This window comes from Homo sapiens, chromosome X (assembly GCF_000001405.40).
Source record: "Homo sapiens chromosome X, GRCh38.p14 Primary Assembly".
Taxonomy (NCBI): Eukaryota; Metazoa; Chordata; class Mammalia; order Primates; family Hominidae; genus Homo; species Homo sapiens.
This window is the reverse complement of record NC_000023.11, coordinates 101,311,903-101,596,928: the sequence shown is the minus strand read 5'-3', so window position 1 is coordinate 101,596,928 and position 285,026 is coordinate 101,311,903. Positions and strand designations below refer to the sequence as shown.

General features: G+C 41.5%; 8 protein-coding genes and 5 pseudogenes across 25 annotated transcripts, besides 4 other annotated features; 6 read left to right on the top strand and 7 right to left on the bottom strand.

Annotated features, from left to right (window-relative positions):
• ARMCX1 (armadillo repeat containing X-linked 1) lies at positions 42,229-46,382 on the bottom strand. The gene is made up of 4 exons (NM_016608.2): positions 46,269-46,382; positions 45,905-45,958; positions 45,296-45,360; positions 42,229-44,120 (listed from the first exon to the last, which is right to left on the bottom strand). Exon 4 carries the CDS (start codon positions 43,996-43,998, stop codon positions 42,637-42,639), a length of 1,362 nt encoding a protein of 453 aa, NP_057692.1. The 5' UTR covers positions 43,999-44,120; positions 45,296-45,360; positions 45,905-45,958; positions 46,269-46,382; the 3' UTR covers positions 42,229-42,636.
• PRKCIP1 (PRKCI pseudogene 1) lies at positions 57,483-62,293 on the top strand (annotated as a pseudogene).
• Positions 60,941-178,651, bottom strand: ARMCX4 (armadillo repeat containing X-linked 4). Of its 6 annotated transcripts, NR_028407.3 has the most exons (16): positions 178,559-178,651; positions 177,929-178,019; positions 152,774-152,877; positions 150,885-150,931; positions 110,837-110,906; positions 109,657-109,736; positions 109,238-109,321; positions 108,830-108,921; positions 107,614-108,485; positions 97,563-98,784; positions 91,574-91,992; positions 87,502-87,570; positions 87,251-87,339; positions 85,874-85,904; positions 72,497-72,725; positions 60,941-65,285 (listed from the first exon to the last, which is right to left on the bottom strand). NR_028407.3 is itself a non-coding variant. In NM_001256155.3 (6 exons), exon 6 carries the CDS (start codon positions 108,337-108,339, stop codon positions 101,467-101,469), a length of 6,873 nt encoding a protein of 2,290 aa, NP_001243084.2. In that variant the 5' UTR covers positions 108,340-108,485; positions 108,830-108,885; positions 109,238-109,321; positions 109,657-109,736; positions 110,837-110,906; positions 111,399-111,473; the 3' UTR covers positions 101,122-101,466. The 6 variants fall into 6 exon arrangements, 1 of the variants encoding a protein (NP_001243084.2); NR_045864.2 differs by lacking the exons at positions 72,497-72,725; positions 150,885-150,931; positions 152,774-152,877; positions 177,929-178,019; positions 178,559-178,651 and adding an exon at positions 111,399-111,473 and having other exon boundaries at positions 60,941-63,845; positions 64,917-65,285; positions 87,502-87,565; positions 110,831-110,906; NR_045862.2 differs by lacking the exons at positions 107,614-108,485; positions 150,885-150,931; positions 152,774-152,877; positions 177,929-178,019; positions 178,559-178,651 and adding an exon at positions 111,399-111,473 and having other exon boundaries at positions 60,941-63,845; positions 64,917-65,285; positions 87,502-87,565; positions 108,830-108,885; positions 110,831-110,906.
• On the top strand, positions 152,826-153,222 carry PPIAP90 (peptidylprolyl isomerase A pseudogene 90; annotated as a pseudogene).
• On the bottom strand, positions 182,796-188,707 carry HNRNPH2 (heterogeneous nuclear ribonucleoprotein H2). Of its 2 annotated transcripts, none has more exons than NM_019597.5 (2): positions 188,610-188,707; positions 182,796-184,993 (listed from the first exon to the last, which is right to left on the bottom strand). In NM_019597.5, exon 2 carries the CDS (start codon positions 184,938-184,940, stop codon positions 183,591-183,593), a length of 1,350 nt encoding a protein of 449 aa, NP_062543.1. In that variant the 5' UTR covers positions 184,941-184,993; positions 188,610-188,707; the 3' UTR covers positions 182,796-183,590. The 2 variants fall into 2 exon arrangements, with proteins under 2 accessions (NP_062543.1, NP_001027565.1); NM_001032393.3 differs by having other exon boundaries at positions 188,622-188,707.
• RPL36A-HNRNPH2 (RPL36A-HNRNPH2 readthrough) lies at positions 182,796-205,918 on the bottom strand. Of its 2 annotated transcripts, NM_001199973.2 has the most exons (5): positions 205,883-205,918; positions 205,365-205,470; positions 205,107-205,174; positions 201,472-201,594; positions 182,796-184,993 (listed from the first exon to the last, which is right to left on the bottom strand). In NM_001199973.2, the coding sequence occupies exons 1-5, from the start codon at positions 205,883-205,885 to the stop codon at positions 184,937-184,939; spliced, it is 357 nt and encodes a 118-aa protein (NP_001186902.2). In that variant the 5' UTR covers positions 205,886-205,918; the 3' UTR covers positions 182,796-184,936. The 2 variants fall into 2 exon arrangements, with proteins under 2 accessions (NP_001186902.2, NP_001186903.2); NM_001199974.2 differs by lacking the exon at positions 201,472-201,594.
• GLA (galactosidase alpha) lies at positions 189,004-199,126 on the top strand. Of its 8 annotated transcripts, none has more exons than NR_164783.1 (8): positions 189,004-189,219; positions 192,944-193,118; positions 195,120-195,297; positions 196,172-196,263; positions 197,129-197,185; positions 197,983-198,144; positions 198,362-198,559; positions 198,830-199,126. NR_164783.1 is itself a non-coding variant. In NM_001406747.1 (8 exons), exons 1-8 carry the CDS (start codon positions 189,026-189,028, stop codon positions 199,118-199,120), a joined length of 1,413 nt encoding a protein of 470 aa, NP_001393676.1. In that variant the 5' UTR covers positions 189,004-189,025; the 3' UTR covers positions 199,121-199,126. The 8 variants fall into 8 exon arrangements, 5 of the variants coding, with proteins under 5 accessions (NP_001393676.1, NP_000160.1, NP_001393677.1 ...); NR_176253.1 differs by lacking the exon at positions 197,129-197,185 and adding an exon at positions 195,582-195,696; NM_001406747.1 differs by lacking the exon at positions 197,129-197,185 and adding an exon at positions 191,696-191,818.
• Positions 200,774-205,918, bottom strand: RPL36A (ribosomal protein L36a). Its single transcript, NM_021029.6, has 5 exons — positions 205,883-205,918; positions 205,365-205,470; positions 205,107-205,174; positions 201,472-201,594; positions 200,774-201,201 (listed from the first exon to the last, which is right to left on the bottom strand). Exons 1-5 carry the CDS (start codon positions 205,883-205,885, stop codon positions 201,181-201,183), a joined length of 321 nt encoding a protein of 106 aa, NP_066357.3. The 5' UTR covers positions 205,886-205,918; the 3' UTR covers positions 200,774-201,180.
• On the top strand, positions 206,133-247,479 carry BTK (Bruton tyrosine kinase). 3 transcript variants are annotated; one of them, NM_001287344.2, is made up of 19 exons: positions 206,133-206,451; positions 221,615-221,785; positions 222,295-222,393; positions 225,228-225,296; positions 226,850-226,931; positions 234,240-234,368; positions 234,689-234,756; positions 236,174-236,361; positions 236,779-236,841; positions 237,582-237,636; positions 238,233-238,312; positions 238,492-238,619; positions 239,346-239,420; positions 239,974-240,145; positions 240,661-240,877; positions 242,235-242,299; positions 242,941-243,059; positions 243,578-243,735; positions 246,973-247,479. In NM_001287344.2, the coding sequence occupies exons 1-19, from the start codon at positions 206,380-206,382 to the stop codon at positions 247,042-247,044; spliced, it is 2,082 nt and encodes a 693-aa protein (NP_001274273.1). In that variant the 5' UTR covers positions 206,133-206,379; the 3' UTR covers positions 247,045-247,479. The 3 variants fall into 3 exon arrangements, with proteins under 3 accessions (NP_001274273.1, NP_000052.1, NP_001274274.1); NM_000061.3 differs by lacking the exon at positions 206,133-206,451 and adding an exon at positions 210,738-210,867; NM_001287345.2 differs by lacking the exons at positions 206,133-206,451; positions 239,346-239,420; positions 239,974-240,145; positions 240,661-240,877 and adding exons at positions 210,738-210,867; positions 218,906-219,070 and having other exon boundaries at positions 238,492-238,555.
• Positions 206,222-206,381: an enhancer, noted in NCBI's record as "active region_29811". NCBI's record gives its function as "activates an Ori minimal core promoter by ATAC-STARR-seq in GM12878 lymphoblastoid cells {active_cell/tissue: GM12878}" and the evidence as "EXISTENCE:reporter gene assay evidence [ECO:0000049][PMID:35858748]".
• Positions 206,392-206,451: an enhancer, noted in NCBI's record as "active region_29810". NCBI's record gives its function as "activates an Ori minimal core promoter by ATAC-STARR-seq in GM12878 lymphoblastoid cells {active_cell/tissue: GM12878}" and the evidence as "EXISTENCE:reporter gene assay evidence [ECO:0000049][PMID:35858748]".
• Positions 211,252-211,471: an enhancer, noted in NCBI's record as "active region_29809". NCBI's record gives its function as "activates an Ori minimal core promoter by ATAC-STARR-seq in GM12878 lymphoblastoid cells {active_cell/tissue: GM12878}" and the evidence as "EXISTENCE:reporter gene assay evidence [ECO:0000049][PMID:35858748]".
• On the top strand, positions 248,187-251,268 carry TIMM8A (translocase of inner mitochondrial membrane 8A). Of its 2 annotated transcripts, none has more exons than NM_004085.4 (2): positions 248,187-248,396; positions 250,269-251,268. In NM_004085.4, exons 1-2 carry the CDS (start codon positions 248,265-248,267, stop codon positions 250,428-250,430), a joined length of 294 nt encoding a protein of 97 aa, NP_004076.1. In that variant the 5' UTR covers positions 248,187-248,264; the 3' UTR covers positions 250,431-251,268. The 2 variants fall into 2 exon arrangements, with proteins under 2 accessions (NP_004076.1, NP_001139423.1); NM_001145951.2 differs by having other exon boundaries at positions 248,528-251,268.
• Positions 248,216-248,265: an enhancer, noted in NCBI's record as "active region_29808". NCBI's record gives its function as "activates an Ori minimal core promoter by ATAC-STARR-seq in GM12878 lymphoblastoid cells {active_cell/tissue: GM12878}" and the evidence as "EXISTENCE:reporter gene assay evidence [ECO:0000049][PMID:35858748]".
• RPL21P132 (ribosomal protein L21 pseudogene 132) lies at positions 255,954-256,340 on the bottom strand (annotated as a pseudogene).
• NANOGNBP3 (NANOGNB pseudogene 3) lies at positions 258,722-259,617 on the top strand (annotated as a pseudogene).
• On the bottom strand, positions 271,419-271,525 carry RNU6-934P (RNA, U6 small nuclear 934, pseudogene; annotated as a pseudogene).

Genomic DNA, 285,026 nt, shown 5'->3' with positions numbered 1-285,026 from the left:
CCTCCCTCAAGCTCATTTCCACTATTTTCCCACAGGTGCAGCATTTATCTTTTTCCAGCACCAATATAAGAGGAGAAAAAAACAAAGGCTGTGAGAGGGAGAAGCTGAATTGCCTCTGGACTCTGTAGTCTGCCTCGGACGCCTCGTTTCCACCCCTTATCTCCAGCATATCACACTCTGTGGAGCAATTTCTTTCCTCCCTTACTTAGATTATTGTCTACAGGTAGACAGAGAAAAGAGGATAGAGATTGGTAAATGCATTGACACATAAGTTTCAGGTGCATCCACTCCAGAGTGAGGAATATAACTTTCCAGAGTCTCCCATTTAGGTCTCAGGCACACCCATCTTCCCCACCCTGGCCTCCTGCCACTTTATTCCTCGCCCTTCTCCTATGAATGCCCACTTTTCTGATCTACCTCACCTCACTCCCCTTTCTGTGCTATAGATTTTGACACTGCTTTCCCAGAGCCATAAAGGATTGGGATTAAGGGTTTTCCGAAAACAGGACAGGAGTAGAAGGGCAAGTTCTAGTTTAGCACTTGTGTGTACCACCCTCTTGTGACAGGTTCTGGCTCCACATATCCTTGAAGGAATACATTCTTTCTTCAGTCTCTGCCAGATAACCTGTAATTTTCTTCTTCCTTTTTCTTGGGTTGCACTGCCCCCTACAGACAGACAAACAAACCAATATCTATCAGTAGGGTGGGTGAACACAGTGCTGGGTGATAGGCCACAGTTCCTTTTACTGATTCTGGACTCTGTCAAACATTTCTCACCTCTCACTCTCGGTTCCGCAACACCAACTCTCCCCCGATCCTATGCACCATTTAGAGAACTAAAATAAGCTGGTGGGTGGGGCGAGAGTGTAGGGGAAGATGACTCTGTCCCAATCTTGACCCTAAGACTTCCCAGGCAATCCTCATTCTCACACCACCCTGCACATAACCAGAGCAGTTTCTTCTTTCTTCACTCATCTACAAACGTGCCTCTCTGAGGTCAACAGCAGAGAGCTGATGGCTGGATCAAAAAGATTTGACTTTCCCACAGATCTTGGTCACCTGAGATATATGTCACTAATGAGCCATGGTTGCCACCAGTAGTGATGCAAGAGTGTGCCTGCCTCTCTCTCTTCCCCCCAGCACACCAGACCTGTTACTCATTTTTTTTTCTTCACCAATCCTGGAATCCAAAAGAAAGTGCATTACCATTTTGTTGGAATTTGTTTTTCTCTGATTTCCAGAGACAAAACTTATTCTGATACTTTCTTATCTTCTCCTGGAGCAACTGTTTCTTTGTATTTATACTTCTTTATCTTCATCCTAGAATACTGGGCAACAGCACGTCTTTTTACTTCCCCTCCCCTCAGCAACTAATATCCATCATCTTGCTTAGACCCATGAAAAAAGCAGATTTCATAAAACAAGGCATGGAGAGATAAATATGTTTAATTACATTTTTCTTGCCTCTGCTCACTTTTCTTGGAAATAATGACTTTTTAAAAAGATTTTTTATGCCTTTTGTACGTATAAGGAGTTTTCTGGAGTGATACTTGCTAGAATGACACCACTGGTTATTTCTGAGAATAGTATTTAAGGCAATACACAGTCTAGCTGAAGTGTCAAGTGTTAAGTTCAGTGGGACATGGAAATTAACAGAGCGGTCTCTTGGACAAGACCACCTAGTTTTCCCAACAGGCCCCCATGAGATAGAATTTGCCTTGCTGAGTTCACTATACTCCAGGCTCTACCCCCTAATTTTGTTTTCAGAGTAAAACTGTGCACAATTTATGACATTACACCCAAGAGAAATGCATGCATATATTTACCAAACGACATGTATAAAAATGTTCATAGCAGCACTATTCATAATAGTCCCAAGCTGGAAACAATCTAAATATCCGTCATTAATAGAATGGATACATAAAATATAGTACATACATAAATAGCAATGAATACTCTACATGCAACAGTATGGATTACTCTCACAGATGTTAGCAAAAAATTAGACACAAAATAATATATACTGTATGATTCTGCTTACCTAAAGTTTTTTAAAATTCAAAACTATCTATGTTTTTAGAAGTCAGAATAGTGGTTACACTTAGGATGCATTAGTGACTAGATGGGGACTTGGAGGGAACTTCCAGTGTGTGGTTCATGTTTATTTCTTGCTCACTTTGTGAAAATGTATTGAGCTGATCACTTGTGCACTTTTCTGTATATACAGTATACTTCAACAAAAGTTTACTTAAAGATCTCAATGGTGAGTTAGAAAAATGAGAGGTGGAGTGGCCAAGATGGCCAATTAGAAGCAGCTAGGGTGGATGGCTCTCATGGAGAGGAACAGAAGGGGTGAGTAAATACAGCACCTTCAACTGAAATGTCCATGTACTTGCATTGGGACTAATCAAGGAAACAACTTGACTTACGAAGAACAAAGAAAAGCAAAGCGGGATGATGGCCCACCCAGGAGCGACACGAAGCCAAGGGAAGTTCCACCTCCTAGGGAAGCAGTGAGTGAATGTACAACCCCAGAAACCCACGCCTCTCCCACTGATCTTTGCGACCCTTGGGTCAGAAGATCCCCTCATGAAACCACTCCACCAAGGCCTTCAGTCTGACACACAGAGCTATGCAGGGTCTTGGCAGAGCAGCCATTCAGACACACGTGGAGACCAGGGAGCTTTAAATACTCTGGCTCTGGGCTTCCCAGCAAAAGTAACTGCAACTCCAGCAAAGTAGGTTAGAACTCCTACTACCCCTAGGAAAGAGGCTGAAACCAGGGGGCCAAGCAGGGATGGTCTGCAGGCCCCATGTCCACGGCACTTCACAGGATAAAACCCACTGGCTTGGAATTCCAGCCAGCCACCAGTAGCAGTGTGGCACCTACCTGGGATGGAGCACCCACGGGGAGGGGCGGGCCTCCATCTTTGTCATTTGGGTGACTTAGCCATTCCAGCCTGTGGGCTCTGGAGAGTCCAAACTGACCAGGGGCAGAAGGGATCCCCCAGCACAGCACAGCTGCTCTATCAAAACATGGCCAGACTGTTTCTTTTCCCCAATCCCTTCCTCCTCACTGTGGGGGGACCTCCCAACTGGGGCGTTCAGCAACCCCTGCTGGTGTTCTCTGGCCAAAAAAGATTTGAAAACTCCCTGGGACAAAACTCCCAAAGGGAGGGGTGGGCCACCATCTTTGTTGTTGGACATCTTAGCAGTTCTAGCCTTCAAGCTTTGGTGTGTCTGAGGCTACCAGGGGCAGAAGTGGTGCCCCAGCACAGCACAACAGCCCCCGAAAACATGGCCAGACTGCTTTTTTAAGTGAGTCCCCAAACTTGTTCTATATCACCAGGTAGAGCCACCCAACCAGGGTCTTCGGCTACACCCACCAGTGTTCTCTGTCTGACAGAGGTTTCAGGTCTCCCTGGGACAGAGCTCCCAAGACGAAAGGAAGGCCACCATCTTTGCTGTTCAGGTGACTCAGCCATTCCAGCCTTCAGCCTTAAGAGGTGACCAGGGGCTGAAGTGTGCCCCCAGCCCAGCACAGCTGCTCAACAAAAACATGGCCGGACTATATTTTTAAGCAGGTCCCCAATTCCATTCCTCCTGAATGGAAGAGACCGCCCATCCGGGGTCACCAGCCACCTCCTACAGGTGCATTTGGGCCAGCAACAGGTCTGTACCTCCCTGGGATGGAGCTCTCTGATAAAGGAGCAGGCTTCCACCTTTGCTGTTTCACAACCTTCACTGGTGATAGCTTCAGGTACTGGAAAATCTGAGGTGACTAGGGACTGGAGTGGGCCCCCAGCATACTGCAGCAGCCCTACAGAAAAGTGGCCAGACTGTTAAAAGAAAAAAAATCCAAAAGTCAGAAATCTCAAAGATTGAAGGCAGATAAGCCCACAAAGACAAGAAGGAATCAATGCAAGAAGGCTGAAAACTCAAAAAGCCAGCATGCCTTCTTTCCTCCAAATGACCACATCACCTATCCAGCAAGGGTGAGGAAACAGGTTGAGGCTGAGATGGCTGAAATGACAGAAGTAGAATTCAGAATATGGATAAGAATGAAGTTCACTGAGCTAAAGCTGTATGTTGTAACCCAATGCAAGGAAGCTAAAAATCATGGTAAAACATTGCAGGAGATGGCTGAGTGTGGTGGCTCATGCCTGTGATCCCAGCACTTTGGGAGGCTGAGGCAGGTGGATGACTTGAGGTCAGGAGTTAAGACCAGCCTGGCCAACACAGCAAAACCCTGTCTCTACTAAAAATACAAAAATTAGCTGGGCATGATGGTGTGCACCTGTAGTCCCAGCTACTCAGGAGGCTGAGGCAGGAGAATCACTTGAATCCAGGAAGTGGAGTTTGCAGTGAGCTGAGACCATGCCACTGCACTCCAGCCTTGGCAACAGAGCAAGACACTGTCTCAAAAAAAAAAAAAAAAAAAGGGCCAGGCACTGTTGCTCACGTCTGTAATCCCAGCACTTAGGGAGGCAGAGGCGGGTGGTTCACGTGAGGTCAGGAGTTCGTGACTAGCCTCACCAACATAGTGAAACCCTGTCTCAACTAAATACCAAAAATTATCTGGGTGTGGTGGCACATGCCTGCAATCCCAGCTACTTGGAAGGCTGAGGCAGGAGAATCTCTTGAACCTGGGAGGCAGAGGTTGCAGTGAGCTGAGATTTCACCATTGCCCTCCAGCCTGGGCAACAAGAGTGAAACTCCATCAAAAAACAAACAAAAAAAAATTGCAGAACCCGACAGAAAAAAAAAAATAGGCAGTATAGAAAAGAACATAACCAACCTGATAGCGGTGAAAAACACACTACAAGAATTTCATAATCCAATCACAAGTATTAATAGCAGAATAGACCAAGCAGAGGAAAGAATCTCAGAGCTTGAAGACTGCCTTGCAGAAATAAGACAGGCAGACAAGAATAGAGGAAAAAAAAGAATGAAAAAGAATGAACAAAACATCTGAGAAATATGGGATTACGTAAAGAGGCTGAATCTACAACTGATTGGCCTGCCTGAAAGAGGTGGGGAGAATAGAACCAACTTGGAAAAGATATTTCAGGATATCATCCATGAGAACATCCTCAACCTAGCTAGAAAGGCCAACGTTCAAATTCAGGAAATGCACAGAACCCCAGTAAGATACTCCATGAGAAGATCATCCACAAGACACATAATCATCTGATTCTCCAAGGTTGAAATGAAAGACAAAAATGTTAAAGGCAGCTGGTGAGAAAGGCCAGGTCACCTACAAAGAGAAGCCCATCATATTAACAGCAGACCTCTCAGCCAAAACCCTACAAGCCAGAAGAGATTGGGGGCCAATATTTAGAATTCTTAAAGAAAAGAAATTCCAACCCAAAATTTAACATACATCCAAACTAAGCTTCATAAGCAAAGGAGAAATAAGATCCTTTTCAGACAAGCAAATGCTGAGGGAATTTGTTACAACCAGACCTGCCTTACAAGAGCTCCTGAAGGAAGCACTAAATATGGAAAGGAAAGACCATTACCAGCAACTACAAAAACACAATGAAGCACACAGACTAGTGACACTATAAAGCAACCACATAAATAAGTCTGCAAAATAACCGTATAATAGCACAATGGCAGGATCAAATCCACACATATCACTAGTAACCTTGAAGGGAAATGGGCTGAATGCCCCACTTCACAGAGTGGCGAGCTGGATAAAAAAGCAAGACCCAACAGCATGCTGTCTTCAAGAGTCCCATCTCACATGTAATGACACTCATAAGCTCAAAATAAAGGAATAGAGGAAAATATACTAAGCAAATGGAAAACAGAAAAAGGCAGGGATTGCAATTCTAGTTTCTAGATTTTAAACCAACAAAGGTTAAGAAAAAAAAACAAAGAAGGGCAATACATAATGGTACAAGGTTCAAGTCAACAAGAGGATCTAACTATCGTAAATATATATGCACCCAACACAGGAGCACTCAGATTCATAAAGCAAGTTCTTAGAGACCTTCAAAGAGACAGACTCCCACACAATAATAATGGGAGACTCTAACACCCCATTGACAATATTAGATCATCAGGACAGAAAATTAACAAAGATATTCAGGACCTGAACTCAGCACTGGATCAAATGGACCTGATAGATATCTATAGAACTCTCTACCCAGAAACAATAGAATATACATTTTTCTCATCACCACATGGCACTTACTCTAAGATTGATCACATAGTTGTAAGTAAAACACTCCTCAACAAATGCAAAAGAACTGAAATTATAACAAACAGCCTCTTGGACCACAGCACAATCAAATTAGAAATCAAGCCTAAGAAATTCACTCAGAACTATACAATTACATGGAAACTGAATAACCTGCTCCTGAGTGACTTTTGGGTAAATCACGAAATTAAGGTAGAAATCAAGAAGTTCTTTGACACTAATGAGAACAAAAAGACAATGTACCAGAATCTCTGGGACACAGCTAAGGCAGTGTTAAGAAGGAAATTTATAGCACTAAATGCCCACATCAAAAAGATAGGAAGATCTCAAATTAACAACCTAACATCACAACTAAAAGAACTAGAGAACCAAGAGCAAACAAATCCCAAACCTAGCAAAAGACAAGAAATAACTAAAATCAGAACTGAACTGAAGGACATAGAGACACACACACAAAAAAAAATTCAAAAGATCAACAAATCCAGGAGCTGGTTTTTTGAAAAACTTAAAAAAATACATAGACTGCTAGCTAGACTAATAAAGAAGAAAAGAGAGAATATTCAAATAAACATAATCAGAAACAACAAAGAGGATATTACCATTGACCCCACAGAAATATAAACAATCATCAGAGAATACTATGAACACCTCTGTGCACAAAAACTAGAAAATATGGAAGAAATGGGAATATTTCTGGACACATACACCCTTCCAAGACTGAACCAGGAAGAAACTGAATCCCTGAACAGACCAATAATGAGCCTACCAACCAAAAAAGGCCCAGGACCAGACAGACTCACAGCTGAATTCTACAGTATGTACAAAGAAGAGCTGGTACCATTCCTACTAAAACTATTCCAAAAAATTAAGGAAGAGAGACTTCTCCCTAATTCATTCTGGGAGGCCACCATCATCCTGATACTGAAATCTGGCAGACACACACACACACAAAAAACACCCTTTTGCATTTTTTTTCTTTTTGGATGTTCAGGCCAATATCCTTGATAAACATTGATGCAAAACTCCTCAACAAAATACTGGCAAACTGAATCCAGCAGCACATCAAAAATCTATCCACCACAATCAAGTAGGCTTTATTCCTGGGATGTAATGTGGGTTCAGTATACACAAATTAGTAACTGTGATTCATCACATAAACAGAACTAAGGACAAGAAACAAATGATTATCTCAATACAGGCAGAAAAGCCTTTCAATAAAATCCAACATCCATTCAAGTTAAAAACCCTCAATAAACTAGGTATTGAAGGAACATACCTCAAAATAATTAGAGCCATCTATGACAAACCTATAGCCAATATCTATGGACAAAAGCTGGAAGCATTCCCCTTGAAAAGTGGCACAAGACTAGGATGCCCTCTCTCGCCCCTGCTATTCAACATAGTATCGAAAGCCCTGGCCAGAGAAACCAGGCAAGGGAAAGAAATAAAGGGCATGCAAATAGGAAGAGAGGAAGTCAAACTATCCCTGTTTGTAGATGACATGATTCTATATCTAGAAAACCCCATAGCTTCAGCCCAAAATCTCCTTGATCTGATAAACAACTTCAGCAAAATTTTAGGATACAAAATCAATGTGCAAAAATCAATAGCATTCGTATACACCAAAAACAGTCAAGCCAACAGCCAAATCAGGAATGAACTCCCATTCACAATTGCCATGAAAAGAATGAAATACCCAGGAATACAGCTAACTAGGGAGGTAAAAGATCTCTACAAGGAGAATGGAGAACTACAAACCACTGCTCAAAGAAATCAGAGATGACACAAACAAGTGGAAAACATTCCATGCTCATGAATAGGAAAAATCAATATTGTTAAAATGGCCATACTGCCCAAGCAATTTATAGATTCAATGCTATTCTTATTAAACTACCATTGATATTCTTCACAGAACTAGAGAAAACTATTTTAAAAATCATATGGAACCAAAAACCTGAAGAGTCAAGGCAATCCTGAGCAAAAAGAACAAAGCTACAGTCATCACGCTACCTGACTTCAAACTATACTACAAGGCTACAGTAACCAAAACAGCATGGTGCTGGTACAAAAACAGACACATAGACCAATGGAACAGAATAGAGAACCCAAAAATAAGAGCACACACCTACAACCATCTGATCTTTGACAAACCTGACAAGCAATGAAGAAAGGATTCCCTATCTGATAAGTGATGTTGGAATAACTGGCTAGCCATACGCAGAAGACTGAAACTGGATCCCTTCTTTACACCATATACAAAAGTTAATGCAAGATGCATTAAAGACTTAAATGTAAGACTCAAAACTACTAAAAACCCTGAAATACAACCTAGGCAATACCATTCAGGACATAGGTACGGGCAAAGATTTCATGATAAAGATGCCAAAAGCAATGACAACAAAAGCAAAAATTGACAAATGGGATCTAATTAAACTAAAGAGCTTCTGCACAGGAAAAGAAACTATCAAGAGAGTAAACAGACAACCTACAGAATGGGAGAAAATTTTTGCAATCTATCAATCCGACAAAGTTCTAATAAACAGAGACTACAAGGAACTTAAATTTACAACAACAACAACAACAACAAAATAACCCTGTAAAAAGTGGGCAAAGGACATGTACAGACACTTCTTAAAAGAAGACATACATGAAGACAACAAGCATATGAAAAAAACCTCAACATCACTGATCATTAGAGAAATGCAAATTAAAACCACAACGAGATGCCATCTCACACCAGTCAGAATGGCTATTATTAAAAAGTCAAAAAATAACAGATACTAGCAATGTTGTGGAGAAAAACGAACACTTATACACTGTTGGTGGGTGTGTAAATTAGTTCAGCCACTGTGGAAAACAGTGTGGTGATTTCTCAAAGACCTGAAGATAGAAATACCACCAATTCTGTTATTGTGTATATACCCAAAGGAATAGAAATCATTATATTATAAAGACACATGCATGCAATAATTTCTTGCAGCACTATTCACGATAGCAAAGACATGGAGTCAATCTAAACACCCATCAATGGTAGACTGAATAAAGAAAATGTGGTATAACCAAATACCGCATGTTCTCACTTATAAGTGGAGCTAAATTATGAGAACCTATGGACACATGGGGGAACAACATACTGGGGACATTCTGAGGGTGGAAGGTCAGAGGAAGGAGAGGATCAGGAAAAATAACTAACTGGTTTTGGGATTAATGCCTGGGTGATGAAATAATCTATACAACAAACCCCCATAACACAAGTTTACCTATGTAACAATCTGCACTTGCACACCTAAACTTAAAATAAAAGTTACAAAAAGAAAGGTAATGAAACCAATCCTCCTGATCTTCTAGGGAAACTAGACAAAGCATATTTTTTAAAGGTTTTCTGAAGGCATTGGAGGACTAACAAGATAGTGAAGAATAACTGGTTCAGAATAGGAGTGAGTGGGGCAAGTTGAGCCTAATGTCAGGGCCACCTTTCCCAGTAGAGCATATGCAGTTGTTAAGAGGAGTGTTGAGAGGCTATGCAGAAGTTTAGATAGCCTCTAGAGGCTAGGGAAGCAGAGATTGGAATTGAAATCTTGCCAAGAAGTGTGCCTGGTGAACTTGAATGTCCCTGGGTTGTGACACTGAAAGAGCTGCACCTCAGAGTCAGGGTGAACCAAAGGTAGACAGACTCTCACAAGTACTTCAGTTCAACTTTGAATAATTTCAATCATGGAACTTACTTCCAAAGTGCTAATGCTCCTACATGCCTAGCAGACACAAATACAAATCCTCTTTAGAGAGAGATAATATCAGCCTCAAATTATTTCTGAAGTTTTGCAAAATACAATATCTAGCACACACCAAGTGCAGAAGAAGATAAGACAAAATTAACAAAAGTCATCAGAAATGACAGACCATAGAAAAAGAACCACTGGGGCCTCAGATATTAGACTTATCCAACATAGAGTTAAAATAAATATACTTACTCTGCCTAAGGAAATAAAACACAATATCAAGAATTTCTGCAGATAAAGAAAACTATAAAAAACATAAAATGAAAATGCTAGAACTGAAAAAATAGAATAATCTAAATTAATAACTAAATGAATGGATGAATGGATTTAACAGCAGAGTATACATAGATGAAGAGAAAAGTATCGAACGGAAAGGTAGATTAGAAGAAACCACCCAGAATGAATCATAGAATTACAAAAGGATGAAAATTTAAGAGTAAGAGAATACAGAGAGAAGGTTTAACAAATATGTGTTGTTGAACTTCAGGAAGACTTGAGATTCTGTTGTTGAATCAGGCAGATGTAATACCTAAAGAAATAATGGCTGAGAACTTCATCAACTGTCTAAAACATAAAGTCACAGATTGAAGAAACCCTTCAAACGTCAACCAAGATACATTTTTTAAATCACACTTATGCACATTATAGAAAAGCTGCTAAAAAACAAAAACAAAGAGTATATGTTAAAATCAGCCATAGAAAAAGAATGGCCTGTTGGATAAAAATCTACAGGCTTTAAAAATAGGCACGAGGATGGAGTCAAGATGGCCGAATAGGAACAGCTCTGGTCTACAGCTCCCAGCGTGAGCAACGCAGAAGACGGGTGATTTCTGCATTTCCATCTGAGGTACCGGGTTCATCTCACTAGGGAGTGCCAGACAGTGGGTGCAGGACAGTGGGTGCAGTGCACCATGCGTGAGCCGAAGCAGGGCGAGGCATTGTCTCACTCAGGAAGCGCAAGGGGTCAGGGAGTTCCCTTTCCTAGTCAAAGAAAGGGGTGACAGATGGCACCTGGAAAATCGGGTCACTCCCACCCCAATACTGCACTTTTCCAATGGGCTTTAAAAATGGCACACCAGGAGATTATATCCCGCACCTGGCTCGGAGGGTCCTACGCCCACGGAGTCTCGCTGATTGCTAGCAGAGCAGTCTGAGATCAAACTGCAAGGCGGCAGCAAGGCTGGGGGAGGGGCGCCCACCATTGCCCAGACTTCCTTAGGTAAACAAAGCAGCCAAGAAGCTCGAACTGGGTGGAACCCACCACAGCTCAAGGAGGCCTGCCTGCCTCTGTAGGCTCCACCTCTGGGGGCAGGGCACAGACAAACAAAAAGACAGCGGTAACCTCTGCAGACTTAAATGTCCCTGTCTGACAGCTGTGAAGAGAGCAGTGGTTCTCCAAGCATGCAGCCGGAGATCTGAGAACGGGCAGACTGCCTCCTCAAGTGGGTTCCTGACCCGTGACCCCCGAGCAGCCTAACTGGGAGGCATCCCCCAGTAGGGCCAGACTGACACCTCACACAGCCGGGTACTCCTCTGAGACAAAACTTCCAGAGGAAAGATCAGACAGCAGCATTTGCGGTCCACGAAAATCCACTGTTCTGCAGCCACCGCTGCTGGTACCCAGGCAAACAGGGTCTGGAGTGGACCTCAAGCAAACTCCAACAGACCTGAAGCTCAGAGTCCTGTCTGTTAGAAGGAAAACTAACAAACAGAAAGGACATCCACACCAAAAACCCATCTGTACATCACCATCATCAAAGACCAAAAGTAGATAAAACCACAAAGATGGGGAAAAAACAGAGCAGAAAAACTGGAAACTCTAAAAAGCAGAGCGCCTCTCCTCCTCCAAAGGAACGCAGCTCCTCACCAGCAATGGAACAAAGCTGGACAGAGAATGACTTTGATGAGTTGAGAGAAGAAGGCTTCAGACGATCAAACTACTCCGAGCTATAGGAGGAAATTCAAACCAAAGGCAAAGAAGTTGAAAACTTTGAAAAAAAATTTAGACGAATGTATAACTAGAATAACCAATACAGAGCAGTGCTTAAAGGAGCTGATGGAGCTGAAAGCCAAGGCTCAAGAACTACGTGAAGAATGCAGAAGCCTCAGGAGCCGATGCGATCAACTGGAAGAAAGGGTATCAGTGATGGAGGATGAAATGAATGAAATGAAGTGAGAAGGGAAGTTTAGAGAAAAAAAAATAAAAAGAAATGAACAAAGCCTCCAAGAAATATGGGACTATGTGAAAAGACCAAATCTACGTCTGATTGGTGTACCTGAAAGTGATGGGGAGAATGGAACCAAGTTGGAAAACATTCTGCAGGATACTATCCAGGAGAACTTCCCCAATCTAGCAAGGTGGGCCAACATTCAGATTCAGGAAATACAGAGAACGCCACAAAGATACTCCTCGAGAAGAGCAACTCCAAGACACACAATTGTCAGATTCACCAAAGTTGAAATGAAGGAAAAAATATTAAGGGCAGCCAGAGAGAAAGGTCGGGTTACCCACAAAGGGAAGCCCATCAGACTAACAGCAGATCTCTCAGCAGAAACTCTACAAGCCAGAAGAGAGTGGAGGCCAATATTCAACATTCTTAAAGAAAAGAATTTTCAACCCAGAATGTCATATCCAGCCGAACTAAGCTTCAAAAGTGAAGGAGAAATAAAATACTTTACAGACAAGCAAATGCTGAGAGATTTTGTCACCACCAGGCCTGACCTAAAAGAGCTCCTGAAGGAAGCGCTAAACATGGAAAGGAACAACTGGTAACAGCCACTGCAAAATCATGCCAAATTGTAAAGACCATCAAGGCTAGGAAGAAACTGCATCAACTAACGAGCAAAATAATCAGCTAACATCATAATGACAGGATCAAATTCACACATAACAATATTAACTTTAAATGTAAATGGACTAAATGCTCCAATTAAAAGACACAGACTGGCAAATTGGATAAAGAGTCAAGACCCATCACTGTGCTGTATTCAGGAAACCCATCTCATGGGCAGAGACACACATAGGCTCAAAATAAAAGGATGCAGGAAGATCTACCAAGCAAATGGGAAACAAAAAAAGGCAGGGGTTGCAATCCTAGTCTCTGATAAAACAGACTTTAAACCAACAAAGATCAAAAGAGACAAAGAAGGCCATTACATAATGGTAAAGGGATCAATTCAACAAGAAGAGCTAACTATCCTGAATATATAAGCACCCATCACAGGAGCACCCAGATTCATAAAGCAAGTCCTTAGAGACCTACAAAGAGACTTAGACTCACACACAATAATAATGGGAGAATTTAACAGCCTACTGTCAACATTAGACAGATCAACGAGACAGAAAGTTAACAAGGATACCCAGGAATTGAACTCAGTTCTGCACCAAGTGGACCTAATAGACATCTACAGAACTCTCCACCCCAAATCAACAGGATATACATTCTTTTCAGCACCACACCACACATATTCCAAAATTGACCACATAGTTGGAAGCAAAGCTCTCCTCAGCAAATGTAAAAGAACAGAGATTATAACAAACTGTCTCTCAGACCACAGTGCAATCAAACTAGAACTCAGGATTAAGAAACTCACTCAAAACCGCTCAACTACATGGAAACTGAACAACCTGCTCCTGAATGACTACTGGGTACATAACGAAATGAAGGCAGAAATAAAGATGTTCTCTGAAACCAACGAGAACAAAGACACAACATACCAGAATCTCTGGGACACATTCAAAGCAGTGTGTACAGGGAAATTTATAGCACTAAATGCCCACAAGAGAAAGCAGGAAAGATCCAAAATTGACACCCTAACATCACAATTAAAAGAACTAGAAAAGCAAGAGCAAACACATTCAAAAGCTAGCAGAAGGCAAGAAATAACTAAAATCAGAGCAGAACTGAAGGAAACAGAGACAGAAAAAAACCCTTCAAAAAATTAATGAATCCAGGAGCTGGTTTTTTGAAAGGATCAACAAAATTGATAGACCGCTAGCAAGACTAATAAAGAAGAAAAGAGAGAAGAATCAAATAGATGCAATAAAAAATGATAAAGGGGATATCACCACCGATCCCACAGAAATACAAACTACCATCAGAGAATACTACAAACACCTCTACGCAAATAAACTAGAAAATCTAGAAGAAATGGATAAATTCCTCAACACATACACCCTCCCAAGACTAAACCAGGAAGAAGTTGAATCTCTGAATAGACCAATAACAGGAGCTGAAATTGTGGCAATAATCAATAGCTTACTAACCAAAAAAGGTCCTGGACCAGATGGATTCACAGCCGAATTCTACCAGAGGTAGAAGGAGGAACTAGTACCATTCCTTCTGAAACTATTTCAATCAATAGAAAAAGAGGGAATCCTCCCTAGCTCATTTTATGAGGACAGCATCATCCTGATACCAAAGCCTGGCAGAGACACAACCAAAAAAGAGAATTTTAGACCAATATCCTTGATGAACATTGATGCAAAAATCCTCAGTAAAATACTGGCAAACTGAATCCAGCAGCACATCAAAAAGCTTATCCACGATGATCAAGTGGGCTTCACCCCTGGGATGCAAGGCTGGTTCAATATACACAAATCAATAAATGTAATCCAGCATATAAACAGAACCAAAGACAAAAACCACATGATTATCTCAATAGATGCAGAAAAGTCCTTTGACAAAATTCAACAACGCTTCATGCTAAAAACTCTCAATAAATTAGGTATTGATGGGACATATCTCAAAATAATAAGAGCTATCTATGACAAACCCACAGTCAATATCATACTGAATGGGCAAAAACTGGAAGCATTCCCTTTGAAAACTGACACAGGACAGGGATGCCCTCTCTAACCACTCCTATTCAACATAGTGTTGGAAGATCTGGCCAGGGCAATCAGGCAGGAGAAGGAAATAAAGGGTATTCAATTGGGAAAAGAGGAAGTCAAATTGTCCCTGTTTGCAGATGACATGATTGTATATCTAGAAAACCCCATTGTCTCAGCCCAAAATCTCCTTAAGCTGAGAAGCAACTTCAGCAGTCTCAGGATACAAAATCAATGTGCAAAAATCACAAGCATTCTTATACACCAATAACAGACAGAGAGCCAAATCATGAGTGAACTCCCATTCACAATTGCTTCAAAGAGAATAAAATACCTAGGAATCCAACTTACAAGGGATGTGAAGGACCTCTTCAAGGAGAACTACAAACCACTGCTCAAGGAAATAAAAGAGGATACAAACAAATGGAAGAACATTCCATGCTCATGGGTAGGAAGAATCAATATTGTGAAAATGGCCATACTGCCCAAGGTAATTTATAGATTCAATGCCATCCCCATCAAGCTACCAATGACTTTCTTCACAGAATTGGAAAAAACTACTTTAAAGTTCATATGGAACCAAAAAAGAGCCTGCATTACCAAGTCAATCCTAAGCCAAAAGAACAAAGCTGGAGGCATCACACTACCTGACTTCAAACTATACTACAAGGCTACAGTAACGAAAACAGCATGGTACTGGTACCAAAACAGAGATATAGATCAATGGAACAGAACAGAGCCCTGAGAAATAACGCTGCATATCTACAACTATCTGATCTTTGACAAACCTGAGAAAAACAAGCAATGAGGAAAGGATTCCCTATTTAATAAATGGTGCTGGGAAAACTGGCTAGCCATATGTAGAAAGTGAAACTGGATCCCTTCCTTACACCTTGTACAAAAATTAATTCAAGATGGATTAAAGACTTAAACGTTAGACCTAAAACCACAAAAACCCCAGAAGAAAACCTAGGCATTACCATTCAGGACATAGGCATGGGCAAGGACTTCATGTCTAAAACACCAAAAGCAATGGCAACAAAAGCCAAAATTGACAAATGGGATCTAATTAAACTAAAGAGCTTCTGCACAGCAAAAGAAACTACCATGAGAGTGAACAGGCAACCTACAAAATGGGAGAACATTTTCACAACGTACTCATCTGACAGAGGGCTAATATCCAGAATCTACAATGAACTCAAACAAATGTACAAGAAAAAAACAAACAACCCCATCAAAAAGTGGGCAAAGGACATGAACGGACACTTCACAAAAGAAGACATTTATGCAGCCAAAAAACACATGAAAAAATGCTCATCATCACTGGCCATCAGAGAAATGTAAATCAAAACCACAATGAGATACCATCTCACACCAGTTAGAATGGCAATCATTAAAAAGTCAGGAAACAACAGGTGCTGGAGAGGATGTGGAGAAATAGGAACACTTTTACACTGTTGGTGGGACTGTAAACTAGTTCAACCATTGTGGAAGTCAGTGTGGCGATTCCTCAGGGATCTAGAACTAGAAATACCATTTGACCCAGCCATTCCATTACTGGGTATATACCCAAAGGACTATAAATCATGCTGCCATAAAGACACATGCACACGTATGTTTATCACGGCACTATTCACAATAGCAAAGACTTGGAACCAACCCAAATGTCCAACAATGATAGACTAGATTAAGAAAATGTGGCACATATACACCATGGAATACTATGCAGCCACAAAAAATGATGAGTTCATGTCCTTTGTAGGGACATGGATGAAATTGGAAATCATCATTCTCAGTAAACTATCGCAAGAACAAAAAACCAAACACCGCATGTTCTCACTCATAGGTGGGAATTGAACAATGAGAACACATGGACACAGGAAGGGGAACATCACACTCTTGGAACTGTTGTGGGGTTAGGGGAGGGGGGAGGGATAGCTTTATGAGATATACCTGATGCTAAATGACGAGTTAATGGGTGCAGCACACCAGCATGGCACATGTATACATATGTAACTAACCTGCACATTGGGCACATGTTCCCTAAAACTTAAAGTATAATAATAATAAAATAAAATTTAAAAAAAATCAGCCATAAAACAAAATCCTCAGATTAACTTCCAAAGAGCAACAATTGGACTTCTCTTCTTTGAGAGATGACTACTCAAACAAGAGAAAATGGAATCCATACAATGGAAGGATATCTTTAAAGAGGTGAAAGAAAATTACTGCCAACTTAGATTTATATGCTCATAGGCAATATCAACAGTGAATATAAAATAAAGACATTCTAAGGTAAAAAACAAAAACAAAAAATTATCACTAGCAAACTCATGAGAGAAGAAATACTAAATGTTGTTCTTCAGGCAGAATAAAAATTTATCTTCCTAGAAAATAGGAAGAAAAGTGCAAAGGAAAGGTAAATATTTATGCAGATGTAAACAATTTTTTACTATATAAAACAATAATAAAGTTAGATGAAACAGACATTAAATCAACAGCAGTCAAAAAGGACCAAAAACGGCATTATATAATGATAAAGGGTTCAATTCAACAAGAAGACTTAACTATCCTAAATATATGCGCATCCAACACTGACACGCCCAGATTCATAAAACAAGTAATTCTAGACTAACAAAAAGACAGGCTGTCACTCAATAATGGGGGAGACTTCAATACTCCACTGGCAGTGTTAGGCAGATCAAGACAGAAAACTAACAATGAAATCCTGGACTGAAATTTGACACTTGACCAAGTATATTTGATAGACATTCACAGAATACTCCACCCAACAATCATCAGATATACATTCTTCTCATCTGCATACAGAACATACTCTAAGATGGACCACCTGCTCCACCATAAAGCAAGTGTTAACAAATTCAAAAAAAATAAAAATCATATCAACTGTGCTCTCAGAACACATTGAAATAAAAATAGAAATCAATACTAGAAGATCTCTCAAAACCACACAATTACATGGAAAGTAAACAACTTGCTCCTGAATGATTTTTGGGTAAACAAGAAAATTAAGGCAGAAATCTAAAGTTTATTTAAAATTAATAAAAACAGAGACAAAACATACCAAAATCTTGGGAATATAGCAAAAGCCATGTTAAGAGAAAAGTTTATAACACTAAATATCTACATCAAAAAGCCAGAAACAATATCAAATTAATATTCTAACATCCCTCCTAGAGGAACTAGAAGAACAAGAACAAATCAACCCCAGAGCTAGCAGAAGAAAAGAATAACTAAAATCCGAGCAGAACTGAATGAAATTGAGATCCAAAAATCCATACAAAATATCAATGAAATCAAAAGTTTTTTGAAAGGATAAACAAGATTGATAGACTCCTAGCTACATTAACAGAGAAAAAAGAGAAGAACTAAATAAGCACAATCAGAAATGACATTACAACCAATCCCACCAAAAAAAAAACAAAACATCCTCAGAGACTATTATGAAAACCTCTATGCACACGAACTAGAAAATCCAGAGGGAATGGATACACTACTGGAAACACAACCCATCAAGTTTGAACCAGGAAGAAATTGAAACCCTGAACATATCAATAATGAGTTCTGAAATTGAATCAGTCATTAAAAAAAAAAACTACTGCCAAAAAAGTCCTGGACCAGATGGATTCACAGCCATATTCTATCAGATGTACAAGGAGGAACTAGTACCAATCCTACTAAAACTATTCCTGAAAATTAAGGAGGAGGGACTCCTCCATAACTCATTCTACAAAGCCAGTATCATCCTGGTACCAAAGCTGGCAAAGACAGAATGAAAAAAGAAAATGACAGGCTAATATCCCTGATGAACATAGATGAAAAAATCCTCAGCAAAATACTAGCAAACTGAATCTAGCAACACATCAAAAAGAAAATTAACCAGGATCAAGTAGGCTCAATTCCTGGGGTATAAGGTTTGTTCAACATACACAAATCAATAAATGTGATTCACCACATAAAGAGAATTAAAAACAAAAACCATATGATCATCTCAATAGATGTGGGAAAAGCTTTTAGTAAAATCCAACATCATTTTATGATAGAAGCCCTCAACAAACTAGGCATCAAAGGAACATACCTCAAAATAATAAAGGCCATTTATGACAAACCCACAGCCAACATCACATTGAATGGGCAAAAGTTGAAAGCACTCACCTTGAGAACTCGAACAAGACAAGGATGTCCACTCTCACCATTCTTATTTAACATAGTACTAGAAGTTCTAGAAGAACAATCAGGCAAGGAAAAGAAATAGAAGACATCCAAATAGGAAAAAAAAGAAGTGAAACTCTTCACTAATGATATGATTCTATAGCTAGAACACTCTAAAGACTCTGCCAAAAAAACTCCTAGAACTGAAAAAATGACTTCAGTAAAGTTTCAGCATACAAAATCAATGTATGAAATACCATTTGACCCAGCCATCCCATTACTGGGTATATACCCAAAGGATTATAAATCATGCTGCTATAAAGATACATGCACACGTGTGTTTACTGTGGCACTATTCACAATAGCAAAGACTTGGAACCAAGCCAAATGTCCAACAATGATAGACTGGATTAAGAAAATGTGGCACATATACACCATGGAATACTATGCAGCCATAAAAAAGGATGAGTTCATGTCCTTTGTGGGGACATGGATGAAGCTGGAAACCATCATTCTCAGCAAACTATCGCAAGAACAAAAAACCAAACACCGTATGTTCTCACTCATAGGTGGGAATTGAACAATGAGAACACATGGACACAGGAAGGGGAATATCACAAACCAGGGCCTGTTGTGGGGAGGGGGGAGGGGGGAAGGATAGCATCAGGAGATATACCTAATGTTAAATGACGAGTTAATGGGTGCAGCACACCAACATGGCACATGTATACATATGTAACAAACCTGCACATTGTGCACATGTACCCTAAAACTTAAAGTATAATAAAAATAAAAATAAATACATAAATAAATAAAAGGACATGATAAGAAACTATATTTTTAAAAAAACACAAAAAAAATCAGTAACATTTCTATACAACAACATTCGAGCTAAGAATCAAAGCAAGAATGTGTTACAATTTTCAATAGCCACAAAAAATAAAATACCTAGGGATACATCTAATCAAGGAGATGGAAGATCTCTACAAGGAGAACCACAAAAGACTATCAAAGGAAATCAGAAATGACACAAACGAATGAGGAAACATTCCACACTCATGAATTGAAACAATCAATATCGTTAAAATGGTCATACTGCCTAAAACAATCTATAAATTCAATGGTATTCCTATGAAACTATGTCATTTTATCACAGAATTAAAAAAAAAACTATTCTAAATTTCATATAAAACCAGAAAAGAGCCCAAATAGCCAAAAGCAATTCTAAGCAAAAAGAATAAAGCCAGAGGTATCACATTACCTAACTTCAAACTATACTACGATGCTACAGTAAGCAAACAGCATGGTATTGGTACACAAATAGACACATAGACTAATGGGACAGAATAGAGAACCCAGAAACAAAGCTGCACACCTACAGCCATCTGATCTTTGACAAAGTCAACAAAAGTAAGCAATGGAGAAAGGACTCCCTTTTCAATAAATAATGTTGAGATAGCTAGCCATATGCAGAAGAATGAAATTTGATCACTACCTATCGCCATATAAAAAATTAACTCAAGATGAATTACAGACTTAAATCTAAGGCCTCCAACTATAAAAATCCTAGGAGAAAATCTAAGAAATGCCCTTCTTGACATCAACCTTGGCAAAGAATTCATGGCTAAATCCTCAAAAGCAATTACACCAAAAACAAAAATTGACAAGGAGGACCTAATTAAACTAAGGAGCTTCTGTACAGCGAGAAAAACTGTCAACAGAATAAACAGACAATCTTCAGATTGGGAGAAAATATTTGCAAACTATGCTTCTGACAAAGGTCTAATATCCAGAATCTATAAGGAATTTAAATCATTAAGCAAAAAAAGAAAATATTTAAGAAGTGGACAAAGGACATGAACAGACACTTCTCAAAAGAAGACATGCAAGTAGCCAGTAAACATGAAAAATGCTCATCATCACTAATCATCAAAGAAATGCAAATTAAAACTACAATGAGATACCATCTCACACCCACCAGTCAGAATGGCTATCATTAAAAAGTAAAAAAATAACAGATGTTGGCAGGGCTGTGGAGAAAAGAGAGTGCTTATATGCTGTTGATGGGATTGTAAATTAGTTCAGCCATTCTAGAAAGCAGTTTGGAGATTTCACAAAGAACTGAAGATAGAACTACCATTCAACCCAGCAATCCCAATCTTTTGGGTAAATACCCAAAAGAAAATAAATAATCCTACCAAAAAGACACATGCATTCATATGTTCATCACAGCACTATTCACAACAGCAAAGACATGGAATCAACCCAGGTGCCCATCAACAGTGAATTGGATAAATAAAATGTGGCATGTATACACCATAGAATACTACACAGCCATGAAAAAGAATGAAATAATATTCTTTGCAGTAACATGGTTGCAGCTAGAGGCCATTATCCTAAGCAAACTAACACAGAACCAGAAAACCAAATACCACATGTTTTTACTTATAAGTGGTAGCTAATCTTTGGATACACATAGACATAAAGATGGGAACAATAAACTCCACAAACTAAAAGAGGGGAGAAGTAGGGAGAGGGGAAGGGTTGAAAAACTATCTATTGGGTACTATACTCACTACTTGGGTGACAGGTTCAATCATATCCCAAACTTGAGCATCACACAATATACCATTATAACAAACCTGCACATGTACCCCAAAATCTAAATTAAAACTTGAAAAACAAGTTTTATATAGAATTTTTTGCTAACTATGCAGCCTAATAACATTTTCTTTTTTCTTTTTTCTTTTCTTTTTTTTTTTCTTTTTTGAGATAGAATCTCGTTCTGTCGCCCAGGCTGGAGTACAGTGGCACGATCCCGGCTCACTGCAAGCTCCGTCTCCCGGGTTCCAGCGATTCTCTGGCCTCAGCCTCCCGAGTAGCTGAGACTACAGGCATGCGCCACGATGCCGGGCTAATTTTTGTATTTTTTAGTAAAGACGGGGTTTCACCATATTGGCCAGGCTTGTCTCAAACTCCTGACCTCGTGATCCACCCACCTCGGCCTCCAAAGTGCTGGGATTACAGGCGTGAGCCACCGCGCCCAGCAACATTTTCTTTTTAGCTTCTGAATTTTGTGTTTTGCCTGTAAAGACTCCTCCCAATCCAAAGTTATTTTTTTAAATATGTTTTCTTCTTAAGCAGCAAAGCTAAAATAAATAAATAAGTAAATAAATAACAACAAAAAGGAAAATCTACTTTCTATAGAAAATAGGCCTGTAACAAAAAAAGAGATTGAATCAGTAATAATATTTTTAAAAAGACACCCTAATAAATGTCATCAGGATGGCAGAATAAGCTTTTTCTATCCAACTATCCAAATGTGAAAATACTTTCACAAGCAATAACGAAACCAAGTGAGAGATTATAGCACCTTGGTGAAGCACTGAAATAAAAAATGCGCTAAAGTGGGTAGGAAGGATAGTTTTCAATTATTCATGCCACCTGTTTCCTAACCCCCAGGTAGCACAGCATGGAGACAGATACTCTTCATTTGGGCCTCAACACGGGGCCTTCTCTAGTAAAACTCAGCACCAGGCAGTCACCCACAGCCCATCTCCAGGCTTGCCTGACAGATTTGGTCTTTAGGCTGCCCCACCACCAGGCCAAACACAGTAGCCCTAGACTTTAGACCAGCCCCAGCTCTAGTTCAGCCTCAGAAGCCCTGGGCTTTGGGGCTGGCCCAGCGCAAGGCCAGCCCCCACAGACTCAGTCTCCATTCCTTCCCTAGGGCCATGCCAGCCCGAATGGCCCTGTGTCCCAGGCTACCCCCAGCACTGGGCTGGCCCCCACAGTTCCAGGCTTCAGGCCCACCCCAGCCATCAGGCCAGCCCCTGCAGTCTTAGCCATCAAGCCAAACTTTCTGTGCTTCAGGATCCAGGGCAGCCCAGAACCAGATTGGCCCACATAGCCCAAGGCTTCAGGCCTGCCCCAAGACCAAGTCAGCACCCCTGGCCTCAGACAGTAGGCTGACACTGGGAGACACAGGCTCCAGACCTGCCAATGCCAGGCCCTGTGACTATACCCCAGTAGACCCTGGTGCCAGTTTGGTCCCATCAGACTAATAATCCAAGACCACTCCTGAAGACCAGCCCCAGTGGACCCAGGACTTAGGCTCATCTCTGCAGAAGCAGGCTCCAGAACTGCCAGAGCATGAGGTGAGCCTCTATGAACCCAAGCTTCAGGCTGCATGGATACAGGTTTCATGCCCACCACAAAGGACACAATCAACAGGTCCAAGCCAGTGGATCCAGGCTCCAGATCCAACCCCATGGGTTCACACAGGCCAGCCTGCCTAATGACTCCAGCAGCAAGTCTGCTTAGAATCTCTGAACAGGCAGACTAGTGAAGAGCTCTACCAGACAAAGCAAGTCTCCAAAGACTGGAATGACTCCCTGTTTCTTTAAATGCACAGACACCAACACATGGTCATAGGGATCAAGAACAATCTTGCCACCAAGAAAAAGCACTAGTAACTGAACCTAAAGAAATAGGAGTTTATGAACTGCCTAACAAAGAACTCAAAATAATTGTTTTAAGGAAGCTCAGTATTTCAAGAAATTACAAAGAAACAATTCAACAAATTCAGGAAAACACTAAACAACCAAAACAATAAATTTAACAAAGAGAATGAAATTATTTAAAAAAAAAAAACAGATTCTGGAGCTGGAAAAATACAATGAGTGAAATGAAAAATGCAATGGTGAGCATTAACACAGGAATTGATTAAGGAAAAGAATAAATCTGTGAACTTGAAGACAAGTTATTTGAAAATATACAGTCATAAGAGAAATAATCTCTTTAAATGATAAGAAATGAAGAAAGCTTACAGGATTTATGAAACAGCATTGAAAAGATCATTCATCATGACTGAGTGGGATTTATCCCAAGGTTGAAAAGATGATTTAACATATACCAATCAATCAATGTAATACACCACATTAACAAAATGAAGGACAGAAACCACATATCATCTCAATAGGTGCAGAAAAATCATTTGACAAAATTTTGCATTCTTCCATGATAAAAGCTCTCAACAAATTAGGTATAGAAGGAATTACTTCAACATAACAAAGCTCACATATGACAAGCCCACAGCTAACATACTCAAGGATAAAAGTTGAAAGTTTGTCCTCTAAGATCGTGAACAACTCAAGCATGCCCACCCCAATATCTTTTTGACATAGTACTGGAAATCCTAGCCAGAGCAATTAGGCTACAGAAAGAAAGTTGATGTAGTCTGGAGGCAGAACTCACTCTTCCTTGGAGGACCTCTGTTTATTTTCTCTTAAGGCCTTCAATTGATTGAATGAAGTCCAGCCACATTATGGAGAATCTCCTTTACTCAATGTCTACTGATTTAAATTATAAGCTCATCTAAAATTTAACTTCACAGCCAGGCACAGTGGCTCACGCCTGTAATCCTAGCACTTTGGGAGGCCGACGCAGGTGGATCACTTGAGGTCAGGAGTTCGAGACCAGCCTGGCCAACATGGCAAAACCTCGTTTCTACCAAAAATACAAAAATTAGCCAGGCGTGGTGGCACACACTTGTAGTCCCACCTACTCTGGAGGCTGAGGTAGGAGAATCATTTGAATCTGGGAGGCAGAGTTGCAGCGAGCCAAGATCACACCACTGCACTGCAGCCTGGTTGAGAATGAGACTCCGTCTCAAAAAAAAATTAAAATAAAAAAATACAATACAATACAACTTCACAGCAATATCCAGACAGGTATTTGACCAACTATATGGGTACCACGGACTAGCCAGATTGACACATTAAAGGAACCATCACACCACCTACCTTGTTTTATGATCCCAGCATAGATATGATAATATTGAGAGCTTTCCAGTTAAGATCAGTAATAAGGAAAGAATGGCCACTGTCGTCACTTTTATTCATCACCATAAGGCATTTATTATGGTGATGTTAAACTGTGCAATAAGAGAAGAAAAAGAAATGCAAGATATATGAATTGGGAAGGGAAGAAAATAAAATTGCAGGCCAATCTCTCTTATGACTATAGATACAAAAATTTCAAACAAAATAAGAGCAAATAAAATCTATGATATACATCATAGATAATATATGATGATCAAGCTGAGTTTTTGTATAAAGGCAAGATTGGATTAACACTTGAAAATCAATCAATGTAATTTGCTACATTAGCATAATAGAGGAAAAAACAATATAATCATCTCAACAAATGCAGAAAAGGTATGTGATAAAACTCAATCTCCATTATGATTTAAAATTCTTAGCAAACCAGGAATAAAAGAGAGCTTCCTTAATATGATAAGCAATATAAAAACACTTATCATAGTTAATGTTGAAATATTGGGAACTTTCCAGTTAAGATCAGTAATAAGGAAAGAATGGCCACTGTCATCACTTTTATTCATCACCGTACTGGAGATGTTAAACTGTGCAATAAGAGAAGAAAAAGAAATGAAAGGTATATGAATTGGAAAGGGAAGAAAATCATAATTCATGCACAAAATGATTGCATATATAGAAAATCCAAAATAATCTATAAACTATTAAAATTAACAAATTACTTAAATGAGGACATTTAACGCAATGTCAATATATATTTTCAAAATTTAGTTTTTAATTTTTATTTATTATGATTATTTGTTTTGTAGAGACAAAGTCTTGTTATGTTGCCCAGGCTGGTCTCGAACTCCTGGGCTCAAGCAATCCTCTAGCCTCAGCTTTCTAAACTGCTGGGAGGATGAGGCACTGGTGTGAGCCACTCTGCCCAGCCTGTTGTTTATTTATTTATTATATATTTATTATATATTTATTATATATATATGAGTGTGTGTATATATGTGTGTGTGTGTGTATATACATATATATATGTATATGTATATATATTAAGTTCTGGGGTACATGTGCAGACCATGTAGTTTTGTTACATTGGTATACATATGCCATAGTGCTTTGCTGCACCCATCATTAGGTATTTCTCCTAATGCTATCCCTCCCCTAGCTCCCCAACCCCAACAGGCCCTGGTGTGTGATGTTCCCCTCCCTGGGTCCATGTGTTCTAATTGTTCAACTCCCACTTATGAGTGAGAACATGCGGTGTTTGGTTTTTGTTTCTTGTGTTAGTTTACTGAGAATGATGGTTCCTAGCTTCATTTTAGCACGAAGCGGTGTTGAATTTTGTCAAAGGCCTTTTCTGCATCTATTGAGATAATCATGTGGTTTTTGTCATTGGTTCTGTTTATGTGATGGATTACGTTTATTGAATTGCATATGTTGAACCAGGCTTGCATCCCAGGGATGAAGCCAACTTGATCGTGGTGGATAAGCTTTTTGATGTGCTGCTGGATTTGGTTTGCCAGTATTTTATTGAGGATTTTTGCATCAATGTTGATCAGGGATATTGGCCTGAAATTTTCTTTTTCTGTTTTGTCTCTGCCGGGTTTTGGTATCGGCATTATGCTGGCCTCATAAAATGAGTTAGGGAGGATTCCCTATTTTTCTATTGTTTGAAATAGTTTCAGAAGGAATGGTACCAGCTCCTCTTTGTACCTCTGGTAGAATTCGGGTGTAAATCCCTCTGGTCCTGGACTTTTTTTGGTTGGTAGACTATTAATTATCACCTCAACTTCAGAACGTTATCGGTCTATTCAGGGAATTGACATCTTCCTGGTTTAGTCTTGGGAGGGTGTATGTGTCCAGGAATGTATCCAATTCTTCTAGATTTTCTAGTTTATTTGCATAGAGGTGTTTATAGTATTCTTTGATGGTAGTTTGTATTTCTGTGGGATCAGTGGTGATATCCCCTATATCGTTTTTTATTTTGTCTATTTGATTCTTCTCTCTTTTTTCTTTATTAGTCTTGCTAGTGGTCTATTTTGTTGATCTTTTCAAAAATCCAGCTCCTGGATTCATTGATTTTTTGAAGGGTTTTTTGTGTCTCTATCTCCTTCGGTTCTGTTCTGATCTTAGTTATTTCTTGTCTTCTGCTAGCTTTTGAATTTGTTTGCTGTTGCTTCTCTAGTTCTTTTAATTTTGATGTTAGGGTGTCAGTTTTAGATCTTTCCTGCTTTCTCTTTTGGGCATTTAGTGCTATAAATTTCCCTCTACACACTGCTTTAAATGTGTCCCAGAGATTGTGGTACGTTGTGTCTTTGTTCTCATTGGTTTCAAAGAACATCTTTATTTCTGCCTTCATGTCGTTATTTACCCAGCAGTCATTCAGGAGCAGGTTGTTCAGTTTCTGTGTAGTCGTGCAGTTTTTAGTGAGTTTCTTAATCCTGAGTTCTAATTTGCTTGCACTGTGGTCTGGGAGACTGTTTGTTTTGATTTCCGTTCTTTTGCATTTGCTGAGGAGTGTTTTACTTCCAATTATGTTGTCAATTTTAGAATAAGTGTGATGACGTGCTGGGAAGAATGTATAGTCTGTTGATTTGGGGTGGAGAGTTCTGTAGATGTCTATTAGGTCTGCTTTGTCCAGAGCTGAGTTCAAGTCCTGAATATCCTAGTTAATTTTCTGTCTTGTTGATCTGTCTAATATTGAGAGTGGGGTGTTAAAGTCTCCCACTATTATTGTGTGGGAGTCTAAGTCTCTTTGTAGGTCTCTAAGAACTTGCTTTATGAATCTGGGTGCTCCTGTATTGGGTGCATATATATTTTAGATAGTTAGCTCTTCTTGTTGAATTGATCCTTTTACCATCATGTAATGCCCTTTTTGTCTCTTTTGATCTTTGTTTGTTTAAAGTCTGTTTTATCAGAGATTAGGATTGCAAGTCCTGCTTTTTTTCTTTCCATTTGCTTGGTAAATATTCCTCCATCCCTTTATTTTGAGCCTATGTGTGTCTTTGCACATGAGATAGGTCTGCTGAATACAGCACACTGCTGGGTCTTGACTCTATCCAATTTGCCAGTCTGTGCCTTTTAATTGAGGCATTTAGCCCTTTTACATTTAAGTTTAATATTGTTATGTGTGAATTTGATCCTGTCGTTATGATGCTAGCTGGTTATTTTGCCCATTAGTTGATGCAATTTCTTCATAATATAAATGGTCTTTACAATTTGGTATGTTTTTGCAGTGGCTGGTACCAGTTGTTCCTTTCCACGTTTAGTGCTTCCTTCAGGAGCTTGGTAAGGCAGGCTTGGTGGTGAGAAAATCTCTCAGCATTTGCTTGTCTGTAAAGTATTTTATTTCTCCTTTCCTTATGAAGCTTAGTTTGGCTGGATATCAAATTCTGGGTTGAAAATTATTTCCTTTAAGAATGTTGAATATTGGCCCCCACTCTCTTCTGGCTTGTAGGTTTTCTGCAGAGAGATCTGCTGTTAGTCTGATGGGCTCCCCTTTGTAGGTAACCTGGCCTTTCTCTCTGGCTGCCGTTAACCTTTTTTCCTTCATTTCAACCTTGGTGAATCTGACAATTGTGTGTCTTGGGGTTGCTCTTCTCAAGGAGTATCTTTGTGGTGTTCTCTGTATTTCCTGAATTTGAATGTTGGCCTGTCACTAGGTTGGGGAAGTTCCCCCAGATAATATCCTGAAGAGTGTTTTCCAACTTGGTTCCATTTTCCCCATCACTTTCAGGTACACCACCAATCAAACGTAGATTTTATCTTTTCACATAGTCCCATATTTCTTGGAGGCTTTGTTCGTTCCTTTTTATTCTCTTTTCTCTAATCTTGTCTTCTCACTTTATTTCATTAAGTTGATCTTCAATTTCTGATATCCTTTCCGCTTGATTGATTCAGATATTGGTACTGGTGTATACTTCACGAAGTTCCCATGCTGTGTTTTTCAGCTCCATCAGGTCATTTATGTTCTTCTCTAAACTGTTTATTCTAGTTAGCAATTCATCTAACCTTTTTTCAAGGTTCTTAGCTTCCTTGCATTGGGTTAGAACATGCTCCTTTAGCTCGGAGGAGTTTGTTATTACCCACATTTTGAAGCCTACTTCTGTCAATTCATCAAACTCATTCTCCATCCAGTTTTGTTCCCTTGCTGGCGAGGAGTTGTGATCCTTTGGAGGAAAAGAAGCATTCTTGTTTTTGGAATTTTCAGCCTTTTTGCGCTGGTTTCTCCCCATTTTTGTGGATTTATCTACCTTTGGTCTTTGATGTTTGTGACCTATGGATGGGGTCCCTGAGTGGGTGTGCTATTCCTTTCTGTTAGTTTTCCTTCTAACAATCAGGTCCCTCTGCTGCAGGTCTGCTGAAGTTTGCTGGAGGTCCACTCCAGATCCTGTTTGCCTGGGTATCACCAGCGGAAGCTGCAGAACAGCAAATATTGCTGCCTGTTCTTTCCTCTGGAAGCTTTGTCCCAGAGGGGCACCTACCAGATATCAGCCAGAGCTCTCCTGTATGAGGTCTGTCGGCCCCTACTGGGAGGTGTCTCCCAGTCAGGATACACGGGGATCAGGGACCCACTTGAGGAAGCAGTCTGACCCTTAGCAGAGCTCGAACGCTGTGCTGGGAGGTCCACTGCTCTCTTTAGAGCTGTCAGGCAGGGACGTTTAAGTCTGCTGAAGCTGCGCCTAACAGCTGCCCCTTCCCCCAGGTGCTCTGTCCCAGGGAGATGGGTTTTTATCTGTAAGTCCCTGACTGGGGCTGCTGCCTTTTATTTCGGAGATGCCCTGCCCAAAGAGGAGAAATCTGTCAGTCTGGCCACAGCAGCCTTGCTGAGCTGCAGTGAGCTCCGCCAAGTTTGAACTTCCTGGCGGCTTTGTATACACTGTGAGGGTAAAATCGCCTACTCAAGCCTCAGCAATGGCGGACTCCCCTCCCCCTACCGAGCTCAAGCACCCCAGGTCGATCCCAGACTGCTGCTGTGCTGGCAGCAAGAATTTCAAGCCAGTGGATCTTAGTTTGCTGGGCTCTATGGGGGTGGGACCCAACGAGCCATACCATTTGGCTCCCTGGCTTCAGCCCCCTTTCCAGGGGAGTGAACGGTTCTGACTTGCTGGTGTTCCAGGTGCCACTGGGGTATGGAAAAAAAAAAAACTCCTGCAGCTAGTTTGATGTCTGCCCAAACGGCTGCCCAGTTTTGTGCTTGAAACCCAGGGCCCTGGTGGGGTAGGCACTGGAGGAAATCTCCTGGTCTGTGGGTTGCGAAGACCATGAAAAAGGCACAGTATCTGGGCCGGAGTGCACGGTTCCTCAGTCACAGTCCCTCACAGCTTCCCTTGGGTAAGGGAGAAAATTCCCTGACCCCTTGTGCTTCCCACGTGAGGCAATGCCCCACCCTGCTTCAGCTCGCCTTCCATGGGCTGCACCCACTGTCCAACCAGTCCCAGTGAGATGAACCGGGTACCTCAGTTGGAAATACAGAAATCACCCACCTTCTGCATCGATCTTGCTGGGAGCTGCAGACCAGAACTGTTCCTATTCTGCCATCTTGCCAGCAATCCCTTGTGTCAATCTATTTTTTAAAATCAGTTGTAGTCCTATATACCAGTAGCAAACAATAGGAAAATGAACTTTTAAAATCCAGGCCATTTAGAATAGCATTGAGAAGCCACAAAATCTTAAGAATTATCCTAACAAAGTATATGCAAGTCTGAATCTGAAAACTACAATACATTATTGAAAGAAATTAAAGAACAAAAAAAGAGTAGTAAACTATATTAATGGAATGAGAAACTCAATATTATAAATGTGAAATATGTTAATTCTCACCAAATTGGTCTGTAGATTCAGTGCAGTTCCAAACAAAATCCCAAGAGTGTGTGTGTGTGTGTGTGTGTGTGTGTGTGTGTGTGTGTATGTCTGTGTAATTTGGCAAGCTTATTTTTTAAATCTATATATAAATGTAGAAATACCAAGAATAACCAAAATAATGTTGGAAAATAACAATAAAGAGGATTTATATTAGCAAATATCAAGTTTTACAATAAAGCTACAGTAATTATGACAAGGTACAAGAACACCAGTGCACGGATTAAAAAAAAGACCAATTGAAAGAATAGAAAGTCCCGAGATAGATTCATACATATATAGCAACATAACTTATTACAAAGGTGACACTGTAGTGTAGTGGAGGAAAGAACGGTCTTCTTGAGAAATGGTGCTGGGTCAATTGGATATCCATATGTGGGGAAATTGAATCTTGACCCTTACCTCACATCACATACAAAAATAAATTCTAGGTGAATTATAAATCTAAATGTGAAAGGCAAAATTATAAAGCTTCTAGAAGATAACGTAGATAATCTTCATGACGTTATAGTAGGAGAAAGTTTCTTTAAAAGAATAAAATAAAATGAAGGAAAATATTGATAAATTTCTCTTTATCAAAAGACACCATTACATAGTGAAAAATGAAGCCATACAACCTTAATATCAAAACTTCATGATGAGAAAGATACTTGATGATGGTACATTAATCCCACCAATGAATGTACATGAAAAATTTTAAATATAATAACAAATATAATCCAGAAGTATGGCAAAAAATTACAAATTAATCAATTGCTACAATGAGAATTAAATCATCTAATTCCAATGTCCTTCTTACACTTGTTTAATTTTTTTTTTTTTTTTTTGAGATGAGGTCTCACTCTGTTGCCCAGGCTGAAGTGCAGTGGTGCCATCACAGCAGCCCTGACCTCCCAAGTCTCAGGTGATCCTCCCACCTCAGTTTTTGTGGGGCTTTTTGGGTAGAGATGAGGTTTCATCATGTTCCCCAGGCTGGTCTCCAACTCCTGGGCTCAAGCAATTTACCTGCCTCAGACTCCCAAAGTACTGGGATTACAGGTGTGAGCCACTGTACCCAGCCTCACTTATTTCATTTTATCCCTTGTGTTATTTTCTCTATTTGTACTCAATACCTTTTTTAAAGTTATATTTATATCTTACCCACTTTGTCAGGTGGAATGTCACTTTCTCTTGCAAGTGCCTGCAAAGATGTCTTGATTAGTATTACTCATGTCTCTAAGATCTAATAGCATGTTTTGTGTTTCTGGGAAGTCTCATCCTTTGGCTGCAAGGCACAGATAATATGTAACTTGAAGAACAAGATTAGCCAGCAGACTGAAAAATGCTCAGACACACTGATTAGCTCATTCATTGTCATGTATCCAGAGACAGAAGATATTATGAGTACTTTAATTGCTGACTCAGAATTTTTTTGGTCCAGACCACCTTTTACAAATTGTAAAACTGAAGAATTTTAATAGCCCAAAGTATATTGTAGCCTACTCAATGGTGTTTTAGGGTCTTTCATAATGGACTTGTGACACAATTAGTGTCAAAACCTTTCCTAACTTATGTGCCATCCTAGACTCACTTGGCCCCAATTCCCTATCCTGAACCCTGATCAACTTCCTTACTTCCTGACCAGAGGAAGCAGCAATGATTCATGCTGTTTCTACATTCTTAGAGCCTAGGCCACTGCCACTGCCACTGGTGTTCCAGCCACAGCTTGAAGTCACCTAACATAGTGTCACCTAACAAGGAGAGAATATTACAGCTGCAAACTAGACAGACTAGATGCATAGAAATACAGGGGAATTAATGTCCCATGGAGCTAACTTTGATCAATGGAAATCTGGCTACTCAAAAGAGCTGACAGAAAAAATCTTTTTTATTTCTCCCACTTAGATAAACTGTTCTTAAATGCAGTAATTTTATATGTACTTACTGAAGACATCACATGAGGTAAAATAATCAGCTGTGTCTTTGTTGACAAGTTATGTCCAGATGAGTAACTCACCCCCTCATATTTGCTTTCTATCTTTCCTTGCCTCACTTCCCTTTTCCCCTCACTTGTATTGCACATCCCAGCAGTGTCACCAGGTAAACTTTTGCCCCAGGCTCTGTTTTCTAGTCCTGAGCTAAGAAACCACCCAGACCATTAATTCTATTTTTAATAAAACAAGTTCTGCAGTATAGGACTTCACCAATAGTAGCTAGTAACTCAGTGCACCATGCCTCCAAAGTAGCAACCATAAAAATAAAGATCCTATTTATAGAAAAGAATAATACTTTGTAAATAACCAAAGACTAATAGAATATAATATGTCTTCCAAGAAGTATGCTATCTATCTGGGAAAAGATAAGTGTTGAGAATAGATGTCTATTTGTAATATACATGATTGTGTATAATAGAAGAAAAATTTAAACAAAATGTTAAAATGTGTATATAAAATGCTTGAAGGGAATATCAGTCTATTTTATAACCTAGAGCTTCCTCAGCATGACCAAAAACCTAGAAGCCATAAAGGGAAAATATGTAAGATTTGATCACAAGTAGGTAATCACCTATAAAGGAAAAAACATGAACAAAGCTAAATGAATTAGAGAATCACAAGGTTCTCCAACTTTGACGCCAACCTCTAGTTAAGTTGGTTAAGTTTCCTGAGCATTAAATAAATAAGTAAATGATAGTGTGGTTTCTGATGTAGATTGTTCTTAGGGAGAGAATGTTCTGAGCAGCAAACACTAAGGATCTGGTCTGCTTGATAATTATATTTTTTTACAGTAATGTAAATTATCATTCTGAATTTTTTTTTTATTTTCAAAAGGGAATTCTACTCCATTTGACAGTATGTCATGTCCTCTGCAAACTTAAAAATCCTCAATAAATGAAGTGGCTTTATGCCAAAACTAAGATGCTAGTATCACACCTACTCTTTCACTTTTTAAAATATTGATGGTCAACAGGGCCAGAGACTGACACTTAGCCCATTCTTAATGGTGAAGTGAATTACATTTTCATGACCCTATCAGGATAAAAGTACCCCTCTGATAAGGCTTTCTTCACTCCTTCCTCCCTTCTCCCTCCTCTCCTGTCTATCCCCAAACACACACATTGCCCAGGCCCTTAGTACAATGCCTGAGAGGGCCCCAATGGAGAGGGTCAAGCATGAAGCTATGCTACTCTGATACGTAAATATTCCCTTTCCTGCTAATACCACAGCCTTAGGGCAGAGCAGACCAGGGCCCCCAGGATGGTGGTGAGACAGCTCTGGCTTAAAGGCGAGGAATGAAACCCCCTGTGCAAAAATTATGACTGAGAAAATTATGACAGCGAAAGAGATCTGACCTAATCGACTCCATCTTGCTTCTAACCTCCAAGCTGTCCTTGTTCATTCCTGGGTATAAGCTGAACTAACTTTGGGAGGAACTTAGTTTATAGCTTAACTTTGAAATAAAGATAATAACAGTCCTTTCCAAAAACAAACGCCCTTTCTTTATGTCGAGAAAGGGCTGTTTGAGGACCAGACTGCCTTTGTAAGACTAAGAAATTAGCCACAAGATTAGAAATTATGACTTAGGGCCAGGTGGGGTGGCTCGCACATGTAATCCCAGCACTTTGGGAGGCTAAGGCAGGTGATCACCTGAGGTCAACAGTTCGAGACCAGCCTGGCCAACATGTCAAAACCCCGTCTCTACTAAAAATACAAAACTTAGCTGGGCATGGTTGCACGCGTCTGTAGTCCCAGCTACTCAGGAAAGTGAGGAAGGAGAATTGCTTGAACCTGGGAGGCGGACGTACCAGTGAGCCAAGATCACGCCATTGCACTCCAGCCTGGGTGACAGAGCAAGACACCGTCTAAAAATATATATATATGGCTTAGGAGTCATGCAGCTAGAGGCCACAGGATTCTAAACCTCCCCAATTTTTCCTACAGATGACATCACTATTGTAAAACCAAGAATTGGTGCTCCAGATATTTTTCAGACCCTGCACTCAATGGATCAGCTGGCACCACCCAGATCAATAAACTGGCTCATCTGGTCTTGTGGCCCCCACCCAGGAACTGACTCAGCACAAGAGAACAGCTTTGACTCCAATGATTTCATCTCCAACCCGACCGATCAACATTCCCCACTCCTTGACCTTTTATCCACCAACTTATCCTTTAAAAACCCCAGTCTCTGAATTTGGGGGGAGATCGATTTAAGTAATAACTCTGTCTCCGGTGTGCCATGGCTGGCCTCGTGTCAATTAAACTCTTTTTACTGCAATGCCATGGATTCATTTTATTTGTACAGCCAGCAGGAAGAACTCGTCAGGTAGTTGCAGGAAGAGCCATGGCTTAAAGACAGAAACCAGAGAAAACCTTCATCCTAGGATGTGATGCAAAATTAATGTAAAAAGCTAGCATTGAAAACAGTATGAATCATTATTTAAAAAACCATTTTCAAGGGAACTTAGCAGAGAAATTAATGACGACAGCCATAAACATAAATTTTGCCCGAACCACATCAATTTGCTAAACATACACTTGGAATGTCTTCTGAAACAAGACAAGTAAAATGTGAATTAAAGAAAAAACACATTTCCTGAGCCTTGAAATATTATGTATATTGGTTGACAATTTTTAACAAGACAAATCTTGAAATATTATGTATATTGATTGACAATTTATAACAGGACAAATATCTACTTTTTTTTTTTTTTTGAGACAGGGTCTCACTCTGTTGCCCAAGCTGGAGCGCAGTGGCATGATCACAGCTCAGTGCAGCCTCAACCTTCCCAGGCACAAGTGATCCTCCCACCTCAGTCTCCTGGGGTGTTGGGACTACAGGCACATGCCAACACACCCAGCTAATTTTCGTATTTTTTGTAGAGAGGGGGCTTTCACCATGTTCCCCAGACTAGTCTCGAACTGCTGGGCTCAAGCGATCTTCCCGTCTCAGACTCCCAAGGTGCTGGGATTACAGGCTTGAGCCACCAAGCCCTGCCAAAAACTTGACTTTTGTAAAATCACCTTTGATCACATTTTAACTGGGATAGAGTCAGTTATAGTCCTAAAACTGTTAAATGAGAACAAAAGCAAAATAGCAGGACATCCTCTGAGTTTCTAGTTTCCTTGGTTTCCCAGGAGCTGCCATCCTCTCTAAAGTAGAGGACACTGCCTCCTCCCTGCCCCAATGGGCTGCCACGATTAGCCACAATCCTAGAACTCTGCCCTTCCCAAAAGGATTGAGAGTGACAGCCTCCCATGTGAAAACATTGGGACATCAACATGTGACCTGGCTGCCTATACCAGGCAGTCACACATCTATTACCACCTTTCCCAGACTCCGGGTTATTCAGTCTAAGACCAAATGCAGGACATCAAAAATTCATGCAGTGCACATGTGGCCATGCCAAGCTAAGACTAGTTCCTTCTCAGTCTCTGTTCTGTTCAACAAAGGTTCCAAAAATTCCTGGCTTCCAGTCACACCCAGAATCACCTTATGACCAAAGCAACAACAGTTGTTATTCTGAATTGAATGCCCACTGGTACATGGCATGGCGTCATGGGAATTGAAGGCTCAGAGAAGCCCAGAGAGGCTACCACCAATGACCTCCCAGAAGGAGGAAATAAAGACAAGTAGGAGGGAGGAAGTGGAAAAAAGAATGAGAAGGAACAAGGGAAAGGGGAAAGGAGCAGATGGATGCTAGTCAGGCCTGTAACTGCCTCACTGGGGTTTTTTACTGCTCAAGTTAGCCTCATTTTCACTTCAGGTGTAAAAGTCATTCCACATCTCAAGTTCAATGTATCAGTACAGAAATTATTATTTGCCCCATACCCAAACTGCTCATCCTGTCACACAGAAGCAGCAATATAAATAGTAGTTTATCTGTTCCTCAACCGAGTCTCACCTATTGGCAATTCCTGAGACTTTGCTGTTTCCTCTACATCTTGCTGTGTGGGTATCTATAAAGTTATGGGCTCAACAAGAAGAATCTCATATCCTTCTTCATCTTCATCAAGAGGTGGTTTTGTGTTGAGTACCTAAGGAGGCATTATACAGGTGTTTGTCTCCATATGAAGTGATTTTAAAGCAACCAATTACTCACGTTTGGAAGGCCATTAGCCCTGCATTTTACTAACTGAGTGATCTTGGAAATTTTACCTAACTTCTCCAAGTCTTATTTCTTCTGCAATAAAGGTATAATAGTACTTATTTGACAGGGCTGTTGAAGGAATTGAGTGGAGAGAAAAATTATGTGAAGCACCAAGCAGTGTCTGATAAATATTAGGTGCGACCCACCTCTTTTCTTCTATAATATGCATGTCTTTGACATAATTGCATTGCTTATAAAACTTGAGTAATATTATTCTAAAAAGGAGAAAACTCCTCAAAGGCCCCTATCATTGTTTGAAATTATTTTTATTATGATGTTACTTAAAAATTTACATACCTAAAACCAAAAACAAATGCTTCAAGAATTTTGTACACACATTTTAATGTTTTATTTAAAAATGTTTATATTATACACAATCAGGTATATTACAAGTAGACATCTATTGTGAACACTTATCTTTTCCAGACAGATAGCATACTTTTTGGAAAAAATTTTATATTCTATTAGTCTTTGTTTATTTACAGCTTTCACACAAAGTATAAAACAAAGCAACTTCACAAATTAAAAATAAGCCAAGCTATAAAGCCAAAGAAATGTAAATAACATATAATTTCATGAGATTGATAATGTTGCTTTGGCAGCCCTAAATCACAATCTGTAACATGAACATGGTACCGATGACAACACGAACTCTCTTAATTTCAACATTCCTTCATTAGGGAGAGCCCGATGATACAATCTCAACCCTCTGCCAGTTTCCTTACTCAAACTCCTGCAAAATCTCTGTAAGTACAAACTTATGTATTATAGAGCAAATACATCTGTTGCATATTAAGTACATCTTTACATTTTTCTCATTGACTAGAAAAAGAATTTCATTAATCTATGATGCCTCTGATTATTAAATACATAATTATTTTATTCTTATTTTATTTATTATTTATTTATTTATTTATTTTTGAGATGGAGTCTTACTCTGTCACCCAGGCTGGAGTGCAGTAGTGCAATCTCAGCTCACCACAACCTCCGTCTCCCAGGTTGAAGCAATTCTCCTGTCTCAGCCTCCCGAGTAGCTGGGATTACAGGCGCATGCCACCACACCCAGCTAATTTTTGTATTTTTAGTAGAGACGGGATTTCACCACGTTGGCCAGGCTGGTCTCGAACTCCTGACCTCAGGTGATCTGCCCACCTCGGCCTGCATAATTATTTTGTATACCACTAAGAAGGAAAAGTAGGCCAGGCACAGTGGCTCACGCCTGTAATCCCAGCACTTTGGGAGGCCAAGGCAGGCAGATCATCTGAGGTCAGGAGTTCAAGACCAGCCTGGCCAACATGATGAAACCCCATCTCTACTAAAAATACAAAAAATTAGCTGGGCATGATGGCGGGCGCCTGTAATCCCAGCTACTCAGGAGGCTGAGGCAGGAGAATTGCTTGAACCCGGGAGGCAGAGGTTGCAGTAAGCCAAGATCGCGCCATTGCACTCCAGCCTGGGCAACAAGAGCAAAACTCTGTCTCAAAAATAAATAAATAAATAAATAAATTATTAATTAATTAAATTAAAATTAAGAAAAATACTTCTAATTAAACTATGACACGATGCTAAGGTGTCATCAATTGTAAGTGCATCATAATTTTGGAGATACTAAACAAGTCTATCTTATGATCAATGAATACAATAGTGCTGCTTAATACCATGACAATAGTTAATATAAACCCAAAATTTGGCTCCAAAATCACTGGGTAACACGTTAAAATACAGAATATATTTATAATGAATTTCTTTAAATTATCAGTGACCTGCAAACAACATTTAAAAGACATTTCTAGGGAACTTGTGAAACCTAAAAACAGGTACACGCATTCCTGATATTCCACCAATACTACTTTGAGAAACATTGACTTAGGCTTCATGTCTAAACCACAGTAACATCACTGAGACATCAGAAATGTTGTAGAAATTGACAAGATCACTACAAGGAAGCATTCTCAATTCTTAAAAGAGAACAAAGACCCTACTCCTAAGAAAAATTATTTTAACAGTTTATTTATCAAATGCCACTTGTGTATGGTAGAATGACACCTTAGAAAAAAAAGGTAAACCAAAAATTTTCAACTCTGTCTTTTTGGAAACTAGGGGTGTTCACTTTCAGTAATTAACTGCTATGTTCCAACACTATTTTAGCATTTTACATACATTACTCCAATGTGACATTATCCACATCTTCACAATACATCTATCATTTTAATGCATCTCCCTTTTTGGTGTAAATATTTTCCACTCAGTATGTGTTCCAAAAATATCCATATAAACTCTGCCCATTCTATCATCTCCTTAATTTCCAACCTTACCTGAATTCGACATTTTTCTTTCCCAACAATTACACAACTCAACATCTATTATAGATAACAAAACATAGATAAGAAAAAAAGAATAAATATTAAATTAATACAGTATCATTTTACCAATAAATAACTACTTTTCTCATTTGGGTATATAGCCTTTCAGAAGTTTCAATGCATACAAAGCTTGACACTTCTCAAAAATGGGATATACTGTGTTTACAGTCATGTAACCACCTTTTCCATTTAAGATTATATGCTGCACTTTTTCCATGTAAATAAACGTAGATGTCAATCAATATTTTCAATGGCTGCAGAATATTTAAATATGCAGATATATCTTAATTTTATGAGTAAAAAGTCGATAAAATCACCCATAGAGAACTAATAACATTCTCGGAGTATGCAGCAGAGTTTATGCAGAGATAATTTAGATATGTTTTCTTCATAAAAAGTGTGGCATGTGATTTTACAGCCTACTTTTCCCACTTAAGATTATATGCTGATGTTCTCTCTTATTTGTGGGAGCTAAAAATTCAAACAATTGAACTCATAAGAGAGTAGAATGATGGTTACCAGAGGCTGGGAAGGGTAGTGGGGGACTGAGGGGAAGTGGGAATGCTTAATGGGTACAAAAAATGGTTAGACTACAGAATGGGAGAAAATTTTTGCAATCTACTCATCTGACAATGGTCTAATATCCAAAACCTACAAGGAACTTACACAAATTTACAAGAAAAAAACAAAGGACACCATCAAAAAGTGGGCAAAGTATATGAACAGACACTTCTCAAAAGGAGATATTTATGTGGCCAACAAACATGAAAAAAGGCTCAACATCACTGATCATTAGAGAAATGCAAATCAAAACCACAATGAGATACCACCTCACACTAGTCAGAATGGCTATTATTAAAAAGTCAAGAACCAATAGATTCTGGCAAGGCTGTGGAGAAATAGGAACACTTTTACACGGTTGGTGAGAATGTAAATTAGTTCAACCATTGTGGAAGACAGTGTGGTGATTCCTCAAGGATCTAGAACCAGAAATACCTTTTGACCCAGCAATCCTGTTACTGGGTACATACCCAAACGATTATAAATCATTCTACTATAAGGACACATGCATGCATGTTTATTGCAGCACTATTTACAATAGCAAAGACATGGAACCAACCCAAATGCCCATCAATGATAGACTGGATAAAGAAAATGTGGTACATATACACCATGGAATACTATGCAGCCATAAAAAGTAATGAGATCATGTCATTTGCAGGGACATGGATGAAGTTGGAATCCATCATCCTCAGCAAACTAACACAGGAACAAAAAACCAAACACCGTATGTTCTCACTCGTAAGTGGGAGTTGAACAATGAGGACACATGGACACAGAGAGGGGAACAACACATGCCAGGGCCTGTTGGGGGGTAGGGGGCGAGGAGAAGGAACCTAGATGACGGGTTAATAGGTGCAGCAAATCACCATGGCACACGTACACCTATGTAACAAACCTGCACGTTCTGCACATGTATCCCGGAACTTAAAGTAAAATAAAAATTAAAAATAAATAAATAAATAAAACTAAATAGTTAGAAATAATGAATAAGATCTAGTATTCGATAGCACAACAGGGTGACTATAGTCAATAATAATTTAATTGTACATTGTAAAAAAGCTAAAAGAGTACAACTGGATTGTTTGCAACACAAAGGATAAATGCTTGAGGTGATCGATACCCCATTAACCCTGATGTGATGATTACACATTGCATGCCTGTATCAGAATATCTCATGTAATTCATAAATATATACACCTATTATGTACCCACAAAAATTAAAAATTAATTTTTTAAAAAAAACTATATGCTGAATTTCTAATATAGGTAACTGTAGATGTCCACCAACATTTTCAATAGCTGCATAATATTTAAATGTGTGGACATACATTAATTTATTTAGCTAACTGCCTATCTTGAGATACTTGGGTCATTTACAACTTTTCACCCTTCAATCAGTTTAAAGATGCATAGCTTCCTACAAGCCAATTATGTGATTATTTCCTAAAGATACATTTCTATAAGTGGAATTACAGGGTTAAAGGATGTGCATATATTCCAATGGACCTTGTACCAGTGTATACTCCCACCAGCAGTTTGAGAGTGCTCCTCCCCTGACACCCTCACCCTCACTACGGCGTAGGAGCGAGGTAGATCTTCTATGTGTATCCCAACAACACTCTCTATGGTTCCATAAAGGCCCCACCTTAATCATTAATCAACCTTATAAAGGAAATCTGATACAAGCACTAAAACTTATGCTTTCTTGTTATTTCAAAGTTGTAAATGTTTACTTACATAGATACCAGAACTGGCTAAGAGGACATTTTCCTGTCAAATGCCCCAGGACCCAAAATAAAATTGGTCCTCTTTGTATGTCTCCAGAATACATTTAAGCACTTTTTGGTTCAAAAGATCTCTCATTTCCATCCTCTCTTTACCATTCCCATGGCCACCAGTAAAATTTCACACCTTTATTATCTCATGTCTGGACTAAGTTGTGTAGCTTCCTGTTTTTCCAATCTCCAGTCACCACTCCTATCCCCACCCCAGCTTGGACTCATGCTGCACATAAATCTACCATATCGTTTTCCTTTCATCTTGTCATTCCTCTGGTCACAAAAGGCCTTGATGTCTCCCAGGGGTGGATGCAATAATATTCAGACACCCCAGTTTAGCAGTTAGGGGTGCTCCACGAACAGGACTTACCTCTACTGCCTGACTCTCTCTCGTCACTCCCCTCCCTACATTTCCATTCCAGCAGGCCAGCACTTCTCTCTGGAGAAGGATTCCCACCTCCATGCCTTTCTTCTCATCCCTCCTCCCATCTTGAGTGCCCTTCTGACTTTTTGTATCCTATCCTTCACACCCAGCTTACTTAAGAGTTCTCCTCTGCAAAACTTTCCTTGAGCACTGTGGCCTGCAGCTGTTTCTGCTGCCTCTAAGCACTGATGGTCTCCCGGTTTTGTTAATATCTCTTTGTTTTAGTTTCCATATATCTTACCTTTCCAAACAGATCATAAACTCAAGGACAAGGACAAGGACAACGTCTTTTTTTTTTCTGCTGCTTAAAACACAACTTTATTGATGAAACACAAGTCTTAGAATAACAAATATAAACTAATATAAAAGTGTAGCTTATGCATGATGTATAACCAATTCATTGTCAGTTTAGGTAGAGGAAAGATTAAAAAATCTCAATCTAGGTAATAAGATCAAATCAATAAATTCTTTCTGTGTACAAATACTAATATTTCATTTGGCATCCTTAAAATGGTTCATCCTAAACCCAACCATTACAACCAACATCAGTCACTGTTATGATATATGATAGTCATTATTCCAAAATAGCAGCTGAAAAGATCTCTTTACCATATACGCACAATGAAAAACAAAGAATTTACAAATCACATCGTACCAACTGCAAATATCTCAATATTGTTTGGGACAGACTCCAAATTAGAGTTTGGTTAATACTTTCAGGACTTTTACTTTCACCACCAGATCATTGTGATTTGCTAGTGCTTTGATTTTCTTAACACAAACTCCAGACTCTTTGAATAAGAAAAAAAGTGAACTTCTGCTGAATTCTTTCCTGGATGATGCGAGCCCTTCATTTTTTATGTTGTCATTTATATTCTCAAATAGGGTAAGGATATTAAGAAGAATCTCTCTATCCCATTCTTTATTAAAGAGGGAAATCAATTCTGATGGTACTTTACAACTGACCAGCTCTCTTGTCATGGCTGGATTTTCAGTAAAGTTTATAATTAGTTTCATAATCTGTATCTTGGTGAAGTGATTTCCCAGGAATAACAAAGCAAAAAAGTCTGGAAAAGAATAGGAAAGCAAATGTTGGTAATGATTAGTCACAGTCATGTTGGTTAACAGTCTTAGCCCAGCCATCTGCACAGCTGAGTCCAAGCGACAGACCATGGTGTCATCACACACTTGACTGATGTACGTCTTAATCTTGCCCTGATTTTCTGCGTTCACACTCAAGTTATTAAGGGCATTGTAAGTCTTTTCCCTAATTATGGGGTCTTTTGTTTTTATCAGTTTTGCAATAATTGGGACACCACCCAATTCACGTATGGCATTCTGGTTAAATGAATATGCTGCATTGTTACCCAGAGTGACCAAGGCTACTTCTTGAATAAAAGGATCATTTGTTCGCTCCAGGATGTTGAGGACCTTTTGGAGGTCGGGAGCACTCAGAATATCATCAATTTTATAAGGAAAGTTGAACTTGCCTCTCCGGACAGGCCATGTTGTAGCTGGAGCCCTGGTGCTCTTACTTCGGGCCTTTCCCTTGGATTTTCCACTTGCCCTGCCCCCGGCCCTAGATCCACTCCTGGTGGGGTGGCAGCCTCCACCCCTGCCTCCTGGGCAGGGTAAACTCGGTGCAAGGGTCCTGTTCCCAGAGATGGTACCCACCCTAGCCCCTTTGCCTGCCTTTGCACTTGCCTGTTCCTTCAGCGTGTTGAAAAGGGCCTTGGCCTTGGCCTCTAGGCCACCTCCGCTGTGGGATCCTGAATGGGCCTTCTCTTTTACACCCGGACAATCCTCGAGTCCCAAACTCACCTCAGGCTTGACCTCTGAATCACCCTGAAGTTTGGCCCCAGACCCTGCCCCAGCGTTAGTTTTAGCTCCTTTCACAGTCTCAACCCCAATCTCTGAGGTGTCCGTAGACTCCTCGTCTTCGTCCCAGATTTTCTCGTTCTCGTCTCTTCCCCAAGCCAGTCTGTATACACAGTAGCAGGCACCAGCCCCGATAACCACACCAGCGGCCACGCAGCCAGCTTCCCGAGTGCGGCCCATGGTATAGCTGGGACAAATCTCTTAACCCGAGCACAAAACAGGCTCGCTCTGGCCCAGAGAAGCGCGCACACGTCGCGGGCGGAGTCTGCAGCTACTGCGGGCCGGCTCTGAGGCAGCTCGACCTAGGAATAAAGGATGCATTTCAGATTTCAGGCTCCTTTTTGTGTCTTTGAACGCAAACAGACTGAAACAACAACAAAACAAACAAACGTACAAAAATACAGAGATACTGGCAGAGACTCGGGGCTTGATATCTAGATCACTGATTCCTTTCTTCCACCCGGAAGCTAAGTTTGGAAATTTTCCCCGCTTAAAGACTCTCCAACCTCACGTTCCACCACCCCACCCTAGAACGTTAAAGTTCCCTGCCACCCCTGCCCTTCCAGATGTCCTGTGAACAGTGGCGCCCTCACATGCACCCACAGAGGTCCAGGCAGTTTTTTTTCCTTCTCTTTCTTGCTTCCAAGTGCACTGCTTCGTGCAAACCTGCAGACCAAGGGCGCGGGGAGAGGGGTACTGAGAGCTCTGGGTACATATAGATCTCACCCGGGACGGGGCACACATCCCTCTTCTGAATTCCTAGCCCTTTACAACTGCCTTGCCCAATGTTTCCCGCCTTCGGTTACCCTCCTCTCCTCACAGAGCTGCGGCTTTGGAATTCATTATCTCCCTCCCTCTTCCTCCTTCGATGATTCCTCTAACCCTCCATTCCACCTCCACCCCTACTCCCATCATTGGCATCCTCCGAAGATGTCGCCACACATTTTCATCGTTAACATTTTCCTTGTAACAAAATGAAGTGAGAATATCTAAAAGCCGTACTGGCGTGAAATGCCTAAAGGTCTCCAACTCCGCCCTTGCCTCCGCCAACTCCTCCATCTCAAATGTACCAGGACACCGCCGCCCCCCCCCCCCACCCCGTGTCATTATACCAACTACCTCTGCTCCGGAGCAATTTCTTACCTCCCTCACCTCGGTTTCCGCTTCCACTAAACCTTCAAGACTGACAAACTTCAGAAGTGAGTGCTTGGTCGACGGACCAACACCAAGGACCCTGTACCCCAAACAGTAATTTGGAGTAACGTCCTCCCAACCCCTGGACTCTCTTGACGCCCACCCCTTCTCAGCTATTTTCTTCCCTGTCTTGTACTTGCAGAACAATTTCTTTTGCAAGCTCCGAAATGGTGTAGATAAGAGGGAAGGAGGGGGATATGGAAGGGGTCCACGGGCCCATTCGAGTTGCAGTCGCCACCATGCTCCACCCCCAAATAATGCCATCACCCTTATTATGACCTACTTGGTTCTTGACAACTTTGCGTTTCTTCCTGCTCCAAGGGTTGGACTGGCCTCCGGCCCCAAGATCTGCAGACACAGGCAACAAGGCAGAAACTGAAGGCTCAGCGGACAGAAAAGCACTTCGGGGAGTCCCAATATCCACTTCTCCTAATTCAGGGTCCTGGCTGTCAATGGATTTTACCTTTTTGTTTCTCACCCTACCCTCACTTCTCTGGACTCCGCTGACACCAGCCCTGTCGCTTGGTAGTGTTCCCCTACCCCCGTCCCCGCCCCCGGCCCTCACTCCCTCCCGCAGCCCCAGCGGTCGGCCATTTTCCCAGCAAAACCACACCCCTTTCAAACCACTGGAAGCGGGGCGGGGCGAGGGGGGATATGGAAAATCCGAGGAGAAAAACAAAACCAACCGATCTCTTCTATTCCTCTCCCCAACGCACCCTACCCGCAATCACAAGCACTTTTCCTGCAGCCACTGTTACATCCTCTTTTACTGAAGAAAAAAAAAATGGCAGGAAGATTGCTTGAGAGTCGGTAAAGGGCCCAAGTTAAGGCAAGGACCTCAGTCATCCCAGTCCTTCTGGGCGCCGCGGGACAGCTCCAGCTTTACACTGACCTGCAGGGATTCCAGGCAGACTATTCCTTTGTTCCCAAATGGCACAGCGTCCTACTGAAAGAAAAGGGGTATGACTGTCAGACGCACAGCCCCAAGATTCTGGCTTGGTAGATGGGCCAGCACACAGGACATGAATCCGAATATCCGCCCTCCCTGATTCAAGGCCCTGGATGTTAAAGGTCCCACGACGCCCGAGTCTGGGGTCGCCCCTGGAATCCGGCCCCAAGGTCTACCATTTTTGTTCTAGAAAGGGCAAGGGATACTGCAAGGGTTTGGAGAAAGTGAACTGTGCTCCCCCTTCGGCCTCCACGGTTCACTGCCCGCGCCGCAGGGATCCCCTGGCAACGCCCATCCACACACAAACCTGCTGGGATCCAGGCAGAACCTCGTCCTCCTTCCCCCAGGCCACAGGCCCTCTCGCCCTCTGGGCTATAGGAAGAGTGCAACCGGACCAAACGAAGACTAGGATTAGAAGGACGTCTGCACGCGTCGGCTCCAGCTCACGTGAGGGCCACGTCAACCATGAGATCAGGACCCCAATTACCACTCCCATCAGCAGCGCCGCAGAAGCCGGCCCTCCCCTTCCTTCCCTGACACATCAGGTCCTGTCACTCATTTTCCTCTTTGCCAACCCCGGAGACTAGAAGTAGCTTCTCTTTGTGGTGAATTTGCCTTTCTTTGGTTTACAGGGAGAGGCTGTATCTGCTCCCGTGTCCGTTGGCCTTTTCTTCCTCTTCGAGGAATAATTTTTTATCTTCTCTAGTCCCAGTCCAACTGTCTCTCTCTATACCTCCCCCCATCACAAGTCATGAATGTCCTATTTCTTCTGCACCCCTGTAAAATGTGGAGCAAGATGTTAGAAAAGGAGATAGATCGTGGGAGTGTCTTATTTAAACTTTTCTGCTCATTTGTTTTTAAATCAGTAACGCATTACTTTTATATTGAGAAAATAAAATGATGCTATTTTCCTTTGAGTGGAGAGTTTAAACGGGAGAGAAAACCCAAAAGGCCTCATTAATTTCGTTATTTTATTTGTAACAGTAGGAAAATATTTCTACTGGTTACAGCCAATTAGTAGCTTTTAAAACAAAATAACTCATTTTAAAATTGAAAAGTGGGCTGAGGTGGGTGGATTGCTGGAGCCCAGGAGTTTAAGGCTGCAGTGAGCTATGATGTCACCACTGCACTCCAGCCTGGGTGACAGAGAGCAAGCCTCTATCTCTTAAAAAAAATGGATTTTTTTTACATGATCTATGAATTACTCCACAAAGAGACGACCAGTTGTCTAATCTTGGCCATTTTACACAAATAATTCCTTACTTTTTCTATTTTTGAATCAACTTGCAATTTGATAAGTTAAAGCAACACAACCCTGTCTTATTAAATTAAAGAAAAGCATGTATTTAACGTCCCAAAGTCTTGACCGACTGTTATATGAACCTCTTGTGATTTGATGGCTACTCTGATCACCTGCCTCTGAATTGAATTCCAGTCTACCAAGGCTGAGGCACCTGAGGGTGTGAGGGATGCAGCGATGTTCTAATCCTTCCTGCCCTGTCAAGAGCGGAAGAAGGTGCTGCCCTCCCACCCTTCCACATTCCATAGCCTCTCATCCCCTGTATTCAGGCACCCATCTATTGTTCACTCCAAAAATATATATAGATGAGTGACCAAGGTGGTAAATGCCACGTTTACTCAGGTGACCAATCAGAGTAAATACCTTTGGCTCCTTCCCTTCCTTCCCCAAATTCCCACAGAGGTAACAGCAATGCATCGAAGGGCTTTCTGTTCCTACCTACCCCTCTGCCCTTATTCATGGTGCCTGAGTGAGCATTGCTCCTAATACTGTGTGCTGCCACCACCTGACCTGAGAGGTGCAGCCCGCTGGGCTTCTTGCCTCTGGCTTCCTTAAAAAGAGAACCTAATCTTGTTGCAGAGTTACTGCCTGCCAGTCCATATCCACCTTGGTGCCCGCTCAGCCAAATGTATGCCTAAGGAACAATCCCCATGGATTAACCCAGAGTAGGCATTCTCACACGGACAACCTTGTGGACCACCTGCAATTGTGGTCATACGTATATTCATTTTCGTGGAGAAAGGAGCCATAGCTTTCATCAGATTCTCACAGGCATGTATGACTTTTAAAAAATAACTAAGAACTATTAATACTTTCCTGAAAAAAAGCTATATATCCCCTCAATAGAAAATCTACTCCTTCCCAGCACTGTGGGAGGCTGAAGCTGGCAGATCACTTGAGGTCAGGAGTTCGAGACCAGCCTGGCCAGCATGGTAAAACGCCATCTTTATTAAAAATACAAAAATTAGCCGGGAATGGTGGCACGAACCTGTAGTCCCAGCTACTTGGGAGGCTGAGGAAGGAGAATTGCTTGAACCCAGGAGGCATAGGTTGCAGTGAGTTGAGATTGTGCCATTGCACTCCAGCCTGGGCAACAGAGCAAGACTCCATCTCAAAAAAAAAAAGAAAAAGAAAAAGAAAGTCTATTCCTCTCCCCTCTTCTCTGTCTCTAGTTATATACTTATTTTTTTAAGTGCAGAAATCTGTAGAGTAGAATGCAAAACTGCCCTGCAATGCCTATTCTACCACCAAGCACTTTCAATGATATCGACCTTTCTTCCTGCAAATATACAGTATATGTATGTGGATGTGTCAAGTTCCAAGTTGAACAATATGCAAAACAAAACAATTGACATTTACTGCAGTACTTGCAATAAATCTGCACTTTAATTGGAGAATTTACATCTTTAAAAATGGAGTCTTTCTATCCATGCCAACTTTTGAGATTTTCAATAAATGTGATGTTTCTTTATACTCATTTCTTATTATGTTTGTGTTTTGTTTATATGAATGACATTCCCATTATGATTACACATTCTACCTGGTTATTGTTTGTCTCAGGTAAAGTAATTAATTATGATATATTTATCTTTAGTGACCATTCTTATTATTTCTAATAGTTTTTTCATCGATACTTTTGGTTTTTCCAGGTATGCATGCATAATATCTGCAAATGATGATTTTTCATTTCTTCTTTTCCAGTATTTATATTCTTTATTCTTTTATTTTCTGCATGTATTCCATTGACCAGAACCTGCAGAACTAGTTTGAATGATAATGGTGATTGAGGGCCTCCAGATCTTATTCTTGAAGAAAATGGGAGTGTCCTTAGTATTTCATTGTTTAGTGCAACCTGACATTTGCTGTTTGTTTTTCATGTGTTCTTCTTCATCTGTGTATGGATGATTTGGGGGATGCCTAAAGGTGCACTTTTATAACCCTTTATATAAGACTGAGGAAAATTAAATTGTCCATATCATAATACTGGGAAGGAGAGGAAATAGGGAGAGCGGCCACAAGTGCTGAGCTTATGGGGAATGTATTGGTGAGCAAAAACAACACAGACTCTTCTCTCGTGGTGGAAATAAGACCTTAATAAAATGAGCGCATACACACACACACACACACACACACACACACACACACACACACACAGAGAGAGAGAAAAATACTGTAAAGGAAAAAACCTCTGTTAATATCGTTTTTAAAAAAGGGGCATAGTCTGAGGATCAGGGAAAGTTTCCTTGCTGGGGCAGAGAGAGTGAAGTTTTCAGCTGAGATGAAGAAAAGCAGGTGGTAACTAGGAAAAGAGGGGAACAGAAAATAAAAAATCTCAACTTCCCCACCCCTCTGATAACTACTGTGATAACCAATCTACTTCAATCCTAGGATAAATCCTATGAAAACCACTGTTAATTTTTCAGGTGACTCTTTCCAGGTTTTGTTGTTGTTTCACATATATTACTAAAAAATATATGTAGATACATTATGTGTGTGTGTACACATATATCTTTCTAAAATAATTTGGGATTATACTATGCATATTATTCTGCATAACTATTTTTTTCACCTGATATATCATGTGAATCTTTTTAGCAGACACACTAATATTCTGAAGCGTGGATTTACCAGAATTTAACCAATCTTTTACTGATGGATACTTAGCCTCTTCCTAATCTTTATCTATTACAAAGATGCCACAGTGAAGACTTCTGTCTATATATATTTTGGCAACTATGATATTATTTCCTCAAGATAAATTCCTAAAAGTAAAATAATTGTGTCAAAATGGGTGTTCATTTTAAATTTTACCCATGCTGCCAACTTTCACCTCTTAAATTTATATATATATATAGGTCGATCGATAGATAGATATATATATATGCATTCTATGTTGTGCTCCAAATAATTAATTTATTTAATTATAAGTGAGATTAAACATCTTCTTAGAGGTTTGTTAAGCATCTGTATTTATCTTTCTGTGTACTGTCTTTCCTCATTTTTTTACTAAGTTGTTCATCTGTTTCTTACTAATACATAAGAACTTTCTGCAAATTAAGCAAATGAGTCTTTTGACTTCAATAAGTGTTATAAATATTTTCCCGATTTATAATTTTTTGGACTTCTATATAGAATTTTTTATATTTACAGTACAAAATTTACCAACTTTTTTTCTTTTTTTTATTATACTTTAAGTTCTAGGGTACATGTGCACAACGTGCAGGTTTGTTACATATGTATACATGCGCCATGTTGGTGTGCTGCACCTATTAACTCGTCATTTACATTAGGTATATCTCCTTTTTTTATTATTATTATACTTTAAGTTTTAAGGTACATGTGCACATTGTGCAGGTTAGTTACATATGTATACATGTGCCATGCTGGTGCGCTGCACCCACTAACTCGTCAACTAGCATTAGGTATATCTCCCAATACTATCCCTCCCCCCTCCCCCCACCCCACAACAGTCCCCAGAGTGTGATGTTCCCCTTCCTGTGTCCATGTGTTCTCATTGTTCAATTCCCACCTATGAGTGAGAATATGCGGTGTTTGGTTTTTTGTTCTTGCGATAGTTTACTGAGAATGATGATTTCCAATTTCATCCATGTCCCCACAAAGGACATGAACTCATCATTTTTTATGGCTGCATAGTATTCCATGGTATATATGTGCCACATTTTCTTAATCCAGTCTATAATTGTTGGACATTTGGATTGGTTCCAAGTCTTTGCTATTGTGAATAATGCTGCAATAAACATACGTGTGCATGTGTCTTTATAGCAGCATGATTTATAGTCCTTTGGGTATATACCCAGTAATGGGATGGCTGGGGCAAATGGTATTTCTAGTTCTAGATCCCTGAGGAATCGCAACACTGACTTCCACAATGGTTGAACTAGTTTACAGTCCCACCAACAGTGTAAAAGTGTTCCTATTTCTCCACATCCTCTCCAGCACCTGTTGTTTCCTGACTTTTTAATGATCACCATTCTAACTGGTGTGAGATGGTATCTCATTGTGGTTTTGATTTGCATTTCTCTGATGGCCAGTGATGGTGAGCATTTTTTCATGTGTTTTTTGGCTGCATAAATGTCTTCTTTTGAGAAGTGTCTGTTCATGTCCTTCACCCACTTTTTGGTGGGGTTGTTTGTTTTTTTCTTGTAAATTTATTTGAGTTCATTGTAGATTCTGGATATTAGCCCTTTGTCAGATGAGTACGTTGCGAAAATTTTCTCCCATTCTATAGGTTGCCTGTTCACTCTGATGGTAGTTTCCTTTGCTGTGCAGAAGCTCTTTAGTTTAATTAGATCCCATTTGTCAATTTTGGCTTTTGTTGCCATTGCTTTTGGTGTTTTAGACATGAAGTCCTTGCCCATGCCTATGTCCTGAATGGTAATGCCTAGGTTTTCTTCTAGGGTTTTTATGGTTTTAGGTCTAACGTTTAAGTCTTTAACCCATTTTGAATTGATTTTTGTATAAGGTGTAAGGAAGGGATCCAGTTTCAGCTTTCTACATATGGCTAGCCAGTTTTCCCAGCACCATTTATTAAATAGGGAATCCTTTCCCCATTGCTTGTTTTTCTCAGCTTTGTCAAAGATCAGATAGTTGTAGATATGCGGCATTATTTCTGAGGGCTCTGTTCTGTTCCATTGATCTATATCTCTGTTTTGGTACCAGTACCATGCTGTTTTCGTTACTGTAGCCTTGTAGTATAGTTTGAAGTCAGGTAGTGTGATGCCTCCAGCTTTGTTCTTTTGGCTTAGGATTGACTTGGCAATGCAGGCGCTTTTTTGGTTCCATGTGAACTTTAAAGTAGTTTTTTCCAATTCTATGAAGAAAGGCATTGGTAGCTTGATGGGGATGGCATTGAATCTGTAAATTACCTTGGGCAGTATGGCCATTTTCACAATATTGATTCTTCCTACCCATGAGCATGGAATGTTCTTCCATTTGTTTGTATCTTCTTTTATTTCCTTGAGCAGTGGTTTGTAGTTCTCCTTGAAGAGGTCCTTCACATCCCTTGTAAGTTGGATTCCCAGGTATTTTATTCTCTTTGAAGCAATTGTGAATGGGAGTTCACTCATGATTTGGCTCTCTGTTTGTCTGTTGTTGGTGTATAAGAATGCTTGTGATTTTTGTACATTGATTTTGTATCCTGAGACTTTGCTGAAGTTGCTTATTAGCTTAAGGAGATTTTGGGCTGAGACAATGGGGTTTTCTAGATATACAATCATGTCGTCTGCAAACAGGGACAATTTGACTTCCTCTTTTCCTAATTGAATACCTTTTATTTCCTTCTCCTGCCTAATTGCCCTGGCCAGAACTTCCAACACTATGTTGAGTAGGAGTGGTGAGAGAGGGCATCCCTGTCTTGTGCCAGTTTTCAAAGGGAATGCTTCCAGTTTTTGCCCATTCAGTATGATATTGGCTGTGGGTTCGTCATAGATAGCTCCTATTATTTTGAAATATGTCCCATCAATACCTAATTTATTGAGAGTTTTTAGCATGAAGGGTTGTTGAATTTTGTCAAAGGCCTTTTCTGCATCTATTGAGATAATCATGTGGTTTTTGTCTTTGGCTCTGTTTATATGCTGGATTACATTTATTGATTTGTGTATATTGAACCAGCCTTGCATCCCAGGGATGAAGCCCACTTGATCATGGTGGATAAGCTTTTTGATGTGCTGCTGGATTCGTTTTGCCAGTATTTTACTGAGGATTTTTGCATCAATGTTCATCAAGGATATTGGTCTAAAATTCTCTTTTTTGGTTGTGTCTCTGCCTGGCTTTGGTATCAGAATGATGCTGGCCTCATAAAATGAGTTAGGGAGGATTCCCTCTTTTTCTATTGATTGAAATAGTTTCAGAAGGAATGGTACCAGTTCCTCCTTGTACCTCTGGCAGAATTCGGCTGTGAATCCATCTGGTCCTGGACTCTTTTTGGTTGGTAAGCTATTGATTATTGCCACAAATTCAGATCCTGTTATTGGTCTATTCAGAGATTCCACTTCTTCCTGGTTTAGTCTTGGGAGAGTGTATGTGTCGAGGAATTTATCCATTTCTTCTAGATTTTCTAGTTTATTTGCGTAGAGGTGTTTGTAGTATTCTCTGATGGTAGTTTGTATTTCTGTGGGATCGGTGGTGATATCCCCTTTATCATTTTTTATTGCATCTATTTGATTCTTCTCTCTGTTTTTCTTTATTAGTCTTGCTAGCGGTCTATCTATTTTGTTGATCCTTTCAAAAAACCAGCTCCTGGATTCATTAATTTTTTGAAGGGTTTTTTGTGTCTCTATTTCCTTCAGTTCTGCTCTGATTTTAGTTATTTCTTGCCTTCTGCTAGCTTTTGAATGTGTTTGCTCTTGCTTTTCTAGTTCTTTTAATTGTGATGTTAAAGTGTCAATTTTGGATCTTTCCTGCTTTCTCTTGTGGGCATTTAGTGCTATAAATTTCCCTCTACACACTGCTTTGTATGTGTCCCAGAGATTCTGGTATGTTGTGCCTTTGTTCTCACTGGTTTCAAAGAACATCTTTATTTCTGCCTTCATTTCGTTATGTACCCAGTAGTCATCCAGGAGCAGGTTGTTCAGTTTCCATGTAGTTGAGCGGTTTTGAGTGAGATTCTTAATCCTGAGTTCTAGTTTGATTGCACTGTGGTCTGAGAGATAGTTTGTTATAATTTCTGTTCTTTTACATTTGCTGAGGAGTGCTTTACTTCCAAGTATGTGGTCAATTTTTGAATAGGTGTGGTGTGGTGCTGAAAAGAATGTATATTCTGTTGATTTGGGGTGGAGAGTTCTGTAGTTGTCTATTAGGTCCACTTTGTGCAGAGCTGAGTTCAATTCCTGGGTATCCTTGTTGACTTTCTGTCTCGTTGATCTGTCTAATGTTGACAGTAGGGTGTTAAAGTCTCCCATTATTAATGTGTGGGAGTCTAAGTCTCTTTGTAGGTCACTTAGGACTTGCTTTATGAATCTGGGTGCTCCTGAATTGGGTGCATATATATTTAGGATAGTTAGCTCTTCTTGTTGAATTGATCCCTTTACCATTAAGTAATGGCCTTCTTTGTCTCTTTTGATCTTTGTTGGTTTAAAGTCTGTTTTATCAGAGACTAGGATTGCAACCCCTGCCTTTTTTTGTTTCCCATTTGCTTGGTAGATCTTCCTCCATCCTTTTATTTTGAGCCTATGTGTGTCTCTGCATGTGAGATGGGTTTCCTGAATACAGCGCACTGATGGGTCTTGACTCTTTATCCAATTTGCCAGTCTGTGTCTTTTAATTGGAGCATTTAGTCCATTTACATTTAAAGTTAATATTGTTATGTGTGAATTTGATCCTGTCATTATGATGTTAGCTGGTGATTTTGCTCGTTAGTTGATGCAGTTTCTTCCTAGTCTCAATGGTCTTTACATTTTGGCATGATTTTGCAGCGGCTGGTACCGGATGTTCCTTTCCATGTTTAGCGCTTCCTTCAGGAGCTCTTTTAGGGCAGGCCTGGTGGTGACAAAATCTCTCAGCATTTGCTTGTCTGTAAAGTATTTTATTTCTCCTTAACTTATGAAGCTTAGTTTGGCTGGATATGAAATTCTGGGTTGAAAATTCTTTTCTTTAAGAATGTCGAATATTGGCCCCTACTCTCTTCTGGCTTGTAGGGTTTCTGCCGAGAGATTCGCTGTTAGTCTGATGGGCTTCCCTTTGAGGGTAACCCGACCTTTCTCTCTGGCTGCCCTTAACATTTTTTCCTTCATTTCAACTTTGGTGAATCTGACAATTATGTGTCTTGGAGTTGCTCTTCTCGAGGAGTATCTTTGTGGCGTTCTCTGTATTTCCTGAATCTGAATGTTGGCCTGCCTTGCTAGATTGGGGAAGTTCTCCTGGATAATATCCTGCAGAGTGTTTTCCAACTTGATTCCATTCTCCCCATCACTTTCAGGTACACCAATCAGACGTAGATTTGGTCTTTTCACATAGTCCCATATTTCTTGGAGGCTTTGCTCGTTTCTTTTTATTCTTTTTTCTCTAAACTTCCCTTCTCACTTCATTTCATTCATTTCATCTTCCATTGCTGATACCCTTTCTTCCAGTTGATTGCATCGGCTCCTGAGGCTTCTGCATTCTTCACGTAGTTCTCGAACCTTGGTTTTCAGCTCCATCAGCTCCTTTAAGCACTTCTCTGTATTGGTTATTCTAGTTATACATTCTTCTAAATTTTTTTCAAAGTTTTCAACTTCTTTGCCTTTGGTTTGAATGTCCTCCCGTAGCTCAGAGTAATTTGATCGTCCGAAGCCTTCTTCTCTCAGCTCGTCAAAGTCATTCTCCATCCAGCTTTGTTCTGTTGCTGGTGAGGAACTGCGTTCCTTTGGAGAAGGAGAGGCGCTCTGCTTTTTAGAGTTTCCAGTTTTTCTGTTCTGTTTCTTCCCCATCTTTGTGGTTTTATCTACTTTTGGTCTTTGATGATGGTGATGTACAGATGGGTTTTTGGTGTGGATGTCCTTTCTGTTTGTTAGTTTTCCTTCTAACAGACAGGAGCCTCAGCTGCAGGTCTGTTGGAGTACCCTGCCGTGTGAGGTGTCAGTGTGCCCCTGCTGGGGGGTGCCTCCCAGTTAGGCTGCTCAGGGGTCAGGGGTCAGGGACCCACTTGAGGAGGCAGTCTGCCCGTTCTCAGATCTCCAGCTGCGTACTGGGAGAACCACTGCTCTCTTCAAAGCTCAGATGGAAATGCAGAAATCACCCGTCTTCTGCATCGCTCACGCTGGGAGCTGTAGACCCGAGCTGTTCCTATTCGGCCATCTTGGCTCCTCCCTCCTACATTAGGTATATCTCCTAATGCTACCCCTCCCCCTCCCCCCACCCGACGACAGGCCCCTGTGTGTGATGTTCCCCTTCCAGTGTCCAAGTGTTCTCATTGTTCAATTCCCACCTATGAGTAAGAATATGCGGTGTTTGGTTTTCTGTCCTTGTGATAATTTGCTCAGAATGATGGTTTCCAGCTTCATCCATGTCCCCACAGAGGACATGAACTCATCATTTTTTATGGCTGCATAGTATTCCATGGTGTATATGTGCCACATTTTCTTAATCCAGTCTATCATTGATGGACATTTGGGTTGGTTCCAAGTCTTTGCTATTGTGAATAGTGCCGCAGTAAAAATACATGTGCATGTGTCTTTATAGCAGCATGATTTATAGTCCTTTGGGTATATACCCAGTAATGGGATGGCTGGGGCAAATGGTATTTCTAGTTCTAGATCCTTGAGGAATCGCCACACTGTCTTCCACAATGGTTGAACTAGTTTATAGTCCCACCAACAGTGTAAAAGTGTTCCTATTTCTCCACATCCTCTCTAGCACCTGTTGTTTCCTGACTTTTTAATGATCGCCATTCTAACTGGTGTGAGATGGTATCTCATTGTGCTTTTGATTTGCATTTCTCTGATGGCCAGTGATGATGAGCATTTTTTCATGTGTCTTTTGGCTGCATAAATGTCTTCTTTTGAGAAGTGTCTGTTCATATCCTTTGCCCACTTTTTGATGGGGTTGTTTGGTTTTTTCTTGTAAATTTGTTTAAGTTCTTTGTTGATTCTGGATATTAGCCCTTTGTCAGATAAGTAGATTGCAAAAATTTTCTCCCATTCTGTAGGTTGCCTCTTCACTCTGATGGTAGTTTCTTTTGCTGTGCGGAAGCCCTTTAGTTTAATGAGATCCCATTTGTCAATTTTGGCTTCTGTTACCATTGCTTTTGGCGTTTTAGACATGAAGTCCTTGCCCATGCCTATGTCCTGAATGGTATTGCCTAGGTTTTCTTCTAGGGTTTTCATGGTTTTAGATCTAACATGTAAGTCTTTAATCCATCTTGAATTGATTTTTGTATAAGGTGTAAGGAAGGGATCCAGTTTCAGCTTTCTACATATGGCTAGCCAGTTTTCCCAGCACCATTTATTAAATAGGGGATCCTTTCCCCATTGCTTGTTTTTCTCAGGTTTGTCAAGGATCAGATGGTTGTAGATGTGTAAAATTTACCACCTTTTTTCTTTACATTTTTGAGGTTTGTGTCCTGCTTAGGGAGATCTGTATTTTCTTCTAATTTTTATGTTTCCTTTTATATTTAAATTTTTGGTCCATACGGAATTATTTTCTTCCAAATGGCTAGCAAATTGTCCTAATGCTAATTATCAAATAATCCCCTCTTTAGCTCACTGATTTAACGTGCCATCTTTGGGCTGCTTGGGCGAGGCGACCCTTGGGTCGGCGTTGCGGGTGAGGTGGGCAGGTAGGTGGGCGGATGGCCGCGGTTCTCCGACAGGCGCGGGCGGCGGGGTCTCCCACGGCGTCCGAAGCCCCCTCCCCGCACCCCCGGCCTCCAGCGTTGAGGCGGGGGAGTGAGGAGATGCCGACCCAGAGGGACAGCAGCACCATGTCCCACAGGGTTGCAGGCGGCTGCAGTGGGGACCATTCCCACCAGGTCTGGGTGAAAGCCTACTACCGCGGGGATATCATGATAACACATTTTGAACCTTCTGTCTCCTTTGAGGGCCTTTACAATGTGGTTCGAGACATGTTCTTTTGACAACGAACAGCTCTTCACCATGAAATGGATAGACGAGGAAGGAGACCCGTGTACAGTATCATCTCAGTTGGAGTTAGAAGAAGCCTTTACACTTTATGAGCTAAACAAGGACTCTGAACTCTTGATTCATGTGTTCCCTTGTGTACCAGAACGTCCCGGGATGCCTTGTCCAAGAGAAGATAAATCCATCTACCGTAGAGGTGCACGCCACTGGAGAAAGCTTTATTGTGCCAATGGACACACTTTTCAAGCCAAGTGCTTCAACAGGCGTGCTGACTGTGCCATCTGCACAGACTGAATATGGGGACTTGGATGCCAAGGATATAAGTGTATCAACTGCAAACTCTTGGTTCATAAGAAGTGCCATAAACTCCTCACAATTGAATGTGGGCGGCATTCTTTGCCACTGGAACCAATGATGCCCATGGATCAGTCATCCATGCATTCTGACCATGCACAGACAGTAATTCCATATAATCCTTCAAGTCATGAGAGTTTGGATCAAGTTGGTGAAGAAAAAGAGGCAATGAACACCAGAGAAAGTGGCAAAGCTTCATCCAGTCTAGGTCTTCAGGATTTTGATTTGCTCCAGGTAATAGGAAGAGGAAGTTAAGCCAAAGTACTGTTGGTTCCATTAAAAAAAAAAAAAAAACAGATCGTATTTATGCAATGAAAGTTGTGAAAAAAGAGCTTGTTAATGATGATGAGGATATTGATTGGGTGCAGACAGAGAAACATGTGTTTGAGCAGGCATCCAATCATCCTTTCCTTGTTGGGCTGCAGTCTTGCTTTCAGACAGAAAGCAGATTGTTCTTTGTTATAGAGTATGTAAATGGAGGAGACCTAATGTTTCATATGCAGCGACAAAGAAAACTTCCTGAAGAACATGCCAGATTTTACTCTGCAGAAATCAGTCTAGCATTCAATTATCTTCATGAGTGAGGGATAATTTATAGAGATTTGAAACTGGACAATGTATTACTGGACTCTGAAGGCCACATTAAACTCACTGACTACGGCATGTGTTAAGGAAGGATTACGGCCAGGAGATACAACCAGCACTTTCTGTGGTACTCCTAATTACATTGCTCCTGAAATTTTAAGAGGAGGAGATTATGGTTTCAGTGTTGACTGGTGGGCTCTTGGAGTGCTAATGTTTGAGACGATGGCAGGAAGGACTCCATTTGATACTGTTGGGAGCTCCGATAACCCTGACCAGAACACAGAGGATTCTCTCTTCCAAGTTATTGTGGAAAAACAAATTCACATACCACGTTCTCTGTCTGGAAAAGCTGCAAGTGTTCTGAAGAGTTTTCTTAACAAGGACCCTAAGAAACGACTGGGTTGTCATCCTCAAACAGGATTTGCTGATATTCAGGGACACCCGTTCTTCCAAAATGTTGATTGGGATATGATGGAGCAAAAACAGGTGGTATCTCCCTTTAAACCAAATATTTCTGGGGAATTTGGTTTGGACAACTTTGATTCTCAGTTTACTAATGAACCTGTCTAGCTCACTCCAGATGTCGATGACATTGTGAGAAAGATTGATCAGTCTGAATTTGAAGGTTTTGAGTATATCAATCCTCTTTTGATGTCTGCAGAAGAATGTGTCCGATCCTCATTTTTCAACCATGTATTCTACTCATGTTGCCATTTAATGCATGGATAAACTTGCTGCCAGCCTGGATACAATTAACCATTTTATATTTGCCACCTACAAAAAAACACCCAGTATCTTCTCTCGTAGACTACATGAATCAATTATTACATCTTTTTTACTATGAAAAATAAATTAATACTAGCTTCCAGACAATCATGTCAAAATTTAGTTGAACTGGTTTTTCAGTTTTTAAAAGGCCTACAGATGAGTAATGAAGTTATCTTTTTTGTTTAAAAAAAAAACAAAGAAAACCACTGCATTTAAAAAGTATCAGTTGCATTAAGGCACATAGTGGGATTACATCATAAACCTCCCATAATTTTTGTCATTCTGTGTTAAATCACTTCAGGGTTTAATTTTGAAATAAAAGATTAATATAAAATGCAACAACTTTTTATATTACCTATTAGTTTTGGAGTTCTTTATGTTTAAAAATTCGGGTGTAAATTTTATTGCCTTGGATAAATAAATTATCGATTTTTTAAGGCAGCAGTTACTAAATTGGTAATAGAAGATGCTGCTTGCTTAAAATTGGGAAATGCAGCTGGGTGCAGTGACTCAACGCCTGTAATTCCAGTACTTTGGGAGGCTGAGGCGGGCAGATCACTTGAGGTCAGGAGTTCGAGATCGGCCTGACCAACATGGTGAAATCCTGTCTCTACTAAAAATACAAAAATTAGCTGGGCATGGTGGCGCATACCTGTAATCCCAGCTACTCGGGAGGCTGAAGCAGGAGAATCACTTGAACCCAGGAGATGGAGTTTCCAGAGAGCCAAGATTACTCCAGCCTGGGCAACAGTGAGTGAGACACGGTCTCAAACAAAACAACAAAACAAAAACCAAATTGGGAAATTCTTCTTGAGTTAAAAAACAGACACTTTTTATTATGAATCAGATTGCAAATCATTAACTATTTTTGCAAAACTGGCACAAGTGATTTTTCTTTTTAAGTATATTAACGGGGTAGCTCCTGAGCCTATCCATTTATTGGAAACTTTAACTGCAATGTTAATATATATACTGCAAAAGACCAAGGATGCAGTTGAATGGAAGATTACTCAGTATATAGAAAGGAAAAAAACAGAAATTTAAAATAGATACAGCAAAGTACAGTGGTAATATTTTTATTTCCTATTGGAGAGTGAATCCCCACAGTTGCTTTTGTGACTTGATTCAAATGAGGCACTCATTATTGTTATCAAACTTGTAAAAGCATTCCATGTATTCAGTGGAGGCAGAATGTATAATATTTTTTCCTTACAATTTAGTATACAGGAAAATTATTTATTTTTAAGTAGGGTATCTTAATTATGCTCATTTCTCCCCCTAAACCACATTATCTATATGATTGGACCCTGTTTATAGAGTCTTTAGTGAAATCAGAAAAATCAAGTAGGCATGAATAAATGTTCAGGACACACACATACACTCACACACGTCACAGTATCAGCTCTTTCAGTGAGTTTTTATTAACTGGATAACACATGTAACACATAGTAGAATACATTTCAGAGGCAGAGTTCCTTGGATTATTTTTTATTAATATTAGTGTTTAGCAGTTTATTTAAGGGGGTGCCAAATATAGCATCCTTCTGTTGTTTATTTTAAATATTTTTTAATGAAAAGGGACTTAAAAAGTAACCATGATCATCTAAATTACTTAAAGTTTTTTAATCTTAGTAAAACTTAATTTTAGGAAAGTGTCCTAGTTTAAATTTCAAATGTTTCAAAATTTGTAGGCATTTAATAAATTATCTTTTTTTGGAGGGGTGGATGCTACATTTCATTGGAAATGTCATTTTTCCAAAGTTTCTAGCTGTGTACTCTCTTTCCTTCAAATAACATAAGTCTGAAAGCAATGAAAACCTCAAAGGAAAATGTTTATATACATGCACATGTTTATTTAATATGTTTCTCTTAACATCTGAAACTTGTTTTAAAACAAAAAGCAGTATTCACTTCAAATCATAAACTTAGAATTCTGTATCTCATGTCAGAAATATGTTATGGCCTTGCTTTTAAGTGGTGCTGTTTCCCACAGGGCATTAGTTCTCAGATTTTGGAATGTGAAATAATCACCTAGGAAGTTTGTTTAAAATGCACACTAGTGGGCCCACCTTAGACTTCTTTTGGAGCCTTCAACTTCACTTTGAGAAACACCTTCTTCAGGTTATTCTTTATGTTTGTCCTGTGGTTAAATATTAGAGTATTCATGATAAAACATTTTGAGAGGGGTAAGCAGTGAGTTATTACCCACAATTTAAAGCAAATTTTGAATGAATCTTTAAGTTGGGTGTCTACCTTCCCACCAGCCCCCCAAGAAAACCTCTCAGTAGTTTCTATCAATAATGTGCAAAATGATGAGCATTTTTCTATGATGAGGTTTTAACCATTATTCAGGGTGGTCTTTATGGTGTATATTTTATACAGAAATGCATTATAAATGTTTTTAATTGTGTTCTGTTTTTTGCAGTCTTTAAGTGCCATGCCAATTGTTTTTATATTCTATAGAAGTTCGCTCAAAATACTCAACAGGGGAATGCGCAGCGGACAGTCAGAATGGTTGGAATTTTGGCGTTCTAAGAAAAACTACTTTGCATAAGCATGTGGTCAGATCATTTTGTGCATATGCAGCCTGGATTGGATGTTAAGTAAATGCTTGTTCAGTGCCGATACATTTACTTAAATCTGTTTTTATTTTTGTCATGTAGAATACTACTGGGGTCATCACAATGTAATCTGTATTTCTGTACCTTTTTTTTTTACTTCGAAGTCTTTAAATTAAATGTATAATACCCAAAAAATAAAAAATAAAGTGCCATCTTTACCATAATTATCATAATCTAAACATCCACATATGTTTGTATCTATTTCTTTATTCTTTATTATATTCTTTTAATCTGTTATCTTTTCTTTCTTCTTAAATAACAAACTGTTTTAACTATAGTATCTTCATAATATGTTTCAATATCTGAAGGGTAAGGTCTCTCATAACTCATCTTTTTTATCATTACCTGCCTGTTCACATGTATTTATTTAGAGACTAAAATCTGTTATTTTGTTATAGTCCCCTAAAAACTACCGTTTTTAATTTCAATTTGTGTTGCACATAATTTATAAGTTAACTGAGTGATAATTGGCATCTTTACAGGAATATCTTTCTATCCAACAACCCAGTTTTTCTACTTATTTGTCTTTATTTTTCTCAGCAGTTTCTAAATTTTTTAAATAAAAATAACTCCTAGAACATTGCCTGGCACACTGTAGGTTATCAATCCATATTTACTGAATGAATGGATATGTCTTACAGATTTTTTTGTTAAGTTTATTCAAAAGGAGCTTATCTTTTCCCATGGCTATTGTAATTTAGATTTTTTTTCTTATTTTACATTTTGTTTGTTGTTTTTATATATGAAAGTGATCAGTTTTTATTCTATTGATTTCATAACCAGCCTTTTTATGGAGTTCCAAAGGTTTCAAGTAGTCTTTAGTTGATTCTCTTAGATTTGCTTCATTTGTGGTAATGATAATCTTGCCTGCCCCTTCCTTTCCAATATCAATATTACATTTCTTTCTCTTGGTTGACTGCATTAACTAGTACTTCTAGAACAATGTTAAATAATTGTGGAAATAACTGGCATTCTTGTCTTTTTCCTAATTTTAATGGAAATGCTTCTAGTGTTTATCCCTTAAACATGAAAGGCTTCTTGTTAGAAATGTATATATTTTTGTCATATTTAAGAAATATCCACCTATTCTTACTTCAGTGAGTTGCATCCAGAAGTTATCTGACTTTAAGTACAATTTGATTAAGATTCTGCTTCATTTTTCTATAATTTTCTCTGCTATACCCTTCCTTACATGAAAGCTTTATCCTTGACTGTGCATTCTAATGGTATCAAAATAGCTGCAGTAATTCTAGGCCTCACACCAGCACCTCAGTCAGAGTCCTAGCCAGTAAAAAAATCTAAATCAGATGGTTCAAGGGACTTTAATGTAGGGACTACTTACAGAGGTATATGCAAGATTATGAGACCCAACAAGCAATTTTGTGGCACCCAGAGGTTAGCAATAGCAGGTAGCTGTTACCCTAGGCCTAAGAGGGCAAGAGGAAGAAATAGTATTTCTGGAGCCTAGTGAGAGCTAGAGTCATGGAGGAGGGGACTTCTGGAAGAAGCTAAAATCTTGAAGGGATGCAGTCCCTGCCAATAAAACATAGCCCAAATCAGAGTGGGAGCAGTGAAGAAATACATTGTCTTCTCTCTTCTTCCCTCCAAAGCTGTGCCAGGGCATTCCATTGACCAAACCCAAGCAGAAGTCAATTACAAATGGAGTCTGGGGGATGCAGTCCCTAAGGATCAGCCGCCCAGGGCATAGAACAAGACAGAGAAGGACAGGAAATGAATCAGGATGTGTGGGAAAATAAAGACTAACCACCATGGCCCACTCCTTTCACATTCAGCATCTATTCTTGTTATTCTATTCTCCCAACAGGGAGGCAGGGACAAAAAAAATCCCATCAGCCACCGTACTGTCACGGGATAATGCTAATTCAATCATATTCGCCCACCTGAAACCTGATTTATAACAATTATCTCAAGTATTTTTCATATAATCAGAGGAAAGGAAGAGAAAAATAAATTAACAAAGATGTGCATAGCTGTTACAGTTTCCCACTGAAGCTGATCATGAGGCCAAAGTCAATAATCAACTTCATTCTTCTACCACCCATTTCATATTCCCCTTACAGAAACCTGGTCAAAATTATTTCCCTGATGTAGTGACCCTAATCTTCAATCCTGTATTTATTGAATTTCTGCACTTTCCCACTTCCCAGGACTATTAGGCAAAGCAGTACTAGGAGGTGCCCCAGTGAGTATCCCTGGGCTCTGAGCATTGCTCTCCCTGTTTGTATATCAGCAACCTTATTTCCCCTTAGTAATTGGGCTCAATCCCTCTAGCCACTATAGCAGCCCCTTTCCCTGCCTGTCAGTTCAGTGGCACGAGAGGACAAAAATGGCCAGAATGTAGTCTCAGCTTTTAATATAATGGAACCATGGCTTTATTCCCTGGTGAAAGCATTCATCCCTGATATACCTAAGAGCCCAAGGTTGTGGAGACAGAAAAAAAGAATCACATACTTCTTCAGTAGGTTAACTGGTGCAATAGTGAAAAGGGCCACTGCTTTCATGACTTCTTTATTCCTAGTCCTGTGTAACCTCACTATGGGGAAAAAAAGCACCATATATGGGTGGCTCTGTTAAAGCATCTATTGCAATCTTGTCGTACAGTACTCCCAGGAACAGCTGATCCCATAACTAAGCTTCCAGTAAGTTATTTATTTTTGTGTAAGGCAAGCTGCTTCTGCATGGTAAAGTAAGTAGTAAAGACTAGTGAATCTTTGGATGTGCACTTCACTTACCATTAAATGAGTTCCTTGGTCAGAGACAACTTTGTGTAGGATACTCTGATGATGATTAAGGCATTCTGGAAGTCCATGGAGATGGTGATGACAGAATCATTGTCAGCAAAGAAGGTAAATGTGTGTCTAAAATACATATTCATTTCCATGAGGAAAAGTTTCTGTTTTCATGATGATGAAAGGTGTCCCATGTAATAATCCTAACACCATGGGACTGGCTGATGCCCCTAAGGAATGGTGTCTTATAAAGGCTCATCATCTTCTCTGTTGTCAGGTTGGGCACTTAGTATTAGTACAAGATCAGCCTTGGTGAGTAGAAGTTCGTGTTGTTGAGTCCAGGCATAGCTTCCATAATATCGATGCTAAAATCTAGCAAAGATAACATAGACATAAAAATATGACTATTTGCACTATTCTATTATTTTGCCACAGTACTAGCTTGAATTTACTACTATTCTATTTTGGATATTTACATCTATAGTTCTAAGTTAGACTGACCTCTCATGTTTACTTTTTTACTTCTATTCTTCTTTGTTTGGACATAAGCATTATGTTAGCCTTAGAGAAAGAATTAGGTAAATTTCTACATTTTCCTAAGCTCTAGAACACTTTAAATTGTATAAGAATTATTGAATCCTTGACAATTGTTGTTGTGGGAAGAATAATGGCTCCTCAAAGATGTCTACATATTGGAACCTGTGAATATGTTACCTCATATAGCAAAAGGGACTTTGCAGATGTGATTATGTTAAGAATATTGAGATAGGAAGATTATCCAGTTCTATCTGGGTGGGCCCAGTGTAATCACAGCGTCCTTGTAAAGGAAGGAAGGAAGCAGATGAGTCAGAAAAAGATGTGACAATAGAATCAGGCAGTGAAACAGTGGAATTCAGGCCGCCTGTAGAAGCTGGACAATGCAAGGAAATAGATTCTCCACTAGAGCATCCAGTGGTAACACAGCCCTTTCAACCCATTTTAGTCTTCTGACCTCTAGAACTGTATGATAATAAATTTGTCTTGTTTTAAGCAATTGAGTGTGTGGTAACATTTTATACAATTTGTTATAGCAGTAGGAAACTAGTGTAACAGCTATTTTTAAAGAACAAAAGAGGAAAAAAGTATTTTCTATTTACTCAGATATTTATCATTTCTATTGCTTCTCCATTCCTGAGGTTCAAGTTTCCCTCTGGTATCATTTTCCTTTAGTCTGAAGAGCTTCCTTTAACATTTCTGGTACAGCATGTCTACTGGCAACAAATTATGTTTGCTATCCTTCATCTGAGAATATTTTCATGTTGTCTTCATTTTTGAAGGATATTTTTGCTGGACATAGATTTATGGGTTGGCAATTCTTTTCTTTCAACACTTTAAAGATGTTCCACTGTTTTCTGGCCTTCATTGTGATAAGAAAATCACAGTCATTCAAATTATTGTTCCCCTAGAAGAAATGAGTTATTTTCCTCTAACTACCTTAAAATTTTTTTCTTTTTTTTATATACCACTTTTTTATTTTTATTTTTTATTTTTTTATTATACTTTAAGTTTTAGGGTACATGTGCACAACGTGCAGGTTTGTTACATATCTATACATGTGCCATGTTGGTTTGCTGCACCCATTAATTCATCATTTACATTAGGTATTTCTCCTAATGCTATCCCTTCCCCATCCTCCAACCCCACGGAAGGCTCCGGTGTGTGATGTTCCCCGCCGTGTGTCCAAGTGTTCTCATTGTTCAATTCCCACCTATGAGTGAGAACATGTGGTGTTTGGTTTTCTGTCCTTGTGATAATTTGCTCAGAATGATGGTTTCCAGCTTCATCCATGTCTCTACAAAGGACATGAACTAATCCTTTTTTATGGCTGCATAGTCTTCCATGGGGTATATGTATCACATTTTCTTTATCCAGTCTATCATTGATGGACACTTGTGTTGGTTTCAAGTCTTTGCTATTGTGAATAGTACCGCAATAAAAATACGTGTGCATGTGTCTTTATAATAGCATGATTTATAATCCTTTTGGTATATACCCAGTAATGGGATCGCTGGGTCAAATGGTATTTCTAGTACTAGATCCCTGAGGAACCGCCACACTGTCTTCCACAATGGTTGAACTAGTTTACACTCCCACCAACAGTGTAAAAGTGTTGCTATTTCTCCACATCCTCTCCAGCACCTGTTGTTTCCTGACTTTTTAATGATTGCCATTCTAACTAGTGTGAGATGGTATCTCATTGTGCTTTTGATTTGCATTTCTCTGATGACCATTGATGATGAGCATTTTTTCATGTGTCTGTTGGCTGCATAAATGTCTTCTTTTGAGAAGTGTCTGTTCATATACTTTGCCCACTTTTTGGTGGGGTGGTTTGATTTTTTCTTGTAAATTTGTTTAAGTTCTTCGTAGATTCTGAATATTAGCCCTTTGTCAGATGAGTAGATTGCAAAAATTTTCTCCCATTCTGTAGGTTGCCTGTTCACTCTGATGGTAGTTTCTTTTGCTGTGCAGAAGCTCTTTAGTTTAATTGGATCCCATTTGTCAATTTTGGCTTTTGTTGCCATTGCTTTTGGTGTTTTAGACATGAAGTCCTTGACTATGCCTACGTCCTGAATGGTATTGCCTAGGTTTTCTTCTAGGGTTTTTATGGTTTTAGGTCTAATATTTAAGTCTTTAATCCATCTTGAATTAATTTTTGTATAAGATGTAAGGAAGGGATCCAGTTTCAGCTTTCTACATATGGCTAGCCAGTTTTCCCAGCACCATTTATTAAATAGGGAATCCTTTCCCCATTGCTTGTTTTGTCAGGTTTGTCAAAGATCAGATGGTTGTATGTGTGTGTTATTATCTCTGAGGGCTCTGTTCTGTTCCATTGGTCTATATCTCTGTTTTGGTACGAGTACCATGCTGTTTTGGTTACTGTAGCCTTGTAGTATAGTTTGAAGTCAGGTAGCGTGATACCTCCAGCTTTGTTCTTTTTGATTAGGATTGTCTTGGCAATACGGGCTCTTTTTTGGTTCCATATTAACTTTAAAGTATTTTTTTCCAGTTCTGTGAAGAAAGTCATTGGTAGCTTGATGGGGATGGCACTGAATCTATAAGTTACCTTGGGCAGTATGGCCATTTTGAAGATATTGATTCTTCCCATCCATGAGCTTGGAAAGTACTTCCATTTGTTTGTGTCCTTTTTTATCTCGTTGAGCAGTGGTCTGTCGTTCTCCTTGAAGAGGTCCTTCACAGCCCTTGTAAGTTGGATTCCTAGGTATTTTATCCTCTTTGAAGCAATTGTGAATGGGAGTTCACTCATGATTTGGCTCTCTGTTTGTCTGTTATTGGTGTATAGGAATGCTTATGATTTTTGCACATTGATTTTGTATCCTGAGACTTTGCTGAAGTTGCTTATCAGCTTAAGGAGATTTTGGGCTGAGATGATGGGGTTTTCTAAATATACAATCATGTCATCTGTGAACAGGGACAATTTGACTTCCTCTTTTCCTAATTGAATACACTTTATTTCTTTCTCCTGCCTGATTGCCCTGGCCTTAATTTCCAACACTATGTTGAATAGGAGTGGTGAGAGAGGGCATCCCTGTCTTGTGCCAGTTTTCAAAGGGAATGCTTCCAGTTTTTGCCATTCAGTATGACATTGGCTGTGGCTTTATCATAAATAGCTCTTATTATTTTGATATACATCCCATCAATACCTAGTTTATTGAGAGTTTTTAGCATGAAACACTGTTGAATTTTATCGAAGGCCTTTTCTGCATCTATTAAGATAATCATGTGGTTTTTGTCTTTGGTTCTGTTTATGTGATGGATTACGTTTATTGATTTGCATATGTTGAACCAGGCTTGCATCCCAGGGATGAAGCCAACTTGATCATGGTGGATAAGCTTTTTGATGTGCTGCTGGATTCTGTTTGCCAGTATTTTATTGAGGATATTTGCATGGATGTTCATCAGGGATATTGGTATAAAATTCTCTTTTTTGTGTGTGTGTCTCTGCCAGGCTTTGTTATCAGGATGAGGTTGGCCTCATAAAATGAGTTAGGGAAGATTCCCTCTTTTTCTATTGATTGGAATAGTTTCAGAAGGAATGGTACCAGTTCCTCCTTGTACCTCTGGTAGAATTCGGCTGTGAATCCGTCTGGTCCTGGACTTTTTTTGGTTGGTAGGCTATTAATTATTGCCTCAATTTCAGAGCCTGTTTTTGGTCTATTCAGAGATTTGACTTCTTCCTGGTTTAGTCTTGGAAGGGTGTATGTGTCGAGGAATTTATCCACTTCTCCTAGATTTTCTAGTTTATTTGCATAGAGGTGTTTATAGTATTCTCTGATGATAGTTTGTATTTCTGTGGGATCGGTGGTGATATCCCCTTTATCATTTTTTATTGCATCTATTTGATTCTTCTCTCTTTTCTTCTTTATTAGTCTTGCTAGCAGTCTATCAATTTTGTTGATCTTTTCAAAAAACCAGCCCCTGGATTCATTGATTTTTTTAAATGTTTTTTGTGTCTCTATTTCCTTCATTTCTGCTCTGATTTTAGTTATTTCTTGCCTTCTGCTAGCTTTTGAATTTGTTTGCTTTTGCTTCTCTAGTTCTTTAAGTGTGATGTTAGGGTGTCGATTTTAGATCTTTCCTGCTTTCTCTTGTGGGCATTTAGTGCTATAAATTTCACTCTACACACTGCTTAAATGCGTCCCAGAGATTCTGGTATGTTGTGTCTTTGTTCTCATTGGTTTCAAAGAACATCTTTATTTCTGCCTTCATTTCGTTATTTACCCAGTAGTCATTCAGGAGAAGGTTGTTCAGTTTCCATGTAGTTGTGCAGTTTTTAGTGAGTTTCTTAATCCTGAGTTCTAGTTTCATTGCACTGTGATCTGAGAGACAGCTTGTTATGATTTCTGTTCTTTTACATTTGCTGAGGAGTGCTTTACTTCCAATTATGTGGTCAGTTTTGGAATAAGTGCGATGTGGTGCTGAGAAGAATGTATATTCTATTGATTTGGGATGGAGAGTTCTGTAGATGTCTATTAGGTCCGCTTGGTGCAGAGCTGAGTTCAAGTCCTGGATATCCTTCTTAACCTTCTGTCTCATTGATCTATCTAATGTTGACAGTGGGGTGTTAAAGTCTCCCATTATTATTGTGTGTGAGTCTAAGTCTCTTTGTAGGTCTCTAAGGACTTGCTTTACTAATCTGGGTGCTCCTGTATTGGGTGCATATATATTTAGGATAGTTAGCTCTTCTTGTTGAATTGATCCCTTCACCATTATGTAATGGCCTTCTTTGTCTTTTGATCTTTGTTGGCTTAAAGTCTGTTTTATCAGAGACTAGGATTGCAACCCCTGCTTTTTTCTGTTTTCCATTTGCTTGGTAGATCTTCATCCATCCCTTTATTTTGAGCCTACGTGTGTCTCTGCACGTGAGATGGGTTTCCTGAATACAGCACACTGATGGTTCTTGACTCTTTATCCAATTTGCCAGTCTGTGTCTTTTAATTGGGGCATTTAGCCCATTTACATTTAAGGTTAATATTGTTATGTGTGAATTTGATCCTGTCATTATGACGTTAGCTGGTTATTTTGCTCATTAGTTGATGCAGTTCCTTCCTAGCATCAATGGTCTTTACAATTTGGCATGTTTTTGCAGTGGCTGGTACCGGTTGTTCCTTTCCATGTTTAGTGCTTCCATCAGGAGCTCTTGTAAGGCAGGCCTGGTGGTGACAAAATCTCTCAGCATTTGCTTGTCTGTAAAGGATTTTATTTCTCCTTCACTTACGAAGCTTAGTTTGGCTGGATATGAAATTTGGGGTTGAAAATTCTTTTCTTTAAGAATGTTGAATATTGGCCCCCACTCTCTTCTGGCTTGTAGAATTTCTGCTGAGAGATCCCCTGTTAGTCTGATGAGCTTCCCTTTGTGGGTAACCCGACCTTTCTCTCTGGCTGCCCTTAACATTTTTTCCTTCATTTCAACCTTGGTGAATCTGACAATTATGTGTCTTGGGGTTGCTCTTCTTGAGGAGTATCTTTGTGGTGTTCTCTGTATTTCCTGAATTTGAATGTTGGCCTGCCTTGCTAGGTTGGGGAAATTCTCCTGGATAATATCCTGAAGAGTGTTTTCGAACTTGGTTCCATTCTCTCATCAATCAAACACAGATTTGGTCTTTTCACATAGTCCCATATTTCTTTGAGGCTTTTTTCATTTCTTTTTACTCTTTTTTCTCTGAACTTCTCTTCTCACTTCATTTCATTCATTTGATCTTCAATCACTGATACCCTTTCTTCCACTTGGTTGAATCGGTACCCTTTCTTCCACTTGATTGAATCGGCTACTGAAGCTTGTACATACGTCATGTAGTTCTTGTGACATGGTTTTCAGCTCCATTAGGTCACCTAAGATCTTCTCTACACAGTTTATTCTAGTTAGCCATTCGTCTAATCTTTTTTCAAGGTTTTTAGCTTCCTTGCAATGGGTTTGAACATCCTCCTTTAGCTCAGAGAAGTTTGTTATTACCAATCTTCTGAAGCCTACTTTTGTCAACTTGTCAAAGTCATTCTCCATCCCGCTTCATTCCATTGCTAGTGAGGAGCTGCGATCCTTTGGAGGAGAAGAGGCGCTCTGGTTTTTAGAATTTTCAGCTTTTCTGCTCTGGTTTCTCCCCATCTTTGTGGTTTTCTCTACCTTTGGTCTTTGATGACGGTGACCTACATTTGGAGTTTTGGTGTGGATGTCCTTTTTGTTGATGTTGATGCTATTCCTGTTTGTTAGTTTTCCTTCTAACAGTCAGGACCCTTAGCTGCAGGTCTGTTGGAGTTTGCTGGAGGTCCACTCCAGACCCTGTTTGCCTGGGTATCCCCAACAGAGGTGGCAGAACAGCAAATATTGCAGAACAGCAAATGTTGTTGCCTGATCCTTCCTCTGGAAGTTGTGTCTCAGATAGGCATCTGGCTGTATGAGGTGTCAGTCGGCCCCTACTGGGAGGTGTCTCCCAGTTAGGCTACACGGGAGTCAGGGACCCACTTGAGGAGGCAGTCTGTCCATTCTCAGAGCCTAAACTACATGCTGGGAGAACCATGGCACACTTCAAAACTGTCAGACAGGGACGTTTAAGTCTGCAGAAGTTTCTGCTGCCTTTTGTTAGGCTATGCCCTGCCCCCAGAGGTGGATTCTACAGAGTCAGGCAGGTCTCGTTGAGCTGTGGTGGGCTCCACCCAGTTCAAGCTTCCTGGCTGCTTTGTTTACCTACTCAAGCCTCAGCAATGGCAGATGCCCCTCCCCCAGCCTAGTTGCTCTCGGACTGCTGCACTAGCAGTAAGCAAGGCTCCATGGGCATGGGACCCGCCGAGCCAGGTGCAGGATATAATCTCCTGGTGTGCCGTTTGCTAAGACCATTGGAAAAGTGCAGTATTAGGGCGGGAGTGTCCCGATTTTCCAGGTACCATCTGTCATTGCTTCCCTTGGCTAGGAAAGGGAAATCCCCGACCCCTTGCACTTCCCAGGTGAGGCGATGCCCCGCCCTGCTTCAGCTCACCCTCCATGGGCTGCACCCACTGTCCAACCAGTCCCAGTGAGTTAAACCAGGTACCTCAGTTGGAAATGCAGAAATCACCCGTCTTCTGCAACGATCACACTGGAAGCTGTAGACCGGAGCTGTTCCTATTTGGCCATCTTGGAATGATCAGTCTAAAATTTTTTCTTTACTTTTCATTTTCAGCAGTTCAATAAGATGTGCCTAGAGGTGGTTTTCTTTGAGATTATTCCATTTGGAATTCATGAAACTTCTTGAATTTATAAATTTATATCTTTCAACAAATCTGGAAAATTTTGACAATTATTTCCTCAAATATATTTTCTACTCCAAAATGGGCAATCCAAGAGGACCAGGAGCTGCCACCCCTTCCTAGAACTATCTCACAGAGCAGGGGCATCACTCAGATAAAAGCAGGTCCCTGGCTCCAGCTCTGGTGCAGTGGTTCAGGGATTCTTCCCAGGAGGAAAGGCAGGACATAAGGATAAAGGACTCTGCAGCTCTGCTTGAGGGTACTGACTTAACTTGGAAAAGGGGGAAAAAAAAAAGCTATGCCTGCAGGCATTTTTTAAAACAGTGAAGATCTTGGTAGACAATAATTTATATTTATACACTGTATGAACATCAACACAAATTTATACATGTTGCTTTATAAAGTCAAGTAAGTAGGAGAAAAAAACAGAGTTATTACAAAATTCATTTATATTGTCTTGTATTTACCTATGTAGTTGTTGCTGCATGTGTTGTAATTTTTTGTTGAAAGCTGGACATGTTAGATAATATATTATAGAAACCCTGAATACTGAACCACCTGCCCACACCCTGGAGATTGTTGTTGTTTGCTTGGTCATGGGTTTGTTTGTTGGCTTGGCTGAACTAATTCTGTGAAGTCTATTTCCCCCAACATGTGCAACTCTGGTGTCCCTGCTCAGATATTTTTTCTTTATTTTTATCTTTTAGCCTGGCTACTTAGGTTTTGACCGTAGCTTGGCATAAGCTATTTATTAGTTAAAGGTTGTGCTTAAGCATCCTTTAGCCAATTAGATTTTTATCCTTTGCCATTGGATATGTGGATGGCTTGGAGATGGCTCTCATAGTTCAGTGAATTTACATATTTCCTTGTCCCCTATCCACCACCTCATTCAGCCACTAGTACCTTGGAGGATCCTTCTGTGATTGCTCCTTCAAGGGCATAGCCTTGGGCATACACACATTCTTCTAGACTTCCAGGGATGATACTGATTTTATTTTTCATCCTGGATTTCTAGGATTTGCCCCTGGGTCAGAGTAGCCTATGGTTGAGTCAGTATTTGCTCAGAAGTTGTGTTTAAGTCCCTGTGCCACTGGTGCTTTTGCCCTATGTTTATAGGTCTGTGTGTGGCTTGAGGAATTCTTTCAAGCCTGCTCCATCCTTCTCTGATTTCTCCTAAGTGAACGTAGCTTCATATATGTACATAGCCTTCCTAACTCCCCGAATTGTATGTGATCCCAGAAGGGTTGTTATTGATGGTCTCCTTCCCTGGCTGTTCTGCCAATACATGCAACAACAATGACATAGGTAAATATAAAATACAATATAAATGAATTTTGTTATAATTCTGTCTTTTCTCCTATCTAACTTACAAGACTTTATAAAGCTATATGTATAAATCTGTGTTGATGTTCATACAATGTATAAAAATGTAATTTGTATGACAATAACGATGCAAAGGAGTGAGGAGGTTATGAAGTTATTAAGAGCAAAGATTTGAAATTAAGTTGACATTGATATGAACTTGATTTTTATGTTAAGATATTAATTGTAACTCCAAGGGCAACCTCTAAGAAAATAAATTCTAAAATATAGTAAATGGAATGGCAAAGGAATGAAAATGGTACACTAGGAAACTCCTATTTAACACAAAAGAAGCAGTAATAGAAGAATAGAACAAAAAAGATATGAGACATATAGAAAACAAATAGTAAAATGGCATATGTGAATCCCAATCTATAAGTAATTGCATTAATATAAATGGATTAAACACTCTAATGTAAAGGCAGAGATTGACAGAATTAATTTAAAACGTGTGATCCAACCATATGCTGTCTATAAGAGACACACTTCAGATTCAAAGACACAAACAAGTTGAAAGTAGGACAGAAAAAGATATACCATGCAAACAGTTGCCAAAAGGGACCTGGAGGGCTTTACTAATACCAGAAAAATTATACCTTAAGACAAGCATTTTTATTAGAGGCAAAGAAGGATAATTTAAAATGATGAAAAGGTCAAAAAGATATAACAATTATAAACATATATGTACTTCATGACAAATCCCCAAAATACATAAAGCAAAAGTAGACAGAATTGGAAAAATATACAATTCAATAATAATAATTGAATAATTCAATACTCCACTTCTAACAATGGATAGAACAACTAGATAAAAGATCAACAAGGAAATATAAGACTTCAACACCACTTTAAATCAACAAGAAGTGGCAGACATCTATAGAACACTTCACTAAACAACAGAAAAATACATATTCTTCTCAAGGACACATGGAACATTCTTCAGGATAAAGCACATATTAGATTTTAAGAGTCTCAATAAATTTAAAAGGATTGAAATCATATGAAGAATGTTCTTTGACCATAATGAAATTAAGAATCAACAACAAAAAATAGGGGTTGATGCACACATATGTGCAAATTAAACATATGCCTATGTCACCAATGAGTCAAACAAAATAAGTTAGAAAATATTTTGAGCTGAATGAAAACAAAGATACAACATACCAAAACTTATGAGGTACAGCTGAAACAGTGCTTACAGAGAAAAATATAGCTATAAATACCAAAAGGTCTCAAATCAAGAACCTAACCTAAAGATACTGTGAAAAGAAGAGAAAAATAAACTTAAGTCAAGCAGAAAGAAGTATTAGAGAGGAGACAAATGAAACAGAATAGAAAAATAATAGAGAAAACCAATAGAACCAAAGTCTGGCTCTTTAAAAAGATCAACAAAATTGACAGACCTTAGGCTAGATTGACCAAGAAAAAGAGAGAGATCCCAAATTACTAGGATAAAGAATGAAACAGGGAAATTACTACCAGCCTTACAAAATGAAGTGTTATAAGGAATACTATGAAAAATCGTATGCCAACAAATTAGATATCATATATGAAATTGGACAAATACCTAAAACTGAAAATTACCAAAACTGACTAAAGAAGAAATACAAAATAAAAATTGACCAATTTAGTAAAGAGATTTAGGCTGGGCACAGTGGCTCATGCCTGTAATCCAAGCACTTTGAGAGGCTGAGGTGGGCAGATCACCTGAGGTCAGGAGTTTGAGACTAGCCTGGCCAATATGGTGAAACCCTGTCTCTACTAAAAATATGAAAATTAGCCAGGCATGGTGGCAGGCATCTGTAATCCCAGCTACTCGGGAGGCTGAGGAAGGAGGATCGCTTCAACCCGGGAGGTGGAGACTGTGGTGAGCCAAGACTTCATCATTGCACTCCAATCAGCCTGGGCAACAAAAGCGAAACTCCATCTCAAAAAAAAAAAAAAAGACATTTAATTAGTAATAATTTTTTTAAAAAAAAACCTCATAAAGAAAATTCCAGGACCAAACGGCTTCACTGGTAAATGCTACCAAATGTTTAAAGAAAAATTAATATGAATATTTCACAAATTCTTCCAAAAACTTAAAGAGAACACTTCAAAACTCATCCTGTAAGGCCAGTATTACCCAGATACCAAAATCAGATAAAGGCGTCACAGGAAAGGAAAACCACTCTAACCAATATAACTTATAAATACAGACAAAAACATTCTCAACACAATACTTGCACACATAAAAATAATTATACATCACGACCAAGAAGGATTTACCCCAGGAATGTAAAGTCAGGTTAACATCTGAAAATCAATCAACGTAATATGCCAGATTTAAAAAGTAAAGGAGAAATAACACATGATCATTTCAATAGACACAGAAAAAGCATTTGACAAAATTAAACACTCCTCATAATAAAAAATGCTTGATAAACTAGGAAGGGAAGAGAACTTCCTCCATTTGATAAAAGATGTCTATGAAAAACCCACAGATAACGTATTCAATGGTGAAAATCAGGAACAAGACAAGGATATCTGCTCTTACCACTTTTATTCACCATTTTAGTGGAGGTCCTAGCCAGGGTAATTGGATAAGAAAAAGAAATAAAATGCATCCTGATTGGAAAGGAAAAAATATGATGTCTATTTGCAGATAACATAACCTTGTATATGAACAGTTTTAAAGAAAGGTTGCAGGATGCAAGATTAATTAATATACAAAAATCAGTTATAATTCTATACACAAGCAATCAAAAAATAAAATTAGGAAAATAATTCTGTTTAAAATAGCATCATGCATATATCTGATAAGGGTTAATCTCCAAAATATATAAGTAACTTCTAAAACTCAATAGGAGAAAACCAAATAACTTGATTTTAAAATAAGCAAACGACTTGAATGGACATTTCTTCAAAAAAGACATACAAATGGCCAACAGGTATATAAAAAAATGCTCAACATCACTAATCATTAGGGAAATGCAAATCAAAACCACAATGAGATATCACCTCACACCTGTTAGAATGTCTATTATCAAAAAAAAAAGATAACCAGTGTTGATGAGGATGTGGAGAAACTGGAACCCTTGCACACTGTTGATGGGAATGTAAAGTGGTGCAGCCATTATGAAAATCAGTATGGAGGTTCCTCAAAAAACTAAAATAGAACTACCATATGATCCAGCAATTCTACTTCTGTATATATATCTAGAAGTATTGAAATCAGAATCTCAGAGAGATATCTGCAGTCTCATGTTTATTGCAGCATTATTCACAGTAGTCAAGATAGAAAACAATCTAAATGTCCACCAAAAGATGAATGGAGAAAGAAAATGTGGAATATACATATAATGGAGTGTTATTCAGTCTTTAAAAAGAAAGAAATTCTGCCCTTGTGCCTATGTGACAATATGGATGAAACTGAAAGACATGCTAAATGAAATAAGCCAGTCACAGAAGGGCAAATACTGTAGGATTCCACTTATATGAGGTATCTAAAATAGTTAAACTCAGAAACAGAGAATAGAATGGTGGTTGCTAGGAGCTGGGTGTAGGGGGAAATGGGGAGTTGCTGTTCAATGGATATAAAATTTTAGTGATACAAGATAAACAAGTTTTGGAGATTTGCTATAAAACATTGTACTTATAGTTAACAGAACTGAAAATTATAGCTGATACATCATGGATGTGGCTTATACAAGGAAAATGATGTGAAACTCTAACCAGAAGATTTATACTCAAAGTTAAGTTGTTGGTTCTATATCAAAGGCAGCCAAGTGAAAGAGAATTTGTGTATTTTAAGTTAAAATGCCTAATATATATTTTATTATTTTCTCCAATGTCTCAATTATTTTTCAATTAACTGATGAGCTACCAGTCCAAATTTCATTGGATAATAGGGCTTCTGCTATATTTCTAATAATTTTAATTTATATATTTCAATGCTATGCTGTTTGATAAAGTTTCTTGTATATTCTTGGCGGATCACACCATTTATAAATATAAAATAAAATATATAGATATAAAATAAGATAGTTATTTTAAGCTCTGATAAGCTCTGATATTCAAAGCTTACCAGCTAAGCTTCGAATTTAACTTATCTGATATTAATCTTAGCAATTCTGATTTTTTAATTCACATTTACCTGGGTTTTTTAAATCTTTTTATTTTCAATCTTTGTGTGTTTGTTTTTGATGTGTATCTTGAAAAGATTATATTGTTGGCTATTTAGTCCAACCTGGATATCCTTGTATTTTAATAAGGGAATTTAACCATCCATGTTAATTGTGATTACTTCTTTTTGGTTTTATTCCTGCCATCTTATATTTATGCTTTCTATTAATCATGATTTCGTATTGCTCCTTTTAGTTTTTCTTTTCTGACAAATTTTTCCCTCTAGTCACTTGAAAATTCTACATTTTAATGCTAGTCTGCTATTGACTACAAGTGAAAATTTTACCAAATGTATATAAATGTATTTCCTACTAATGTCACCATTTAACCACTATCTATAACTGCACTCAATCTCAAGTAAGATACGACCTTTAATATGCTTTCAATTATATCCTAACTCTGCTTCCAAATGTGTTCACATTACCTTGAACTTCAGTTTTATTTCTCTATTTTTTACTCTGTTATTATAGTATGTCACTATAATTTTAGGAATTCTTTACAAACAATTGCATTAAACTTTACAGAATATTACTACTACAAATGATTAATTGGTTGTGTACAGACTTCTAGGTTCATGATCTTTTTCCTTCAGAATTTTAGAGACATTGCTCCATTACATTCTAACATAAACTTTTTTGGGTAAAAAAATCCAATTACATTTTAATTTTCTCTTTAAAAATTACCTTTTTTCTCCCTCTGGAAGCATGTAGGATTTTATATGTTTTATGTGCTTAAGATCTGTCTAACTATTCTTATGTGTGCTCTGAAATTTTTCTTACTCAGCATTTGGTGGGGCATTTAAATCTAGAGGACCCAGACTTTCAGGAAATTTCTTTCTATTATTTCTTTGTTTGTTTTTTTTTACAAACCTTGAGTAGATATTAGATCTACTGGATTTAATTTCTATGTCACTCAATCTTTCTTTTATAATTTCCATCTCTTTTTAATTTAGGAAGAATTCCATGATTAAATCTCCCAAATAACAAATTCCACCTTCAGTCATATCCATTAGGTTCTTCTGTACTTCTGATGAGGTGTTTGTTTTTTGTTTCACATCTTTGATACTGTCTTAAAAGGTCTGTTACTTTTCAACTATCTCAGTGTACTTCAAAATACAAAAGTAAATGTAATAATCAGGCCAAGTGTGGTGGCTCACCCTTGCAGTCCCAGCACTTTGGGAGGCAGAAGTACAAAAAAAGAATTAGCTCAGCATAGTGGCATGCACCTGTAGTCCCAGCTACTGAGGAGGCTGAGGCAGGAGAATCACTTGAGACCAGGAGGTCAAGGCTGCAGTGAACAGTGATTCCACCACTGCACTCCACCCCAGGTGACACAGTGAGACTCTATCTCAATAAGAAAAAGAAAAAGAAAAGTAATAACTATTGTTGGTACAGTTATTCTAAATCTAAATAGATAATTTCCACAGCAATATTATTTATTTAGCCCATATTTTCCTTTCAAATATATGTAAAATTTCTAAATCAGAATACAACTTACTGAACAGAAGCCTCATTGTTTAAATCTCAACATTCAGTAAAACAGACACTACATATTAGGTTGCCTTTGAATATGAATCACTCATTTAGGTAAAGATGTAATTTCTAACTTGTGTTAAAAGTGAAAGAAAATTAAGTGAAGAAATAATTTTTTATGTGAAGCCTTGACCAAAACCAATTAGTCAAATACAAGATTACTGCCACGGGTATCAACTATCCAGGCTGGTGGCATGAGCAGTAAAAAGAATTTATGAAGACAGTTGTAGGTAAATAAAGGTAAATTTATTAGAGAAAGTATGAAAATATGCTGCAAGAAAGCAACAAGCAAATCAGGAAGAGAGGAGCTGACTGCAAAAAGACAAAGGCTTGCTGGCGATTTTTTAGGACGGTGCTTGTGCTGGAGAGGGCTGCGTGCAGTACTGATAATGCCAAGGCTGCAGTGAGCTAACTTGCATTTTTCTATCAGACGAGGGTTTGGTAATAGCTGGACACAAGAAGATTGTGAGTTATCTGCGCAGGAGGGGTGTGTGTCCTGGACCATGAAGAAAGACAGGCTTATAGATTATCTGCTTTCTCTTCTTGCTTTCTCCTGCTCCCGCCAGCCTGACTCCTTTTCCTTTATTAGGACTCCAAAATTACCGTATTATAATACAACTGAAGCTCTAATAACACGACACATTTGTTAGAGATTTGGATGCAGATATAACTACAGTTGAGGAATTGAACGTTCTTTAGCTAGGGGGTAATAAGAGAAAAAGACATTTTGTGGATCAGGCCCCAATTTTTATTATTTTATTGATAACAATGCCTTACTTTGTTTATTGAAGAATGTTTCTTCCAATTAAGATACACTTATAATTTTATAATGTTAGTGGGGAGAAAAGAGGGGCCCACTTTTTAGAAATCCGCTGTTTATAAAGTTATTAATTAGACATGGAATGACTCTTCATTTTCTGCTCTGATGACAACCAAATTTTTTTTCAAGTATTGACTTGCCAATTTATCCTTGACAAGTGATTCAGAAAGATAAATGAGCTTTCTGATTTTGCAAATAAGAATGTGGATATATTTTTTTCCGAGAAGCTATGTCCCATCATCTGGCCCATACTTCTAATTTAAAATATAACTGTTATCTCAACAAACAGCATTAATTTAAAATTTTAAACTTAAATCATCCTTACTGCACTGTTCTAATTCTCTGTACTTTTTATTTTTATATTATTTCTATAAAGAATCTTAACTGTGAATTCTGTGGTTTTAGAATTAGTTCTCTAATCTGATTAGATTTAAAGATACTAATAACTCTGTTTCCAGTGGTAAAGAGAACACGGATAGTCAATGGCATGATGAGGCAGTAGAAATACACAAAACATGGCCATGCACAGTGGCTCACGCCTGTAATCCCAAGACTCTGGGAGGCTAAGGTGGGAGAATCACTTGAGGCCAGGAGTTCAAGACCAGATTGACCAACATAGCAAAACCCCATCTCTACTAAAAATACCAAAAAAATTAGCTGGGTGTGGTGGCAGCTGGCTGTAATCCCAGCTGCTCAGGAAGCTGAGGCACGAGAATCTCTTGAACCTAGGAGGCGGAGGTAGCAGTGAGCCAAGATTGCACCACTACACTCCACCCTGGGCAACAGAGTGAGACTTTGTCAAAGAAATAAAGAGAGAAAGAGATAAAGAGAGAAAGAGGGAAAGAGAGAGAGAAAGAAAGAGAGAGAGGGAGGGAGGGAGGGAGGGAGGGAGGAAGGAAGGAAGGAAGGAAGGAAGGAAGGAAGGAAGGAAGGAAGGAAGGAAGAGAGGGAGGGAGGGAGGGAGGGAAAGAAAGAAAAAGAAAGAAAGAAAGAAAGAAAGAAAGAAAGAAAGAAAAGGAAAGGAAAGAAAGAAAGGGAGGAAGGAAGGGAGGAGAAAAGAAAACAGAAAAGAAAAAAATACACAAAATATCATCACTGGATACTCCTAATCACATACTTGGAAGAGTCAAGGTTCTGAGTGACCAAACATGTATTTTATACCTGAGGACATTTTTTGTCAAACTAACAAGTAAGATGAGATTAGTTGGTTGCTGTTAATCGTGCTGGATAAAGTTGCAGAAGAAAGGGATGAGCTCAGGGCTTCAAATTCCCAACACAAGTACTGTATAAATGACCTGGAAGTTTCTATGTCTGCAAGTGGCTGAATTACAATGTAAATTGAATTCCCAACTCTCAGGGTGTCTGATGTTAAAGTGAGAGCATTGATTAGGAGGGAATTGGATTCTGAAAGTTTAAATGAGAACATATGGGTAGAACCTGATGAAGCTGGGGACCTTCGTTAAGGAATTTAAACCCCTAAATTCAACTGATTCTTCTTTGCCAGTAAAGACAGCCCTTCCATCCCTGTCTAAGGAGATTAACCCTGCTAGCATTAAAGACCAAAACTGAGTCCTCCATTATGGAAACATTCCCCAGGGAAATTAACTAGCTACCTGGAGGCAGGTTGATTATGTTGGACCACTACCATCATGGAAGGGGCATCATTTTTTTCTTATTGGAACAGACACTCTGGATATGGATTTGCCTTCCCTGGTTGCAATGCTTCTGCCAAAACTGTCATCCATGGATGTACAGAATACTTTATTCACTATATGGTATTCCACACAGCGTTGCTTCTCGTAAGAAACTTACTTCACAGCAAGTGAAGTGCAACAATAGGTGCATGGTCATGGAATTACTGGTATTAAACCATGTTCCCTATTATCCTGAAGCAGCTGACTTAACAGAATGGCCTTTTGAAGACTCAGTTACAGCATGAGGTAGGTAACAATTTCTTACAGGCAACTCTCTATAGGAGTAATGTTCTCCAGGAAGTTTTATGTGATCTACATCAGCAATCCAATATATGGTGCTATTTTTTTCATAGCCAGGTTTCATGGGCCCAGGAATCAAGGGGTGGAAATGGGAGTGGCATCACTCTCTATCACCCCTAGTGTTTCACTACCAAAATTTTTGCTTCCTGCCTCCATGATCTTATGCTCTGCTGGTCTGAAGATCTTAGTTTCAAAGGGAGAAATGCTTCCAGTAGGAAACTCAACAATGATTCCATTGAAGTTAAGACTGCCACCAGGCCACTTTGGGCTTCTCATGCCTATGAATAAACAGGCAATGAACAGATTTGCTGTACTAGCTGGGGTTATTGGTCTTGATTAACAAGGGGGAAATGTGAGTCTATTCCACAATGGAAGTAAGGAACAGCTTGTCTGGAATATAGGATATCCCTTAGGGCTTAGTGCTACCATGCACTAGTATCCCTTAGTACTAATACTAGTACTAATATCCACTAGTATTAGTACTGGTACTAATACCCCTTAGTGTTTCCATGCCCTGTGATTAAAGTCAATGGAAAGCTACAATCACTCAATTCAAGCAGGACTAATAAAGACCCAAACTCTTCAGGAATGAAGGTGTAGGTCACCTGACCTAGCAAAGAACCATGACCAGCTGGAGTACTTGCTGAGAGCAGAGGGAATATGGAATGGATAGTGAAAGAAAATAGTTATAAAAACCAGCTATGACCACATAACCAATTGTAGAAATGAGGACTGTAATTGTCATGTGTATTTTTTCCTCATTTCATTATGTTTGTTTGTGTGTATATAGCAAACATCTTTGTGTGTGTATATAGCAAATATCTTATTCCCTTGTCATATAACAAAATATGTATTAGCTTTACATCATAGCATTTAAGTTACAGGATATCAAGGAGAAGTGTAAACATTGCCCAAGGACTTTGCGTCCTCTTCTGGGGAAAAGGTTGGTGCATTTTCAGTTGAACACAGGATATCTGTATCATGATAAGTGGAGGTATTGCTTTGTTATTGTCTATATTTAGAGATTACGTATGGTTTAAGGAGATGTGTATGGGTGCCAAGGTAGACTGTGATGGTTAATACTATGTGTAAAGTTGGCTAGGTTGTGATGTCCAGTTGTTTGTTTAAAAACTAGTCTAGATGTTTCTGTGAAGGCATTTTGTAGATGTGATTCACATTTATAATCTATTGACACAATGGATTGTTTTTCATTGTCTGGATAGGTCTCACCAAATCAGCTGAAGACCTTAAGAGCAAAACTTGAGGCTTCCTGGAGAAGAAGGACTTCTGCCTCAAGACATAGAAATCCTACTTGACTTTCTAGCCTGCAACATGCCCTACGGATTTCAGAATCAAGATCACAACATCAACTCTTACCTAACTTTTCAGCCTGCCAGCATGCCCTAAAAATTTCAGGCTTGTCAGTTCCCATTATGTGAGCCAACTCCTTAAAAATGAATCTCTCTCTCTCTCTTCTCTCTCTCTCTCTCTCTACATATATATACATATATACACATATATACACATATATATATGTGTATATATATGTGTATATATGTGTATATATGTATATATATGTGTATATATATATGTGTGTATATATATGTATGTATACACACATATATTCCCCTATTGGTTCTATTTCTCTAGAGAGTCCTAATACAGAATACAACATATGCATTTATCTCAAGTCCATCTTGAAATCTCATTAAAATAATCAGAAATACAAACAGAAATGGAGAAGAAATAATAGTTCATGGAATATATTAACAAAATATTGGAAGATCAGTGGATAAACATTGAATGACCTAGAAAAACAGGAAAAGCGGAAACTCCAATCTCCCATGAATGATGATGATGAGTTAGGAGTATGTGATTCACTCCACAGAGCAGTACAGAAGCTCAGGAATTTGAGGCACCAGTTAACTGCTGAAGGGTCCTCATTGGACTAAGAACAAAAGGATTAGTTGAAATTTTTGTTTTCTTTTTTTCTTGAGATAGAGTCTTGCTCTGTCACCCAGGCTGGAGTGCAGTGGCGCAATCACAGCTCACTGCAACCTCTGCCTCCCGGGTTCAAGCCATTCTCCTGCCTCAGCCTGAGATTACAGGCGCCTGCCACCACACCAGGCTAATTTTTGTATTTTTAGTAGAGATGAGGTTTCGCCATGCTGGCCAGGCTGGTCTCAAACTCCTGACCTCAAGTGATCCATCCACCTCAGCCTCCCGAAGTGCTGGGATTACAGGCGTGAGCGGCCGCACCCAGCCCATTAGTTGAAATTTTTAATAAGGGGCAGTTAGACCCCAAGATCTTCTCCTCCAGCCCCTATACTAGGTGAGTTCTCTCAGAAAACAGATGGTTTACTTTCTGGAGAAGTTAAACCAGAAAAGGTCTGAACTTATGAGTGCAGCTAAGGTGGGTATAATAAGTTGTACTAAAAAAAAAAAGGAATAATTAAGTGAGAGTTTGCATATTGAAAGGTGAGACATTCTCCCCACTCAAGGTCCTTTCCCTCGCTCAGCCTCCTGAGCACTGTCAACTGTGCTTATAAGCCCAAGGAAGGAGATTGGAGGATTCCTCTCCATGTAAACTAATTAGCCTAATAAAAAGTACCTACAGAGGTTGAGGTGGGAGGGTCACTTGAGCCCAAGATTTCAAAGTTACAGCAAACTATGATCACGCCACTACACTCCAGTGTGGGCAACAGAATGCTCAGAAAAAAAAAAAGTATCTATGAAAACTGGCATTTGTGTGTGCCACAATGATATAACTGGATCCCTCCTAACCCTATGGAGGGGCTCATTCTTAAAGATAAATATATGTTTGTTAGAGGACTAACATTGTTTTGGTGAGACCAAGACAAAAGGCCATAAAAAGGAAGCTGAGAGTAAAATAGACAATACATGAAACAGAAGAAAGCCATAAAAATCTATAATATCCATAAATAGATAAGAATATATAATATCCATGAGACACGTGCAGAATTCTATTTTAAAAGAAACAATCAGAGGTCAGGAAAAGCTCCATGTATCAATAGAAGATCAAAAGAGTAGGGGAAAAAATCCCCAAATGTAGAACACAATAAGAAAGAGATTTTTTAAAATAGGAAAAAGATAATAAAATTATCATATGGGAGGTAAAACAGAAATAGTACAAGTTCCATAACGAAAGAACAGAAAAATGGTAAGAAGAAACAATCAAAGTGCTAATACAAGAAATCAAAAAATCATTAAAGAACTAATGCAAAATATGTGTCACTAGATTGAAACAGCCCATTAAGTTCCTATCAAAATGAATAAAAATAGACTTACTTAATATCATGATTTTTCTTTTCATAGCAACCTACAAAATTAAAAAATCATATTATTGATAAGTTTCAAAATATTAAGGATGAAAAGAAGAACCTAAACATTTTCAGAGAGGAAAAAAATGTCATGTATAATGGACAAGAAATAGAAGAGCATTAGGCTTCTCAAACCACACACAACTAAACGATTTCAGAAGGATAATTTCAAAATTCTAAGGCATGAACTCCCAATAAAATATTTGGGGATGAACTTAGCATTAGACTTTATTTCTTCCTAAAAATCCCATTAAAATTACAGTAAAGATATTTAAAGGTACAATAAAAAAAGAAAAGGATAGGAGACAACAGTAACACAATTTTAGAAGCTGGAGTACAGATGGGCACATTGCAATCAACTTATTAGATTTGAGATAGCTGCATCCTATCCCTAAAGTAGAGAAAGGTGAGAAGTAATATAACTTACATCACATAACCCCCAACCTCAGAGAATAGTATTCTGTAATAAGCAAGGGTGAAAATAAGACCAAAAATAGGAGGCTTGGTTAAATGTTTCAAAAACAGACCCTCACCCTTCCACTCCAAGTACCTCAGTGACTATCACTCCCCGACCCTGGCAGAAGACTGGAGATTATTTACTGAAGCAATGTTTGTCATTGGAGTGACTGGAAATAATCAAAATATTCATTGGAAGAGAGCTTTCTAAATAAAATTGGTACATTCACACAAAGGGAGATTATGCAGCTGTAAAATGTGAGTAAATTATGTACTCATGTGGAAAGACTTCCGTGATATATTGTTAAGTAAAACAAGCAAATAAACAACCTAAAAAAAGCAAAGTGCAGGACAGCAAGTGTGTGAATATATGCGTATATATATTCTATATTTCATCATTTATAAAAGGGGTAAAATAAGAATATTTACATTTATGTTTCCTTACATATGCAAGATGAAATCCTGGAAGTATGAAAAAGAAACTAATAACAATAGTTATCTGTTTTCGGAAAAGGGGAACTGAGTGGAAGAAGAATGTTGGTTGGAGGAAGGTTTTTCACTGCATTTTTTATTATTAATTTGAACCATGTGAATGTATTACCTAGTGAAAAAGTAAATATATAAAAAAGAACTGGAGTAACATCTGACTTCTCAACAGCAACACTGGAAGCTAAAATACAATGAAACAATGTCCTCAAAATTCTTAGAGAATTTCCAGTTCAAAATTCCATCTCCAGCCAAGCTATCAATCAAGTATTGGAGTAGAAAAATGACATTTTCAAGATAACCTGTCAATGTAGTAGGAAAACAGGAGGGGACAGTAACAGAAAAGCACAGGGGAAAAGATGGCAAGTTTAGTTAAAATAGAAAAGTGCTCAGTGTCTCATACCTGTAATCCCAGCACTTTGGGGGGCCAAGGCAAGTGGATCACTTGAGCCCAGGAGTTCAAGGCCATCCTGGGCAATGTGGCAAAACCATCTACAAAAAAATACAAAAAGAGGAAGAAATGATATTTCACAAATTTGTATCATTTGTCATGATGTGATTCTTGAATATATTAAATATTTTTCCTTTAATACTGTATGCTGTTTGCTTACATAAAATTTTTTGATTAAAAAAAAAGAAAAATGACTTTCAAACCTGAAAGATCTCAGAAGTGTGCTTTGCATATACACTTTCTCAGGAAGCTACTGGAAGATATGTTCTGTTCTGCCAAAAGAGAGCATAAACCAAGAAAGAGGGAGATGTGAGATCCAGGAAACAGTGAATCTAACACAATAGTGAGCAAGGAAAGTCACCAAGATTATTGTGAAAAGAAATCCCAAAATAAAAGTTGTGTTGCATGCCTAGAGTGCAACCAGTCTAGTTTAAAGCAGGTCCAAAGATTCCCAAGAGAAACTTTGTCCAGAAAATGAAATTGTTGGAATACCTAATTTATTTAAACATAATGGAAGAATATTTACATAATTGGGAGTATATTTTGGAAATAAATTGGTGATAAATACATAGAAAAAGAGAGGGGGGAAGAAATTAAATCTAGAGAAAATAAAAAGTTGTGCAGGACAGGAAAAAATAATCCTAATATACTATGTAACTCAACTGTCAATAACAAGTACATAGTCAACATAATACTGTCAATATAACTAAAATAAGAATAAAGCAATTGAGAGGGCAGGGTATAAGAAATGTAGAAATGTATGATTACAATAAGCAGGGGTGAGTATAAAAGAAGAGCTAAACTCATCTCCCATAGTGGGAAGTCAGTGACTTAAAACTCAAAAATCAAGAAACAATATAAGTATGTTATTTTGACATAGGTAGATAATACCAAAATAATACATTAAAAGAGTTGAAATTTATTGCTTCTGGGTGTAGAAAATAGTGTTGCGATACAAGGATATTGCTGTTTTTCATAGTAAGCTGTTATATACTGAATCATGTCCCCCAAAATTTATATATTGAAGCCCTAAACCCTTAATGTGACTGTACTCAGAGATAGAGCCTTTAAGGAGGTAATTATGGTTAAATTGGGTACTAAGAATAGAGCCCTAATCTGATAGGATTGGTGTCCTTATAAGAAGAGACAACAAAGATCTCTCTCTATCTCCACGCCCACACAGAGAAAAGGCCATGTGACGACACAACAAGAAGGTGGCCATATACGAGCCAGGAAGAGAGGCTACACCAGAAACTAATGCTGACTGCGTCTTGATCTTGGAATTCTAGCCTGCATAACTATGAGAAAATAAATTTTTGTTGTTTAATCCACCCAACCTGTGGAATTTTGTTATGGAAGCTCAAGAGGACTAATACATTAGCCTTGTATGATTATACTCATGCATTGCTTAACAATGAAGATACGTTCTGAGAAATGCATTGTTCGGTGATACAGTCATTGTGTGAACATTACAGAGTATATTTACACAAACCTAGATGATATAGCCTACTACCTACCTGGGCTATATGGTATAAACTATTGCTTCTAGGCTATAGACCTGAACAGCGTGTTACTGTACTGAATACTGTTAGCAATTGTTACACAATGGTATTTACATATCTAAACATTTAAACATAGAAAAGGTAATGTGTTGTGCTGCGACATTACAATGGCTACGACATCACTAGCTGATAGGAATTTTTCAGCTTCATTATAATCTTATGGGACCACCATTGTATATGCTGTCCATCATTGATGTTGTTATGCAGTGCATGACTGTATTGGATTTTTAAACTATATGCATATACAGCTTTGATTTGAAAAGTAAATTTTTAAAATTCTGAGGGAAATGACCTAAACCTAGAATTTTATATCCAATAATTACCAGTCAAGTGTAAGGGTAGAATACAGGCATTTTCAGACAGGCAAAATCTCAAGGTATTTATATACTATACACTCTTTCTCATAAACCTAGATTTACTTTGTCAAAATGAGGTCATAAATCAAGAAAGATTAAGCCATAGGATGTAGGGAAAGCAAGATCCAACATGAAAAAGAGACTAAGAAAATTCCACTATGATGACAAGGGAGTTTCTAGGACAATAGCTGTACATTAGGCCTGAAGGGTAATCTTCCAAAATGGAGCAGGAATACAGAAGGATCCATGAACTCTAGGGAAAAAATTTATATAATGGACAACAATAATATATAATAGATGCCAATTACTATGTACCAAGTATGACTCTGAGTGCTTAATCTTTTAATCCTCATAGAAATCTTATGAGATATGCCATTTCCCATTTTAAATATGGGGAAAGTGAGACAGAGAGTGGAAGAGATTTGTTCAAGATCATGTAGCTATTACATGACAAATTCAGGATTTGAAGCCAGGCTGTCTAGTGGCAGAGTCCATGCACTTACCTGCCTCTCCTTCTAATGTCTCAATTGTGAAAAATCCTTACATAGACATAATGTAAACACTGAATATTGATTGAACATAATATAGTGATACAACAACAACAATATATTGGGAGAATATGGGAGAAGTATGGTTGTGTATAGGATGGGAGGTATAAGACAACTGAATCCTTCCACTGTAGGAAGTCCCAGCTGATACATAAAATTTAAAAATCAAGAAATAAAATAGTTAATAAAAAATATAAAGGCAATATCAGAAGAAATAGTTAAGAGAATTGTAAGTAATCTGGAATTAAAAGTAATTTTAAAAGGAAATTGAAATTAATTTGGAAGCAGAAATCTGGGGTGGGGAAGGATGAAGGAAGGTTCTGTAGGATTTCTGTAATTGTTATGGTACCCTATAACTATGAAAATTACATTTTAAAAACCAGGTTCTGAAATTGAACATAGAGTACTCCAATTCTGTGTAAAGAACTGGAAGCTTGAGAACCATTATGGACTGAATGGTTGTGTCCCCGCAAAATTCACATGTTAAAGCCCTAACTTTCAATGTGGCTGTATTTGGAAATAGGACCTCTAAGGAAGTAATTGAGGTTAAATGAAATCATAAGGGTGGGGTTCTGATTTTGTAGGATTAGTATCCTTATAAGAAGAGACATCAGAAAGTGTCTCTCTCTCTCTTTCTCTCTCTCTCTCAACGCACCAAGGAAAGGCCACATGAGGACACAGTGAGAAAGCAGCCATTGACAAGCCATGAAAAAAGCCCTTACCAGAAACTTTTGGCATTTTGATCTTGGACTCCTTAGCCTCCAGCAAATAAGTTTCTGCTGTTTGTGAGCCACCCAGTCTGTGGTATTTTGTTGTAGCGGCCCAAGTAGACTAATAGAAGAATATTATGCTAAGTCACAAAAGGACAAATCATATATGGTTCCACTAAAATGAGGCACCTTGAGTAGTTAAATTCATAGAAATAGAAAGTAGAATAGCACTTTGCAGGGGCTGAGGGAGCAGTGGGAGGAGTTACTGTTTAATGGGTAAACATTTCAGTTTGGGAGATGAAAACAGTTCTGGGCGGGGCGTGGTGGCTCTCACCTGTAATCCCAGCACTTTGGGAGGCCAAGGTGGGTGGATCACCTGAGGTCAGGAGTTCGAGACCAGCCTGGCCAATATGGTGAAACCCCGTCTCTATGAAAAATACAAAAAATTAGCCGGGAGTGATGACAGGTGCCTGTAATCCCAGCTACTTGGGAGGCTGAGGCAGTAGAATCGCTTGAACCCAGGAGGTGGGGGTTGCAGTGAGCCATGATTGTGCCATTGCACTTCAGCCTGGGCAATAAGAGCGAAAATCCATCTCAAAAAATAAAAGAAAAGGAAACAGTTCTGGAGATGAATGGTGGTAATGGTTGCACAACAATGTGAATGTATTTAATGTCACTGAACTGTACACCTAAAAATGGTGAAGATGGTAAATGTTATGTATATTTTATCACAATTTTTTAAAGAAAAAAGAAGGATGTACAAGGACATGCATGATAATACTGCTGGAAGGCTGTACCCTCGGTTTCAATTCTGCGCTATTCTCTGCCAAAGCCCCACATGTACTAGGCTTCCTCAGTGTTCTGTCCTCAGTTTTTCCATCTGTACTCTTCACTGAGGCTACCTGACTTACTCTTCTGTTATCATCTGTAATATGTATATTCAGCCCAGACATTTATTCTGAGCTCTAGACCCATACCTCTCAAATCAATACTGAGCTTCTCCACTTGGAAGTCCCACAGTGTCTTAGTTTGTTGTGTGTTGCTATAAGAGAATGCCTAAGACTTAGACATTTATAAAGAAACGTTTTATTTAACTCACAGTTTTGAGGGCTGGGAAGTTCAAGACTGGGCAGTCACATCCGACAACTTCTTTTGAGGGCATCAAAACATGGCAAAGAAACAAAAGGGGAAACAGGTACACGCAAAAGACACCAAGCACAAGAGGCAGACTCACTTTATAACAACCAACCTCCTCACAGTAACTAATCCAGTCCCATGAGCACAAGAACTCTCCCACTCCAAAGAGACTGCATTCATACCCTCATCAGGAGAGATTCCCCATGACACAAATGCCTCTTAAGGGTACCACCTCCCAACACTGTCACATTGGGAACCCATCCTCAACATGACTTTGGATGGGGATAAACCATATTCAAATCATAGTACATAAGCACTTCAAATTCGAAGAGTTCAAATCAGGATTAATCCTCTCCCTCTCCCAAATCTTCTCCTTTATGTCTGAAAAATAAAAGGGGAAGAGAAATGTTAATATCCCTCCCCATTCATTCCTCACTCCAGATTATATTCTTTCCCCTACACTAAACTGCCTCAAGGACCAATCAGTTCATATGATTTTCAGAAATGGACCTTTTTGCCCAAGAAGAAGGATTGCATTTTCACCTTTGAAAAGTGGTGTTATATGATTTCTTATATGTGCATGACCCAGCAAACCCACTGTACTCAAAATCTTAAACCAGCCTCTAAGCCCTAAGTCTACTACTACAACAACACTAGAGTAAGAATCTGGGGACCCGGGGCCAGAGTCAGACCCAGAACTGACTATAAGACCAGCTATCTCTCCAAAACATTTAGAAATGTTGTCCACTGCTACCCTAGCCTCATAACTAGGCAGGAGGGCTCTTAGGACTGAGCCAGAAGGCCCCCCTAAGTCCCATGTTTTGAAGGGTCTGGGGTCTAGAATCTCTCCCTCCTTCTCTCTCTCACACACACACACACACACAAACTTATTAAAGAACACTTGGGTAGGAAGAATCAATATCGTGAAAATGGCCATACTGCCCAAGGTAATTTATAGATTCAATGCCATCCCCATCAAGCTACCAATGACTTTCTTCACAGAATTGGGAAAAACTACTTTAAAGTTCATATGGAACCAAAAAAGAGCCCGCATTGCCAAGTCAATCCTAAGCCAAAAGAACAAAGCTGGAGGCATCAGGCTACCTGACTTCAAACTATACTACAAGGCTACAGTAACCAAAACAGCATGGTACTGGTACCAAAACAGAGATATAGACCAATGGAATAGAACAGAGCCCTCAGAAATAATGCCACATATCTACAACCATCTGATCTTTGACAAACATGACAAAAACAAGAAATGGGGAAAGGATTCCCTATTTAATAAATGGTGCTGGGAAAACTGGCTAGCCATATGTAGAAAGCTGAAACTGGATCCCTTCCTTACACCTTATACAAAAATTAATTCAAGATGGATTAAAGACTTAAATATTAGACCTAAAACCATAAAAACCCTAGAAGAAAACCTAGGCATTACCATTCAGGACATAGGCATGGGCAAGGACTTCATGTCTAAAACACCAAAAGCAATGGCAACAAAAGCCAAAATTGACAAATGGGATCTAATTCAACTAAAGAGCTTCTGCACAGCAAAAGAAACTACCATCAGAGTGAACAGGCAACCTACAGAATGGGAGAAAATTTTTGCAATCTACTCATCTGACAAAGGGCTAATATCCAGAATCTACAATGAACTCAAATAAATTTACAAGAAAAAAACAAACAGCCCCATCAAAAAGTGGGCGAAGGATATGAACAGACACTTCTCAAAAGAAGACATTTATGCAGGCAAAAGACACATGAAAAAATGCTCATCACCACTGGCCATCAGAGAAATGCAAATCAAAACCACAATGAGATACCATCTCACACCAGTTAGAATGGTGATCATTAAAAAGTAAGGAAACAACAGGTGCTGGAGAGGATGTAGAGAAATAGGAACACTTTTACACTGTTGGTGGGACTGTAAACTAGTTCAACCATTGTGGAAGTCAGTGTGGCGATTCCTCAGGGATCTAGAACTAGAAATACCATTTGACCCAGCAATCCCATTACTGCGTATATACCCAAAGGATTATAAATCATGCTGCTATAAAGACACATGCACATGTATGTTTATTGCAACACTATTCACAATAGCAAAGACTTGGAACCAACCCAAAAGTCCAACAATGATAGACTGGATTAAGAAAATGTGGCACATATACACCATGGAATACTATGCAGCCATAAAAAAGGATGAATTCATGTCCTTTATAGGGACATGGATGAAGCTGGAAACCATCATTCTCAGCATACTATCACAAGGACAAAAAACCAAACACTGCATGTTCTCACTCATAGGTGGGAATTGAACAATGAGAACACATGGACACAGGAAGGGGAACATCACACACCAGGGCCTGTTGTGGGGTGGGGGGAGGGGGGAGGGATAGCATTAGGAGTTATACCTAATGTTAAATGACGAGTTAATGGGTGCAGCACACCAGCATGGCACATGTATACATATGTAACTAACCTGCACATTGTGCACATGTACCCTAAAAGTATAATTAAAAAAAGAGAAAAAAAATTCCAAGGCAATAAATTAAGCAAATTGTCCTAAAGAAGAAGAAAAAAATAAAAATAAAAAAAAAATAAAGAACACTTGAATGCCTGTGTCACATAGGATCTGGTGTAAGGTCATAGCTATAGATAAGGAAAGGTACTAGTGCAACAGTGGTGGCTATCATAGAGGATCTGCTCTACCTGATTGTGCAACTGCTTATGCCCTCCAGTCCTGCTTGTGCTTGATCCCATATATAAAACTTCCATCTTGGCTGGACACAGTGGCTCATGCCTCTAATCCCAGCACTTTGGGAGACCAAGGCAGGAAAGGCCCTCAAGCCCAGGAGTTTGAGACCAGCCTGAGCAACATAGTGGAGCCTAAGCTCTACAAAAAAATTAAAAGATTAGCGAGGTATGATGGTGTGTGACTATATTCCTACTACTCAGGAGGCTGAGGTGGGAGGATACTTGAGCCAGGAGGTCAAGGCTGCAGTGAGCCATGATCGTGCCACTGCACTCCAGCCTGGGTGACAGAGCAAGACCCTGTCTCAAAAAGAGAAACAAAAAAGAAACTTCCATCTCATTGCCGGGGCTACTCAACCTTATACCTTGGTGGATCTGACAGAACTCAGCTCATGAAGCAGTTCTGGCTGCATGGCCACTAGATGTTCTATAGTCAGGCATTTCATCTCTACCAGGATGTAGTAGCATGTCAGGAGCTGTTCTTAAAAGGTATATAATTTTCCATTCATATGACATGGCTTTGCTCCACAACCCTAGCTAAGTTGCGATTTCCCCATAGGGGCTTCCCATAGGGCCTTTCCCATAGGGACTTCCAAAAACTCCACATGGCATCTTTTTCCAACACAGATACCTCTAATACTGAGATAGGACATCAGCAGGACTTGTTTTCCAAGCACTGGTAATGGCCCTGCTCATCAAAAACAGGATGCAGTAAAGACACCAGGAGATGATGAAAAAAGCAACCTCTGGTTGTCCTCACTGCTCATTATTAAAGACACTCCAACCAGTGCCATGACAGTTTACAAATGCCATGGCAATGTGCCATGGCAATGACCTAGAAGTTGCCTTATATGGTTCTAGGAACTTTCCACTCCTTTTCTAGAAAATTCCAAAAACCCATTCCTTCATTAGCATATAATTATGAGTGGGTATAAATATAGCTAGCCAGCAGAACTGCTGCTACTGCTCCCTCTGCTGCTCCAGAATGCTACTGTTGCTATATATTGCTGCTGCTGCTGCTGCTACTGCTGCTCCAGGCTGCTTTGCCTGTGGAGCAGCAACTTTGCTGCACACTGCTACTCAGGGCTCCTTTGCCTATGAGACAGCCCTGGTCTGTCCATGGAGCAGCCATTTTGCTATACACTATTGCTCTAATAAACTTGCCTTCTTTTACCGTCAGCTTGCTCTTGAATTCTTTCCTGAGTGAAGCCAAGAACCCTCCCGGGCTAAGCCCCACTTTTGGAGTTCACCTGAATCAGTACCATAAGGACTGTCTCTTGTATGCATCAAGTGGCAGGACTGCCTAAAAATGCATCCTGGACCTGCTATAGGGCCTTGTTCTGCTATAGTTCTCCTCAAAGCTGGCACTTTTTGTGTCACCCAGTATATGGGGTGAAACAGTAATTCCAGGTGTGAAATGTGATATTTCCAGAACCCAAAGAGGCCTACCAGGCAGTGCACTTCCAGAAAATTCTCTGTGAAGAAGGTAAAAAATACCTTAATTTGTCCTTCCCTTTGAGAGGATATTCTAGCATTCCCCAGGCCATTCAACCCCTAAAAATTATACTTAATGTGGCCAACCGCCTGGATCTTTGTAGGGTTCATCTCCCATTCTCCATAGTGCATGTGCCTTACTAAGGCCTCCAATGTGCTGGCCCCTTCCTACTTATTTTGGTCCAATTAGCATGATGTCACAGACATTGTGGACTAGTACTATATTCTGAAGGATGTTCGAGTGGTCCAGACCTCTTCAGACTATATTATGACAGAGGACATGATAGTTAGTAGAGCACTGAGGAAAAACTGTGTATGCATACTGTTATCCATTCTGTGTGAATATGAACTTTCCATTATGATACAGATAGGGAAAAAAACACATTTTCTAAATCAATAGCTAAAAACTAGGTACTTAAGGCCATGCTTTCTGCTGTAGCAAAGATATCATGTCTGGTATGCCATTGCAATTGTCTTACTACTTGGCTGAGTTTTCAGTAGTCTAGTGTCATCTAGGCTCTGTCCACATTTTGCAGGGGATTAAACTGGTGAATTAAACGAAGATATGATGGAGACCACACCTCTTCATTCTCTAGGTCTTCAAAGGCGGCAATAATTTCTGCCATCCTCCACTCCACAGATGCCATATGTTTTCATTTACTATCTTGGCCAGGGAAGGTGAGGGCAGTTTCAGAAGCTTCCACTTGGCCTTCTCATCTACAAATAGCTCTGACTCCACAGGCCAAAGAACTACTATAGGGCTTGTACCAACTAACCAACTATGTCTATTCCAATTATACATTCAGAGATCAAAAACATAACCACTGAGTGGGTCTGTGAACTCAGTGGGCCCACTGTGAACCCTACCTAGGCCAGGATCCCCCTTAATACTTGGCTCCCATGTGCCCCCATTCTAATAAGGGGGACAATTAAGACACTTTAGGTCTCTGGGTGTCAATATCAACTCAGAACCAGTGTCCATCTGTTCTCAAAATGTTCGAGTATTTCTCTTTCCTTGGTACACAGTTACCTGAGTAAATGGAAGGACCAGAGAAATCATTACTACACATGCGTTGTAGGGTCCTTCTTCCTGGGCACTCGGCCTTTCTTTCAAACCATGTATTGTGGATCAAAAGCTGACTTGAGACTAGAAGCTGGATAAGTAATTATGACTTTTTATTGAGGCAACCTCCCTCAAACCTGTGAACACCTTTCATTTCTTTTGATTGTATAGAGTGCAGATTGTTGGCTGCCTATTTCCCCCCAGGACATTATGTTGTATTGACTGTCCATGTCCTATTAACTGTCTCTTAACCATCTACCCACTAGGGGTACTGTGTTCTGTTAACCATCTCCATAGCTCTCTGCAGGTCAGGCCTCCCCACCTGCCACTCTGACCCTGCAGTGCATTGTGGTATTTACATCCGCCTAACTTCTGACAGTTAAGTGCAACTATCTTGCCTCTATTGTTTCAGAGGCATCATCATTTCTATCAGTGATCCTTGTTCCATAAGATCCTCTCCTACTCTGAGCCCTGGCATGCAAAAGAGATCCACTACTGAACTTCTCAGTGATGCTGATGTCCCTCTCACCAGAATATTTCTTATAGCTTTGGTAAATGGTTTGTCCTTTGGATCCTCCTGTAGAATATAATCTTCTGGAGGGTTTTCTGGCCTTACATAATAGGTTTATTATATAATTCTCACCTCTCTGAGTCTTTGATCCCTTTTCCCGCCATCTTCTATGGCAACTCTGGCATTTACACCTCACTTTATGTACGCCATGGCTTTTTCCATACTTCGAGGAGCCATCGCAGTAATGAGTTCGTGTCATTTCCTGTGGTTTTCTCCAGGGTATTAAATCCTGTATTCTGGGAAAGCACTTTCAAATTGATTAATTCTCCCATATTCCAGTTTATATTCCAGCCCTCCTGATCAAGCTCCTTAGAATTTGATGCCATACTTACTCCCTCAGCACCTTCTAGTATATGCTGGCTAGGTTATGTCCCGAAACTCTTTGTTGGTGTATTCTCTTTCTTTCCTTATTACACCCAGCACATCACCAGCTAGATTATGCGTGGCTTAACCCTAGTTATAGGCCCAGTGGCCAGGATAGGAGGTGCGGGCAGATTCTGAGGAAAACCCAGGTTATCTTACAGGGGAAAGGATTCCATATATTGAAGCAAGATGGAGTGCCAGCCCTTAATAGGGAGGAGTAGGACACTTCTCAAGGGGCTCAGGGGAATCTGGGGATATAAGATTTTTAGGGACATCAATCCAGATGTCCCCCATTCCAAGTGTCAGAGTCCCATTCCTTCTTAACCATGGCACATAACTCGGCATAGAAGACTTGTCTTGGTTAGAATTTTAACTTTCTTTGAAGCTTGCTTTTAACAAATCCTGAGTCTACTCCTCAGATTTCTCCACCTTCTACCTGGAAAAGATGAGAGCCTCTTTATATGTTATGAATAAAGCCATCTGACTTTCAAACATAGCTTTCAATTGTTGATTAATTTAATTCAGCTTTTTGTTATTCTTTTCCAGAGCTCAATCTGCTTAGCAACAGCCGCCCAATTTTCTGGCCTTCCTTATATTTAATATATCCCATATTTCTCAAAGGTCTGATACATGGCACCAGTTAATGTGTCCCATTTTACCAGTATGCCAACCCAGTTAACCACCATTGAAAATTTTAACAATTCCTCTGCTACCTTATTCCAGAGGCCTATCTACTCCACCTACCACCAATGATGGAGTCTTCATTGACAGCTGGGTAGCAGGTGATTCATCTCCAAAATTTCATCACAGTGTTTGCTTTCTCGAACCACTTCTTGTACCAACTGTTGCAGGTTGGCTTCCCAGGAAGCAGGCCCAGAGATAGAGTTCAGCATGAAGCGTTTTTACTAGGGAATGCTCTTGGGATCAACACCTGTGGAAGGGAAAAGAAGGAAGCAGGATTGGACAGAGGGAGGAGTTAAGCTGTCCCAATTTGGGGCAAGAAGGCCATATCCATCAGTAATTGGATGTGAAATACCCCCAGGTAGGGGGTGTAACCTTGGGGGAGGTGGCTTTCTTCAGCTGAGGAAATTCCTGAAGAGGGCTGACAGCTGAGGACTGTCTACTTGCCGCACTCCTGGCAATTAAAATAATAAGCTTTTCATTCCTGAAGGGGAATCAGGGCAGCAGATGGTAGAATCCACTACAAGTGTGACATTATTTTTTTACAGTAGAGTAAGTTGGTGGCCATCGAATGCTAGTATTGAGAATGGTTTTATTTTTTAAATACCTAATATGATTTAAATTTTAAAACACTTATTGCTTTACAAATAATATTTATTTAAAATTTTAAGTTATACTTTCCAAATATGTAGGCATAAATATGTGAGCCTCCATTTATACTTTTGCTCCAGGTCCCTCAAATACTACTGACCAGGCCTGCCTAATATGAATCCATCTTCTTCCTTGTTGGTAAATTATGCATAAAATTCCACTTCTTATATAAATATCATAAATAGAGATGAGTAAAAACAAATGAGGCCGGGCGTGGTGGCTCACGCCTGTAATCCCAGCACTTTGGGAGGCCGAGGCGGGCAGATCACCTGAGGTCAGGAGTTCAAGACCAGTCTGGCCAACATGGTGAAACCCCGTCTCTACTAAAAATACAAAAAAAAAAGCCAGGTGTGGTGGCAGGCGCCTGTAATCCCAGCTACTCGGGAGGCTGAGGCAGGAGAATCGCTTGAACCCAGGAGGCAGAGGTTGCAGTGAGCCCAGACCGTGCCATTGTACTCCAGCCTGGGCGACAGAGGGAGACTCCGTCTTAAAACAAAAAAAAAAAGAAAGAGAAAAAACAACAAATGAAATCACCCATCAGTCTAACACCCACAGAAAACTATTAATATTCTCAGAGTATGTAGCAAGATAATTTAGATATATACTTTTTCTTCATTAAATGTATGGCATGTGCTTTTACAGCCTATTTTTCCCACTTAAGATTATATGCTGAATTTCTAATGTAAGCACATGTAGATGTCCATCAACATTTTCAATAGCGGCATAATATTTAAATGTGTAGACATACATCAATTTGCTTAGCCAACTGCCTATCTTGAGATACTTGGGTCGTTTACAACTTTTCACCCTTCAAAACAGTTTGAAGATGCACAGCTTCCTACAAGCCAATTACGTGTTATTTCCTAAAGATACATTTCTACAAGTGGAATTACAGGGTCAAAGGATATGCATATATTCCAATGGACCTTGTACCAGTGTATACTCCCACCAGCAGTTTAAGAGTGCTCCTCCCCCGACACCCTCACCCTCACTATGGGGTGGGAGAGAGGTAGATCTTCTATGTGTATCCCAACAACACTCTCTATGGTTCCATAAAGGCCCCACCTTAACCAACCTTATAAAGGAAATCTGATACAAGCACTAAAACTTCTTTCTTCTAGTATACTTTCTTATTATTTCAAAGTTGTAACTGTTTACTTACATGGATACCAGAATTGGCAAAGAGGACACTTTTCTGTCAAATGCCCCAAGGACCCTAAAATAAAATTGGTCCTCTCTGTATGTCTCCAGAATACATCTCAGCACTTATTGGTTCAAAGGGCCTCTCACGTCCATCCTCTCCTTACCATTCCCATGGCCTCCAGTAAAATTTCAAACCTTTATTATCTCATGCCTGGAGTAACTTGTGGTAGCTTCCTGTTTTTCCAATCTCCAGTCACCACTCCTATCCCCGCCCCAGCTTGGACTCCTGCTGCACATAAATCTACCATATCATTTTCCTTTCGTCTTGTCATTCCTCCGGTCACAAAAGGCCTTGATGTCTCCCAGGGGTGGATGTAGTAATATTCAGACACCCCAGTTTAGCAGTTAGGGGTGCTCCACGAACAGGACTCACCTCTACTGCCTGACTCTCTCTCTCTCTCGTCACTACCCTCCCTACACTTTGCACTTCAAGCAGGCCAGCATTTCTCTCTGGAGAAGGATTCCCATCTCCATGCCTTTTTTCCCATCACTCCTTCCATCTTGAGTGCCCTTCTGATCCTTTTGTATCCTTGAAGCCCAGCTTACCTAAGGGTCCCCCTCCTTTGTAAAACTTTCCTTGAGCACTGTTGCCTGCAGCAGTTTCTGCCGCCTCTAAACACTGATAGGAGGCATCTGGCCATGATTGGAAGCTCCCAGTTTTATTGCTATCTTTTTGTTTCCATATATCTTGCCTTTCCAAACAGATCATAAACTCAAGGACAAGGACAATGACTTTTTTCTGCTGCTTAAAACACACAACTTTATTGATGACATAAAAATAGTCTTAAATGTATAAACATAAGTCCACACAAAGGACCAAAGATTACCTTACTTATGAAGAATCCATTCAGTTTCTGCTCATGAAGCATACTAAAAATATCTCAATCCAGACAAGATAAAAATCAACACATGTATTTTTAGTACAAGCTTGAATTCATTTGGTGTTCATAAAATGGTCCAGCTATAGACCATCATAGGTAACATCAGTTTCAAAGTTATAATGCAATTTACAATGTGCATTACTTCCAGAGTGCAAAACCAAAATATTACTCAAATTTGTTTGGGAACATACAGCCAATCAGAGTTTACTTATTAATAGCTCAACTCTCTCTTTCACCTCAGGGTCATTGCATTCTGCTGCTAAGGCTCGAAGTTTCTTGGCACATGCTTTAGGTCGTTGGAATAGGAAATAAAGGGAATTTTTACTGAATTTGTCCTGGGTAAATGCTTTTGCTCTTCTTTTAAAATGGTAATTTATATTTTCAAATAGTGAAAGAGCATTAAGAATATTCTCCTTTGTCTCTTTCTTGCTAAAAATGTTAATCAGTGATGTTGGTGCATTGGCAATGAGCAAGTCTTTTGTCATAGATGGATTTTTAGAGAAATTCAAAAGCATTCCCAAAACATGGTCTTTAGTTTCTCCACTTCCCACCGTTAACAAACGAAGAAATTCTGAAATATAATTTGTAACCATATGCTGATATTCACTGGTAATAGTCAGATGCCTTATCAACCTTAGTCCAGCCAACTGCACATTTGAATTCAAGGGATAGGTGACAGTGTCTTCACATACTTGGTTTAAGTAAGTTTTAACCTTCCTATGGTTTTCAGCAGCCACTGAGATATTATTCAGTGCATTTAAAGCCTTCTGCCTAACACTGGGGTAGGGATTATTGAGCAAGCTTTCAATAACTGAAATTCCACCTACATTACGAACAACTTCATGAGAATAAGAATAATCAGCACTGTTATATAAAGCATTATTGGCTATTTCATGAACAGAAGGATCTTCAGTCATCTCAATCATGCAAATGAGTTTTTCAAGATCTCGTGGATCCATATTAGCTTCGTGTTTACAGCGGCAAGACCAGGGCCGAGTTTTTTCCCCAGTCCTGGTTTGTTTTCTGGACTCATCTTCAACTGGGAAGCTGGCCTCACTTTGGTGTGCAAACTTAGTTTCCGACCAGATCATGGCTCCATCCCATGACCCCATTCCTGCCCCAGGGACCATGTACGGATATATGCCTCTTGACTCAGATGACTTTTTGGCTTTAGCCTTAGGTGCAGATTTGTCCTCACTTGTGTTTTCATTACCAGCACAGAACCAAGACCCTATATCAACTCCACCAGCAGCCTCAAACTTATCCTTGATGCTGGTGTTATCCCCAGCTCCAGACTCAAAACTGGCATCTTTCCCACTCTTAGATCTGAACGTATTACTGTTCTCACTCTCAGCCCAAAACAAAGACCTTAAACTGATCTCCTCAATATCAGGGCTGGACTCTCTACTTAGCTCATCCTCTCCCACATTCCTAGCCAAGGTCCAGGACTCTACACCAGCCTCTTCCCCAGCCCCAAGCCTAGACTCTACAGTGGTTGCATCTCCATCCCAGGACCAAATCCCAGCCCCAGACTCAGTCCCAGGCCCAGCCCCAGCCCCAGCCCCAGCCTCAGCCCCAGCCTCAGCCCCAGCCCCAGCCCCAGCCTCAGCCCCAGCCCCAGCCTCAGCCCCAGCCCCAGCCTCAGCCCCTACACAGGAGCCCATATAAGCCACCTCCTCAGATCTAATCCAGGAGCCACTACTAGCCTTGTTCTCAGCCTCAATCCTAGAACAAATCATGGCCTCTTCCCCAGCCCCTGATCTGGATGCAGTAGTGGCCTCATCTTTATCATCAGGCCTGGACACAATATCAGCTTTTTCCTCTGTCCAGCACCAAGACCCTATAACGGCCTCAGCTCCAGGCCCAAACCAGAATCCTTCATTGGCCTCCACCTCAAAACTGACCTGGAACCTTCCACTGGCCTGGTCCTCAGATCTAGCCCAGGATCCTCCAGTGGCCTGGTCCTCAGATCCCATCCTAGATCCTCCAATGGCCTCATTCCCAGGCCTAGATCCAGCCCAGGATTCTCCACTGGCTTGGCTCCCAGCACCAGCCCAGGAGCCTCCTCCACAAGCCTGATCCTCAAATTCAGGCTTGGAACAGTCAACAGCCTGATCCCCAGGCCCAATCCAGGACCTTCCACTGGACTGATTCCCAGTGCCAGCCCAGGACCCACCACTGGACTGGTCTGCAGGCCCCGGCCTAGCTCCCCCAAGGACCTGGCCACCAGCCACACCCCAGGAACCTATTCCACTGGACTGATCCTCAGACCCTGGCCTGGAGCCTCCACCAGTCTGGTCCCCAGCACCAGGCCAGAACCCCCCTCCAATGGCCTGATCCTCAAATCCAGGTTTGGAACAACCACCAGCCTGATCCACAGCCCCAGCCCCAGTCCAGCAGCTTCCACTGACCTGACTCCCAGGGCTATCCCAGGACCCAGCACTGGACTGGTTCGTGGGCCCTGGCCTAGACCCTCCAACATCCTGGCCACTAGCCCCACCCCAAGACCCTCCATTCGTCTGACTCCCAGGGCAAACACAGAACCATCCACTGGCCTGGTCCCCAGTGCCAGCCCAGGAATCTCCACTAGACTGGTCCCTAAGCCCCAGCCTAGAATCTCCAACAACCTGCTCCCTGGCATCAGCCCAGGACCCTCTGCCACTGACCTGATCCTCAAATATAGGCTTTGGCCCAACACTAGCTGGATGCCCAGCCCCAGTCCAGGACCCTCCATTGGCCTGGTCCACAATCCCAACTAAGAATCCTCCACTGATTTGGTCCCCAGAGTTAGCCCATGACCTTCCACTGGACTGGTCTTCAGGCCCCACCTTGGACCCTCCACCAGCCTGGCCACCAGCCCCAGCCCAAGACCCTTCTTCTGTGGTCTGATTTTCAAATCTAGGCTTGGACCCACCACCAGACTGATCAAGTGTCCCAGCCCAGGCCCCACCACTGGACTGATCTACGTGGCCCAGCCTAGACCCTCCACTGGCTTGGTCTGCAGTGTCAGCCCAAGACCTTCCACTGGACTGGTCCTCAGGCCCCAACATTGACCCTCCACTAGCCTGGCCACCAGCCCCAGCCCAGGACCCTTCTCCACTGGCTTGATCCTCAAATCTAGGCTTGGACCCACCACCAGATTGATCACTAGTCCCAGCCCAGGACCCTCCACCGGCCTGATCCACAACCCCAGCCCAGTATGAAACACTACTCATATTCCCAGCCCCAGCTCCAGCCCAAGACCCTTCACTGGCTTGGTTCTCAGCCCCAGTCCAGGACCCTCCAATGGCCTCTTCCCCAACCCAGGACACCCCACTGGCCTGTCCCCCAGGCCAGGACCCATCACTGGCCTGACCCGCAGCCCAAAGCTCTCCAATGGCCTGATTCCCAGCGAGAGCCCAAGACCCCCCACTGGCCTGGTTCTCAGCCCCAGTCCAGGCTCCTCCACTGGCCTTGTCCCCAGCCCAGGTCCCCTCACTAGTCTGACCCCCAGCCCAGAGCCCTCCACTGGCCTGCTCCCCAGCTCTAGCCCAAGTCCCAATACCAACCACATTCTCAGCCCTGGCCCCAGCCCAGGACTTAACACTGGTCTCATCACAAGCCACAGCCCAAGACCGAATAATCCCAGCCTTATCACTAGCCCCACTCCAGGACCCAATACTGGCTTCATTCTCATCATCAGCCCAGGACACGCTATTTTCCCAGTCTCCATCCATGGTCTGAAACCTAAATTTGATCCACCGCTCAGCAGCAATCCAGTCTTCAACACCAATCCCATTCCAGTAGTAGTCATGGATGTTAGGCTGAGTCTTTCTGCAGGCTTGAGTGCCTGACCCACCCTCACTCTCAGAAGTGGGCATGGCCTCAGCCTCAGGCTTTGCATAGGCCTCATCTTCTGCTGTGGCTTCTGCCTCAGAAGTGGACATAGACTTGTCCCTTGCCCCAGGCAAGGTCTCACCCTGGGAACCGGCCACAATCTGAGGCTGGGCAGAGTGCCTTGTGCCTGCCCCAGTCCCTGCTTTAGGCACAGCAATGGTATTGCCCTTGACCTTATTCCTGGCACCAAGCAAGGTCTCACTCTGGGAATTAGCGACAGCTTGGGGCTGGGCAGAGCCCACTGTATCTGCCCCAGCCTCTGCCTTAGGCACAGCATTGGAATTGCCCCTGACCTTATTTTTGGCCCCAGGCAAGACCTCACCCTGAAAACTGGCCACAACCTGGACCTGGACAGAGCCCATTATGCCTGCCCCAGCCTCTGCCTTAGAAATAGCATTGGAATTGCCCTTGACCTTATTCCTGGCACCAGGCAAGGTCTCACGCTGGGAGTTGGCCACAACCTGAGGCTGGGCAGAGCCCATTGTATCTTCTCTGGCCCCTGCCTTAGACACAACATTGGAATTGCCCTTGACCTTATTCCTGGCACCAGGCAAGGTCTCACGCTGGGAGCTGGCCAAAACCTGAGGCTGGGTAGAGCCCACTGTATCTTCTCTGGCCCCTGCCTTAGACACGACATTGGGATTGCCCTTGACCTTATTCTTGGCACCAGGCAAGACTTCACCCTGGGAATTGGCCACAGCCTGGGGCTGGGCAGAGCCCCTTGTATCCATCCCAGCCCCTGCCTTAGACACAGCATTCCAATTTCCCCTGACCTTATTCTTGGCACCAGGCAAGGTCTCACAATGGGAATTAGCCACAGCCTGGGGCTGGACAGAGCCTGTTGCACCCATCCCAGCTTCTGCCTTAGACACAGCATTAAGATTGGCCTTGACCTTATTTTTGGCACCAGGCAAGACCTCACCCTGAGAATTGGCCACAGCCTGGAGCCGGGCAGAGTCTGTTGTATATGGCCCAACCCCTGAATTAGGCACAGTAGTGGGATTGCCTCTGATCTTATTCTTGGCACCAGGCAAGACCTCACCCTGGGAATTGGCCACAATCTGGGGCTGGACAGAGCCTGTTGTATCTGTCCCAGCCCCTGCCTTAGACACAGCATTGGAATTACCCTTGACCTTATTCTTAGAATCAAGCAAGGCCTCACCCTTGGAACTGGCCATAATCTGAAGCTGGGCAGTGCCCATTGCACCTTCCCCAACTTCTGCCTTAAGCACAACATTGGGATTACCCTTAACTTTATTCTTGGTGCCAAGCAAGGCCTCACCCTGGAAACTGACCACTGCCTCAGGCTGGGCAGAGTCTGTTGTACCTTCTCCAGCCCCCACCTTAAGCACAGTATGGGGATTGCCCTTGACTTTATTCTTGGCACCAGGCAAGGCCTCACCCTGGGGATTGGCCACAACCAGGGGCTGACCACAGACCCTCTGGTCTGCCTTAGTCCCGGCTTTAGAAGTGGCATTAGGATTGCCCCTACCATCAACCCTGGAATCAAGCAAGGCCTCAGCTGGGGTCTTGACCCCAGCCTGAGGTTGTGTACAGGTTTTCATGTCCATCCCAGGCCCTGTCTTACACTTGGCTTTGGCTTTGCCCCTAGCCTTACCTCTAGTATTAGGTAAGGCTTCACCCTGGCTCTGGGCCATACCTTGAGCCTTCATATCCACCCCAGCTCCTTCCTTAGGCATGGTATTGACATTGCCCCTGACCTTAATTTTGCCATCAGACAAGGTATCAGCCTGAACACTGGCCACAAGCTGAGGCTGTGTACAGGACAACATGTCTGTCCCATCCCCCACCTTAGCCATAACATTGGGATTGCCTCTGCTCTTATCCCTGGCATCAGGCAAGGCCTCAACCTGGGAATTGGCCCTCAAGTTTGCCTTGGCCCCTGCTTTAGTCATGGCATTGGGATTGCCTCTGTTCTTAACCTTAGCATCAGACATGGCCTCAGCGTGAGTACTGGCAACAGCTTGAGGCTGAGCAGCAGCTCTCATGTCAGCTCCAGTTATTGCCTTAGATATGACATTGGTATTTCCCCTACCATCAACCCTGGCACCAGACGTCACCTCAGCCTGTTTCTTGGCCACAGTCTGAGGTTGTATACAAGCTCTCACATCTGCCCCTGCCCCCACCTTACACATGGCATTGGTGTTACCCCCGGCATCAATCTTTGCCCCAGGAATGGCCTCAGTCTGGGTTTTGGCAAAAATTTGAGGCTGAGCAGAAGCCCTCGTGTCTGCCCCAGACTCTGCCCTAGACATGGTTTTACAATTCCCCATGTCCTCAACCCCAGTACCAGGCATGTCATCACCCTGGATCTTGGTCACAGCCTGAGACTGTGCACAGGACTTCATGTCCACTCCAGCCACCTCCCTGGACATGCCATTGGGATTTCCCCTAGCATCAACTGTGGCACCAGGCCTGGCCTCAGACTGAGTCTTAGCCACACTCACAGTCTCTTCCAGAGCTCTTGTCTTGGTTTCATCCACAATTCCAGTCTTGTTCGTGGCCCCCATCTTGGCCACTTCCCTGGGTACTGCCAAGGTCTCACTCTGTGTAACCATTACTCTGTTAATCTCTGTCTCTTTTTCAGCCAATATATGAGTTTCAGCTTTGGTCTGGGTCATTGCTTCTCTCTTGGCCTCTGTCTTGGCAACCAGCGCCCAAGCTTTAGCCTTGGTCTGTGTCACTGCTTCTTTCTTAACTATTTTGCCAGCCTCAGCATCAGTTTGGGTCACTGCTTCTTTCATGGCCACTTCCCTGGCTTTGGCCTTGACCTCAGTCAGAGTCACTGCCTCTGTCATGACCAGTGTTCCAGCCACCACTTTGGACTCAGATTGAGTCTCTGGCTCTGCCCCAACCATTGCCTTGGCCTGAGAGTTGGCTCTGTGTATGGCTATAGCAGTGGCCTTGGTCTCTACTTCAGCCCTAGGCCCACTTCTTGCTCCAGTTTCTGCTCCAATCTCGACTTGGGGTTTAGTCTTAATCTCTGCTTCATTTATGGCCAAGGTCTGGCTCTGTACCCCAACCACAGTCTCCATCTTAACTGTGGATCCATTTCTGGCAAGAGTCCTCACACTCTGGGCTCTTCCCTTGGTAAATTTGTAAATGTAGTAGCAGGTGCCAGCCCAGATCACCAGTCCTGCAGTCACCCAGCCCACTTCCTGAATGCGGCCCATGTAATCACCCCTGCTAAAAGCACGAACAAGGTATGGTAGAGCGCACTCGGGCTGGGGTAAAGAGAGTGGTAGTTGTGGGTGTAGGCCTGTGAGGGTGCTGGTCTTCAGCCACTCAAAGGCCACTACAGCTGCCTCTGGAGGTGGACCTAGAAGTGGAGGAAGGAAATGGACTAAAATTTCTCTTCTGATTTTGTTGCATCATACAGATAGATACACAGAGGAACAGAAAATGGTAGAACCATGTGCTTGGTGGAAGAGAGGATGATTAGCAGCCTCTCCATTCCTCTTATTTCATCTTCTCTCCACCTTCCCCAATGCCCAATAATTTTCTTCCAAGATACTTCTATACACATTTCTATACACCAAATGAACAGTGGAAAGGATGGTAGGAGGTCTGACGATAAATGGGAGCAACCAAGAAGTCCCAGACTTTGATTTCTACTGGACCTACTCTGGTCACCTGTCTACAGGGCCCCACCCTCATACCAACCTGTAATGATCCGAGGCAGTTCCCTCCTCTCCTCTTGCTTCTCTTGGCAGTACACCCTAAAGTAGATACATAAATTCATGAGATCTCTGGACCTAGAGACAGACAGACAGATGGAGGGACAGATGGGAGTAGAGAGTTTGTTCTTGATGGGACAGACATATTATTAGCAAACTACCTTTCTACGTTTCTCAGTCCACCCCACTCCCTAAGACACTGTCACACTCTTTTCCCTGTACCAGAATTAAGGTGAGGGTATGGAGTAAATGACAGGGATGGTGGGAAAGGTGGCTGGAAAAGGAGAGACTGAGGATCCTCATCCTCCAGACTGGTCACTGGTCCTTACTGGATGCACACTGGTCTCCACCAACCCACTCTAGAGGTCTACCCAGGCAGTCCCCACACTCTTACCAGTCTATACTGATCAGGAGCAATCTCCTCTTTGTTTCTTTGCTTCCAGTGATCTTAAGCCCTGCAGCAGACATGCAGGCAGATCTATGGACAAGTAAACAAACAGTAGGTAATGGAAACCGAGTCCCTGGTAGAACAGACAAGCAACCTGATCCCTGACCCCAATGTCTGCCTCGCCAGAGCCCAGGTTCTATATACTAATGTGTACCATCTCATGGTCCCCCCATCAAGTCTTCCCCCAGTCATACTCCAGCCCACCCTTACCCCCATATTCCTATCATTTCCTGCACTGAAATCCACAGGAGGCATGGCAGCACTGTGGCAATCCAGCACTCCACTGAGACCCTCTTAAATCTCACCCACCTCCTATGCCCACCCTCTCTTGTCATCCCCAGAGACTACCCCCACTTCACACCAACCTCCATGCTTCTAGATTGATCTCCTCCTCTTTCCCTTGCTTCCAATGGTAAACAGCCCTACTGCAGGCCTATGGGAAGACCTTGGAACAGATGGAGAAAAAGAAGAGAGTGGATGTTAAGTACTTGTGACACTTACCATCTAAGACATAGGTCCCTGTACCTGCCTGCCTGGATTTAGAGACCCATTTGCTGGCAGAAAAAAAAAAAAAAAAAAGCCTGGGGCTTCCCCAGCACTGAAATGGGAAGGATGGAAAAGGGAGGCAGGAAAAGTAAAAGGCAACAGACAGAGGCACGTTATTTTATTTTATTTTATTTTATTTTATTTATTTTATTTTTTATTTATTTTGAGACAGAGCCCCACTCTGTCACCCAGGCTGGATTGCAGTGGCAAGATCATGGCTCACCACAGTCTCGACCTCCCAGGCTCAAAAGATCCTCCCACCTCAGCCTCCCAAGTAGCAGGAACTACAGACTGTGCCACCATACCCAGCTAATTTTTAAATTATATGTAGAGATGAAGTCTCGCTATGTTGCCCAGGCTGGTCTTGAACACCTGAGCTCAAGCAATCCTCTTGCTTGGGTCTCTCAAAGTGCTGGGATTACAGGCAAGAGCTACTAGGCCCAACAAGGCAAATTATTTTAAAACCACCTGTAGGGTTCTAGGGATTTCCCCAAAAGCCCACCATTTCCTTCACCAAGATGGTCAGGTAGGTAGAGGGATCTGGAAAACTGAAGGATGGCAGGAGAGATGGGAGACCCCAGATCCCATACTCTAGAACCACAACCTACTGCTGTCCACGTCCCTTTCAACCTATCTCTAGGAGTCTCCAGCAGAAGAGAAAAGCTATAGGGGAAGCCTTTTGCTTCTACAAAATCACTATCCTTCCCCACCAAAGGCTATCTAAAAAATAATAATAATAATAATATTCTTTAATATAATTTATCTTTTTCTCAATATTATCTGAAATGCAAATAAAAGCATCTGTAGAAAAGTTTGCTGTCTTCATTGGTCTTCAACATACAATTTAAAAGTCCTAAGCTTGGTAAGTAAAATGCAGTTTAGGGAAAGTCCCCAAGCTAGCCCCACCCCACATCCCATTCAGACAGCCGCACCTAAGTTCCTGTCATAGAATTCATATGGAACTCCAATGGTTTAGATAGTGTCTGTACTCACACTAACCTCCTTGATCCAGTGCAGTTTTCTCCTCTCCTTCCTTTCTCCTCGCCGCAAACAGTGCTACACCGAACTACTGTCCGACAGACAGGAGAGAGTAAAACCACTTAGTGTTGGTCTAGAGCCCAGGACATAGATCCCAATACTCGCCTTTCCGGGTTCAGGAACCTGGTTATCAAACGTCCCTCCCCACAGTCTGAGACACCACCCTTACCAACCCCACCGTCCAGTCTCTAAGGCCCACCATTTTCTCTGCAAACGCCACCGTGGCGCATCCCTTCCACTAAATTGAGCAGGAAGCGAGCGGACATGTGTGGCCAGTGATTAGAGCGATGGGCATCTCAATCTCTGTATTTCCCTCTGGCAGAGACAATCTCCCCACAAATCAAAGCCCACGGTTCGCCTGCACAGATGTAGGCGGGGGCAAGGGGGCTAGGGAGAATCAGAGGCAAAGGCTCCTCGAACTTGAGGCAGCATAGACCACCGCCCCCTCAAGCCCCGTAACCGCTGCCGGGGTCAGTGAGCTTCTGCCGGCCTGGCCAGGGCGCGCGGGCCCCAGGGCCCTTACCTGCTCCGCTTTCCCCGGGCCCGATGCCAGCCCGCCGAGCGCAGGGCAGCGGGGAGCTGGTAGCCAGATGCGAGTGACGACTGCAACGAAGGCTGCGTAGCTCTGCAGCTCCGGGTCACGTGAGGACCGCGCGTCACCGCCGAGCTCGCCCTCCTCCCCAGCACCCCCTACCACCCACCAAGGGCCGGCGGCCAGTCACCAGGAACTCCCCCCTCCTCCACTCCGCACGCACAGACATCCCCGTTCTCTGGTCTGTGCTCGGTGCCCCAGTGCGCACGCGTTGTCACTCATCTCCGTCCTCTCCAATCTGAGGGCCCACAAGTGGCATCATCGCCTTGTGGTTGGAGTTTACCCATCTTCAGTTACAGGGGAGGGTCTGCATCCCCCTACCCACTCCCGGCCCTTGGCTGTGGCCTTTTATGTTTCTTCTTTGAGTAATCACTTATTTCTCTCTTAGACTATAAGACCAGCACTCCCCACCCGCCCCCTACACGACCTGCCCTCTCTAAGTACAATGCCTGCACCAAATGGGCTGTGGAAGGGGGTATCAGGAAGGAAAGCAGAAGGTGCAAGTAGAGCTTTAATTTTCTTTTTCGTGTTCCTTTTTTTTCTTTTAATATGACATTCTTTTCTAATATTGTAATCAGAAAATACAGTATAGCCATTTTCATTTGACACAAAAAATATTCAGGGTGTAAAAATAACAAAAGACTCATTCTTTTGTTTACATTATTTTGTGCCACATTTTAAAATGTCTTCTGTTACTGCAAACTATTTTACAGCTTTCAAAATTGACTAGTAATTCTTGACATTTTAAATACAAAATTGTCCTAAACAAAACCAGCACGTATTCAATATGATCTATAAGTTAATCTTTGGAAAGACATTTCGTTTTCTAATATTGACAATTTTACACAGGTGATTTGTAACTTTTGAAGTTCTGGCTGAACTCAGCATCTTTTTTCAGGTGTCTAAGACCTTCTTCAGAGAAGACTTCTAGAGGATATATTTAAGACCCAACTCCTGATGAGCCTAGTGCTTTACTAGTGACTTACCAAATTAACCTGCTTTACTAGTGACTTCCCAAATTAACCTGTTTTCCATTCAAGGGGCTTTATTTGGATTTTACATAAGCATGTAATCAGATCAGCCTCACCACACCCATGGAACAACCAACTGCTAGAGCTTGGATGGAAAGGAGACTTAACAGGTGGAATTTTCATCCGTCGTAACACTTGAGATCTCGCCGGTGTCTGCCATTCATGTACTACATACTACCCTAGCAGTGGCGAGTGTTCAATATTTTCCAGTGGAGATGGTGGTGAGGGTCTGTGGATGACTGTGAATCACTGCAACACACCTGATGTCCGTGTCATTATTTTTTTCCCTCACAAGTGGAAGGGCAATGTACAGGATCCCAAGCAATTGCCAAGAAAAAGAAGTTTTTTCATGTCCTGCCTTGTGTTACAACTTCACTGCACCTCCCATACAAGCCCCTCAGAATAATCCCAAAACTCAGGGACCAAATATGCAGAAGTTAGTCCCCACGCATCCACCTGTCCCCGCTGAGGAGTCATACTCCAAATATAGACCCTCCAGGCAGCCTCTTTCTTAGAACATTGAAATAGGACACCCCAGAGGGAGGGGCTCCACTGTGAGGGGCCCCTGTGTGGAGGAGGCCCTTTCAGGAGCCAAGAAAGGAAGTCCTAGTGCCTTACAATCTTACTAATGGCTTTTCAGAACTCAATTGAAAGTGACGAACTTACTTTCTCCACCAAAGGAAAATATTGATAAATTAATTGCATACAAATTTTAAACTTTGGTAAAGTAAAAAAAAAAAACCATAAACATTGACTGTCAAAAGGCTAACTTGTAATAATCTAAAAGCTCTTACAGATCATTAGTAAAATGATAAACAACCCAATAGAAAAATGTGCCAAAAGACATGAACAGATTTGTTCACAGAAAAGAAATAGATTACTAATAAACATATGAAAAGATGCTCAAACAAAGAAATGCAAATCAAAGCAACTATGCCTTACCATGTTTCAAGTATGATTTTCTCAAAGTTTAGAAACTTGATAATATTGTTGACTGGTTTGTCAAGAAATGGGCACTCCTCTACTCTGTTGGAGGCAGATATTGATGCAAGCTTTTTATATAGGGCAATTTGGCAAACTCTATTAAATGATAACTATAATATTTCACAAATTCTTTGACCCAATAATTCTATTCCTTGGAATTTAGCCAACCTATATGCCTACACAGTTTCACAAAGATATATTTACTAGAATTTTTTTTTTTCGCAATGCTTGTAAGGTTTGAAAAAACTGACGCAGCCGGGCACGGTGGCTCACACCTGTAATCCCAGCACTTTGGGAGGCCGAAGCAGGTGGATCACGAGGTCAGGAGTTCAAGACCAGCCTGGCCAACGTGGTGAAACCCCGTTTCTATTAAAAATACAAAAATTAGCCGGGCGCAGTGGCAGGCGCTTATAACCCCAGCTACTTGCAAGGCTGAGTCAGGAGAATGGCTTGAACCCAAGGGATGGAGGTTGCAGTGAGCCTAGATCACGCCACTGCACTCCAGTCTGGCTGACAGAGTGAGACTCTGTCAAAAAAAAAAAAAAAAAAAAAAAAAGCCTGACGCAACATAAAATGGCTATTGATAGGGGAGAGATTAAATAACTCATGTTATATTTATACAATGTGGCTGATGGAGTTAGCTCTGTGTATCCCAGTGGAAAGATAATTGGGGTGTTTTAATATTTGCTGTTTACTTTACATACAAATCCCACAAGAGTACAATTCTAGTATAAAATTCAAACCCAAGGCCAAGTGTGATGGCTCACGCCTATAATCCCAATACTTTGGGAGTCTGAGGCAAGAGCATTACTTGAGGCCAAGAGTTTGAGACCACCCTACATAGGTTTCCCGACATAGGGAAACCTGTCTATTAAAAAAAAAAAATAGCTGGGCTTAGTGGTGCATGCCTGTGGTCCTAGCTACTTGGGAGGCTACTTGGCAAGAAGATTGTTTGAGCTTAGGAATTCAAGGTTACAGTGAACTATGATTGCACCACTGCTCTCCAGACCGGCAATGGCGTGAAACCCTGTCTCTGAAAAGAAAAGAAAAGAAAAGAATAGTCAAACCCAGAAAAAGCACTAGTACCACTTTCACTCCCCTATCCTCACCCAAATCACAGTTACCTCTCCATTTTAAGTTTGGTGTATTAACCTTTTGTATACATGATATACACATACATGTCTTATTAAAATATATAAATGAGATTTTTTTTTATATGGAGTCTTGCTCTTTCACTCAGGCTGGAGTGCAGTGGTGCGATCTTGGCTCACCGCAACCTCCACCTCTCGGGTTCAAGCGATTCTCATGCCTCAGCCTCCCTAGTAGCTGGGATTACAGGTGCGCACCACCATGCCCAGCTAATGTTTGTATTTTTAGTAGAGACTGGGTTTCACCATGTTGGCTAGGCTGGTCTCAAACTCCTGGCCTCAAGTGATCCAACCACCTGGGCCTCTCAAAGTGCTGGGATTACAGGTGTGAGCCACCACGCCTGGCCAGGATCATAATTAACATACTGTTTTGCAACTTGCTTTTTTTTCATTTAAAATTATGTCTCAAAGAGCTCTACATACCAGTACATTTAAAGCTGCTTCATTCTTTTTAACTGCTGCATATTATGAGTTCTGGATCCGGAGCTAATAAAGCAAGGTTACAATGAACAGTCTGGCACATAAAGCTTTGCCAACAGGTAGAAGAATTTCTTTAGGATATTCTACTATAAATATAATTATTTGCTTAAATGTATGAGATTTTATACATTTGATATTGCCAAAAGAAGGATGTGAGATTTTATATAGTTAATGGATATACCACCAAACTGTCCTCCAAAAAGGCTTGGCCAATTTATACCCCCATCAAACATAAGACAGGATCTATTTCCCCACACTCTCATGCACACTGTGTACAAATGTTTCTCAACTTATAATGGGGTCATGTTCAAATAAACTTATAGGTTGAAAATACCATAAATCTAAAATGCATTTAATACATCCAACCTACCAAACATCATAGCCTAGCCTACCTTAAAAATGCTCGGAACACTCACATTAGCTGACAGTTCGGCAAAATCATCTAATGCAAAGCCTATTTTATAATAAAGTGTTGAATATCTCACATAATTTATTGAATACTACATTGAAAGAAAAACAGGATGGTTGTATGAGTACTTGAAGTACAGATTTTACTGAATGTGTATTGCTTTTGCACCACCAATTAAAGTAAAAAAATCATAGGTTGAATTGTCATAAATTGGGGACCGTCTGTATTAGTAATTATTGCCAATATAAGAGTCAACAAAAGATTGTCCTTTTTTTTGTTTTGTTTTGAGATAGGTTCTCACTCTGTTGCCCAGGCTGGAGTGCAGTGATGTAATCACAGCTCACTGCAGCCTCGACCTTCCTGAGCTCAGGTGATCCTCCCATCTCAGCTTCCCCAGTAGCTGGGACTACAGGCGCATGCCACCACGCCCAGCTAATTTTTGTACTTTTGGTATAGACGGGTTTTTGCCATGTTGCCCAGGTTGGTTTCGAACTCCTGAGCTCAAGCAATCCACCCACCTCGGCCTCCCAAAATGCTGGGATCACACAGGTGTGAGCTACTGCACCTGGCAAGATTGTCCTTTTAATTCACATTTTCCTAAATATCTATTATCTTGAGCATAATTTCACATGCTTAACATCCATTTGCATTTCTTCTCTGAGTATTAGTTAATATCCTTTGAGTATTTTCCTATTCAGCTGTATTTTTTAAATGGTTTGTAGTTCTTTACACATTTCTGTATATTAGTTATTTTTCTGTTATATAGGTTGTACATATATTTTCTCAATCTATCACTAACATCTTAATTTTATGGTATTTTTGATATTCAGAATTTTTACTTTTTTAGACAGGGTTTCGCTGTGTCGCCCAGGCTGGACTGCAGTGGCGTGATCATAGCTCACTGCTGCCTTGAACCCCTGGGCTTAAGCGATCTTCCTGCCTCAGTCTCCTGAGTAGCTAGGACTACAAATGCATGGCACCACGCCCAGCTAATTTTTATGTTTTGTAGAGACAGGGTCTCACTATATTCCCCAGGCTGGTCTCAAACTCCTGGTCTCAAAAGATCCTCCCACCCAGACCTCCCAAAGTGCTGGGATTACAGGCATGAGCCAGGGCTATAATCCCAGCACTTTGGATTCTGGAGCCATGGCACCTAACTCCAGAATTTTTACATTATGATGTGGTCAAAACATTAACCTTTTCTTGTATGGCTTCTGGGTCATTGCATATATATGTGTGTGTGTGTGTGTGTGTGTGTGTGTGTGTGTGTGTGTGTGTGTGTGTGTCTCCAAATCCTAGCACCATTCATATAATAGTCCATTATTCCCCAATAAATTTAAAGAGCTAACTTAACCATATGTTAAATTCTCATTTATACTCAGATCTGTTTCATCGATTGACTTTTCTGTTTCACTGATAATATATATAGTTATAAACTGCCTCAATATCACACTTTTACATGGTGTCGTTTTGTAGCAAGTTTTGGTGTCGGGGAAGACAAATCCTTCATTGCCCTGCTTTTTCCAACTATTTTTGGATATCCTTGGGCATTTCAAGTGAAGTTCCAAGTTTCATTTTTAAAAAATCTTGTTGGACTTTTCATTAGGATTGCATCCAATTTATAGATTAAGCTGGGTGTGGTGGGTCATGCCTGTAATCCCAGCACTTTAGGAGGTCACGGCAGGTGGATCACTTGAGGTCAGGAGTTCAAGACCAGCCTGACCAACATCGTGAAACCTCGTCTTTACTAAAAATACAAAAATTAGCCAGGGGTGGTGGCGCACACCTGTAGTCCAAGCTACTCGGGAGGCTGAGGCATGAAAATCGCTTGAACCCTGGAGGTGGAAGTTGCAGTGAGCCCAGACTGTGCCACTGCACTCCAGCCTGGGCAACAGAGTAAGACTCTGTCTCAAAAAAAAAAAAAAGGAATTTATAGATCAACTTAAGGAATAATTAAAATCTTAGTAATAAAGTATTTTCACCCAGGGTCATGTAGTATTTTTAAAATTTATTCACATCCTCTTTTGTGCTCTTCAGGAAAATTGTCATTTTTCGTGTGTGTGTGTGTGTGTGTGTGTGTGTGTGTGTGTGTGTGTGTGTGTGTGGTTTTCTTTATAGATTTTATACATTTCTTATTAGCTGTATTCCCCAATATTTCATAGTTTTTGTTAATATTGTGAATGTGGCTTTTTGTACATTATATTCTCTCTACATTTTTTAGAAAAATGATTTCACTATTTTTATAAAAATGATGCATGCTCATTATAAAGAAGCAATGCAATGCAATAAAGTACACAGAATAAGATAAAATATCATCTCAGATTCTAGCACTGTGAAATAACGAACTTTCAAATGACAATCAAACTTCCCAGGACATGTTATGCTATTTAGATCTAAACATTTTATTCTTTCTTAAGAATATATATATGTGTGTGTGTATGTATATACATATATATGTACATATAGTTATTTCATTTAATTTCTTCTTTTTCATTTCCCGTCAATGTAATTATCTGAAGCCCTTCCTCTGTCCATAATTCAATTTTTAGCCACATGTTTCTATTTCACTCTATTTATAATTTATTCTATAATGTTGTTTTGTCCTAATGGGTTCTTTAGTTTGCAATCTTCCTTTTTACCTAATTCTGCTGTTTTCACATCTCATCTTTGCATTCTTGTTTTATTAAGTTCATATTCTTATTAAGTTGTTCTATAGCTTAAAGTACTTGGAAATTTCCTTCTGTTCTTTGTGGTACGCTTTTTTCTTGTTTAGATTCTTTGTCTTGTGCTTCCTGTATCTTATATGGCTTCTGAGGAATGGAAGAGCCTGGTTACCCTGCACCACAATGCCCAGTTCTGGAATCTCCTGTTTCTTTACTTGGCTGAGATATTTTGAAGTTTACGTCATTGGAATGTGCCCCTTTCTTTGGTTGCTGATGATCATCTCCATTCTTCTGCTGTTTTGTTTTTTCTGCATTTTGTTGAATATTAGGAGAGATCTGGTGAAATGGTATCTTCCCTCTATTCTAACATAGAAGCTTCTTATCCATTTTCCATTTGTGTATTGCTGGTGCAAAGCAAAGCTACAATTTCTGAATGTTGACCTTGTATCAGGCCACCCTAATGAATTTGTATTATTAGTTATAAAAGTTTGTCAGTTGATTTTCTCTGATTTTCTCAAAAGACATTTATATTGTCTGTAAATGACAGTTTAATATTTTTCCTTTCTGATACTTTATACTATTCATGTTATCTTTTCATCTTATTATATGTAACAAGAAGTCCAGAGTAATGTTGAATAGTAAAGGTGATAACAGACATCCTTATAGTCAGAGTCTAGCTCCTGAATATAACAGGAATGCTTTTCACGTTTCATCATTAAGTACAATATTTCTATGCATCTCCTACACAAATCCTTTGCCAAGTTAAGGAAACTTCTATTCCTAGAATGCCAGGAGTTGTTATCAGGAATGGATGTTTAATTTGAACAAAAAATTTTATGGTTCCTATTGAGATTATCATATTTTAATGATTTTAATATAGTAGATTACAATAAAAATGTTTAAATATTGGACCACCTTTGAATTCTTGCAATAAACCTCACACGGTAGTGACAATTTTTTTTAATAAACTGCTGGATTTCAATTTGCTAATATCTGGTTTTACATTTTTGTAGATGAGATCCGTTTATAGTTTTCTTTTTCTGTGTACCATCCTTTTTCAGTTTTTGGTATTATAATTATACTAGCCTTATGAAATGCATAATATAATTATACTAGCCTTATGAAATGCGTTAGGAAGTTTTCTGTGTTCTGGAATTAGTTTATATAACAAGAGAATTTTTCCATTCCTTAAAGGCTTGGGGAAGAACTTTTCTAAAAATAATAGTCTGAGCACAGTAATTGTCTTTCTTTCCTTTTGTTGTTTGTTTTTAAGCAGTAAGATTTTTTTTTTTTTTTTTTTTTTTTTTTTTTTTTTTGAGACAGAGTCTCGCTCTGTCACCCAGGCTGGAGTACAGTGGCACGATTTTGGCTCACTGCAACCTCCGTTCACGTGATTTTCATGCCTCGGCTACCTGAGTAGCTGGGACTACAGGTGCGTGCCACCATGTCGGGCTAATTTTTGTATTTTTAGTAGAGATGAGGTTTCACCATGTTGGCCAGGCTGGCCTCAAACTCTTGACTTCAAGTGATCCACCCACCTCGGCCTCCCAAAGTGCTGGGGTTACAGGCGTGAGCCACCATGCCCGGCCTGAAGTAAAATTTTTATCTCTTTATTGTTCTATTCAAGTTTTCTACTTCTTGAGCCAGTTTTGATTAGTTGTATTTTATTAATATATGATCCATTTTGTCTGAAATTTCAATTTGAGTGTTATAAAATTCTGACTTGTATTTTCTTATATTTTTCCTATTGCCTTTTATATCTTTAATTATAATTCCCAATGTTGTTTATTGTCTCTTCTTTTTTCTTTGATCAGAATTGCCAAAAAAATTTTCTCAAATAACTTGTATCAATCAATTGTATTGTGATTTTTTTCTTCTTGCTTTCTTTTTTTCTTATCTTTATTTTTCCTTCCTTCTATTTCCTTAAGATTCAATTTACTGTTCTTTTTCTACATTCTTGAGTTAAATGTCTAGTTCATTTATCTTAAGTCTTCCTTATTTTTGAATATGTAAGTGAGTGTATAAATGACCCTCTTTAATAACTCTAACCTCATCCCAGGTTTTACATCTGGTGGGTTTATTTCCATTCTCATCTACATAATTTGAAGTCATGATTTTTATTTCTTCTTTAACCCAGAGTCATTTAGAAGATGCTTTTTTTTCTTAAATTTTGGATTCGGTGTGGGGACTGCATTAATGTCTAATTTTATTTCATTATATTGTGTCACCTTCTCTTCAAGGTATTTCTTAATTGTGCAATTAAAAATATCCCTGCAGCTTCTATGGCATCATTGAGTTTGACTTTCTTTCCTTTTTTAAATTTTTTTATTTTTAATTTTGTGGGTACATAGTAAATGTATATATTTATGGGGTACATGAAATGTTTTGATACAGGTATGCAATGTGAAATCATTACAGGACTTATCACTTATTCATTTACTTATGTATTATTTGATTCTTCTATCTAGGATGTAAGCTCCTTGGGAACTGAGACATTGCTTCTTATTTGCTACATTTCCAGTACCTGAAACAGGGCCTGGAACATAGTAAGCACTCAATAAATATTTGCTAAATAAATAAATTATGAATAATAAATATGACCCCTATGAGTACTCTTTCCACTTTTTTAAAAAAGAAATTGATGGGATTTAACTCTTGAATAAGCATGTTCTAATACCTGGGCACTTTTTAAAACCAAGTGCATTTGAAAAGAATGTTATTTTCTGTTGTGTACAAAGTTGTTTATATTAGAGAGATTAGTTAAAGCACATCAATTGTGAAATTTAAATCCTCTATCTTTTTGCTAATCTGTGGATTATTGAAAAAGGTGTGCTAAGCCTCCCAACTATGATTGTAGATGTAACAATGTTTCCATATATATATATATACTATTTTGCATTGCATATTTTGAAGCTATAGTTAACTACATAAACGATTGTGTTACATTTTCTAGGTAATATAACCAGACTTAATAATAAGCGTCCTTCTGTGTCCTTTAGTCCTTTCAGTCTGAAATTCTACTCTGTCTTATATTGATAATGCAGCTTCTGCTTTCTTTTTATTAGTTTTTGCCTGGTTTATCTTTTTCCATCTTATTTAATACAGTACAGAGGTATATTTTTATTTTTAACACAATCTGAGAGTCACTGTCTCTTTTTAAGTGAATACAACCAATTCACATTGTCATTACAATATATTTGGATTTATTTATGCCATTTGTTTTTGCATTTTCTGCTTACCATGCTTTTTTGTTCCTTCCCCGCACACCCCTCCCCGCCGCCCACTGCCAGCTTTGTGTTAGATCAATTTATTTTACCTATAGTGGTTTGGAGGTTATGCATTCTATTTGTATTACACCCCCCCAACTTTTGTCAGCCCTCATAGCTTTTTTCTTTTGCAGATACCTACAAAGAAGTCCTTTTATTTATTTATTTAGAAAGGATCTTGCTTGTTGCCTAGGCTGGAGTGCAATGGTGCAATCACAGTTCACTGCAGCCTTGATCTCCCAGGGCTCAAGGATCCTCCCACCTCAGCCTCCTGAGTAGCTGGGACTACAGGCATGCACCACCACACGCAGCTTATTTTTTTATTATTATTTTTCATAGAGATGAGGTTTCACTATGCTGCACAGGCTGGTCTTGAACTCCTGAGCTCAAGATATCCTCCTGCCTGGGCCACCCAAAGTTCTGGGATTAAAGGCATGAGCCACCGTGCCTGGACCTACCAAGCAGTCCTAATTTCTTTTTCTTTTTTTTTTTTTTTTTCTTCCTTCTCCTGCCTAATTGCCCTGGCCAGAACTTCCAACACTATGTTGAATAGGAGTGGTGAGAGAGGGCATCCCTGTCTTCTGCCAGTTTTCAAAGGGAATGCTTCCAGTTTTTGCCCATTCAGTATGATATTGGCTGTGGGTTTGTCATAGATAGCTCTTATTATTTTGAAATACGTCCCATCAATACCTAATTTATTGAGAGTTTTTAGCATGAAGGGTTGTTGAATTTTGTCAAAGGCTTTTTCTGCATCTATTGAGATAATCATGTGGTTTTTGTTTTTGGCTCTGTTTATATGCTGGATTACATTTATTGATTTGCGTATATTGAACCAGCCTTGCATCCCAGGAATGAAGCCCACTTGATCATGGTGGATAAGCTTTTTGATGTGCTGCTGGATTCAGTTTGCCAGTATTTTATTGAGGATTTTTGCATCAATGTTCATCAAGGATATTGGTCTAAAATTCTCTTTTTTGGTTGTGTCTCTGCCAGGCTTTGGTATCAGAATGATGCTGGCCTCATAAAATGAGTTAGGGAGGATTCCCTCTTTTTCTATTGATTGAAATAGTTTCAGAAGGAATGGTACCAGTTCCTCCTTGTACCTCTGAGAGAATTCGGCTGTGAATCCATCTGGTCCTGGACTCTTTTTGGTTGGTAAACTATTGATTATTGCCACAATTTCAGCTCCTGTTATTGGTCTATTCAGAGATTCAACTTCTTCCTGGTTTAGTCTTGGGAGAGTGTATGTGTCGAGGAATTTATCCATTTCTTCTAGATTTTCTAGTTTATTTGCGTAGAGGTGTTTGTAGTATTCTCTGATGGTAGTTTGTATTTCTGTGGGATCGGTGGTGATATCCCCTTTATCATTTTTTATTGTGTCTATTTGATTCTTCTCTCTTTTTTTCTTTATTAGTCTTGCTAGCGGTCTATCAATTTTGTTGATCCTTTCAAAAAACCAGCTCCTGGATTCATTAATTTTTTGAAGGGTTTTTTGTGTCTCTATTTCCTTCAGTTCTGCTCTGATTTTAGTTATTTCTTGCCTTCTGCTAGCTTTTGAATGTGTTTGCTCTTGCTTTTCTAGTTCTTTTAATTGTGATGTTAGGGTGTCAATTTTGGATCTTTCCTGCTTTCTCTTGTGGGCATTTAGTGCTATAAATTTCCCTTTACACACTGCTTTGAATGCGTCCCAGAGATTCTGGTATGTTGTGTCTTTGTTCTCATTGGTTTCAAAGAACATCTTTATTTCTGCCTTCATTTCGTTATGTATCCAGTAGTCATTCAGGAGCAGGTTGTTCAGTTTCCATGTAGTTGAGCGGTTTTGAGTGAGATTCTTAATCCTGAGTTCTAGTTTGATTGCACTGTGGTCTGAAAAATAGTTTGTTATAATCTCTGTTCTTTTACATTTGCTGAGGAGAGCTTTACTTCCAAGTATGTGGTCAATTTTGGAATAGGTGTGGTGTGGTGCTGAAAAAAATGTATATTCTGTTGATTTGGGGTGGAGAGTTCTGTAGATGTCTATTAGGTCCGCTTGGTGCAGAGCTGAGTTCAATTCCTGGGTATCCTTGTTGACTTTCTGTCTCGTTGATCTGTCTAATGTTGACAGTGGGGTGTTAAAGTCTCCCATTATTAATGTGTGGGAGTCTAAGTCTCTTTGTAGGTCACTCAGGACTTGCTTTATGTATCTGGGTGCTCCTGTATTGGGTGCATATATATTTAGGATAGTTAGCTCTTCTTGTTGAATTGATCCCTTTACCATTAAGTAATGGCCTTCTTTGTCTCTTTTGATCTTTGTTGGTTTAAAGTCTGTTTTATCAGAGACTAGGATCGCAACCCCTGCCTCTTTTTGTTTTCCATTTGCTTGGTAGATCTTCCTCCATCCCTTTATTTTGAGCCTATGTGTGTCTCTGCACGTGAGATGGGTTTCCTGAATACAGCACACTGACGGGTCTTGAATCTTTATCCAATTTGCCAGTCTGTGTCTTTTAATTGGAGCATTTAGTCCATTTACATTTAAAGTTAATATTGTTATGTGTGAATTTGATCCTGTCATTATGATGTTAGCTGGTGATTTTGCTCGTTAGTTGATGCAGTTTCTTCCTAGTCTCAATGGTCTTTACATTTTGGCATGATTTTGCAGCGGCTGGTACCGGCTGTTCCTTTCCATGTTTAGCGCTTCCTTCAGGAGCTCTTTTAGGGCAGGCCTGGTGGTGACAAAATCTCTCAGCATTTGCTTGTCTGTAAAGTATTTTATTTCTCCTTCACTTATGAAGTTTAGTTTGGCTGGATATGAAATTCTGGGTTGAAAATTCTTTTCTTTAAGAATGTTGAATATTGGCCCCCACTCTCTTCTGGCTTGTAGGGTTTCTGCCGAGAGATCCGCTGTTAGTCTGATGGGCTTCCCTTTGAGGGTAACCCGACCTTTCTCTCTGGCTGCCCTTAACATTTTTTCCTTCATTTCAACTTTGGTGAATCTGACAATTATGTGTCTTGGAGTTGCTCTTCTCGAGGAGTGTCTTTGTGGCGTTCTCTGTATTTCCTGAATCTGAATGTTGGCCTGCCTTGCTAGATTGGGGAAGTTCTCCTGGATAATATCCTGCAGAGTGTTTTCCAACTTGGTTCCATTCTCCCCATCACTTTCAGGTACACCAATCAGACGTAGATTTGGTCTTTTCACATAGTCCCATATTTCTTGGAGGCTTTGCTCATTTCTTTTTATTCTTTTTTCTCTAAACTTCCCTTCTCACTTCATTTCATTCATTTCATCTTCCATTGCTGATACCCTTTCTTCCAGTTGATCGCATCGGCTCCTGAGGCTTCTGCATTCTTCACGTAGTTCTCGAGCCTTGGTTTTCAGCTCCATCAGCTCCTTTAAGCACTTCTCTGTATTGGTTATTCTAGTTATACATTCTTCTAAATTTTTTTCAAAGTTTTCAACTTCTTTGCCTTTGGTTTGAATGTCCTCCCGTAGCTCAGAGTAATTTGATCGTCTGAAGCCTTCTTCTCTCAGCTCGTCAAAGTCATTCTCCATCCAGCTTTGTTCCGTTGCTGGTGAGGAACTGCGTTCCTTTGGAGGAGGAGAGGCGCTCTGCGTTTTAGAGTTTCCAGTTTTTCTGTTCTATTTTTTCCCCACCTTTGTGGTTTTATCTACTTTTGGTCTTTGATGATGGTGATGTACAGATGGGTTTTTGGTGTGGATGTCCTTTCTGTTTGTTAGTTTTCCTTCTAACAGACAGGACCCTCAGCTGCAGGTCTGTTGGAGTACCCTGCTGTGTGAGGTGTCAGTGTGCCCCTGCTGGGGGGTGCCTCCTAGTTAGGCTGCTCCAGGGTCAGGGGTCAGGGACCCACTTGAAGAGGCAGTCTGCCCGTTCTCAAATCTCCAGCTGCGTGCTGGGAGAACCACTGCTCTCTTCAAAGCTATCAGACATGGACATTTAATTTCTATTATCCATTCTCTCTAAATCTGATAGCCTGTTCCATAAAACCTGTTTCAGAGGGACAAATACCTCTTCCGTGTTCCTAGCATACTAGAAGTAGAAGCCAAAGCCATAAGGTTTCTAGCATAAAAAATTGGGGAATAGCTTCATGTCCTAGAGGAAGGCAAAGATGCCTTAGAGCATAAAAAGCATTAATAATAAAAGAGAAAATTGAAAGTTGAAATAATAAAAGAGAAAGTTGGGCTTTATCAAAATTTATGTTTTGTTCATCCATAGACATTATTAACAAAATGGATAGGTAATGTACAGGCTTGGAAAAATATACATATAGTACATGTAGCTGACAAAGGACTTACATCCAGAATATATAAAGAACTCCTACAAATCAACAATAAAAAGAAAAATCCATTGTAAAAGGGGGCACAAACTTGAATGGATGCTTTGCAATGGTAGATATCTAGTCCTCAACATCTTCAGTAATCAGAGAAATGCAAATAGAAAACACAATGACATTCCACCACACTTCCACTAGAATGGCTGAAATCAAAAGACTAACAGCACCAAATGTTGGTGAGAACATGGAGAAACCAGAATACTAATATATTATCATCAGGGGTGTAAAATGGTACAGCCACTTTGGAGAAATCTTTCTCAGGTTCTTATAAAGTTTAACATTCGCTTACCATACAACCCAACAAGTTCACTTCTGAGTATTATTTAACCAAGAAAAATGAAAACATGCCCACACAAAGACTTGTACATGAATGTTTATATCAGCTTTATTCATAATAGCTGAAACTCAGAAACAATAAGAGAATGGATAAATAAATTGTTGTACCTATATACAGTAGAATACTATTCAGCAATAAAAAGTATTAAAGTACTGATATATGCAACAACATGAATAAATCTCAAAAACAGTACGCTGGCCCAGCACGGCAGCTCACACCTATAATCCCAGCACTTTGGGAGGCTGAGGCAGGTAGATTGCTTGAGCTCAGGAGTTTGAGACCAGCCTGGCCAATGTGGTGATACCCCATCTCTACTATTAATAAAATTACAAAAATTAGCTGGGTGTGGTGGCGCACACCTGTAATCCCAGCTAATTGGGAGGCTGAGGCATAAGAATCACTTGAACCCAGGGGGTGAAGGTTGCAGTGAGCCCAGATTGTGCCACTGCACTCCAGCCTGGATGACAGGGTGAGACTCTGTCTCAAAAAGGAGAAGTTAAAAAAAAAAAAGCCAGTATGCTGAGTGAACAGAGCCAGACACAAAAGAGTATTGCAGGATTCCATTACGTGAAACGTAAAAACAAACGAAACTAATCCGTGGTGATAAAAATCAGAAAGTGGTGTTCAGGGGAATAGAGGGGAATCTGACACTGGGCAGGCAAGCCCCAAAATTGAGGCTTAGCCCAGGAGAGTTCTTGGCTTCTCCCAGAAAAGAATTCAAGGGCCAGCAGGTGACATTAGACAGCAACTTTTATTGATGTGGCAGTGTACAGCAGCAGCAGAACACTTGCGGAACAGGGCTAACCCATAGGCAGTGTGCCCAGAGTAGCAGCTCTGGGGCAGTTCTGCAGCCATACCTATACCCACTTTTAATTATACGCAAATTAAGGGACAGGTTATTCAGAAATTTCTAGAAAAGGGGTGGTAACTTCCAGGTGTTGCCATGGCCATGGTAAATTGACATGGTGCACTGGTGGGTGGGCATGTCTTATGGAAACCTGCTTCAGCCCAGTCCCTATTTTAGCTAGTCCTCAATTTGGTCTGGTGTCTGAGCTCCACCCCTGGAGTAGAGTCCCACCTTCTACCTCAAATTGACTAGAAACAGGCACAAAGGACCTTTCGGGATGATGAAAACATTCTACATCTTGTTTTGTGTGGTGGTAACATGGGATTATATGATTGTTAGAACTCTTCAAATTGAACATTTAAGATGTGTGTGATATATTGTATATAAATTATACTTCAATATACCTTAATTCCCTCTCCAGAGAAAGCCACTTTATTAGTTTGGTGTGTATCATGCCAGACCTTTTTCTATGAGTTTCATGCATATATATGTACCTATAGAAATATTGTTAGAGGGTATCAAATGGTACATATGTTTCACAACTTGATATTTTCATTCTACAATATGTCTTGGGGCTCTTTTCTTGTCAATAAATGTTGATCCTTTTAACTGTTGTATTGTATTCCATAGTGTGGCTATAGTATGGTTTATTTAGCCATTCCTCTACTGATGGACATTTAGGTTTTCTTTAATTTTAAGCAATAAAAAACAATGCTGCAAAAATTATCTTTGCAAATTTTGACAATTGGATAACTGATAAGTGGTATAACAATGTTGCAGATTACATTTCTCTGTTAAGTAGTGAGGTTGTGCCTCTGTTCACATGTTTATTGGTTACTTGTAGCTCTGTAAATTGCCTGTTCACATGCTTTGCCTGTTTTCCTGGCACAAAAGATATTACCTTTATCTTACTGATTTTGCAGAAGGGCTGTATTTAGTATAGATAGTACTTGTTTCTCTGTTTTATATGTTGTAAATATTTTCTCCTAGTCTGTAGCTTGTTTTAATCTTGTCTGTGTTGTCTTTCTATATACTGAAGTTTTTCCATTTTGATGTAGTTAAATGCATCAGTCTTTTTATTTATGGCTTTTTTCTTCCCCAACTGAAGCCTATGAAAAATACTCTCCTAGATGGAGAACATCTTGGCTAACACAGTGAAACCCCGTCTCTACTAAAAATACAAAAAATTAGCCAGGCATGGTGGCAGACACCTGTAGTCCCAGCTACTTGAGAGGCTGAGGCAGGAGAATGGCGTGAACCCTGGAGGTGGAGCTTGCAGTGAGCCGAGATCGTGCCACTGCACTCCAGCCTAGGTGACAGAGCGAGACTCCATCTCAAAAAAAAAAGAAAAGAAAAGAAAAGAAAAATACTCTCCTAAGGACAGGCGTGGTGCCTCACACCTGTAATCCCAGCACTTTGGGAGGCCAAGGCGGGTGGGTCGTTTGAGACTAGTTAGAGACTAGCCTGGGCAACATGGTGAAACCTCCTCTCCACAAAAAAATACAAAAATTAGTCAGGCATGGTGGCGCGTGCCTATAGTCCCAGCTACTTGAGAGGCTGAGGCAGGAGGATCACCTGGACCCAGGAAGGCCGAGGCTGCAGTGAGCCATGATCACACCACTGCACTCCAGCCTGGGCGACAGAATGAGACCCTGTCTCAAAAAAAAAGAAAAAAAAGAAAAGAAAAATACTCCCCTATACTGATATAGTACTATTCTAAGTTCTAAAAATCTATTTGGAACTTAATAAGTGGCATAAGATAGGACTCTGATTTTTTTTTTTCATATGGATACCCAGATTCCCAGGAGCATCTGTTGAAGAGATCCTTTCCCCTATTAGAACTTGAAATGCAACATTTACCATATACTTAACTAAATGCCATATACTTTACCCATATATGCCTGTATCTATATGAGAATATATAGGTTAAACACAAGGATCATATTGTACATACTATTCCATATTATGTTCTTCCTCAAATTAATTATAAATTTAGCACTATCCAATCAAACCAATTCATCTTAACTAACACCCAAAGCAACAGTTTGAACTGGAACATAAGTTCTTATATTTTCTAAATCTGTTGGACTCAACAAAACAATGACTAAGTGGAGCAATGGTTTCATTAGAGGAGAAGAATTAGGCAGTTACTTGCCTTTCCAGCAGAAACCATGTTTTGGGTAACCAAAAAGCCCAGTTAATGAGGGAAAGTGCTTCCTTCTAGATTAGGAGAATGTTAACTAATACACATAGAAAAATGATAGAATTCAAAGATTATTTTATGACACCGTCCCCCCCCCACCATGAAATAATTGATTCAGAAAAGGATCATGGATGGATGCTTGTATCATCAGGTGCTATAGCCATGAGGGAAAAACATAACTTTACAAAAGAGGAATTATATCATCATCACCAGCTTAACCCAGTTTGATCTGTTTGGTTGGGATTTTTTTCCTAGCTCCTTGAGATAGATGCTTTGATGGTTTCTTTCCAGCCTTTTTTAAATTCATAGGTTTTGGCCAGGTGTGGTGGATCATGCCTGTAATCCCAGCATTTTGGGAGGCCAAGGCAGGCAGATCACTTGAAGCCAGGAGTTTGAGACCATCCTGGCCAACATGGTGAAACCCCATCTCTACTTAAAATACAAAAAATTAGCCGGGCATGGTGGCGCATGCCTGTAATCCCAGCTACTCAGGTGGCTGAGGCACGAGAATCACGTGAACCTGAGAAGTGAAGGTTGCAGTGAGCCCAGATCACACCATAGCACTCCAGCCTGGACAACAGAGCGAGACCCTGTCTCAAAAGAAAAATCATAGGCTTTTAAAAATCAAGTGTATTTTTTAATTATGTTCTTAATATTTGTGTATTTCTCTATATATAATTTTACCAAAATTTTTAAAAATACAAAAATAAAAAGGATTCAATATGGAATAAGATAAGGCCACTACTATCTCATTTGTTGCCTTTGCATAAATGAGACAAAAGAGATTCCTCTAGGAAGATGCCACCCAGTTGGCACATGGCTTTGTGCAAATTAGCAAAAGAGATTAATTACAAATTAGCAAAAGGGATCACTTTAATCAGGTTTATTGGTGTATAATTTACACACAGTAAAGTTTGTTCTTCTAGGGTGTAAAGTTCTATGAGTTCTGGCAAGTGTATGTAGTCATGTAACTACCACCACGATCAAGATACAGAATATTTTCATCACCCCACCAAGTGCCCTTGTACCATATAGTCAACCCTCTCTCTTCAGCCTCAGCACCCCCAAAAAACCACTGATCTGATTTCTGTCCTATAACTTTTGCTTTTCTCGGAATGTCATATAAATGAAACAAGACTTTTTATGTCTGAGATTCATTTAACATAGTGCTTTTGAGCTTCATTCATGTTGTTGCTTGTATTAATTGCTTGGTCCTTCTTATTGCTAAGTAGTATGCCATTGTATAGTACAATTTATTTATTCACCAGATGATGGACACTTGGGTTGTTTCTAGGTTAGGCCAATTACCAAGAAAGCTGCTATAAATATTTGCATGCAAGTCTTTGTGTGGACCTATGTTTTTATTTCTCTTGGGTAAATACTGAGGAGTGGGATTGTTGAGTCACATGGGAAGTGTATGTTTAACTCTATACAAAACTCTTTTCCAAAGTGGCTGTACCATTTTACATTCCCACTAGAATCATATGAGAGTTCCAGTTGCTCCAATTCTGACATGCACTTGGTTTTGTCATTTTTAAAGCCACTCTAACAGATGCAGATATTCTAATCTTTTACCTGTATTTTTAAAATTCAGTTGTTGTTTTCTTAATATCGAATTGTGAGAGTTCTTTATATATTCTGGATAAAGTCCTTTATTAGCTTTGTTAAGTTACAAATATTTCATCCCTGTCTATAGTTCAGCTTTCATTTCCTTAACAGCATCTTAGAAAGGGCAGTAGTCTTTATTTGGGTACATCCAGTTTATTTATTCACCGTTTATGGTTTGTCCTATTTGTGTCCTACCAAAAAAAGTTTGCCAAACACAAGATCACAAATATTTTCTATTATATTTTCTTCTAGACATTTTATAATTTTAATAATTTTAAAGTTGTAGCTTAATTTTGCAATAGCTAAAGGATATACACTGTGTTATTTCACCCTTTGCTGTTTGTTGAGACTAAATTTATGCCTTTCATGTAGTGAAATTTTGTAGATGCTCCTTGTACCTAAAAATAAACTGTATTCTGCAGTTTTAGAGTGCAGGGTTCTACATTTGTCAGTTATGTTAAGATTACTTGTGCAATTCAAATATTTGTTAGTCTTACTTATTTTTGTCTTATTTTACCAATACTGAGAAAAGTTTATACAATGAAACACCATGCGGCAATAATAATGAACAAACTACTGCCGCATGTAACCAAATGGATGAATCTCACAAACATAATGTTGTTATATTATTAAAAGCTGTATTATTAGATGCATGCAAATTTAGAATTATTTGATCTTCCTGCTGAATTGACTCTTTTATCATTACGAAATGTCCCTTTTTGTCTTTACTACCACTTCTTGCTTTAAAGTCTACTTTATCTGATATTAATACAACTACATCAGCTTTTTTGTTAATATTTGCATGGCATATCTTTTTCCATCTTTTTACTTTTAGCCTTCTGTGGCTTCATATTAAAAGTGGATCTCTTATAGACAACATGTAGTTATTTTTTAATACATTCTGATTTTGTGTTTTAACTGGAATGTTTAGGCTGCTTACCTATAATATATATTATATAGATGGTATATTTGGTATTTTGGGGCTTAAATCTACCATCTTACTTTTTGCTTTGTATTTGTTCTTCCTGTTTTATATTGCTTTTTCTCTTTTCTCTTGCCCTCTTTTGAAATGCATAATGGTTTTTTATAATTCCATTTTCCCCATTATCTTGTTAATTATAGATTCTATTACTATTCATGTAGTGGTTACCTTAGAGAATAAAAAATACATCCTAGACATTACTCAAGCCTAGTATAAATTTTACATTGTCTGACTATAGCACACTCCTAAATAAGTATTAGATCCCTTGCCTGCATTCCGCACTCCATCTGTGATTCCAAAGCCTGTGAGATTTTCTATATATATTACTGCCTTGGAGACCAAGTGATGTTGGTCATACACCTTGGCCCTTTAGCACAAAGAAAGGGATTTTATCTCCATCAAGAGAGATACATAAACTGGTACCCATATATACGCATCATTTCATAATATATGTGCACCATTCCAAACAAATGTAACACAGCCATATCCTGAGCTCTAGAAATCTAGAAATCCATCATCTAAAAGGGGAAGCAATGCAGTAAAATTGGAGTTGTGCATATTGGAGTCAGAGTAAGATGGAACCTGGAAACGTTTTCACCCTCTCTTGACCTATCTTCACTTATTTTATAGGTATAACTTGACATTCTTGAACCTACCACTTGATGTTAGCAAATCCTAGAAAGGGATGGGCTGTTCTAGTTGTGGTATTGTGGGTGTTCATTCCCATTCTCTCTCTGTTTTAATATATTTTCTAAATGTTCTACAATGAACACATTTTATTTATTTATTTACTTATTTGAGACGGAGTTTCACTCTTTTTGCCCAAGCTGGAATGCAATGGCGCTATCTCAGCTCACTGCAACTTCCACCTCCCAGGTTCAAGTGATTCTCCTGCCCCAGGCTCCCAAGTAGCTGGGATTACAGGCACCCGCCACCACGCCTGGCTAATTTTTTTTGTATTTTTCATCGAGACGGGGCTTCACCATGTTGGCAAAGCTGGTCTCGAACTCCTGACCTCAGGTGATCCACCCGCCTCTGCCTCTCAAACTGCTGGGATTACAGGCATGAGCCACCGCACCCAGCCTGAACACATATTATTTAAATCTTAGAAAAAATAGGCTGGGCGCGGTGGCTCACGCCTATAATCCCAGCACTTTGGAAGGCCGAGGCAGGTGGATCACTCGAGCTCAGGAGTTGGAGACCAGCCGGGGCAACATGGCGAAACCTTATCTCTACCAAAAATACCAAAAAAAATTAGCCGGGCATGGTGGTGCACACCTGTGTTCCCAGCTACTTGGGTGGCTGAGGTGGGAGGATCCATCACTTGAGCCTGGGAGACGGAGGTTGCAGTGAAGCAAGATCACGCCACTCTGCACTTCAGCCTAGGTGACACAGTGAGACCGCCTCTCAATAAATAAATAAATAAATAATAAAATTAATACTACACATAGTAGGCACTTAATTGTAGCAAGCACTTTATCCATTCCTCTTTGTTATAGAGCAAAATAATACTGTTCATTATCACTACCAAGCTACCACTGGGTCTCTTACTTCTATAACCCCAGTGTCTTTCCCGAAGACAAGACTGGTTCTCACTTTCCCTGAGGTTCAGTTTCCACTTCTTTAAAATGAGGATAACAATCCCTCCTCAAAGGATTGATCTAAATATTTAATGTTATCATGTGTGGGCAGGGGCCAAAGTCTATGCAAATTGACCCCTAACCTAATGGAGAGGCACACAAAAAAGACAAGAGTCCCTTGAAAGAGGAGCAGTGGTACAGTTTGCCAAGAGCACTTGCAAGAGAGTGCTGGAAATGTAGTCTGGATCCATGGGATGAGGAGCCTTGCATGCCAGCTGGGAAAGAGTGCATAGTTCTCTTGGGTGGGTAGTGGATTGCCTCTGAGGGTGTTTGTGTGACAATATTAGAGCTAACTTCAGGGAAACCGTTCTGAGCAGCTGTATGTAAAGTGGCCTGATTCGGGAAGTCATTATAGGTGTATGGTATTTGAGGACTTGAACCACCTCCTCTCTCCAGAGAGTGCTCTGCAGTGTGGACATCAGCCAACCTTGATGGAGAAAGAGAGACAGAATGGAGCCACCTGGTGATTAGAATCAGAGTTGCAATTATGAAAGTCAGGACAGAGGGCTTTGCAAGGGAAGGAGGAAAGGAGGGAAAGGCTTGGACTTATTGGCACCGGCCAGATCTTTCTGGAATGACCACCCACTGGCAGCAATCCTCTGAATATAGGACTTTCTGTGGTCTCTAAGCCCTAAAACTAGACATCCACTTCCAGCCTGAGCTGAAGGGAAAGCTGCATGTGTGAGTGTGTGATTATTTGGGGTGAAGAAGTTTGAGACATAGCAACACACACATAAGTAGATACATCACCAAATCAGTTGCTTTAATCTGCTCTTTTCCCAAGAAACCAGTATACTGTACACATATTTCCAAAACATAATATATGTGTATCTAATTTTTGGGGGGGTTATATATTTTTGCTCTTTACAAATTTTTATCTTTTTTTTTTTTTTTTTGAGACAGAGTCTCACTCTGTCGCCAGGCTGGAGTGCAGTGGTGCAATCTCGGCTCACTGCAACCTCCAACTCCCTGGTTCAAATGATTCTCCTGCCTCAGCCTCCGGAGTAGCTGGGATTACAGGCACGCATCACCACGCCCAGCTAATTTTTGTATTTTTAGTTGAGACAGAGTTTCACCATGTTGGCCAGGATGGTCTCGATCTCCTGACCTTGTGATCTGCCTGCTTCAGCCTCCCAAAGTACTGGAATTACAGGCGTGAGCCACTGCGCCGGCCTACAAATTTTTATCTTAATAAATGTTCCTGATTACAAAATTTCAAACAAGCCAAAAAGGTGTATGTGTAAATTAAATTTATCCTTTCATCTGCCTGACTCTCACTCCCTGACCCAAAGATTTTCACTGAAAATAGGTGCATGTTCTCCAGATGTGTTTATGTACACGTAATTTACTACTGTATAGCTACATATAAAGAAAAATATTTACATAAAATATACAAAATACACATATTCTTCAAAACTGTAGTCATAACATATTCTTCTGCAATTTTCCTATTTCACTTAATATATCTCTGACTTTCATTGATATTTCATTAGCAATGTTTACTGACATAAATATTGCTCTTTCAGTGAATTTTCTTTTGACATCATTGACCCACTGTTGGTCAGTAAGTCTGCCTAACATATCACAAATATAAGCCCCATTAGTTTGCAAATATTCTCTCTACTTTTCACATAACTTTTACCTTTTTTTCTGCAATACACAGTGTTTTAAATTTTTCAATAATGTTAATTAAAATTATACAGCTTTGTAAATTTAAAATTATTACAAAATAAAGTTTAGTTTTAAAAATAAATAATAAATCACACCCATTAGGATGGCTATTATTTAAAAAAAAAGAGAGGGAGAAAATAGTTAAGTGTTGGTGAGGATGTGGAGAAATTGGAACCCTTGTGTATTGCTTGTAGGAATATAAAATGGTGCAGCCACTGTGGAAAATAGTATGGCAGTTCCTCAAAATATTAGGCATAGAATTACCATATGATCCAGAAATTCCACTTCTGGGTATATAGCCAAAAGAAATGAAACAGAGACTTGAACATATATTTGCACACCCATGCTCACAGCAGCATTACTCACAATAGCCAAAAGGTAGAAACCACCAAATGTCCACGAATGGATGAATGGATAAACAAAAGACAGTATATCCATACAATGGAATATTATTCAGCCTTAAAAAGGAAGGAAAGTCTGTTACATGCTGACTCTGAAAACATTATGCTAAGTGAAAGAAGCCAGACACAAAAGGACAAAAGTGGTATGATTCCACTTGTATGAACTACCCAGAGTAGTCAAATTTATACAGAGAAAAGGATGGTGGTTGCCAGAGTCTAAGGAAAAAGAGAATAGGAAGTTATCATTTAATGGGTATAGAGTTTTATTCAAAATGAAGAGTTCTGGAGATGGACAGTGGTGATGGTTGCACAACAATGTGAGAGTACTTAATGCCACTGAGCTGTACACTTTAAAATGATTAAAATGGTAAATATTATGTTATATTGTACAAATAAATAAATAAAACAGTTCATTATAACAGAAATTGAGCAATACCATGGAGAGCATCAAGTGCCAGCACCCAGGGAAATCAGAGCATTCAGAGCCCTGGAGGCTTCAAACAGAAAAGCTTTAGAGTAATTTCAGTTTTCATTATTTAAGCCTCTCCTAACTACCAGCCCACACTCAAGGATAGGGATTATGCAAGTGCATGAACACTAGGAGGCATGGCTCATTGAGATCACCGTCTTAGAGGCTGCTTACCTCATTTGTCCATCTCTTTATATTGGCTACTGGGAAGGTTTCCTATATCATAAGAATTAGCTACATATATTAATAGTTTGCAAATATTTGCTGTCATCATTTTAGACAAGCTTTACTGATTTTTTGCCATATACTGTGTTTTAAATTTTTCAGTAATAATATAATTTAAAAGTAATATATTTCACTATTTTAAAAAACTAAGCCATACCCCGCCCAGCATCAGTTACCCAGACAGATTGGAGTACTTAGAGCCCTGGTGGATTCCAGACACCATGGGGAAAGCTTTACAGTAATTCCAGGTTTCACTACTAAGTAAGCATTTATAAGACAGTTTCCCTGATTTACTTAACATCTCCTAACTTCCTATACCCTGATCTGAATTACGGATTTAATAATAAGTAATTTGAATAGCTAAGATCAAGGGAGATCCCAGGAGCCTGGAGCTTAATCCCTCACCCACCAGGCTCCCCAGGGTAAGAGATGTGATGAAATCACCAATGCCCACATGAGCTGTTCTAAGGACCAGTGACTGGTTCCCTTACATTTTAGGAGAATGATATAGTGTCACCCCCTGCCTGAGTGAATGGCCCAGGTCATGGGCCTAGGTACACTGCAAACTCTGACCCCTTTGCTTTGACTCCAGGCCATGTACTTCCACCAATCCTCTCAGCTCAGTGCAATTCTCTATGTACCTTGTAAAGAATAAATGCTGTTTTGTTTATTTGTTTGTTTGTCTATTAGCCAGACCAGTGGTTCTCAGACTGTGGTCCCTAGAGCAGTAGCATCAGCATTACCTGGGAACTTCTTAGAAATGCATATCTTTGGGTCTCAACCAGATGGTCTGAATCAGAAACTCTAGGGGCAGGGCCCAGCAATTAGTGTTTATACACCTACAGATGATGCATGCTGAACTTTGAGAGCCTCTGCTCCACTCCATAAATGACTGATAGAGTTTTATATGTTATCACCTCTTGTGAGCCTCAGTCTCCTCAGTGGAGGTGACAGATCCCCCTGCTTTACCACAGTGGTGTGAGGAAAAAATGGGAAAACCTGTGCAGATAGTATCTGGTGATACTTCTGCATTGTAAGAGTAATTACCTTCTGGGGCTGAGAAAAAAATAGAAAATCCCTATGCCATTTCCTTTTTTAAAAAATTGTGTTTTCTTGCCCTCCTTATTTTACCTTTTACGTGACTCTAAGAGAGAACATAATGAGAAAATCAACAAAGAATGTCTGACACATAAAAGGACTTCACCAAATGTTAGTCCTGGCCTACCCTGCTTTCTTTCTCACATAAAGAGAAGACTTTGATATAAACTGCATAGAGCTATTATAGCTATTATAGCTACATAGCTATTATAGATAGCATCTGGAAATATAAGCAAGAAATGAAATATACAGGTAGGCCAGCTTCATGAAGGCCCACAGGCACCCAGGCACCCAGGCACCTGCCCTCCCCACTGCAGCCATTGCCAAGATTTATAAGAAGAAAGTCAATTCAGCTAAAGAGGTGCTAAATAAAGAGCCCAAGAGAAGATCTGAAGGTAGTCGTTCAAACCCGCTCCTGCAGAAGTTAAAATTAAATCATAAACAAAAGGCAAAGTAAAAGGATAAACCTTCAGTAAAAAGTACAAACATAAGGGAAAGGAAGGGCAAAAGGGAAACTCACTGGAGTGGCTAAACAAGACACTAAAGACGGCAAGAAAGGGAAAACATAAAAGGTGAATCTAGCCTCTGATGCAGCAGGATGGAAAGAAGCCAAGTCTGAATAGCATACTTATACCCAGTATTATCAGGGGTCCCAATACTTCCCTTCTACAATATAGGGGAATGGTTTTTATCAAGGACTTTGAAAATCCAAGTTTTTTAGTAGCTCCAGGAACACATTTTTAAGAAGGAAGAGATTCTACCCCATTCCATTTTAATTTTAATTTAATTTTATTTTATTTTATTTAGATAAGTATCAATGCTTTGTTTAGAAGAGGAAATCATGCACTAGCTGCCTAGTAAAGCTAGAAATTAGTAGGATATTGAGCCGGGCACAGTGGCTTACGCCTGTAATCCCAGCACTTTGGGAGGCCAAGGCAGGCAGATCACCTGAGTTCAGGAGTTCGAGACCAGCCTGGCCAACATGATAAAATCCCATCTCTACTAAAAACACAAAAATTAGCCGAGCGTGGGGGCGGGCACCTGTAATCACAGCTACTCGGGAGGCTGAGACACGAGAATTGCTTGAACCCGGGAGGCAGAGGTTGCAGTGAGTCGAGATCATGCCATTGCACTCCGTCTCAAAAAAAAAAAAGGGGGGGGATATTGAATTAAAGGAAGCTTTGACTGTCTTATGTGTCAACTTAACATTCCATAGGTTGGATGCAAGGGTAGTTTTTATTTCCTTTTATATGAAGCATAACGAAATGGTAATTTAGAATCACAATTTTGCAGTTAACATGTCATAAATATTTCAAATTACTTATTTATGTTATTTTACTAGTTACCAAGCAAGAAAGCTATCAAGGGCTAGTGGGGTTGTGTCAAAAGCATTCAGGAGCCAACTTGAAAATGATTGCAACAGCAAATTTGAGCATCATTAAAAATAACAACTGCAATGAACTGATGAGTCGAAACACATCGAATATGTTAAAACTCTAAGAATTCATAATAATATCAAAAAAAAAATCTTTATTGGCCACCTTTGAAGGATGATGCTAAGGGAATCCAAATTGCCCCTCACAGTGACCAGTTATTGAGAGAAATTTTCCATTTACAGAAGGTTTTTTAGGCCAGGCACAGTGGCTCATGCCTGTAATCCCAACACTTTGGGAGGCCGAAGCTGGTGGATCACCTGAGGTCAGGAGTTCGATACCAGCCTGGCCAACGTGGTGAAACCCCGTCTCTACTAAAATACAAAAAATAGCCGGGCATGGTGGTGCACACCTGTAGTCCCAGCTACTCAGGAGGCTGAGGCAGCAGAATCACTTGAACCCAGAAGGCAGAGGTTTCAGTGAGCCAAGATGGTGCCACTGCACTTCAGCCTGGGCAACAGAGTGAGACTCCGTCTAAAAAAAGGGGGGTTTGGGGGGTTTTGTTTGTTTGTTTTTGAGATGCAGTCTCGCTTTGTTGCCCAGGCTGGAGTGCAATGGCGCGATCTCGGCTCACTGCAGCCTCCACCTCCCAGGTTCAAGTGATTCTCTGCCTCAGCCTCCCGAGTAGCTGGGATTACAGGCATGCACCACCACACCCAGCTAACTTTGTATTTTTAGTAGAGATGGGGTTTCTCCATGTTGGCCAGGCTGGTCTCAAACTCCTGGCCTCAGGTGATCTGCCCACCTCTGCCTCTGTTGGGGATACAGGCGTGAGCCACTGCACCAAGGCCATTTTTTTTAACCAATAAATGAAGAAGGAATTACAGAAATTGAATATCACCATCTTACAAATCCCTAAGGAAATAATGAATCTAGGCTATGACCATTGATGGCCACTAACATCACAAAAAAGAGAGCTTCAGTCAGATAGTATGTACCTCTTGAAAGAAATACAAATAACATTTATGAAATATTCCTTCCAGAAAATCAAACCTGAATCAGAACAAGCCTCTAGATCTACCAGTTTACAGGAAACTAGGAAGCAAAATAATATGTTAATCAATACCACAGGGATGCAGTCAGTAAATTCCAGAATGTGGAAAATTTTACAGGCTAAATTAACCTGTTTTCTTCAACAAAGAAGTTGAAATAATTTTAAAATAAAGCTGGGTGTAGTAGCATATGCCTGTAATCCCAGCTACTTGGGAGGCTGAGGCAGAAGGATCACTTGAACCCAGAAGTTCAAGACCAGCCTGGACAACATAGCAAATCCCCACCTCAAAGTAAAATAAAATAATTTTAAAATAAAATTTTATTTAAAATAAATATTTTATTTAAAATAAAAATACACAGAGAACCAACAAATTAAGAGAAACTTTTAAAAAGTCAATAAAATACAATATATGGACTTTGAATCCTGTTTTAAACAAATTATAAAGGAAAAATTAGACAATTAAGAAAATTAGAACACTAAATGAAGATTTAATAATGTTAAGGAATATTGTTAATTGTTTGATGAATAATAATAACACTGAAGTTATGGATTTTTAAGTCCAAACTCTTTAGAAGGATTAAATGAGATTAGTTATGAGTTTATAATTGTTGAAGTTGGTTGGTGAGAATATGGCAATTCATTACCACTCTATTTTTATGTAGGTTTGAAAAAGCCCACAATAAAAAGAAGTACATATCTATAGTACTTTAAAATTCAACAATCAAAAAACAACACCATTAAAAATGGGCAAAGGACATGAACGATACTTCTCAAAAGAAGACACCTATGAGGCCAGCAAATAGATGAAGAAGTGCTCATCATCACTAATCATCAGGGAAATGCAAATGAAAACCACAATAAAATACCATCTCATACCAGTCAAAATGGCTTTTGTTAAAAAGCAAAAAAAAGAAAAACAGGTGTTGATGAGGCTGCAGAGAAAAGGGAACACTTATATACTGTTGGTGGGAATGTAAATTAGTTCAGCCACTATGGAGAACACTTTAAAGATTTCTCAAAGAACTAGAGTTGAACGACCATTTAACTCAGCACCCCATTACTGAGTATATATCCAAAGGAAAATAAATTGTTCTACCAAAAAGACACACACACCCATATGTTCATTGCAGCACTATTCACAATAGCAGACATGGAATCAACCCGGGTACCCGCCCACCAACGGTGGACTGGATAAAGAAAATGTGGTACATATTCACAATGGAATACTACACAGCCATTAAAAAAAGAATGAGATCATGTTCTTTGCAGCAACACCAATGCAGCTGGAGGCCATAATCCTAAGCAAACTAATGCAGAAACAGAAAACCGTATGTCTCGTATTCTGACTTATAAGTGGGAGCTAAACATTGGGTGCACATGGACATAAAGATGAAAACAACAGACACTGGGGAATACTAGACGGGAGGCTGGAGGGGGGCGAGGGTTGAAAAACTACCTATCAAGTACTGTGCTCACAATCTGGGTGGTGAGATGATTTATACACCAAACCTCAGCAACATACAATTACCCATGTGACAAATCTGCACATGTACCCCCGAAACTAAAATAAAAGTTGAGAAAAAAAGTATTCATATATCTTCTTTTTATACACAAAATCATAATAAACCATGGAGGAGCATTATCTTTTTGTGCCTTTGTTAAGATGCACATTGTGATAGCTGTGTAATTCTTAAGTAGATTATAAATTATCTTTAAAAGAGTTTAGTGGTAATAATCTAAAATTGTGTCATTACTTACTACAAATATGCTCTTTGTGGAGTATCTAATAAGATGATTTGCTTAATACCTTGAAAAAAAATACAAATAGATTCAATTAATGTCCTTACTAAGATTTAAGCTCATCACAGACATAAATGCAGCATTGGTCTAGTTTGATGGAAATGATTTGTCAAATGCAATAATGGGATCAGAAAAGAGAGTAAAATTAAATGTGTTCTGTAATTATATGTTTGCCTACTTGGAGACTTAGGACTGTCCACTTCCACTCTAATTCATAACTTACTGCCAAAGCACCATGTTTCCTATTACCTTGGGTCATTTGCACCTGCCATCCTTCTACCTGGAATCCTCTCATTTGTCCTCTACATTTGATGGGCTAACTTCTGCTTATCCTTCAAATCTCTTCTTTCCCACTGCAATGGTCTAAATGGGTCCCTCCTTCCCTCAAAAAATCCATATGTTGAAATCCCAATGCCCAGTGTGATAATATTAGGAGGTGGGGACTTTGAGAGGTAATTAGGTAATAAGCATGGAGCCCTCATGAATGGAATTAATGCCTTTATAAGAAGAGGCCAGAAAGCTAGTTTGCCCTCTTTCTACCATGTGAGAGTACAGTGAAAAGTTAGAAGTCTGCAACCCTGGGAAGAGGGCCCTCACCAGAGCCCAACCATGCTGGCACCCTGATCTTAGACTCCAGAAACGTGAGGAATAAACTCTTGTTGTTTACAAGCCATCCAGTCTATAGTACTTTGTTATGACAGCCCGAATTGACAAAGACATTTACTTTGGGAAGGATTCACTACCTCAATGGTGTGCTTAGAGTCAGCTTGGCCTGACTTACAAGAGCCAATTATGAACATCTCTTCCCAATTCTTTGTTCAGTGACATCAAGATAGTACCTTGAAATTGGCCATGATGAGCCAGGCGCAGTGGCTCATGCCTGTAATCCCAGCACTTTGGGAGGCCGAGGTGGGCGGATCACGAGGTCAGGAGATCGAGACCATCCTGGCTAACATGGTGAAACCCCATCTCTACTGAAAAAAAAAAAAATACAAAAACAAATAGCTGGGCGTGGTGGCAGGCACCTATAGTCCCAGCTACTCGGGAGGCTGAGGCAGGAGAATGGTGTGAACCCAGGAGGCGGAGCTTGCAGTGAGCCAAGATCACACCACTGCACTCCAGCCTGGGCGACAGAGCGAGACTCCATCTCAAAAAAAAATAAAAAAAAAAAAAGAAATTGGCCATGATGGAAGTATTTACACCATGGAAGTCAACAAACACTACAGATCAGAGCTTTTATTTTTTTCAGAGAACTGATTGTTAAACATTTTCCAACACACCACTGCCCTGCTCCTTCCCCACCCCATCCCAAGTGTGAGTTAAATGGCTCTGCTCTAGGCTCTGATAATGCCCTAAACTTACACCCATCACTATGTTCTGTAGGTTACTCATCAGTCTTCCCCTCCAGGCTGAAATTTTCTTGAGGGTAACGACGCTATATCTCTAAAACCTTACTCAACATCTGGCTTACAGAGGTATATAGGGAAGTTTAAACTTTCTAAAACTCTTCATGGTCCAGGCTCCCTCTCTCTCCTCCCTATCAAGCACCAGATACCTATCGTACTTGCCTCTCTGATTCACCCTCTTCTAGGCTGCCATTGCTCATCATCCTCTTATAATTAACATCAAGGGACTGCAATAGCATGCAGATCCAGTAATACCTGGCATAGCAGATTTCCACTCTGCTATGTGGATTTGGCATAGCAAATCCACTCATATACAGGAGATAGAAGTGGTACCACAAGCAGAGTTCTGGTGTAGAGGAGAACCCCTGTAAAACAGCTGTGACCAGAAGCCTCAGAGTTCTAGCACAGCTAGCCATCCTTGTCCGTGTCTACAAATTCTTAGACTGCTGGAAGTACCCCGGGAATTTCAAGAGTATTTAAGTCTTGCTACTCCACAGTCTTGCTACTCAAACTATGATATGAAGACAAGCAGTATCAGCACCACGTGAAAGCCTGTTAGACATGCAGCTTAGGCCCCACTCGGGACCTATTGGATAAGAGCCTGCATTTTAACCACATACCCCAGGTGATATGTTTACACATTTCAGTTTGAGAAGCATGGGTCTATAGAACATCAAATTTACTGAAACTGAGCAATTAGGGGCTTAGAGCCATGGAGCTCAGAGTATTAATGTTAGTGGCCCTTCATAATAACAAATACTATTTTTGTGTCATGAAAATATGGTAAAGATTTATATTCATTTTGGCATTTAATCAAAAAAGAACTCTATGACTTAGCAAGCTCAAATCAATGTAACCCTAAATCTTGAAAGCACACCATCTCAAAATGAAGCACCATAATAAACACCACAGTTAAACAAAGTCTGTATTTGAGTCCTTCCTGTTCCACTCACTAGTTGAGTGATCCTAAAAAAAACTATCTAACCGTTCTAACTGTTCATCTCCTTATCTGTAAAATGGTGATAATAGTACTTTATTTTCAGGGTGGTAATGAGAATTAAATAAGAAAACCTATATAAAGTAACCGGTGTGTTGTAATTGCTCATTCAATATAAGTTTTCTCCCTCCCTACTACCTCCTTTCTGAAAATAATAATAATAATAATAATAAAACAAACAGCCCAGCTGGGCGTGGTGGCTCATATCTATAATTCCAGCACTTTGGGAGGCCGAGGTGGGTAGATCCCTTAAGGTCAGGAGTTTGAGACCAGCCTGGCCAACATAGCGAAACCCCATCTCTACTAAAAATACAAAAATTAGCCGGGTGTGGTGGTGTGCGCCTATAATCCCAGCTACTCAGGAGGCTGAGGAAGGAGAATCACTTGAACTTGGGAGACAGAGATTGCGGTGAGCTGAGACTGCACCACTGCACTCCAGCCTAGGCGACAGAGTGAAACCCTGTCTCAAAAAACAAAAACAAAAACAAAAACAAAAACAAACAAACCAAAAAAACCAGCCCAACCATGTCATGGAGAACCTATGGAAATTTAACAGCAAAAAGGAAAATAAATAATATTTTGTACATTGTGTGATAACTTAATACTATTTCTGCATGATATAATGAGTTGTTCTGAAGGGACTAGTTGTGAAAATAAAATATAAAAGCAGTTGGAAGCCTCAAGACATTTAAAGACTTAAGAGAGATGTAACTGTGATCTGAGTCATGTAGCACGTATTTATAACTTCTGCTTCTTAGATCACAGATTAACTCTCTTCCTCATTGTTCTTGCTCTGTAAATAACTAGGAAAGATCAGAGACTAGACTTCCCCCTTCCAATCACTGATCTTTGTTATAGACCAACTGCCTCCTTTATTGTCCTGCATCTAACTCAGATCGGATAACACCCCCAAATAGGTACCCCATGACAGTTATATATTCGGTGTGGAATGTTAAATATACCTTTCCTAAAAGAAAAAGACCACCTTGACCAATTGTATCATTGTAATTATACATTAAGGCTTCCATAGAAAGACAATGAAATTCTGTTAAACTTCCCTGAACCTTATCTATATAAACGATCTTGAACTTCTACTCTTTGGAACACTGACTTGAATTCTTTGAAATCTGTGCTTACTGGGCAGGCTGTCCTCAACCTTTTCACTTGAATAAACTCCCAAACTAGATTGTGATCTTTTTGGTTATTTTACGTTGACATAGAGTTGAGAGAAAAAACATTACATTCTTTTTAAATGAATTGGTAGGATTTCCTTTCATTCTTTGGACTTTCTAGATCAGTGTCCAGAGTAAGTATTGTATTCATTCATGCTCTCTGGGAAGCACATTTTGGTCTTGTGTCTTCACCTATCAAAATACATACATGGAGAAGGACAGGGCAAGATGGCTGGATAGAAGGCTCCACTGATCATCTCCCCAACAGGAACACCAAATTTATCAACTACACAAAAAAGCACCTTCAAAAGAACTAAAAATCAGGTGAGTACTCACAGTACCTGGTTTTAACTTCATATCCCTGAAAGAGGCACTGAAGAGGGTAGGAAAGACCATCATGAATTGCTGATGGCACCCTTCCCCCATCTCCTGGCAGCAGCCACATGACATGGAGAAAAAATTCATGTGCTTGGGAGAAGGAGAATGCAGTGATCATGAGACTTAGCATTGAACTCAGTGATGCCCCGTTATAGCAGAAAGCAAAACCAGGCTGAACTCAGTTGATGCCTGCCCACAGAGGGAGCATTTAGACCATCCCTAGCCAGAGGGAAATTACCCATCCCAGTGGTCAGAACTTGAGTTCTGACAAGCCTTATCACCACAGGCTAAAGTGTTCTGGGGCCCTAAATAAACTTGAAAGACAGTCTAGGCCAAAAGGACTGCAATTCCTAGGCATGTCCTAGTGCTGAACTGGGCCCAGAGCCAGAAGACTGAGGGTCACATGACCTATTGAGACACAAGCCAGGGAGGCTAAGTGAACGCTTATGCCACCCCACCTCCAACCCCAGGCAGACAGCTCACAGCTTTAAAAGAGACTCTTCCTTCCATTTCTGTAGAGGAGAGGGAAGAGTAAAGAAGACTGTCTTACATCTTGGATACCAGCTCAGACACAGTAGGATAGGGTGCTGGGCAGAGTTGTGAGGCCCCTATTCCAGGCCTTAGCTCCCAAATGACATTTCTATACACACTGTGGGCCAAAAGGGACCCCACTCCCTTAAAGGGAAAGACTCTGTCCTGGCAGGACCCATCACCTGCTGACTGAAGAGCCCTGGATCCCTGAATAACCAGCAGCAATATCCAGAAAGTACACTATGGGCCTTGGGTTCTGAGATGTGCTGGTTTCAGGAGAGACCCAGCACATTGCCAACTCTGGTGGCTATGGTGAAAAACTGCTTCTGTTTGAGAAAAGCGGAGGGAAAAGTAAAGAGAACTTTCTCTTGCACCTTAGGTATGAGCTTGGTCCTTGGAAGTAGAGCACAAAGTGGGTTCTTGGGGTCCCTGATTCCAGGCCTTGCCTCATGGACAGCATTTCTAGACCTGCCCTGGGCCAGAGGGGAGTTCACTGCCCTGAAGGACGAGCCTCAGGCATGGAAGCACTCACTACAAGCTGACTGCACAGCTCTTGGGCCTTAAGTGAACATTGATGGTAATCTGGAAGTACTTCCCCATGGGCCTGTGGTGGCAGTGACCATGGAGTGAGGCTTATCTGCCTGTGGGAAGGGGAGGGAAGAAAGACACAAGCCTAACTGGCTTTGCCACCTATTGATTGTAGAGCCCTAGGGCTTTGAGCAAACATAGGTGGTAGCCAGGTAGTGGTTACAGAGGGCCTTGGGCAAGACCCAGTGCTGTGCTGGCTTCAGGTCTGACCCAGAAAATTATCAGTGGTGCTGGCCACAGGTGTACTTTTCTCGCTTAACCTCCAGCTCCAGGAGGCTCAGCACAAAAACAGAGAGAAAGAAAGAGACTCTGTTTGTCTCAGAGAAAGAAAGGGAAGAGAAAAAGAGTCTCTTCCGGGTAATCCAGAGAACTCTTCCAGATCTTATCCAAGACCACCAAGGTAGTACCTCTATGGGTCTGCAAGAACCGTAGTGTTACTGGGCTTGGGGTGCCTCCTAATGCATACAGCTTAGATCACAACGTCCAAGTCCCTTTGAATACCTGGAAAGCCTTCCCAAGAAAGATAGGTACAAATAAGCCCAGACTGTAAATAATACAATAAATACCTAGCTCTTCAATGCCCAGACACAGATGAACATCCACAAGCATCAAGACCATCTAGGGAAACACGACCTCACCGTACAAAATAAATAAGGCACCAGGCACCAATTCTGGAGAAAAAGAGACATGCTATCTTTTAGACAGAGAATTCAAAATAGCTGTATTGAGGAAATTCAAAGAAATTCAAGATAACACAGAGAAGGAATGCAGAATTCTACCAGATAAATGTAACAAAGAAATGGAAATAATTTAAAAGAATCAAGCAGAAATTCTGGAGCTGAAAAATGCAATTGGCATACTGAAGAATACATCAGAGTCCCTTAATAGCAGAATGGATGATGAAGAAGAAAGGATTAGTGAGCTTGAAGACAGGGTATTTGAAAATACAGTCAGAGGAGACAAAAGAAAAAAGAATTTAAATAAATGAAGCACAACTACAGGATCTAGAAAATAGTCTCAAAAGAGCAAATCTGTTATTGACCTTAACGAGGAGGTAGAAAAAGAGATGGGGTAGAAAGTTTATTCAAAGGGATAATAACAGAGAACTTCTGAAACCTAGAGAAGGTACCAATATCAAAGTACAAGAAAGTTATAATGGTGATTTGACCCAGGCGAGGTGGCTCACGCCTGTAATCCCAGCACTTTGGGAGGCTGAGGCGGGCAGATCGCTTGAGGTCAGGAGTTCCAGACCAGCCTGGCCAACATGGCAAAACCCGTCTCTACTAAAAATACAGAAATTAGCTAGTGTGATGGTGAACACCTGTAATCCCAGCTGCGTGGGTGAGGCACAAGAATTGCTTGAACCTGGGAGGCAGAGGTTGCAGCGAGCCAAGATTGCACCACTGCACTCCAGCCTGGGTGACAGAGCAAGACTCTGTAAAAAAAAAAAAAAAAAAAAGGAAAGAAAAGAAAAAAACGGCCAGGCGCGGTGGCTCTCGCCTGTAATCCCAGCACTTTGGTGGGAGGCCAAGGTGGGCAGATCACGAGGTCAGGAGTTCAAGACCAACCTGGCCAACAAAGTGAAACCCCGTCTCTCCTAAAAATACAAAAATTAGCCGGGCATGGTGGCATGTGCCTGTAGTCCCAGCTACTTGGGAGGCTGAGGCAGGAGAATCGCTTGAACCCGGGAGGTGGAGGTTGCAGCAAGCCAAGATCACTCCACTGCACTCCAGCTTGGGCAACAGAGTGGGGCTTCATCTCAAAAGAACAAAAAACAAAACAAAACAAAAAACCTACAATGAGATACCATCTTACCCCAGTTATACCCCAGTTAAACTGGCTTTTAACCAAAAGACAGGCAATAACAAATGCTGGCAAGGATGTGGAGAAAAGGGAACCCTTGTACACTGTTGGTGGGAATGTAAATTAGTACAACCACTATGGAGAATAGTTTGGAGATTCCCTCACAAAAGTAAAAACAGAGCTACTATGCGATCTAGCAATCCCACTTCTGGGCACATAATCAAAAGAAAGAAAATCAGTATATTGAACATATATCTGTACTCCCATGTTTATTGCAGTGCTATTTACAATAGCTAAGATTTGGAAGCAACCTAAGTGTCCATCAACAGATGAGTGGATAAAGAAAATGTGGTACTTATACGCAATGGAGTACTCTTCAGCCATAAAAAGAATGAGATCCTGTCTTTTGCAACAACATGGATGGACCTGGAGGTGATTATGTTAAATGAAATAAGCCACGCACAGAAAAACAAATATCGCATGTTCTCACTTATTTGTGGGAGCTAAAAATTAAAACAATTAAGCTCATGGAGATAGAGTAGAAGGATGGTTACCAGAGGCTGGGAAGGATAGTGTGTGGTGGGGAGGAAGTGGGAATGGTTAAGAGGTACAATAAAATAGTTAAAAAGAATGAATAAGACCTAGTATTTGCTAGCACAACAGGGTGACTATAGTCAAAAATAATTTAATTGTACATTTTAATAATAACTAAAAGAGTCTAACTGGACCGTTTGTAACACAAAGGATAAATGCTTGATGTGATGGGTACCCCATTCTCCATGAGGTGATTATTACATATTGCATGCCTGTATCAAAACATCTCATGTAACCCATAAATATATACACCTACTATGTACCCACAAAAACTAAGAATTAAAAAAAAAATTAAAACTTGAAAAAACCAGACACAAGCATAACAGACAGGAGGTAGCAGACACTGAATGCTGGGTGGGCAGCCGAGCTCCCAGACAGCCTTTTCCAATTCAGGGCCAACATCATCTAAGCGTCTTCTCTTCACATTTGTTTGTTTCATTATCAGATTGTTGTCTGACCACCTCTTCACCTCCCACTCTGTCTGTAGACATCAAGAGAAACCTTGTCAGGGTTTAGTCGATGTTCTTACTGTTATTTTCTCACCACTGGATCCTTTGGATTTAGCATAGGACCCAGCACTAAGTAGGCATGTTCAGAAAATATTTGTTGAATGAATAGGTAATAGGTAGGTAAAATTAAGGGGACTGTGGTGATTTAAAAAGATGTCCACAATTATTTGATATTATTCCCTCTAAAAGTGTATGCTAATTTCCTTCCCCTTAAGTATGGGTTGGACTTAGTGACATGCTTCCAACTAATAGAATCTGGCAAAAACAACAGTGTGTGACTAGATCATAAAAGACATCACAGCTTTCTCCTTTATCTCTCTCTCTTTCAGATCATTCCCTCTGGAGGAAGCCAGCAGCCATATCATGAGTACACTCAAGCAGCCCTGTAAAGAGACCCACATGATGAGGAACTGAAGCATCTTGCAAACAGCTCTGTGAACTGTCTTGGAAGTGGATCCTTTAACCCGAAACCTTCAAATGACTTCAGTTTCAGCTGACTTTTTTTTTTTTTTGAGACGGAGTCTCACTCTGTCGCCTAGGCTGGAGTGCAGTGGCGCAATCTTGGCTCACTGCAACCTCTGCTGCCCGGGTTCAAGCGATTCTTCTACCTCAGCCTCACAAGTAGCTGGGATTATAGGTGCCTGCCACCACGCCCGGCTAATTTTTGTAGTTTTAGTAGAGATGGGGTTTCACCATCTTGGCCAGGCTGGTCTTGAACTTCTGACCTCATGATCCACCCGCCTCAGCATCCCAAAGTGCTGGGATTACAGGTGTGAGCTGCCACAACTGGCCTCAGCCAACCTCTTAATTGCAACCTCATGAGAGACCTGAAGCCCAAAACACCCAACTTAACCACTCCTAGATTCCTGACACTCAGAAATATGTGAGATAATAAAAAATTATTATTTTAAGCAGCTAAGTTCGGGGGTAAGTTGTTATGCAACAGCAGATAACTCATAAGGGACTTTCAAACAAATTGCTCCCTTCAAAGGGCAGATATATACCACTACAGATACTAGTGGAAGCAATGTAGGAAGTTGCCATTTTATGCCCCCTTGTTTTATTCTGCCCACAGTACATACCACATGTCTATCCTTCTTCATGTATTACTCAGTCAGCTTCTATGAAGGCCCTAGCATAGCTTACAGGTAAAATTGAATGAGCAAAATGAACACACTTGCTTATGAGACCATTAAAAAGGGACTAAAAATCTGCTCAAAAAAAACCAAGAGACAAGAAATCAGGGTGGCTGAAGAAATAAAAAGTGGTTTCAAAGAGGAAGTAAAAACATTTTCAGTATATTCTGCAGGAAGTAAAATTGTTTTTCTAATCAACAAAAAAAATATCAATTGAGAAATACTAAATTAGAAACAAATGGAAGAGCCAACATTATATGTAGGAAATTTTCCTATCCAACTCACATAAGCTTCCACAAATTTGAAGATGGTGCTATCAGCAGTAAGGTCTTCTGCAACAGAAGGAAAAAATGTAATCACAATCAATAAAGACAACTGTCAATTGGAAATAAACATGTGTTTGTGCCTACTACGTGCCAAGCAAGGGAATCTGCATGGGGAAAGGTGGCTCACTTTAACTACATCCAACTTTGTAGCTACCACCCAAGTACAGAACTCTCCTCCCCAGGGTAGGCGCCACATACCCACCCTCTCCTCTTTTCCCTCCTCACATCCTCCCTCCACAAAATAGATAGGGGTAGGGGAAAGGAATCTGGAAATAGAGCTGGAGGGGCAAATTTATGCCAGTGCTGCTAACGAGACTTCATAATAATAAACACCATTTATGTAACTTGAACATGTATTCAAGATTTATATTCATTTTGTAATTTAACACCAAAACAACTTTATTCCTCCACCCTTCTCTAATCTCCAGCAATCTGTTTCTTTAACAAAGACAAGGCTGGCAAGACACTCTCCTCAAGACTTGTTTTCTTCTCCTCTAAAACTGGGTACCAATGCTCTTTCATGGGTTTGATCTGAGGATGTGGTGACATCATGTGTGTGCCAAGGCCAAGCCCTGTGAAAATTCAACCCTAGCATGCTAAAGCATTGTGGAAAAATGAAGGAGTCTTTTGAGGGAGCAGAAAATTGTGCCATTTGCCAAGAGCACAGAGTTCCTGGAAAACAGGACTGAAAATGTGGTCTTTATCCATAGTGGGGGGAGCTTTGACTGCCAGCCCAGTACTCTACAAATAATGTCAGAAAATCCAGGATAGCAAATATACCATTGGCTGGGGTTGGAGATACTTTGGCATGAGAATGCCAAGAATAGTAATATTTCAAATGATAATGATGTAGAAATGTTATCTTTTGTGTCCTTCCTCTTATTTCAAGATCTTACTTATTATGGTTAAAATACATCATGTCTTACTTTCTAAAATTTTAACTCCTAAATTTAATCTCAAATAAAGCTGTGTACATATACACATCTGCATTTTACCCACAACTTTTTGACAGCAATGTTATTCCAAGAGCTTGGAGGAAGGGGAAGGAGACAGCCAGGGCAAGCAGTATGTCCTTCTGTTGGTAGTCATAGTGATTATAGTCAATAATAATTATTGTATATTTGAAATTTGCTAAGAGAGTAGATCTTAAGTGCCTTTACCACACACACACACACAAAATGGCAACTATGTGAGGTGATGAGGTTGTAATTAACTTGATTCTGGTAAATATTTCACACTGTATACATATATCAAATCATCACAGCGTATACCTTCAATATACACAATATTTATTTGTCACTTATACCTTAATAAAGCTGCAGATAACAGAGAAATTATTCTGGCACTTATTGAAATGGTAAGGAAGACTTTATTCAAGACTATTACAAGAGGGGAGAGAGATTGCACTTACTCCAAATTCAGCAAAGATAGCTATAGATGTATTGCCAATGAGAAGAATGAAAAGGTCAGTGGATAGAGAATTAACAAAAGGAGATATCAAGGGTAGGGGGATTCTTGCTAAAATTGTCTAATAGGATTCTTGGTAGAGGGAAGCCAAGGACTTAGACATCAAGGGTGGGGAATAAGAAACTTGATCAGATATCAAAGGTAATTAGATATAAAAGGTGCGGAGATTCTCTCTAAAATAACTTAGCAGGATTCTTGCCTAATGGCAGACCAAGGTCATGCCCTGGTTAAGCAGAATGCTCAGATGAGCCCAATTAAAGTTTGGTCAAGGAAGTTGTCTTAGTCTGTATGTGCTGTTATAACAAAATACTTAAGATTGGGCTGCTTTGCAGATGCCGCTGACACACAGAGACCTCTGCCACCAGCCACAGTCAAACTCACCATGTTCTTCAACATCGCCACCCATGGTGAGCCCTTGGGCTGCATCTTCTAACTGTTTGTAGACAAAGTTCCAAAGACAGCAGAAAATTTTCATGCTCTGAGCACTGGAGAGAAATAATTTAGTTATAAGGGTTCCTGCTTTCACAGAATTATCCCAGAGTTTATGTGTCAGGGTGGTGACTTCACATGCCTTAATAGTTGATGGCAATTCCAACTATGGGGAGAAATTTGATGATGAGAACTTCATCCTGAAGCATACAGGTCCTGGCATCTTGTTCATGGAAAATGCTGGACCCAACGCAAATGGTTCCTAGTTTTTCATCTGCACTGCCAAGATTGAGTGGTTGGATGGCAACCATGTGATCTTTGGCAAGGGGAAACAGGGCATGAATATCGTGGAAGCCATGGAGCACTTTGGGAGCAGGAATGGCAAGACCGACAAGAACTATTGCGGACTGTAGATAACTCTAATAAATGTGACTTGTGTTTTAACCACCAGATCATTCCTTCTGTAGCTCAGAAGAGCACTCCAACTCATTTGCTCACAGTATCCTCTAATCTGGGTACTCCCACTGCAGTTTTTTGGGTTCCATATTTTCCTTATTCCTTCCATGTCTAGCTGTATTGCAGTTAAGTTTATGATTATGAAATAAAAACTAAATAACAAAAATACTTAGACTGCATAATTTATAAAGAATAAAAACTTATTTCTCATAGTTCTGGAGGCTGTGAAGTCCGAAATCATGGTGCTGGTAGGATTGGCGTCTGATGAGGGCCGCCCTCTGCTTCCAAGATGGCACCTTGTTGCTGCATTGTCCAGAGAGGAGGAGCACTGTGTCTTCACATGATGGAAGGGACAGAAGGGCAAGAGAGTGCTCCCTTCAACCTTGAGCCTTGTTATAAGGGTGCTAATTCCATTTATGAGGGCAGAGCCCTCATGACTTAAAAGATGTGGCCTCCAAAAGGCTACACCTTTTAATACTGTTTAATTGGGGATTATATTTCTTTTTTTTTTTTTTTTTTTTGAGACGGAGTCTCACTCTGTCACCCAGGCTGAAGTGCAGTGGCACGATCTCGGCTCACTGCAAGCTCTGCCTCCTGGGTTCATGCCATTCTCCTGCCTCAGCCTCCAAAGTAGCTGGAACTATAGGTGCCTGCCACCACGCCCTTCTGATTTTTTGTATTTTAATAGAGACAGAGTTTCACCGAGTTAGCCAGGATGGTCTCGATCTCCTGACCTCGTGATCCGCCCGCCTCAGCCTCCCAAAGTGCTGGGATTACAGGCATGAGCCACCACACCCGGCCAATTGGGGATTATATTTCAACACAAATTTTGGAGGGGTCACCATCATCCAAACCATAGCAGTGTCTTTGCCAGGGGACAGTGGCCTGGAGACAGGATGATAGAGGTAGAGAGAGGTCTGGGAAGCCTTTACAGGGGTGGAAAACTGGGGGCAAGGATGGGTTGCTGTCTCTGATGGGCCCTCCCAACAGGCAGACCTGCTTTTGGTCAAGGTTGAGGCAAACCCTGTGTATTCTTAAAACATATCTCTTCTACCCTTGAGTTTCAGGAGCTTTACACAGCAGCTAAAGTCCCCCATGGTCAGGACCAAGGATGTTGGGTTTGGGTGTGCTCATGGATAAAGAAGGTGTATAAGAAAAGAGGAGGACATGTCTTGGGTGTGGCTGAGAGTCTGACTCCCAGGGAGTCATTCATTTGCTGAATCCACCAAGGTCTTTCCCAGTGGAGTCTTGTGCTGTACTAATCTGGTGACCCCTTGGACATGCCTGTTTTGCACTGACAAGACTGAGTGTGGGAGCAAGTTGTGAAAAGGATCTTATGACACTCCCAGCCTGGTATCAGGCACAGCAAGCAGATTTCATTCCATCAGCAGCTGTTTCACAATAGCTCTCGAGGCCTATCTTGGAGCATTCTTCATTTTTTTGCTGACAGCGCTAGGAATCCTCCCTGATGGGAAAGGAGCTTTATTTGTAAACACATTTGCAATGCATTTTCATATCACTTTGCTGGGTGAAGCAGAGAAGATATACCATGCTTACACATAGGATTGTTTCTGTTTTGGTTACCTCTTTTAGGGTTGGATGAAAAAATGCAGGAATAAATGAATGGGTGGATAACGGAATCCATGCATCCATCAGTCAGTAATTCCCTGCAGCAGAACCACCCTGAGCACTTGTTAAAACACAACTTATTGGGCTTTACCCCCAGAGTTTCTTATTTAGTCTGGGATGCAGGGAGTAGGGAGAAGAGCAAAGAATTTGCACCTCTAACAAGGTCCAAGTACTACTGATGTTCCTGGTCCAGGAACAATACGCTGAGAACCACTAGCACAGGCCATCAGTAGAGACCCTCTTAGGCCACGATTATTGTGACTGCAGACTTTCTGACTGATCTTGCCAACTAGTTCACGCACATAATTGAAAATGACTCAGTGTTTGGGGCGGTTGTGGGTGGCCTGCCTACTCTACCTCCCAACAAACACTCCTGGGTAGTAGTGTTAGATTTGAGAGTTAGAGCACTGGTGGTGTGTGTGTGTGTGTGTATGTATGTATATTAACATGTGTGTGCATGTGTGTGTACATGCATGCACACATCTGTACTGCTCTCCTGACAGGTACTGCTGTCCTTTGGCACACCTCTAGTGCTGACCACTGACCTTCTCCAGGCTCTCTCCTCTTTGCCTTTCATGGAATCAGGGCTTTTTCAAGGTGAAGGAGATGGTAAGTTGGCTGCTTTGCTGAGCCATTCAGCAAGCGGACCATCATGGTGAAGTAAGAGGATCGTGGGTTTGGAGCCAGGCACTCCTGGGATTTGCATGGAAATTCTGCCTCTTAGCAGTTATGTGAACTTCTAAGACTTTCAGGGCCTGTCTGAGGCTCAGCATCATTATCAGTAAAGCTGGGATTATGTCTCTACCTCACAATATTGTTGAGAGCATTAAATTAGAAACCATGGAGGAAGCACTTTACAGCATCAGGCACATAGCAGGCATTCAAAAAATGTTAGTCCCGGGGGGTGGAGCCAAGATGGCCGAATAGGAACAGCTCCAGTCTACAGCTCCCAGCGTGAGGGACGCAGAAGACAGGTGATTTCTGCATTTCCAACTGAGGTACCGGGTTCATCTCACTGAGGAGTGTCAGAAAGTGGGTGCAGGACAGTGGGTGCAGCACACCGAGCATGAGCCAAAGCAGGGCAAGGCATCGCCTCACCCGGGAAGTACAAGGGGTCAGGGAATTCCCTTTCCTAGTCAAAGAAAGGGGTGACAGACGGCACCTGGAAAATCGGGTCACTCCCACCATAATACTACGCTTTTCCAACGGTCTTAGCAAATGGCACACCAGGAGATTATATCCCGCACCTGGCTCGGAGGGTCCTACACCCACGGAGCCTCGCTAATTGCTAGCACATCAGTCTGAGATCAAACTGCAAGGTGGCAGTGAGGCTGGGGGAGGGGCGCCTGCCATTGCTGAGGCTTGAGTAGGTAAACAAAGCGGCCAGGAAGCTCCAACTAGGTGGAGCCCACCAAAGTTCAAGGAGGCCTGCCTGCCTCTGTAGATTCCACCTCTGGGGGCAGGACATAGCCAAACAAAAGGCAGCCAAAACCTCTGCAGACTTAAATGTCCCTGGCAGCTTTAAAGACAGTAGTGGTTCTCCCAGCACGCAGCTGGAGATCTGAGAACTGACAGACTGCCTCCTCAAGTGGGTCCCTGGTCCCCGAGTAGCCTAACTGGGAGGCACCCCCCCAGCAGGGGCAGACTGACACCTCACACGGCCGGGTACTCCTCTGAGATAAAACTTCCAGAGGAACGATCAGGCAGCAGCATTTGCTGTTCACCAATATCCGCTGTTCTGCAGCCTCTGCTGCTGATACCCAGGCAAACAGGGTCTGGAGTGGACCTCCAGCAAACTCCAACAGACCTGAAGCTGAGGGTCCTGTCTGTTAGAAGGAAAACTAACAAACAGAAAGGACATACACACCAAAACGCCATCTGTACGTCACCATCATCAAAGACCAAAGGTAGATAAAACCACAAAGATGGGGAAAAAACAGAGCAGAAAAACTGGAAACTCTAAAAATCAGAGCGCCTCTCCTCCTCCAAAGGAACACAGCTCCTCACCAGCAATGGAACAAAGCTGGATGGAGAATGACTTTGACGAGTTGAGAGGAGAAGGCTTCAGATGATCAAACTACTCCGAGCTAAAGGAGGAAGTTTGAACCCATGGCAAAGAAGTTAAAAACCTTGAAAAAAAATTAGACGAATGGCTAACTAGAATAACCAATGCAGAGAAGTCCTTAAAGGACCTGATGGAGCTGAAAACCAAGGCATGAGAACTACATGACGAATGCACAAGCCTCAGTAGCCAATTCGATCAACTGGAAGAAAGGGTATCAGTGATGGAAGGTCAAATGAATGAAATGAAGCGAGAAGAGAAGTTTAGAGAAAAAAGAATACAAAGAAACGAACAAAGCCTCTAAGAAATATGGGACTATGTGAAAAGACCAAATCTACATCTGATTGGTGTACCTGAAAGTGACGGGGAGAATGGAACCAAGTTGGAAAACATTCTGCAGGATATTATCCAGGAGAATTTCCCCAATCTAGCAAGGCAGGCCAACATTCAAATTCAGGAAATACAGAGAACGCCACAAAGATACTCCTCAAGAAGAGCAACTCCAAGACACATAATTGTAATTGTCAGATTCACCAAAGTTGAAATGAAGGAAAAAATGTTAAGGGCAGCCAGAGAGAAAGGGCGGGTTACCCACAAAGGGAAGCCCATCAGACTAACAGCGGATCTCTCGGCAGAAACTCTACAAGCCAGAAGAGAGTGGGGGCCAATATTCAACATTCTTAAAGAAAAGAATTTTCAACCCAGAATTTCATATCCAGCCAAACTAAGCTTCATAACTGAAGGAGAAATAAAATACTTTACAGACAAGCAAATGCTGAGAGATTCTGTCACCACTAGGCCTGCCCTAAAAGAACTCCTGAAGGAAGCACTAAACATGGAAAGGAACAACCGGTACCAGCCACTGCAAAAACATGCCAAATTGTAAAGACTATCAAGGCTAGGAAGAAACTGCATCAACTAACGAGCAAAATAACCAGCTAACATCATAATGACAGGATTAAATTCACACATAACCATATTAACTTTAAATGTAAATGGGCTAAATGCTCCAATTAAAAGATACAGACTGGCAAATTGGATAAAGAGTCAAGACCCATTAGTGTGCTGTATTCAGGAAACCCATCTCACATGCAGAGACACACATAGGCTCAAAATAAAGGGATGGAGGAAGATCTACCAAGCAAATGGAAAACAAAAAAAGGCAGGGGTTGCAATCCTAGTCTCTGATAAAACAGACTTTAAACCAACAAAGATCAAAAGAGACAAAGAAGGCCATTACATAATGGTAAAGGTATCAATTCAACAAGAAGAGCTAACTATCGTAAATATATATGCACCCAATACAGGAGCACCCAGATTCATAAAGCAAGTCCTCAGAGACCTATAAAGAGACTTAGACTCCCACACAATATAATGGGAGACTTTTTTTGGGGGGGGAACAGAATCTCGCTCTGTCACCCAGACTGGAGTGCAGTGGCGCGATCTTGGCTCACTGCAAGCTCTGCCTCCCGGGTTCACGCCATTCTCCTGCCTCAGCCTCCCAAGTAGCTGGGACTACAGGTGCCCACCACCATACCTGGCTAATTATTTTTATTTTTTAGTAGAGATTGGGTTTCACCCTGTTAGCCAGGATGGTCTCTATCTCCTGACCTCGTGATCCGCCCACTTCAGCCTCCCAAAGTGCTGGGATTACAGGCGTGAGCCACCGCACCCAGCCTGATAATGGGAGACTTTAACACCCCACTGTCAACATTAGACAGATCAACGAGACAGAAAGTTAACAAGGATATACAGGAATTGAACTCAGCTGTGCACCAAGAAGACCTAATAGACATCTACAGAACCCTCCACCCCAAATCAACAGAACATACATTCTTTTCAGCACCACACCACACCTATTCCAAAATTGACCACATACTTGGAAGTAAAGCACTCCTCAGGAAATGTAAAAGAACAGAAATTATAACAAGTTTGTTATAATGTGGTCTGTCTCTCAGACCACAGTGCAATCAAACTAGAACTCAGGATTAAGAAACTCACTCAAAACCGCTCAACTACTTGGAAACTAAACAACCTGCTCCTGAATGACTACTGGGTACATAACGAAATGAAGGCAGAAATAAAGATGTTCTTTGAAACCAATGAGAACAAAGACAGAACATATCAGCATCTCTGGGACACATTTAAAGCAGTGTGTAGAGGGAAATTTATAGCACGAAATTCCCACAAGAGAAAGCAGGAAATATCTAAAATTGACACCCTAACATCACAATTAAAAGAACTAGAGAAGCAAGAGCAAACACATTCAAAAGCTAGCAGAAGGCAAGAAATAACTAAGATCAGAGCAGAACTGAAGGAAATAGAGACACAAAAACCCTTCAAAAAAATCAATGAATCCAGGAGCTGATTTTTTGAAAAGATCAACAAAATTGATAGACTGCTAGCAAGACTAATAAAGAAAAAAAGAGAGAAGAATCAAATAGATGCAATAAAAAATGATAAAGGGGATATCACCACCGATCCCACAGAAATACAAATTACCAGCATAGAATACTATAAACACCTCTACGCAAATAAACTAGAAAATCTAGAAGAAATGGATAAACTCCTCGACACATACACCCTCCCAAGACTAAACCAGGAAGGAGTTGAATCTCTGAATAGACCAATAACAGGATCTGAAATTGAGGCAATAATTAATAGCTTACCAACCAAAAAAGGTCCAGGACCAGATGGATTCACAGCCAAATTCTGCCAGAGGTACAAGGAGGAGCTGGTACCATTCCTTCTGAAACTATTCCAATCAGTAGAAAAAGAGGGAATCCTCCCTAACTCATTTTATGAGGCCAGCATCATCTTGATACCAAAGCCTGACAGAGACACAACAAAAAAAGAGAATTTTAGACCAATATCCCTGATGAACATCCATGCAAAAATTCTCAATAAAATACTGGGAAACTGAATCCAGCAGCACATCAAAAAGCTTATCCACCATGATCAAGTGGGCTTCATCCCTGGGATGCAAGGCTGGTTCAACATACGCAAATCAATAAACGTAATCGAGCATATAAACAGAACCAAGGACAAAAACCACATGATTATCTTAATAGATGCAGAAAAGGCCTTTGACAAAATTCAACAACCCTTCATGCTAAAAACTCTCAATAAATTAGGTATTGATGGGACGTATCTCAAAATAATAAGAGCTATCTATGGCAAACCCACAGTCAATATCATACTGAATAGGCAAAAACTGGAAGCATTCCCTTTGAAAACTGGCACAAGACAGGGATGCCCTCTCTCACCACTCCTATTCAACATAGTGTTGGAAGTTCTGGCCAAGGCAATTAGGCAGGAGAAGGAAATAAAGGGTATTCAATTAGGAAAAGAGGAAGTCAAATTGTCCCTGTTTGCGGACGACATGATTGTATATCTAGAAAACCCCATCATCTCAGCCCAAAATCTCCTTAAGCTGACAGGCAACTTCAGCAAAGTCTCAGGATACAAAATCAATGTGCAAAAATCACAAGCATTCTTATACACCAATAACAGACAAACAGAGAGCCAAATCATGAGTGAACTCCCATTCACAATTGCTTCAAAGAGAATAAAATACCTAGGAATCCAACTTACAAGGGATGTGAAGGACCTCGTAAAGGAGAACTACAAACCACTGCTCAAGGAAATAAAAGAGGATACAAACAAATGGAAGAACATTCCATGCTCATGGGTAGGAAGAATCAATATCCTGAAAATGGCCATACTGCCCAAGGTAATTTATAGATTCAATGCCATCCCCATCAAGCTACCAATGACTTTCTTCACAGAATTGGAAAAAACTACTTTAAAGTTCATATGGAACCAAAAAAGAGCCTGCATTGCCAAGTCAATCCTAAGCCAAAAGAACAAAGCTGGAGGCATCACGCTACCTGACTTCAAGCGATGCTACAAGGCTACAGTAACCAAAACAGCATGGTACTGGTACCAAAACAGAGATATAGACCAATAGAACAGAACAGAACCCTCAGAAATAACGCCACATATCTACAACTATCTGATCTTTGACAAACCTGACAAAAACAAGAAATGGGGAAAGGATTCCCTATTTAATAAATGGTGCTGGGAAAACTGGCTAGCCATATGTAGAAAGCTGAAACTGGATCCCTTCCTTACACCTTACACAAAAATTAATTCAAGATGGATTAAAGACTTACATGTTAGACCTAAAACCATAAAAACCCTAGAAGAAAACCTAGGCAATACCATTCAGGACATAGGCATGGGCAAGGACTTCATGTCTAAAACACCAAAAGCAATGGCAACAAAAGCCAAAATTGACAAATGGGATCTAATTAAACTAAAGAGCTTCTGCACAGCAAAAAAAAAAAACTACCATCAGAGTGAACAGGCAACCTACAGAATGGGAGAAAATTTTTGCAATCTACTCATCTGACAAAGGGCTAACATCCAGAATCTACAATGAACTCAAACAAGTTTACAAGAAAAAAATCAAACAACCTCATCAAAAAGTGGGCGAAGGATATGAACAGACACTTCTCAAAAGAAGACATTTATGCAGCCAAAAGACACATGAAAAAATGCTCATCATCACTGGCCATCAGAGAAATGCAAATCAAAACCACAATGAGATACCATCTCACACCAGTTAGAATGGTGATCATTAAAAAGTCAGGAAACAACAGGTGCTGGAGAGGATGTGAAGAAATAGGAATACTTTTACACTGTTGGTGGGAATGTAAACTAGTTCAACCACTGTGGAAGTCAGTGTGGCGATTCCTCAGGGATCTAGAACTAGAAATACCATTTGACCCAGCAATCCCATTACTGGGTATATACCCAAAGGATTATAAAACATGCTGCTATACAGACACATGCACACGTATGTTTACTGTGGCACTATTCACAATAGCAAAGACTTGGAACCAACCCAAATGTCCAACAATGATAGACTGGATTAAGAAAATGTGGCACATATACACCATGGAATACTATGCAGCCATAAAAAATGATGAGTTCATATCCTTTGTAGGGACATGGATGAAGCTGGAAACCATCATTCTCAGCAAACTATCGCAAGGACAAAAAACCAAACGCCGCATGTTCTCACTCACAGATGGGAATTGAACAATGAGAACACATGGACACAGGAAGGGGAACATCACACACCAGGGCCTGTTGTGGGGTTAGGGGAGGGGGGAGGGATAGCATTAGGAGATATACCTAAGGTTAAATGATGAGTTAATGGGTGCAGCACACCAACATGGCACATGTATACATATGTAACTAACCAGCACGTTGTGCACATGTACCCTAAAACTTAAAGTATAATAAAAAATAAATAAATAAATAAATAAATTGAATAGAATAAAAAAAAATGTTAGTCCCTTCCCACCCTATACTCATTTTGATGTTTTTTAAGAATACTCTGACCATGGCCGGGCGCAGTGGCTCACGCCTATAATTCTAGCACTTTGGGAGGCTGAGGCAGGCGGATCACGAGGTCAGGAGTTCGAGACCAGCCTGGCCAAATGGGGAAACCCTGTCTCTACTAAAAATACAAAAAATTAGCCAGGCATAGTGGCACATGCCCCTAATCCCAGCTACTCGGGAGGCTGAGGCAGGAGAATCGCTTGGGCGGCGGAGGTTGCAATGAGCAGAGATCATGCCACTGCCCTCCAGCCTAGGCGACAGTATGAGGATCCATATCAAAAAAAAAAAAAAAAAGAATACTCTAACCAGGCACATTGCTCACACCTGTAATCCCAGCAATTTGAGAGGCCAAGGTGGGCAGATCGCTTGAGCTCAGCAGTTCAAGATCAGCCTGGGCAACATGGTGAGACCCACGTCTCTACTAAAAATACAAAAAACAGGCAGGCATGGTGGCATGTGCCTGTGGTCCCAGCTACTTGGGAGGCTGAGGTGGGAGGATTGCTTGAGCCCAGAGGACAGAGGTTGCAGTGAGCCAAGATCAAGCCATTGCACTCCAGCCTGGGCGACAGAGCCAGACCCCATCTCGGAAAAAAAAAAAAAAGTGGATAACCACCCAAGATATCTTCTTTTTAAAAATAAAAATAGAAAAGAATGTTCTAAGGCAAAATGTTTTCTGAGGTGGTTTCAAAGCCCACAGGCCCACCATGGTCTCTGCCCCAATAGTCCAAATGTGCATAAAGCAAGCAGGTTTTGCAGGAGAATAATTTTTTTTTGCATCATCATTAATCACCACTTCCAAGCCCTGTCCTGTTTTCTGTACTCAATCGATACTTCTCCACACTACGTCATTTATCAGGGAATAGTAATAATGACTGACATTTATGGAGCACATTCTATGTGCCAAGCACTGGGATTCATTTATAGACATTTTCTCATTTAATCACCACAACAACCCAGTGACTTGTTGTACCTGCAATCCACATGGATCAGATGAGGAAACAGATGTGACAGATGAGGAAACTCAGACTCAGAGAAATTAAGTACTTTTCCCAAAAATGTTTTTATGAAGACCTTCCTATTGCACAACACTGTCCTAAGTACGTGTGTGTGTGTGTATACATATACACATACAGGTATATATGTTTATATGTATGTATATATGTACATATATGTACATATGTTTATATGTAAGTATATATGTACATATATGTACATATGTTTATATGTAAGTATATATGTACATATAGGTACATATATGTATATGTGTACGTACATGTGTACATATATGTATATATGTGTGTATATATACATATGTGTACATATATGTATATATGTGCGTATATGCACATATATGTGTATGTGTGCGTGTATATACACATGTATGTATACATATGTGTATATGTGAGTATATATACAAATATGTATACATACATGTGTATACGTGCGTATGTATACACATATATGTATACATATGTGTATATATACACGTGTATGTATACATATGTGTGTATATACACGTGTATGTATACATATGTGTATATATACACATATATGTATACATGTGTGTATATATACACATATACACATATGTATACATGTGTGTATATATACACGTATATATATACGTATGTATACGTGTGTGTATATACACGTATATATACACACGTATACATATGTGTATATATACGTGTATATATACACATATGTATACATATATACACGTATATACATATATATGTATACATACATGTGTATATGTGTATATACATATATGTATACATATATACGTGTATATACACATATATATACGTATATATGTGTATATACATATATGTATACATATATATGTGTATATATACGTATATATGTATATACATGGGGTTTTTTTTGAGACAGAATCTCGCTCTGTTGCCAGGCTGGAGTGCAGGGGCAGGATCTCGGCTCACTGCAACCTCTGCCTCCCAGGTTCAAGCGATTCTCCTGCCTCAGCCTCCCGAGTAGCTAGGACTACAGGCGAGCACTACCACACCTGGCTAATTTCTGTATTTCCAGTAGAGACGGGGTTTCACCATATTGGTCAGACTAGACTTGAACTCCTGACTTCGTGATCCTACTGCCTCAGCCTCCCAAAGTGCTGGGATTACAGGCATGAGCCACCGCGCCCAGCCCTATATGGTAAATGTTTTAGAAGGCTGGTGTCTTGGAGGATGTGATTCACCCTATCCAGCAAAGCAGAACTCCCTCACATGAAACCACTATTAAGGGATAGAGAACACGGGACTCATCTTCGCTTCAGTCCATTCCAGAGGCAAGACATATAGGGTCAAGAGTGGTCATAGAGGGCTTCAAGGCTAAGTTGTCATTCAGTGAACCTGCCTACAGCCATAAAAGGGAGAATATGCAAACCTTGAAACAGATGTTTATGGGAATTTTTAAATGAAAACAGGAAAATGCGTATGTTATAATGTCAATTTTTAAAAGAGTAATTCAAGATTATATATTCAAGATTTGTTGAAAAGCTGGAGGAAAATATGCCAGAATATCAATAGTAATTTCCTCTGGCTCATTTGTTTTCATATATATCTTTTTGTACTTTCATAAATTTATAAAGAAAACACTGTTACTACATGATCAGCAAAACATACACTATTAGCAAAACTAGAAAAGAAAACAATCACTATATATGCCTTTAAGAAACATGGTGCAGGCCAGGCGTGGTGGCTCACGCCTATAATCCCAGCACTTTGGGAGGCTGAGGCGGGCAGATCACAAGGTCAGGAGATCAAGACCATCCTGGCTAACACAATGAAACCCCATCTCTATTAAAAATACAAAAAATTAGCCGGGCATGGTGGCGGGTGCCTGTAGTCCCAGCTACTCGGGAGGCTGAGGCAGGAGAATGGCATGAACCCGGAAGGCAGAGCTTGCAGGGAGCCGAGATTGTGCCACTGCACTCCAGCCTGGGCAACAGAGCGAGACTCTGTCTCAAAAAAAAAAGAAACGTGGTGCATAAACTTTTGTAATACCAAATGTGGGGCAATTTTTTAACTGCTTATCAGTGAATTAGGAAACACTGTAAACTTCTGGGAAGGAAGTGTAGAATACAATAGAGCCAAAAAATGATGCTCAAGATGGAATGCAGAAAACGTATTGAGAGCCACCTCTGTGCAAGGTGCAGTTAATCTTTAATCCATACCTAAGTCATAGTGATATGTGTCTGTTCTTGTTTTTGTTTGCCTTATCCTGGGGAGTGACACCCAACTCCTTCACTCCCCCAGGTATACTGTGTATCTTCAAAGCCCCTCTGAAATGGCAGAGTTCCACTTTGAAGTATGACCTTCCCAAGTGAACAAGCTGTTCTTACAGCTTGGGAGGAAATAAAAATGTGCCAAAAGTAGGTTTTGGATACAGAGACAAGCATGACCATCTAAGACCTAGGAGTGCAGGGAATGGAGGGCAGAAGCTGAAAGGGGAACATCTGAGCCTTAGATCCTTCGGAGTCCACCTTCAGAGAAGCCTTCCAAGATGCTGCTGCCTAGAGCTGAGAACTAGGAATCCTCCTGGCAGTTAATGAACTTCCCAGGATCCCATGAATTGGATACAATCCACACTCTGTAAATATTTATTTTCTTCCTTCTGAGACTCTATCCTCACTTCCTACCCTGACCTCAAAGCTGCTTGCTAGTAACACAGGTCCCTAGCAGGGTCATGCCTCATTTGTGGAAGATAAATAGTTCTACTCTAGCATCAACAACAACCCCTCACACAATGTCTAGCAAAGAGTCAATGCTCAACAAATATCTGTTGAATGAATGAACAAATGGATAGATGGATAGACAGAGGTTTGGTTAAAGCCTTGTCTGGAGATTATGGGCCATCAGTGTTTGATTTGCTTCTGTGGTTAGGCTGAGTCATTTTGGTTTCAAGAAGATAGTTGGTTAACAGTGACTGCAATGGGGCTAAGACAGAGAAAGGCTAGACTATTTGTCACATGCTCTTTAAATCTGAAGCAAAAAGAAATAAAATCAATGGATGGGGATAAGGGATATTTCTTCTGTCACATATTAGCTGAGTGGCGGTCTAGAAACTGGTTCTGTTTTCCACAATCAAGTTTTCTCATTCTCCAAAATCCAATAGTGTTTATTACCTCAGAGTTGATTAGACCTCCTTAAAAACAACTAGCCCTATGTTTGACACAGAGCAATCATTCAACAAATATCAGTGTTCTTTCCACCGAAACTTCCCTGCAGAAGATAACTTTGAGATCAACTAAATAGCACAACTAGCTAAAAAGCTCTCAAAAATGAGTCAGTAAGGAGAGAAATAAATAGGCATCTGTGTTATGGTTGACATTCACTGTTATTTCTATGTAGTAGGAATGAGTCATCTGGTAGAGTCTGGGGTAGGAAGAAAAACCATAACCCTATTTTTATTTACTCAGATGTCTGTAATGTCTTATTACATCTGCTCAAGGAAAGATATAGAACATTTGTCAGTGCCAGACCTATCACCATACAAGATATAAGATCTTGGTGAAGTCAAGATGCCTCTCCTGCCTTCACCTCTGTAACAGGATAGCAACAACTAGCTGTCTCAAACCAACCACCCAGGAATGTCGTGGAAGCCAATAAAAAAGCCTTCTCCATTCTTATATGGTAAGAAACATGTTATGTGAGCCCAAGGACAGATTTAAAAGTCATATTGCAAGTATAAGTCCTCTCCCTAGTTGTTATACTAGTAACAATAAAAAGAGTTATTTAATGTCTAATGGAGCAGGGCTAGATGTCATCCAAGAGTCAAAAGTCACAAGTTCACAGTCTTGGGAAATAAGAAAGCCATCCGAAATTAAGTGGCCTCTCGATGGCAGGCAAAGTGCTTTACCAATATTATCTCATTTAATTCTTAAGACACCTGGCTGGGCGCGGTGGCTCACACCTGTAATCCCAACACTTTGGGAGGCCGAGGTGGGCAGATCACCTGAGGTCAGGAGTTTGAGACCAGCCTGGCCAACATGGTGAAACCCCATCTCTACTAAAAATACAAAAATTAGCCAGGCATGGTGGCGCATGCCTGTAGTCCCAGCTACTCGGGAGGCTGAGGTTGGAGAATCACTTGAACCCAGGAGACTAAGGTTGCAGTGAGCCAAGATCACGTCATTGCACTCCAGCCTGGACGACAAGAGCGAAACTCCACCTCAAAAAAAAAAAAAAAAAAAAGACAATCTAGGAGGTAGGCATTATTATACCCATGCTCTGGATGAGAAAACTGAGGATCATAGAAGATAAGTCATTGTATCAGGATCAAATAGCTAACAAGTGGTGCAGCAGGGATTCAAAGGCAAGTCTGTCTGATTCCTATAACGCCAGCTGTTAAAGAAATACCACAACAGAGCTGGGCACAGCGGCTCATGCCTGTGATTCCAGCAATTTGGGAGGCTGAGGCAGGAGGATTCCTTGAGCCCAGGAGTTCGAGACCAGTCTGGGCAACATAGGGAGACCCCATCTCTACAAATAACTTAAAAAATTAGCCGGGCATGGTGGCACATGCCACTCGGGAGGCTGAGACAGGAGGATTGCCTGAGCCCGAAAGGTTGAGGCTGCAGTGAGCTGTGATCACACCACTGCACTCCCGCCTGGGTGACAAAGGCTCTGTCTCAAAAAAAAAAAAAAAAAAAAAGGAAAAGAAATACCAAAACAGAAGTGAAGGCCCAAAGATACGTATCTAATTCAAGTGCAAGGGAAAAGGAAGAAATGTTCACTCCTAAGAGCTATTCTTTAACCACAGACTTCTTCAATCCTACTTTCCTGAATAAACTGTACATTTGAAGGGATGTGAACATTTAATTGGCAGGGTTAAGTGTAGAGTCAGCATGAGTGCCTGATGTGCCATCAACTCTCTCTCAAATGGATACAAAAAGTAGAGAACAGAGAGAGATGGAGAGAAAAAGAAATATAGGAAAGGGTCAAAGGAAAGGGAAAGGAGACTGACAAAAGGAGCTAAACTTTGTCTTAACCTTTTTACTGAGATACAACATTCACAGAGTAACATGCATAAATCTCAAATGCACAGCTTAATGAAATTGATATGTATACACTGGTGTAACTAGACCAAGATATAAAACACCTCCATCACCTCATAAGATTCCTTCATGCCCCTTCCTAGTTAATCCTCACCTTCAGAGGTAACCACTGATCTGAGTACTGAAAATGTATATTAATTTGCATTTCCTATACTATATAAATGTAATAATACAGTATATACTCTCTTTTTTAATCTGACATCTTTCACCCAGCATAATTATTTTGAGATTTGTCCATGTTGGTGTATATATGAAGGATTTATTCCTTTTTATTGCTAAATAGTATTCCCTTGTATGGATATACCACAGTTTATCTACTCACTTGTTTATGCACATTTGTCTGTTTCCAGTTTGGGGCAATTATAAATAAAATTGGTAAGAACACCGGTGTACACGTCTTTATATACACATAAGCTTTAATTTCTCTTGAAATGAAATTTCTAGGAATGGAGTTGTTGAATTATAGAATGCTATACTTTGGATATAGTTTGTCCTCACCAAAACTCATGTTGAAATTTGATCCCTAATGTGGCATGTTGGGAGGTGGGGCCTAATGGAAGGTGTTTGGGTCATGAGAGCAGATACCTCATGATTGGCTTGGTGCCATTCTCATGGTAGTGAGTGAGTTCTCCCTCTTTCAAAACTGGATTCATTCCCTTAGGAATGAATTAGTTCCCACAAGAGTAGGATTTTATAAAGCCAGGATGCCCCTAAGGTTTTGCCTCTTCACATGTGTTCACTTCCCCTTTGACCTTCTCTGCCATGTTATGATGTGTCAAGAAAGCTCTCGGCCAGGCACAGTGGCTCATGCCTGTAATCCCAGCACTTTAGGAGGCCAAGGCAGGCGGATCACCTGTGATCAGGAGTTCGAGACCAGCCTGGCCAACATGGTGTAACCCCATCTCTACTAAAACTACAAAAAAAATTAGCCAGACACAGTGGCGTGCACCTGTAGTCCCAGCTACGTGGGAGGCTGAGGCAGGAGAATTGCTTGAACCTGGGAGGTGGAGGTTGCAGTGAGCCAAGATTGCACCATTGCACTCCAGCCTGGGCGACAGAGCAAGACTCTGTCTTGAAAAAAAAAATGAGAGAGAGAAAGCTCTCACCAGAAGCTGAGGCCATGCCCTTGAACTTCCCAGCCTGCAAAACTAAATAAACCTCTAAATAAACCTCTTTTCTTTATAAATTACACAGTCTCAGATATTCTGTTATAGTAACACAAAATAAACTAAGACACAAAGTAAACATGTTTAGCTATAGTAGATTTTAAAAACACTGAGTCTTAGACCTCTATTCCCTTCCTAGCCTGGCTTTTTTATTTTAGAGATGTTAACTTTATTTTTCCCCACAAAATGAAAATTATATGTACTCTCTATAGAAAATTGGAAAATACAACAAACTAGAAGGAAAGGAAATCAAAACTCTTGTAACATAGGGTTCAAATAAGCTCTCTCCTTTCTGAGATTTGGCATTGACTCAAGAATGCAGCTAGAGAGTTTCTGGAAAAGTCACTGGACAGACCATCAAGCATAAAACCAACAATGTAGTCCTTAAATGTGATTATACAGATCTATGTTTATCAATGAAAAAGTATGATCAGGACCTATTTTTAGGATATATTTTAGAGTGATGGTTAAGATCATGGGCTTTGGAGTCAGACTACCTGGCTCCAAACCTAGCTAGCTCTTTGTCCTTAAACAAATGACACAACTTTGCTGTACCTCCATTTTACCATCTGTGACAAGGGGGTGATAATAATAATACCTACCTCATAGAGCTGCTTTGGGGATTAAATAAAACACTAGAACACTTAGAGAAGCACTTAGAAAAAAATAAAGCTTGGCTCATAGTAAATTTACCATCAACAACCAGAAGTGAGCCATCAACATTTCTCAGCAGTCCTTCTATTTTTCTCTGGTCAACCTACAACCTGCTCTCACCCTTACAACTCATTGAACCTTCTCCATTCTCTTCAGCCTTCCAACTCCTCCTCCTTATTATCTCTACATGCAGATGACCACACCCTCATTTACAGAAAAAATAACGGGGTTGGGGGAGCCTTTAGAAGGAAGTTGTCTCTCATCTTCCTAACACCAAACATAAACCAACTATACCTGCACACATCCTACCAGCAGTTAGTTCCTCAATTAAGACAGAGATGCTCTTGCCTTTTAGTGAACACTAATTCCTCCACCTATGCTTTCGATTCCAGATGCTCCTCTCTCTTAGCAAACGTACTCTATGATTTATCCCATCTCTCTGCTGTATTTTTAACCACTCACTCCCTACAGACCCTTAATTGTAAACTTTACACATCCACAAAATTTCTCCATTAAAAAAAGTCCTTGGCTGGGTGCAGCAGCTCAAGACTGTAATCCCAGCACTTTGGGAGGCTAAGGCAGGCAGATTGCTTGAGCCCTGGAATTCGAGACCAGACTGGGTAACATGGCAAGACCCCATGTCTACAAAAAATGCAAAAATTAGCCCAGCGTGGTGGTGTGCGCACCTCTAATCCCAGCTACTCAGAAGACTGAAGTGGGAGAATCGCCTGAGCCCAAGAAATCAAGGCTGCAGTGAGCTGTGATTGTGCCACTGCACTCCAGCCTGGGCAACAGCGTGAGACCCTGTCTCAAAAAAATAAATAAATAAATAATTTGAAAGGCCTCTCTTGACCCGTAGTCTCGCTCCTGCTTCTACCCTGACTTTTCCATGCCCTTCACAGCCAAAGTGCTTCAAATAGCTGCCTATATTCTTTGTTTCCATTACTTGCCTACCGGCTGGGCGCAGTACCTCACACCTGTAATCCCAGCACTTTGGGAGGCTGAGGTAGGCGGATCACCTGAGGTAAGGAGTTCAAGACCAGCCTGGCTAACATGGTGAAACCCCGTTTCTACTAAAAATACAAAAAATTAGTCGGGCATGGTGGTGTGCGCCTGTAATCCCAGCTACTCGGGAGGCTGAGGCAGGAAAATTGCTTGAACCCGGGAGGCGGAAGTTGCAGTGAGCCGAGATCGCACCATTGCACTCCAGCTTGGGCAACAAGAGTGAAACTCCGTCTCAAAAAAAAAAAAAAAAAGTGCCTTCCTCTCTCTGCTAACCACACTCCAATCTGTTCCATTCTAGATTTCTGCCCCGTCATTCCATGAAAATAGATCCATCCAGGACACCAATGCCTCCATATTCTTAAATGCAACACATATTTACCAGTCCACATCTTATTTGACCTCTGAGCAGCAATGGACATTGTTAACAGTCCATTCCCTACATCTTGAAACAGTTTCTTTCTTTGGCTTCAATGACACAAGTCCCTCCTAACTTTCTTTTAAACCTCCCTGGCTGCTGTTTCCCAGTCTCCTTTGCAGGCTGACTCTCCTGTACTCCACATGAAATACTGGAGTTTCTCAAGCCTCCTTCTTTGATCTCCTGCATTCTCACTCTGATACTCTTTGGCCTAGACAACCTTATCCCCACACATGGCTTGAATTATCAACTATATCCATATAGCACACAATTTATATATCCAATATATAGGCCCCTTCTGAGCTCTAGATCCATCCATCCAACTACCTATATTCTCTTGGGTGTTCTCAAAGGCACGTCAAACACAGTATGTCTAAGACTAAACTCACAGTCCTCATACCTGAACTTAGTATTCAATGTGATCTTAAAGGTCCTGCTTCTTAATGCTGTTACTCCAAACATCCAGTTGTACAAGCCAGAAACTGAGAAGTCACCCTTGACCGCTCACTCTCACTGTAAGATACAGGGGGGAGTAAACAAAATGTGGATTTTCCTATACTCTCTATTTAATATAGAATGCTTCTGTAGCCCCAGATGTATGGGAGAATTTTCCCATACATCAAGCAATCAGTTTTGCAGTGGACACCAGCTGGATGTCCTCTAATTGAATTCAGTTCTGTTACTACCTACCTGGAGATAGTGTCAGATCCCACAGTTTGAGAGCTCAGGCTCACAAGACTGCTCTCCACTTCAGATGCCAGGTTGTAAGCTATGCTTCTGACTGACCCACTGTAAATCAGGGTTCCCATGACCCTCCCCTTGGGTTTGATTAATTTGCTAGAGAGGGTCACAGAACTCTGAAAAACATGTTTACAGGTTTATTATAAAGGATATTACAAAGCATATAGATGGACAGCCAGATGGAACAATCACATAGGACAAGGTACAGGATAAGGGGCACCAAGCTTCCATGCCCCCTACAAGCACAGCACCCTCTAGGTACCTCCATGTGTTCGCTATCCAGAAGCTCTCCAAACCCAATTCTTTCGGGTTTTTATAGACTTTACAGCCAGGCACGGTGGCTCACGCCTGTAATCCCAGCACTTTGGGAGGCCGAGGTGGGTGGATCACATAAGGTCAGGAGTTCGAGACCAGCCCCACCAACATGGCAAAACCCTGTCTCTACTAAAAATACAAAATTTGCCAGGCGTGGTGGTGCATGCCTGTAATCCCAGCTACTTGGGAGGCTGAGGCAGGAGAATCGCTTGAACCCGTGAGATGGAGGTTGCAGTGAGGCAAGATCACGCCATTATACTCCAGCCTGGGCAACAAGAGTGAGACTCCATCTCAAAATATAAAAATAAAAAATAAATAAAATAGAGGCTTTACTATGTAGGCATGATTGATTACATCATTGGCCACTGCTAGTCAATTTAACCTTCAGCTCCTCTCCCTTCCCCAGAGGCTGGGGGTGTGGTGAAAAAGTCTCAACTCTCTAATCCTGCCTTGACCAGCGCCCCCGTCCTAAATCTACCTAGGAGCCTCAGCCACCAGTTATCTCATTAGCATGCAAAAGATACTTTTTTATTTTTATTTTTATTTTTATTTTTTTGAGACGGAGTTTCACTCTTGTTGCCCAGGCTAGAGTGCAATGGCGTGATCTCAGCTCACTGCAACCTCCGCCTCCCAGGTTCAAGCGATTCTCCTGCCTCAGCGTCCCAAGTAGCTGGGATTACAGGCATGTGTCACCATGCCCGGCTAATTGTGTATTCTTAGTAGAGATGGGGTTTCACGATGTTGGTCAGGCTGGTCTCAAACTCCTGACCCCTGGTGATCCGCCCACCTCGGCCTCCCAAAGTGCTGGGATTACAAGCGTGAGCCACCACCCAGGGCAAAAGATACTCTCATCACCTCAGAGATTCTAAGGGTTTTAAAAGCTGTAATTCGCGAAAATGAGGATGAAGACTACCATGGTTTGAATGTTTGTCTTCTCCAAAACTCATGTTAAAATTTAATTGCCCCATGGGCATGGTGGCTCACGCCTGTAATCCCAGCACTTTGGGGGGCCGAGGCCAGTGGATCGCCTGAGGTCAGGAGTTCAAGACCAGCCTGGCCAACATGGTGAAACATTGTCTCTAGTAAAAATACAAAGATTAGCTGGGCATGGTGGTGGGCGCCTGTAATCCCAGCTACTCGGGAGGCTGAGGCAGGAGAATCGCTTGAGCCCAGGAGGTAGAGGTTGCACTGAGCCAAGATTGCGCCACTGCACTCCAATCTGGGCAACATAGTGAGACTCCGTCTCAAAAATATATATATATAAATAAAATAAAAATGAAAAATTTAATTGCCATTGTAATGAAATCACCTTTGCAAAATTATAACTGAGGAAATTATGACAGTGAAAGAAATCAGACCTAACCGACTCCACCTTGCTTCTAACCTTTAAGCTGTCCTTGTTCATTCCTGGGCATAGGTCAAACTAACTTTGGGAAGGAATTCAGTTTGTGGTTTGATTCTGAAACAAAATTGATCATAGGCGTTTCTTTCCTGGGGACTAGTCTGCCTGTGCAGGACTAACAAATTAGCTACAAGATTAGAAATTACAGTTTAGGGGTCATGCAGCCTCTGGCTCCAAGAGTCTGAACCTCCCCAAATTGCTCCTGGGGATAACATCACTATTGTGAAACCTAAGATCAGTGCCTGAGATACTTTTCAGACCCTGAACTCGATGGAGCAGCTGACACCACCCAGACCTGTAATCTGGCTCAACCAGTTCTGCCATCCCACCCAGAACACAAAACTGCAAGAAAGACTCACTTCGACCCCCTATGATTCCATCTCCAACCTGACTGATCAGCACTCCGTACTTCCCAAGCCCCTACCCACCAAGTTATCTTTAAAAACTCTGATCCCAGCCAGGCACGGTGGCTCACGCCTGTAATCCCAGCACTTTGGGAGGCTGAGGCGGGTGGATCACCTGAAGTCAGGAGTTCGAGACCAGCCTGGCCAACATGGTGAAACCCCATCTCTACTAAAAAATACAAAAATTGGCCTGGCATAGTGGCGGGCACCTGTAATCCCAGCTACTCGGGAGGCTGAGGCAGGAGAATCGCTTGAACCCGGGAGGCAGAGGTTGCAGTGAGCCGAAATCACATCATTGCACTCCAGCCTGGGCAACAGAGCAAGACTCTGTCTCAAATAATAATAATAATAATAATAATAATAATAATAATAATAACTGATCCCCCAAATGCTCTGGGAGACTGATTTAAGTAATAACAAAACTCTGGTCTCCTGCACAGCCGGCTGTGTGTGAATTACTCTTTCTTCATTTCAACTCTCCTGTCTTGATAAATCTCTGTCTAGGCAGCAGGCAAGGTGAACCCACTGGGCGGTTGCAGTAATAGTATTAAGAGGTGAGACTTTTAAGAGGTGATTAAGCCATGAGGGCTCTACCCTCACAGGTGGGATTAATGCCATTATAAAAGGGCAAGATCGGTCTCCTCTTGCTCTATCTCTTGGCCCTTCTTTCTGTCTTCTGCCATGTCATGATCTAGCCTTCCTCCCCTCTGGAGGACACAGTGTGTGCAGGGACCATCTTGGAAAAAGAGAATGGCCTCACCAGACACCAAACCTGCCCACACCTTAACCTTAGACTTCCTATCTTCCAGAACTGTAAGGCAATAAATTTCTGTTTATAAATTACCCACTATCGGGTATTGTTATAGCAGCACAAAACAAACTAAAGACTAAATGTGTACTTCACAATATCACACTCCCTCCCTCCCAATTCCAATCCATTGCCAAGTCCTGCAGATTTTACCTCCTAAGAAACCCTAAAATATACCAATCCCCTCCATGTAAACCATGGCTATTGTAGTACAAGCTACTATTACCTCTACTCTAGATTGTTGAAATGGCTTCTAATAAAACTCTCCATACATTCTGACTCCTTCCCAATCCTTTATCCACACTGTAGCCAGGGCAATATTTTCTTTTCCTTTCTTTTTTTTTTTTTTTTTTTTTGAGACAGAGTTTTGCTCTTGTTGCCCAGGCTGGTGTGCAATGGCGCGATCTCAGCTCACCACAACCTCTGCCTCCCGGGTTCAAGCGATTCTCCTGCCTCACCCTCCCGAGTAGCTGGGATTACAAGCATGCACCACCATGCCCGGCTAACTTTTTGTATTTTTAGTAGAGACGGGGTTTCACCATGTTGGTTGGCCAGGCTGGTCTCGAATGCCCGACCTCAGGTGATCCACCTGCCTCAGCCTCCCAAAGTGCTGGGATTACAGGCATGAGCCACTGTGCCTGGCCCCCAGGGCAATATTTTCAAAGACAAATCTGATTCGTTCTCCCCATCCCACAGGGCTTCCAATGGCTCTTAGGATATAGACTGAATGGCTTAAGATGGCTTGTAAGGCCCTGCATGCCCTGACCCAACACACTGCTGTCCCAACTGCCTGTTGAACTCCAGCCACTTTCATTCAGTCTCTTTTACTCACCATGCCATCTCTGAACACATAGCCTCAAACCAGCTCCTCCAACTCTCACCTCCAATCTAATTAGCCACTATTCTTCCTTTAACTCTCAGCTCAATAACTGCTTCTTTGAAGCAATTCCTGACCACCTTGACTAGTCGAATACCCCTATTTTATAGGCTCTCATTGCACCATGTACCCTCCTTTTCATGATACTTGTCCTCATTGCAATTATACACTTGCATGGCTATTTGCTTGCTACTTGGCTCCCCACTGTACTATGAGCTCCTTGAGGACAGGAACTTAATAGGTGTTTTTCCTCAAATTTCCTCAGCACCCAGTACAATGCCTGGCAATAAATTGGTGGTCTTTTTTTTGTTTTTGTTTTTTTTTGAGACGGAGGCCCACTCTGTCACCCAAGCTGGAGTGCAGTGGCACAATCTTGGCTCATTGCAACCTCCGCCTCCTGCATTCAAGTGATTCTCCTGCCTCAGCCTCCCAAGTAGCTGGGATTACAGGCGCACACCACCATGCCCAGCTAATTTTTGTATTTCTAGTAGAGATGGGGGTTTCACCATGTTGGCCAGGCTCGTCTCGAACTCCTGACCTGATCCACCCGCCTCGGCCTCCCAGAGTGCTGGGATTACAGGCGTGAGCCACTGCATCCAGCCAATTGGTGGTCTTTTTAAAAAGAATTGTACCCTGGCAGGTCATGCTAATATATACTACTAGAAGCACTGTCTGAGAGTGCCTTCCGCCAATGGGAAACAGAGCCAGATACTAGTCAAAAGCAGTAAAGCCATATTTTGAGTACTATTATAATAGAGGAAAAGAGACTTCAGTATAGAACTAAGCTCAATCCAAAGACAACTAGGACAAGTGTGGATTTACAGTCAAGCAGCAGAGTGAGGGAGTCAGTAGAAAGAAAATTCCTAAGGGGAGAGAGATATCAAGGGTAGGGGGATTCTTGCTCAACTGACTAAACAGGATTCTCGCTCAAGGCAGGACAAGGTGATCAGGTATCAAGGGTGAGGGAGTTACTCAGCAGGACTCTTGCTAAAACTGGGCTAGGCAGGCCGAGGACAGGGCCCAAGGACAAGGTGTAGTTGAAAAGAAAGCTGAGAGGAGCCTGTCCAAAGTTTGCTCAAAGAGACTTTGTTACTTCCTCAGGCCAGTGTATGTTTCTTTATCTTTATGTCTTACTTTGCTGCTAGTCTCCCCACAAAATAGATCATATCCCCACTACTCTTTACTTATTATTCCATAGGCATTTTAAGAGCTTCTTTGAGTTATAATTTATATTTCATAAAGTTCTCCCCCTTTTCAAGTGCAAATTCAATAGTTTTTAGTAATTTATAGAGTTGTGCGAACTATCACCACAATCTAAGTTGGGACATTTTCGTTATCTCTAAAAGACGCTCCATGCCCATTTGCAGCCACTCCCAGTTCCCACCCCATAGCTGCTTTTGAAAGCCATCATATTTGCCTAAGGATGAAAGGTACAGCCTCACTGGAAAAGCAAAAATCAAAACTACCACGCGTGAAATAATTTGAGAACCACCAAGCACTAATTGTGCATTTCTGATTATTTTCTCAAAAACATTTAAAGACAAGTCAATGTGAACTAAGGAGTGGGAGGAGGTTTCAAGGAAAAGGTAGAACATTTTAAGGTTTTTCTGCAGAGGAAAAAGTGAGCAAAAAAAAAAAAAAGGAAAAGGAATTTAAGTTGAAAAATACTCCAACAAACGAACCAACATGTTTTCAGAACTTTTTGAAGTTCCAGTATGGTGCTGTCACGGTTGGTGAGCTGTCTGTCCTTGATCCAGTAGACAATGCGAGTTTCTAGAACAGAAGGATAAGGATTTATCACAAGCCATAAAAGCTGAAGCAACACTCAACTGAAAATAAACATGTATTGAGCGCCTACTGTGTGTCACGCAAGGGGCTCTGCGCAGGAAAAAAAAAAAAAAAAAAGGCTCCTCGCAGCTCCCCCTGCCCCGGCCAGGTGGCTGCGTGCCCCCTTCCGCCTAATCCCTGGACTGCCCTGGGGCTGAGAACTCCCCTGGCGCGAGAAGCTGGACTCCCCCGGGGACCGGCCCGAGATCACTCGGAGTCGGGGGCGTCCGGCACAGGCCAGACGCAAGGAGGACCCAGCTGGGGCCGGCCCTTCCTTCCCTTCTCCTGTCGCACGACTAGGCCTGTGCCCGGTCCCACCTGCCGCCCTCCCCCTCCTCCTAATGGGACCGAAAAGAGCCCGAAGGGCCTGGGAGGGCGGGTGAGGTTCCCAGGCCTTTCCAGATGCCCTGCCGTGTTTGGCAAAGCGATTGTCTTCCCTCTTGGAGCTCCGCGGACACCCGACCCCTCTTCCTCTCCCTCGCCACCTTCCGTCATTCGCCACGCTGACCACTTCCCCTCTGCTGCCTCCCGCTGAAGCCCCAGCCCGGCCGCGGCCGCCATTTCCCGACAGCCTCTTCCCTGTCCCTTTCCCTGAAAGGAAATGTACTGGGGCGGGGCGGGGCGCTGTGTGAGGGTCTCGAGAAAGCCGCCGGGGAGAAGGAGGGATGGATTCTTTCCAAACTCTCTCCGCTCTCCCGGAGCCCCCTACCTCACCCTTTCTCCCCGAATTCTTGTGGGCTTGGGAGCGAGAGAGAAGGAGCTGGTCCCAGCGCTAGTCACCGCCACCCTCAGCCCACAGATCGGGGGGGGCACGGGTACTCGTACACCACCCCATAAGGATCCCAGCCATGTCCTCTTTCCTTCGCCAGAGCTCATTTCCTCCTCCCTTCCAGCTTCCTGCCCTTTCCCCAAGACAAAGTTGATGTTTGCCTTCCCTGAGACTCAATTTCCTCATCTCTAAAGTGGGATGACACGTAAGAACATCTTGTATATGTGAAACATGCCCTGTGCAAAAGAAGGGGAGCAGGAAGAGGGATACAGGGAGAAAAAGGGCCGTGGAAAAAGGGTCCTTGGAATGTACGGGTAGATGTTCTAAAGAATGTATCGGTCAGAGCATTAGGATAGGTTCAGAAAATAATTACTGAATATATTATTTTGATTCTTAGATGTTATCTCTCACTATTTATCTCTTCTTTCAGAAGCCTAACATTCTCTTCTCAGAGGGCCAGATCGATGTGTGTTGTGTGCATTTATCTGTGCTGACCACTGCTGTGACGGAGGTGGTGGGGCGTCCATTCACAGGCTGCAGGCACAGGGACAACATAACTGTGGAATCCTAATTAGAAAAAAGGAGTTAGGCTGGCTGGAGCAGGGGAAGGCAAAGGGAGAAAGCAAATAAGCTATAAGTTTGTCTTTCTTCATGGTCCAGAACATATAAACAAAAAGAGGAATCAGATAAGCTATAGGTCTGCTTTTCTTTATGGCCCAGGACATGTGGCTTCTTGCGCAGATAACATACATAACTCACAAACTTCCTGCTCACTATCAAACGCCTCAATTTATCAAACACCCCAGCTAACAGAAGAATGCAAGCTAGCTCCCTACTGCCTTGGTTTTCTCAATCAGCCCAAAAACCATCCTATAAAATCTCCAGCAAGCCTTTGTTTCTTTTCAGTCGGCTCCTCTCTTGCAGGCTGCCCGTTGCCTTCTCGAAACGTATTTTCCTACTTTCTCTAATAAATCTGCCTTTACCTCCAACTGTCTTGGTAAATTATTTTACCCCTGCACCACCAGCCCAGTTAGTCGACACTCCCCCGCGACGATAACCCCTCACCTTCCCAGCGGAGTCCTGCACCATGCTAACCTGGGCCCCTTGGGCATGCCTGCTTTGCACTCATGAGAAGACAGTTTTGGTCATTGTGGGAGCAGCTTGTAAAGGGTTCTTGTGACACTCCCAGCCTGGTATAAGGCACAGCAAGTGGAATTTCCTTCCATCAGCAGCTGTTTTGCAATAGCCCTGGAGGCCCATCTTGGAGAAATCTTCATTTTAGCTGACAGCACTAGGAATTCTACCTGATGGAAAAGGAGCTTGATTTATAAACATATTCGCAATGCATTTTCGTATCATTTTGCTGGGTAGAGAAGGCAGAGAAGATATGTCATGCTTACACATGGGATTGTCTCTGTTTTGGTTACCTCCTTTAGGGTTGGATGAGTGAATGCAGGAATCAATGAATGGGTGGATAATGGAATCCATGTATCCATCAGCCAGTAGTTTCCTGCAGCAGAACCACCCTGAGCACTTGTTAAAACACAGCTTATTGGCTGGACAGAGGTTCACACCTGTAATCCCAGCACTTTGAGAGGCCAAGGCAGGAGGATCTCTTGAGCCTAGGAGTTCGAGACCAGCCTAGGCAACATAGTGAGATCCCGTCTCTATAAAAATCATTTTAAAAAATAACTGGGCTTGGTGGCACTCGCCTGTAGTCCCAGCTACTCGAGAGGCTGAGGTGGGAGTATCACTTGAGCCTGGAATTCAAGGCTGCAGTGAGCTGAGATCGCACCACCGCACTCCAGCCTGGGCAAGAGCGAGACCCTGTCTCAGAAAAACACAAAAAACAAAACACAACTTGTTGGGCTCCACACCCAGTTTCTGATTCAGTCCTTGGGGGAAAGGGACGAGGCGGGGGGCGGGGGGGCAAAAAGAATCTGCATATCTCACAAGGTGGAGGTTCATGCTGTTACTGATCAGGTACCACACCCAGAGAACCACTGGCACAAGCCATCGGATACTTAGACCACGATAACTGTGGCTGCAAATTTTCTGCCTGATCCTGCCAAATAGCTCACACACGCAGTTGAAAATAAATCCTCTGACTCAGTGTTTGGGGGGTGTTGTGGGTGGACTGCCCACTCGACCTCCCATCACTTTCCTGGGTAGTAGTGTTAGATGTGAGTGTTGGAGCACGAATGGTGGTGGGTGTGCACGCGTGTGCACACCAGCTGTACTGCTGTCCCTTTGCACACCTCTAGTGCTGACCGCTGACCTTCTCCAGGTTCTCTCTCCTTTGCTCCCCAGAGCCCTTCTGAGTCTTCTTAGCCAGCGAAGAAGAGTAAGTGAACATCTAAGATCACAAAGAACCCTCTATTGTCTCCTGGGATTTGGTGCCATCTAGTGGCTAACTTGAGAATCTTTGCTCAGACTTAGAGAAACTTCTGGAAAATTAACTAAGTAGCCTGGGAAGGCAAAAACACCTACTTGTTTACCCTCTGAGAAAGGCTTCCTGAAGGGCAAGGACTGGCTCAACATGATAGGAGTCAAAATGGATTTCTTGCTCTCCTGAAAGCTGTGATAAAAATTAGAAGTCATCAAAGAATCTCAATCACGTCTCACTGCATCTTCAGCTTGAATGATTTTCTAGAATTGATTTTCATTTCCTGAATGAAACGGAGTCAGGTAATACCAACTTGGTATTTGCCTCCCATCTCATTTCTCTGGGCCCCAAGCCCTGAACAGCCCAAGTATAGCAATCCAGTCCCCAAGGGGTCAGTGAAACTACAGAGATCTGTAGTTCACGGTACAGTTGGTACTGATAAGAGGGACATCAGGGCCTTAAAGTTATTGAGGGGTGGAATTGTTAATGACCACTGTGATCCAGACAGAAATCTAAGATATCAGCACACAATGCCACAGCAGCTCAAAATCCTCATTAAGAGGTGCGAGGTATTGTAAATATGTGGTTTGGACTTTAACAGAAAATTTAAACTACTTGTTATGGGAACAAAGGGGAGGCAATCAGGGATCATAAAGGAAGCTGCTCCTTAAAGTTGCTGTTTGGGGAACTGTGATGGGTCTCAAAACGTGGTCTTGAGACCAGCAGCATCAGCACATTCTCAAGCAACATCCCAAAACTACTGAATTGGAAACTCTAGGGATGGGGCCTAGAAATGAATGTTTAAACAACCCCTGCAGATGATTCTGATGCACATGAATGTTTGAGAACCGCTGGTTTAAGATAAGCTTTAGATGCCCTAAAATACACCTGAGAGTGTTTATAGAGAATCTACTAATGAATTCATGGAGGAGACAATTTATTTCCATAACATAAACCTGCTTCTTTTTTATGTTTTGTTTTTAACACATAATTGTAAGCCTACTTCTTTTTAAACATACAAACGTGCCTTCTAGTTTGTGGTGAAATAAAAAGGATTATTTATTTGCTTTCACTTCTTTGGATTTTAGAGAATACTATCTTGGTAAGTACAGTCTCCAAAAGTAGCTCAATAGTCCTGTAGACATGGTAAGTTTTTTTTAAAAAAGAATGTACAACTTTAATATTAATCAAAAAAATACAAATTAAAATAGCAATGAGATATCATTTCTCAACTAAAAAACTGGCAAAGTTCAAAAAGAATAATGTGCATCAATAAGGAGGGTATAAGGGGGAAAATAAAACACACACTCCAAGTAGAAAGATAAAGTACCAGAATCTTTCTGGTAACACAAATCAGAAGCCTTAAAAATGAGTATATCTTTGACTCAGCAATCCCATTTCTAGGGATATATCTTAGAAATAATTAATGATATATGCAACAATGAACATATAAAGATGCTAAATATCATTTATAATTTTAAAATTAAAAATCTTAACTTTGAGGGAATTGTAAAGTCAATCAGTGTGCCCATATGACAGAACATAATAAAAATCAATCAGTTCAAGATTTTTTCCAGTTTTTAAAAGGAAGATTTATTTAACAAGTTTCACTTAGTACAATACATCTAAATGGAAATCACAATACAAGGAAAGATTTAAACCAAAGCCTCAGATTTTCATACAAACGACACGACCAAACTTCTAAAGTATTGGTATTACATCTTAAAATTGTCCCGTATCCTTAAAAAAAAAAAAAGTGTACACTCACGTGCCTTACAGGATATTAAACCAAAAAGCTAGAATTAACAAACATGCCAAATGTTTTCACTTTGAATCGTAGACACAGCTCCTATATTTGAGTTTTACAGAAAGGCATGTTTCTCAACATGCATCCGAAGTTTTCAATGTATTTGTGGTATAAGAGCAACATTTAACATAAGTGAAACTGCATTAACCTAAATACGCTTACTGCTTAGGTACACTCCTACAACATAACTAACTTGAGGAAAGCTAAAAATTGTTTTAACAGTTATGGTCAATACTGAACTTTGTTATTATGTCCTAGATGAATGTTTCAGTGTTCAAAATTACTGAGCTTGAAGTTTTAAAATAATCTCAACTTCCACTTTACAGTAAGCATGAATCACAAGCCTGTAATGCAAAACTGTTAAACTTAACTCGTTTTCTTAAAAAAGGAGAAAGAAAGATAAAGAAAGAGAAGCTGACCAAGAGTGATCAGAATCAATTATATTTCCCATTTACCAATCATACTGGATATACTAAACATCCCTCCCATTCTATTCAACTCCCACAAATGTACAGCTTTTATATCTGGAGTAGCTATTTAGTGCTCCTTCTCTACCTAAGCAAGGTTTGACTGATAGTCACTGGAGTTTTCCTGCAGAACTTGGTCATATCCACTCATACTGCTCTGACCACCATAACCACCTCCATAACCACCACTCAGCTGCTGGCTAGCAGGACCTCCATAACTAGACTGGTTGGATAAGCCCATCCCTCCCATCATTTGGCTACCATAAGCGCCACCACTTGCCCCTGCTGTAGAATTCAAAAAAAGTTCTACATAGCTGTGATCGTAAGCACCCCCACTTGTTCCTGCAGTAGAATTTAAGAAGAGCTCCACATATCTGTGTTGCATATTAGCTTTGTCTTTTGCCATAGCTGCCACAGCATCTTCATGAGTAGCAAATTCAACATCTGCCTCACCGGTAACTCTGCCATCGGGTCCAATTTCAATATGTACTCTCATGGGATTAAGAGGTGAGAAGAAATTATAAATATCATTCTCAGTGGCTCTGTAAGGTAACCCCCTCATGTGTACACAGTGCCCTGTGGTGCTCTGGAAACTGGACCCACCATCTCCGTATCTATGATCAGACATTCCTGAAAAACAGTAATTGAGGTCTCTTCCAAATCTATCAGACCCAAAGCCATATCCATCATTATAGCCACCATAGTCATCATAGCCTCCATACCCTCCACCATAGGCACCACGCCTCATCCTTTCAAACCCAGCTCCTCTGCCAATGCTATTATACCCTCTGCCAGCCCCCGGCCTATCATAGGGACCTGGCCGCTGCATAGCCATGAGCTTTCGAGGGGGATCATAGTGGGTTCGAACTTCAGCTCGGCTACTCTTGAAGATCTCAATGTACCTGTGCCCTATTCTTTCCTTGTGTTTCTTTAAGGCCTTCTCAGCTATCTCCTGTGAAGCAAACTGCACAAAGGCTTCCCCTGTGCTTCGCCCCTGAAAGTCCACTGGCAGTGTCATCCCATTTGGCACAATTTCCAACCCTGAAAAGAACTGAACAATCTCTTCCTTGCTACAGCCAAATGGGAGTCCTCTAAGCCGGACGAAGCCATCGTTGGCAGTATCAGGGCTATTCGGACCTGTATGCTTCAACACCCAATCCATTTCAACACTGTTAGACTTGAATACTTCAACGTATCTGTGTCCCATGGTTTCTCTGTCCTTCTTCAAAGCCAATTTCACTTCCTCTTCAGATTCAAGTTCAACAAATGCTTCACCACTTGGTCTGCCTTCTCTGGTGTAGATGAAACGAATACCTGATGTGCCATTTTGGATCTTGCAATCAGAGAAGAAGCGCATCACTTCATCGGCTGAGCAGGACCAGGGTAGGCCCCTGACCTTCACCACGAACCCCTCCCTGCCTTCCGTGCTCAGCATCATGGTGATTGTTGGGCTCTTGGTGGCAAGTTTGGCTCAATGCAATTTTGGTGTAGCTGAAAAAAAAAAAAAGAAGACTACTGTCATGGAAAAATGCTCGTGATATAGTAAGAGAAAAAAGCAAACTATTAATAGAAAATTCAATTATGCTGACAGCTTTTCTGTAAGACGTCTGTATAAACAGAGAGTTCACCAAATTTTTAACTCATTCATTTTTTAGCAGTTATTTATTCAATGCCTATTACGTGTTAGATACCATTAAAAATTAACAGCAATCGGCCGGGTGCGGTGGCTCACGCCTGTAATCCCAGCACTTTGGGAGGCTGAGGTGGGTGTATCACCTGAGGTCAGCAGTTCGAGACCAGCCTGGTCAACATGGTGAAACCCCGTCTCTACTAAAAATACAAAAAATTGGCTGGGCGTGGTGGCAGGTGCCTGTAATCCCAGCTACTCGGGAGGCTGAGGCAGGAAAATCGCTTTTATGTACCCAGGAGGTGGAGGTGAGCCAAGATCACGCCACTGCACTCCAGCCTCAGCGACCAGAGCAAAACTCCGTCTCAAAAAAAAAAAAAAAAAAAAAAAAAAAATTAACAGCAACAAATCAGTGGGAGATGTCAACAAATAAAAGATGGCTATATCTGAATATATAAACATAAAAAACTTCACTAGATCAAAAGATTAAACAACAATTAAAACACAAACAAAACACAGGTTATGTAAGTTCTTTATATAATATCTTCATTATATAAAAATGTATGCAAATCAATAAAATCAGGGAAATATTTGGGCTCCAGAGATAAATGAAAAAAAGACATTATTGGGAATTCACACATTCATTTTAGAAACATTTTTTAGTTGCCATGTCCAATATTCGGCTCTGGCATACAAGAATCAATAAGCCCAGAATGGGCTTATGGTCCTACAGGAGCACCGAATGTCATTATTAAAGATGTAAATGCAAATATACATTATACTTGCCATGACCCTCTGAGTGGAGTGTAAGCATAGTATCAAAGAGGGACTAGTTGATCAGTTCTATTGGTTGGAGGCCAAATGGTTAAATGAAACAGACTAATCTGCCCAGGGATCCATAAACATTTTTTTTTCTTAATTATGATGAAGCACAAATAGGAGAGGGAAAAGCAAGTGAAAAGACTGGCAAGGCATAGATCAGATCCCAAAGACTTTGATATACAAACACTAAGCGCCTTTTAAGACTTTTAAACCGGGGAGTATGTAGGGTGACTTCACCAAAACTCTTTCAGACAGATCACCCTGGCAACAGCGTGGCACTCAAACAGAAGGGGGTCGACGTGGAACTAGGGAGATTAGTTAGAACTTGTCTCATAAATATATGTTAAAGGAATCGCCTAAGGCAACAGGAGTAAAATGGAGAAAAGATGTATCTACACATACCAAAAAAAGTGGAATCTGCGGGACTTGATAACAGATTAAGTATGAGAGAATACAGGTATAGGAGGATACAGGAGAGGAATCTGGGAAATGTTCAAATTTAATCAATCTTCCAGCAAGTTAAAATCAGAACTAATCGTTATTTTTCACCCATCAAGATAATGGAAATTAAACAGCAACAGTAAATCAGTGCTATGCAGTTCACAAACTAATACACTACCAGAAGAGTGATAATTGATATAAACTATTTCCTTTTTGATAAACCCCACTATATCCTGAAAGCAATTTGATAATATGTATCACGCCTTTTGACAGCAAATACATTTCAGTTATGTGCCCTAAGGAGATGATCTGAAATTCAGACAGATTTATGGAGCTATATATTCTTTGAAAAGTACTTTATTAAGAAAACGAATATTATGCATTTAATTTTAAAAGTTACAAAAATATTTAATAACATGAGAAATTACTTATGCTATAATTGTAAGTGACCCAAGAGCACAACTGCTTTACAATATCAACTGTGTACAAAATACATGTTCCCATACCCTTTGACACTGCTAGAATCCTTCCAGGAATCTAGTCAACAGAAATACTTACAAATGTTCCTTGCAGCACTGTTAGTAATGGCAGAAAATTGGAAACCTAAATAGCCATCATTAGAGGAATGGCTGAATGAATTATACTTTATCCTTAAACTGGAATGCAATGCAGCCATTTAAAAAAAATCTATCTGCCTTGACCCAGAAAGATCTCCAAAATACATTAAATAAAAGAATATACATAGTATGATCCTACTTATAGTAAAAGATTGGCATGCATGTATATACGTATGTAAATAAATAAAAGATCTGGAAGCAAACTTGTTTTTGAGAGAACTGAAGGGTGGGGGGGTGAAGTGGGCTTTTCGCTTTTTACCCTATATACTTCTATACAGTTTTAATTCTTTACATTTGCTGTACTGGGATTTTTTCTTTTTAAGTTAGAAAGAACATATTAGTGGTTACTCTGAGTGGGAGGTTTATGGATTTTCCATGTTATTTTTCCAATTTTTTTATGCAGCCTTAAATTTCTACAGAAATAATTACTTTTACTTCAGCAAAAAAAGTAACATAAAACAAATTAAAATGTTTGCATTTCTGGGATTTGGTATAGGAAATTTTATAAAATTTTCTAATTTTGTATGTGGATGGTTTATCTGAAATGGTCTGGGAGCACTGGGCCTCTTGGAAACAAAGTACAAAGTGTAATAACGGCCATAAAACTACACTGAGGAAACGATTTAACAAACATTTACTGATTGCCGATTATGTGCCTAGCACACTGCATCTGCAGTGATAACAGTTTTCCTATTAACCATCCTAAGGTCTCAGTGACAGATTTACAAGCTGTTTTTTTATTTCATTTTGCAGGATTTTTTTTTTTTTTTTTGCTTGCCTTATCCCTGGGATAACCCGTCCCATTTAATTCCCTGCACCGCTCTATTCCTTAAGAGCCCTTCTGTAGGGGCAGAGAGGTTCTACTTCATTACTGCGTCTCCTGGGAAGGCCATCAGGACTGCTGGCTAAAGTGGGAACCAGGACTCTTTGTGAGTTAAGAATTTGTGTATTTATATGTGTGTTATACACATTTTTTAAAAAACTGTAACGACATCAGGTTGAGCAGTCGTCTCCGGGTGGTGAATTATGTGTATTTTTAAATTTTATACTATATTGTTATTTTTCAAATGTTCGAAATTGAATATGTAGATTGTTGTTATCAGCAGAAAAATAAACATTATTCAAATACTCTATTCAGTAAAGTAATTTATTGGGCGCCTTTGTCAAGCACGCATTTGCCTAGATGTGACTCTACAGATAAAATTCACTTGGGGCCTCCCCTTACAGACAATCAGGCAGTGGAGACTGAGTGCCTGAATGGATAGACCAGCACTCAGACCACTATTTTCAGTATCTGTTTTTCTTAACTCAGGGCCGTGGTTTTCAAACGTTTTTCGCCTTACGGTCACCCTTAGGGGTCCCCCGAGACCGGCCCAGACAGACAGATATACAAAAACACATACACAGTCATGAGCGTCCACCATTTCCCCACCAGGCGCAGCACAGGCGGCTTCCCGGCACTGAGATGGGGGGGAGGAGGGAGAGAGCGCGAGGGGGGAGGGGAAAGCAGAGAACGAAAGAGGCGGAGGCGGCCCCCGAACCCCGCTCTGGTCTTCATCATCACCACCCCTGGGTCCCCAGTTCCCACCCACACACCAACCTCTAACGATACCGGGTAATTTTCCTCCTTCTTCCCTCAAACGGCTATAGCGAGACGGTAGACGACGACCAGAACTACTTCTGCTCACGTAAGCGAGTAATCACGTGAGCGCCTACGTCATGTGAGATCTCGGTCACGTGAGCAACTCTCGGCTTAAACTCGGGATCACTAAGGTGCCGCACTTCCTTCTGGTATGGAAATAGGGCGGGTCAATATCAAGAAAGGAAGAGGGTGATTGGTTAGCGGAACGTCTTACGTGACTGATTATTGGTCTACCTCTGGGGATAACCGTCCCAGTTGCCAGAGAAACAATAACGTCATTATTTAATAAGTCATCGGTGATTGGTCCGCCCCTGAGGTTAATCTTAAAAGCCCAGGTTACCCGCGGAAATTTATGCTGTCCGGTCACCGTGACAATGCAGCTGAGGAACCCAGAACTACATCTGGGCTGCGCGCTTGCGCTTCGCTTCCTGGCCCTCGTTTCCTGGGACATCCCTGGGGCTAGAGCACTGGACAATGGATTGGCAAGGACGCCTACCATGGGCTGGCTGCACTGGGAGCGCTTCATGTGCAACCTTGACTGCCAGGAAGAGCCAGATTCCTGCATCAGGTATCAGATATTGGGTACTCCCTTCCCTTTGCTTTTCCATGTGTTTGGGTGTGTTTGGGGAACTGGAGAGTCTCAACGGGAACAGTTGAGCCCGAGGGAGAGCTCCCCCACCCGACTCTGCTGCTGCTTTTTTATCCCCAGCAAACTGTCCCGAATCAGGACTAGCCCTAAACTTTCTCTGTGTGACCTTTCCTGGGATGGGAGTCCGGCCAGCGGCCCCTGTTTCTTTCTCTCTCTCTCTCTCTCTCGTTCTCCTTCTCTTTCTCTTTCTCTTCTTTCCTCTCTCTTTCTCTCTCTCCCTGCCCGGTTCTCTTTTTTCACTGCTCCTTGCAGAGCAGGGCCACCCCATAGGCAGTGTGCCCAAAGTAGCCCTGCCCGGTTCTATTCAGACCCTTCTTGTGAACTTCTGCTCTTCCTCTGCCGGGTGCTAACCGTTAGAACATCTAGGGTGGGTAGGAGGAATGGGGAACTAAGATTCGTGCCATTTTTTCTCCTTTTGGGGTCGTGGATTTCTCGGCAGTATCTCGAGGGAGTTAGAGAGACCATAAGGTCGCTGAGATCTCTCCCACCTCGCCCATGAGCGTGGCATCAGGCTGGAAGGTTGACATGGAGGAACTTTATACATTTACACCTTTGCGTGAGGGTTGAGGCTGGATTAGATAGGTATTGAACATATCTGACCCTCACAATCCTTATCTGTAAATTGGGATTACAACCTTTTAATTTCAGGGAGCTGACAAAAAAAATCTGAAAAATAGTTCTTATCTCACACAGGTGAGTTTTCAAGGAGATAACCTATTTAAAGTACATAGCACAGCGCTTGACCATTCAACTGCGCTTACAGAGCAAATGTTCAATGGGAAAATGAATGTAAATCTACAAATCTGAATGAATATGTGTATTTTTCTGGAGAGAGGATATTTACCTTTCTTCAAATTCTCAAAGGGCTCTGTGATTTAAAAAAGGTTAGGAATCACTGATAGATGTTGGTAAAAGGTGGCAGTCACAGTACATTTCTGTGTCCATAAGTTATTCCTATGAATATCTTTATAGATAAAGTCAGGATGTTGGTCAGACATCACAGAAGAAATTGGCCTTGTAAGTTTCATGTGACCCTGTGGTACAGTATGTGTGGCAATTTTGCCCATCACGGATTTTTTTTTATTGGTATTTGCATCTGATTATAAAACTAATGCATGATCATTGCAAAAAATGTAGATAAAGAAGAGCAAAATGAAAATAAAGATTTCCCCCCACCGTTCCACCACCCAGAAATAATCATGGTTTAAATGTTAATATACAACCTTACAATTGTTTTCTATATAAATGAAAACATAGATTTCTTTATTTCATTATTTTCCATAAAAAATGGATCATGTTTATGTCATGTTTGGCTAATGGCAAGACCCTGGCACCCAGTCTGGGCTCAAATTCTGCCTCATTGTTACTTAGCCCTGTGACATTGGGTAAATTACACTTTTTTTTTTTTTTTTTTTTTGAGACGGGGTCTCGCTCTGTCGCCCAGGCTGGAGTGCAGTGGCACGATCTCGGCTCACTGCAAGCTCCGCCTCCTGGGTTCACGCCATTCTTCTGCCTCAGCCTCCCGAGTAGCTGGGACTACAGGCGCCTGCCACCACGCCTGGCTCTTTTTTTTTTTTTTTTTTTTTTTAGTACAGACGGGGTTTCACCATGTTAGCCAGGGTGGTCTCAATCTCCTGACCTCGTGATTCGCCCGCCTCAGCCTCCCAAAGTGCTGGTGTGAGCCACCGTGCCCAGCCTTACTTTTTTTTTTGAGAGGGGGTCTCACTCTGTCACCCAGGTTGGAGTGCAGTGGCGCGATCTCTGCTCAGTGCAAACTCCACCTCCCGGGTTTAAGCAGTTCTCCTGTCGTAGTCTCCTGAGTAGCTGGGATTACAGGCACACCACCACGGCCAGCTAATTTTTGTATTTTCAGTAGAGACGGGTTTCACCATGTTGCCCAAGCTGGTCTCGAACTCCTGGCCTCAAGTGATCTGCCCGCCTTGGCCTCCCAGAGTGCTGGGATTACAGGTGTGAGCCACCGCACCCGGCCTCTTTTTTCTTTTTTAGTCTATCATACCTTGCAAATACAGTGGTTCTTCCTATGTGTTGGTTTTGATATTTATGTAATCAAACACATCAGTTTTTCCTTTCTGATTTCTGACTTTGGGGTCATGCTGAGAAAGTCCTTTCCTACCTGAAGATAATACAGTATATACGTTTCTTACTAGTATTTTTGTGGATTTTTAAAATATTTAAATCTTTAGTCCATCTGAACTTTGTTCTTCTATCAGAAATGCCACATTTAATAAATAATAAGTCCCATGGTATCAGATGGCTGGAAGGACCTCTTTCGAAACTTTGTTTAATTCCATTAATCTGTGTATTCTTATTCTAATGCTAATAGTTCCACACTAGCTTCCTTTATCTTTTTTTTCTTTTTTTTTTTTTTTTTGAGCTGGAGTTTCGCTCTTGTTGCCCAGGCTGGAGTACAATGTCACGATCTCGGTTCACCGCAACCTCCGCCTCCCAGGTTCAAGCAATTCTCCTGCCTCATCCTCGCGAGTAGCTGGAATTACAGGCATGCGCCACCACGCCTAGCTATTTTGTATTTTTAGTAGAGATGGGGTTTCTCCATGTTGGTCAGGCTGGTCTCAAACTCCCAGCCTCAGGTGATCTGCCTGCCTCGGCCTCCCAAAATGCTGTTATTACAGGCGTGAGCCACCACGCCCAGCCTTCATCTTTTAATGAATGTACATGTATGTAATCTTTTAGGTGAACTTTTTGTAATGTTGTGCCAAGTTCCTTAAAAAGCCCTTTTGGAAGCTGGGCAGGTGGCCCACGCCTGTAATCCCAGCATTTTGGGAGTCTGAGGCAGGTGGATCACTTGAGGCCAGGAGTTCAAGACTAGCCTAGCCAAAATGCAAAACCCTGTCTCTACTAAAGATACAAAAATTAGCCGGATGCGATGGCACATGCCTGTAATCTCAGCTACTCGGGAGGCTGAGGTAGAAGAATCGCTTGAACCGGGGAGGCAGAGGTTGCAGTGAGCCAAGATGGCGCCACTGCACTCCAGCCTGGGTGACAGAGGGAGACTCCATCTCAAAAAAAAAAAAAAAAAAAAAGATAAAAAGGAAACCTAAGTACTCTTGGGCTTTGTTAAGGATTTTGTTAAATATACAAAGGATTGCAGGGAAAATTAACTTATTTTTAATATTGAGTATGCTTATCCAAGAGCAAAATAATATTTCTCCATTTATTCAAATCATTTAGGAGCATCATAGTTTTAACATATGGGCCTTGCACGTATCTTAAATTTATCTCTAGGCATTTTAGGTTGTTCAGTTGTTCTTGTGAATGGGATCTTTTTCTCCAAATAGGATTATTGTTGATATCTGTTGATTATGTTAACTTTGTAGTTTCTGACTTTACTGAACTGTCTTCTTAGATCTAATACTCTTTTCAATTTCATCATATATTTCTCATTCCTATTTTGTTTGGGGTTTTTAGGGCGGGAATATTAACGGGATAAGAGAGACAAAAGAAAATCTGGAAAAACAATTCATTTTACCTTACATTGCTTGTGATTACTACCACACTATTACTGGGTTGGAAAAAATTGTGAAATCCCAAGGTGCCTAATAAATGGGAGGTACCTAAGTGTTCATTTAATGAATTGTAATGATTATTGGAATTTCTCTTTCAGTGAGAAGCTCTTCATGGAGATGGCAGAGCTCATGGTCTCAGAAGGCTGGAAGGATGCAGGTTATGAGTACCTCTGCATTGATGACTGTTGGATGGCTCCCCAAAGAGATTCAGAAGGCAGACTTCAGGCAGACCCTCAGCGCTTTCCTCATGGGATTCGCCAGCTAGCTAATTATGTGAGTTTATAGATAATGTTCTTGTTCATTCAGAGGACTGTAAGCACTTCTGTACAGAAGCTTGTTTAGAAACAGCCCTCATGGCCGGGCGTGGTGGCTCACGCCTGTAATCCCAACACTTTGGGAGGCCGAGGCGGGTGGATCACCTGAGGTCAAGAGTTCAAGACCAGCCTGGCCAACATGGTGAAACCCCAACTCTATTAAAAGTACAAAAAATTAGCTGGGCATGGTGGTGAACGCCTGTAACCCCAGCTACTTGGGAGGCTGAGGCAGGAGAATCGCTTGAACCCAGGAGGTGGAAGTTTCAGTGAGCTGAGATCACGCCATTGCACTCTAGCCTGGGCAACAAAAGAGAAACTCCATCTCAAAAAAAAAAACAAGGAAAAAAAGAAACAGCCCTCATGACACTTAGAAAGTAGAATAGCTGGCTGTTATCTGAACATTGAATTGTAAGGCTTATCAGGTGGACTTTGCATTCCATCAGCAGACAATTTTTTTTTTTTTTTTTTTTTGAGATGGAGTCTCATTCTGTCTCCCAGGCTGGAGGGCAGTGGTGCGATCTCGGCTCACTGCAAGCTCCACCTCCTGGGTTCATGCCATTCTCCTGCCTCAGCCTCCCAAGTAGCTGGGACCACAGGCACCCGCCACCATGCCCAGTTAATTTTTTGTATTTTTAGTAGAGACGGGGTTTCACCATGTTAGCCAAGATGGTCTCGATCTCCTGACCTCGTGATCCGCCCACCTCGGCCTCCCAAAGTGCTGGGATTACAGGCATGAGCCACCGCGCCTAGCCTACAAATGTTTTGTAATAGCTCTTGAGGCCCATCTTGGAGTTCTCCTTTTGCTAAAACCACTGAACTCTCTAGGAGGAAAAAGGAACTTGGTTCTTGACATATGTGTGCATGTATTTCCATATAACCTTTAGGAAGCTATTGCAATGGTACTATAAACTAGAATTTTAGAAGATAGAAGGAAAATATTCTGGAGATCATTGAAGAGAAATGGAGTCCAACACTAGTTAAAGATGATGAAGACAGATTTTTTTTTTTGACGGAGTCTCGCTCTGTCGCCCAGGCTGGAGTGCAGTGGCACAATCTCAGCTCACTGCAACCCTCCACCTCTTGGGTTCAAGTGATTCTCCTGCCTCAGCCTCCCAAGTAGCTGGGACTACAGGCGCACACCACCACGCCCGGCTAATTTTTGTATTTTTAGTAGAGACAAGGTTTCACCATATTCGCCAGGCTGGTCTCGAACTCCTGACCTTGTAATCCGCCCACCTTGGCCTCCCAAAGTGCTGGGATTACAGGCATGAGCCACCACGCCCGGCCGATGAAGACAGATTTTATTCAGTACTACCACAGTAGAGGAAAGAGCCAAGTTCAATTCCAAATACAACAAAGACAGGTGGAGATTTATAGCCAATGAGCAGATTGAGGGGGTCAGTGGATGGAATATTTAAGAAGACATCAAGGGTAGGGAGCTTCTTGCTAAAGCTTCATGTACTTAAACAAGAAGGGTGGGGGATGAGGGAAATTGATCAGATATCAATGGTGGCAGTATTGACTTAGCAGGATTCTTGCTAAGAGGTCTTGCTAGGACAGACATAGGAAGCCAAGGTGGAGGTCTAGTCGAAAAGAAGGCTCATCAGAGAAGTCTAACTAAAGTTTGGTCAAGAAGAGTCTTTGTCAAGGTAAATCTATCATTTCCCTCAAAAGGTAATTTTCAGGATCCCATCAGGAAGATTAGCATGGCTGCTAGCTTTCTCCTCAGTTCTGGGCTATAGCTCACATGCCTAGTTTGAACTAGCTCAGCAGAACTGGGGGATTTATTCTTTGTCTTCCAACAAACTCATCTGGATGATTTTGGGGGTTTGTGGGGAAAAGCCCCCAATACCTGGTGAAGTAACCTTGTCTCTTCCCCCAGCCTGGAATGGTTCTCTCTTTCTGCTACCTCACGATTGTGCTTCTACAATGGTGACTCTTTTCCTCCCTCTCATTTCAGGTTCACAGCAAAGGACTGAAGCTAGGGATTTATGCAGATGTTGGAAATAAAACCTGCGCAGGCTTCCCTGGGAGTTTTGGATACTACGACATTGATGCCCAGACCTTTGCTGACTGGGGAGTAGATCTGCTAAAATTTGATGGTTGTTACTGTGACAGTTTGGAAAATTTGGCAGATGGTAATGTTTCATTCCAGAGATTTAGCCACAAAGGAAAGAACTTTGAGGCCATGGTAGCTGAGCCAAAGAACCAATCTTCAGAATTTTAAATACCCTGTCACAATACTGGAAATAATTATTCTCCATGTGCCAGAGCTCCCATCTCTTCTCTTTCAGTTCATTAATTAATTAATTAATTCATGTAAAATCCATGCATACCTAACCATAGCTAATATTGTGCACTTATAATTCAAGAGGGCTCTAAGAGTTAATTAGTAATTGTAACTCTCTATAACATCATTTAGGGGAGTCCAGGTTGTCAATCGGTCACAGAGAAAGAAGCATCTTCATTCCTGCCTTTCCTCAATATACACACCATCTCTGCACTACTTCCTCAGAACAATCCCAGCAGTCTGGGAGGTACTTTACACAATTTAAGCACAGAGCAACTGCCTGTCCCTGCTGCTAGTTTAAACATGAACCTTCCAGGTAGCCTCTTCTTAAAATATACAGCCCCAGCTGGGCATGATGGCTCATGCCTGTAATCCTAGCACTTTGGGAGGCTGAGGCGGGTGGATTACTTGAGGTCAGGAGTTCGAGACCACCCTGGCCAACATGGTGAAACCCCATCTCTAGTAAAAATACAAAAATTAGCTGACTTTGGTGGCACATGCCTGTAATCCCAGCTACTTGGGAAGCTGAGACAGAAGAGTCACTTGAACCTGGGAAACAGAGGTTGCAGTGAGCCAAGATCGCACCACTGCACTCCACCCTGGATGACAGACTGAACCCCATCTCAAAAAATTAAAATAAAATAAAATAAAATAACTATATATATAGCCCCAGCTGGAAATTCATTTCTTTCCCTTATTTTACCCATTGTTTTCTCATACAGGTTATAAGCACATGTCCTTGGCCCTGAATAGGACTGGCAGAAGCATTGTGTACTCCTGTGAGTGGCCTCTTTATATGTGGCCCTTTCAAAAGGTGAGATAGTGAGCCCAGAATCCAATAGAACTGTACTGATAGATAGAACTTGACAACAAAGGAAACCAAGGTCTCCTTCAAAGTCCAACGTTACTTACTATCATCCTACCATCTCTCCCAGGTTCCAACCACTTCTCACCATCCCCACTGCTGTAATTATAGCCTAAGCTACCATCACCTGGAAAGTCATCCTTGTGTCTTCCCCTTTATTTCACCATTCATGTCCTGTCTATCAACAGTCCTTCCACCAGTATCTCTAAAATATCTCCTGAATCAGCCCACTTCCTTCCATCTTCACTACATGCACCCTGGCCTTCCAAGCTACTATCGGCTCTCAACCAGACTGCTGGGACCACCTGATCTCTCTGCTTCCACTCTGTCTCAACCCCCATCTATTTTCCAAGCAGCACTAGAGTTATCATATTAAAATGTAAATATCAGTTTTTTTTTTAAAGAAAAAAACCCTGAGACTTAACAGAGTTATAAAAAATATAAATGTCATCATCAGTTCCCTGCTTAAAACCCTTAACTCGCTTCCAATTGCACTTGGAATGAAACCAAACTGCACTGATCCAGCCCTTGCCTGCCTCCCCAAAGTCCAAGGGGTCATGGCTCTTTCCCTGGCTACACTGGTTTTCTTTCTGTCCCTCAACACTGCAAGCCTATTGCTGCCCCAGGGCCTTTACACTTGCTTTTTTTCTGCCTAGAACAGTTCTTCCCCAAAGATTTTTAAAGGGCCGGGCTCCTTAACATTGAAGTCGCAGACCAAACGCCACATATGCAGACAGTTCTTCTCTAACTACTTTAAAATAGCCCTCTGTCCATTCATTCTTCATCACATTAACCTGTTTAATTTTCTTCTCAGAGCTCCACACTATTTGGAAGTATTTGTTGACTTGTTACCATGTCTCCCCACTAGAGTGTAAGTTTCATGAGGGCAGGGACCTTGTCTGACTTTGACTGTATCTCTCGCATATGGTTAAGTGTTGAATAGTTATTTATGGAATGAATCCCTATTATTCCCTCATTATCTCTGCAAAATAGTCTTTTTTCTCAACATCTTAAACCTGATATCCCACCTGCCTATCTACAAACTTTTTTTTTGCGACAGAGTCTCACTGTCACCCAGGCTAGAGTGCAGTGGCGCCATCTCGGCTCACTGCAACCTCCGCCTCCCGGGTTTAAGCGATTCTCTTGCCTCAGCCTCCCAGTAGCTGGGATTATAGGCGTGCGCTACCACATCTGGCTAATTTTTGTATTTTTAGTAGAGATGGTTTCACCATGTTGGCCAGGCTTGTCTCGAACTCCTGACCTCAGATGATCCACCTGCCTCGGCCTCCCAAAGTGCTGGGATTACAGGCATGAGCCACCGTGCCCAGCCTCTACAAACTTTTTATTCCATTAACAAACTATATGCCTGGGATTTAAGTTTTCTTAATACTTGATGGAGTCCTATGTAATTTTGCAGCTTTTAATTTTACTAAGACCATTTTAGTTCTGATTATAGAAGTAAATTAACTTTAAGGGATTTCAAGTTATATGGCCTACTTCTGAAGCAAACTTCTTACAGTGAAAATTCATTATAAGGGTTTAGACCTCCTTATGGAGACGTTCAATCTGTAAACTCAAGAGAAGGCTACAAGTGCCTCCTTTAAACTGTTTTCATCTCACAAGGATGTTAGTAGAAAGTAAACAGAAGAGTCATATCTGTTTTCACAGCCCAATTATACAGAAATCCGACAGTACTGCAATCACTGGCGAAATTTTGCTGACATTGATGATTCCTGGAAAAGTATAAAGAGTATCTTGGACTGGACATCTTTTAACCAGGAGAGAATTGTTGATGTTGCTGGACCAGGGGGTTGGAATGACCCAGATATGGTAAAAACTTGAGCCCTCCTTGTTCAAGACCCTGCGGTAGGCTTGTTTCCTATTTTGACATTCAAGGTAAATACAGGTAAAGTTCCTGGGAGGAGGCTTTATGTGAGAGTACTTAGAGCAGGATGCTGTGGAAAGTGGTTTCTCCATATGGGTCATCTAGGTAACTTTAAGAATGTTTCCTCCTCTCTTGTTTGAATTATTTCATTCTTTTTCTCAGTTAGTGATTGGCAACTTTGGCCTCAGCTGGAATCAGCAAGTAACTCAGATGGCCCTCTGGGCTATCATGGCTGCTCCTTTATTCATGTCTAATGACCTCCGACACATCAGCCCTCAAGCCAAAGCTCTCCTTCAGGATAAGGACGTAATTGCCATCAATCAGGACCCCTTGGGCAAGCAAGGGTACCAGCTTAGACAGGTAAATAAGAGTATATATTTTAAGATGGCTTTATATACCCAATACCAACTTTGTCTTGGGCCTAAATCTATTTTTTTCCCTTGCTCTTGATGTTACTATCAGTAATAAAGCTTCTTGCTAGAAACATTACTTTATTTCCAAAATAATGCTACAGGATCATTTTAATTTTTCCTACAAGTGCTTGATAGTTCTGACATTAAGAATGAATGCCAAACTAACAGGGCCACTTATCACTAGTTGCTAAGCAACCACACTTTCTTGGTTTTTCAGGGAGACAACTTTGAAGTGTGGGAACGACCTCTCTCAGGCTTAGCCTGGGCTGTAGCTATGATAAACCGGCAGGAGATTGGTGGACCTCGCTCTTATACCATCGCAGTTGCTTCCCTGGGTAAAGGAGTGGCCTGTAATCCTGCCTGCTTCATCACACAGCTCCTCCCTGTGAAAAGGAAGCTAGGGTTCTATGAATGGACTTCAAGGTTAAGAAGTCACATAAATCCCACAGGCACTGTTTTGCTTCAGCTAGAAAATACAATGCAGATGTCATTAAAAGACTTACTTTAAAATGTTTATTTTATTGCCAACTACTACTTCCTGTCCACCTTTTTCTCCATTCACTTTAAAAGCTCAAGGCTAGGTGGCTCATGCCTGTAATCCCAGCACTTTGGGAGGCTGAGGCGGGCAGATCACCTGAGGTCGGGACTTTGAGACCCGCCTGGACAACATGGTGAAACCCCATTTCTAATAAAAATATAAAAATTAGCCAGGTGTGGTGGCGCACGCCTGTGGTCCCAGCTACTCTGGGGGCTGAGGCATGAGAATCGCTTGAACCCGGGAGGTGGAGGTTGCATTGAGCTGAGATCATGCCACCTCACTCCAGCCTGGGCAACAAAGATTCCATCTCAAAAAAAAAAAAAAAAGCCAGGCACAGTGGCTCATGCCTGGAATCCCAGCACTTTTGGAAGCTGAGGCAGGCAGATCACTTGAGGTTAGGATTTCAAGACCAGCCTGGCTAACATAGTAAAGCCCTGTCTCTACTAAAAATACAAAAATTAGCCAGGTATGGTGGCGAGCTTCTGTAGCCCCAGCTACTCAGGAGACTGAGGCAGGAGAATCACTTGAACCCGGGAAGTGGGGGGGTGCAGTGACCCAAGATCACGCCACTGCATTCCAGCCTGGGCAACAGAGCAAGACTCCATCTCAAAAAAAAAAGTTCTATTTCCTTGAATAAAATTTTCCGAAGTTTAAACTTTAGGAATAAAACTATTAAACCCATATTTACTCATCCAGATACCCACCCCCCTTGTTGAGATTCTCTCCCAATTATCAAAATGTGTAGCATATTTAACTACCAAGAGCTAAACATCATTAAGACTGAAATGTATTAAGAAGGATGTATAGGCCAGGCACGGTGTCTCACGCCTGTAATCCCAACACTTTGGGAGGCCAAGTCGGGCGGATCACGAGGTCAGGAGATGGAGACCATCCTGGCCAACATGGTGAAACCCCCTCTCTACTAAAAATACAAAAATTAGCCAGGCAGGTGGCAGGCACCTGTAATCCCAGCTACTCCAGAGGCTGAGGCAGGACAATCACTTGAACCTGGGAGGCAGAGGCTGCAGTGAGCTGAGGTTGTACCAATTGCACTCCAGCCTAGGTAACGAGCAACACTCCATCTCAAAAAAAGAAAAAAAAAAAGATGTATAATTTGGAACTGTTAAGAGGCATTTTAAAGAATGGATATTTTGTCTCTTAAGATTCTTCCACCGGGGAGTTTGGCCAGACCTGGTGGCTCACACCTGTAATCCCAACATCTTGGGATGCTGAGATAGGAGTTTCACTGAAGGCCAGGAGTTCCAGACTAGCTGAGTAACAAAGAGAGACACCCAACACAAAAACTAAAATTAGCCAGGTATGGTAACAGGCACCTATAGTCCCAGCTACTCAGGAGGCTGAGGCAGGTGGACCACTTGAGCCTGCAAGCTCAAAGCTGTAGCAAGCTATGATCCACACCACTGGCACTTACGAGAGGGAGACCCTGTCTCAAAAAAAAAAAAAAAACTCCACTGGGGGGTTTCATACACTAGAAAACCTATTCTTTGTAGTTATTTTGGTATAAATATATCTACTTTAAAATGTGAGGGGGAATGTCAAAATGTTCAAGAGTGTAAGACCAAGTCCACAGACAATGTTATATATGTTACAGTGTACTGTGTCTGAAGAACAATGCCAAAATTCTTTATTAAATTAACTGTTATAACAAAGATCTGACACTTAACTCTTAGCAAAGACATCTCATATTCACTATGAATGTGTTACTGACTTCTCCCTATTAGCCTGAAATGTGTCTACTCACATGATAACCAATAACCATTGCATAATGACAAACTGCCTCATAAGGCCCCTAGTGATTGAAGTGCCAAATTAGAAAATTGCAACATATGATGTGAACTCAACCAGTCAGCTTCAATGCAAAACAAGTAGTACCAGTAAGAGGCATAAATTTCCCCACAAGCGGAATTGTATTGATGGCTCTAGCTTATTCCCTCCCAAAAGATGAACAGCAAACAAATGAAGTGAACATAAACTCAAGATTTTATTGTCTTCATAATAAAAGATGACACTTAGAACTGGATCACTTGGCCCTGTAACAGAACAGAAAAAAGTTGTTTTGTATTTTGCCATGAACTACTGCCCCATTAAGAACATTATCTGTTCCTAAAATACTCACCATGCTGTTAAGCTGCCTCATTCTTCCTTTCCTCCTTGTAGCAAAAGACCTCACATATCTTTAGCTATAGATCTAATATTTTTAGAGGATTACCCCTGAGCTCTATGCCACAATGAATAGATGTTCACCTTTTCAAATAATAAAGCTATGAAAAAGATTGCACCTTCCACCCATAATTATATACCTTTCTCTTCTTATCTCCTCCCAGTTCAAAATGCTTGCATCTTTTAATAGCCAGCATTCTCTTAGATCTGCAGTTGGGCTCAACGCACTCAAGCCTTAGCACAATCTTCTTTGTAGTTTTAGCCTGAAAAAAAATTAAATTAAAGCCTTAATAAATAACTACAGAAGATCACTTTCTTCAAAAATGACTACTTTAAGTACTATTTAAAGCAAAGCATTGCAAATGAATAGTGGGGCAACTATTCTTTTGCAATGCTTTGCTTTAAATAGTACTCAGTATACTCTTAAGCCATAGGGAGAAAATAATCTAAAAATCAGTGAATTTAAGAGAAAATGTGTAGAACTTGTGGACTAAAAAAAATAAAGAGAAGGCTGGGCACAGTGGCTCATGCCTGTAATCCTAGCACTTTGGGAGGCCGAGGCAGGCAGATCATGAGGTCAGGAGTTCAAGACCAGCCTGACCAACATGGTGAAACCCCATCTCTACTAAAAATACAAAAAAATCAGCCGGGCATGGTGGCACGTGTCTATAATCCCAGCTGCTTAGGAGGCTGAGGCAGAAGAATCACTTGAACCCGGGAGGTGGGCGGAAGTTGCAGTGAGCAGAGATCGCACCACTGCACTCCAGCCAGGGAAACAGAGACTCCATCTCAAAAAAAAAAAAAAAATATATATATATATATTATATATATAAATATATATAAAAAACATAAAAATATATATAATATATAATATATAAATATATATATATAAAGAGAAAATGTGGTAATAGCAAAGATGGCATGTCACCCAGTTGTCATCAAGTTTGAATCCAAACCCCATTCAGATCAAACATCCTAGAGCTTCCTATCAAATGGGCAACTCATCTTGCCACCCTGAACTTGTGGCCATTCAGCAGCTCTGCATAGTTCTTTAATCCCAACAGTTTGTGAGGCTGAGGCAGGATCACTTGAGCCCAGGATTTTGAGACCAGCCTGGGCAACATAGTGAGAACCCCATCTCTATAAAAGATCAATAAATTCTAAGACTACCTACAATTATGTCTAGAATTTATGTCCATTCAACTGAATTATTTAACTCAAACTACACTCCCCACTAATCCTCAACTTTTTTTATTGTTCTTTTTTTTTTTTTTTGAGATGGAGTTTTGCTCTTGTTGCCCAGGCTGGAGTGCAATGACGTGATCTCAGCTCCTTCTCCTGGGTTCAAACAATTCTCCTGCTTCAGCCTCCTGAGTAGCTGGGATAACAGGCGCCCACCACCACGCCCAGCTAATTTTTTCTTATTTTTACTAGAGATGGGGGTTTCATCATGTTGGACAGGCTGGTCTTGATCCCCTGACCTCAGGTGATACACCCGCCTTGGCCTCCCAAAGTGCTGGGATTACAGGCGCGAGCCACCACGCACGGCCTTGATTGCTCCTTTTACCTAAACAACAGAACTATTGTTTACAAGTTTTCTATTTACCAAAAAATTGCAAACATGCTACAGAGTTCTTATAAACCTTACCAGTTTCTCATCTTACATTAGTATGACTCATTAACAAACCAACACTGATGCCTTATTAACTCAAGTCCATACTTTTTTTTTATTTCCTTATGTTTTTCTAATGTCCTTTTTCTGTTCTAGGACCCCACGCAGGACACCACCTAACATTTAGTCATCATGTCTCTAGACTCCTTTGGCTGTGGCAATTTCTCAGACTTTTTTGATGACCTTGACAATTTCCGCACTACTGGTCAAGTATTTTGTAAAATGCCCCTCTTGGGATTTGTTATTTTTCTCATTAGATAGGGTTATGGATTTTTAGGTTTAAGTGTCATTTTCATCACACCTTATCAAGGGTATATATCAACATGACTCGTGACTGTTGATGTTAACCTTGATTACCTGGCTGAGGTAGTGCTTGTTAGGTTTCTCCACTGTAAAGTTTTATTGCATTTTTTCTTTGAGGTACAAACAATCCAATTACACTCTAAGTTATTTTAAAATATGTAACTAAGTTATTGACTTTAGTCACGCTGTCGTGCTATCAAATAGTTGGTCTAATTCATTCTTTTTTCTTTTTGTACCCATTAACCATCCCCACCTCCCGCCACCAGAAGTTCTCAGCTTCTGGTAACCATCCTTCTACTCTCTATATGACAAGTCCACTTGTTTTGATTTTTAGATCCCACAAACAAGAACATGTGATGCTTGTCTTTGTGTGCCTATTTCACTTAACATAACGATCTCCAGTTCCACCCATGTTGTTGTAAATGACTGGATCTCATTCTTTTTATGGCTGAATAGTACCACTGTGTATAGGTGCATTTTCTTTTTCCCTTTTTTTTTTTTTTTTTTTTGAGATGGAGTCTTGCTCTGTCGCCCAGGCTGGAGTACAGTGGCGTGATCTCGGCTCACTGCAGCCTCTGCCTCCCAGGTTCCAGCGATTCTCCTGCCTCAGCCTCCCGGGTGGCTGAGATTACAGGCCCACACCACAAGCCCGGCTAATTTTTGTATTTTTACTAGAGACGGGGTTTCACTATCTTGGCCAGGCTGGTCTCGAACTCCTGACCTCAGGTGATCCACCCGCCTCGGCTTTCCAAAGTGCTAGGCACAAGCCACCGTGCCTGGCCGCGTATAGGTACATTTTCTTTATCCATTCATCCCGATGGACACTAAGGTTGCTTCTAAATCTTAGCTATTATAAACAGTGCTACAACAAACATAGGAGTGCAGATATCTCTTTGATATACCGATTTTCTTCTGGGTATATACCCAGCAGTGGGATTGTTGGATCATATGGTAGCTCAACTTTTAAATACTCAATTTCCTAATAAGCTTGCCCCTTTAGCCAGAGTTCTGCTGCTGCTAGTTTGCAGTTCTTAATAGGCCAAAACCTAGTTAGAACCTCTGTCTTCTAAACAAGTTATCCGAATGTGAAAAGGTATAAAAAAAGCATTCTTTTTGCCACCCTGAGATCAAACCACTTACTGCATCCAAATGAGCACTAAAGTCATTCCTTAATACTTTCTGGAGCTAAACTGCACAAGAAGCAAAGTGCCAAAAGAAATGCTGTGTTGGAGAGAATGCTCCGTTCCAATCATCGTGCTAATTACTTTAAGAGTTAGCCAAATCACCTAAGGTTTGAGAGTAAACAGAAACTCGCTCAGCCTGAGAATACAGAATTCAGGAGGCTAGCAGAAAGGCCTAAATGGCTATTCTATAAGAGTTTTAAGACTTCACGAGAACAGGTAGTTGACTGCAGATTTCTGTGATGAGAAACAACAGAACAATTCTTAGTGCAACCAACAAGCGAGGATTCAGACATATTGACAGATAAGGAACAAGGCAAATGAAAGGATTTACCAGTGTACTCACACTTCAGTTCTTAGGAAAGCAGGGCACATTCCTCAATTTTTTGCCTCTTCAGAAGGGAAAGGATAAAAAATCGTAAACACTGAAATAGTGCAGTATTGTGGACTAGTCAGACATGAGTTGCATTCCCAGCTCCATCACCTACTAGATATATCAGTGCAGTGAAAACTTCGCTAAACTAACGCTATACCTATATCATGAAGTGTGTGGACTAGAGACAAGTGCATATCCTTACGGCAATTAACTGGGAAACGTCAAATAGTAACTACCACTCACCTTTTTCCGGAAAATCGGCTTAGTTTGCCCACCATAGCCACTCTGCTTCCTGTCATAACGCCGCTTTCCTGGGAAAACGAATTGGTATTTGTTATAAAATACTGAAGATCAGCAAGTAAGTCTTACAGGTTTTATCTTAATTTCGCAGCAGAAATATTAACGCTCAAGCCAGGCGTGGAGGGAGAGAGACCCGGACTCGTATGTTATTCTACAACACAAATGTCACATTAACACCAAATTATGCGGAATCCATCTTACCCTGGGCGTACAGAGAATCCTTGCCCTTCTTGTACTGTGTCACTTTATGGGGTTGGTGCTTGCCACACTTCTTACAGAAAGTCCGGCGGGTTTTAGGGACGTTAACCTAGTAAAGAAACAGTTCAGAACGTGCAATGTTATTTGACCACAATGGCACAACGCCCTACCTTACCCAGCTAAAGCTGAGGCACTCCAGGAGGACTCCTCATTACTTGCTACCTCTGACTACAGGGTGGGCCAGCCCCATGTGCTTCAAGCAGAGCTTCCTCCCTCCGTCGAGCCCCAAAGAGGGAAGAGACCTCATTAACTCCACCCCCGGCTAACTCTACCTCTTTGAACCCATCACTTCAATTCCTGGCCCCGTAGCCCGGTCCCTTTAGGGTTGATCCCGGCAAGATTGGGTTGCTCTGATATATCGAGTCCACACAGGAGCCTGGACCCATCCCGGCATAGCACGGGCGACGAAGGGGGGGAAAGATTAAGCTGGATGTTACTCGGCCCCCACCAGCAAGTCCTACCATGCTTGCGTGAGCGCTATCGGCGCGGAAAGAAAGAAACCGCGAGGCAAACGGAAGTATATAGGAGGTTCCCGATCGCACTTCCTCATGGGAGTCGGTAGGAGCAATCATAGAGTGTAAGGCTCAGCGCAGCGCCCTCGGGCGGCTGAGAGGACTCAGTTCGGAGCCGCGGGCGGGAGCTTAAGGAAGGACTCCGCCTAAAGGGTGGTCCACTCACCCCGACTTCCTCCCGCCCCGCAGCTTTCAACGTTTCGTCACTTTATCTCTTTTGGTGGACTCTGCTACGTAGTGGCGTTCAGTGAAGGGAGCAGTGTTTTTCCCAGATCCTCTGGCCTCCCCGTCCCCGAGGGAAGCCAGGACTAGGGTCGAATGAAGGGGTCCTCCACCTCCACGTTCCATTCCTGTTCCACCTCAAGGTCACTGGGAACACCTTTCGCAGCAAACTGCTAATTCAATGAAGACCTGGAGGGAGCCAATTGTTCCAGTTCATCTATCACATGGCCAGTTGGTCCATTCAACAAATGGTTATTGGATGCCCATTATGTGGCAGGCACTGTTCCGGGGGAGAGGTACAGTAATCTAATAGGCTTATAAATGTGCAATTATGAACTAAGTACTTTGAAGAAAAGGAACAATGATTGGCATTAAAGCAGCACCCTTCTGTTGAGGGAGTAAGTCAGCAGCTCTAGGTTCTGAAAAGTGACAATGAAATTGTTTGGCTCCTGTAATAGCAATCATCAAGCCTAGAAGTAGAAAGTACCTAGCGGCTCTTCCCTTCCTTGCAAACCTGGCAGAAGGCATATACTAGGTCTCAAGAGAGTCCAGCATAGAAAGACTTCAGGGTGCTAAACATTTTAAATAGATTGTGTCATACAATTCTCACAATAATTCTAGGAGACAGGTGGTACTATTATTCTCATTTTACAGATTAAGAAATTGAGGCTGTAGGATGTTAAACGATTTGCCCAATGTCAACGGTATTTAGTGAATCTAGGATACAAACCCAAGTAGACTGACTCTAGAGCCCGCGTTCCTTTAACATTATAAAATATTGCTGTTGTGGCCTGGTAATTATAATAGCTAAAAAAATTATGGCGCACTTACTATATGCCAGGCATTCTCCTAACCACCTTACATACTACCCCTTTTAATCCTGACAGCAACCCCAGGAGGTATATACCAGTATTAGTATTTAACAGGTGAGGAAACTGAGGCACAAGAGATGTTAAGTTTACTTACCTGAAGTCACACAGGTTGTTATTTTTTTGTGGAGCTGGAATTTGATCCTAGGTAGTCTAACACTATAGCCTTGCACTTAACCACTACATCATACAAAGGAAGCAGGGGCATCTGCAGTGTAGAGGATGGTGAGGAGACAGAATTGGGCTGAGACACAGGAGGAGGTGGCAGTGGAATAGGGGCTGAAGAACCGTGAGAGTCTGGGGTATCTTGCTTGCACAACCCTCCAGGAACACGCGTGGGACCTGAGCTGACACTCTGATCACCCCCTTTTTTGTTGGGTGGTCTCTGGGAATGAGATAATAAATATATTACCACTACCTGCTACATTTCCTGAAAATTTCTTTGCCAAACTTCCAGCATTTTCTTTTTCTTTCCAGATTCTTAAGCAATCTCACTGGCCTTTAGGGGTTTATGTTAGTAACATGGAAATATGAAGACCGTGAACATGGCCCCTCTTCATTTAATCAACCTTAGTTCTTTCTATCATATCTGGTGTTATGTGGCTTTGTGGGGGTTTTGCTTGTTTTTGTTTACTTAAAAATATTTAATTGACAAAAATTGTTTATATTCAAGGTGTACAACATGATGATTTGATATGTGTATACACTGTGTAATGATTACCACAGTCAAATTGATTAACACATCTATCATCCATCACCATCCATAGTTACCATGGGGGTGGTGAGGACACTTAAAATCTGCTCTCTTATCAAATTTCAATAATACAGTATTATTAACTATGGTCACTATATTGCACATTAGATCCCCAGAGCTTATACATCCTATAAGTGAAAGTTTGTACACCAATGCTGACACCGAGGTGGGAGGATCGCTTGAGCTGTTCTCTGTTTTGGACATGCTCCTGCTCATTAATTTCCCCTAAGACGAGGCACTCAGAACTGAATGCAGGACTCTAGGTGTGGTCTGGCTTTGCAGAGTAAGTGGCATGTTACCTTCCTCTGTCTAGATATTTTACTTCCATAAGGAAGCCTCAATGTCACCTTGGCTTTTCTGGAAGCCATGTTAACTGATGACATGCCTTTTGATTACTATCAGCAAAAACCCCTGAACCATTTTCACAAATGCTACTGCTACTCCACTTTCTCCTGGAGTCATTTGAAGTTCAAATTTGGGGCCCAATTATGAGACATCACCTTTAGCCCTGGTAAAATACACTTTGTGGAATTTGGCTTCTCACACCAGGTGATCAAGATCTTTTTGGGAACTAATTGCCCTCTTCTGTCATCCAGTCTAGCACACAAAGCCTTGCACCATTCATAGACTAACCGGGCTACTTTTTATATTTTCCTCAAAGATGATCAATAAAAATGCTGAACAGGATAGCACCAAGAATAGAACCTTATATTGCATTGGGAATCTCTTCAGGTGACACTCAGCTGTTTATTTGCACTATCTGAGTACAGTCTTTCTGTCAGTATGGATGAGTGTGCTAGGGGAGTGGTCGTGGGCAGAGGGTGAAGAAAAGCCTACGTCTACTTGCTCTTTTCCCTTGTGCTCCTCTCTCTCTCTTGTTTAGCTCTCCCATTGGATGCCTATCACCTCCCAGTCCCCACCCCAAGATGGATCTTGAGAAAGGACAGGGCATGTGACAACAAGTGGCATAAGACTGAAGAAAAGAGCCTGGGCACGGTGGCTCACGCATGTAATCCCAGCACTTTGGGAAGCTGAGGCGGGTGGATCACGAGGTCAGGAGATCGAGACCATCCTGGCTAACATGGTGAAACCCCGTCTCTACTAAAAATACAAAAAATTAGCCAGGCGTGGTGGCAGGCACCTGTAGTCCCAACTACTCAGGAGACTGAGGCAGGACAATGGCGTGAACCCGGGAGGTGGAGCTTGCAGTGAGCCGAGATCATGCCACTGCACTCCAGCCTGGGCGACAGGGCAAGACTCCGTCTCAAAAAAAAAAAAAACTGAAGAAAAGAGGAGGGAAGATGAATGCCTGTGGCCAACCCTCAGGCAGGTGAGTGGAACAGCTATTGGGGGTGACTAGCGAAAGGATAGACGTTGTCAATAAAGTAAGGCAATCATACAACACATGCTGTCCATCTGTCTTGTGCAAATGTGAGTATCAACCACTCTATCATCAGTCTACAAATACTTTAAATGTTTTTATTTAAAGTCCTGTTGATGGCTGGGAGAGGTGGCTCACTCCTGTAATCCCTGCATTTTGGGAGGCCAAGGCAGGAGTATCGCTTGAGCCCAGGAGTTTGAGACCAGCCTGGGCAACATAGTGAAACCCCATCTCTACAAAAAGTAGAAAAATTAGCCCAGCACAGTGATGTGTGCCTATAGTCCCAGGTACTAGGGTGACTGAGGTGAGAGGATCACTTGAGCCCAGGAGGTGGAGGCTGCAGTGAGCCATGATCACGCCACTGCACTCCAACCTGGGCTTCAGAGCAAGACCCTGTCTCAAAAAAAAAAAAAAAAAAAAAAGGTCCCAGGGCCTGTTGGGGCTTGGGGGTGAGGGGAGGGATCTTAGAGGATGGGTCAATAGGTGCAGCAAATCACCATGTCACACATATACCTATGTAACAAACTTGCACCTTCTGCACATATACCCCATTTTTTTTGTTTGCTTGTTTGTTTGTTTTTTAGACAAAATAAAGAAAAAAAAATAAGGTCCTGTTGACTTAAAACTTCGGATGAAATTGTAGTGGGACCTGTGATCTGTTTCTACATTAGGATACAGTGCCTTGGGGCAAGGAAATATGGCAGTGCCCGAGGTGTCAAGGTGGGCAGGCAGATCAGTCAGCAGGGGCTCCACCATCATGGTCTGCATTCAATACTGGCTGCATTTCCTAGGAGAATCCCTGGGGGAATCATTGCAGTTGGAGCATAATGTAGGGGGCCCCTGAGAAAACCTCCAGGCTTCAAGTGACATACCTAGTCTGCTTTACCGGTTTACAGGACTCAAGAGAAAGGTGGACATTGAGAGTTAATCCCTGAGGCCAAATCTTAAATGGAGAAAGTCAACATCCACAGAAAATGGGGAAGGGCACAAGTATTTCTGTGGGCTTATATTCCGACATTTTTATCTGTAGGGGAAAAATGCTTTCTTAGAAAATGACTCAGCACGGGGAAGTCTTGTCTCTACCTCTGTCTTGTTTTGTCCTTTGGGGTCCCTTCACTATCAAGTTCAACTGTGTGTCCCTGAGACTCCTCTGCCCCGGAGGACAGGAGACTCGAAAAACGCTCTTCCTGGCCAGTCTCTTTGCTCTGTGTCTGCCAGCCCCCAGCATCTCTCCTCTTTCCTGTAAGCCCCTCTCCCTGTGCTGACTGTCTTCATAGTACTTTAGGTATGTTGTCCCTTTACCTCTGGGAGGATAGCTTGATGACCTGTCTGCTCAGGCCAGCCCCATCTAGAGTCTCAGTGGCCCCAGTCATGTTGAGAAAGGTTCTTTCAAAGATAGACTCAAGATAGTAGTGTCAGAGGTCCCAAGCAAATGAAGGGCGGGGACAGTTGAGGGGGTGGAATAGGGACGGCAGCAGGGAACCAGATAGCATGCTGCTGAGAAGAAAAAAAGACATTGGTTTAGGTCAGGAAGCAAAAAAAGGGAACTGAGTGGCTGTGAAAGGGTGGGGTTTGCTCAGACTGTCCTTCCTCTCTGGACTGTAAGAATATGTCTCCAGGGCCAGTGTCTGCTGCGATCGAGTCCCACCTTCCAAGTCCTGGCATCTCAATGCATCTGGGAAGCTACCTGCATTAAGTCAGGACTGAGGTGGGTCTGGGGTATGGCAGGGGCTGGGCAGCAGCAGCAATGTACCTTGCTTGGGACCCCTAAAAACCAGAGAGACAGCATGGCTGGTGCCATTTATCAGCTAGTGGAGGAGGCTGACGGAGGGTGGGAGTGTCATCAGCACAAGGCCCTGGCAGTCCCTTCTGGTGATTAGAGAGGCCGAAAGGGTCCTTTCCGACAAGGGCTGAGGGTGGGCGGAACAGGAAGAGAAAAATGTGACATGAGGTGACCATCCGAACAGGTAGCAAATGTTAGAAAGGGGTACCTCTGGCAAACTTAGTGGAAAAGTAATATTGCAGGGAGCAGTCAGATAAAAACAAGCCCTTCTGTCAAATAGTGCTTGAAGACTCAATAGGGATACATGGGTCAATGAAGCCTTTAGAAAAAGAAATACTAAGAGGCAGATTCTCTGAGAACATGGTAAAAGCTCACGCTCCACGTTATGAAGTTGACCTTTGTGAGCTAGGGAAAGGCCTGGCTAGGCCAGGGTGTAGGCTACCTGCCTTGAGCTGTACCAGGCCAAATGTCGCCAGGGTCAGAGCTGGCTTATTAAAGGACTGTGTGGAAGCTGTGCCAACCTCGTGGTAACAATGGGTAAAAGACTGGGCCAGGAGAAAGCAGCCTCTGCCTCAGCCCAGACAGTGCGGCCAACCCTTGAGGTTGTGGCAAAGGTTTCTCCTCTTACCATTGCCCTCCATGTGCATGGCTTGCTTTTCTCTTGTCTTCATTATTTCTCCTTTCCTTTCCTCCTCTCCAACCTCCTCCTCTTCCCACTCATCCTCTTTTCTCTACCTATATCCCCTCTTCATTATACCCTCCTCTGTTCTGTTGATTACCAGACCCTGACATACAGTTAGCACTTAACAAATAATTGCCGAATTGCATTGACTTTTTCTTGCTCCTTTCTTCCCCCGCTCTTTTCCCTTTTCCTTTCCCTTTCCATTTCCTCCTCCCTGCCTGCCTAGCACCTTCCCCATAAGGTGGTTGTGAGCAGTAAATGTGCAAATACATGTAAAGCTTTTAAAACAGGGCCTGGCAATAGTAAGTGCTGGATCTCAGTATTTGCTATAATTTTTACTCTGCCTCAGACCTGCCAATGTCCCCCAGAGGGCCTACCTAGAGCAAATAATATGACATTTAGAATAAAAGTGATTGGTGACCCCAATCAAGACATCCTTGGATAAGTTGCCCAGACTCCAGCCTCTCTGGAGCCTCAGTTATTTGATAAAATAATGTCACTTTCCAAATAAGCCACAAAATGCAAATACTCATGGCAACCTAAAGCATTATACCCAAACAGTGTCCCTTAGGGCTTGTCCTGTCTATTCTGACTCCTTTTATATTCAAACTATTTAAACTGCTTGCTTGTGTTGAAGTCCAAATTTCCATTGCGTATGGCTATTGATATTTTTGTTTGGAATTTTTTTTTTTTTTTTTTGACACGGAGTTTCACTCTTGCTGCCCAGGCTGGAGTGCAATGGCACGATCTCGGGATCTCAGCTCACCGCAACCTCCGCCTCCCGGGTTCAAACAATTCTCCTGCCTCAGCCTCCCAAGTAGCTGGGATTACAGGCATGTGCCACCACGCCCAGCTAATTTTGTATTTCTAGTAGAGACGGGGTTTCTCCATGTTGGTCAGGCTGGTCTCGAACTCCCAACCTCAGGTGATCTGCCTGCTTGGGCCTCCCAAAGTGCTAGGATTACAGGCGTGAGCCACCGCACCCACCCTGGAATTCTTTGTAAACTCCTTATGGTGCGAACTAATGTAACTTTCCATCCAGTTATGGGGGATTGGTGCAATTTTAAATTATCACTATGATTTGCTATTTCCATTTGAGCAAATTTCCTATAGAGTTTCCTTTCAGTGGACTAGACCCATATCAGGAAGTGACTTAGGTATAAAGGGAAGATACAGCTTTCGAAAACCAAAGTTTGGGCGTTCTCCAAAGAGTTATCAGATACCCCCTTCTACACCCACAATGATCTGATTGCTGAGATCTGATTGCTAACTACTGAAAATAAGGAAGAACTAGAATTTTCAGTGACACAGTGCTCAGCAAGAAGCTAGAAAAGAGGCCTTGACATATTTGACTCCAAAGCTACTTGGTTATGCATGAAGCCATCTGGGGAGGGGAAGGAGGAGGGAGAACTCCTCTGAGGACCCTGAAACAATTGGGCCACGTGTGACTTTCAGTTTCTATGGAGATTCATGTGCAGTGGCTGAGGGCAATCTGAGAGCATTGGAAACCCAGAAGCTTTAATACCAGGCTCTTCTCTCCGCTCTTAGAAAGTTCTCACAAGATGTCTTTAGGATTATATTGGTTATTTGAATCTCAAGGAGAAGCTCCTCTCACTGCCCTACCTCCCTGAACTGAAAACAAACTGTAGTCTGTTAGCTCACCCTAGAAGAAGGAAATTCTAGAGTCAAGAGAAGTTAAGTTTTAGACAAGCTGGAAGTTGGAATATACTGGAGTTTAAGATCATTGACTCAATGAAAAAAAAAAAAGATTTGTCTGCAGTAAAACCAGAGTTTTAAAAATGATTAGAAATGGACCAGAAAAGAGATAAGGATAATGAGAAAGGGGGCTCTCTAAAACTATTTGGAACTGAAATTGGGACAATGTTTCTGGAAACTATTTTGGCAGTATGTATCAAAATGCAAAATGCACATACTTTTTTGACTCTGGAAATGATGCTTGTATAGAGATCCTAATAACATGGGAAAATAATTAGGAATAATGTTAAATAAGAACATTAGATCTTTTTTTGGAAAAAGGTACCTTGAACGGATGGATGGATGGATAGATACATACATACATGCATACATACATACATAGATGTTACGAAAAATAGGTAAATTAACTGAATGTGCAATATGATCTCAAATATTATAAGAAACACACACAGAAAAAAATGGAAGGAATATGCCGATATATTAATGCCTCTGGATGAGTTTATGAATGATTTTTTCTTTTTTATATCCCTGTACTTGACATATTTTCTACAATAAGCATGTTTTATTTTACTATATTTTGTTTTATTTTGAGATGGGGGTCTCCCTATGTTTCTCAGGCTGACCTTGAACTCTTGGGCTCAAGCAATCCTCCAATATCAGCCTCCTGAGTAGCTGGGACTACAGGTGCACCCCACTGCACCCAGCTGCGTGTGTTATTTTGATATCGATGGAAAAAATAAATAAAATGTTTAAGCCAAGGAAAACAAAAACTAGGTTGAAAAAGAAGGCCAAAAGGGCACACAAGTCCAGAGTGAAAGACAGACACCCCAGCAGTCACCCTCAGAGCAGAGGGAGAATATTGAAAGTATTACCACTGATCTGATCTGGCACTGACTATAAACTTGCAGATTGGCTCTCTGGCTCTCCTTCCATCATCAGTTGGCCAGAATATATTGTCGCTAATGCAAGACAAAAAGAGATGATGAATCACAGAGACCTAGAAGTTTCCAAAACCACAGAAGAAAAATGTAAAATGCTAAAAACATAAGGCCAGGCGCGGTGGCTCAAGCCTGTAATCCCAGCATTTTGGGAGGCCGAGGCAGGTGTCATGGTGTGCGGCTGTAGTCCAAGCTACTCAGGAGGCTGAGGCAAGAGAATTGCTTGAAACTGGGAGGTAGCGATTGCAGTGAGCCAAGATTGCGCTACTGTACCGAAGCCTGGATGACAGAGCGAGACTCTGTCTCAAAAATAAATAAATAAATAAATAAATAAATAAAACATGAACTGCTGTGGAAGAACCAGAGAGCCCTAAGGCCTCCTGTAAATGACTACAGCAGGAGAGTTTCCCTGGTCAGCATGCAGCTTTCGAAAATTGAGTTTGGCTTGATGCCTTCATCACAAATTTGGTCCCCTGTAGCCTTGACTATGAAGCTTATCATAAAATAATTGGGTTTCACTGGGGCCCGAACAAAAGCATCTTGGGAATTTAACAAGATTAAAGGTTGCTTTGTTGCTGTGGGTATGATTTTTTTTTCTTTTTTCTTTTTTTTTTTTTTTGAGACGGAGTCTGACTCTGTCACCCAGGCTGGAGTGCAGTGGCACGATCTCGGCTCACTGCAACCTCCGCCTCCTGGGTTCAAGCAATTCTCCTGCCTCAGCCTCCTGAGTAACTGGGATTACAGGTGCGCGCCACCACGCCAGGCTAATTTTTGTATTTTTAGTAGAGACAGGGTTTCTCCATGTTGGTCAGGCTGGCTGCTCTCAAACTCCTGACCTTGCCATCCAGCCGCCTCAGCCTCCCAAAGTGCTGGGATTACAGGCATGAGCTACCACACGTGGCCATATGTAAATTTTAAACATGTAAACCAATACTGTATATCTTTTATAGATATTTACATCTGTAATGATAATATGAAAACGTACCTAGGAATGATAAACACCAAATTCAAGATATTGGTAATCTCTAAGGAGGGAGAAGACTAAGATTTTGGAGTACATAAAGGGGTCTTGATTATATAGATAGTATTTCAGTTCTTAACACGTTCTCTTCTGGTCCCAAGGCCAAGGAATTCTCAATTGAAATCTCAGTTAGAACGTGAAGGATGCTTCTTGGGACTGGGAAGAGATTTTCCGTAGGCCAAATTTAACCTCCCACTAGAGATAGTTGATAATTCTACCACATTTCATAGTGAAGCATCAGGAAGACAGGACTGAAAAGGCAAGAAGGAATGATGCAAATTGCATAGTCCAAAAGATAAGCTGGACCTAGGTTTGCCAGTTTGTCTAAGTAACTGAGAATTCATTCTGAGATCAAAAAATCAAAATAATGTTCACAGCAGCATTGTTTATCACTGAAAGCAAACAACCTAAATGTCCATCAACAGGAGAATGAATAAATATATTGGAATGTATTCATCATATAGAATATTTTATGCATATAAAAATGAATTAAAACATATGAAGTAGAACTAGCCAGATAAATAAATCCTAACATATTATATTGAGGGGAAAAAAGCAAGTTGCTGGAGAATGTGTACCATATATATATATATAAATTTTCTTTTTTTTTTTTTTTTTTTTTCGCGACCGAGTTTCACTCTTGTTGCCCAGGCTGGAGTGCAATGGCAAGATCTCGGCTCACTGCAACCTCTGCCTCCCGGGTTCAAGGGATTCTCCCGCCTCAGCCTCCTGAGTAGCTGGGAGAGTAGCGTTGGCCCAGCTAGTTTTTGTATTTTTAGTAGAGACAGGGTTTCTCCATGTTGGTCAGGCTGGCTGCTCTCAAACTCCTGACCTTGTCATCCACCCGCCTCAGCCTCCCAAAGTGCTGGGATTACAGGCCTGAGTTACCGCACCTGGCCATATGTAAATTTTAAACATGTAAACCAATACTATATATCTTTTATAGATACTTACATCTGTAATAATAATATGAAAACATACCTAGGAATGATAAACACCAAACTCAAGATATTGGTAATCTCTATGGAGGGAGAAGACTAAGATTTTGGAGTACATAAAGGGGTCTTGATTATATAGATTGTATCTCACTTCTTAACACGTGAGGCAATATGGCACAATTTTAGGATTTTGTAGAGCTAAGCGGTGAGTCCAAGATTGTAATGTTATAGTCCCTGTACTTTCTATTTGAAATATTTCATAATATAAAACAAAGTATATTTGAGGCCAGGTGCAGCAGCTCATGCCTGTAATCCCCACACTTTGGAAGGCTGAGACAAGAAGATCACTTGCATCCAGGAGTTTGAGACTAGCCTAGGCAACAAAGTGAGACCCGTGTCTCTACAAAAAAATTAAAAATTAGCTGGGTGTGGTAGTGCACACCTGTAGTCCCAGCTACTTGAGAGGCTGAGGCAGGAGGATCGCTTGAGCCCAGGAGGTGGAGGCTGCAGTGAGTGGTGATCTTGCTACTGCACTCCATCCTGGGTGACAGAGTGAGACCCTGTCTCAAAAAAATAGAAGGTATATTTGATCAAAGTTTTATATTCACAGTAAGCAATAAGAACCCTAGGGACAGAGAAGGGTGGATGTTCCACCTAAACACTGTGCTTTCATTCCATCAACAATGAAACATCCAGGAAAGGAAACAACAAGTGACTCTAGAAATTCACTAGTTAGACAGAATCTCCTTGGGAATGATTTAAAGAGGGAAAATGTAAGAAAACCTGGCAAGACTAAGAAGAGTCCTCAAGTGCAAAAAAAGTATAGTTGACAGTTACCAGAGACAGATCATCCTTACCAGCCTGGAGGAATATTGCAGAGGAAAGAGCTTAGGATCTTGAATACTCTCTTATCTCCTGTATTTACCACCATTTCCTCTCTTGCTGAACATTCCTAGAAAATGGAGAGGAGTTTGTCACAACTGCTCTTTGATGATAGCCATGGAGAATGACAGGGGCCCCAAGGCAGATGGCATCAACCTCATCAAAGACCAAAAAACAAATAAACGAACAAAAATCCCTCCGGTAGGCAGTGAAACACCACAAAAAAAGCAAGGGCTATAGATGATATACCAAGAGCTACAGATGGATGAGGTTGGACAAGTCACATAACCTCTGTGTCAGTTTCCTCATCTGTTTGTTGTGAGGAATAAATGAAATAATGCCTGTAAAATGCCTGTCAGGTAGAAGTCACTGAAAGGAACAGAAGTTCCATTCCATCCCCCTAAGGAAAGACAGGGAATGGCCAGAATCTTCCTAGCCAATTGAGTAGTGCTTTCAAGGAGAAATCAAGAGAAAACACTACTTCTTGGATATTTTGGCTAAGTAGTCATTTGAAGTACAGTTGACTGGTTATTTTATTTTAAATCATATCTCATAGACTCTTCCCAATCATAGGCTGGCTGTGTAGTTTTCTGAATTTTGCTCTGGTATTCTTCTTCTTTTTTTTTTTTATTTTTATTTTTTATTTTTTTTTTGAGACTCCAGGCTGGAGTGCAGTGTCACGATCTTGGCTCACTGCAACCTCCGCCTCCCGAGTTCAAGCGATTCTCCTGCCTCAGCCTCCTGAGTTGCTGGGACTACAGGCGCCTGTCACCACGCCCGGCTAATTTTTTGTATTTTAATAGAGACGGGATTTCACCATGTTGGCCAGGCTGGTCTCTAACTCCTGACCTCAAGTGATCCGCCAGCCTCAGCCTCCCAAAGTGCTGGGATTACGGGCATGAGCCACTGCGCCTGGACTTATTATTCTTAATAGTATTTTATCTTATGAGCGAAGATAAGAGCCCAAGATGGTTTAGTTTACTGATTCTGCAAGTGCTATTTCTATTAATTCCTTGGCATACTGCAGTTTGTATGATGGCTGCACTCTTGTTAATAAGCTTCGTCTTTCTGAATTCTGTTGCTCCATAGGGAGCTGGGAGGCTGCAAAAGGTGGCCCTGTAAAAATCTTTGCATTTATAATTTAATAAAGGGGACATTGTAACACTGGAACTCCATATTTTAAATGAAGAGCTCTGTGTCTATTTTTTCTCCTCCCCCATTTCTTTCTTTCTATAAACAACAGTGGTGTGTGTGTGTGTGTGTGTGTGTGTGTGTGTGTGTCTGTATGTTTGAGACATTCAAGTCACTTCCATTTCCACCCTTCACCCTGAGTGGAGCTCAGGGTTAGCCATCATTGTGCATATTTTGTGGTCAAACCGACTCTGTAGGCTACTGAAATTGTTTTAAAAAAATTGGGGCCTTTACTGGCCAGGCACGGTGGCTCATACCTGTAATTCCAGCACTTTGGGAGGCCAAGGTAGGCAGGTCACCTGAGGTCAGGAGTTCAAGACCAGCCTGGCCAACATGGGGAAACCCCACCTCTACTAAAAATACAAAAATTAGCCAGGTGTGGTGGCACACGCCTGTAATCCCGGCTACTTGGGAGGCCGAGGCAGGAGAATTGCTTGAACCCAGGAGATGGAGGTTGCAGTGAGCCAAGATCGTGCCACTGCACTCCAGCCTGGGCAACAAAGCAAGATTCCGTCTCAAAAAAAAAAAAAAAAAATGGGGCCTTTCACAATAAGTACCCACAGAAGCTTTACCCTCTAACTACTTTTTAACTCAGAGCTGTGTGTTACACACCAACCTTCTGGAGGACTCAAAAATGGATCCCTTTCCTTTCACATTATTGAGTGATGGACCAGTGGCACCTAAGGAAGAGCTACCACATTTTCAGGCTGTGTGAGTCTGGACTGGATCATAAGAAACAGGAGAAAAGCAGTCAAAGAAGGTGGTACCAAATCATGGCAATTCTGGTAGACCTCTAGCTCAATGATCTAGAGGTGGAGGCCATTTCACCTTTTGCTCAGAGGGGCGATGGCTAGTGAGAGACTTGCTTACTTCCTCATAGTCAGAGCAGCACTAAACCCTGCCCAAACACAGATACTTGAGAGAGAGGAAGACTTCCTCTTGTACAAACTGGATTTGTTCTAAAACAGAGAAAGAGTAGAGGCAGCTTCCAGAAGGACCTGTCTTATAGGAAGTAAGAGCAGGGGACAAGAATGAAACAGATGGTGGGTCTAAGCAGGGAATGTATCCACCAAGAGCCTGCAACAAAACTAAAGATAAAATGTTGCCTGCGATTTATTCGGCTAAGAGAAGTACACCAGACATGGTTTGTTGGGATGCTTCTGACCCCATTTACTGGTCACAGTACTCAATTTATTTAGGGTTTTATTTTTTATCCTGTAATTTGAGTCTTTGATTGTGAAGAGGTACTTAATTATAATTTGCCACAAGAATAATTGTGGTATGATTACAGGGCTCTCAATGAGTTGGTAGTTCCTGAGAATAGAGTAGTATTATTTGGTTACCACTACTCCTGAGTAAATGCATAATTGTAATGTTAAAATGAACCTCTTTGAGTTTAGAGCTAAAACTGAGTGTTGGGAAGGGCTGATTGTAAACTCATCAATTTGTCACTCCAGTGAGAGACCATTTAAACCAGGGAGTCAGGGTGTGTGGCAGGGTGGAGGGAAAGGTTTGCACTCTTGCCCAATTTTTCTCAAAATCTAATTTACAAAATATTGAATTAATCCACCTCCAGAAGATAGTGGCATACACATGGTAGATAAGTGGCAAAGCGATCTTCCAGAACACCCCTGGTGTTCCTTTGACGTATTTTCGTCTCCCCAGCATGAGAATAGAACCTCCTACACCACAGGAAAGAGCAAAATAACAGTGTGGATAGCCCCCAGGCTTTGATAAAATTCACTCCCTTGCTTTCCTAGTGTGAGCAATAATCTGCTTAAAAAGTAGAAAAAAACTGCTGGCTTTATTCATTCTGCTTCCACGGTGCCACCAAAAGCATAAGGAGTTTACTTAAAAAATAGACACATTCCCACCCCCACCCCCCCACCAGAGGAAAAATCCCTACCACTAATTAAACTTGAATGGAGGGCTGGTGGTTTTTTCGTTACTTACTTAGTGTTTTTTTGTTGTTGTTTTTGATTTTGTTTTTTGAGACGGAGTTTCGCTCTTGTTGCCCCGACTGGAGTATAATGGCACAATCTCGGCTCACTGCAACCTCCGCCTCCTGGGTTCAAGCGATTCTCCTGCCTCAGCCTCCCGAGTAGCTGGGATTACAGGCATCCACCACTACGCCCGGCTATTTTTGTATTTTTAGTAGAGACGGGGTTTTGCCATGTTGGCCAGGTTGGTCTTGAACTGTTGACCTCAGGTGATCCGCCAGCCTCGGCCTCCCAAAGTGCTGGGATTACAGATGTGAGCCACCGCGCCGGCCTAGTGTTCTATTTTTATGACAGCATTTGTTTTCACTTTATCTTTCCAATGAAAGTTCGGAATTAGTAATAATATTACACTGTGCATAAACTGTAAGTGAATAACTGATATGAAGTGTTGCTTGGTGTGAATAAAAAAGCCAGTGGTGACTTTGGGAACTTTATTTGTCTTTCTGTGTTTCAGTTACCTAAATTGAATCCTTCTGGAGTATTGTAGGTTTGGGGAGGCTAAATAAGTTGTGTTTCATAAATGAACAGAGGTGGCATCTATATCAGTAAGACAGTTGCATCACTTTTGCATGATGCTGTCTAAAAGAACTAATTTAAGCTAAATGGGGAAAAGGTCAGAAAACAACAACTACCCCCCCCCCACCAAAACCCACCAAAAAAAATTATGTTTTCAACTTTAGAACAAATCTTCTATCCTTTGTAGCTCAGTCAGTGGGTGTGGGCAAAATCAGTTGGGCAGCAGTTAGTGTGTGTCCAGAACTGCAGGTGCAGCCTCCATATCCTTATTAGTTCCCTTGGTTACAGACCCCAGTGGGACAATGTTTGAAAAATTATATTCACCGTCTAGGAAATTGGGAACTGAAAGTCCAATATCTGCCTCAGTGGAGTTCTGGCACCTGCATTATCCCTTCTGGGTATATCAAGATCAACAGCTGCACAGATACTTTTGCTTTTCACAGATTCTACACATATCATATAAAGGTGAATAGTGTAAAGCTACCTCTACACCTTACCAAGCACACAGGTGCGTGCCATTTAACATCTAGAGCATTCCATTGCCTTATACAAGAACTCAGTTTATATGAGCTCACAACATCGAACCAATCCCCCCCCAATTCAGTGTGCATCCATTATACCTGAAACCTGACAGAGCTGGGGGCTGTGGGAGGAGGTTGGTAGGAAGAAATTATTTTGTGAGCTGTGCACATTTTTGTTCCATTTGAAACTAGGTAGCTAGGCTGAGGGGGAACCAAGAGGGATGAGGATTAATGTCCTGGGTCCTCAGGAACTTTCATTATCAACAGCACACAGGTGAACTCCAGAAAGAAGAAGCTATGGCCGCAGTGATTCTGGAGAGCATCTTTCTGAAGCGATCCCAACAGAAAAAGAAAACATCACCTCTAAACTTCAAGAAGCGCCTGTTTCTCTTGACCGTGCACAAACTCTCCTACTATGAGTATGACTTTGAACGTGGGGTAAGTTTCTCGACTATGAAAACTGAGTTTCAAGATATCAAGGACTTGGCCTTAGATCTTTCTTGGGGAAGAGGTAAATTTTCGTTGGTAGGAGGAGGGGAGTAGAATGGACCTAAGTTCTTTCAAATTCAGCAAAATATTTCCTAGCCTATAACTAGCTAAAGCCGGAAAGTCAAAGGTCCTAAGAAGCCACAAGGAAAATATTACCATGGAATCTTGGAATTGATGAGCACTCATTAAATGATTGTTGAAAATGAAATCGAAGAGTTGGAAATTGCTTCCTTACTTCCTATGAGGAAGGTACATACAGTCATTCACTCTTCCATGGTATTTGCCCTCCATTTGGTAGTCATAGATTTATAGATCTGGAAGGATTTTTTTTTCTTCCCCCACATGACAGGTCCTGGTGCCACCTCACTTTGTTGAATGATTAGATAACAAAATCTAATCATCTGGTTGCTTAATCCCTCTTAATCTTTCTCCATTTTCTTCCTCATTCTACTTCTCAGAGAAGAGGCAGTAAGAAGGGTTCAATAGATGTTGAGAAGATCACTTGTGTTGAAACAGTGGTTCCTGAAAAAAATCCTCCTCCAGAAAGACAGATTCCGGTAAGAAGAGACCAATGTCTGAGATGGGGAACAGCAGATTTGAAGAAATTTGCAACATTTAAATTCTCTGTAAATAGACTGGTGATGCTGTGCAACGTGGAACACGGTCAAGTTTCCTTTAAAAATTCTTCACTCTACCATATTGGTTATAAAGAATCTTAGCTTCTTTCCTTCATATTCAGAACATCTCACTAAACATGGAAAATTTGTTAACACAAACTTTTAAATGATGCTATATCTAGTTTTCAAACTGGTCAGAGATCATTGATTTTATTCCCTCAGTTCTCTCAGGATCAGATTTAGAGGCTTAAGTAAGTCTGAATGTCATAATCCTAGGGCTCTGAGTCACATGATATCCTTTAATACCTTACTATTTATTCTCTTCTCACTTTCCGGAGCGAGAGACATAAAACCTACTGATTTTTGAGTTCACTTTTAAAAAATATATATCAATTTCAGTATTTTCTTTTTTTCTTTTTTTTTTCTTTTTTTAGACAGAGTCTCGCTCTGTTGCCCAGGCTGGAATGCACTGGTGCCATCTTGGCTCACTGCAACCTTCACCTCCCGGGTTCAAGCAATTCTCATGCCTCAGCCTCCCAAGTAGCTGGGATTACAGGTGTGCACCACCATGCCTGGCTAATTTTTCGTATTTTTTTAGTAGAGACGGGGTTTCACCATGTTGGCCAGGCTGGTCTTGAACTCCTGGCCTCAAGTGATCCGCCTGTCTCGGCCTCCCAAAGTGCAAAGATTACAGGCGTGAGCCACCCACTGGGTCTGACCATTTTCAGTATTTTCTTGATCACAGGAGAATTGCGTATTTATTACAGAAACTCTGGAATATATAAAAAATACAAAAAGATTAAAATGATGCATAATCCTGTTACCCAGTTAAAACAACTATCAACATATTGGTGTACATAGACTTACAGATGTTTTTCTTCACTGAGAACACATACGCATACACTTATATATATGTCATATATTTAAAACATAGACTCATAGTACACATCTTGCTTTGTAACGTACTTTTTCAATGTAACGATATGTGGGAAACTTTTCCCCATGACAATAGATATTCTTTAATAACATGATTTTAATGACTGTATGGTATTCCCTATTATGGATGTATTGTAATTTGTTTAATCTCCCATTATTACACATTCGGTTTGTCTACAAGTACTTGATAGTATAAACCATGTTGAGAGGAACAATCTTGCATACATCTTTCTGTACTTTTTTTATTCTTTTCCTTATGATAATTTCCTAGAAGTAAAATTTTGTTCTTCTCTTTAAGAAAATCTGTGCACTTTGGTTATTTTTATCTTTTTATTTCATTTTCTAGAAGTGGAATTGAATTTCATACACACCTACAAGCTATGTATGAGAGTGCCTGTTTCTGTACATTTTTTCCAACACTAGATATTTTGTTATTTTTATTATTATTATTATTTTCTGAGATGGAGTCTCGCTGTGTCGCCCAGGCTGGAGTGCAGTGGTGCGATCTCCGCTCACTGTAACCTCTGCCTCCGGTTCAAGTGATTCTCCTGCCCCAGCCTCCTGAGTAGCTGGGACTACAGGCGCCCACCACCACACCCTGCTAATTTTTGTATTTTTAGTAGAGATGGGGTTTCACCAGATTGGTCAGGCTGATCTCAAACTCCTGACCTCAAGTGATCCTCCCACCTCGGCCTCCCAAAGTGCTGGGATTACAGGCGTGAGCCACTGTGCCCAGCCCAACACTAGATATTTTAAATATTAGTTAATTTGACAGCCAAGAAAAATAGCATTTCAGGTGGGGCGTGGTGGCTCACGCCTGTAATCCCAGCACTTTGGGAGGCCAAGGCAGGCGGATCATGAGCAGGAGTTCGAGACCAGCCTGACCAACATGGTGAAACCCCGTCTCTACTAAAAATACAAAAATTAGCTGGGCATGGTGGCGCGAGCCTGTAATCCCAGCTACTCGGGAGGCTGAGGCAGGAGACTCCCTTGAACCCAGGAGGCGGAGGTTGCAGTGAGCCGAGATCGCACCACTGCACATCCAGGCTGGACGACAGAGCAAGACTCCGTCTCAAAAAAAAAAAATAGCATTTTATTGCTAACTTATTTTGCAATTTCTTTTACTCATAAAGTTGGTCTACTGCTCATTTATATTTTATTTGTGAATTGCCCATTAATTTTTGGTCCATTTTTTACATTGAGATGTTTACCTCATTTCTAATACTTTTAAAGAGATCTTGATATAAGAACATTTATCCTTTAACTGTAAAGTATGTTGAAAATGTTTTTCAGTTTATCCTTTATCTTTCAATTTTGTTTATGATGCTTTTTGCCATATAGGGATTTAAAGTCTATGTCATCAAATTAGTTCAGGTTTTTCTTAATAGTTCTAAGTTTCATCCTTATATTAGAAAAAGCTTGCCTCCCACAGGATTATATAAATAATTGCTTATATTTACTCTCAGTCATTCATAGTTTTATTTTTTATATTAAGCTCTTGAATCCATCTGGAATTTTCTTTGGTGTATGGTGTAGCATAGCTACCTAACTCCTCTCCTCCCCACAACGTTAGTGGTTAAATATTTGTCCCAACAACAATTTTTTAGAAACCTCCATTTTCCCAGTGATTTGAAATACCTGAGTCTCTCTTGACTGGGTATGTGTTGGGTCGTATTGGATATGTGTCCCTATTGGCCTATAGAAAGTAATCACTAAGAATCAGCCTTGTCTGTGCAGGAGAAACTTCTGAAGCCACAGCAAAAGGCTTCTAGTACCTAAGGAAATTCAGAAAAGAGCAATGCATCAACCAATAACCATTTTTTCTTATTTCATTACAGAGAAGAGGTGAAGAGTCCAGTGAAATGGAGCAAATTTCAATCATTGAAAGGTTCCCTTATCCCTTCCAGGTGAGTTATTTTCTCTCACCAAATCTCGAAAGGCCCCTGTAACACAATTAGAAGGGGTGGTGGGGTGCAGGGCAGAGGGAAGGCTACGAGGACCCAGTGAATAGAAGTTGAGGTGGACAAGGATGCTGAACCAAGAAATGAGACTGGCATGGGCTAAGAATGTTTGCTTTTCTATTTACCTAATCTAACATAGTTTCTTTTAGTCTCTATACCTCAAAAAGAATACATAGCAGCACCAATTCTATCATAGTGTGTCTTGTCTATGATAACTGCATTGAGAAAGATGCTCTGCTTGTTGAGTGAGCATTTCACTTCCTTCTGGTTCTGACTATCTGTCTAATAGTGGTCATGTGGGTTGAAAAGATAGAAAAGGGGAGTAGTATTAGGAAGTTCAGTATGAGGAAGACTTATTAGACTTATGCATAAACCTAAATTCTGTTGTAATCTGGAAGAGCTGAAGTGCCACATATGCATCTGTTTAGGAGAGCAAGAACTACAAATTTGGTCTTCAGTTTGGCTTGCTTACATCCTGAGAACTCTGTAGGCCACATGTCGTGAATATAGCAGCCTCTGCAACAGTGAAAGCCAGAAAAGGAAGTGGAAAGTCTCAGGGGAGGGGGCTTTCTGTCATGGATTTATGAGCACAGCAAGACTAACAAGCAAAAAGAAAAATGTAAAAGGATCTTGTTCGTGTCCCTGACTATATCAAATTTACGAAACCTTTGAAAGAGGGGTATTTCAGACACAGTTTTTACTACCAATGCCTTTCAACAAGATGACATTGTTTGGCTGCACTAGTGAACAATGCTGAACAGCAGATAATTTTAAATTAATTTATATTTGACTTCAGAATTTATTATGTGATGTCTATAAACTCTGTGAGGGTTGGAACCACATCTTATATATTTCATGCATCTTCGTAACACCTAGCATGATGCCTTGTACATGGTTAAAAAAATACTATTTGACTTGATGATATTGCTTATTATATACCTTACCCTTTTTGAAGTAGGTTTGTAGTTCCAAATTTGATTTATTTTGGCTAATATTGGTGAGGGGAGGCCACTAGGTAGTGGAGGTGGAGGTAATTAGCCATGAATTAAAATTTTACTCCATATTATCCAAGTGAATAACCCATATGTACTAATCAAGACTTAATTTATATAGATTATCACTTCATTTCTCTTCTATACAAAGTCAGAATTTAATAATAAGATAAAATACCCTTTGTTGGATAAACAAAAATGTTATCTCCAGCAAGGGCAGACGGAGACCTTATAAAATAAGTTTATGCATGAATTGAAGCACAAGTCAGGAGGACCTAAGAGTATGAAAAATTCTAAGAGCTTTTAAACGCTACATTCCTAGATATGAAGAGTTCAGGAATCCTTCAGATAGTTCACATAACCTGAACACCATTGCTGACTGAAGATTCTGCCTTTCTTTGTTTTCTACAATAAATATACAAATTGTCCCCTAAGATTAGTACTTTCAAGGTCTTTCTCCTTTTTTCTGAATCCTAACTGCTGAAGTCTGTGTTTTCATCGACCCAGGTTGTATATGATGAAGGGCCTCTCTACGTCTTCTCCCCAACTGAAGAACTAAGGAAGCGGTGGATTCACCAGCTCAAAAACGGTGAGAATTATTTGGAAAATAAATGTTTCCAAAGAAAGAAGGAAAGGAAGGAAGAGGAGATAGACGGGAGGAAAAGGAAAGAAGGAAGAGAGAAACGAGAAAGAAAGAGAAAGGAGAAACGTAGAGAGAAAAGAAGAAAAAAATGGATAGAAGGGGAGAAAAGAAAGAGAGAGGGAGGGGAGGAGGGAGACAGGAAGGAAGGAAGCAAGGAAAGAAGGAAGGGGATGAGGGAGGAAAGAAAGACAAATAACAAAGAAACAAAGGAAAGTTTGTATTTTGTTTCAATATTAGTAATACAATTGAGCTTAGTATTCCATCATATGAATAAAAGATAAAATATTAGACTAAGAGTTTCCCAGTTCTATCACTATCTCTCTAGTGCAATTTTGTAATTTTAGGCACCTCCATTTCTCTATTTATTAAGAAAAGTCCCATTTTTTGCACTGAATACAAGGGTGGTGTGGCATTCAATGGTTATGCAATATTTAGAATCCTAAGTATAAAATACCTAGCTCCAAAAAATTAAATAGATGATGTATGAGAGTGCTTGAAGTCAGAGTCAGAGAACCTGGTTTCAAGCCCTCTTTTACCATTTACAAACTGGGTGATTTCTGGCAAGAAGGCCAACAAGCTTCTTTGATGCTCAGTTTCTTCTTCTCAAAGGAGAATAATGGTAATTCATGCCACATCTACCTCTGGGGTTGTTGTAAGGATCAAATGAAGTAATAATACATGTAAAAGCACATGGAAAACTGTAAATCACTGTATACGAAAGCACTGTACATCTCTTTGTTGTGGATAAATATTTCCCAAGGAAATATTTCATATTCCTTGCTTTGTGAGGACCTAAACTTGAACAGTTTCAGCATTTCACATCAACCATACAGTGTGTTCAGATAAACTTGACTGTAAATGCTTGCAGCACAGGATGCATGCACACATATTTGTGTGTATATATAGCCACATGTCAAGTGACTGAGAGATTAACTGGTTGAGTTGACATCAGGAAAGGCTGCCTAGAGAAACAGGAAGGATGGCAGACTGATAATGGTATGGTTGGGTTATTGCATGACAGCCCTTTGTCTTAATAAACATTTAGATTCTGATACTCACTGGCTGGCTATACCAGCCTTGTACACTCCCTTGAATGCAAGTTTGGTTGGTCAAAATTATATTAGCCAAGTCTTTCAAACTGAAAGGGAACAGGAGGAACGAAGATGAAGGATCATCTATTCAATTATTGCTATGTGCCAGATATTGAGCTAAATACCTTTTATATATTATCTCATTTAATTTTCACAACAACCTTGGCCTAAAAACAACAACAATGATAACTAACACTTAATGAGCACTTACTATGTAGCAGGCTCTGTCCCAAGTGCTTCAAATGTATTACTTATTTGATCTTTGCAGTAGCCTTAAGAAGTATGTATTATTCCCCTATTTACAGATGAGGAAACTGAAGCTCAAAGATGTTATGCAACTTGCTCATGGGCACACAGTGAATGGTGGAGCCTGGATTCTTATCACATCCCTGTGTCTGTATGACTCCAAAGCCCAAGCTCATTGCATAGTTTTGCGCTGCTTGGTTTCCAAGTCCAGAAATTTCACATGTAGTTGGTTGCAAAATATTCTATAGTAAAGCTATGTTGAATATTACAAATAGGTGATATCCTGCAATACACAGTTCAGTTCTTGGCATATTTTAAGATAAGGGGTCTGCTTTAGCCCTGGGGCTACAAAATGAGCAAACTCTTTAATACTGCTTATTGTGATACAGGCTCTTCTTTAAGTTCTTTACATATATTAACTTTGTATTAACCATATGAGGCAGTTATCTTGTCATCCCCATTTTACAGATAAGAAAGCTGAGGTACAGAGAGGTTAAGTAACTTGCCCAAAGGCCCTCGGTTGGTAAATGGCAGGGTCAGGCTTTGAATTCAGGCCCCAGACTCCATGTCCTGAACCAATATACTATCTCCAGCCACAGAAATATTTGCAGAGACTGGGATAAGAGCTCTGCAGGACATGTATACTTGTACTTCTTTAGTTCTCTCCACAATGCCTCATACAGCGCCTTGCACACAGAAAGGGATCAGTAGTTGTGTTAACTGATTTATCTGTGGGAATAAACAACCATCACCAGCTTGGGCTCCACATCGATAAATGGCTAGGTTTTAGTCTGGAAATGGGGGAATGCAAGGCAGACTAGCTGAAGGAGAAATAAGGGAGAAACTGGCATGCTCAAGTTGGTAACTTCTTTACACTTCATATACTAATTTCAAAACCAGTCATAGTTTAGTCCAACAAATATTTATTTATTTATTTATTTATTTATTTATTTATTTATTTATTTATTTTGAGATGGAGTTTCGCTCTTGTCACCCAGGCTGGAGTGCAATGGCACGATCTCGGCTCACTGCAACCTCCGCCTCCCGAGTTCAAGCGATTCTCCTACCTCAGCCTCCCGAGTAGTTGGGATGACAGGCGCCTGCCACCATGCCCAGCTAATTTTTGTATTTTTAGTAGCGACAGGGTTTCACCATGTTGGCCAGGCTCGTCTCAAACTCCTGACCTCAGGTGATCCACCCGCCTCTGCCTCCCAAACTGCTGGGATTAAAGCATGAGCCACCACACCTGGCCCAACAAATATTTATTGAATGTCCACTATATTTAAGGGTGAGTAATGACCGAAGATAAGGATATCCAGCTTGTGAGCTTGTGAGCTTTCTTTTTTTCTTTTTTTTTTTTCTTGATATGGAGTCTCACTCTGTTGCCCAGGCTGGAGTAGAGTGACGTGATGTTGGCTCACTGCAACCGCCGCCTCCTAGGTTCAAGCAATTCTCCTCCCTCAGCCTCCCGAGTAGCTGGGACTACAGGCGTGCACCATCATGCCCGGCTAATTTTTGTATCTTTGGTAGAGACAGGGTTTCATCATGTTGGCCAGGCTGGTCTTGAACTCCTGACCTCAGGTGATCCACCTGCCTCGGCCTCCCAATGTGCTGAGATTACAGGCGTAAGCCACTATGCCCAGCCGAGCTTGGTTTCCTAACTCAGATGTTAACCTTACAATCTTGATTATGTGCTGCTTTTAAGGTTCATTAGCTAAGTAAATTCACAACAGGCTAAAAATAAAGCCAAAATAAATAAACAGAAACACCATCACTTCAGCTGGGTCATCAGTGTGATCAGGGAGTGTGGCTAGGCACATCTTTGCCTTCTCTTCCCTTATGTTTCACCAAAGGCATTTTTTTTCCCAGTAGTTCCACCTGGGTATAGTCTTGTTGAACCGTCCTGGGCTAACAACAAGAGCCAAAAAGTAGGCACCTTCTGACAAATACCATGATTGCTGGGAGATTTAGGTGCAAGTCCTAACAATCCCAGGACAGTCCCAGGTGCTGCCAATGTCAATAGTGAGTTAGCCTAGGAGCCACAAAATAATGATATTATTCCACTCTTTTTGTTTTTTTCTTGTTTGTTTTTATGTTTTTATTATCCTACTCTTGGGTAAAATGCACCAATAAGAAATCATTGACATGAAAAGGGGACCTCATGAGAATACTGGTTACCTTTGCAGGGATATTGACTGAAGAGGCATGAGGTGCTGGATCTCAAGGAGGTTAAATGGGTGTGGAAAAATATGGTTTGCTGTACACATTAAATCTGTGCACTTTATTATATGTAAATTATACCTCAATTTTATTTATTTATTTTTTTTTATTTTGAGAGAGAGAGTCTTGCTCTATCGTGCAGGCTGGAGTGCAGTGGCACAATCTCGGCTCACTGCAAACTCTGCCTCCTGCGTTCAAGCGATTCTCCTGCCTCAGCCTCCCAAGTAGCTGGGATTACAGGCGCTCACCACCACGCCCAGCTAATTTTTGTATTTTTGGTAGAGACGGGATTTCACCATGTTAGCCAGGCTGGTCTCAAATGCCTGACCTCAAGTGATCTGCCCACCTCAGCCTCCCAAGGCGTGAGCCACTGCACCAGGCCTATACCTCAATTTTAAAAGCATAGCCTCAGATACCTCATATCCAGCTGCCACATTTTCTCAATGGTGCTTGCCATGCAAAGGTTGTATTCCTGTGGGCTTAGCCACAGACTCTCTCTTTCCATTTCCTTAAATATGGCAGTGGGCCCTTCTATGTTCCAGCACCACAAATATTTGCCTATACTTATTCTTGAATCTTTGGTCAAGCTCAATAGAACCTATCCTAATTGCAAATTCAAAAGTAGGCAAATGACCTGACCTCACCAAAATGAATAAGAGAATAGCATTGGCAAATCTCCTACAAACAGTATGGAAAGGAATGATTCATGTATGCCTGAAACAGAATTTTAGACATTAACCTCATAAATATGGATAGAAAAGACCAGCCCATCAAGTGCTTGGAGAATATGTACTAACCATTAGTGCTTCCCAATAGGGGAATGTGCATTGGTGAAGCAAGCAGTCTCCCCCAGCCCTCCCACTTGTACACCCTGCTTTTGCAATCCTGTCCTAAGTAGCTGGAAATACCAGCTTTGGATTAGCCAACAAAAGAAGGGGTGTCATCTTCAAGGGACCTCTTAAGAGGCAGACATTATTTGAGAATGTAGGGAGGTTTCTTAATGAGTGTGCTAGGGGTGGGGAAGACAAGAAGCCTTATTTCCCCTCATTATCGTATTAGCAAGCTTAGTTTATTAGAGTGGCTAATTGTCGATTAGGTATTCTTTGGCATGTCTACTGGTGCCCAGCCCTGCAGAAGACAGAGCAAACTTGAGGATCTTCAAATCCCTAGGTGACAGGGAGTGGCATGCGGGGAGGGGCCAGAGTGTGGATGTGGTAGGAGTAATCAATCCTGGCAGGGAGGAGTATCAATGACATTGTTCACAACTCTACCAGTGCTTAGTAATAACAAAAGGCAGACAGACTTTGGGTCGGTTTTATTATTGTTTTAAAATTCCCTCTAGGGGCTGGGCGTGGTGGCTCATGCCTGTAATCCCAACACTTTGAGGGGCGATGGGGGGCGGGTGAATCACGAGGTCAGAAGTTCGAGACCATCCTGGCCAATATGGTGAAACCATGTCTCTGCTAAAAACACAAAAATTAGCCGGGCTTGGTGGTGCGTGCCTGTAGTCCCAGCTACTCGGGAGGCTGAGGCAGAAGAATCGCTTGAACCCAGGAGGTGGAGGTTACAGTGAGCCGAGGTGGCACCACTGCACTCTAGCCTGGGCAACAGAGCGAGACACTGTCTCAAAAAAAAAAAATTCCCTCTATGCAATGCAGTCCCTTATAGCCTGCACTCTATCTGAACAGCTCCCACCATTCTGTCCTTGGTACACTGGTGAAGAGGAGTGCTGAAAAAGTCAGGGTGAGGGTGGGTAGGGGAGAATGGTTTGAAGTTTTCAAATCTATGTGGAGAAAAGTACCAAAATGGCTCTTAAAAAAAAAAAAAGAACTTTTGTTCATTTGCCTGCAAAATGCACCAGCTACTAGCAGCTTTTAGGCTTTCCTGCAAAGCCTTAAGTGAGTGAAGTGTGACTAGCAAGCCCTTAAGGATTTGAGTTGTTTCTTTTTCTTTTTTCTTTTCTTTTTTTTTTTTTTTGAGTTGGAGTTTCGTTCCTGTTGGCCAGGCTGGAGCACAATGGCGCCATCCCAGTTCACTGGGACCTCCACCTCCTGGGTTCAAGTGATTCTCCTGTCTCAGCCTCCCGAGTAGCAGGGATTATAGGTGCATGCCACCATGCCCAGCTAATTTTTGTATTTTTAGTAGAGACGGGGTTTCATCATATTGGTCAGGCTGGTCTTGAACTCCTCACCTCAGGTGATCTACCCGCCTCTGCCTCCCAAAGTGCTGGGATTACAGGTGCGAGCCACCACACCCAGCCGGATTTTAGTTGTTTTCTACAGTGGAAGGTTTTGTTTTGTTTTTGTCTTTTTTAAAAAAAGTTATGCCAGCCACTGGACCTGGTGGTGAGTGCTTGTAGTCCCAGGTATTTGGGAAGCTGAGGTGGGAGGACTGCTTGAGTCCAGGAATTCAAGGCCTGCCTGGGAAACACAGGAAGACCCCATCTCCAATAATAATAATAATAATAATAATAATAATAATAATAATAATAATAATAATGTGCGGGATTCTTCTTAGCTGTAAATGCTGAAATGTATATGTTCTCAAATGTGCGTGTTCCTGGACCAGCCTGGGTCTTTGCTCTAGTGTTTGCTGCTATCAGTTATTTCAATTGTCTTTGCTTCTCTCAGTTATCTGACACTATGAACCCTGGATGACTTTTCTTTTTTTTTTTTTTTGTTGAGACAGAGTCTCACACTGTCACCCAGGCTGGAGTGCAGTGGCGCGATCTCGGCTCACTGCAACCTCCGCCAGCCAGGTTCAAGCGATTCTCTTGCCTCAGCCTCCCGAGTAGCTGGGATTACAGGCACGCTGTAATTTTTGTACTTTTAGTGGAGACGGGGTTTCACCATCTTGGCCAGGCTGGTCTTGAACTCCTGACCTCATGCTCCACCCACCTCGGCCTCCCAAAGTGCTGGGATTACAGGCGTGAGCCACCGCGTCTGGCCAACTTTTCTAATTGACTTCATGTGAAGGTTTTTGATATGCCATAGTATTATAAACACCAATACTAATTCCTCCTCTCTGCATCCACTCTATTCTTTGCAAAATACTTTTACTCTGGGAGATCTTTTGGGCCTCACAACTCCATGAGGGAATGAAGCTGCTGTGTTACCTCTGGCAATGAGCTCAGTCTACCTCAGTGGCCCTAGGAAGATTCAAATCATGTTGATTCTAGAGGCAAAGTCACCTTCATTTGCCCTTGAGATCAGCTCTGTTGACTATTCTATACAGAAAGCCTCATGCAGAAGTTCTCACTAAGGCTAATTATCCCTAAAAGATCACTCAAGGAACTGAGAAATCAGTATTAAAAGCTGGGGAGATTGGCCTGGGCACACTGTTTCCCTTATCTGGGAAACACTTGCCTTACAGGAACATTGTAATGGCTACTGGGAAAACATAGATAACATATTTCTGTTGTTGGGCTCTCAAGCCATCAGATAGTCTTATCTTGTTGATTGGGAGATACTCCTCATCACAGACCACTAAAGAAAACTGCACAGGAACTGTCTGGGACCAGGGCACAGTCAGGCAGGCCAGTCATGTGAGCCAACTGGTCCTGTGATCTGCTCTCCTTCAGGGTGGCCAAGGAGGGGGCAGTTGCTTGAAGTTCACCACTAAGCTCAAAGAGGAAAACATGCAAATGGTGGCTTCTCCTCCATGTCAGATGTGATCTCTCTCTTCTTTCCTGCTACAGTAATCCGGTACAACAGTGATCTGGTTCAGAAATATCACCCTTGCTTCTGGATCGATGGGCAGTATCTCTGCTGCTCTCAGACAGCCAAAAATGCTATGGGCTGCCAAATTTTGGAGAACAGGAATGGAAGTAAGCAATCTGATCGATATAATTTCTTTCTCCTTTGACTGTTTCCATCACTCTCCCAAGGGTCTGTCAAGCCCAGGGTCATAGCATAAGGTTGTACACTTTGGGTGCTAAACAAAGGGTCCTGGGGGAGGGAGGAGGCACATGGGGGCTGAAATCCAGCTGGTAATCTGCTCTCCAAGCTATGTGACCTGGCATGCCTAGCTACTTTTTCTAACTTGCCTAAAGGCACTCAATATGGACGGCAAAGTCCCTGACCAAACCTGTCCTTGGCCCCTTTCCTAAAGTGCATTCCATATCATCACTGGCTTCTTGTTTTGCAGGCTTAAAACCTGGGAGTTCTCACCGGAAGACAAAAAAGCCTCTTCCCCCAACGCCTGAGGAGGACCAGGTATACAGGGAAACTGGGTGCTGCCACTGCTTAAATGGAAACTTATAGTCAAGCCCTAAGAACACACTAGAGTCTTAGAATTACCCTGGGACTTGGCAGTGTTAATTGGTATTCTTGCTAAGATGGGGGATTTGTTCTTCTAATTAGGATTTCCTCCTCGATGGAAAGATAGAAGGCTCTCAGCAACCATGTAATCCAATCACCTGTTTAGAACAAAACCTGATTTTTTTAATGTAAAGTTTTTGTTGTTGTTTTGTTTTTGCTTTTGTTTTTGTTTTGAGACGGAGTCTCGCTCTGTCGCCCAGGTTCGAGTGTAATGGCATGATCTCGGCTCACTGCAACCTCCGCCTCCCAGATTCAAGTGATTCTCCTGTCTCAGCCTCCTGAGTAGCTGGGATTACAGGCATGCACCACCACGCCCAGCTAATTTTTGTATTTTTAGTAGAGATGGGGGTGTCACCATGTTGTTCAGGCTGGTCTCGAACCCGCCTCGGCCTCCTAAAGTGCTGGGATTACAGGCGTGAGCCACCGTGCCCAGCTGGAAAGTATTTTCAAACATACAGTAAAGTTAGAAGAATTTAACACTTAATACCAACATACTCAACACTTAGCACTAACACCACCTATCACTAACACTTCAGAAGTTTTTTTTTTTTTTTTGGTTCCTTCTTGAGGGCTAGAAAGCCCTTTCTCACATATTGTAAGTAAGTAGAGCAGGTATTATTATACTCATTTTACAAAGAAGGAAACCAAGGTTCTGAGCCACTTAGTAGATTCACGTACAAGTTTAGTGCCAAGCCGGTTTCCTGACCTTAGCTATAAATGGTTTTTGTCTAGTGAGCTTTAAAAATAGTAATGTTTGGGTCCCATTCCTGAGAGTTTGATTTTGATGTAATTGGTCTGTGAGGAAACTGACTAGGTATTGGAATTGGTTTTTTGTTTTTTGTGGGTTTTTTTTTGAGACAGTCTCACTCTGTCACCCAGGCTGGAGTGCAGTGGCGTGGTCTTGGCTCACTACAACCTCCGCCTCCTGGGGTCAAGTTATTCTCCTGCCTCAGCCTCCTGAGTAGCTGGGGCTATATGCACACACTACCATGCCCAGCTGATTTTTGCATTTTTAGTAGAGATGGGGTTTCGTCACGTTGGCCAGGCTGGTCTCGAACTCCTGGCCTCAACTGATCCGCCCGCCTTGGCCTCCGAAAGTACATTGGAATTTAAAAGTTCCATACATGGTCTTTATATGTGTGCAAGGCTGAGAACTCCTGCACTGGTGCTTAAAAATGGTTGTTGAATGACTGCTGAGTAATATTTTAGTATGCCTGATTTGGGTGTCTTGAGTAAGCCAGAGAGTTGGGAGAGAAGAGAAGAGTGCTTGGTATCTTGACAAACCCTCCTACCTTTTCTCCTAACTACATAGATCTTGAAAAAGCCACTACCGCCTGAGCCAGCAGCAGCACCAGTCTCCACAAGTGAGCTGAAAAAGGTTGTGGCCCTTTATGATTACATGCCAATGAATGCAAATGATCTACAGCTGCGGAAGGGTGATGAATATTTTATCTTGGAGGAAAGCAACTTACCATGGTGGAGAGCACGAGATAAAAATGGGTGAGTCCACACCAGCCCTTCCTGAGCCTGGTGCCTGCCCACTCCCTACACGCAAAAAGTGCTGCGGCATAATTCCCGTGATCAGCATCCTCATCAGAGACTGTTCTTCCCACACCAGACTGAACATGCTCTCCCTCCAAGTACTTCCCAGCGTGCAGCTCCCTATACATGGCCTCTGCCACATCTCTGAGCCTCTGTTGTTGGGCACATATAACCAATGCAACATGTGCATAAGCTCTGCACCTCACTGGCTCACTGCCTAACCATGCATCAGAGACATGATTGTCTTTGAGGGAGGTGCATGATACATATACCTCCATTTGAGATTTGTTCTGAGCTCAGGGACGTGGGCATATGAATCTGTCTCCTGGAGGCTGGGGAGGTGCTGGATGAACTGCCACATTGTTTCCTTCACAGGCAGGAAGGCTACATTCCTAGTAACTATGTCACTGAAGCAGAAGACTCCATAGAAATGTATGAGTAAGTATGTTTATGTCAGTCCACAATCTTCCAGGAGGAACTCTCTCTCTCTATATATATATATATTTATTTATTTATATATATTTTATATATATTTATATATATATATAACACACACAAGTGTATATATGTATACATATGTATACATACACTGGTGTATATATAGGTATATTATGTATACATACACAAGTGTGTATATATATATATACACTTTTTTCTACTTTCAACATATTTTTTATTTCAAGATATATATTAAAATTAGTACCATCTGAATCAAATGATGCCACCACCTCAAATTAGTGTATCTGTCTTACCTTTACCCCCCAAACACCCTCCATTTATGAGAGCTGGAGAGGTCACCATGCCCTCAAATCCAGAAGAATCACACTCAAAGAAAAAGGAGTTGACGACCTGATGAAAGAATTAAAATGTCAAACTGCTACTGTTGTCCTTTCCTCCCTAATCATGGAAGTGGATTGTTCTCAAGTGCCCTAGTCCCTGATCTCTTCCCTGCAACTCCCTGCTGCTTGCCTTTGCCTGCTACTCTCCATTTCCATGAATCTTCAATGCCAACCTGGGTTTGGGAAAGGGATACAGTGTGCTATGCACATGACAGATGCTCAGTAAATAGGGTTTGAGTGAGTTGACTGAATCACTGACATGGACAAGCCCTGGAGGGTGCTGTAACCTCCAATCTGCTTATGACCAGGAGCCACTCAAGCAGCACTCTCCCTTCACAGGTGGTATTCCAAACACATGACTCGGAGTCAGGCTGAGCAACTGCTAAAGCAAGAGGTAAGTGTGGAACCACTAGCACACAGCATTCTCCTTGCATAAGTGAGGATCTTGAACTGAGGGCCTGTTCTGCCCCCTACCTTTGGGCAAGGCAGTGTCAAAGCTGCCATCGTCTGGGATCCCAATTACACCATTTTTTTTGTTTTTGTTTTTCTGAGACGGACTCTCGGTCTGTCACCCAGGCTGGAGTGCAGTGGCGTGATCTGGGCTCACTGCAACCTCCGCCTTCTGGGTTCAAGTAATTCTCCTACCTCAGCCTCCCAAGTAGCTGGGATTACAGGCACATGCCACCACGCCCGACTAATTTTTGTATTTTTAGCAGAGACGGGGTTTCACCATGTTGGCCAGGCTGGTCTCGAACTCCTGACCTCAGGTGATCCGCCCACCTCGGCCTCCCAAAATGCTGGGATTACAGGCATGAGCCACCATGCCCGGCCTGCACCTTTTAATATTAAAAGCAATGAGGCTGTAGCTCAAGCGTGGAACTTGGCAGTAAAATCAGGGGTTGTTCTATTTTCTCTCTCAAGTTTGGGCAGGTGGGATGCAGGTGTGAGCACCACTTCCTCCTACAGACAGCTTCTTTTTCGTTGTTTCAGGGGAAAGAAGGAGGTTTCATTGTCAGAGACTCCAGCAAAGCTGGCAAATATACAGTGTCTGTGTTTGCTAAATCCACAGGGTGAGTGCTACTATTCCAAGGCCCTGAGGACAAAGAACAGGGGTACCCTCCTAATAGCTCCTTGATGCTGTGCCCGTCCCACTTCCTCTGTCTCTGAAACTCAAAACTCATCTCACTTCACTTCCTGGGTTCTGTTGACCTTTGTGCCCAAGTTACTGACTAAGCATCCACTTCTTCAGGGACCCTCAAGGGGTGATACGTCATTATGTTGTGTGTTCCACACCTCAGAGCCAGTATTACCTGGCTGAGAAGCACCTTTTCAGCACCATCCCTGAGCTCATTAACTACCATCAGCACAACTCTGCAGGTGAGTACCAGGGGCAACTGAGAAGGGAGTTACAGACACCAGGATAAGCAATGCAGGACAAGGTGATAAGAGGAAGAATCTGCCTCACAGGACAGTGTGAATTCACTGTGAAAGGAAATCCCTGTGATACTGGGTAGAAGCTGGTAAAGAGGTGGTCAGAGGCAGACCTACACCCAACAGGGACTGACTCTTTATTTGGTGATTGATGTTCAGTGTTAAGAGAAGACACAAAAGAGGCTGGTGACTGATTCATCAGCAAGTATTCATTGAGTTCCTACTGTGTACTCAGCGATTTCCTCAGTTCTAGAGGAGAACACGGGAACATTCTGAGTCGAGGTCCTTGTCCTCAAAGAACATACAGGTTAGACAACATCAGAAGAAAGTTTATAAGCACTGTAAAATTTCTAAAAACTGAGACATTAGTGAGGGCATGGATATGGGGGAACAGCTTCATCAAGAAGGTAGGATGTGAGCTAAGCCTGGGCTGGGAGGTGGGAATATATTCAGTTAGGCAGTGTATTTCAATTAGTATTTTCTCTTTTTTGTCCCTGAAAAGTATTTTGTGAGAGGAGAAACCTCTGGAAATATGTGGGTTCATGGAGGTCTTCTGGGATTCAAAATGTACTAGAAAGATACACACCGGAAGTGTGAGGCTTTAAGTGAGGATGTGTGAGGCATCCCACCTCCTACACCACACCAACAGCATGACCTCTCTCTCTGTTTCAGGACTCATATCCAGGCTCAAATATCCAGTGTCTCAACAAAACAAGAATGCACCTTCCACTGCAGGCCTGGGATACGGTAACTCCTTATTTCTCTGGGGTAGGGTGGACTGGCCAGTTGCAAAAACTACCTTTGCTGGCCTTGCCTTAGGGAGTGTCCTTGAGGTACACTGTTCTGCAGCAGCTGCCTCAAGGACGCTCAAGACAGATCCAAGCAAAAGTTATTCACTGATTTTCTTCCTCTAGTGGCTACGACTGGGACTGCAAAAACATAGATTCATAAAGGGCTTTGTCGTTGTCTTGGGTCTTTTTGTCTTTTATTTTTAATTGTGGGAAAATTTTCAGTACTATCCCTGAGTTCATTAACTACCATCACTAACATAATCATAAAGGGATTTGGGGAGGTTGCTTAGTCTATCTTCTTGCCTTATGGCCACCTTGAACCTAAAATTCCCAGATTCCTCTAACCAATGAATCCCGTTTCTGAGATTGACTTAAGCAAAGACAGATTAGTACTTCTAAAAATTTCCCTTTTACTAGTTTTCCTATTTCTACCCCAGTAGGGATTTTTGTCTATTGTAAGAATTATACATTCATGACCCCAAAGAATCACACCAAGACTTTATTGTTAGGATCATGGGAAATTGATCCAAAGGACCTGACCTTCTTGAAGGAGCTGGGGACTGGACAATTTGGGGTAGTGAAGTATGGGAAATGGAGAGGCCAGTACGACGTGGCCATCAAGATGATCAAAGAAGGCTCCATGTCTGAAGATGAATTCATTGAAGAAGCCAAAGTCATGATGTGAGTTATAGCCCAAACTCAACTCTCAATCTATTTGCTGGAGTCTAGGAATTCACACAACAACCCACTGAGGCTTAAAGATGACTTACAGTAAGAGAGGTTTGGGACGAGGGACTGAAGTTTACCTTTAACTGGCGGTAGTCCTAAGTGCTAAGATAATAGTTTCTGTGCCTTAGATATTGGTTGAGAATAGTGGTGATCATGGGTGTGTACCATCTCAGTAGCATTTGGGGGTAGATGTAGAAAATTAAACTTTCAAGAGAAATATTCTAATTTAGCCTTAGCGTTCTTTCATTCCTGGACTTGTTTCTTTTTCAATTGATGGGCTCCAAATCCCTGCTTGCTTCCACATTTTAAGCACTTTTGAGATTTAGGGTGGGAAAGAGGAAAATAAACTTGCTGGTGTGACCCCTTATCTGATGCTCTACTCCTAGGTCAGCCCCTTCCTCCCCAGCCCCTTTATTGCTATTATGCAGAGCCAAAAGGAGAAGACTAGTTCCTTGCCTTTCCTGTAGGAATCTTTCCCATGAGAAGCTGGTGCAGTTGTATGGCGTCTGCACCAAGCAGCGCCCCATCTTCATCATCACTGAGTACATGGCCAATGGCTGCCTCCTGAACTACCTGAGGGAGATGCGCCACCGCTTCCAGACTCAGCAGCTGCTAGAGATGTGCAAGGATGTCTGTGAAGCCATGGAATACCTGGAGTCAAAGCAGTTCCTTCACCGAGACCTGGTGGGACCTTAGAAGGATTGGCCTAGGACAAAGGGCTGATGGGGTGGAAGTAGCAGTGGAAGATATATCATACATGGTTGAGGGGGGCTGCTGGTGCCATCATTTCAATTTTATCTAGAAAGTACTATAAGTTAGGCGTGCCTCTGCCCCAGTGCTGAGCCCATCAAATATCTCCAGCCTCAGCTCCATGAAGTCTGCCGTGGTGGGAATCAGAGCAGTCACTCACTCCCAACCCCCTACCACCCACAAGAAAATGGTGGGGTCTTTCAGTGGCCATTCTGGATTTGGAACAGAAGGGACTGTGCTTCCCAATGGGACTGCTCCTGGCATGGGGCCATCATTTGGTTCCTTCAGAGTCACATACTGGGGCCTGTGGATGCATTTGGCCCACATGTGTGGGTTTTTTTTATGTTATATAATAATTAGCAAACCCTTAAAAAGAAACATTTCGCTTAAAAAAAAAAAAACCCTGGAATTTCCAGCTTCTCTTGAAAATCTACACCGTCTGGAAATACCAGGTCCACATTCTCACGAACCGCCTCCTTTCCTCTAGGCATGTACTCTCCATTTCCTGCAATCTCGATCCACTTCACTTCACTCTTACTTAACTTGCCTGGCCCCTGTAAGCATCAGAGTTTGCGCCCCTGTTTCTTTCAGTCAGGCCAAGGCTCAAATTGTCCTAGTCTCACTGGCAGAAAAGCAGAAAGCAAAAAAACTTACTTCTCATTCTCCCTTCTTTGTTTTTTGTTTGTTTTGTTTTGTTTTGTTTTGTTTTGAGATGGAGTCTCGCTCTGTTGCCCAGGCTAGAGTGCAATGGCACCATCTCGGCTCACTGCAAACTCCGCCTCCCAGATTCAAGCAATTCTCCTGCCTCAGCCTCCCAAGTAGCTGGGATCACAGGCGCCCAACACCACGCCCAGCTAATTTTTGTATTTTTAGTAGATGGGGTATCGCCATGTTGGCCAGGCTGGTCTTGAACTCTTGACCTCAGGTGATCCACCCACCTCGGCCTCCCAAAGTGTTGGGATTACAGGCGTGAGCCACTGCACCCAGCCTCTCCCTTAATTCTTTCAGCATATCAGTGAGGGAATGGGGTGGTGTGGAATTGCCCATGAGAATGCAATCGTTCTGTATGTCCTCAGTGCTTTACCTAGGACTACACAGCAGGTTGCTTTCCACGTGGTGGAAATGAATCAAAATTTCTTGGTGGCATCAACAGATTCCTATTAGGTGGGAAGGTGTCTGTAGTCGAAGGAGATGAAGCTTCCCTGGCTTCATTCTACTGGTCAGCAGAAGCTTTGTGCCTTTAACCTCTGTGCTGGGGACGGAGTCTCACTGGTCTCTGTTTGCACTACAGGCAGCTCGAAACTGTTTGGTAAACGATCAAGGAGTTGTTAAAGTATCTGATTTCGGCCTGTCCAGGTGAGTGTGGCTTTTTCATCTTTCCCTCCAGAAGTAAAAATAGCACAGTATGAAACATGGGTAGGTGTTACAGTTTTAATCCTCTCCTTTTCTTTTTTTTCTCATTCTAGCGTTTTCTGCCGATCTTTCTATTCTTTTTCTTCCTCTGAGTTATTTAAGCCACCTCTTTCATCCTTTTGTTTTATTGTCATATCCCTTTCCTTCCTTTCTCCCTTTATCTCTACCTCCTCTTTTTTAAATCTATTTCCCCAATACCTTATCTTGATCTATTAATCCTGATGACTTTACTCCATTCCTCCTTCTTTCTTAATCAGTCTAATTCCCAGTGACAACTGCAGATAAAAGGAAGGGAAGGAGAAGAGCAGAGAAAGGAAAGGTGGATAGAGAAGAGGAAGGGAGTACCTACTAGATCTTATTTCACTTCATCCTTCTTGTAACCATATTGTCAATCAGGAAAGCTCAATCAGATACAAAAACAGGAAATTCGTTAAAAGTAACGTTTGTAGAAGATACTAGTTGAGGAGGAGAGACTTTTGAGAAAGCCTGTGTGTGTTTGTGACACTCTTGTGACCGTGCCAAGAAAACGTAAGCAAATATCAAGCCTCCAAATCCTAATGCAACAAGTCCTGAATCCCTTGCAGGTATGTCCTGGATGATGAATACACAAGCTCAGTAGGCTCCAAATTTCCAGTCCGGTGGTCCCCACCGGAAGTCCTGATGTATAGCAAGTTCAGCAGCAAATCTGACATTTGGGCTTTTGGTAAGTGGATAAGATTACACAGATTATACAGCTCAAAGGATAAGAAATGCAATGGGAAAATTCACACTTTGCAACCTCCACAGAGATATTGTTCTTGCTTTCATTCTTCCAATCCTTGGGGAGTGCTTACTGTGTGTCAGCCACCACAGGGGTTTCTGAGGATGAAAACTAAACTGGACATGATCTCTGCCTTTTTAGAACTTAAACCATGTTAAGGAAAACAATTCATTCAGTTTTCAACAGCTTCTGAATACTGATTATGTACCAGGCACTCTGCCAGACCCTATAACTGCAAAGACAAATAAGATGCTGTCTCTCTTCTAGAGGAGTTAATAGTCTAGTACGACCTTGATCTCCATCTAGTGTGGTCAGTACTATAGCAGAAATTTGGGCAAAATATAAAAAGCACAGAGCGGGGAACCAACTGATTCTAATCTTTGAGGTTGATCTAGGAAGACTAGGACCCCTGCTATCCAAAAAGACTGCAAACCAATTTAATAATTTTTTTCACCTTCTAGGGGTTTTGATGTGGGAAATTTACTCCCTGGGGAAGATGCCATATGAGAGATTTACTAACAGTGAGACTGCTGAACACATTGCCCAAGGCCTACGTCTCTACAGGCCTCATCTGGCTTCAGAGAAGGTATATACCATCATGTACAGTTGCTGGCATGAGGTAAGTGCTTTATTAGGATCTCTTAAATTATTTCCTTGAATCTACTTGCCCATTTAGCTGGCCATTCAGCCACCAAAGACTGATAGCTGCACACATTCTTTTTTTTCCTTTTTTTTTTTTTTTAATTTGAGACAAGGTCTCGCTCTTTCACCCAGGTTGGAGTACAGTGGCGCGATCTTGGCTTACTGCAACCTTCGCCTCCCAGATTCAAGCGATTCTCATGTCTCAGCCTCCCAAGTAGCTGGGATTATAGGCGTGCACCACCACACCAAGCTAATTTTTTTTTTTTTTTTTGGTGACACAGTCTTGCTCTGTCACCCAGGCTGGAGTGCAGTGGCACGATTTTGGCTCACTGCAACCTCTGCCTCCTGGGTTCAAGTGATTCTCCTGCCTTAGCCTCCCGAGTAGCTGGGACTACAGGCACATGCCACCGTGCCCAGCTAATTTTTGCATTTTTAGTAGAGACAGCATTTCACCATGTTGGCCAGGCAGGTCTTGAACTCCTGACCTCAGGTGATCCACCCACCTCGGCCTCCCAAAGTGCTGGGATTACAGGCGTGAGCCACTGAGCCTGGCCAATTTTGTATTTTTAGTAGAGATGGCATTTCGCCATGTTGACCAGGCTGATCTCGAACTCCTGGCCTCAAGTGATCCGCCCACCTCGGCCTCCCAAAGTGCTGGGATTAGAGGCATCAACCACCACGCCAGGCCTTGCACACATTCTCTGACCTTGGCCTGCAACTTGATCATCTGATGGCCAGAGGCTTTCCCAGGCCCACTCCGATTCTCACTAGAGTGTCATTAGTACACTCCAATGCCAGCTCAGCTTTAGGGAGTGAGGTGTTGTGGGGCCATGTCATCTAGCATAAGCAGGCAGCCAGAGGCATTCAGACAAGTGAATGGGCATTACAAAAGAAAAGTCATGAAAGTTTGTTCATTCCTTTGTGTGTCATTGGCCCTTTCTTCTACTTTATTAGCTGCCAACCGTTTCTGGCTGAGGTCCTAAATGAGATTTTTTTTTTTTTTTTTTTGAGACCGAGTCTTTCTCTGTCGCCCAGGCTGGAGTGCAGTGGCGTGATCTCGGCTCACCGCAAGCCCCGCCTCCTGGGTTCACAGCATTCTCCTGCCTCAGCCTCTCGAGTAGCTGGGACTACAGGGGCCCGCCACCACGCCCGGCTAATTTTTTGTATTTTTAGTAGAGACAGGGTTTCACCGTGTTAGCCAAGATGGTCTCGATCTCCTGACCTTGTGATCCACCCGCCTCTGCCTCCCAAAGTGCTGGGATTACAGGCATGAGCCACAGCGCCCGGCTAAATGAGATTTTTTTTAAAACCTACTGCTTGAAAGGGAACTAAAACAGGTAGTGGGTTTTTTGTTTGCTTTGTTTTGTTTTGCTTTTTAATATGGTGCATCGTGGGGTATGTGGGTAGGTGTGGTATTTTGGAAATAAGGAAATCTGTCCTACTACTATTAAACTGCTTTGCTCCTCTTACCTCGAGTTCTTCCCAAGATGCCTTCTCTACTTTTCAGTAGATCCTTGGCAACCTAAATTTCTAGTAGGAAATAAATGCTCAACTCTTCAGAGTGTCCAACAAGTGCATATGTGAATCTGGAGCCTTCTTGGTGAGGTGAAAAGTGGGTATCTGGATCCGAGCATGGCTGGTTTCCCTCGAACAAATGACAGATCACAGAGAAAGTGCAGAAAGGGAGGACTCCTTCTTTCTTCTGTGTGATGCAGGATTAAGGGTGATTGGCTATGCTCCCTCCCAATCAGGACCTTCTTACTCTGCTAATTAAAAATGATTTCAGACAGGTACTTTATCCACAGCCTGTTTAAAGGAGTGGTCAAAATTGGATGCATATCAGAAACCCTAAGGAGCTCTTAAAAATGCAGATTACTGGCTGGGCATGGTGGCTCATGCCTGTAATCCCAGCAGTTTGGGAGGCCAAGGCAAGCGGATCACGTGGTCAGGAGATCTAGACCATTCTGGCCAACATGGTGAAACCCTGTCTCTACTAAAAATACAAAAATTAACCAGGCGTGGTGATGTGTGCCTGTAATCTCAGCTACTCAGGAGGCTGAGGCAGGAGAATGACTTGAACCCAGGAGGTGGAGGTTGCAGTGAGCCGAGATCCTGCCACTGCACTCTGGCCTGAGTGACAGAGCGAGACTGTGTCACAAAAAAAAATTCAGGTAACTGGGACTTTTCTCCAGAAATTCTGATTAGCTATGCCTGAAGTGGAACCCAGAAATCTCTTTTTAAACTTCCCAGGAAATTCTGATACTCAGCTAAGTTTAAGAATCACTGAGTCAAGGAATCAAGAAATTGATGACCATTGGTTCTAACAGATTGAGAGCATTCTGGCATGAATGTTCCCTGAACCACTAAATACCAAATACCTCGGGGGCTTATGGGCCATGGCCATCAAAAAGAACCTTAGTCGTAGGCCGGGCGCGGTGGCTCACGCCTGTAATCCCAGCACTTTGGGAGGCTGAGGCGGGGGAATTACCTTAGGTCAGGAATTCGAGACTAGTCTGACCAACATGGTGAAACCCGGTCTATACTAAAAATACGAAAATTAGCTGGGCGTGATGGCGTGCACCTGTAATCCCAGCTACCTGGGAGGCTGAGGCAGGAAAATCGCTTGAACCTGGGAGGTGGCAGTGAGCTGAGCTCACACCACTGCACTCCAGCCTGGACAACAGGGTGAGACTCTGTCTCAAAAAGAAAAAAAAAAAAAAACCTTAGTCTTTTTGTTACCAGTGGTAAAAAAAAAAAAAAAAAAAAAAAGGTCCCAGGTACTCAGAATCCCTGCTCAGTAATACAGCCTGTGGTTTTGAAATATTAATCACTAAAAATTATCACATGGGATTTCTGTTCTGCCAACCACTTGAACTTGTTTGGTAGCCATTTTTCACTTGAGGATCCAAAATAAGAATGTGTTGTATACAGTTACATAATGAACTTGCCCTCAATTTTGATCAGTGTGATTGTCAGTTTAATTTGCAAATTGTTCTTATCACACTAATAACCTGAGTTACTAAAGATGAAAAGTGCACAAAGACTTTATGGAGAGCTGCTATTTCTTTTTTTTTTTTTTTTCCTTTTGTAATCGACAGGGCATGCTACTGGGCATAGAGCATATATTTAATAAACATTTGCTGCTTACTCATTGCATTTCCCTTGAATTCTGGATTCTAGCCACTCTAACACTTTACTTTTTCTTTGGTTTTAGAAAGCAGATGAGCGTCCCACTTTCAAAATTCTTCTGAGCAATATTCTAGATGTCATGGATGAAGAATCCTGAGCTCGCCAATAAGCTTCTTGGTTCTACTTCTCTTCTCCACAAGCCCCAATTTCACTTTCTCAGAGGAAATCCCAAGCTTAGGAGCCCTGGAGCCTTTGTGCTCCCACTCAATACAAAAAGGCCCCTCTCTACATCTGGGAATGCACCTCTTCTTTGATTCCCTGGGATAGTGGCTTCTGAGCAAAGGCCAAGAAATTATTGTGCCTGAAATTTCCCGAGAGAATTAAGACAGACTGAATTTGCGATGAAAATATTTTTTAGGAGGGAGGATGTAAATAGCCGCACAAAGGGGTCCAACAGCTCTTTGAGTAGGCATTTGGTAGAGCTTGGGGGTGTGTGTGTGGGGGTGGACCGAATTTGGCAAGAATGAAATGGTGTCATAAAGATGGGAGGGGAGGGTGTTTTGATAAAATAAAATTACTAGAAAGCTTGAAAGTCTTTGGTATCTCTATTAATCATGCAGCCTCCCTGAAGCGCCCTATCTCAGTATTCCAGAAAGCTGCTGTGTAGCATTAGTTTGGCATATTCCTACACTGAGAACTCGACAGGATCCTCCAGGTTTAAGCCCTCTTGTTAACTCCTGCCTCTGAATCAAAGATGCATTAAGCAAAAACAGTGCCTGTCACAGCACGCATGCAATGTTATTTGAATGAATCTGAAAGTTGGGCACAAACTGCCATAGCCTCATTTCCCTACGTCGGGAGAGGAAAACTCCATCAAAAAACGAAAGCCAGGGGCCCAGGATAGCCAACTAATCGACCCAGTCAACTAACTGACCCAGTGCACAACTCTGGTAGCTCAGAAAACGCGGGCTAATTTGGAAGTGGACAGGGGCGGAGCTGTGGGGCCAGCACGGAATGGATCACGTGGTCTGAAGTAACTTCCTTTTCTCCTTTCTTTTCTTTTTGGAGTAACATCTCAACGGCACCTCGGCTCTGGGCTGTAAGCCCTGCGATCTCAAGGCGCAAGGCTGGGCGCAACGGCAGGGTTGCGGGGTTACGGGATTGCGGGGTCCGGGGAGTGGAACCCGCCGACTCCGGGAACGAAGCACCGGCGCCAAGGTGTGGGAGGCGGCGGGGTGGAGTTGGACGCCTGCCTCGCGCCGACGCAGTGCACTCACGGGGGCGGTCCCAGAGGCAGCTAGCTGTGGTTCCGGTTCCGTCGCGGAGACACGTGAAGGTCGGTGCGGAGTTCGTCTCTGCAAGCTTGGTCGCCCTGGGATGGATTCCTCCTCCTCTTCCTCCGCGGCGGGTTTGGGTGCAGTGGACCCGCAGTTGCAGCATTTCATCGAGGTAGAGACTCAAAAGCAGCGCTTCCAGCAGCTGGTGCACCAGATGACTGAACTTTGTTGGGTGAGGAGCCTGGGGCTGGGACCTGAACACTGTACCTACTTTCCCTCTGTCCTTGTACCGCGGGACTCGCGACAACGTCGGGGATTCGGGGTGGGGGGCGGGCACCTGGCAGCAACCCTTGATTTTCTCAGGTTCCTGTGGCCTAGCCGGATGGGAGAAGGGTGACTCCGCTTCTCTGGGGACTGTCATTCCGGACCTCGGCTTTGTTGGTGTAGAGGACTGGGTATCAAAGAAGACTTATGCCACTGGACACCCAGCACTTTCAGGCACCCGAGGTTGAAGCTGCCTAGTGCTGGTCACCAAGACTGATCGGAGCCCCCAGTACTGGGATTTTATTTTTGGCAGCCCGAGTCCCAGAGAGTCAGTGAATCAGTGAATCTGCTATTCCTGGACTCCTCGGGATTTACCTTCATTACCCAGTTCTAACCCTCTCCGCTGAAAAATGAGTGGCTCCAGCCCAGTAACTATAAAAGTGGTGTAATCTCTTCCAACGTACATACTTATTTGCTTTCTTGTTGGATTGTTGTGTAATACCAAGCCGTTTTGGGTCTGAAGGTTGAGGAATTGAGCCTGCCCTGTGAGGGGACTTTGGCAAAAGGGTGGAAGGTATTTGCAGCTTGCCAACAACGTGTTCTGCTTGCCAAGGACAGATCTCCCTTAATGTACACAATTCACAGAATTCAGAGGCCAAGGATAATTTTCCTTGGAATTAGAGGGTCTGAGGCTTGTGTACATGGCAGAGAATAATGAACGAAATTTTTGAACCACTTAACTTGAACTATATACAGTCATTGGTTTCCATAGGCCCTTTCCCATAAACTTACAGTATTGCTGGACTATGACACCTACCAGATGCTTACTTAACTCTGGTCTGCCTTGGACCAGAGTGCTTTGATTCTTTTTTAAAAATATCTGTGATTCGTTACTTTGGGGCTAGGAGGGCGTGTGGTTAAGTACTATTGCAAGAATCTGTAAGCTGCCCGGCGCGGTGGCTCATGCCTGTAATCCCAGCACTTTGGGAGGCGGGTGGATCACTTGAGGTCAGGAGTTCGAGACCAGTCTGGGCAACACGGCGAAGCCCTGTCTCTACTAAAAATAGAAAAAATTAGCTGGGCGGGGTGGCACCCGCCTGTAATCCCAGCTACTCAGGAAGCTGAGGCACGAGAATGGCTTGAACCTGGCGGAGGTTACAGTGAGATCATGCCACTGCACTCCAGCCTGGGTGACAGAGCCAGACTCTGTCTCAAAAAAAAAAAAGAAAAGAAAAGAAAGGAAAAAAAACTGTAAGCTATGATGAACCCCTTAGGAAAATGCATTCAATTTTCCATTCATCATGACAGGATTCAAGAATCTCTAGCTTAAGTAGACAAGGTTATAGAATCTCAAGTCATATTTTTTTTCTTCTTTGGTAGGTTTTAGGGTACCTTGCTGAAATGATTTATCCTTTCACCCTTTTATTCTGTAGTTAACTTAAAGGCATTTAGTTCAAACAGCATTGTGGAGTTAAAACCAAATTCATTGAAAGGTTACTTCACTTATATTTTGCCATTTTCTTGCTCTGGAATATCCCAGCTCTGCCATTTTCTGGCCCTATGATTTTGGGTAAAGTATCTCTGTGCCACAGTTTTCCTCTTTGTAAAATGAGGATTTATAATAGTATCTATTCCATAGTATTGTTGTAAGAATTTAATGTAAGGCTAGAGAACATTGCTATATACTTGGTCAGCTGCCAAATGTGAACTATCAGTAACATATCAGATATTATTTTTAGGTAAAGTTTTTTTTTCTCTAAGCAACAAAAAGGGACCCCTGCCCCCAACCGTCTTTTTCTTTCCAAGTTCCCTTTGTGATTCTGTATCTTGTCCTGAGCAGGAGAAGTGCATGGACAAGCCTGGGCCAAAGTTGGACAGTCGGGCTGAGGCCTGTTTTGTGAACTGCGTTGAGCGCTTCATTGATACAAGCCAGTTCATCTTGAATCGACTGGAACAGACCCAGAAATCCAAGCCAGTTTTCTCAGAAAGCCTTTCTGACTGATCTCAGCATTACCTCTTTGGAAAAGGAAGGTAGTTCAAGAAATGAAGAGCTGTTGATGGGATGATTGAAGAAACAGCTATGAGAGGATTGGCTCCCATCTTTTGTTACTCTTGGGACATCCTGTCATCTGAGAATGAACAAAGACCAATTTTTTGTGTGTGAAGCTTAAGGGTCATATGTTTGCTTGTATTTTTTAATGCTAATCTTGTGAAAATAATTGACAGGCGAAAGAAAACTCTATTTAGATGCATATTACTGTACATGGGACTATGCTTTTCTCAAAGCCCCATTAACTGCTTCCTATAATTTTGATAGTGGGACCACATACGTAAAAATCTCTCATTTGTGTGGAGTCATTTCTGATTTCAGGGGAGATCCTTGTGTTTATCAGAAAGGGCAGAAGTAGGGGAAGAATAATTTGGTATCCTTATCTAGTGTTTGATTGTCAATGCTGGAGAAAAATATCTGTAAGAGTGTTTATACAGTACACTTCAGTTATCTTGATCTCCCTTTCCTATATGATGATTTGCTTAAATATCCATATTAAGTAAGTCTCAAGGTAGGGTAGGCAGCCTGAGAGTCTAGAGGCCTTTAGTTATAAAGGAATCTAGCCAGTGAACATAATTCTTATTACTAGACTGCCACAAGGAAGAAATTAACTTACCCTGTATATCAGGGTACAAAAAATTCAGTGATGTGCCTAAATAAGTTATAAAGATTTAGGCCAATCAGAAGCTAACAGCAGTTTCAGGTAGAGGTGCATGCCTAATGTTAGTTAGTGTAGATTCCATTTACTGCATTCTTCTGATCACTGAAATAAAAGCTATATAAGATTCAACTCTGTGATTGAGAAGGCATCCTATTGCAGTTATTATCTGCAACCCGGAGAGATTTAGCATGGGCTGATTCCAAGGTTAAAATGTAGTCAGTCAGTCTGGGTACCTGCTCTGTGTAAGGTACAGCACAGTATTCCAGGGGTTCCTGACCTTTTTGAGAGAAAAGAGAACCTAGAGATGAGATGGGGAGGGAAGCGGTTATGTGCTGGCAGTCAAGTCCGTGAGTATAGTAGAGGTTGTATTGACTGGATTCTCCTCTTATTTCAAATCCTTGTAGACTGGAGTATAGACCTAAAATGGACCTACTTGTTGGGAGCCTCTAGTGCAAATCCATGAAATCTGGGGAAATGAACATCTCTAAAAGCTTCAAGTCCCTGTTTAGATTTTCCCCATAAAGGTGCTAGAAGGACTTTTTTTTTTTTTTTTTTTGAGACGGAGTCTTGCTCTGTCGCCCAGGCTGGAGTGCAGCGGTGGGATCTCGGCTCACTGCAACCTCCACCTCCCGGGTTCAAGTGATTCTCCTGCCTCAGCCTCCTGAGTAGCTGGGATTACAGGCGCACGCCACCATGCCTGGCTAATTTTTGTACTTTTAGTAGAGACGGGGTTTCACCATGTTGGTCAGGCTGGTCTCAAACTCCTGACCTCATGATCTGCCCACCTTGGCCTCCCAAAGTGCTGGGATTACAGGCGTGAGCCACCGCACCCAGCTGGAATTTTTTTTAAATCATTATGAAAACACAGTTAAACATTTAAGTTCATACTCTGTGCCGTTGTTTTTAGTGACAGGATTTCAGCAGTGCACAGAAACAGTCCCTGCCCTTGAGGAGCTATTGGTCTAGTTAGGGGAGGTAGACAATAAACACATAAATATGTCAATGTAATAAGTGCCATGGAGAAACAGCAGAGTAAGGGTGTTAGGGAATATTTATGGAGTGTGATTATTTTATATAAGATGGTTTGAGAAGGCCTCCTTGGGAAGGTGGCAGTCCAACAGAGACCTGGATGAACTAAGCAACCAAACCTTGTGGGTGTTGCCGAGCACGGTGGCTCACGCCTGTAATCCCAGCACTTTGGGAGGCCGAGGCAGGCAGACCACGAGGTCAGAAGATCAAGACCATCCTGGCTAACATGGTGAAACCCCATCTCTGCTAAGAATACAAAAAAAAAAAGAGCTGGGCGTGGTGGCAGGCGCCTATAGTCCCAGCCACTTGGGAGGCTGAGGCAGGAGAATGGTGTGAAACCGGGAGGCAGAGCTTGCAGTGAGCCGAGATTGTGCCACTGCACTCTAGCCTGGGTGACAGAGCAAGACTCCGTCTCAAAACAAACAAACAAACAAAAAAACCCCACAAAACCTTGTGGGTGTCTGAGACAAGAACATTTCAGGCAGGAATAACAGTAAGTCCGAAGGCCCCAAGGTAGGAACTGCATGCATGATGCCGTGGAGAACAGTCAAGAGGTCATTATAGCTGGAGTAAAGTGAGTGAAAGAGAATGGTAAGAAATAAGGTTGGAGAGACCGGGTGCGGTGGGCTCATGCCTGTAATCCCAGCACTTTGGGAGGCCGAGATGGATGGATCACCTGAGGTCAGGAGTTCAAGACCAGCCTGGCCAACATGGTGAAACCCTGTCTCTGCAAAAAATACAAAAATTAGCCAGGTGTGGTGGCAGGTGCCTGTAATCCCAGCTACTTGGGAAGCTGAGGCAGGAGAACCACTTGAACCCAGGAGGCAGAGATTGCAGTGAGCCGCTCCAGCCTGGGTGAGAGAGTGAGACTCCATCTCAAAAAAAAAAAAAAAAGAAATAAGGTTGGAGAAAAACGCATGCAATGGATCAGGGTGACGGGTGTGTGTGCACTGATTATGTGGGGCCTTGTAGGCCATGGCAAGGACTTTGGGCTTTTACTAAGCAAGGTGGGGAGCCATTTGAGGGATTTTAACAGATGAATGATGTAACATAACTTAATTTTAGGAGGGTCTGGCTGCTCTTTGGGCAACATCACATGGTGAAGAAGTTGTAACAGTAGCAGTAGTAGTAAGAATAATGGCATTTTGAAATCCAGGAAAATGAGACTTTAAAATGCATATACCTTGTAACTATATGTCCCCGTTGACTTTTTTTTCCCTACAAAATTTAATGTGAGGCCAGGCACGGTGGCTCACATCTATAATCTCAGTACTTTGGGAGGCTGAAGTGGGAGGATTGCTTGAGCCCAGGAGTTTGAGACCAGCCTAGGCAACATGCCAAGACCCCATCTCTACAAAAAATACAAAAATTAGCTGAGCATGGTGGCACATACCTGTAGTCCCAGATACATGGGAGGCTGAGGCGAGAGGATCACCTGAGCCTGTGGAGGTCGAGGCTGCAGTGACCCATGATCACGCTACTGCACTCCAGCCTGGGTGACAGTGAGACCTTGCCTCAAAAATAAAAAGAAAATGTGTTCTTAAAACCTCAAGTCATAGGAACGGTTCTTTAGTCTTTTCCTTATTATTATATTTATTATGTTATTTATTACTATATTATTTAGTTTTTTTTTTTTTGAGACAGAGTCCCACTCTGTCTCCAAGCCAGCGGCACGATCTCGGCTCACTGCAATCTCTGCCTCCTGGGTTCAAGCGATTCTTCTGCCTTAGCCTCCCGAGTAGCTGGGATTACAGGCACACACCACCACACCCAGCTAATTTTTATATTTTTAGTAGAGACGGGGTTTCACCATGTTGGCCAGGATGGTCTTGATCTCCTGACCTCGTGATCCACCTGCCTCGGCCTCCCAAAGTGCTGGGATTATAGGCGTGAGCCACTGCGCCCCACCTTATTTAGTATTAAAGTGTTCTCATTACTTGTACACACAAATTTAAATGTCTTAGCTTTACAGTATTGCTTGCTCAGCGAATATATGTCATGAGAAAGGTCTGTCAGATTCATACAGTAAACTTGAGCACCAATTATGTGTTTTGACACTACTGGGCACAAAGACAATGGAAAAGAAAAGGTGTAACAAATCCCCTGTCTGAGATTAATAAGCCCCAAGGCAACAATTTGGGCTTTTGTTTGTTTTGTCAATCTGAGAAATGCAGTTTCAGAACTTTGATAGGTGGTACTGTTAGCCCTGATGACATTCAAAGTCCTCATTTCAAATATTCAAGGTAGAAAATTCAAAACTCAGTTGTAAAACAAAAGAATTGGATTAGCAGACCCTTTTCATGAAATGAAATCTTACTTAGAAGCCTGTTATGTAAAGCAGAAAAGCCAAGCTACTCTGGTGGTTAGTATCTGGAAGCCTTCCTACTGTTGTGTTGTCACCCACCTGCACTGCCAGTGATGCCTAAGGCTCATCTTCAAGCTTCCAGGTTTTACCAAGCACACTCTGAAAGTGAGTCTATGTATTAGGGATAACAGAAGGAAATCAAGCAAAAACTTGCTCTTTATTTACAATAAACTCCATAAGGAATTTGAATTCTAAAGTTAACAAATCAATGAACTCCATGTAAAATAGTCTTTACATGGAATAATGGAAAACAATCGATGGTCCTTTTCTTAAAAACCAATTTTTCCCCATTGTAATACCTTTTTTTTTTTTTAAGATGAGATCTCGCTCTGTTTCCAAGGCTGGAGTGCAGTCATTTCCATGTAGTATGTACTTTTCCCGAGTACTGCCATGACTCACTTGCCATTTTCAAGGAATAGCAGCCCACTGACTCAACACCCTCACAGACACACCCAGGATCAATACTTTGTATCCTTCAATCCAATCAGGTTGACACTCATTATTAACCATCACAAACTTCTTTATAAATTGTTATGGAATGAGCTCCAATACATATTGTTAAAGTTAAAAAGCAAGATTAAAGACTACCATTTGTGTAAAAAGGGGGGGGGATTAAAATATATGTATGCATATTTGCTTGAATAAGCATTAATTAACTCTTGAAGGATATTGTTAATATTGATTGCCTCTGGGGAAAAGAACTGGGTGGTTGGGGAGTAGGGGTGGGAGACTTTTTGCCATTTATCTTTTCTTTATGCCTTTTGAGTTTTGAATCATGTGAATGAATTACCTATTCAGAAAAATACATATTATTTTAAAAAATAACAAAATTTCTCTCCATTTCAGCACTATAAACTCTGTACTAAAAAGTGGGGATGTGTGATAGAAACCACTTTTAGGAATAAAAAACTTATATTTCAACTACAGTACTTTCAGATATCCCCTAGTCTCAAATAGATTCTTTTTTCTTTTTTTAACTTTTGTAAATTATTTTATTTCTTCCATGATGATTTAAATGGACTTTTTTTCTTTTTTTTTTTTTGAGACGGAGTTTTGCTCTTGTTGCCCAGGCTGGAGTGCAATGGCGTGATCTTGGCTCACTGCAACCTCTGTCTCCCGGGTTCATGCGATTCTCCTGCCTCAGCCTCCCGAGTAACTGGGATTACAGGCATGAGCCACCATGCCTGGCCTGACTATCTTCAAACAAGTACAAATATTTCATAAATAATATCTGGCCATTTCTAGCCAATTGAGTAATTTGTTGCACAATAAGCCACCTCACATCTTTCAGCAAGAAATACATTAAATTTGAATAATAAAGACATTACACAATGAATTAGGACACTTTTAAAATTTGTTTTAATTTTTATTAGGGGGAGGGGACAGCACACTTCTACTTAATGAAGAGAAACATTTTTACAGTCCAGAGGTCTTTTATGTTTTTGCACCTATTATGCTTGAATTCATAGGGGATAGGTTCCAGCAGCCCAGACTCCTTTCCATTGGTTCTCACAAAGTACACTTCTCTGGGTGGAGCAGCCTGGCACTTGAGTTGAACCCAGGTACCTCTCTTTTTGGCTTCCTTTTTCTGATCATTTTCCCTCATGCGTTTCAGGAAGCTATCTTGGCTCTTAGAGTGCTTAATGTACTCAATCCGCACATTAATTCTCTTGGCAAGAATCTTGCCCTTAGCTTCTTTGTTTACAACAATGCCAACAGCATGCTGGTTAACAGTGTAGACACAGTTTTGCCATGGTAACACTTATGGGACATTCCTTTTTGAATAGTACACATTCCCTCGATGTCTCTATATGTGTGTGTATATATATATTTTTTCTCTATATATAGAATATATATATAAATAGATATAGAAATATATATAGTCCATAATGAACACATATTTTTCTCTCTATATATATAGAAAAGATATATATATATATATATATATTTTTTTTTTTTGAGACAGAGTCTCACTCTGTTGTCCAGGCTGGAGTGCAGTAGTGAGATCTCGGCTCACTGCAAATTCCACCTCCCAGGTTCCAGTGATTCTCCTGCCTCAGCCTCCTGAGTAGCTGGGACTACAGGCACGCACCACCACGCCCGGCTAATAATATCGTCTTTCTTATAGATTTGTGTGTACATGGCCAAAGGAACAACTCTGTGTTTTCTTTTTTTTTGAGACAGAGTCTTGCTCTGTTGCCCAGGCTGGAGTGCAGTGGCGTGATCTTGGCTCACTACAACCTCTACCTCCTGGGTTCAAGTGATTCTCCTGCCTCAGCCTCCCGAGTAGTTGGGATTACAGGCATCTGCCACCACGCCCAGCTAATTTTTGCATTTTTAGTAGAGATGGGGTTTTGCCATGTTGGCCAGGCTGGTCTCGAACTCCTGACCTCAAGTGATCCTCCCACCTCAGCCATTTTCTGAAAGGCCTAGAGAACATCTATCTGGTGCCTCGCCTCTTACCCTTTGTGTTCGTCATTTTGGCAAATTACTGAAAGATGGCAGTTCCGGCCAAAAGGAAGCTCTTTTTTAAAAAAAGAATTATACTTCCCACACAACACTGGCATATCAAATAGGTTATTTACATCTAAGGACCTCTAGCAGGGCTGGGAATAGGGTAGGGTGAATGAGGCACTTGTTTCATGTGCAAAATTTAAGGGGGTACCAAAAAATTCAGTTATCAAGAGGAATAATTTTTTGTTTGTTTGGTTTTTTTTTTGTTTTGTTTGTTTTTTGAGACGCAGTCTCGCTCTGTCGCCTAGGCTGGGATGCAGTGGCACGTTCTCAGCTCACTGCAAGCTCTGCCTCCCGGGTTCACGCCATTCTCCTGCCTCAGCCTCCCGAGTAGCTGGGACTACAGGCACCCACCACCATGCCTGGCTAATTTTTTTGTATTTTTTAGTAGAGACGGGGTTTCACCGTGTTGGCCAGGATGGTCTCAATCTCCTGACCTCGTGATCCGCCCACCTCGTCCTCCCAAAGTGCTGGAATTACAGGCGTGAGTCACCACGCCTGGCCTGAGGAAAGATGTTTTAATGAAATATTTTAAAAATCAAATTAATGCAAAAGTCCATAATGAACAAAATATCAATATTTTTAATAAAGACAGGACCAGTAACAGTGCCATACTGAACCAACCATATCGGAGCCTGAGGCAAAAGGCAAAATACAAGTTCCATATACAGGCTTTTATGTATTCTTGAATAGTTAACTTTTTCCCGGAACATTACAGGAGTTGAAAAAATATTGAAAAATAGATAAATTATAACTCACAGCAATTAAGTTTAAAACATGTTATTTACACCAAAACTAGAATTTATTAAATTCTACTTTCTTGGCTTTAGTGGAAGCAAACCTATTGAAATTTTTTTTTTCTTTTTCTTGAGATGGAGTCTTGCTCAGTTGCCCGGGCTGGAGTGCAGTGGTGTGATCTCGGCTCACTGCAACCTCCGCCTCCCTGGTTCATGCCATTCTCCTGCCTCAGCCTCCCGAGTTGCTGGGACTACAGGCGCGTGCCACCACACCTAGCTAATTTTTTTATTTTTTAGTAGAGATGGGGTTTCACCATATTGGCCAGGCTGGTCTTGAACTCCTGACATTATGATCCGCCCACCTCGGCTTCCCAAAGTGCTGGGATTACAGGCATGAGCCACTGAGCCCAGCCAGGAAATATTTTCATTAAAATCAGAAGCTTGGATCCTTTCAGACTGGCCAATACAGTTCCTACAATTGTGATTTTTATGAGGTGAAACCATCTGGAGCTGAGAATTTTTCTTTTTTGAAACGGAGTCTCGCTCTGTCGCCCAGGCTGGAGTGCAGTGGCGCGATCTCGGCTCACTGCAAGCTCCACCTCCTGGGTTCACGCCATTCTCCTGCCTCAGCCTCCTGAGTAGCTGGTACTACAGGCGCCTGCCACCACGCCCGGCTAATTTTTTGTATTTTTAGTAGAGACGGGGTTTCACCGTGTTAGCCAGGATGGTCTCGATCTCCTGACCTCGTGATCCGCCCGCCTCGGCCTCCCAAAGTACTGGGATTACAGGCGTGAGCCACCACGCCTGGCTGAGAATTTTTTTATTTCTAAAAATCAAACAGAGCCTCTAAGAGAGAAAACCCAAAGCAAAACAATCATGGATCTAAATCAGCAAGGGCTGGAAGGTGGTGATAACTGCAAACAATTGAAGAGTTGGGATCTTGTTATGCAGAAACAACCAGCTATGCCTTGGGATCAAAATCCAGAACAATCAAATGGAAATTACAGTGAAGATGAACAAAAGGGAAAGCAGAAATGGAGAGAAGGAGGAGGAGAAGCAGGCGGAAAGAGAGAGGGAGAAAAAGAAGAAAATGAAAAGGAGCTGGAAGATGAACAGGAAAATAAAAAAGGGAAAGGGAAAATGAGAAACAATATCCCAAGAAAAGATTAGTCAGCAAATCCCTCATGGACACTCTGGGCAAAGCTGAAGTTAAACAGGTGCCCCACAATACAAGAGAGTTTATCGATCTCATTTGAATTTGGCATGACACATAAACAGATAAGTCAACGGTTTTGTAAAAAGAGGAAGAAATGTAATAAAGAAATGTCCAAGAGAAAGCATAAGAAAAAACATAAGAGATGTGGGGCGGGGGAGCGGGTCTCTCTGAGTTGCCAAGGCTGGTCTCAAACTCCTGCCCTCGGGGGATCTTCTTCCCACCTTGGCCTTCAGAAGTGCTGTGATTACAAGCATCAGCCATTGTGCCTGGCTAAGACGTTTTTTCTTTTTCCTTTTTATTTTTTATTTTTTTTTTTTTGAGACGGAGTCTCGCTCTGCCTCCCAGGCTGGAGTGCAGTGGTGCGGTCTCAGCTGGCTGCAGCCTCTGCCTCCCAGGTTTAAGCGGTTCTCCTGCCTCAGCCTCCTGAGTCTAGATAAGAAGTTTTATATGACACCATTCTCTGAAAGGATAAACAAGGACATATTGACAATTGTTAATTCCGTGGGGTAGAACTAAATGAGGGGAGTGCAAAGGAGTTTCTAAATATCCTATTTTTACACTACTGTGGTTTTTAAGTTTTTATAATGGATGTTAATTGATTTTATTTCAGAAAAAAATCAATAAAGAAATTACCAACCTCCAGAAGTGTTTTGAGACTGAAAGGGAAATCCATTGTAGAAGTTAATGGGTTCAGTGCATTCTGCAACTTGTCAGTATATCTCTAAACATCCCTTCCAGGCCGGGCCCGGTGGCTCACGGCTATAATCCCGCCACTTTGGGAGGCCGAGGCTGGAAGATAACTCGAGGCCAGGAGTTCAAGACCAGCCTGACCAACATGGTGAAACCCCATCTCTACTAAAAATACAAAATTAGCTGGGCATGGTAGCCCATGCCTGTAATCCCAGCTACTCGAGGGGCTGAAGCAGGAGAATTGCTTGTGCCGGGAGGCGGAGGTTGCAGTGAGCTGAGATCATGCCATTGCACTCCAACCTGGACGACGAAAGAGAAACTCTGTCTCTAAATAAATAAATAAACATTCCCTCAAAAAAAAAAATCAGAAGCTTGGCTGGGCACGGTGGCTCATGCCTATAATCCCAGCACTTTGGGAGGCCGAAGTGGGCGGATCACTTGAGGTCAGGAGTTTGAGACCAGCCTGGCCAACATGGTGAAACCCCAACTTTACTAAAAATACAAATAATTAGCCGGGGGTGGTGGCACATGCTTGTAATCCTAGCTGCTCGGGAGTCTAAGACAGGAGAATCGCTTGAACCTTGGAGGCGGAGGTTGCAAAGCCGAGATGGCCCTATTGCAGTCCAGCCTGGGCGACAAGAGCGATACTCCGTCTCAAATAAATAAATAAATAAATAAAAATCACAAGCTTAGGTCTAATATATAGAATTTGGGGGAAGTTCTAGTAATCTGGTGCAATGTAAATGCGAGGCAGACATCGGAGAATCTCTAGAAATGAGGACCACAAGGTAGACATGGACTACATAGTTATGCCACGCTAAGGAGTTTAGATTTTATTTTGAAGGTGATGGGGAACCTCTCAAATATTTTAAGCACCTAATTCCAGAAGATTACAATCACGTGAGTGCTGAAGTCAACAAGGACAAGACTGGAGTAGAGACTTAGTCGATTTCTAAGGTAGAAATGTAATTCCCAGACAGACAGACTAGGTTCTGAATATGAGGAGTAAGAGGAAACAAAAGAGGATGACCACTCAAGACTTACCATAAACAATCTGCTCTTTATCCATATTACATTACATCTTCTTCCTGACATGTGTGAAAGGAAATAAGTTACTCTCTCTTTTCTAAGAAGCATGCCAAGCACCTCTTATTTGTGGGGCAGAGTTCACCATAAAAAGTTGAGAACCGCTGGGCACGGTGGCTCACACCTGTAATCTCAGAACTTTGGGAGGCTGAGGCGGGCGGATCACGAGGTCAGGAGATCGAGACCATCTTAGCTAACACACGGTGAAACCCCGTCTCTACTAAAAATACAAGAAAATTAGCCAGCCGTGGTGGTGAGGGCTTGTAGTCCCAGCTACTTGGGAGGCTGAGGCAGGAGAATGGCGTGAACCCGGGAGGCGGAGCTTGCAGTCAGCTGAGATCGTGCCACTGCACTCCAGCCTGGTCTACAGAGTGAAACTCCGTCTCAAAAAAAAAACAAAAAACAAAACTTGAGAACCGTTAATCTTATCAAGATTCTCATACCCATCCAGAATACACATGCACATGTGTAAGATGTATCCTTCTCCTCACCCCCACTACAGTCCATTTCAAGAAAGTCTTCTTTTAAGAAACTGGCAAGAAAACTGGTATTCTGCCAAATATGCCAAGATTCATATATAGATAGAGAGGTTCCCCATCACCTTCAAAATAAAATCTAAACTCCTTAGCGTGGCATAATTATGTAGTCCATGTCTACCTTGTGATTCTCGTCTCCAGAGATTCTTCAATGTCTACCTTGCATTTAAGTTGCACCAGATTACTAGAACTTCTCCCAAATTATTCTACATAAATATGAATGTATATATTCATATTATATATAGTGGCTGGCAGGTCGACTGTTTTGTTTACTTTTTTAGGCAAGCCAAAATATTTAAAGATAAAATAGGGCAGAAAAAAATCCATTTACCTTCTTCTATGAAAGAAAGGAGGATGTCCTTCTAAATAAAAATTCTTTAAGAATTCAATCTAATATTGGCATTTAAGCCAATGCTGCTTGCCATCCTAAAATTATTTTCCTTTTAAAATAATCTTTGATGTCCATTTCCAGTAATATGGTAGCCAAAATAACCTGAATGAAAGTCCTCCCACACTACAAAACACTTAGAAATACCAAATACAATATAAAATCCTTTTAAATGTACAGCTGAACTTGCAAGTAAGTAAAGGAAATCCCCAGGGGTCAAAACAAAGTGCAAAAACCCAAAACCAGAGCATTGGGTAGGAGTTAAAATGTCAGTTGTTCCACTAGGGGTGGGGGTGGGGTGGGGTGCAGGTTGCTTGGTTATCTCATTAAATAAGGTGTTCAGGTTTTTTTGTTTGTTTTTTGTTTTTTTTTCCATAGGTTATCGGGAAACAGGTGGTATTTGGTTACATGAGTAAGTTCTTTAGTGGTTCATTTGTGAGATTTTGGTGCACCCATCACCCGGGCAGTATACACTGAACCCAATTTGTAGTCTTTTATACCTCACTCCTTTCCCACCCTTTCCCCCTGAGTCTCCAAAGTCCATTGTGTCATTCTTATGCCTTTGCATCCTCATAGCTTAGCTCCCACTTATGAGTGAGAACATACAAGGTTTGGTTTTCCATTCCTGAGTTACTTCACTTTGAATAATTGTCTCCAATCCCATCCAGGTCGCTGTGAATGCCATTAATTCATTCCTTTTTATGGGTGGGTAGTATTCCATTGTATAGATATACCACGGTTAATTTATCCACTGGTTGATTGATGGGCATTTGGGTTGGTTCCACGTATTTGCAATTGCAAATTGTGCTACTATAAACGTGTGTGCAAGTATCTTCTTCGTATAACGACTTCTTTTCCTCCGGGTAGATACCCAGTAGTGGGATTGCTGGATCAAATGGTAGTTCTACTTTCAGTTCTTCAAGGAATCTCCACACTGTTTTCCATGGTGGCCATACTTGTTTACATTCCCACCAGCACATAAAAATGTTCCCTGTTCACTGCATCCACACCAACATCTACTGTTTTCTGATTTTTTGATTATGGCCATTCTTGCAGGAGTAAGGTAGTATTGCATTGCAGTTTTGATTTGCATTTCCCCGATCATTGGTGATGTTGAGCATTTTTTCATATGCATTTGTATATCTTCTTTTGAGAATTGTCTTTTCATGTCCTTAGCCCACTTTTTGATGGAATTGTTTGTTTTTATCTTGCTGATTTGTTTGAGTTCATTGTAGATTCTGGATATTATTCCTTTGTCAGATGTATAGATTGTGAAGCTTTTCTCCCACTCTGTGGGTTCTCTTTACACTGCTGACTGTTCCTTTTTTCGTGCAAAAGCTCTTTAGTTTAAGTCCCAGCTATTTATCTTTGTTTTTATTGCATTTGCATTTGGGTTCTTGGTCATGAAGTTCTTGCCTAAGCCAATGTCTAGAAGGGTTTTTCTAATGTTATCTTCTAGAATTTTAATAGTTTCAGGTCTTAGATTTAAGTCCTTAATCTATCTTGAGTTGATTTTTGTATAAGGTGAGAGATGAAGATTCAGTTTCATTCTCTGACATGTGGCTAGCCAATTATCCCAGCATCATTTGTTGAAAAGGGTGTCCTTTCTCCACTTTATGTTTTTGTTTGCTTTGTTGAAGATCAGTTGGATGTAAGTATTTGGGTTTGTTTCCGGGTTCTCTATTCTGTCCCATTCATCTATGTGCCTATTTTTATACCAGTACCATGCTGTTTGTCTGACTATGGCCTTATAGTATAGCTTGGAATCAGGTAATCTGATGCCTCCAGATTTGTTCTTTTTGCTTAGTTTTGCTTTGGCTATGTGGGCTCTTTTTTGGTTCCATATGAATTTTAGAATTGTTTTTTCTAATTCTGTGATGAATGATCGTGGTATTTTGATGGGAATTGCATTGAATTTGTAGATTGCTTTTGGAAGGATGGTCATTTTCACAATATTGATTCTACCCATCCGTGAGCATGGGATGTGTTTCTATTTGCTTATGTCATCTATGCTTTCTTTCAGCAGTGTTTTGTAGTTTTCCTTGTAGAGGTCTTTCACCTCCTTGGTTAGGTCTATTCCTAAGTATTTTATCTTTTTTGCAGCTATTGTAAAAGGGGTTGAGTTCTTGATTTGATTCTCAGCTTGGTCGCTGTTGGTATATAGAAGAGCTACTGATGTGTGTACATTAATTTTGTATCTGGAAACTTTGCTGTACTTTTTTATCAGTTCTAGGAGCTTTCTGGAGGAGTCTTTAGGATTTTCTAGGTAAACAATCATATCATCCACAAACAGCGACAGTTTGACTTCCTCTTTACCAATTGGATGCCCTTTATTTCTTTCTCTTGTCTGACTGCTCTGGTTAGAACTTCCAGTACTATGTTGAAGAGGAGTAGTGAGAGTGGGCATCCTTGTCTTGTTCCAGTTCTCAGAGGGAATGCTTTCACCTTTTCACCATTCAGTATTATGTTGGCTGTGGGTTCGTCATAGATGGCTTTTATTACATTGAGGTATGTCCTTTGTATGCCGATTTTGCTGAGAGTTTTAATCATAAAGGGATGCTGGATTTTGTCAAATGCTTTTTCTGCATCTATTGAGATGATCATGTGATTTTTGTTTTTAATTCTGTTTATGTGGTGTATCACATGTATTAACTTGCATATGTTAAACCACTCCTGCATCCCTGGTATGAAACCAACTTGACCATGGTGGATTATCTTTATTTTTTTCTTCTTTTTGAGACAGTTTTGCTCTTGTTGTCCGGGCTGGAGTGCAATGGTGCGATCTTGGCTCACCGCCACCTCTGCCACCTGGGTTCAAGCAATTCTCCTGCCTCAGCCTCCCGAGTAGCTGGGATTACAGGCATGCGCCACAACGCCCAGCTAATTTTGTATTTTTGGTAGAGATGGGGTTTCTCCATGTTGGTCAGGCTGGTCTCGAACTCCTGAACTCAGGTGATCGGCCAGCCCTGGACTCCCAAAGTGCTGGGAATTACAGGAGTGAGCCACCATGCCTGGCCCCTGGATTATCTTTTTGATATATTGTTGGATTTGCTTACTTGTATTTTGTTAAGGACTTCAGCATCTATGTTCATTAGGGATATTGGTCTGTAGTTTTGTTTTTTGGTTATGTGCTTTCCTGCTTTTGGTATTAGAATGATAGTGGCTTCATAGAATGATTTAGGGAGGGTTCCCTCTTCCTCTATCTTGTGGAATAGTGTCAATACAATTCTTCTTTGAATGTCTGGTAGAATTCTGCTGTGAATCCGTTTGGTCCTGGACTTTTGTTTTTTGTTGTTAATTTTTTTTTTTTTTTTGAGACAGAGGCTCGCTCTGTCACCCAGGCTGGAGTGCAGTGGTGCAATCTCAGCTTACTGCAACCTCTGCCTCCTGGGTTCAAGAGATTCTCCTGCCTCAGCCTCCTGAGTAGCTGGGATTACAGGCGCGTGCCACCACACCTGGCTAATTTTTTTGAATTTTTAGTAGAGACGGGGTTTCACCATATTGGCCAGGCTGGTCTTGAACTCCTGACCTCGTGATCCACTCGCCTTGGTCTTCAAAGTATATGCTGGGATTACAGGCGTGAGCCACCACGCCTGGCCCTTTTTTGTTTTTTGAGATGGAGTCTCACTCTTTTTGCCCAGGCTGGAGTGCACTGGCTCAATCTCAGCTCACTGCAACCTCCGCCTCCAGGGTTTAAGCAATTCTCCTGCCTCAGCCTCCCAAGTAGCTGGGATTACAGGTGCCCGCCACCACGCCCAGCTAATGTTTTTGTATTTTTACTAGAGATGGGGTTTCACCATGTTTGGCCAGGCTGGTCTTGAACTCCTGACCTCAGGTGATCCATCTGCCTCGGCCTCCCAAAGTGCTGGGATTACAGGTGTGAGCCACCACGCCCAGCCCTTTTCTTGGTAATTTTTAAATTACCATATCAGTCTCACTGCTGGTTATTGGTTTGTTCAGAGTATCTAATGCTTCCTGATTTAAGCTAGGAGGGTTGTATCTTCCCAGAAATTTTTCCATCTCTTCTAGATTTTCTAGTTTAAGCATGTAAGGTGTTCATAGTAGCCTTGAATGATCTTTTGTATTTCTGTGGTGTCAGTTGTACTATCTTCCCTTTGGTTTCTTATTGAGCTTGTTTGGATTTTCTCCCTTCTTTTCTTGGTTAATCTTGCTAATGTTCTATCAATTTTATTTATCTTTTCAAAGAACCAGCTTTTTGTTTCATTTATCTTTTGTATTTTTTTGTTTGTTTGTTTCAATTTCATTTAGTTCTGCTCTGATCTTGGTTATTTCCTTTCTTCTGCTGGGTTTGGGTTTGGTTTGTTCTTGTTTCTCTAGTTCCTTGAGGTGTGACCTTAGATTGTCTGTCTGTGCTCTTTCAGACTTTGTGATGTAGGCTTTTAGGGCTATGAACTTTCCTCTTAGCACCGCCTTTGCTGAATCCCAGAGGTTTTGATAGGCTGTGTCACTATTGTCATTCAGTTCGAAGAATTTTTTAATTTCCATCTTGATTTCATTTTTGAGCCAATGATCATTCAGGAACAGGTTATTTAATTTCGATGTATTTGCATAGTTTTGAAGCTTCCTTTTGCAGTTGATTTCCAGTTTTATTCCACTGTGGTCTGAGAGAGTGCTTGATATAATTTCATTTTCCTTAAATTTATTGAGGCTTGCTTTGTAGCCTATCATATGGTCTGTCTTGGAGAAAGTTCCATGCACTGTTGAATAGAATATATATTCTGAGGTTGTTGGATGGAATGTTCTGTAAGTATCTGTTAAGTCCATTTGTTCCAGGGTATAGTTTAAATCCGTTGTTTCTTTGTTTACTTTCTGTCTTGATGACCTGTCTAGTGCTGTCAGTGGAGTATTGAAGTCCCCCACTATTATCGTGTTGAGGTCTATCTCATTTCTTAGGTCTATTAGTAATTGTTTTATAAATTTGGGAGTTCCAGTGTTAGTCCTTATATGTTTAGGATTGTGATATTTGCCTGTTGAACAAGGCCTTTTACTGTTACATAATGTCCCTCTTTGTCTTTTTTAGTTGCTGTTGCTTTAAAGTTTGTTTTGTCTGATATAGGAATAGCTACTCCTGGCCAGGCACCGTGGCTCACGCCTGTAATCCCAGCACTTTGGGAGGCTGAGGTGGGTGGATCACAAGGTCATGAGTTCAAGACCAGCCTGGCCAATATGGTGAAACCCCGTCTCTACTAAAAGTACAAAAATTAGCCAGGCATGGTGGCAAGTGCCTGTAGTCCCAGCTACTCAGGAGGCTGAGGCAGGAGAATAGCTTGAATCCAGGAGGCGGAGGTTGCAGTGAGCTGAGATTGCACCACTGCACTCCAGCCTGGGTGACAGAGCGAGACTCCATCTCAAAAAACAAAAACAAAAACAATAGCTGCTCCTGCTCGCTTTTCATGTCCATTTGCATGAAATATATTTTTCCACCTGTTTACCTTAAGTTTATGTGAGTTCTTACGTGTTAGGTGAGTCTCTTGAAGGCAGCAGATAGTTGGTTGGTGAATTCTTTTTTTTTTTTTTAATGGAATTCTTATCCATTCTGCAATTCTGTATCTTTTAAGTGGAGCATTAAGTCCATTTACATTCAATGTTAGTACAGAGATGTGAGGTACCATTCCATTCATCATGCTATTTGTTGCCTGTATAGCTTGTTTTTTTTTCTTTTTGTTTTTAATTTTTTTTTTTTTTAAGACAGAGTTTCGCTCTTGTTGCCCAGGCTGGAGTGCAATGGCATCTTGGCTCACTGCAACCTCCGCCTCCCAGGTTTAAGTGATTCTCCTGCCTCAGTCTCCCAAGTAGCTAGGATTACAGGCAAGTGCCACCATGCCCAGCTAATTTTTGTATTTTTAGTAGAGATGGGGTTTCACCATCTTGGCCAGGATGGTCTCGAACTCCTGACCTCGTGATTCACCCTCCTCACCCTCCCAAAGTGCTAGGATTACAGGTGTGAGTCACTGCACCCAGCCTGTATTTTTGTTTTATTGGTCCTATGAGATTTATGCTTTAAAAAGTTTCTGTTTTGATGTGTTTCCAGGATTTGTTTCAATATTTAGAGCTCCTTTTAGCAGTTCTTGTAGTGGTGGCTTGGTAGTGGCAAATTCTCTCAGCATTTGTCTGTCTAAAAAAAAAACCTATCTTTCCTTCATATGTGAAGCTCAGTTTCACTTGATACAAGATTCTTAGCCGGGCACAGTGGCTCACGCCTGTAATCCCAGCACTTAGGGAGGCTGAGGCAGGTGGATCACCTGAAGTCAGGAGTTCGAGACCAGCCTGACCAACACGGAGAAACCCCGTCTCTACTAAAAATACAAAATTAGTTGGGCATGGTGGTGTATGCCTGTAATCCCAGCTTCTCGGGAGGCTGAAGCAGGAGAATCGTTTGAACCTGGGAGGCTGAGGTTGCAATGAGCCAAGATAGTGCCATTGCACTCCAGCCTGGGCAACAAGAGTGAAACTCCGTCTCAAAAAAAAAAAAAGATTCTTAGCTGATAATTGTTTTGTTCGAGGAGGCTGAAGATAGGGCCTCAGTCCCTTCTAGCTTGCAGGATTTCTGCTGATAAATCTGCTGTTAATCTGATAGATTTTCCTTTATAGGTTACCTGGTACTTTTGTCTCACAGCTCTTAAGATTCTTTCCTTCATCTTAACTTTAGATAAGCTGATGACAATGTGCCTAGGTGATGATCTTCTGGCAATGAATTTCCCAGATGTTCTTTGTGCTTCTTGTATTTGGATGTCTAAGTTTCTAGAAAGGCTGGGGAAGTTTTCCTCGATAATTCTCCCAAATATGTTTTCCAAACTTTTAGATTTCTCTTCTTCCCCAGGAACGCCAATTATTCTTAGGTTTGGTCATTTAACATAATCCCACACTTCTTAGAGGCTTTGTTCATATTTTTTTATTCTTTTTTCTTTGTCTTTGTTGGATTGGGTTAATTCGAATACCTTGTCTCTGAGCTCTGAATTTCTTTCTTCTACTTGTTCGATTCTATGGCTGAGACTTTCCAGAGCATTTTGCATTGCTATAAGTGTGTCCATTGTTTCCTGAAGCTTTGATTGTTTTTTACTTATGCTGTCTATTTCATTAAAGATTCCTCTCTTCACTTTTATTTTTTTTTTTGAGATAGAGTTTCACTCTTGTTGCCCAGGCTGGAGTGCAATGGCGCTATCTCGGCTCACTGCAACCTCCGCCTCCCGGGTTCAAGCGATTCTCCTGCCTCAGCCTCCTGAGTAGCTGGGACTACAGGCATGCGCCAACACACCTGGCTAGTTTTGTATTTTTAGTAGAGATGGGGTTTCTCCATGTTGGTCAGGCTGGTCTTGAACTTCTGACCTCAGGTGATCCGCCTGCCTTGGCCTCCCAAAGTGCTGGGATTACAGGCATGAGCCACCGTGCCCGGGCTTCTCTTCACTTCTTGTATCATTTTTTTATTTCCTCTTTTTTTTTTTTTTTTGAGATGGAGTCTCACTCTGTCGCCCAGGCTGGAGTGCAGTGGCGCAATCTTGGCTCACTGCAACCTCCGCCTCCCAGGTTCAAGCGATTCTCCTGCCTCAGCCTCCCGAGTAGCTGGGACTAAAGGTGTGTGCCACCACACCCGGCTAATTTTTTTGTATTTTTAGTAGAGACGAGGTTTCACTGTGTTAGCCAGGATGGTCTGGATCTCCTGACCTCATGATCCACCCGCCTCAGCCTCCCAAAGTGCTGGGATTACAGGCGTGAGCCACTGTGCCTGGCCAATTTTTTTATTTCCTTACATTGGGCTTCACCTTTCTCTGGTGCCTCCCTGAGTAGCTTAATTAGTAACCTCCCGAATTCTTTTTCAGGTAAATCAAGGATTTCTTCTTGGTTTGGATCCATTGCTGGTGAGCTAGTGTGATCTTTTGGGGGTGTTAAGGAACCTTGTTTTTTCATATTACCAGAGTCAGTTTTCTGGTTCCTTCTCATTTGGGTAGGCTCTGTCAGAGGGAAGGTCCAGGGCTGAAGGCTGTTGTTCAGATCCTTTTGTCCCATGGCATGTTCCCTTGATGTAATACTCTCCCCCTTTTCCTGTGGATGTGGCTCCCTAAGAGCTGGGCTGTAGTGATTGTTACAGCTTTTCTGGATCTAGCCACCCAGCAAGTCTACCAGGCTCCAGGTTGGTACTGGGGGTAGTCTGCACAGAGTCCTGTGATGTGAACCGTCTATGGGTCTCTCAGCTGTGGAAACCAGCACCTGTTCTGGTGGAGATGGAAAGGGGGTGAAATGGACTCTGTTAAGGTTCTTAGCTTTGGTGGTTTAATGCACTATTTTTGTGCTGGTTGGCCTCCTGCTGGGAGGTGGCGCTTTCCAGAGAGCATCAGCTGTGATAGTATGGGGAGGAACAGGTGGTGGGCGGGGCCCTAGAACTCCCAAGAGTATATGCCCTTTGTCTTCAGTTACCAGGGTGGGTAGGGTAGGACCACTGGGTTGGGGCAGGGCTAGGTGTGTCTGAGCTCAGAGTCTCCTTGGGCGGGTTTTGCTGCAGCTGCTGTGGGGGATGGGGGTGAGGCTCCCAGATCAATGGGGTTATGATCCTAGAAGGATTATGGATGTCTCTACTGTGTTGTGCAGGTTGTCAGAAAAGTGAGGGAAAGCCAGCAGTCACAGGCCTCACACAGCTCCCACAGAATCCAAAGGGCTGGTCTCACTCCCACTGTACCCCCACCCCCACCCCACCAACAGCACTGAGTGAGCAGGGCTGAGAACTTGCCCCAGGCTACCCACCTCCCAGCTGTGAAAGCAAGTATGGCTTTCCTTCTTCCCCCACCTGTGGAGTCTGCACACCAGATTCATGCCCCACCCCCCGCCGAGTTCTGGCCAGAAGACTTCTTGATCAGTTCAAACTGTTTTTTTGTTGTTTGTTTGTTTGTTTGTTTTTGAGACGGAGTTTTGCTCAGTCGCCCAGGCTGGAGTGCAGTGGCATGATCTCGGCTCACTGCAACCTCCGCTTCCCCGGTTCAAGTGATTCTCCTGCCTCAACCTCCCGAGTAGCTGGGATTACAGGCATGCGCCACCACGCCTGGCTAATTTTTGTATTTTTAGTAGAGACGAGGTTTCACCATGTTGGCCAGGCTGGTCTCGAACTCCTGACGTCAGGTGATCCACCCTCCTCACCCTCCCAAAGTGCTAGGATTACAGGCGTGAGCCACTGCGCCCAGCCTCTGTTCAAATTGTTACAAAGTTCGGCTGGAGATTTCTTTCTCCCTGTGACCTTTTCCAAGTGCCTCTGGCCGCCCTACCAAAGGACCCCTGTAAGGCCAGGCAGAAATGGTTTGCTAGGGGACCCAGTGAGCTCACAGGGCTTTTCCCGCTCTTTCCTCTACTCCTGTATTTCACTCAGTATCTAAATTGACTCAGCTCCAGGTAAGGTCAGAATCTTCTCCCATAACCTAGGCCTTCAGTTTCCCCAGTGGGGGTATGTGTTCAGGGGCAGACGATCTCCCTTTCCCACTTCCACAATTTGGGCACTCACAGTATTTGGTGTGCCTCCTGGGTCCTGCAAGAGCAGTCTGCTTCCTTCAGAGGGTCTGTGGGTTCTCTTGGGTTTCCTGATTTATTCCTGCAGTCGTTCTGGAGCAAAAATTCATGATGCGAGCCTCCACATGCTGCTCTGTTCATCGAAGTTGGAGCTGCAATCTAGTCTTGCCTCCCGTCTGCCATGATCCACCTTCTTCTTCTTCTTTGTTTTTATATGGAATACTTCACGGATTTGTGCATCATCCTTGTGCAGGGACCATGCTAATCTTCTCTGCATCATTCTAATTCCAGTACATGTGCTGCTGAAGCAAGCACACGTGCTTAGGTTCTGATGGCCTGTAGAGGCAGGAGACAGAGCCTTGGGCCTAAGTAAGGCAGGAGGTTGGAACTGAAACACCTGTAGGAAGTTGGGAGTTTCAAAGGACAACACCTTCAATAAGGTTGAACTAGACAAAAATTCATTCACTAGTATAGGAAGACAACCTGGGCTGTAAGAAGGTAGAAAACAGGGTCTCCCTCTGAGGCCTGCTTTCACATGGGTTTGGGATTCAAAATTTATAACTCCTACACTGTCCAGGAACCCTCCACACTAAAAAATGAGTACAAAGTGTATACGCACTTAAGAGTATAACTATTGTTATTCCTACCAAGCAGAAGCAACATAAAACAGCTCTAGAGAGACATATCCCTCACAAGATCCCCACAAGTAAAGCTGCACTGAACACAATTTAAAATAAAAAATTACAAAACACATGAAAAAACACCACACCATAATCAAATGTCTGAAGACACAACACATAGAATTAGACCCCGAAATATGCAATCTAATACACACTATAAAATTGCTTAAAATGATTAAAGATATAATTGAAAATGTAAGAAAAGAACAAGACATTATTTTATTTTTACAGATTTGAGGATACAAATGCAGCTTTGTTACATGGATATATTGTGTAGTGGTGAAGTTTGGGCTTTAAAGTGTAACCATCACTCAAATCATATACGTAGAACCCATTAGGTAATTTTTTTTTTTTTTTGAGACAGAGTTTCGCTCTTGGTGCCCAGGCTGGAGTGCAGTGGCGCCATCTTGGCTCACTGCAATCTCTGCCTCTTGGGTTCAAGCGATTCTCCTGTCTCAGCCTCACGAGTAGCTGGTATTACAGGCGTGTGCCACCAAGCCCAGCTAATTTTTCGTATTTTTAGTAGAGACAGGGTTTCATCATGTTGGCCAGGCTGGTCTCAAACTGCTGAACTCAGGTGATCCACCCGCCTTGGCCTCCCAAAGTGCTGGGATTACAGGCGTGAGCCACTGTGCCTGACCCATTAGGTAATTTTTTATCCCTTACACCTCTTGCACCTCCCACCTTTCTGGGTCTACAATGTCTATTATTCCACTCCAGTACACTAGTTTTAAAAGGCCAGGTAGTATTGAAAAAGAACTCTAGACATGAAAAAAAGTTTTAAATTTAAGAACTCAATGGACATGTTAAACCACAGATTGGGCACAATTAAAGAGAAAAGTGGTAACTGGAAAAATAGATATATAGAATGCAACACAGAGAGATTAAGAAATAAAAAATATGAAAAGAGGTAAAGAAACATGCAGGACAAATTTTAAAAGTAATATTCAAAGAAGTAATGACTGAGGGTATTCTAGAACTGATTATTTAAAAATGTGAATTCTCGGGCCAGGCGCAGTGGCTCACGCCTGTAATCCCAGCACTTTGGGAGGCCGAGGCAGGTGGATCACCAGGTCAGCAGTTCAAGACCAGCCTGGCCAAGATGGTGAAACCCTGTCTCTACTAAAAATACAAAAAAATGAGCCAGGTGTGGTGGCAGGCACCTGTAATCCCAGCTACTCGGGAGGCTGAGGCAGGAGAATTGCTTGAACCCGGGCGGCAGAGGTTGCAGTGAGCTGAGATCACGCCACTGCACTCCAGCCTGGGTGACAGACTGCAACTCTGTCTCAAGAAAAAAAAAAAATTAAAATTAAAAAAATAATAAAAATGTGAATTCTCAAATTCAGAAACTATGAGTCCTGAGCAAGATAAATACAACTAAATTCACATTTAGACCATTTTATTGAATCTTTAGAACATCAAAACGAATGATCCTGGAGATAATACTTAACATTTTCTATGTGCCAGGATTGTTCTAAACACTGTACCCAAGAGATAATCATTTTAATATATTGGTATATTTTCTTCCAGTGTTTTATCGATGCATGTATATGCACAATACAAAAATTCAAAACAAAATCAGAATAATCCTATACATAAAAACTTGTATTCTTTTTTTTTTTGCTCAACATTTTACCATAAGCATTTTCCTATGTTATTAAGCAGCAGCAATAGCTGCAATAACAGTGTAAATGACAACTAACATTTTAGTGTTGTTGTCAGGAGTATGGGTTTTGAAATCAAACTTTCTGTGTTTGAGTCCCAGTTCACCACTTACTAGCCATGTGGCATTGCACAAGTGACTCATCCTCTCTCTGATTCCATGTCCTCAGTAGTAAAAACCTACATCCTGGGGTTATTGTGAGTTACCATTTACTTTTTTTTTTTTTTTTTTTTGAGACAGAGTTTCGCTTTCGTCGCCCAGGCTGGAGTACAATGGTGCAATCTCGGCTCACTGCAACCTCCGCCTGCCAGGTTCAAGCGATTCTCCTGTCTCAGCCTCCCCAGTAGCTGGGATTACAGGCGCTCACCACCACACGCAGCTAATTTTTGTCTTTTTAGTAGAGATGGGGTTTCACCATGTTGGCCAGGCTGGTCTCGAACTCCTGACCTCAAGTGATCCACCCGCCTCAGCCTCCCAAAGTACTGGGATTACAGGCGTGAGCCACTGCGCCCCCAGCCTTGTGAGTTCCTGTTTACTAAGCTATCTGCTGGGCACTGTGCTAAACACATGAATAATGCTATTTAAAAAAAAAAAAAACCAGTGGGTTAGAAACTGCTCTTGGTCCTATTTTTATAGATGAGAAAAGTGGGGCTTAGGAAGACTCTTAGGTGATTTGCCCAAAATCATATGGCCAGTGATGGAGCTTTGACTTGAATTCAGATCTATCCCCAAAACCTATGCTTTCGATTGTTGTGCTACACTGTTCTTCCATATCATTTTATTTTATTTTATTTTATTTTATTTTATTTTATTTTATTTTATTTATTTATTTAGAGACGGAGTCTCTCTCTGTCATCCAGGCTGGAGTGCAGTGGCACGATCTCGGCTCACTACAACCTCCGCCTCTCGGGATCAAGCAATTCTCCTGCCTCAGCCTCCCGAGTAGCTGGGATTACAGGCATGTGCCACCACACCCAGCTAATTTTTGTATTTTTTTAGTAGAGATGGGGTTTCACCATGTTGGTCAGGCTGGTCTCGAACTCCTGACCTCATGATCCGCCTGCCTCGGCCTCCTAAAGTGCTGGGATTACAAGTGTGAGCCACCGCGCCCAGCCTCTTCCATATCATTTTAAAGGCTTCATAGTATGTACAAATCATAAAGTTCACCACAATATTCCTCAAATGTTGCACATTTAGATCCTTTCCATTTATTTCCTATGACAAATAACCTGGTAAAGCTCATCTTTGCCCATAAAATATTGTGTGCACTTCAGATAAACCCTTTTAGGGGAGTTACTCTGAAGTGGACTTACTAAGTAAAGAAAGTATGACATTTTAAGGGTCTTAATATATGTTAGCAAACTGCTTTTCAGAAAGGTTAAAACCATTTACATACTCACTGGCAGTGTATGAGAGCAAAGTTGAGTTTTTTATTTTTTATTTTTTTTATTTTTTGAGATGGAGTCTCACTCTGTCGCCCAGGCTGGAGTGCAGCGGCGCACTCTTGGCTCACTGCAACCTCTGCTTGCCAGATTCAAGCGATTCTCCTGCCTCAGCCTCCCGAGTAGCTGGGACTACAGGCGCGCGCCACCATGCCTGGCCAATTTTTTGTATTTTTAGTGAAGACCGAGTTTCACCATGCTGGCCAGGCTGGTCTGGATCTCCTGACCTCGTGATCCACCTGCCTTGGCCTCCCAAAGTGCTGGGATTACGGGCGTGAGCCACTGTGCCTGGCATGTCATTTCTACATGTTGGTAACGTTTCAAATACTCTCTTCTAGCTACTTTGAAATATACAATATATTGTTGCTAACTCTAGTGACCCTACTCTGTTATGGAACATTAGAACGTATTTCTTCTAACTGTATGACTGGATCCATTAACCAACCTTTTTTTATCACCCCCCTCCCACCCACACACCCTTTCCAGCCTCTGGTGTCTATGATTCTCTTCTCTATTTCTATGAGGTCAACTTTTTTCGTTTCCAACATATGAGTGAGAATATGTAGTATTTGTCTTTCTGTGCCTGGCTTATTTAATATAATGACATCTAGCTAGTTCCATTTATGTTGCTACAAATGACATGATTTCATTCTTTTTTATAGCTGAATAGTATCCCATTGTGTATATATACCACATTTTCTTCTTCTTTTTTTTTTTTCTTAGAGATGGGATCTTGTGATGTTGCCCAGGCTAGAGTGCAGTGGCACAATCATGTCTTCAATATCCCATTTTCAGCATTGGACAGATTTTCCAGACAGAAAAATCAACAAAGAAATGTCAGACTTAATCTGCACTATAGAAAAAGTGAATCTAATAGATATTTACAGAACGTTTCATCCAACAGCTGCAAAATACACATTCTTCTCCTAGCACATGGATCTTTCTCAAGGACAACCATATGTTAGGTCACAAAGCAAGTCTTAAAACATTTTTAAACATTGAAATAGCATCAAGCATCTTCTCTGACCACAGTGGAATAAAACTAGAAATCAATAACGAGAGGGATTTTAGAAACTATACAAACACATGGAAATTAAACAGTATGCTCCTGAATGACAAGTGGGTCAATGAAGAAATTAAAAAGAAAATTGAAAAATGTCTTGAAACAAATGATAATGGAAACACAACATACCAAAACCTATGGGATACAGCAAAAGCAGTAGTGAGAGGGAAGTTTATAGCTATAAGCACCTACATCAAAAAAGAAGAAAAACTTCAAATAAATAATCTAACCATGAATCTTATAGAACTAGAGAACTAAGAGCAAACAAAATCCAAAGTTACTAGAAGAAAATGAATAATATAGATCAGAGCAGAAATAAAATAAAAATGAAGAAAACAATACAAAAGATCAATGAAAGGAAAAGTTGGTTTTTTAAAAATAAACAAAATTGACAAACCCTTAGCCAGAACAATGAGGGTAAAAACCAAAGAAGACCCAAATAAATAAAATCAGAGATGAAAAGGGATATTACAACTGATACTGCAGAAACTCAAAGGATCATTAGTGGCTACTATGAGCCAATAAATTGGAAAATCTAGAAGAAATGGATACATTTCTAGACATATATAATCTACAAGGATTGAACCAGGAAGAAATCCAAAACCTGAACAGACGAATAACAAGTAATGAGATCGACGGCATAATAAAAAGTCTCCCAGCAAAGAAAAGCCCAGGACCTAATGGCTTCATTAACGACTTCTACCAAACATTAAAAGAAGAAGTAATACCAGTTCTACTCAAACCATTCCAAAAGAAGAGGAGAAGGGAATACTTCCAGTCTCATTCTACAAGGCTAGTATTAACCTTGATACCAAAATTAGACAAAACACATAAAAAAAAAAAGAAAACTACAAGCCAATTTCTTTGATGAATATGGATGCAAACATCCTGAACAAAATACTAGCAAACTGAATTCAACAACACATTAAAAAGGTCATTCATCCTGACCAAGTGGGATTTATCCCCGGGATGCAAGGTTGATTAGACATACACAGATCAATCAATATGATTCATCATATCAACACAATGGAGGATAAAAAATGATGTGGGTGGGCATGGTGGCTCACGCCTGTAATCCCAGCACTTTGGGAGGCCAAGGTGGGCGGATCACAAGGTCAGGAGATCGAGACCACGGTGAAACCCCGTCTCTACTAAAAATACAAAAAATTAGCCGGGCGTGGTGGTGGGCGCCTGTAGTCCCAGCTACTCAGGAGGCTGAGGCAGGAGAATGGCATGAACCCGGGAAGCAGAGCTTGCAGTGAGCTGAGATCATGCCACTGCACTCCAGCCTGGGCGACAGAGTGAGACTCCGTCTCAAAAAAAACAAAAACAAAAACAAAAATTAGCCAGGTGTGGTGGCACACATCTGTAATCCCAGCTACTCAGGAGTCTGAGGCAGGAGAATCACTTGAAGCTGGGAGGCAGAGGTTGCAGTGAGCTGAGATTATGCCACTGCACTCCAAACTGGGCAACAGTGCAAGACTCCATCTCAAAAGAAACAGAAACAAAAACAAAAAAACACCATATGATGATTTCAATTGATGCTGAAAAAGCATTTGATAAAATTCAACATTTCTTCATGATAAAAACCCTAAAAAAACTGGATATAGAAGGAACATACCTCAATGTAATAAAGATGATATATGACAGACCCATGGCTATTATTATACTGAATGGGGAAAAACTGAAAGCCTTTTCTCTAAGATGTGGAACACAACAAGGATGCCCACTGTCACCATTGTTGTTCAACATAGTACTGGAAGTCCTAGCTAGAGCAATCAAAGAAGAGAAAGATATAAAGGGCATCCAAATTGGAATGGAAGAAATCCAATTATCCTTGTTTGCAGATAATATGATCTTATATTTGGAAAAACCGAAAGACTCCACCAAAAAACCATTAGAACTGATAAATTCAGTAAGGTTGCAGGATACAAAATTAACATACAAGAATCAGTAGCATTTCTATAAGCCAACAGTGAACAATCTGAAAAAGCAATCAAGAAAGCAATTCCATTTACAATAGCTACAGAAAAAAAAAAAAAAAAAACCCACCTAGGAATTAACCAAAGATGTGAAAGATCTCTACAATGAAAACTATTGGGCTGGTACAAAGTAATTGCAGTTTTTGCCATTACTTGTTTTTTGTTTGTTTTTTTGAGACAGAGTCTTGCTCTGTCACCCAGGCTGGAGTGCAGTGGTACAATCTCGGTTCATTGCAATCTCTGCCTCCTGGGTTCAAGCGATTCTCCTGCCTCAGCCTCCCAAGTAGCTGGGATTACAGGTGCATGCCACCATGCCCGGCTAATTTTTGTATTATTAGAGATGGGTTTCACCATGTTGGCCAGGCTGGTCTTAAACTCCTGACGTCAAGTGATCCACCTGCCTCGGCCTCCCAAAGTGCTGGGATAACAAGCATGAGCCACTGCGCCCAGCTGCCATTACTTTTAATGGCAAAAACTGCAATTACTTTTGCACCAACCTAATATAAAACATTGATGCAAGAACTTGAAGAAGACACAAAAAAATGAAAAGATATTCCATGTTCATGAACTGGTAAAATAAATGTTGTTAAAATGTCAATACTGGCTGGACACGGTGGCTCATGCCTGTAATCCCAGCACTTTGGGAGGCCGAGACAGATGGATCACCTGAGGTCAGGAGTTCGAGACCAGCCTGACCAATATGATGAAACCCCCATCTCTATTAAAAATACAAAAATTGGCCAGGCATGGTGACACATACCTGTAATCTCAGCTACTCAGGAGGCTGAGGCAGGAGAATCACTTGAACCCAGGAGATGGAGGTTGCAATGAGCTGAGATTGCGCCATTGCACTCCAGCCTGGGCAACAAGAGCGAAACTCCATCTAAAAAATAAAAATAAAAATAAAAGTCAATACTATCCAAAGCAATCTACAGATTCAATGCAATCCCTATCTAAGTACCAATGACATTCACAGAAATAGAAAAAAAAATCCTAAAACTTTTATGCAACCATAAACGACCCAGAATAGCCAAAACCATACCCAGCAAAAAGAACAAAACTAGAGGAATTACATTACCTGACTTCAAATTATACTACAGAGCTATAGTAACCAAAACAGCATGGTACTGGCATAAAAACAGACATATGTGGACCAATGGAACAGCATAGTGTAACAAATCCATACATACATAGAGAAACAAATCCATACATCTACAGGAAACTCATTTTCGACAAAGTTGCCAAGAAAATAGGCTGGGGAAAAGACAGTCTCTTCAATAAATGGTGCTGGGAAAACTGGATATTCATAAGCAGAAAAAATGAAATTAGGTCCCTATCTGTCACCATCTACAAAAATCAAATCAAAATGGATTAAAGACTTAAATCCAATACCTCAAACCATGAAACTACTACAAGAAAACACTGGGGAAGCTCTCCAGGATGTTGGTCTGGGCAAAGATTTCTTGAGTAACCCACAAGCACAGTCCAAAGCAAAATGGGCAAGTGATTTAAAAAGCTTCTGCACAGGAAAGGAAACAATCGACAAAGTGAAGAGACAACCCAAGGGTGGGAGAAAACATTTGCAAAGTACTCATCTGACAAGGGATTAATAACCAGAACATGTAAGGAGTTCAAACAACTCTATAAGAAAAAAAAAACTAATAATCCAATTAAAAATGGGCCAAATATCTGAATAGACGTTTATCACAAGAAGACATACCAATGGCAAACAGGTTTATGAAAAGGTCATTGATCATCAGAGAAATGCAAATCAAAACTATATTGAGATACCAGCCAGGTGCAGTGGCTCACGCCTGTAATCCTAGCACTTTGGGAGGCTGAGGCGGGTGGTTCACTTGAGGTCAGGAGTTCGAGACCAGCCTGGCCAACATGGTGAACTTCGTCTCTACTAAAAATACAAAAAACTAGCCGGGTGTGGTGACACATACCTGTAAGCCCAGCTACTCGGGAGGCTGAGACAGGAGAAACACTTGAACCCGGGAGGCGGAGGTTGCAGTGAGCCGAGATTGTGCCATTGCACTCCAGCCTGGGGCACAGAGCAAGACTTCGTCTAAAAAAGAAAGAGAAAGAAAGAAAGAAAGAAAGAAAGAAAGAAAGAAAGAAAGAAAGAAAGGAAGGAAGGAAGGAAGGAAGGAAGGAAGGAAGGAAGGAAGGAAGGAAGGAAGGAAGGAAGGAAGGAAAAGAAAACTCCCTAAAGAAAGAAAGAAAGAAAGAAAGAAAGAAAGAAAGAAAGAAAGAAAAGAAAACTCCCTAAAGAACCATAATGAGATACCATCTTACCCCAGTTAAACTGGCTTTTATACAAAAGACAGGCAATAACAAATGCTGGTGAGGATGTGGCGAAAAGGGAACCCTTGTACACTGTCGGTGGGAATGTAAATTAGTACAACCACTATGGACAACAGTTGGGAGATTTCCTCAAAAAACTAAAAATAGAGCTACTATACGATCCAGCAATCCCACTTCTAAAGAAAGAAAATCAGTATATTGAACATATATCTGCATTCCCATGTTTACTGCAGCATTATTTCACAATAGCCAAGATTTGGAAGCAACCTAAATGTTAATCAGCAGATGAATAGATAAATAAAATTTGGTACATATACACAATGGACTACTATCCAGCCATAAAAAGAGTGAGATCTTGTCATTTACAACAACAAAGATGTACCTGGAGGTGATTATGTTAAGTGAAATAAGCCAGGCACAGAAAGACAAACTGCACATGTTTTCACTTATTTGCGGGAGCTAAAAATTAAAACAATTGAACTCATGGAGATACAGAGTAGAAGGATGGCCACCAGAGGCTGGGAACGGGGTGGTAGGGGAGTGGAGGGGAAATGGGGATGGTTACTGAGTACAAAAAATAGAAAGAATGAATAAGACCTAGTATTTGATAGCATAACAGGGTGACTATAGTCAACAATAATTTAATTGTACATTTAAAAATAACTGAAAGAGTATAATTGGATTGTTTGTAACACAAAGGATAAATGCTTGAGGTGATGGGTACTCTATTTACCCTGATGGGATTATTATGCACTACATGCCTCATCAAAACTATCTCACGTACCCCATAAACATATACATCTACTATGTACGCACATACACAAAATAATGAAAATGAAAAAAAGAAAGCAAAAAGAGAAAAAAGAGGAAGAAAAAATTACTCCGTTTTCAGACTAGTTTTGTACTGGGGGACTCAATGCTTAGCCAGTTCGTTTACAGCTCTCCCTTGGCGTTCAGTTCCTGCTTACATGGATCCTGACGTCAGCCAGAGGTGAAAACTTAGGTTCTTCTCGGCCCTTTTCTGAGCATGTTTCTGAGCATGAGCGCCTGGCGTGCATGTGGCCTTTTTCAACTCTCTGGTATACACAGGAGCTGTTAAAATCCCTTATTTCCCCACATATTTCCTTTCCGATCTTCTTCCTTCCTTCAGTCTATTATTTGTTCTGACTGTTATCTCTTTCCCCAGGCTGCTCCAGACAATATTGTGCCTTCAAATACTTTCAGCAAAAGCTACCTGCTTCTGAGAATGCTCCAAGTTGGGTGAAATGAGGCAGGTCCTTGCACCAGTTCTTGAGAGAACCACTAGTCAGGTTGAAGCATAAAATCACATTTGGAAATAAGGTCTGCATTGCTCCCTCCAGCACTATAAAGTTATACCAGGAGTGTGGGATGCTACCTTCATGGCTGCTGCTGATCTAAAGCAGGGAGTTGGCAAGCAGGTGATTAAAAACACCAGAGCATTCTTTTACTGCAATGTAGCTGCTTCTTTCTTCATTAAGCTTTCCCCTGCTTGTTGTAAGTTTTCGACTAAATTCCAGAGTTCTGCAAAAATTGACAGTCTTTGCCAGCTTGTTGTTTGATTTTGGAGAGATGGAGCCCTGGGGTTCCCTGTTTTGCCATTTTCCATGACATCATGAACAAGTATAGTTGTCATAAGCTTTTGATTAGTTTCCAGAGCTCTGATAAAGTTGATTTTGACACTGTTTGCTGGTTTATTTTCCGCTTTTGTGAAGGGATAGACTTTTGGAGTTCCCTACTCTGTCATTTTTGCTAATGTTACTTAAATTCAGGTATCTTTATTAGGGAAAATTGTCCATTTCAGTATTTTACTCCAACAGGGAGTCATTGCTGGAAGAAGACAATGTCTGACCACTCTGGCTTCTACAATGGTCTAGTCATAACTCTCAGATCCAGCAATTTCATTGGCAGAAGCTTTACCTTACAGGAGATGGGCCTTATTAAAACCATAAGCAGTAGCTCCATTAAACCAGGTACAACAATGTCTAAATTTTTTTTTTTTTTTTTGAGACGGAGTTTCACTCTTGTTGCCCATGCTGGAGTGCAATGGCTCAATCTCGACTCACTGCAACCTCCGCCTCCTGGGTTCAAGCAATTCTCCTGCCTCAGCCTCCCGAGTAGCTGGGATTACAGACATGCACCACCACACCCGGCTAATTTTGTATTTTTAGTAGAGACGGGATTTCACCATGTTGGCCAGGCTGGTTTTGAACTCCTGACCTCAAATGATCCACCCGTCTTGGTCTCCCAAAGTGCTGGGATTACAGGTGTGAGCCACTGTGCCCAGCCAACAATGTCTAAATTTTTAAAAGGTTGATTATTTAGCTTTTATTCTCTTCCTCTTGCTTTCTTTTTTTCCCACTAGCACATTTTCTTCCTTGCACTTTTCTGTATTTTTTTTTTTGAGATGGAGTCTTGCTCTGTTGCCCAGGCTGGAGTGCAATGGCGTGATCTTGGCTCACTGCAACCTCTGCCTCCCGGACTCAAGCGATTCTCCTGCCTCAGCTTCCTGAGTAGCTGGGATTACAGGTATGCACCACCATGGCTGGCTAATTTTTGTATTTTTAGTAGAGACGGGTTTCACCATGTTGGCCAGGCTGGTCTCGAACTCCTGACCTCGTGATCTGCCCTCCTCGGCCTCTCAAAGTGTTGGGATTACAGGCGTGAGCCACCGCACCTGGCCTCTGTATTTTTTTAAACGTTTTATAGTCAACATGCATTTAAATTTTATAAAAAGACATGTAAATATCTTGTTTTATAAGTGGAATAAAAGAAGATTTATGAATGTAATAAGAAAGAATTCAAGCTCCTTACTACAGCTTATGAAGAACAGTTAAATTTTTAAATTATCTTTTCCCCTGAAGAAAAATATAAATAGTTGTAGTTTTACTTTATTATATTACAGTGTTCTAGAATTGATAGATTACTACTTTTTATCCCTTTCTTTAGTTCACAGTGGTGATGGATACCTGAAGAAATGATTCTGGTGGGCTAGATTCATATTCAGCAAGTGTTCTTCACTTTACAACCTATTGGAATTACATTTAACCCAATGCTAATTTAAAAATAAGTTTGTGTTGAGAAGCCAGCAGAACAATATTTTAAAAACTTTTTTTTTTCATGGATCACGGTCAGGTTTAGAATAAGTCAACAAGCATTCAGAGTTTCTCCTTTTCCAGAATATATTCAATAAAATTTCATTTTTTCCCATACACAGACAGAGTCACATAAGCCTAGACACATCATATTTACTTACTTTTCTTTCTTTCTTTCTTTCTTTTTTTTTTTTTTTGAGACAGAGTGTCGCTCTGTCTCCCAGGCTGGAGTGCAGTGGCGCAATCTTGACTCACTACAAACTCCGCTTTTCTATAATAAAAAAACAAGAGTGTATCCCGGGCTGGGCATGGTGGTGGCTCTAGAATTGATAGATTACTACTATTACTATAATCCCAGCACTTTGGGGGACTGAAGTGGGAGGATCCCTTGAAATCAGGGGTTCAAGACCAGCCTAGGCAACATAGCAAGACCCCCATCCCTACAAAAATTTTAAAACTAGCCAGCTGTGGTGGCATGCACCTCTAGTCCCAGCTACTCTGGAGACTGAGGTGGGCGGATCGCTGGGGCCCAGGAGGTAAAGGCTGCAGTGAGCTGCAATGACATAACTGCACTCCAACCTGGGTGACAGAATGAGACTCTGCCTCAGGGAAAAAAAAAAAAAGAATTATTTCTCCATACATTGGTCAGCATGATTTTCAGAAAACACAAATCAGATCACGTTACTATCCTGCTTCAAACCCTCCAATGAGAAACATATCTTGTTCATGGATTGGAAGATTCAGCAGAGTAAGATGTCAATTCTCACCAAATTGATATAGCGGGGATCCTATCAAGATCCCCACAAGATGCTGGGTGCAGTGGCTCACTCCTGTAATCCCAGCACTTTGGGAGGCCAAGGCAGGTGGATTACCTGAGGTTGTGAGTTCAAGACCAGCCTGGACAACATGGTGAAATTCCGTCTCTACTAAAATACAAAAATTAGCCAGGCATGGTGGTGTGCACCTGTAATCCCAGCTACTCGGGAGGCTGAGGCAGGGGAATCACTTGAACCCGGGAGGCGGAGGTTGCAGTGAGCCGAGATTGTGCCACTGCACTTCAGCCTGGGCTACAGGAGACTCTGTCTTAAAAAAAATCCTCACAAGATATTTTATTTTAGTTTTATTTTTATTTATTATTTATTTTTATTTATTTATTTATTTTGAGATGGATTCTCGCTCTGTCACCCAGGCTGGAGTGCAACGGCTCACTCGGCTCACTGCAAGCTCCGACTCCTGGGTTTACGCCATTCTCCTGCCTCAGCCTCCTGAGTAGCTGAGACTACAGGCGCCTGCCACCATGCCCGGCTAATTTTTTTTTTTTTTTTTTTGTATTTTTAGTAGAGACGGGGTTTCACCATGTTAGCCAGGATGGTCTCAATCTCCTGACCTCATGATCCGCCCGCCTTGGCCTCCCAAAGTGCTGGGATTACAGGTGTGAGCCACCACGCCCTGCCTATTTTTATTTTTTTGAGACGGATTTTTGCTCTTGTTGCCCAGGCTGGAGTGCAATGGTGCAATCGCGGCTCATTGCAACCTCCACCTCCCATGTTCAAGAGATTCTCC

Bases quoted from the DNA above. Each gene is read 5' to 3' on its own strand.
- ARMCX1 (NM_016608.2), bottom strand. From the start codon at position 43,998: ATGGGCCGCACTCGGGAAGCTGGCTGCGTGGCCGCTGGTGTGGTTATC.
- GLA (NM_001406747.1), top strand. From the start codon at position 189,026: ATGCAGCTGAGGAACCCAGAACTACATCTGGGCTGCGCGCTTGCGCTT. The intron at 191,819-192,943 runs GCATGCGCCACC...TTTCTCTTTCAG, and splicing joins GCGAGTAGCTGGAATTACAG to TGAGAAGCTCTTCATGGAGA. The intron at 195,298-196,171 runs GTAATGTTTCAT...TTTCTCATACAG, and splicing joins TTTGGAAAATTTGGCAGATG to GTTATAAGCACATGTCCTTG.
- RPL36A (NM_021029.6), bottom strand. The intron at 205,175-205,364 runs GTAAGATGGATT...TCGTTTTCCCAG, and splicing joins GGATTCTCTGTACGCCCAGG to GAAAGCGGCGTTATGACAGG. The intron at 201,595-205,106 runs GTGAGTGGTAGT...ATTTTTTTTCAG, and splicing joins AGCCGATTTTCCGGAAAAAG to GCTAAAACTACAAAGAAGAT.
- ARMCX4 (NM_001256155.3), bottom strand. From the start codon at position 108,339: ATGGGCCGCATTCAGGAAGTGGGCTGGGTGACTGCAGGACTGGTGATC.
- BTK (NM_001287344.2), top strand. From the start codon at position 206,380: ATGGCCAGTTGGTCCATTCAACAAATGGTTATTGGATGCCCATTATGT. The intron at 222,394-225,227 runs GTAAGAAGAGAC...ATTTCATTACAG, and splicing joins CTCCAGAAAGACAGATTCCG to AGAAGAGGTGAAGAGTCCAG. The intron at 243,060-243,577 runs GTAAGTGGATAA...TTCACCTTCTAG, and splicing joins ATCTGACATTTGGGCTTTTG to GGGTTTTGATGTGGGAAATT.
- RPL36A-HNRNPH2 (NM_001199973.2), bottom strand. The intron at 201,595-205,106 runs GTGAGTGGTAGT...ATTTTTTTTCAG, and splicing joins AGCCGATTTTCCGGAAAAAG to GCTAAAACTACAAAGAAGAT. The intron at 184,994-201,471 runs GTATATAATTAT...TTTTTTTTTCAG, and splicing joins GAGGAGATAAGAAGAGAAAG to CTACACCAAAATTGCATTGA.
- TIMM8A (NM_004085.4), top strand. From the start codon at position 248,265: ATGGATTCCTCCTCCTCTTCCTCCGCGGCGGGTTTGGGTGCAGTGGAC. The intron at 248,397-250,268 runs GTGAGGAGCCTG...TGTCCTGAGCAG, and splicing joins AGATGACTGAACTTTGTTGG to GAGAAGTGCATGGACAAGCC.
- HNRNPH2 (NM_019597.5), bottom strand. From the start codon at position 184,940: ATGATGCTGAGCACGGAAGGCAGGGAGGGGTTCGTGGTGAAGGTCAGG.